This window comes from Thermobia domestica, chromosome 17 (assembly GCF_964235325.1).
Source record: "Thermobia domestica chromosome 17, izTheDome1.hap1.1, whole genome shotgun sequence".
Taxonomy (NCBI): Eukaryota; Metazoa; Arthropoda; class Insecta; order Zygentoma; family Lepismatidae; genus Thermobia; species Thermobia domestica.
The window spans coordinates 135,051,382-135,339,739 of record NC_137470.1 but is presented as its reverse complement, the minus strand read 5'-3'; the positions used below and the strand labels follow the sequence as shown (position 1 = coordinate 135,339,739).

Sequence of the window (288,358 nt, the reverse complement as noted above, 5' to 3'; positions counted from 1 at the left end):
TCAGAAGTGAAAATTTCTAAATATAAAGTGGTTTCATGTGGAACTGAAAAATTTTTCCAATGTTATTTATGTGGGACGTCTACTATACCCCAAAATGTTTAGGCACTTCCGGCAAGATTAGAATGATGAAATTTGGCATGATTGTAGAATTCCAGGACTAGCGGGCAGAAAAATTGCCAAAAGTAAAAAATTCCAAGTTTAGAGTGGTTTTATAGGGAACTGAAAAATGTTTCCAATGTTATTTATATGGAACACCTTTTATACTCTCAAATTATTGAGCACTTCCTTCAGGCCCACAATGATTAAATTTGACATGATTATAGCTTTTCGGGACAAACCCACAAGCAATTGCCAAAAGTGAATATTTTTTATTTTTGACGGGTCTAAAGAGGGGATGAAGAATTTCCCCATGTTATTTAAATGAGACTTTTTCTGGACTTATAATCTCATGTTCAAGTACTTAGAATTGGAATAAGAACTTCAAATTCTTTATGCTTGTACGGTTTCATTAGCTTTACCTTAGTGAATCATCAGAAATGAAAATTTCTAACCGTAAAGTGGTTTCATGGGGAACTGAAAAATCCTTCCAATGTTATTTATATGGGACGTCTTCTATACCCCAAAATGTTTAGGCATTTCCATAAAGATTAGAATGATGAGATTTGGCATGATTTTAGCCTTCCAGGTCTAACGGACAGAAAAATTTCCAAAAGTGAAAAAAATCCAACTTTAGAGTGGTTTTATAGGGTAATGAAAAATATTACCAATGTTATTTATATGGGACACCTTTTACACCCTCAAATTATTGAGCACTTCCTGCAGGGCTACAATGATTAAATTTAACATGATTATAGCTTTTAGGGACAAACCCACAGGAAAATTGTCAAAAGTGAATATTTTTAATTTTTGGGGGGTCTAAAGAGGGGATTAAGAATTTCCCCATGTTATTTAAAAGAGACTTTTTCTGGACCTATAATCTCATGTTTGAGGTACTTAGAATTGCAATAAGAACTTCAAATTCTTTATGCTTGTACGGTTTCGTTAGCTTTACCTAAGTGAATCATCAGAAATGAAAATTTCTAACAGTAAAATGGTTTCATGGGGAACTGAAAAATCCTTCCAATGTTATTTATATGGGACGTCTTCTATACCCCAAAATGTTTAGGCACTTCCGGCAAGATTAGAATGAAGAAATGTCGCATGATTGTAGCCTTCCAGGACTAGCGGACAGAAAAATTGCCAAAAGTAAAAAAATCCAACTATAGAGTGGTTTTATAGGGAACTGAAAAATATTTCCAATGTTATTCATACGGGACACCTTTTACACCCACACATTATTGAGCACTTCCTGCAGGGCTACAATGATTAAATTTAACATGATTATAGCTTTTCGGGACAAACCCACAGGAAAATTGCCAAAAGTGAATATTTTTAAATTTTAGGGGGTCTTAAGATGGGATGAAGAATTTCCCCATGTTATTTAAATGAGACTTTTTCTGGACTTATAATCTCATGTTTTAGGTACTTAGAATTGGAATATGAACTTCAAATTCTTTATGCTTGTACGGTTTCGTTGGCTTTTCCTTAGTGGATCACCAGAAATGAAAATTTCTGACCGCAAAGTGGTTTCATGGAAAACTGAAAATTCTTTCCAATGTTATTTATAAGGGACGTCATCTATACCCCAAAATGTTTAGGCACTTCCGGCAAGATTACAATGATGAAATTTCGCATGATTTTAGCCTTCCAGGACTAACCGACAGAAAAACTGCCAAAAGTAAATAATTCCAACTTTAGAGTGGTTTTATAGGGAACTGAAAAATATTTCCAATATTATTTAATGGGACACCTTTTACACCCACAAATTATTGAGCACTTCCTTCAGGGCTACAATGATTAAATTTAACATGATTATAGCTTTTCGGGACAAACCCACAAGCAATTGCCAAAAGTGAATAATTTTTAATTTTTGACGGGTCTAAAGAGGGGATGAAGAATTTCCCCATGTTATTTAAATGAGACTTTTTCTGGATTTATAATCTCATGTTTTAGGTACTTAGAATCGGAATAAAAAACTTCAAATTCGGTATGCTTGTACGTTTTCGTTAGCTTTACCTTAGTAAATCATCAGAAGTGAAAATTTCTAAATATAAAGTGGTTTCATGTGGAACTGAAAAATTTTTCCAATGTTATTTATATGCGACGTCTTCTATACCCCAAAATGTTTAGGCATTTCCGGCAAGATTAGAATGATGAAATTTGGCATGATTGTAGCCTTCCAGGACTAACCGACAGAAAAATTACAAAAGTAAAAAATTCAAACTTTAGAGTGGTTTTATAGGGAACTGAAAAATCTTTCCAATGTTATTTATACGGGACACCTTTTACACCCTCAAATTATTGAGCACTTCCTGCAGGGCGACAATGTATAAATTTAACATGATTATAGCTTTTCGGGTCAAACCAACAGGAAAATTGCCAAAAGTGAATAATTTTAATTTTTGCGGGGTCTAAAGAGGGGATGAAGAATTTCCCCATGTTATTTAAATGAGACTTTTTCTGGACCTATAATCTCATGTTTAAGTACTTAGAATTGGAATAAGAACTTCAAATTCTTTATGCTTGTACGGTTTCGTTAGCTTCACCTAAGTGAATCATCAGAAATGAAAATTTCTAAACGTAAAGTTGTTTCATGGGGAACTGAAAAATCTTTCCAATGTTATTTATATGGGATGTCTTCATACCCCAAAATGTTTACGCACTTCCGGCAAGATTAGAATGATGAAATTCGGCATGATTGTAGGCTTCCAGGACTAATCGACAGAAAAATTGCCAAAAGTAAAAAAATTCTAACTTTAGAGTGGTTTTATAGGGAACTGAAAAATATTTCCAAAGTTATTTATATGGAACACCTTTTACACCCTCAAATTATTGAGCACTTCCTTCAGGGCTACAATGATTAAATTTAACATGATTATAGCTTTTCGGGACAAGCCCACAGGAAAGTTGCCAAAAGTGAATATTTTTAATTTTTTAGGGGTCTAAAGAGGGGATGAAGAATTTCCCCATGTTATTAAAATGAGACTTTTTCTGGACTTATAATCTCATGTTTAAGTACTTAGAATTGGAATAAGAACTTCAAATTCTTTGTGCTTGTACGGTTTCATTAGCTTTACCATAGTGAATCATCAGAAATGAAAATTTTTACCGTAAATTGGTTTCATGGGGAACTGAAAAATCTTTCCAATGTTATTTATATGGGACGTCTTCTATACCCCAAAATGTTTAGGTATTTCCGGCAATATTAGACTGATGAAATTTGGCATGACTTTAGCCTTCCAGGACTAACGGACAGAAAAATTGCCAAAAGTGAAAAAAATCCAACTGTAGAGTGGTTTTATAGGATAATGAAAAATATTCCCAATGTTATTTATATGGGACACCTTTTACACCCTCAAATTATTGAGCACTTTTTGCAGGGCTACAATGATTAAATTTAACATGATTATAGCTTTTCGGGACAAACCCACAGGAAAATTGCCAAAAGTGAATATTTTTAATTTTTGGGGGGTCTAAATGGGGGATTAAGAATTTCCCCATGTTATTTAAAAGAGATTTTTTCTGGACCTATAATCTCATGTTTTAGGTACTTAGAATTGCAATAAGAACTTCAAATTCTTTATGCTTGTAGGGTTTCGTTAGCTTTACCTAAGTGAATCATCAGAAATGAAAATTTCTAACAGTAAAATGGTTTCATGGGGAACTGAAAAATCCTTCCAATGTTATTTATATGGGACGTCTTCTATACCCCAAAATGTTTAGGCACTTCCGGCAAGATTAGAATGATGAAATTTGGCATGATTGTAGCCTTCCAGGACTAAGCGACGGAAAAATTGCCAAAAGTAAAAAATCCAACTTTAGAGTGGTTTTATAGGGAACTGAAAAATATTTCCAATGTTATTCATACGGGACACCTTTTACACCCACACATTATTGAGCACTTCCTGCAGGGCTACAATGATTAAATTTAACATGATTATAGCTTTTCGGGACAAACCCACAGGAAAATTGCCAAAAGTGAATATTTTTAATATTGAGGGGGTCTAAAGAGGGGATGAAGAATTTTCCCATGTTATTTAAATGAGACTTTCTGGACCTATAATCTCATGTTTTAGGTACTTAGAATTGGAATAAAAACTTCAAGTTTGTTATGCTTGTACGTTTTCGCTAGCTTTATCTAAATAAATCATCAGAAATGAAAATTTCTAACCGTAAAGTAGTTTCATGGGGAACTGAAAAATCTTTCCAATGTCATTTATATGGGACGTCTTCTATACCCCAAAATGTTTAGGCACTTCCGGCAAGATTAGAAAGATGAAATTTGGCATGATTGTAGCCTTCCAGGACTAACCGACAGAAAAATTCCAAAAGTAAAAAATTCCAACTTTAGAGTGGTTTTATAGGGAACTGAAAAATATTTCCAATGTTATTTATACGGTACACCTTTTACACCCACACATTATTGAGCACTTCCTGCAGGGCTACAATGATTAAATTTAACATGATTATAGCTTTTCGGGACAAACCCACAGGAAAATTGCCAAAAGTGAATATTTTTAATTTTGAGGGGGTCTAAAGAGGGTATGACGAATTTTCCCATGTTATTTAAAAGAGACTTTTTCTGGACCTATAATCTCATGTTTTAGGTACTTAGAATTGGAATAAAAACTTCAAATTCGGTATGCTTGTACGGTTTCGTTGGCTTTTTCTAAGTGGATCACCAGAAATGAAAATTTCTGACCGTAAAGTGGTTTCATGGAAAACTGAAAATTCTTTCCAATGTTATTTATAAGGGACGTCATCTATACCCCAAAATGTTTAGGCACTTCCGGCAAGATTAGAATGATGAAATTTCGCATGATTTTAGCCTTCCAGGACTAACCGACAGAAAAACTGCCAAAAGTAAATAATTCCAACTTTAGAGTGGTTTTATAGGGAACTGAAAAATATTTCCAATATTATTTAATGGGACACTTTTTACACCCACTCATTATTGAGCACTTCCTGCAGGGCTACAATGATTAAATTTAATATGATTATAGCTTTTCGGGACAAACCCACAGGAAAATTGCCAAAAGTGAATATTTTTAATTTTGAGGGGGTCTAAAGAGGGGATGAAGAATTTTCCCATGTTATTTAAAAGAGACTTTTTCTGGACCTATAATCTCATGTTTTAGGTACTTAGAATTGGAATAAAAACTTCAAGTTTGTTATGCTTGTACGTTTTCGCTAGCTTTATCTAAATAAATCATCAGAAATGAAAATTACTAACCGTAAAGTGGTTTCATGGAAAACTGAAAATTCTTTCCAATGTTATTTATATGGGACGTCTTCTATACCCCAAAATGTTTCGGCACTTCCGGCAAGATTAGAATGATGAAATTTGGCATGATTGTAGCCTTCCAGGACTAACCGACAGAAAAATTGCCAAAAGTAAAAAAATCCAACTTTAGAGTGGTTTTGTAGGGAACTGAAAAATATTTCCAATGTTATTTATACGGGACACCTTTTACACCCACTCATTATTGAGCACTTCCTGCAGGGCTACAATGATTAAATTTAATATGATTATAGCTTTTCGGGACAAACCCACAGGAAAATTGCCAAAAGTGAATATTTTTAATTTTGAGGGGGTCTAAACAGGGGATGAAGAATTTTCCCATGTTATTTAAAAGAGACTTTTTCTGGACCTATAATCTCATGTTTTAGGTACTTAGAATTGGAATAAAAACTTCAAGTTTGTTATGCTTGTACGTTTTCGCTAGCTTTATCTAAATAAATCATCAGAAATGAAAGTTTCTAACCGTAAAGTGGTTTCATGGGGAACTGAAAAATCTTTCCAATGTTATTTATATGGGACGTCTTCTATACCCCAAAATGTTTAGGCACTTCCGGCAAGATTAGAAAGATGAAATTTGGCATGATTGTAGCCTTCCAGGACTAACCGACAGAAAAACTGTCAAAAGTAAAAAATTCCAAATTTAGAGTGGTTTTATAGGGAACTGAAAAATATTTCCAATGTTATTTATACGGTACACCTTTTACACCCACACATTATTGAGCACTTCCTGCAGGGCTACAATGATTAAATTTGACATGATTATGGCTTTTCTGGACAAACCCACAGGAAAATTGCCAAAAGTGAATATTTTTAATTTTGAGGGGGTCTAAAGAGGGTATGACGAATTTTCCCATGTTATTTAAAAGAAACTTTTTCTGGACCTATAATCTCATGTTTTAGGTACTTAGAATTGGAATAAAAACTTCAAATTTGTTATGCCTGTACGTTTTTGCTAGCTTTATCTAAATAAATCATCAGAAATGAAAATTTCTAACCGTAAAGTGGTTTCATGGGGAACTGAAAAATTTTCCAATGTTATTTATATTTGACGTCTTCTATACCCCAAAATGTTTATGCACTTCCGGCAAGATTAGAATGATGAAATTTCGCATGATTTTAGCCTTCCAGGACTAACCGACAGAAAAACTGCCAAAAGTAAATAATTCCAACTTTAGAGTGGTTTTATATTGAACTGAAAAATATTTCCAATATTATTTAATGGGACACCTTTTACACCAACAAATTATTGAGCACTTCCTTCAGGGCTACAATGATTAAATTTGGCATGATTATAGCTTTTCGGGACAAACCCACAGGAAGATTGCCGAAAGTGAAAATTTTTAATTTTTAGGAGGTCTAAAGAAGGGATGAAGAATTTTCCCATGTTATTTAAATGAGACTTTTTGGACCTATAATCTCATCTTCTAGGTACTTAGAATTGGAATAAAAACTTGATATACGGTATGCTTGTACGTTTTCGTTAGATTTACCGAAGAGAAACATCAGAAATGAGAATTTCTAAACGTAAAGTGGTTTCTTGGGGAACTGAAAAATCTTTCCAATGTTATTTATATGGGACGTCTTCTATACCCCAAAATGTTTAGGCACTTCCGTCCAGATTTGAATGATGAAATTTGGCATAATTGTAGCCTTCCAGGACTAACCGACAGAAAATTTGCCAAAAGTAAAAAATTCCAAATTTAGAGTGGTTTTATAGGGAACTGAAAAATATTTCCAATGTTATTTATATGGGATACCTTTTACACCCTCAAATTATTGAGCACTTCCTGCAGGGCTACAATGATTAAATTAAACATGATTATATCTTTTCGGGACAAACCCACAGGAAAATTGCCAAAAGTTTTAATTTTTAATTTTGTGGGGGTCTAAAGAGGGGAATAAGAATTTCCCCATGTTATTTAAATGAGACTTTTTCTGGACCTATAATCTCATGTTGTAGGTACTTAGAATTGGAATAAAGGCTTCAAATTCGGTATGCTTGTACGGTTTCGTTAGCTTTACTTAAGTGAATCATCAGTAATGAAAATTTCTAACCGTAAAGTGGTTTCATGGGGAACTGAATAATCTTTCCAATGTTATTTATATGGGACGTCTTCTATACCCCAAAACGTTTAGGCACTTCCGACAAGATTAGAATGATGAAATTTCGCATGATTTTAGCCTTCCAGGACTAACCGACAGAAAAACTGAAAAAAGTAAATAATTCCAACTTTAGAGTGGTTTTATATTGAACTGAAAAATATTTCCAACGTTATTTATGTGCAACACCTTTTACACCCTCAAATTATTGAGCACTTTCTGCAAGGCTACAATGATTAAATTTAACATGATTATAGCTTTCCGGTAAAAACCCACAGGGAAATTGCCAAAAGTGAATATTTTTAATTTTGGGGGGGTCTAAGGAGGGGATGAAGAATTTCCCCTTATTATTTAAATGAGACTTTTTCTGGACCGATAATCTCATGTGCTAGGTACTTAGAATTGGAATAAAAACTTCAAATTCGGTATGCTTGTACGTTTTCGTTAGCTTTACGGTAGTGTATCATCAGAAATGAAAATTTCTAAACACAAAGTGGTTTCATGGGGAACTGAAAAATCCTTCCAATGCTTTTTATATGGGACGTCTTCTATACCCCAAAATGTTTAGGCACTTCCGGCAAGATTAGAATGAGGAAATTTGGCATGATTGTAGCCTTCCAGGACTAACCGACAGAAATTTGCCAAAAGTAAAAAATTCCAAATTTAGAGTGGTTTTATAGGGAACTGAAATATATTTCCAATGTTATTTATATGGAACACCTTTTACACCCTCAAATTATTGAGCACTTCCTGCAGGGCTACAATGATTAAATTTAACATGATTATAGCTTTTCGGGACAAACACACAGGAAATTGCCAAAAGTGAATATTATTAATTTTTGAGGGGTCTAAGAAGGGGATGAAGAATTTCCCCATGATATTTAAATGAGGCTTTTTCTGGACTTATAATCTCATCTTTTAGGTACTTAGAATTGGAATAAAAGCTAAAAATTCCGTATGCTTGTATGGTTTCGTTAGCTTTACCTAAGTGAATCATCAGAAATGAAAATTTCTAACCGTAAAGTGGTTTCATGGAAAACTGAAAATTCTTTCCAATGTTATTTATATGGGACGTCTTCTATACCCCAAAATGTTTCGGCACCGCCGGCAAGATTAGAATGATGAAATTTGGCATGATTGTAGCCTTCCAGGACTAATCGACAGAAAAATTGCCAAAAGTAAAAAATTCCAACTTTAGAGTGGTTTTATAGGTAACTGAAGAATTTTTCCAATATTATTTGTATGGGACACCTTTTACACCCACAAATTATTGAGCACTTCCTGCAGGGCTACAATGATTAAATTTAACATGATTATAGCTTTTCGGGACAAAACCACAGGAAAATTGCCAAAAGTGAATATTTTTAATTTTTGAGGGGTCTAAAGAGGGGACGAAGAATTTCCCCATGCTAATTAAATGAGGCTTTTTCTGGACTTATAACCTCATCTTTTAGGTACTTAGAATTGGAATAAAAGCTAAAAATTCCGTATGCTTGTATGGTTTCGTTAGCTTTACCTAAGTAAAGCATCTGAAATGAAAATTTCTAACCGTAAAGTGGTTTCATGGGGAACTGAAAAATTTTTGCAATGTTATTTATATAGAACGTCTTCTATACCTCAAAATGTTTAGGCACTTCCGGCAATATTAGAATGATGAAATTTGGCATGATTTTAGCCTTCCAGAACTAACCGACAGAAAGATTGCCTAAATATGAAAATTCCAACTTTAGAGTGGTTTTATAGGGAACTGAAAAATATTTCCAATGTTATTTATATGGAACACCTTTTACACGCTCAAATTATTGAGCACTTCCTGCAGGGCTACAATGATTAAATTTAACATGATAATAGCTTTTCGGGACAAACTCACAGGAAAATTGCCAAAAGTGAAAATTTTTAATTTTTAGGGGGTCTAAAGAGGGGATGAAGAACTTCCCCATGTTATTTAAAAGAGGCTTTTTCTGGACTTATAATTTCATCTTTTAGTTACTTAGAATTGGAATAAAAGCTTCAAATTCGGAATACATGTACGGTTTCGTTAGCTTTACCTAAGAGAATCTCAGAAATGAAAATTTCTAACCATAAAATGGTTTCAATGAAAACTGAAAATTTTTTCCAATGTTATTTATATGGGACGTCTTCTATACCCCAAAATGTTTAGGAACTTCCGGCAAGATTAGAATGATGAAATTTCGCATGATTTTAGCCTTCCAGGACTAACAGGCAGAAAAAATTCCAAAAGTAAAAAATTCCAACTTTAGAGTGGTTTTATAGGGACCTGAAAAATATTTCCAATATTATTTAATGGGACACCTTTTACACCCTCAAATTATTGAGCACTTCCTTCAAGGCTACAATGATTAAATTTGGCATGATTATAGCTTTTTGGACAAACCCTCAGGAAAATTGCCAAAAGTGAATATTTTTAATTTTTCGGGAGTCTAAAGAAGGGATGAAGAAATTCCCCATGTTATTTAAATGAGAGTTTTTCTGGACTTATAATCTCATGTTCTAGGTACTTAGAATTGGAATAATAAAAACTTCAAATTCGGTATGCTTGTACGTTTTCGTTAGCTTTACGGAAGTGAATCATTAGAAATGAAAATTTCTAACCGTAAAGTGGTTTCATGGGAAACTGAAAAAATTTTCCAATGTTATTTATATGGGACGTCTTCTATACCCCAAAAGGTTTAGGCACTTCCGGCAAGATTAGAATGATGAAATTTGGCATGATTGTAGCTTTCCAGGACTAACTGACTGAAATTTGCCAAAAGTAAAAAATTCCAAATTTAGAGTGATTTTATAGGGAACTGAAATACATTTCCAATGTTTTTTATATGGAACACCTTTTACACCCTCAAATTATTGAGCACTTCCTTCAGGGCTACAATGATTAAATTTGACATGATTATACCTTTTCTGGACAAACCCACAGGAAAATTGCCAAAAGTGAATAATTTTAATTTTTCGGGAGTCTAAAGAAGGGATGAAGAAATTCCCCATGTTATTTAAATGAGAGTTTTTCTGGACTTATAATCTCATGTTCTAGGTACTTAGAATTGGAATAATAAAAACTTCAAATTCTGTATGCTTGTACGTTTTCGTTAGCTTTACGGAAGTGAATCATCAGAAATGAAAATTTCTAACCGTAAAGTGGTGTCATGGGGAACTGAAAAATCTTTCCAATGTTATTTATAAGGGACGTCTTCTATACCCCAAAATGTTTATGCACTTTCGGCAAGATTAGAATGATGAAATTTGGCATGATTGTAGCTTTCCAGGACTAACTGACAGAAAAATTGCCAAAATTAAAAAATTTCAACTTTAGAGTGGTGTTATAGGGAACTGAAAAATATTTCCAATGTTTTTTATATGGAACACCTTTTACACCCTCAAATTATTGAGCACTTCCTTCAGGGCTACAATCATTAAATTTGACATGATTATACCTTTTCTGGACAAACCCACAGGAAAATTGCCAAAAAAGAATATTTTTAATTTTTCGGGGGTCTAAAGAGGGGATGAAGAAATTCCACATGTTATTTAAATGAGAGTTTTTCTGGACATATAATCTCATGTTCTAGGTACTTAGAATTGGAATAAAAGCTTCAAATACCGTATGCTTGTACGTTTTCGCTAGCTTTACCGAAGTGAAACATCTGAAATGAAAATTTCTAAACATAGAGTGGTTTCATGGGAAACTGAAAAATTTTTCCAATGTTATTTATATGGGACGTCTTCTATACCCCAAAATGTTTAGGCACTTCCGGCAAGATTAGAATGATGAAATTTGGCATGATTGTAGCCTTCCAGGACTAACCGACAGAAAAACTGTCAAAAGTAAAAAATTCCAACTTTATAGTGGTTTTATAGGGAACTGAAAAATATTTCCAATGTTATTTATACGGAACAACTTTTACACCCTCAAATTATTGAGCACTTCCTGCAGGACTACAATTATTAAATTTAAAATGATTATAGCTTTTCGAGACAAACCCACAGGAAAATTGCCAAAAGTCAAGATTTTTTTTGGAGGGGTCTAAAGAGGGGATGAAGAATTTTCCCATGTTATTTAAATGAGACTTTTTCTGGACATATGATCTCATGTTTTAGGTACTTAGAATTGGAATAAAAATTTCAAATTCGGTATGCTTGTACGTTGTCCTCAGCTTTACCTAAGTGCATCATCAGAAATGAAAATTTCTAAATATAAAGTGGTTTCATGGGGAACTGAAAAATTTTTGCAATGTTATTTATATAGGACGTCTTCTATACCCCAAAAGGTTTAGGCACTTCCGGCAAGATTAGAATGATGAAATTTGGCATGATTGTTGCCTTCCAGAACTAACCGACAGAAAGATTGCCAAAAGTAAAAAATTTCAAATTTAGAGTGGTTTTATAGGGAACTGAAAAATATTTCCAATGTTATTTATATAGAACACCTTTGCACCCTCAAATTATTGAGCACTTCCTGCAGGGCTACAATGATTAAATTTAACATGATAATAGCTTTTCGGGACAAACCCACAGGAAAATTGCCAAAAGTTAATATTTTGAATTTTTGAGTGGTCTAAGGAGGGGATGAAGAATTTCCCCATGTTATTTAAAAGAGGCTTTTTCTGGACTTATAATCTCATCTTTTAGGTACTTAGAATTGGAATAAAAGCTTCAAAATCGGTATGCTTGTACGGTTTCTTTGGCTGTACCTAAGCGAATCATCAGAAATGAAAATTTCTAAACCTAAAGTGGTTTCATGAAAAACTGAAAAAACTTTCCAATGTTATTTATAAGGGACGTCATCTATACCCCAAAATGTTTAGGCACTTCCGGCAAGATTAGAATGATGAAATTTGGCATGATTTTAGCCTTCCAGGATTAATCGACTGAAAAATTGCCAAAAGTAAAAAATTCAAACTTTAGAGTGGTTTTATAGGGAACTGAAAAATATTTCCAATATTATTTAATGGGACACCCTTTACACCCTCAAATTATTGAGCACTTCCTGCAGGGCTACAATGATTAAATTTAACATGATTATAGCTTTTCGGGACAAACACACATGAAAATTGCCAAAAGTGAAGATTTTTAATTTTTGGGGGTCTAAAGAGGGGATGAAGAATTTCCCCACGTTATTTAAATGAGACTTTTTCTGGACCTATAATCTCATGTTTTAGGAACTTAGAATTGGAATTAAAACTTCAAGTTTGTTATGCTTGTACGTTTTCGTTAGCTTTACCTAAGTAAATCATCAGAAATGAAAATTTCTAACCGTAAAGTGGTTTCATGGGGAACTGAAAAATCTTTCCAATGTTATTTATATGGGACGTCTTCTATACCCCAAAATGTTTAGGCACTTCCGGCAAGATTAGAATGATGAAATTTGGCATGATTGTAGCCTTCCAGGACTAACTGACAGAAAAATTGCCAAAAGTAAAAAATTCCAAATTTGGAGTGGTTTTATAGGGAACTGAAAAATATTTCCAACGTTATTTATGTGGAACACCTTTTACACCCTCAAATTATTGAGCACTTCCTGCAGGGCTACAATGATTAAATTTAACATGATTTTAGCTTTTCGGTACAAACCCACAGGAAAATTGCCAAAAAAGAATATTTTTAATTTTTGGGGGGTCTAAAGAGGGGATGAAGAATTTCCCCATGTTATTTAAATGTGACTTTTTCTGGACCTATAATCTCATATTTTAGGTACTTAGAATTGGAATAATAAAAACTTCAAGTTCGGTATGCTTGTACGGTTTCCTTAGCTTTACCTAAGTGAGTCATCAGAAATGAAAATTTCTAACCGTAAAGTGGTTTCATGGAAAACTGAAAATTCTTTCCAATGTTATTTATATGGGACGTCTTCTATACCCCAAAATGTTTAGGCACTTCCGGGAAGATTAGAATGATGAAATTTGGCATGATTGTAGCCTTCTAGGACTAACCGACAGAAAGATTGCCAAAAGTAAAAAATTCCATCTTTAGAGTGGTTTTATAGGGAACTGAAAAATATTTCCAATGCTATTTATATGGAACACCTTTTACACCCTCAAATTATTGAGCACTTCCTGCAGGGCTACAATGATTAAATTTAACATGATTATATCTTTTCGGGACAAACCCACAGGAAAATTGCCAAAAGTGAATATTTTTAATTTTTGGGGGGTATAAAGAGGGTATGAAAAATTTCCCCATGTTATTTAAAGAGACTTTTTCTGGACCATTTAATCTCATGTTTTAGGTACTTAGAATTGGAATAAAAACTTCAAATTCGGTATGGTTGTACGTTTTTGTTAGCTTTACCTAAGTAAATCATCAGAAATTGAAAATTCTAACCGTAAAGTGGTTTCATGGGGAACTGAAAAATCTTTCCAATGTTATTTATATGGGACGTCTTCTATACCCCAAAATGTTTAGGCACTTCCGGCAAGATTAGAATGATGAAATTTGGCATGATTGTAGCCTTCCAGGACTAACGGACAGAAAAATTGCCAAAGGTAAAGAATTCCAATTTTAGAGTGGTTTTATAGGGAACTGAAAAATATTTCCAATGTTATTTATATGGAACACCTTTTACACCCTCAAATTATTGAGTACTTCCTTCAGGGCTACAATGATTAAATTTGACATGATTATAGCTTTTCTGGACAAACCCACAGGAAAATTGCCAAATGTGAATATTTTTAATTTTTAGAGGTTCTAAAGAGGGGATGAAGAGTTTTCCCATGTTATTTAAATGAGACTTTTTCTGGACCTATAATCTCATGTTTTAGGTACTTAGAATTGGAATAATGAAGACTTCAAATTCGGTATGCTTGTACGTTTTCGTTAGCTTTAGGGAAGTGAATCATAATAAATGAAAATTTCTAAACGTAAAGTGGTTTCATGGGGAACTGGAGAATCTTTTCAATGTTATTTATATGGGACGTCTTCTGAGTGACGTATTCGCTCACGGCCAACTGTACGTCGCACTTCGACGTGTCCGATCAAGGGATTCAGTTGTATTACTGGTTCAGTCTGAAAGAATAATTGAAGGAGCCGCTTTTGTAAAGAATGTTGTATACCCACAACTTCTACGATAGTTCCTTTTAGTGAGTGATAGCTATGGAATCACCCAGGGAACAACACCATTGGACTTTCATTTCGGAGTATGATACATGTCTGCTGCAAAAATTCCTTTTCACTTATACTTGATGTTAAATAAGAGTCTACGAAAAAAGATATCCCTTTAAGCTTGTTTGTGGAGAATGCTTGGTGCCTGTCCAAATACAAATCATATGGAACTTCATTTTGACACTATGATACGAACCTTCCCAGACACAAATACCACTTACGTTCCAGTTTTGTTAGTATACGAAAGACATGACGAAGGAAAAGCTTTCATTCAAAGGAGTATGCGTGTATCAGGATGTCACAGGGGTGGTGTGGAAATACTACAAAGTTACAAGAAAAAGAATAGACCTTTGTCTTACAAATATGCAAGAGTTAAGGTCGAACAAAAATCCCAGATTTCTTTTTTGAAAATTATAAATAAGACAAAAGACCTCTGAAAATGAGAATCCAACATCACCATTCATTATATAATAAGTCGATAAATTGTGGTTGACAAAACAAAGGTTGCTATAAAAAAATAAACTGTGAGTTATTAAGCATAGTATTAAGGAGCAAAGGATGATAAATATGAGATCTGGGGATGTTGGGCCGATTTAAGGAAACATTAAGATTAAATGCACGAACATATGACATGCGAGGCCGTAGGCCGAGCAAATACGGGGATCTGGGGCTAGTTGTATTATAAGACTCCTAACACAGAATCTGTACACGGAGAAAAATCCGTTCTCCGGACAGCGGTATATTGTACAAATATACGGAATCCTCTTGCTTACTACAGAAATCAGTATGGAGCATACGTTATTCACACGCACTGCCCTTAGATGTTGCATCATGCCGTTGTAGGATGTCTGACATTTAACAGTTTTCCGTATATCACATGCGTATACTTATGTTACATTCGTCAGCTATATGTTATATACATCCATTTGTATGTGAGATCCTGACCGCCTATATTGTTTCACACAGGAAGTACGTATAGAAGGAACACTTATACGGAAACTATTATAAAACATGCGTTTTCAGTTATACGTCTGCTGTACGTTAAGTCCAAAAACTACAGGAATTACGCATGTAACCTACCTTTTTAAGTACGCTACCTAGAATTTTTTTTTCACAGTGTATTTTCACTATAATGTTGTGATTGAATCTCAAACTAAAGGTCCAGATATGGATAATAACAAGTAATGTCTGTAGCACTTTTACGGCTTAGTTTTAACTTTTTTCCACAAATATATATATATTCATTGTGAAGCGCTGGTTTATAGCTTTAAGAAAGTCTCTGGTTTAATTTTATGCTCTCTCTCCTTTCATGATATTGCCCTATCCTATTCTAAAATTTATTTTCCTCTCTTCTCCAACCTAATGATTTTATCCTCTCTTTCAAAGGAAAATTGGTACTATTACTTATGCGATAGATTGTAATACAACAACTAGAAATTTTAAACATATCTTTTCCTAGGTAATTTCAGAACTATGGAAAAATAATGTTGGGGTTTGAAACCTTTATGTAGTCGCTTTACAAAAGTATGTTTCGATATATGTTGGCATCATGCTCTCTGAGTAACTAAAATTACTCAAGTATTGGATTCAAACACAATTTTGTGCTGTTTAAAACACTTTCAATATACCACGTAACCAGGAGTAGCACTTGCCTCTCTTTCTCCATTTGTATGCCAATGGCTGTGGCCATCCAGGGGCAATTGTTCCACTATCTTATATGCAACTTAACAGCTCACGAATTTTGAGTAGTTTAGTATCTTTCTATAAATTTTCGAGACGCGACCGAAACTTTTTAGACTGGGCTTATTCTCATCTTGGAGCCCTCTTGAATTTTGTGTCTGTCTTGATATTGGTTTCGTCTCGAGTAAGTATCAGCATTCTGAATCTCAGTCTCGTCTTCAGTTTTGTGGGACAATATGAGATCAAGACCGATACTTTGATTCAATTTTATTAGGTAGTAGAAAATAGGAGTAACATGTAAACGGCAGGAGTGACGATGCCAATGATTAAGACTAGTTTAGGGTCGATATTTTATCTTCATATCTTGTAAATATAAGTTTAAATCAAGTAAAAGTCAAAGTATATTGAAGCTCAAGAAATTTTATGATGGTTGTGGTTGTATATTGTATATGTAGGTTTATCCGTTGATACGTGTCTGCAGTGTAAGTCTAGAGAGAAATCAGATATATGTGGACGCTTCGGGATAAGGGGGGTGGGGATGAAATTAATTTCCCCTTGATTTAAAAATTATTATGGGACTAGAGAAACTAATTCCCCCTACATTTTAAAAATTATTATGGGACTAAAGAAACTACATTTCGCGATTGTCTTGAAAAATATGATCAAAATACATCATTCTCCTAGGATCGTTCACCAAACCCGACTTTTGGTAGAGTTGCAATGAAGATATTAGACAACATATAAAGATATGGGTTGTGTAAGCTTTAGCATATAACAAATTCAAACCTCATGTTTATATGAAAGAACGTTCCCCTCAATTCCCTCTGAATGTTTCTCTGACTCTTGTACTCAGGTAGGAAAAAACTCATTATACTATTTTTGCACACAGTGTGGGTAATTTTAAACTTCGTAGTGGCAGCAACAAAAGTCCAACAGACTCTTCTCTGCGAACCTTCCTCAAACTATGTTCCCTCATTATCATAGGGCTTATCTTTCAAAAAAAACTGCATTCGAGGAGATAGAAGTACAACCTGTGTTGCCACCATTGTTTAGGAGTATAGAGTTGCCTTTGTATCCATCTTGCTGAAACTAATTACGGTAAAGGCAAACATACACTGATGTAATTTTCGGTCCGTAAAATGCTGTAAATTTCCGTTCGTAAGCTGGCCCATACACCTAACGAAAAAATAAGCGCGTAAAAGAAAAAAAGAAAAAGAAGCGGTCACTGTCACTCTTGCTCGTCTGAGCAGACAGTCATTCTCCAATTTACTCAGTTGTTTGAACAGGATGAATCAATCTAAATGAAACGAATAAAAAATGAAAAGACAATAAAAAGAAAGAACAAAGGAATAGAAAGATTTGAACCAGGAAGTGGTAGTCAAAATGTAGCCGTACTTTTTATTGTTTCTTTTTAATAGTATGTGTGGAATGTGCGATTTTCATAGAATGTTCTAACAAAGTTAAATGAGACCGAATTAAACGAAATAAACAAAGAAAGAAAAAAAAAACTTTTCATGATTTTGCGAAAGCAATAATTCAAATTAACAAATTTTCTCAAAAATCTAAACTCTGTAGTGTAACATATCTCACGGAACCAAGACCTACCACCCAGCTTTTGTTACTCATGTCCTTAGAGAAGAGTCCGAATTTCGGGGCGGGATTTCTTTCTAATTAGCTTTAATCCTTCCCAAAAGGAACAAACTGAAACACTGATCCCTCACAAAGCAACCAACTATCTCCTGTTGGGAACTATTATATACCCCTTCAATTATACTACCTAATTCGCTCAGTGCTTTGGTATAATCGTTGCTCAGCACATTTGAACGAAATCTTATCCAAAGAGTAAGGAAAAAGAAGGAAAGTCAATAATCTCCAAATACAACCAAACGACATTTTAATTTCGAAGTGTGACTTCACAGGTTATTTAAAAGTTACAAAAAATATACCTAGAGTAATTAAAATTGAATATATAGAAAAAGAATTAAAACTTGACCTAAAATACAACAAAATAACTCAATAAAAATTTTATCAATTGTATTCTATCGTTGTACTTTACTAATATGAAAGGCGGCAACAAATTCGTTCTCCTACTTCCTTTTCCGACCTTACCTTACAAACAACTAATTTTTAAATATATAAGTGCTTGTGTTATCTCTTATTCGTTCAGCAACTGTAAAATAAACTGCTGTATATTTAGAAAGAATCTAATGGTTCTCGTCATACCCCTTCTAAATATTTATCTAGTTCATACGTTGATTCGACTGTGATATTCTTCATTGTTGTAAAAGAAAAAAAACCTAAACACTTTTCGAATTTTTAATATTCCTCTTCACCGGACGCAAATTCTCAGTAATTTATATCATTCCACAATACTTCCTCTGTTCACCCCACATGTTAATGTATAAGATATAATAAATTTACACCTTTCAGTCTGCCGAAAACGTTTCGACACAGTAAAGAGACACCTTTTGATCTATGTGAATCAATTGTTACATTTAAAAAATTATTTGTTCAAATGACTGGACCAAACCACTTCAATTTAAATATAACAAATGTGGGACATTTTTAAAAATTTTATTTAGTTGATTGTAAACAAATTAGTCTAAATTGTTGGCCAATTAGTCAGTATTCTATATTTGAACGCATCGTTGGATGACTAACAGTTAAAGAAAATATAAAGCTACCTGTGAATCTGAAGTGTTAATTGACTCAATTAAAAGCATAAAATTTTAGTTAAAATCGGTCAAGGAGTAGGATAAATGTGACCACAACTTAAGAAAAAAGTTTCAGGAAAATTTTCGTAAGCATTTCTCAATTTCTATGAAACATACAATGTTTGCTTTTTGATACTTTATAATTTTATCCCTATTGCTTCAAGTTAAAAATTCATCAAGGGCAAGGAGCATCAACAATATCTTGAAATTAACTTAAATAAGATGGGAACTGTTTAATAATACTGGGAGTATGACACTAGTCAATAAATTTTAACTTTTCTGTAACACGAGAGGAAACACCTCATCTTAAAGAAAGTCATGCATTTCACGAGCTCCTTTTTGGCTAAGCGGCTAGCGTACGTGCCTTTTGCGTCGGAGACCTGGGTTCGATTACCGTTGGAAGCTCATGTTTTTCGGATTCCACGTTAGTTAGTAGTTCCCGTCTCATATAACTTCGCTGCTGAAAGGAACGTTAAAATCAAGTCAACTCAACTCGAATATGCATTCCGTTTTTCTTCATCACGTACAGTTCTCCCACGACAGAGGGATTTTGGGGAAGTCCCCTTAAAATTGTCCCTTTTTCGCGTATTTCATAATCTTAGCTCTTGTCCCCTTACGAATAATAACACAAAAGTTAAACGTAAGAAAATTTTGATTTACACTCAAAAACCCTTCAAGTTTCAGAACAATTATGTTATTATTTCTAGATAAATAAAGATATTTATATGTGTATTGTGTGTATTCTTCATTGCACCATACTTCAGGTTTCTTGATTTGAGGAAAAACAATTTGCTTCATTAACACAAGTACACACATAGAAGCGACTGTTTACAAAATTCAACGATGCACTCACTTGTATCACTCTATTTAAAATTAGAAGTTTACGTAAACTTTCAGAATGAATGAAAATGGAATTCAATGTATATTTGTTAATACGCACGGCCTATGTATACCCCAATACATATACATACAATCTTCTGACTTCTTTCCGTTGTCTTCCTTAAATTGTTATCAAATATTCCTATAAAAGTGAATTACGTTCCTGGAAAATGCAACGTGAAATATACTCCTTTACTAGATCCTAATAAGATACTACTGCAATCACTTTCAATAAAGTTTGTACTTATAAGAACTTTGTCAAAGCCACGAACACAACTGGTGAAGATTTCAAGCATTTGCGACACAAGTTTCCTAATCTGAGTGATGCTAAGCTTTCAGCGGGAGTATTTGTTGGTCCCCAGATTAGGAAACTCATGCTTGATGATAGCTTTGACAGCAGGTTAACCCTTTTAGGATTTCCACTTTTTGAGGTAAATTTTAGACTTTCACTAAAACAGTTACTGCTTTCTTATTATTTACCGTAGAATCATGGTTCATACCTCGTTTTTTTCGAGATAGTGTCGGAAGAAATTTTCGAAAGCCTGAAGGTGATCCATGTTTTTCGTATATATATACACCACCGGCCAAAAGTATTGCATCACCACCGATATCAGTAGAAAATGAAATGAATGCACATAATTATGAACACAAATAGAACAAATTTGTTTTAGTGAACCAAAACGACAGAGGGTAACACAAAATCAAAACAAAAGAGTCAGAATGTAAAAAGAAATAATTCAAATTTTGGATTTATCAAAATATCCTCCTTTAGCTTTCAATACAGCAGCGCACAACCTAGGCATCCTCGCCAGTAAGTTATGTAGTTTTTGGGATTTAAGTTCATTCCAAAATGTTTGTAAATGTACCCACAACTGTGTTTTATTAACTGGTCGACGTTTTCGAACGTTTCTGTCTAACTCATCCCACAATAACTCTATCGGATTTAAGTCCGGGCTTTGTGGTAGCCATCGCATGTTGACCAATTCGTTTCGTCTTTCTTTATTTTCTAAATACGACTTACACAGTTGCGATGTGTGTTTGTGTTCATTGTTTTGTTGGAAAATAAATCCCTGACCGACAAGCTTTTTCCCACTGAATAGAGCGTGTTTCTGCAGGATGCGGTGATAATCTTCTTTTTTCATTGTACTCTCAATTTTCACTAAATCACCAACCTTTTCACTCGCGAAACAACCCCATACCATGACAGACCCACCACCATGTTTTACAGTTGGATTAATGCATTGGTCGAGCATGCGTTCTCCATGAAGTCGACGATCAAACTTTCTGCGTTTAGCTCCAAAAAATTCGAATTTACTTTCGTCACTAAATAGCACTTTATACCACTGCTGTAATGATCAATTCTTTGTTTTTGAGCCCATTGCAATCGTTTACGTTTGTTTTGTTTACTCAGAAGTGGTTTTTGTGTTGCAATGCATCCCCTTAAACCGTGTTCTCGAAGTCGGCGTTTCACTGTTGTAACAGATATGGCTGTTTCTCGGGTGGTATTCACTTGTTCTCGAATTTCTGGGGCAGTAAGTGTTCGCTGACGTTTGCTTGTGACCACAATAAACTGATCTTCATTCTTTGAAGTTACTCGTGGTCTTCCAGGTCGTCGACGATTAGCATTTGACTGAGTTTCGTTGAAACGTTGAATAGTGCGAACAACTATTTTCATTCTTTTAGGGATCTGTCGCGTAGAATACTTTAACTTATGCAATTCCACAATCACAGCACGTTGTTCTTTACTAAGTTCACGAACTTTAGCCATACTGTTCATGAGTGTCAAACAAACAGTCACTCATTTAGTATATTTTAGCTGGCCACTTTTCTTGATAACCACTGGTCCCTAAAAGGGAAAGGAAAAGAAAATTAAGCACAATTCCTAATGGTTTCTTACTTACAATGACATTTTATGTTTCATGCAAGTAGTAGAAAATGGATCGATCTGGGCCAACCTAGCTCATACTAGAACAACTCACAAGCCCCTGGGAAAATGACCATCGTACACCGTGAGCCCACGGTCTTTTACGACCTCCATTTTAGGGGTGAATTTATTCCCTTTTATGAGCACTTTTTAAGGGGTGTATTTGTTCTCTTTTACGAGCACATTTTTAAGGGGTGATCTCGTTCCCTTTTATGAGCATATTTTCGACCCCTATTTCAACATAGCGCATCAGACAGAGACTACGAGCGCCAGCCAACAGCTAATACGTAAGACTCGTTCCCTTTTATGACCACTTTTTAGGGGGTGAACTCGTTCCCTTTTATGAGCATATTTTTCAACCCTTATTTTAACATAGCAGAAATTACACTGAGACTATGAACATAACAAAGGTGTATTCATTCTCTTTTATGACAACTTTTCCAACCCCTATTTGAACATGAGACTATCAACACTACGTAACACACAACCACCTCCATTTTAGGGGTGTACTCGTTTTTACGAACACACAGCAGATACATAAGACTCGTTCCACCCTTATTTAGAGTATGGTATATTTTCCAACCCATGGTCTTTTACGACCTCCATTTTAGGGGGTGTACTCGTTCTCTTTTACGAGCACATTTTTAGGGGGTGAACTCGTTTCAACCCCTATTTTAACATAGCAGAGAATAGAAGTGTACTCGTTTCCAACCCCTATTTTAATGTAACATTATTTTCTTTTACGGGGGTAGCAACACCCCCAACCCTCCTCCTTTCTCATCCAGGGCTTGGGACCGGCAATGGCGGAGTTTAAAAAAATAACATCATCATACTCTCATAAATGAATAAAGCATAATATCATTAGCATCAATAGTAGTGAGTGAGAATTTGTTTAAAAAATCGTGCAACGAATAACCAGATGCACGACATGCTAAATATAGGAAACAGTAATGTCCACAAAATTGAGATAAATCACCTTGAATACGTCTATTATTCCATGTATAATACAGACAGTTTCGTTTTAAAAACCTTATATGATGTTGTATATAGGGAGGTATACCATAGCTATCGAAATACTCTCCCACACACATATTAGATATATAAACAGCAACCCAATGTTCACCAGGCTTATCACTAGAATCAGTATTTATAATTATGGCGGCTGGAAATGTATGAATAAACAAAGGTAACTCATCAGCAGCATACACACCAATAAAATGATCTTTAGGCAAATTTTGTTGTAATGCTTCATAAAGCTCAATTGTATTTAACATTTTCTTTAATTAATATATATTTTTCTCTGGAAATCAATTTCTAATTCTGAAGAGAATTCACCATAAATAATTGTTGTTACAGGAGATGGCAGTGCTTCTTTAAAATGAACCTCTACACGTACACTTCCTTGCCGTTGCGGACTAGTATGAAATGCAGCACTTGCGCTTGAATCAGGAGTTAAATCAAACACCAGTAGAGTATAACCATTAGGATATTCGGCGAGTGAAATATTATTACCTTGATTAGAATAATAAATACCTGAACCTGTAAATAACGTAGAATATGCTTGTACATATAGCTTATTATCAAAATCTGGTTGTAAAGGTTTGAAGAGCATTGGATTTCCATCAACATACAATGTAAAAAATGACATATTAAAATGTTGAAAATTGAATGGATTTGTTTGATAAGTACCATTGAAAGCAGTATTAGTAACAAAACCAATAATAATACGTTTAGGCACTATGCCTGAAAACAGATCTGGAAGTGTACTATCCATAATTCCTTGTGGCAGAGTTTCTGTCTTCACCTGCACTTTTGTTATAGGATATTTTATTCTAAATTTAGGATTTTGTAATACTTTATTTTGTGCTATTTTAACTGCTGGTGATACATCAACCTTTTTCACAAGCAATGTTGCATCTGTAATTACAACTTTTCCATCAGCATCTGCGTCACCCATTAGACAAAATGTAGGTTTAGCTGGAATTAGTTTAATACGCAATTGTACACCATTCAGTAAAAATTTCTCCTGATTGAAAATATCAGCATGAATATAACCCAATAATTCAAATGACTGACTTAAAGCAGTGAGAAGAAAACGTTGTTTAAATCCTACATTAGCATCGGCCACACTGTCCATATGCCCTGCAGTATCTTTAAACCACATTGATGTTTGAAGATGCGTTGTTTTAGCTTCAGCATTATAGTTTAGTAGTTTTTCAATATACGATCGATATGGATATGTATGTGAAGAGTAGGAAATAATTTGATTATTTAAATATAATTGCACTTCACTGAACATTGCATTGAGAAAATCATTTACAGGGCCGATTTTCTTATCGGCAGAAGTTAAATTAGAACCATCTGATTTAGTAATTTTACCTTTAACATATAACATTGTGTGCGGTAAGTCAATATAGTCATCCCCATGACCGGGGACTACAAATTCTATTGGTGCATTATCAGCTATTGAAGCCACAGGCTTATATGGAACTATTTTATTACCTATAATACTGGTTTGAGTGGGTAAACCAGCAAATAAATCTAATTCTGATTTCATACATTCACACTGCATTTTCGTTTCTTACTATTAATATTCACACATGGTAAAATTTACAATACCATATTACGTCTACGAAAATGTAATTTTACACATACACTGCCATATTGGAAAGGAAGTGGATTACTTGTACTATCTCTTAAATCAATAATAATTTGATCAAATTGTTTACGTTGCACGGTGACATAATGAGGATTGTCAAAAATATGTACATTATTAATACCATGATCTGTAATATTTGTATTTATAATACGTAACAATGGAGCTACGGTGTCACCCACCATTTGTGGTTCTACAATATCACTGTAAATATACATAAGTGTAGGTAGCGCTTTTTGTAAATCAGGTGGATAACGAGCATGATGAACAACTGCAATATCTTCTTGCTGAATATGATCAAAACCTAGTATTCTGGCTAGTTCAGGAGATAGGCGTACTTCTATATGCTTCTCTTGATCTTTTATTACTCTATTAACCTCAATTCGTTTCACTGATGCTTTGACTTTTAATTGTAAATTTAATATATCACTTTTATGATTAATCTGAGATAGAATATCATCAACATGATAATAGTGGCCTGGTAAGATTTGAGTTATGTTCCAGTTTTTTGTATTCATGAGACGATAATAAATATTATTTGTATATTTGGAAACATTCTGAAATGAACTTGTGTAATGCACTTCAACAACAGCTGTTTCCCACACTCCCTTCTCCAGTACAATAGGTTGATATAATTTAGTAGTATAACAAGCAAGAGTATTTTGAGGAAAATATTCCATAGAACTATTGCTAGGAAGTGTGAGATAAAAACTATCACTTTGCTCCATAATTAATCAATCAATCAAAGATATCTTTGGATCTTTTTATCCGTTTCACACCACCACCACCACTAAAATGAACTTTCTTTCTTTTTCTTCTTCCAGATCCTTCCAACACCTGATTTAATTTATTTTGAGCTTTATTTTTTAAATTTGTTTTAGCTTCTTGCCATCGATCATGCAAAGACTCTTCAATAGGTCTATTATTATCTAGTACATCTCCTGCTACATTAATTCCTGTACGTATCAATTCTTTACCAACAGTTTTTGCACCTTGTTTTAATAAAGGAAATACAGTACGAAATAAACCTCCTAGAAAACTACCAATGTCATAACCTTCTTGATATGCTGTACCTCTATACACGTTATAATTACCTCTTGCTTGATGTATGTAATAATTAAGGTATGGCTCATTCATCTTTCTTTCTTTCTTTCTTTCTATATATTTAAAAATATCAATAGATTACAATAGAATATTAGTATTATTGCTTATAAGTACACCATTTGCGTTTACAGGGTGGAGGACCATCCTCTTCGTCTTCTTCGTCTTCTGTTAGTTTTCTAATATAATCTATTCGTTGAGGATTACCAATGTACTCTAAGGGTATATTGGCTTTTGCTAATAATGTAGCAAAAGGTTTCCAGCCGGCAACTGAAATATTTTTCTTACGACATCTAACACAATCGGATATCAAATCCACTACATTTGCACCTGGAATTAATTTATTATTAATATTCACATTTCCATTATCGTCCCATTGAATATTTGGATTTTGTTTCAATTTACGTAATAAAGGTCTCGCTTTACGTTTACAAATTTCACGGAGAGTAGATATTATTTCATCATCCTCCTCCTCCTCCTCGTCCTCTTGTTCTTCTTCCTCCGTAGTAGTAGTAGTAGTAGTTGCTGTTGTTGTAACTGCTGCCGGTTTTTGAATTATATTTAAATATTTTTGTAAGACTTCTCTATATTTTGTCCATTTTTCTTCTGCATTTAAACTTTTATTATTTAAAATTTCTTTCATTTCATCATCAAGATTAGATATCGTTTGATAATGATGTAATTTTTCTGGTGAGATTAAAATAAGTTTTTGTGCGTTTTGCATAATTATTTAATTAAACTAGATAGTATACCTCCAATAATAGGTGCAAGCAAAGCAGTAAGAAAACCACCTTTTTGTATAATTATTCGTTTTTTCTTTTGTTTTAATGACGGACCTTTTTTCACCAAATATCTCAGTTCCTTTTTACATTTTTTAGCTTATTTATCTCTGTTTTATTTAATGGAGCATTTCCCTGTAATACGTTATAGGAACATTCACAAATAGAGCGAATTAAATCAGGATCTGCATTTTGTAAAATTGCCTTACGTGCTTTCGGTTTTGACTTTGCTAAAAGTTTTAACATATGTGCATTTTCCTTACTAATCATTTTTTACGGCTATTAAAGCACAAATAGTTGTTAGAATATAAACCATATTACAATTATTATTTTTTACAGGTACATAAACATAATTAAAAGAATCTGTTGGAAAGATGTTTGTTCGAACTCGCTGCTCATCAGGAGTATTTTGTTTTAAATCAAAGAGTAAATAACCATGTGCAATTCGAGTTGCATCTTGATATGCTTCTTGAATAAATTTTGTATTACCTGGATACAATTGTCGTGCGAGATAATTAATTTGAGCTTGGTCTCTAGGATTTTTAAAACAAACAATATAATGACAATTTAACGAAATATCCCGCATTCCTTTTTGTTGATGAAAAATATTCTGTGTTATAAATATTACACTTATATTTCTATGATGGCTACCCTTAGTAAAAATATCTACAATCCGATGATCACACTCACGCATTAAATCATCAATAATGACAAGATGTGGACCTTCGTGTGCTTGAAATTCATTATTTTGAGGTAAACCTTCTTTAAACGTACAGTTTGAAAGAGTATCATACAACGGTTGCCATTCACCATAACACCATACAATATTTTTAAATAACTTGCTATAATGGTCAAGAAATGTTTTAACAAAATATGATTTTCCACATCCTGTAGGACCTGCTACCATACATGTAAAAGGAATTTTCCATTCCATCTCTATTACAGATATATTGCTAGAATTTAAAATACTTCTGACGACATGCTTCACCTATAAATTCTTGACTTCTCTTTTTTTTTACAATATAGTATGTTTTAAATCAATCCAAGAATTTTCACTTTTTGGCAGACCTAACCATTTCACATAGGCCTTATTATTTTTCTTTCGCAAAACTTTTTCAATTAAATATGTTTTTGGAAATTTCGTTAATTGTAATTCGTGTCCGTAAAATCTTCCTTCAATAGGTTTATTATTTGAGTCTACTAAGTGATATGTCGGAGGATTAGTGAAGAAAACTTTAGCAATTCGAAAATTTCTGTACTCCAATTGCGTGTAAAACCTCTATCAAAACCAGGACGCTTAACTTTACTAATTCTTACATATTCACCTATCTTAAATTTACTTTTTCCTTTTATCACAGAAAACTTTTTGCAATAGATGTTTGTCAATAGATGTTTTTCATTTTCTTTTTTAATAGCGTCGATAGGTTTCATTTTAATAGTGGAATGAATAGTATTATTATATTTATGTAGTAATTCCGGCAGAATGCCAATCCATTTATAATTTCCCTGGAGTGTAAATTTTCTCCACATTAAATTACGTAATGATCTATTAAATCTTTCAATAATACTTGCTTTCACATCACTGTACGTGGAATAATGTTTAATGTTATTTTGGTTCATCACCTTCTGAAACTCTGAATTATAAAATTCTCGACTTCTGTCAGTTTGTAAAAATTTAGGGCTTTTGTTTGCTTTTCTCAGTACTGGTATAAATGCTTGTGTAATTTCTTTCCCAGTTTTATTTTTCACAGGAATAGCCCAAGCATATTTAGAGAATGTATCTATCACAGTTAATAAATATTTGTAATTTCGATTAATTTTTGCTAGACCTTTCAATTTTCCACTATTCATTTCAACTAAATCACCTTGCCATAAATCATGAATCCCTTTCGTTATAACGGGTATTCGAGGATAGTTTCGTCTTGCACTTTTATGTAATTCTGCAACTATTGGTTCTCGAACTGATTGTGACATATTTTTTTAAAACTAATATATCCAAAAAAAATATATCATATTTACAATATACAAATCGTACATGTTAAATCTTTATTATGATACCCCCAAGGAACAGTGTGTATATTACAATTTAAAATTTTTCTTTTGTCATCATACGGATCTAACGCTAATTTTGTCACCTGATTTGTTGTTAAATTATGGTATTTACTTTTAATTTCAAATTGTGTTTTATGAATCGTTTCGTTTTGAAATACACATGATTTATAATCGTCAATCGTAATTTGTTCTTTAACTACATTTTTCTTGATCCCTTTACATTTTTTCAGTTCTTTATTTTCACCAGTTTTTATTGCATAATTTTTTGCTCGTAACCCAACATATTCAATCATAGGAACTCCACCTAATTCGTCTTTCATTTTACCCAAAATGTGTTTATTTTTTGTGCTATATAAAGAATTATTTTCAGGATAATTTGAGGTATCAAAATAGTCATTCATATTTTTTATATCGTTATAAATATTGTTAGTTTTAATATAGTAAATGAAAGAGTCAGTATCCATATACGCAATTCTAATTTTATCTCCATATTGAGGTTTCATTATATTATAGTGGAAGTTATATAGTGCTAATTTTGATAATTCTAAAACTGTCGCTCCTACGTAAATTGGTTTATTAAGGGTTACACATTTTTTTACCATATGAAACAATGCCAAATTATCAGCCAATTTTACCCAATTTTGAAACTGATTTTGCGCTACTAATTTTTTACACTTTTTTTCATTGTTAATTAATTTTATATCAATTCGTTTTCGTACATTCTCCATTGTCTTTCCGTATACAGAATTATTTAATAACTTATAGAAATCTTTTTCAAATTCAATTGTAGCATTTGCACGGCGTTGAGTATTTTCTTGAATATAAGATGCAAGCCATTTAGATTGACGAAACCATAATATTTTATGTACTTTTACCAATATTAAACCTTGTTTTAGATAAAATTGTAATACTCTATAATGCAAGATATAATTCGATTTCGATTTAAGTGTCAATAGTAATTTTGAGTATTTACCATTCGGTGGAACTTCATTAGTGGGAGCACACGGAAAATCAGAATGGTATTCGTGTAAATAATTTGGATACTCTAAGTCCACTTCTAGAAAAAAACATTCACTATCACTGGGCCAATTGATAATTTTATTCTTGTCTTGCCAATTGTCAATTTTATCCTCCCACCGAAAACCACCATATGGTAAATAGTCAATCATTGATAGTCCGTACAGATTGTTCATGTCAATATACAGTAAATAAGATTTTTCTTTTTCCGCATCAAAATCATGTACGTAAGGATTATTAGCTTTGGCATACCTTAACACAGCTTGAGTAATACCTCCGCGAATCGATTTTTCTACAAACATATACATATTGATATCTGATAAAAGTTCAAGTTCAATTTTTGTTCTATATAACATGGCTTGCCATGCCAACCCAGGTGCAGTAAAACAATTAATCGGATCAATACAAAAAGCATTTAAACATGTCTTTCTAAAATTCTCCAACACATCTGCTGTGAGAAGTACATCACATTTTAAATATAGATCGTGGTAGTCCCCTAAATTTTCACATTTAAACACACGCCAAATCAGTTTTGCATATTGATAATCAGTCTCGGAAATTTCTGTTCCATTCAATTTGCTACTAAACGTCTCTCTTCCAGGAAATTCAGTTTCTTTAAATGTAACTAAATTTGTTATGTATTCATAAAAATAAATTCCCTTACGGAGAATTAAAGGAAACTTTTCATCGGAATAATATTGCTTTGTATAGACAAATTGCTCAGGTCTTAATTTTGACACCAAATTTTCGAGACTGTACGGCAGGAATTTAAATAGGTCTACAAAACGTAACTCGATAGGTCTACCATTAAAATTAAAGTGTTTAGAGAATGTTATGTATTTCTCAGTGCTTTCAGCAATTACAGAAATATTTCCAGGGGTGCAACCTAATTCTTTCACAAATAAATGTGCATCATACCCAGACAAATTATGGAAGAAGACAGGGATAAAATTACTTTGACGTTTAATTTGTAAATTACAATTGTTGCACACCGTGGCAATAAATTGACCAGTTAAATGGTTATGATGTTTAACTTTTCTATTGTTACTCGTATATTTACTATCACAAACTGAGCATTCAGTGGATAGGTTAAACTCCTGTAACTGAGAACTAGTTAATGGTATTAATGGTTTTTGTTGATCTAATATGTTTATGATTTTTCTTAATTCATTCTCCATAGCAGACATAAACTTCATCGATACATTTTCTCCCCGATAAATAACTAAATCTGATTTCATATAGTTGTTACTCCAACATACAATATAACCAAAACTGCATGGTATATGTTGGTGAATTTGTATTGTATGAGATCCACTTTGTTTATTTATAAGTTTTAATAAACTTTCCATATCTGCAATTATTATCACATCATTCTGTAATAACAATTTCAAATTTCGAAATTTTAAAACTTCTTGTTTCGGCATGTTAATTTTGGTTGGAGTGTGTTCTTTAATAGTTTGTCATGTTCATCTAATTTTGATTTGTTATAAAAAGATATTAAACATCGTCTACAAATAAATGTTTGATGACTACCTAACTGATGTCTGACTAAACCATTTAAATTTGTAATTAAACAATAATGAGAGTTTAAATATAATAAATCAATATGTTTACCTACAGCTGTGTTTTCGCTTATACGTAACGGAAAAATAGTTTCATGATCATAATTAATGCCATATATATTAATGGAAATTTGTTCCTTCGTAAATACAGAATTATACATATGTTCAAATTTGCTTATGTGTTCTATTTCGACGGGAAATTTTATATTCGTTTTTTCAAATAATGGTAATAAAGTGTTAATATATTGTATGTAATTATTCACACGATGTGGATGTTCTTTTGCGGGATGCAACACAGCTAGAATACTATACATAAAACATCTATTATCGTTATTTTCAATATTTATAACACATTTTGTGGATAAAATCCATTGAGGCAATTTTACATAAGTTTTCTCTTTATGAATTTTTAATAACGCATTGAGATTTTTTATTAAACAATAATGAGTGTTGCAATTTTCTTCACAATACAGTAAATCTATACGTTTATCTACACATGTGTTTTCGCTTATACGTAACGGGAAAATAGTTTCATGATCATAATCAATGCCATATATATTAACAGAAATTTGTTCCTTAGGAAATACAGAATTATACATATGTTCAAATTTGCTTATGTGTTCTATTTCAACGGGAAATTTTATATTAGTTTTTTCAAATAATGGTAATAAAGTATTAATATATTGTATGTAATTATTTACACGATGTGGATTATCTTTTGTGGGATGCAACGCAGCTAGAATGCAGTACATAAAACATCTATTATCAATATTTTGAATATTTAAAACACATTTTGTGGATAAAATCCATTGAGGCAATTTTATAAAAGAAGAAGCTGAAAGAGGATCATATTTACTGATTTTAATTTCTAAGTGATGGTTTGGTTCAGAACATAAAGACCACCCTGATTTCTTAATTGCTCTATTTTCTTGTTCAACTAAAATTTTATTAAATAGTTTTTCTATTATAGAATTCACATCTGTACTCGGCAAAATAATTTCGTTACCACTATTTACAAAGAATCTACATGTTTCTAAATCTACTGGTTTTACAAAAGTTGTAGCCAAAGAAAAATTTACTTTAAAAGCTGAATTATCTTGTTCCTGTTTTAATATATCTAAACAGTCTTTTCTTTTATTCTTTAAAAAAACATCCACTATCCTCATTTAAATCAGTATCACATTTTAAAATATTTTTTTTAAATTATTATTAAATAGAGTATCAGAATTGATAGTATTTGATTTAACCTTTTTTGTTGCCATTTTTTTTAAAAACTAACTCAAAGTTACTATAATAATTTTGAACTGAGTTTTTATAATATAATATTATTATTATTATTATAAAATGTCTTACTTACAAAAGAAAACAAAACCACACTAATAATAAACCACACACGCAAAAAATATCTTAACTTTACGCTTCAAATAGCAAATAGGAAGTGATTACAAAAAAACATGTCGGTCAGTCTTTTATACCTGTGTGATTGCATTGCGTAATATTGCTCAATAGGTATGAGTCATGCTCGGGGATTCCCCTCTTTTTTATACCTTTGTAATTTATTACATTACGTTCAGGGATTCCTATCGTTGAATGACAAGTTATTGTCTGTTAAAGAGAAAACTAGCTCAATGTTTTTTAAAATCCGGATGAATGACGTAATGAGAATTATCTACATATGGCGGAAGTTATTATGTAACTGATAACAAAACACGGAAGTTTCGCATTCCTCTACAATCTTTAAATAATCTCTGCTATGTTCAAATATAGGTTAGAACAAGTTCACTCCTTAAAAGAATCTTTGCTATAGGGTTCGAATGTATTATCTGTTATGTTCAAATAAGGGTTGAAAAATGAGAACGAGTATACCCCCCCCGTAGTCTTATGTCTGCTATGTGTTGTTGGAAAATAAGCCATGTTCTTTTATTAGCTGTGCTATGTATTATCTGTTCTGCTGTATGTTCATAGTCACAGTGTATTCTATGCTATGTTAAAATAGGGGTTGGAGAACGAGATCACCCTTTAAAATGGACTATGTTTAATCTTCCATGGAACGAATACAACCTCATTATTGTCTTAGTTTTATGTAATTTCTAAGTTCACCCCCTAAAATGGAGGTCGTAAAACACCATACTCTAAATAAGGGTGGAACAAGTCTTATGTATCTGCTGTGTGTTCACCCCTGCTATGTTTCGTAGTCTCTGTCTGATGTGCTATGTTCAAATAGGGGTTGGAAAACGAGTACACCCTTGTGTGTTACGTACTCTTATGCTCTGTTCTGTGTTCATAATCTCAGTGTAATTTCTGCTATGTTAAAATAGGGGTTGAAAAATAAGCCATGTTCTTTTATTAGCTGTGCTATGTATTATCTGTTCTGCTGTATGTTCATAATCTCAGTGTAATATCTGCTATGTTAAAATAAGGGTTGAAAAATATGTTCATAAAAGGGAACGAGTTCACCCCTAAAAAGGGAACGAGTCTTACGTATTATCTGTTGGCTGATGCTCGTAGTCTCTGTCTGATGCGCTATGTTGAAATAGGGGTGGAAATTTCACCCTTAATATGGAGGATGTTGTGTGTTACGTAGTCTCAGCTATGTTGAAAAATAAGCCATGTTCTTTTATTAGCTGTGCTATGTATTATCTGTTCTGCTGTATGTTCATAATCTCAGTGTAATTTCTGCTATGTTAAAATAAGGGTTGAAAAATATGCTCATAAAAGGGAACGAGTTCACCCCCCTAAAAAGTGGTCATAAAAGGGAACGAGTCTTACGTATTATCTGTTGGCTGGTGCTCGTAGTCTCTGTCTGATGCGCTATGTTGAAATAGGGGTGGAAAATATGCTCATAAAAGGGAACGAGATCACCCTTTAAAATGGACTATGTTTAATCTTCCATGGAACGAATACAACCTCATTATTGTCTTAGTTTTATGTAATTTCTAAGTTCACCCCCTAAAATGGAGGTCGTAAAACACCATACTCTAAATAAGGGTGGAACAAGTCTTATGTATCTGCTGTGTGTTCACCCCTGCTATGTTTCGTAGTCTCTGTCTGATGTGCTATGTTCAAATAGGGGTTGGAAAACGAGTACACCCTTGTGTGTTACGTACTCTTATGCTCTGTTCTGTGTTCATAATCTCAGTGTAATTTCTGCTATGTTAAAATAGGGGTTGAAAAATAAGCCATGTTCTTTTATTAGCTGTGCTATGTATTATCTGTTCTGCTGTATGTTCATAATCTCAGTGTAATATCTGCTATGTTAAAATAAGGGTTGAAAAATATGTTCATAAAAGGGAACGAGTTCACCCCTAAAAAGGGAACGAGTCTTACGTATTATCTGTTGGCTGATGCTCGTAGTCTCTGTCTGATGCGCTATGTTGAAATAGGGGTGGAAAATTCACCCTTAATATGGAGGATGTTGTGTGTTACGTAGTCTCAGCTATGTTGAAAAATAAGCCATGTTCTTTTATTAGCTGTGCTATGTATTATCTGTTCTGCTGTATGTTCATAATCTCAGTGTAATTTCTGCTATGTTAAAATAAGGGTTGAAAAATATGCTCATAAAAGGGAACGAGTTCACCCCCCTAAAAAGTGGTCATAAAAGGGAACGAGTCTTACGTATTATCTGTTGGCTGGTGCTCGTAGTCTCTGTCTGATGCGCTATGTTGAAATAGGGGTGGAAAATATGCTCATAAAAGGGAACGAGATCACCCTTTAAAATGGACTATGTTTAATCTTCCATGGAACGAATACAACCTCATTATTGTCTTAGTTTTATGTAATTTCTAAGTTCACCCCCTAAAATGGAGGTCGTAAAACACCATACTCTAAATAAGGGTGGAACAAGTCTTATGTATCTGCTGTGTGTTCACCCCTGCTATGTTTCGTAGTCTCTGTCTGATGTGCTATGTTCAAATAGGGGTTGGAAAACGAGTACACCCTTGTGTGTTACGTACTCTTATGCTCTGTTCTGTGTTCATAATCTCAGTGTAATTTCTGCTATGTTAAAATAGGGGTTGAAAAATAAGCCATGTTCTTTTATTAGCTGTGCTATGTATTATCTGTTCTGCTGTATGTTCATAATCTCAGTGTAATATCTGCTATGTTAAAATAAGGGTTGAAAAATATGCTCATAAAAGGGAACGAGTTCATCCCCCTAAAAAGTGGTCATAAAAGGGAACGAGTCTTACGTATTATCTGTTGGCTGGTGCTCGTAGTCTCTGTCTGATGCGTTATGTTGAAATAGGGGTGGAAAATATGCTCATAAAAGGGAACGAGATCACCCCTTAAAAATGTGCTCGTAAAAGAGAACAAATACACCCCCTAAAAAGTGCTCATAAAAGGGAATAAATTCACCCCTAAAATGGAGGTCGTAAAAGACCGTGGGCTCACGGTGTACGATGGTCATTTTCCCAGGGGCTAGTGAGTTGTTCTAGTATGAGCTAGGTTGGCCCAGATCGATCCATTTTCTACTGCTCATGCAAACATATATTCATGTAAAGATTTACACCAGCTAAAAACTATTATCCGCCTGGTTATCAAGAACTTTTGTTTTTACAGTGCGTATAAGGTCTTGCCTCATTTTGAACTCAGTATTGATCACGATGATTTATGTATAACATTACACCATATATGCATGAAAATAGGTACACATTGTACTATTATTGTCCATTTACAGCATTTCCATGGGTGATGCAATACTTTTGGCCGGTAGTGTATATATATATATATATATATATCACACTTCAAGAATATACTGCGTCTTACTATTTGACCTAGAGTCATGGTTCAAACGCTGTTTTCTTTAGTACAGCAAGCGCTTTCCAACGGTATCACTCACATGTTCGTATCGTACACCTGAACCGAAAAATTTGGGAAAAAACCGAATTTGTTTGAAAAATCCTTCTAAAACACTTTTCCCCTCGGGCCCGAGCCTGGGTTCACGTAGGGATCTGCTTTTCTTTTCTTTTCTTCTTTTTTTTAAAGTTATGTACATAGTACGTGTGCAAAATTTCAATCTTGTATCTTGAAACCAAACGGCGGAGTCTTGGTTTAAAGGCCATTTTCTTCAGTATAACGAACTCTTTTCAACGGTACTACTCATTTGTCCGTATCACACACCTGAACTGGAAAAATCGGGAAAAACCGGATTTTTTTCTGAAAAAATCACCCCCTCGGAACACTTGCACTCCTCGGGCCCGGCTCCTGTTTCACGTCGGGATCTTTAAAAAGTCGAGAAACACTCAAAGACACACACAATCCGTGTGCAAAGTTTCAATCTGATGTCTTTCGAATAAAAACAAAAGTCTCGTCGCTTCACCCCACTTGGCTGCGCCAAGTTGAACATCCGATTCCAAGACGCATCTAGGGTGTTCTTCGGTCACCCTTGACTTGACAATAAAAAACCGGCTTAAATACCTGTTATAGAACCTAAATGAGCGGTCAAAGACGATACTACGCCATGGTATAAAAATATACATAAATCCTAAAAGGGTTAAACAGTGCCGAGCTAGCGACCTTGACAACATTTACGTGTGTTGTGCGCAACTTGCTGGGCAGTGACAAAGCGGAGAATTACAGTGAAATCGTACAGGACATGCTAAGGAAATACAAAGAATTGGGTTGAATTTCTTTGTAGTCTTTAAAAATCCACTTTTTACACTATCACCTTAGCTTCTTTCCTGCTAATCTAGGTGCTGTCAGCGACGAACAGGAGGAAAGATTCCACCAAGACAGAATAACAATGGCGAAAAGGTACCAGGGACAATGGGATCCTTCAATGGTGGAGGATTGCTGGGTTCTTGTTAGGGAAAGTAGTACTTCTTACAGAAAAAAAAGTAGTGCATTTGTGTAACAATGAAAGTTTCATACATTCTGATAGTTTTAATGTCTTTTTCATGACATTTTCGTTTATTTGTATTATTATATATTGTAAATTGTATTCTATTTTATGTCTGTGCTTCTGGTAATGAAGCAAATCGTTTTATTCCACCAAATCAAGAGATATGCAAACATAGACATATAAATATCTTTACTTCTCAAGAAATAATAAAGCGATTGTTCTGAAACTTGGAAAGTTTATTGAGTACCAACGAAGGTTTCTTTGGTTTAATTCTTGTGTTATTATTCGTAAGAGGACAAGAGCTAGGGTAATAAAATACGCGAAAAAGGGCCATTTTTGAGGGAATTTCCCAAATCTCCATACGTTGCGGAAAAACTACGTGATGGAGAAAAACTGAATGCATATTCGAATTCAGCTCACACAGTTCCTTCAAGATAAGGTGTTTTCTCTTATGTTACAAAAGTAGTGTTAACAAGTATGCTGCCCACTGGCGGCGATTAGAGACATGGAGGTAATTGCCCCCTAACCACTTTTTCCTCCACACGATTATCTAATCACATGTCCCCTTACTTAATAGTGTTTTGTTTCCATTCTTTAGTGTTCACACCCAATCATCGTCACTGGTACTATCCATTAAAAGCGAATAGATCTGTGCTCTTGCGCAACGACAATTAATCACGGAAAGAAATATAGTTTTAACGCTTTAATAAGATCGTTGTAGTTGTTTATTACACTAAATATTAATTTTCTCTCTTAAAATATGTTTGCACGTGTATATTATATGGGAACATAAGAAACTGCAAATATTCAAATATAGACTTACAACTGATTGGAAATGTTTCATGAATTTGCAGTAGCTATATTTGGCATATTACCACGACGCTTTACAAAAATATAGACCTTAATTTATTTAACTTGGAAGTTATGGTAGTTAAATTAGATCCAAACATCGGCTATTCACAACCTTCTATCCTCCAATTCAACTAAGATTAGGTTTAAAAAGTTTCGAACAAAGTAAACTATTTTGTGCGCCTGATTACTTTAAATTTGACTACATGTTTCTACAAACATCCAGCTGTTTATTAAAAATGAATTGAGAACTACCTAATCTTGATTCAGATTTTTAACAAGATATTTAAAGTTTAGACTGTTAACTCATTAACGACGTTTTGAACAAAATCCATTCTCTGGTTTAAATGTATTTTTTTACAAATTATGAATCAACGCTTTGAACCAATCTAGGTCGGAATAGTTTCCAATTCCTGCTTGAAAAAAATAAACAAATTTCTTTTATTTTAAAATTTCATATTTCTCATTGTAAAGATCGTGTCGAATAGTATGTTTCATACTCATAGTTCTTGTAGTTTCATAGTATCTAATGAATAACGCATATTTAACTGTGAGAAAGCCAGGGTTGGCTGGTTTAAACCATGGTTGTTTAAACTATGGTTTAAACCTTGGTTTAAACCGGCTGGTTTTTTCAAAAAAACAACTGGTTCAAACCCCAAAAAAAAGAACGAAAAATGTTCAATTCTCGGTCGAACCACAACCCATCTTTCAAGTGTAAACCAAGTAGCGATTCGAGGTGTTCCTTTTAAGCGAAAGTCTTCCCCGTGATAACCTTGGTATTTCATAAGGATGTTAAGCCTAAACATACGAAACGAAACTAAAATATATATTTCTACTTGCATGAATGCCTGTTGTTTTATAAAGAAGCCAAGGTTGCTTAAATATATTGATAGAAATTGGCAAAATTTATCAACTGCCTACTTCGACTTTGTTTTATTTTTATTGAATGATACCTACATACCATATTTGTAATTTAATACCTCAGTTTTAGCGTAGTGATTATGATACGTTGACCTTAAAATTTTACATACAAATACATTTAAAGTAATAACAGGATTTTCCCAATGGCTAAGGCGGGAGTTTCCCGATTTATATGTAATTCTGTATAATGTTTTTACTTGTGTAACTGTTTATCTTTTTGTCCTTCTGAAATGACTCTTGATAATTATATTAACGACTAGGCCTATGTAAAGATCAGTACAACGTATTTTTATCAGGAGTCCTACGTGGGTGATTCGGCAATCGCATTTGTGACCAATTGGTCCCGGTTTTGTGTCGAAATGGACAATTTCCCTTGGATGTAAGAGAAGGTGTTTGGATTCCGCTTTAAGCTTATGTGACCCCTTCCAGCATAACCTTGTTGTTGCATAATAACACCAACGTGAAACAAACTAATGTCTGTCCATATCTAATATAAATACATAGAGTAAATTATTTAAACCAGAAAAACCTGGTTTAAACAAAAAAAACCGGGCTTAAACAAAAAAATGTTTTTTTGTTTTTTCAATAAAAATCATGCTTTTTGCCAACCCTGAAGAAAGCATAGTTATAAAGAATTTAGAAGAAAGTAAAGCAAAAAAAAAGGTAAACCAACACGTATGTTATAGGGTAGATCTGAAACTGAAAATAATCAAATATTAATTAATATCGAAGCTGTAGTAGTCAAAATGAGCCAGTTGTTGATTATTTGTAACCGTATACCCTTCCATTCAACCGAAATTTGTTTTTTAAGACCAAATTTGTAACTATTTTGAATTATTGGTTTCTTTAAATTTGACTACCTATAAGTAAAGAAATATATCAGCTCATACTAAAGATCAACTGAAAATTAATGTCTTGATTCACATTATTAAACAAATAAGGTACAAACACTTTCTTGAACGTTCTTGAACCAAACCTGATTGTTTGTTTAAATTTTGTTTTTGATTACACCTGGTTCAAAAATTGACCTCACTTCAAAATATTATTTTGAAAGATCAAGTTCAAGTTAGGTACGTATAATATTCAAACTGTCCAATTAAATATTCTAATAATGGCATTAGCGAGTCCCTATGAGACCCACTATATTAATGATTAAAAACGGAGGAAACAAAAAAATGGTTTTATTCAATATATACAATAATCAATGGACACATTCATTTAATCTGTAAGTTGTACATAAAATTAGAAATAACATCAGTCCTGGATAGTGTTGTAACACACACACATCAAACTAAAGATTGTCCGAGATTTTATTTCTTACATTGTGTCCAAGTAAGATTGACCTGTAGATGGACCGAAGTAATGTTGTCTCATGTTATTATTATTTGCAACAAAGAGTGTGCTTTGGCACAAAGGTTGGAAAAAATACAGTTTTTTTTAAAAAAAAAGAACAAAACACGTGTCAAAAACATGAAAAAGATGTTCAAAATGTTTTAAAACACGAACGAATAAAAAAAAACCTGTTTTAAACATTTTGAATAGTTTAAAACATATTTCAAAATCGTGTAATAACTTATGTGTTAAGACTTTTTACCCTTTACTTGCAACCAGTATTACAGATTCATCCTGTATATACTAATTAGTGCAACATTGATAACAGAAATAAATTCGTTTGACTAAAAATGGCTTATATATTTTTTAATAAATTTTTATTGACCACTTGTTGTTCAAGATGTTTTTTGAAAAAAAAAATTTCGTAGTCCAGCAGTGCTAAAGCATCTTAATATATCTTTCTTTTGGCACGAGCAGTTTTAAAAATGACTTTTGAGTGTCCGTATCTGATTCAAAATGCTGACTTTGTATTTCCGTAAGCTGTCACTGATAACGCACCATTTTCATTTTCTTTTTCTTTTTCTTTCTTTATACCTAATTTAATTTCTGTAACACCAGTGGTTTTCAAAATGATTTTCGAATAACCATTGGATTCAATATGGCATTCTTTACGGTATTTGGCTCAAATAATTGTATTGTTTTTGGAACTGTACCAAATTTCACAATAGTAAATCCCCACGTTAAGCGAGTTTGCATATCCAGGCTCCTAACTATAAAAACATTTACGATCACTCCAACCCCAATCATTTCACAGATTCAACCTGTTGCATATAAGTTATTAGGACTTAAAATTAAATGTAGTTTATACGAAAATGACCTTTATGCATTGCAAGACCTGTAAAAACCAAATATTCACCACAAACTTATAGTGGTGTCGACATAAACAAACAAAAAAAATGTGGAGCAGGAAACTACTTTACACAAAAGTCTAAAGAAGCTAAATGAAGACGTACAAAGTGCTGCATATACGCTTCTTTATGTGCTCACCACACATCGACCATATCATGTCGATGTGTATTTGTCTTATTTAAGGTACCATTTGCAGCAAATGAATGTGCAGTACAAACAACACTTCGCAAATTATTTTGTTGTCTTAGCTCCATAACAATTCTGTAAACTTTTCAGATTTGTAACCAGTTTTTTTTTCATCAACTCGCTCTTGTATTGCTTTTATAACTATCCAATGTAAATGTGATAGAACTGTTAATAAAGAATTAAAAAAAAAGTGGTCGAGCGGTTTGGGTCAATAGTCTACCCATCATAAGTTTATGTGTTCAAACCCTGTAGGAAGTATGGGTTTCGTTTTTTTTTTCCTTAAAAGTGTGTTCCTATTTTCATCAGAGCACTGAAAACATTTCTTAGAATAAATCTTTGGCAACTACTTTTCTGTCAAATTCGATTAGAAGGGAACATTATATGAATTGCAAATCTAAAATCCAAAACTGAAAACAAAATATTAAGTATTTTCAATATTTCATTATTATCCTTTGATTTGTAATGAAAAACTAATTATAAGCATTGATGATTTCAGAAGATTCTCCCCGGGTAATGGTCAATATATGAATGAGAGGAAATTGATAGAACATTATTAGTCCACTTTCAGCATGATCGAAGATATGGCCACGAATTTATGTCGACAGGGTCTCAAACTCTCCCACAGGTCATGCCCTGAAATCATCACTGTTTCAAACGTTTCCTTAACAAATACCTAAGTTGAATATTACATTTATTTCTCGTTCTATGTTTTGAAATGGCAAAATCATAATTTTAAAGATAATTATACGATAAGCATAAAGATTTATAGAACTAATGAAGTAAATTGTATTGTGTAAGTTATCGGATTCTAATCGGATTAAAACTAGAATATTCGTTTGCTTCGCACTTTAAAGTAAATTCTCTCTATATATAATTCTTACTGGAAAGCATGTTTAACTCCAATTACTTAATCAATATTTTTAATAATATATTTTTATTGCAATATGTTTACTATTCAATGTCGTATACACTTCATTTCCCAAAGCAAAACATCGCAAATGTATAGTGGGCTAGTGAATATTATCAAATAAATTGTCATTTAGTTACGTAAATACTGCATCGCCTGATTTGAAAATTAATACTTTAACTAATAATAATAATAATAATAATAAAATCATAGATATATCTTATAAGAATTTCAGGCTTACTCAATAAATGAATTCAACGTGGTCTCTATTCGAAGTTCTATTTATTTGAATCCGATAGAAATATAAAGAGAAACTTCGAGAACAGGTAAAAGAAAAATGTTACTTTGGTGGGACTGGAACTAACCTTTAAGAGTTCCTTTCAAGTTACAAATGCCTTAGACACTTTGTTTCTTGTTTTTAACTGATTCACTGAACGTATCTGAGTAAGTTGTCTTTATTTTCTACTCGGTTATACACGTTTTACAATCATTTTTTTAAAACTTGAACGACAGGAACATGAATCAAAAACATTTAGGTCAATTAAAATTCGCCCACCGGGAATCGAACCGGGGACCCCGTACAGAAAAGGCACATCTGCTAGCCACTAGACCAGCGGTAAGAACAAATGAATTCTGTTTTGAGGTGTCTGAAACTTATGCCTATTTCGCCCTCATGTAATATGTCTATTGATGTTTTTATGTTTACCGTATTCGGTACTTTGAGAAACGATATATGTTATTTATATAGGTTCTATTACGTATTCGTCCATAAGTACTACATAAATTTTCACAATTATTCATGATCTTTCATGGAAATTCGCTGGTGCATGCACAGTAGACGGATAGTGTATTTGGAAGGTGAGTTCAACAGATATTATGTATTTCGCCGACATTATTTAATAGCTATGGCGAAAACGATTCTACCTAATGAAAATGGAATTTCGGTAGGAGATGAAATGATGAGTTGTATACGGTTTGGGGTTGATATAGTTGTTGTTGCAGAATCTAAAAAGAAAATTAATAAGATGTAGAAAACTTGAGAAAGGCTTCTCAAGAATATGGGATGAAAATAAATGTTAGAAAGACAAAATCCATGGTGATTGAAACGAAGCGATCGGTGTCAAATATAGAAGTAGGAGCGGGAGAAAAGAACAAATGACTAGTTTTCGATATCTGAGTAGTATTATTAGTGATGATATGATATGCAAACGTGAAATAAAAGCAAGGATAGAAATGGCGAAAGAAGCCTTTAGAGTGAAGAAAATACTATTTTGTGGGACCTTGAATAGAGTTGAAAATAGACTCATAAAATGCTTCGTGTACTGTATTTTACTGTATTTATAAGGCAGAATCATGGACATTATGCAAAAATGATGAGAAGCAAATGAAGGCTTTCAAAATATGTGCGTGGAGAAGAATGGAGAGAAATAGCTGGGTCGAGAGGAAAACGAATGAGAGGGTGTTAGAAATGGAAGGAGAAAAATATTATTAAGAAGAGGAAGAAAAATTGGTTGGGATATTGGTTAAGAAGGAACTATGTCATGAGGGATGTGCTAGAGGGTATGATGGCAGGAAAGAGAGGGAGGGGATTAATTAGACTATATAGGAACAGAATTAGGCTATTCGCGATGGTGTCGTCCAACTTGCGACAGTTCTATTAGCGACAGGAACTGTTTACTGTCCTATGAGCGACCGATTCGATCTGTTAACTGCGCTATGAGTCACTACTAAGATTCGTTCATACTAAGATAATGGAAGAAGATAAGGTTCTCTCTAACTTGTTTCATGTTAATGTTATTTATAACCTAAGAAAATGTACTATGAAAAATTTCGCTCTACCTGAATTTAATACGGAGACTGCTCTCATTACATTAACAATATTTTATACGTTTTTCCTAATATTATATTTTTGAATTAATTTCTATGAATACACTGACTATATCAAGTGGAAAACGAACTAAATATTTAGAGTATTTAGTTGTCTATGATTCTAATATAATTAAATATTTCATGTTAAAATGATGCGGAGCGTAAGTTTAGATTGAATATTTTTATGGCATAACAAAGAAATCAGAAAGAGGTATGGGCGCCGGAAGAAAATTTTCTAGTGAGGAGCATCTTCATCGTTGCTGTATCACGTCTTGTATATCTGGTATTTAATATACTTGGTTTGCTACATATATTACGTATACATTTTCGTGAGCCAGGAAGTGATCCTTGCCTTCCCATCGGGCGCCCATAAAAAGAGGGTGTTCACCACTTGAGGAAATCTGAAAACACGGTGTATTCGAAGAAATTATTACACAAGTTACAAATCTCTCGCAAGACTTAACAGTTCGTCTAGTTATAAGGGATTATTTCAGATTTCTATACGACAAGCTTTTATGTATAAGTCAAAACAAGGGAGAAAGGCAAATTAAGCAATTAGTTTACGATTTAGCAGCTTACAATAGGGGAGGAGGTAGTTTAAAGAATTTGTTTACCTTTTGGATTGTTTAGAGTGAACTGCATTGTAATTGGTTAGAATGGTTGAGAATAGCCAATCAGATGTAAGGGATCTCAAAAGCTGTCTTTTATCATTGACATTTTTTTCATTTTATTCACAGTGTCTTAGAAAGTGTAAAAAGTAGATAGTTGGCAAAATGTGAGGTGCAAGGAGCAATAGGTATAATCTATGCACACAAGACAAAACACCAACACAACAACAAAATAAACGGTGGTGGAGTGACGAGGGATATTCAAATTTCATGTAAATATAAATGAAAATGCTAATGAACTGCTCTTGCATATGTAAATCCCTACTTGGAGTGTTAAGGTGATCTCCTGCTGGAGCCGCCACTGCCACACTTGATAACTTTAGAGCATGAGTAAAAGTAAAACAAAATCTCAGGGTTTTAATTTTCAATATATATATCTCAGGGATTTTAGACGACAGCTATGGTCTCAGCAGCTACTTGTAAAGGGTTTTTAAACTTTTAATAAGGTTAAAAAAAATGATTTCAAAACAACAGGTAGCAGCCTGTTATATACCCTTTACACTCATAGTTATGTCTTATTTGTTCTCTGGGCGTATGCCTTCCTGTACCCCATTCAGGAAGGTGGTCAGAAGTACTAGAGAAAGGAAAAATGTTGCCTTAACTCTCAATCCTGGAATAAAAACATTTGGATTAGCTATCGGGTACTCACCAATCAGGAAAATAGACACCCTCTCGCCATTGGTTGAAGATAGATAGGTGGTGGATGCTTCTGGTGTGATTTTGGTGTGCGGCTCCTCTGTAGCAGTACCTCCCTGGAGACATACTTCTTTAGTAAGAAAGCGTTTCTGGTCATCTTCATTCGTTGCAGGGTCTGCTAGTGTGTACATGTTCTTGCCAGATGCTGCAACGATTTCCATGGACACGAAAATAAGAGAAGGAGCTTCTTTGAAACACCTGCTAGAGCATCCGACTTCGGGAATACTCTAGATAGCACAAGATCACCCACATTGTACACTATTGTACGGTGTGACTTGTCGAAGTTCCTTTTTCGTGCAGCAGCATTTTTCTTATGGTTTCTTCTCGCTATATCAATATAATACTGCACGTCATGGCGCTGTTCCACTTCCAGGATTTCAAATATCCGTGCTATGTCTCTTGACATAGATTGGCCAAAATGGCATTCATAAGCTGACACGCCAGTTGTCAGGTGCTTCGCAGAATTCAAACACTTCTCTATTTTCTCCAAATATTTGGGCCACATTCCCTGGTTGTCATGACACAATTTACGTAGTAACCGTACGGTCGCCTTAACCGCAACTTCCGCCATTTCTCCCTGGGGTTAATATGGTGTGGAAGTTATGTGTCTGATACCAAGTTCTGCAAGCTCTCTTTTCCAGCGCTCAGACTGGAAAGGTGACCCTCTGTCTGTTAAGACGAGTTCCACACTAGGACTTACTTTCAGGTATTCTTTTAGCTTTCTTACTGCGGTGGTAGTGTTAGCCTTTCCACATGCATACAATCCCACTAGTTTTGAGAATGCATCGTAGAATACAAGCACGTAATGTACTCCTCCAATTCCTTTTGTCATTGGCCCAAGCCAATCGACGCATACCAAGTAGCCTGGCTTCTGCACGGCGACGGGATTCAGTGGTCCCGGACGATAACAGTGGGGTGGGGTGCTCTTTTGACACAATTCGCAGGAAACACAGTATTTCCTCACGCTTGCTCGCATTTTAGGCCATACAAAGAATTCTGTCAGAAGAGGAAGTAACTTACAAGCCGACATGTGCCCTCGATCTGAATGATAATAATCGAGCAAGGGAGTTACTAACACTTCTGGGATGAAGATTCGAACTCCTTCCCGGTCACGTTTACACAAACGCCCGTTCAGTACTTCGAAACGGTGACCAGCACCGGTCACTCGTGGTGAGTTCGTCTTCTCTTCAACTTCTCTCTTAATCTTTCCATAGACTGGATCAGAAGACTGCATCTCTGGCAGTATGGCAATCATCTTCCTCAACTCACATAGTATCTCCGTAAGGATGGTTATCAGTGACTCCTGGAGGATAGGCTTCCGTGCAGCACTGAGGTCTTCTGTGTGAGGAGGGTACCTTGAGTGATAATCACTCAAATTTTCGTTTGACTTAACAAACTCGAATTCGAAGTTGAAATTCGACAGCAGCATAGCCCACCGGCTAATGCGCTGGTTCGTAAGCCTGCAATAAAGAATGAACTTCAGAGCAAGGTGGTCGCTGCGAATCTTAAATTTAGTCCCAACAAGATATTGCTTGAACTTCACAACCCCATCTATGAGTCCAGCGAATTCTTTCTCAGTAACCGAATAATTAAACACACGTGATGTGAAACCGATAACCCGAATATCGTCATTATCATCACGCTGGTACAAAAGTGAGGAGCACGCAAAATCACAAGCATCAGACTCTAAAATCAGTTGTTTATCAGGCAGGACGCTCTTGAGAACAACTTCTTCCTGGAAGATCTCTTTGATTCTGTCCATCGCTGCCTGATGTTCAGGTTCCCATTTGAACCTCACATTTTTCTTCAGCAGACTGAACAGCGGATATAGAACTTCCGAGTACTTTCTGCTGAAGCACCGATAATATTGGCAGTAACCTATAAATGATCGAAGTTCTTTTACATTTCTGGGTGTCCTGAAATCTAACACCGACTTCACTTTCTCCGGACCTTTGCCAATTCCGTGTTGAGAAAGTTCGAAACCAAGTATGTTAAGTTTCTTTCTCGCGAAATTACATTTCTTCAGCCTGAGGTTAGGCCACCTGCAGTGAGTAAACCCAACACTCTGTCCAAGTGTTCCAGATGTTCGCTGAAGCTTCTGTCGGCCACTATTAGGTCGTCGATATATTGGCCGCAATACTCTCGTGCTTCAGTCCCAATGATCATATCGAGTGCACGAACACATGAAGCAAGGCTTTGCTTGGTCCCAAAAGGTAATTTTTGAAAAACGTAGGAAATTCCTTTGTGTAAAAACCCAAGATATGTCTGATCGCATTCTTTGACTTTAATTTGTAAAAACATTTCCGTTTCATCCACGCAACTGAACCAAGATTTGTCGCAGATGTCTTGGAGAACAGACAAGGGAGGCATGGGCCGGTCGGATAAATCCCCAGAAATCTTAGCTGAAGCTCGACCGTCGATACACACGCGTATACGCCCATCGCTCTTTGCAGTTACAACCAAAGGATTAATGTACGCTGTAGGTTGTTTACGTATCACTCCCCATGCTAGCGATCTCGAAATTTCATTAGATACTTGGTTGCGATAACGCTTAGGGTAAGGATACAACTTGGTCTTTAAGGGACGTTCGTCCGTTACTCCGATCTCATGCTCGTAGTTAACTATGCAACCAGGCTTGACATCAAACAAACTTTATGCTTGACCAGCACAGCTTTTAAACTCTCTCTCTGTGAGTCTGAGAGATCTGAGTAGTTCGAAACAAAATCTTCAATGTCTGAATGGGAGACGCGAGTCTTCATTTTCATCCACTCCTCTGGTGGGAATACGTGATTTGCCAATTCTTGGGTACTTGGGAAACGTCCATCATCCAAGTTTGGTGCACGAGCTGCCTTCTCTCTTGAGGTCTTACACTCCTCTGGTGCATACACCCTTATGGCCTTCCGTCTTTCATCTGACGGGAAAAAATGAAAATTTACATTTTCAACTTCATCCATTATAGAAAATGGTTTGCAGCACTCTCCATTCCACTCTAAACATCGAACTACTAGATCTTCAGTCTCGCAATCTACCGATCTAAATGCTACTTCTACATCATGTGGATGTTTGAGATGTAGAAGGCCGGTGTCATAGTCTAACACGGCACGAGATTCGGTGAAGAAATTAGAACCTAAAATTAAAGACCGATTTAATCCAGATATGATAATTCCTAATGTATGATATTCCTTCCCTTGTATCTCAATGACAAGAAGAGTCTGACCCACTAATGTCGCTGCTTTATTCCCCAAAGCTGATGTGACTCTTATGTTTTTCGCACTCAAAAATGCTGGTGGGGGATTACTATTTGAGACAGTGTCCCAATATTCTTTCGAGATAGCGCTGCATGTAGCTCCTGTGTCCAGGAGACAATTTACATCTTGACCAAACGAAAGAACGTTAATTTCAGGAAGTGAAATTACATTATTTCCAGGTAACGGTTCGTTACTCGTATCAAAAAGGTTACTCGTATTTCCCTGTCTAAATCTATTGGTTCTCCATTTCTACTTAATAAAACTAATTTATTTTCAACATTGCCCTCATTAAAATGCTTTATGTTCATGATTTGCTTCTTCTTCTTCTTCTAAGTTACATAACTCTTTCACTGCAGTTTCGCGATCATCATCATTGTTTTCTTTCTCTACACAGGTTACTGTCTTACGCACATACTTGGGACTTATTTTTGCCAACTCGGTTGAACCAGTTCTATCCGCGTTCAGCCTACCGCCGTCACAAGCATGTGCGGACCATTCTCATTCCCTATCAGCGGGAGATGAGGGGTGGTTACTCCGGTCTATATAGCCAATTCGGAAAATGCCTCGGAGGTACCTTCAAAAGCGTGCAATCAGTCATTCTCGGCTCGAGAATGCTGTTCTTATGCAACAAGTCCAGCAGGTATTCTGCTGGCGACTTGTGCACCCGACTGCCAAATGTGAAGTTAGAATACTCGCTCTCAAGTTCGCAAGACGCTCTTCACTTAAGTAGCAGTGCCTAAATTCAGTTATGAAGTCTTTCCCCTGAAGTATGGATCTTTCCCCTGTTAACTTGGTAACACTGGTAGGATGTATTACGCAATGCCCTGGACAAAAAGCTTAATCTCATTTCCGGTGGTACACCCGTGACCTCGAAATATCTGTCCAGATCCTGTAAGAAGTTGTAGTTCTCTGTTTCTGATTCCGTACCAAAATAAGTTGGCAGGGTGACGTCACGATGAATTAGGCCGAGCGCGGTTGCCAGATTTTGTCTCGTCTCATCAGCACATGAGCGAGACGTTGAGGGAACAGGGTCGGTCTCGCGGGCATTTTCCAGGTTCCCAGGTTGAGCACCGGGCAAGTCGCGCCTTGAGGAGTCGTTCCGGGATGGTGACCGTGCTTGAGTGGACGAGACAGAGATGTTGGCGAGACGCCCCTCAGTTACCTCACTCGTCTCTTTTTGAACTGAGTTCTTCCACTCCTCCATTTTCTTCTCTAGCTGATTACAGACATCCTGCACGGTGTCGTGCATCTGCCTAATGCTCCCGTTACATTCGGAAAGAATTTCCTCGAGCTGCGTTTCTTGCTCGATCTCCCCCCTAAGCCTTTCAATTTGAGAGGCGAAGTTCACCTCTACTCTCCTGACCTGATTATTCAGATTTTGAGTGGTCTGTTCTACACGAGACGTGACTTGCTGTAAACCCTCAGACAACTCTGTGTAATTCTCATCAAGCTTGCTGGCTGTCTCAGCAACGCGAGAATTAAGTTCTTCTCTAGCGCCTTCTATCTCCCCCCTTAACTCGACGGTGGTGAGCTCCAACCGTTGGGTTAACTCGAGCTCACTGTGCTCAAGCCTAGAACTCACATTTTCTAGCTGGAGTTCGAGTCGGGCATTGCTCGTCTCAATAGCCTGTTCGAGATGTTGGTGCATGTCTCGAGATTCCCTGCGCACCTGCTCCAGGCCATTCTCTATTCCCTGCTCTAGTCTAATTGTACTCTGTTCCAGTTTACTGCAACTGTTTTCTAATTTTGATCCTAATTTGGCCTCAAGGTTCCTTGCATTCTCTTCTAATTTCTTAGTACTTTCCTCTAATTTTGATTCTAACTTGCTCTCTAGACTACGAGAACTTTCCTCAAATTTTGATTCTAATTTAGTCTCGAGATTCCTGGCATTTTCCTCTAATTTCTTAGTACTGTCATCTAATTTCTGTATTATCTCCCCTAACATTGCTGCTAAATTTATACCCCCGAGGCTAGTTAAATCAGGGCTATTAACACTTCCGCTACTAGGTGTGACAGTCGGATCTAATATTTCTTCCCGGCGAGGCACTTCCGGTTCCCTACTGGTGGACGGCGGAACCGTTTCCACCACATCCGTATTTTCTAGCAAATCTTCAATTCGCTCGTCAGCGCTCTGCGCGAACTCTAAGTTTTCACACTGATTTTCCATGTTGCCGATTTGACGAGCCTGTGCTCTCGTAACTACCATGGAAGTAGAATACAAAAATACAAACTTTACTTTCCCCCTAAACTTCAAATGCCTGAATTCTCTAAACACAGGACATGTAAACTTTCACATAAATCAATTTAACATAGGCACAACACACATTCAAAATACGCTTAAAATCAAAAACAAAGTTCTTGGAAATTATGTGGGGATGAAACACACAAACCGAAAATTTAAAGCCAAAAGTACTCTGACCAAAGTATTCTGTCTAAAAGAAATACTTATTCGCCCTTCACGCTGTCGGCGCCACAAATATTGGCGCAAAAGCGTTTGATATCGAGCCCCACGCTGGGCGCCACAAATATTGTGAGGTGCAAGGAGCAATAGGTATAATCTATGCACACAAGACAAAACACCAACACAACAACAAAATAAACGGTGGTGGAGTGACGAGGGATATTCAAATTTCATGTAAATATAAATGAAAATGCTAATAAACTGCTCTTGCATATGTAAATCCCTACTTGGAGTGTTAAGGTGATCTCCTGCTGGAGCCGCCACTGCCACACTTGATAATTTTAGAGCATGAGTAAAAGTAAAACAAAATCTCAGGGTTTTAATTTTCAATATATATATCTCAGGGATTTTAGACGACAGCTATGGTCTCAGCAGCTACTTGTAAAGGGTTTTTAAACTTTTAATAAGGTTAAAAAAATGATTTCAAAACAACAGGTAGCAGCCTGTTATATACCCTTTACACTCATAGTTATGTCTTATTTGTTCTCTGGGCGTATGCCTTCCTGGGCCCCATTCAGGAGGGTGGTAAGAAATACTAGAGAAAGGAAAAATGTTGCCTTAACTCTCAATCCTGGAATAAAAACATTTGGATTAGCTATCGGGTACTTACCAATCAGGAAAATAGACACCCTCTCGCCATTGGTTGAAGATAGATATTTATTCTCCAGCTTACACAGCCAGATGACTGAAGAATACACTCACAGATATCATGTTGCATTAACACCCACTTACTTAAACTTACTTTTGTCGGTGGTGCACCAATCACACTAATATTTATATATATACGTATTTCTCACTTCATTGAATACAGATGATTTATATTACACACTTGAGATCTGTCTGACCTCTTTAATAGTAAGCTGCTAAGCAGATATTAAAAGAAAAAAACAATGAACTCTCCTCATTAGTATGAGTTTATAGTCTTTCACAGTCTCTGCACAGAGAGGAGGAGAAGAGATAAAAATAAAAAAATAAAAGAACAAAACAAGTTTAAACTCAATTTGGAAAATTTGACACAGTTCTATGTTGGTAATACGGTGACCTAATGTCCACCTCAAAGATAGTCTCTGCTCACTGAAGGGACTGGAAAGTTTCTCTGATGGTAATCACACGCAGGATACACTTGCTAACATTTTCATTCCACTGGGAATATGACTGTTCCTGGACGGTGATGAAAAATCAACTAGTGACATTAAAAATATGTCACAACTGACACAGAAGTTTGCCAGTCTAAAAGTTAGTACAACTTTATATTGTGGTCTCCTTGTTTAAAGTTCAGGGGGGCCCTGTCGTTTACTGAGACAGACCGCTAGATCTCGGCTGAGATCTGTTAATATAGATTCTAGTATTCCATGACAGGAATGTTATGCTAGTGCCACTGCACTATACAAAAGTTAAGTACACTGCTATACTGGTAGTTTGAAAAATACTTGCACAGGCATGGCCAAGATAGCCACCGTTCAGGTGTAGTGATAGTAAAATTGGTTAATTTAAAACTTGAAAACGAAGTGTTTAATAATAGGAGTAAAATTCACTGTTTCTATATCACATCAAGATACATCTCACCCACTGTCTTTGAGAACTACTATCAATTAACATATACACTGTCCACTATCACACCCGTGTACGCGATACATGGGTGACCATGTATTCAAATCATCAGAGCTCCCGGGGAAACGAAAACTTCTCACCGCTCTGGGTTCTAACATCTAACCACTTTCGAACTTCAGAACCAACTAACTCTGCACAATGACCACCAAAAGCAAGTCAACTCCGCGAATTCCAGGAAAAGCGGGACTCGCTCTTCCTAGAATAACTACAAAGAGTTTAGCTGCCTGGCTAAACTGTGGGTGGTCTCCCGACAAAACAACACTTTGAAACGCCAACCTGCTCGTGCAACGAGCAAACACCTCGTGACAGGTGGTGCCCTCATCGTAGCGAGCGGCAGTTTTGAAAGCTCTTGTCCAAACAGAAGTCCATCACAAGAACTACATAAACATTACTTGTTTCACTGATATTAATAATACAAAGAATAGTCACACATGATTATACACACATAAAGTTAGTAATATATACACAGAATGCAATTGTATCAATATATACAGTTGATAACACTCATAGTATGCGTAGGAAGTCTTTTTCCATTGGCCTCCCTAGATACGTCTGCTAAAACCCGGCAGCCATCATCCCAAGAGAGAGAGAGATAGAAACATTTGTTGTTTTGAGTAAATTTTGACAATAACACAAGACCTAAATGTCTTGCACGTTGGGAATCACGATGACAAATAAAGTCATGAATTTTAAACGGTCTTTCCAAGAACTTGTGAGCGTAATACGGTAATATTAATAATTTACACATAAAAATAGTCAAAATAAAGTACAAGTTTTCAAATGTGCAGTGCATCATGGGAGAAAAGCTAGGTAAGTTCGCTGACGCTAACGAACTCTGCTTCAAGTAACGCTACGAGCTTGGGACGTGTGAGATTCTTTTCAAAGGTGTGAAGATGACACGTATAGAAATTGGAAATCTATCGTGTTGACGCTAAAAATTTTATGACTTTTGCAACAGAGCCTGGAGTGCGTCTGTAAGCAATGTTTCCACCTAGACATTTCTATACAAGGGAAGTTACCAGTATACTTCCTATACACAATGTTTCATTCTTCCTTGTTTATTTAGGGATTTTTCCACCCACTAGTAGTCAAAAGACCTCACACAAACTCTCAGCTCAGACTGCTGTCGCCAAGAAAAAAATCTCTGTCCAAGCTCTCTCTGTAATACGAAGTTCAAACTTCTCTACATGAAGTACATACATATAATATGATGTCTTCTTTATTCTATCATATGTAGAATCTGTATGCAGGATATGTAAATCCACTAACGCATGTAATATATACATTTAAATTCCCATTAATGAGATGCACGCAAACTTTAATGATATTCATAACCTATAAAGGAATAAAAGTACATACATGAATACAATATACATCAAAAGCGTATTAATAATATCGTATTACGCTCGGTGTTTACCCAATAATATTCATAACAGTTACATGATATGCTAAAAGAATGCTAATTAATCAGCAATTAATTTAATCACAAATTATCATAAATTACCATATTGATAGGGAAATGTGCACTCATCTGCATTTTGATATGCAGATGAAGTTGAGGGCACTCGGCCTTCTACAAAAACTGTTACACGTTTAAGTTTTTCAAAATAAAATATATTACTGGGCTTAGTGAGTAATTAGATTTAAATCAAATTAAGTACAGAAAACAGAGCTTTTGAAGAAAAGGGATATAACAACTGGATTTTCAATAATTACATAGGAATATACTTTTCATGAAAATATCCCTGTTGTCTCGTTAAGTTATTTGATATGTCAAATCTAACTTAGAATTAAAATGAACAGTAGAAGAAAAATATATTTGACGAAAAGTATCACTGGCACGTACATATTTCATACCAAGGTTGTTCGGGAGCTAATAACGCCAGAGGCAAACATATCTTACGAGATGGAATCATATCATCTTCCATCATCTCAATGTAAATGAATCGGTCGCTCATAGGACAGATAACAGTTCCTGTCACTAATAGGACTGTCACTAATAGGACTGTCGCTTCTGGGACTACTTCATTGGCGATATCAAAACAGAAAAATCGTATGTAAAGATGGAAAGGTTAATAGAAGATTGTGGAGCATGGCAGTTTCTCAGCCGCGGTAAGTGACACGCTGGTAATGGCGGAATACTTCTGATATAATGATGCCGATGATGCACAGTAGAAACAGAAAAATCCACTTTACTGTCATTATTATTATTATTGTTATTATTATTATTATTATTATTATTATTATTATTATTATTATTATTATTATTATTATTATTATTATTAGTTAAAGTACTAATTTTAAAATCATGCGATGCAGTATTTACGTAAACTAAATGACAATTTATTTGATAATATTCACTAGCCCACTATACATTTGCGATGTTTTGCTTTGGGAAATGAAGTGTATACGACATTGAATAGTAAACATATTGCAATAAAAATATATTATTAAAAATATTGATTAAGTAATTGGAGTTAAACATGCTTTCCAGTAAGAATTATATATAGAGAGAATTTACTTTAAAGTGCGATGCAAACGAATATTCTAGTTTTAATCCGATTAGAATCCGATAACTTACACAATACAATTTACTTCATTAGTTCTATAAATCTTTATGCTTATCGTATTATAATTATCTTTAAAATTATGTTTTTGTCATTTCAAAACGTACAACGAGAAATAAATGTAATATTCTACCTAGGTATTTGTTAAGGAAACGTTTGAAACAGTGATGATTTCAGGGCATGACCTGTGGGAGAATTTGAGACCCTGTCGACATAAATTCGTGGCCATATCTTCGATCGTGCTCAAAGTGGACTAATAATGTTCTATCAATTACCTCTCATTCATATATTGACCATTACCCGGGGAGAATCTTCTGAAATCATCAATGCTTATAATTAGTTTTTCATTACAAATCAAAGGATAATAATGAAATATTGAACATACTTAATATTTTGTTTTCAGTTTTGGATTTTAGATTTGCAATTCATATAATGTTTCCTTCTAATCGAATTTGACAGAAAGTAGTTGCCAAAGATTTATTCTAAGAAATGTTTTCAGTCCTCTGATGAAAATAAGAACACACTTTTAAGGAAAAAAAACGAAACCCATACTTCCTACAGGGTTTGAACACATAAACTTATGATGGATAGACTATTGACCCAAACCGCTCGACCACTTTTTTTTTTATTTTTTTTATTTTTTTTTTAAAGTCAACTGACTCACCGAACGTGTTCCAGTAACTTAACTACTTATATCTAATTTTACTTGCTTTACTCATGTTTAACTTGCTTTCTTCATTTACCTACAGCGACAGGGACACGAACACACAAATATCGAGGACAGTTAAAATCACAAAGGCTCTCCCACCGGGAATCGAACCCGGGACCCCCCACTTCGTACGTCTTCATTTAGCTTCTTTAGACTTTTGTGTAAAGTAGTTTCCTGCTCCACATTTTTTTTTTTTTTTTTTATGTGGACACCACTATAAGTGTGGTGAATATTTGGTCGTTACAGGTCTTGCAATGCATAAAGGTCTTTTTCGTGCAAACTACATTTAATTTTATGTCCTAATAACTTATATGCAACAGGTTGAATATGTGAAATGATTGGGGTTGGAGTGATCGTAAATGTTTTCATAGTTAGGAGCCTGGATATGCAAACCCGCTTTACGTGTAGATTTACTATTGTGAAATTTGGTCACACATGTACATAATTTTTACTCAATTGATCACCTGGAGGTGAATGAAATTTTAGTTGCAAAAATTTGATTGCTATTTCGAGAAACTGATACTAATATAATTATTTTAAAATAATAAATTTTCGAAAAGTGATGTTCCAAGCACACTTCATGTTGTGCTAATTTTAGATAATTTTCTGCAAGCCTATTTATTGGTTGTTGTTTAAAACAATAATTGTATTGGAGAAAAACAATATTTGGGACATTCAGAGCACAATGTGTCCAAGTTCATTTTCAATAATGTTCAGTTTTGCTCAGCAAATGAATTCTATTTCAAAACGTAATATCTTCACAGTCAAGAGTACGAAATAAATTAAACTTAAACCACGTGAAAGGGTGTGGGTTAGTTTCATATGACAACCGCTAGACAGGGGAGACAGTGGTGCAGGAGGGCAGCCGCGTCCACCCCCACTCCGAATTTCAGATTTTGATAGCAGTAAGGCAGATTTAGAAGCGTTTTGATAAGCAAATTCCTACAAAACAAGTTTGAAGTCCTTACACCGAATAAATACGGAGGAAATATAGATGATCAAAACTGGAAAGTTGCTTAGGCACAATTTCCAGAATTTTAAGCAGACCCGAAACTCGAAAGTAGATCCACCATTGAAATCCTTTGGCCAAAAAGAAAGAAAAAAATACAAAAGAGCAATATAAGCCAAAAGCGCCTTGCAACCAAGGGAAATGGATTGTAACTGATCAAACTCCGTATTTATTCGGAGTAAGGACTTCAAATTTGTTCTGTTGGATTTTGCTCAGCAAAAGGTTTCTAAATCTGCATTACTGTCTCAAAATCTGATATTTAGGGTAGGCGGTAGGAGGGCGGATGACCTCTAAACGTACGCCCCTCTCTAGCGGTAATCATATAAAACTCTAGATCGCACCTTGTCACGTAGTTTTCTTTCTTTCTTTTCGGATTCGTGATTGCGAATATATTCCGTTTTCCGTCGGTGTATTCTTTTTGACACACCTTGCATTTATTTAATGTAATTATGCGTCACTGACTATGACATTTGGAGCTAGATTAGTTAATCTTTCTCACGCAGCAGCGTACACAATATCTTAAATTTATGAGCAAGGAGGGGTAAATTAGCCCTCCTTTTCCCCCGTTCTAGAAATGCCCTTTTCTAGCGGTTGCCCTATGAAACTCTAGCCCACACAACACCTTTTCACTGGTTTTTGGTTTATTTATTTCGGACTCTTCGCTACGGAAATACTACGTTTACTGAGCAAAAATGATTCTTTTTGACAATGGAGTTGATCCTTGCGCTCTGAACGACCCATATCTAAAAATATTTTTAAAAGCCCTAAGTTGGAGCCAGATTTATCCAGCAACCCAAGTTTGTTCGAAACGCATAAAATAGTTTCTTTGGTTTACTCGAAATGATGTCCTTTTTTCTTCCCGTAAAACTCATGTTAAACGATTCCAAGTTGTACGAAGACTGAGAACCAACATGTGCGGTATGTATTAACGAATGCCTGCGATATTTTAATTTCAGAAACGCAATTTAGCAAAGAACCCTTTGTTTTCTGAATACTTATTTCAATGATAATTCTTTTATTTATTGTTTATTATCATTTCTACAAGTAGTCCAACCTTCGACTACAACACTTTCTCGCAAGTTAACTGATAATCATTTAAACAATACAATAAACGATAAAAAAGAGAGAGAGAGAAAGAAAGAGACGAAATAAACTGTGGAGAGGGAGAGCATAAGGCAATCAAGCCATAAAGTTGTGAGAAAAATGGACATAAAATTTGTGATGTAAGCTTAATTACATGGGAATTTTAAATTTGTACGGGATGCTTAATTATATGGAAAATTTTAGTTTTATTTTTTTTCTTTACGTTGGTCTACTTTACCTTCATTTGAGACTCTCAAATTTCGTGCTATTTTCCACTTAGAAATATATGTAAATCAACAAGGAAATAATTATATATGTTAACTAAATTTAAATGTATCGCAATTTGGCACATGACAAATACTTTACCATTGTATACTGTAAATGTCAGACCCACCGGTATTGTGACAGAGCGGTGCTTGAGCGATTGACAGTAGAAATTCAAACTCCGATTACTGATAATTGCACAGCCTTGTTTTATTATAAATGTAAACTTTTTAGTCAGTAGAGAGGAGGGCGTGGATGATGAGTCAAAGTTGATGACAATGAGTTTTTTTGGATCGGAGTTGGTCACAATGGGTCAGTGGTTCATGTTGGGTAGTTGGTCACGGTGGATCGGAGTGGATCACGGGAGCTGGTAGGACACAGCGGGTCAAGATGGATTATGATCAGATTGAGTCACAGTAGGTGAGGGTCACCGTAGGTTGTGGGTCAAGTTTTCATTGGGTAGTAAGCGCTTAGTAAAAACTAATAGAAGTATGAAAGAGCCATTTCTAATCGGTATGAAGTCGGACGGTGGCACAGCGCCTTGAGATCTATGATCCTGGGAAGAGGATTACGGTAAAGAAACCATTCCTTCAAGCAGGAAACATTAAAAAATAAAAAAAATAATGCCATATCGCTAGGCCAATAAAAGAAAATGAAATAATACCGCGACGATGAACAATTGAAGAGGGCACACTGGACCGACGAATCAAAATTCCAACTTTTTGCCTTCCAATGCTAGAAGTGTGGGCGTCGTTGTCCAGAAGAGCGCTTTAATGTCAACCGTGCAATACCTACAGCAAGTCACGAAGAAGGTAGCGTCATTGTTTGGGGATGTATTAGAGACTACCAAGTTGATAATTTAGTTGAATTAATGGAATCGTGGACAGAAACGTGTTTCACAACATTTAAATGAGATATGGAATTTCATCAGGAACGCAGATTTCGAGCAGTAACTTTATACTACAACAAGTTTACCATTCCAAACATTCTTCCAAGCTAATCACTAATTATCTGAAATGGAAAAGAGACTCTTACATCTCCAACAAATTGAATAGTCACCGGATTTGTTACACATCGAGCTCTTGTAAGATGATCTTGACAGGACAGTCCGTAAGTAGATGCAAACGAATACTGAAGGTCTTTGTAAGCCTCTTCAAAGCTACTGGAGTCGCGTAGCTTCGCAAAAGTTGGATAAATTAATCATACAATTGCCTGGAATTTGTAAGCTCTTATGAAGGCTAGGAGTCGGCATTTCATTGAACGCAAATATAGAATATACTCAATATCTTTTCAATCAGTGGAAACAGGACCATATCTTATAATTTCTTTATACACACACACACACACACACACACACACACACACACACACACACACACACACACACATGAGTTGAGTTGATTTTGAGTTTAACGTCCCGTTCAGCAGCGAGGCTATATGAGACGTGGACCTACTGATTAACGTGGAATCCGAACCACTTGAGCTCCCGCCGGGAATCGAACCCGGGTCTCCCGACACACACACACACACATATATATATATATACAGTGGCGGATCCAGGATATGATCAAGGGAGGGGCTAAACAAAAATTTGCCGTTTTATCCACTGAAAAGCAGAATTGAAGCCCATTTTATCCAGTGTAAACCTGAGCGTTAAGGGGGGCTATAGCCCCTTAGCCCACTTGGATCCGCCCTTATATATATATATATTTGGTCTAGGAATTAATTCGTGCGGTTTTTAATAAAAATTGAAGCTTTATTTCAAAAACAAAGTAAATGAATACGTTAACAAAAATATTGTCCATCGCCAGCCACTACTTTCTCCCATCTTTCAGGCAATTTACGGATTCCGTGTCGAAAGAATTCCTCATCTTTTGACGCAATTTAATCAAAGATCCATTTTTCGATATTTTCTGAAGAAGTGAACCGCTGTCCAATCAAATCGTTATTCATGCAATCGATCAAGTAGTAGTCAGACGGAGCAGTGTCTGGTGAATATGGCGGGTGGAGTAACACTTTCCATCCGACATTTTCCAAATAGGTTTTGACCGGTTTTGCGACATGTGGTCGAGCGTTATCATCTTGATAAATAAGTTTATTATGCCTGTTATTCCATTCTGGTCGTTTTCAGGCCAGAGCTTGCTTCAAACGCATTAATTGTTGTCGATAGCGGTGTCCATTAATAGTTTCACCAAGTTTCAGAAGTTCATAGTACACCACACGTTTCAAATCCCACCATATATACAGCATAACCTTTGCACAATGAATATCTCGTTTCGGTTGTGAAGGACCTGGTTCACCTTGCTTCACCCAGGCCTTTTTTCGTTTAGGATTCTCGTAATGAATCCACTTCTCATCACCAGTTACATTTCGATGCAAAAATCCCTTCCTTTTCTGTCTTTGAAGCAGCAATTCGCAAACGGTTTTTCTTCTTTCAACGTCTTTCTTTTCAATTCATGTGAAACCCAATAAGACATCTTTTGAATCATTCCTATGGCTTTGAGACGTTTGGAAACTGTTGTTTGCTCAACTCCAAATGCTTCTGCAAGTTCGTCCTGCGTTTGACACGAATCCTGATCAAGCAATGCTCTCAATTCTTCATCTTCAAATTCTTTTGGCTGTCCAAATTGCTTTTGGTCTTCCAAGCTGAAATCACCACCTTTAAACCGTGCAAACCACTTCTGACACGTTCGCTCAGCTAGAGCATGGTCACCAAACACTTCCACTAAAATACGATGACTTGCGGTAGCACTTTTCTTCATGTTAAAGCAATGAAGAATAACTCCCCGCAAAAACACTTTATCAGGCACAAAATGCGCCATTTTCAGTTGAAGAAAAAATGTTGTTGTTTCCGCTTCAAGCAACTGACATATACTAAACAAGATGCTCAATGACAGTAGTTTTCAACGCATGTTTGGATCAACGAAACTATGGGACAATAAGCTAGTTACGCCATCTTTTGTAAAACCGCACGAATTAATTCCTAGACCAAATATATATATATATATATATATATATATATATCGGGTCAGTGAGTCAGTGGTGCTATTCATCCGGTTCGGACCGGTTCGCTAAAACCGGTAGTTAAAATATTTCGAGTTCGCGGAACAGTTTGTTACACCAATTTATAAACTCACACATGCGCAGCTGAAAGTGAGAGCTTTTGGATACGAATTTTTCATAGACAAAAGCAACTAACCTATTTTAAAGAACCTTGCTTTGCTCTGTGCATAGCAGAAGATTAATGGCGGGGTGGGGGGAACGGTTTTTTTTTTTTTTTAGTAAGTGTGTTTTCAGAAATTCTTATAGCTATAGGGTTAAACATATGATCTCTCACAACAAGGTATAAGCGTTTATTCCTCAATCTCCAATACCAGGGTGGATTGATTTAAATCAGTCTGATTTAAATCACGATTTTAATCAAGATTTAAATCACTTGATTTTTTAAATAAAAATCGTTGATTTAAATCAAATTCCGAAATGAATTAATTTAAAGTGAAAGTAAGTAAAATCCCGTTTTTCTTCTGTTATTTTGATTATGGAAGATAATAATCATAATACAATGAGACAAATGTATGTAAACACAGTATGAAAACGAGTATCATATAGAGAACGATCAGGGAAAATCCCGTTTGAACGGGTTACGGGTGAACCCTGCTTTCTTCTCTTTGTAACACAGGGTTTTAAAATTTTTATTCCAACGGGGAAATCACCATGGACATTTAAGATGAAAACTCTTGTGTCCACGTCTATTTGTTTGTTTCCAGATAATAGGGGCGTATTTAGAGGGGTCCGATCCCCTCTCCGAAACAACAACAAAAAAAAAATTAAAATTTTGGGCGAAATTTATGTACTAAATACATAGAAGTTCCTCGGGATCGTAATACGACAAATTTTTGATGCGTTAAAATATCGAATAATACTTTTGATAAAGTGGATACTTGACCCCATTGCAGAACATGCCGCGATCTCCGATGTGATCGCAGAAAATTTGCCGCGCCTGTGCAGGAAAAAATGTCAGAGGAAATAAAATAGCCAACAGAAAAGTATAAAAACGTGCCTGCTATGTATAGATGTCTTAAATGCACGGACAACTCGCATTTGAACTGTTTTTCACGTCACATAAAGCATATTTTTAACAATTACAAATGTTTGTTCTTCTGTAACTGATCATCTTGAATTTTTTTTATTCTGGAATTCCTGCAGAAAATTCCTGTAGTAATTCGTGTTATTATTCAGTTCAAAATCTCTTGTCGTCGCGAATTCTGTCGAGGAATTTGAAGCTTAAAATATATAAAACGATAATTATGCCTGTTGTGCTGCATGATTGTGAAACATGATCGCTTACGCTGAGGGAAGTATTTGAGAATAAAATCCTGAAACGAATATTCGGAACCAAAAGGAACGGAAATGAGGAATGGCGAAAACTTCATGATGGGGAACTGCATAATTTATACCATTCACCAAACATTTTTAGGGTCATCAAATCTTGGAGGCTCAGGTGGGCAGGACATGTAGCTAGAATGGAAAAAAGTAGGAACGCTTTCAAAGTTTTAACTGGAAGTCCAATCGGTAAACGACCATTAGGAAGACCTAGGCGCAGATGAGAGGACAATATTAAGATGGATCTCGCAGAAATAAGAATACAAAGTAGAAACTGGATGCAGTTAGCTAAGGATAGAAGTCAGGAGAGTTTTTGTGAACATGGCATTGAACCTCCGGGTTCCATAGGTCATAGAGTGAGTTAGTTAATTTTAGGCGAAATTTATGTACTTTATATGTATTTCGTGCCGCTAGCTAGTTCCAATTGTTTAAAAATATGCCTCTGCCAAATATCAGTAACTTTCATGGAAAGAAAAGCGTCATGTTGATATACATTGCTGTACTTTTTCCTTACTGCTTAAGAAACATTGTTTGGGAGTGAAATAGGTTAACGACTGGTAATTAATTCAAAATTAAAACCCAGTACTTTCACTTAAATGACATAATTAACATTTAATACTATTTCCTAATGTTTTTTCTTTAGTTCGCGACTTATATTATACGAAGAAAAAGATTTGATTTAAATCAAAAAAATCAACAAAAATGATTTTTTTGAAAAAAATCATGATTTTTTTTCCACCCTGTCCAATACTCAGAAGAGTTCCTTTGCGACTAAGCGGTTAGCGTACGCGCCTTTGGCGTGGGAGAGCTGGGTTCGATTCTCAGCGGGAGCTCATGTGGTTGGGATTCCATGTTAATCAGTAGGTCCCGTCTCATATAGGCTCGCTGCTGAAGAAAGCGTTAAACTCAAAATCAATTCAATTCAACTCAAATGCTCAGACATCGCCGGCTACGATCCCTTAGCGCCTTACCATATCCCTCTCGTAACATGAGATTTAGCGTACAGGGTATAGTTGACCTTTCGGCCGTTGTGGCGCCACTAACGTGCACTAAACTGAAGGACAGGTTGCCTGTCACACTAGTCTGAGCTGATTTAGACAAGTGTGGTGTGGTCAGATTGCCAAATAAAAATAGTCTAAATAAGGGATGGGTTGACGAGTTTCAATGAGTATTCACGGGAAGGGTTTTAATAAGCGTGATCTAGTGGTAGAAAATGAGCCAGGCATCACATAAAAAAAGGAATCATTTTAGACTGAAAGGAACACAAAAGTATGAACTAATACAAAGAGTTAATATAGATCTAAGAAAAATAGGTAAATCTTACTTTTAAAACATTGAATTTACGTAATCTAAACTATTTCTAAAATCCTACTTCACGCTTTACTTAACTGTACTTATAATATTTTTCAAGTTTGGATTTTTCTTTAGGCTGTCGAAAAACTCAGCTGTCATCAACTGGGCAGAAGCACATATTTCTGTGTCAGCCCATTTCAAATTCATATGTGAGAAAAAACTTTCCACAAAGAATTTGACGGTGGGATCTTTAGGCAAAAGGAGACGACTTTAAATAAATTTGGCAACTCGGAGCTTTTCTGAAATAGCATTTGCCATTTACTGGCCAGGCTCATGACGACTCATTAAAAATTGCGGGTTTTAAAGTCAATGTCTGAGGTAAATTTGTCATTTGGGCAAAATATGGGACTTTTGCTGTCCCGTATCGAAGCTCACTGGGACGCGGGACAAAATCATAAAATAAGGGACTGTCCCTAAAAATCCGGGACATTTGGGAACCCTGAGTATTGTGTATTACGTGATTTTTCACCTTGCTAAAGAAAAGGTTACGTGGTGTATGTAGGCACTATAGTGGCATAATGCTTGCAGTATCTTTATGTAGTAAAATTAACAGCACAAAAAGTATTGTTTTATTGTTTTAACTATGGTATATTGTTGTGTACCATTTTGTCTGGGAGCAATGATATGTAGGTTAGCAGAGCCATTGTATGTACAATAAATCAAATTTTAAAAACTTGATTACTATCTCTGCCTTCCAACGCAAATTCTACTAAATGTTTCAAAGGAAAATACATATTCCTGATCACTTTCCTGATTCTGAAGCATATTTCCCCATACCAGATACAGTTACAGAATTGTTGACTGGTCTTCATACTGATCCTGTAAGTGTTGTTTTTTGTTTGTGTAATTAATTTTAGTTATTTGTTTCTGAGTACTAATGGGGTCTATGCGTAGGTTGGTTCTTTTCTAAAGAAAAAATAGTCCTAAAACCTTTAGCTTATGGGCAAGAGTGCCAATTTCTGTGTAACTTCGAGGGAGCCCTTTGGCAGATACGCTTTAGTAGAACAGGAAAACGAATTACCACGTACTGTAGAAATTAGAGAACCTACTTCAACTTTGCATTTCCACCCCTATATTAGGGAAACCAATTTCAACTTCGGGGTGCCCGGCCTCCAAAGCTTCCCAAGATTGATGCCCTTGCTAATGGGATAGAAGAAGAACCCATAGCCTTTATTTCGGATACTATCCCAGTATTTGGTGTACCAGTGGTAACCTCAAATTTCCCTAATATTTATCTAGATAAAATGATTTTATTTACCTTTGTGAAATATCGCAGTAATATATTAGTAGACTCCTATTTGGATCTTACTAAAACAGATAATATACAAAGATCCCATGTTGTAGAAAGATATTTATGTATTTCTGACAATCTAGCATATGAAACCTACAAATACGATAATGCCAGGAGAAAAAATATAACCATTTTGCACTTAGAGAAAAATAGACCCATTCATTAAAGTGTAAACTAAAAGGGAAATTCAGTTAAATCATAACGCAAATGAAATCCAATCCTTAACAATTCAGACTGTACACACTATATGCAAAATAAGAAATTAGAATTCATAACAGTTTAGCCTATTGTTCACTACTATTGTCAAAATTTGTATAATTCTTTAATGTTTCCATTTGTGCTTTTCTTTTCAGACATTTTTATCAGGAACAGTGAAATTAGCTTCTACTGCTTTCTTAGGAATTTTTCTTTGGTAGATCGGAAAATTATTCAAAGTATAGATTGTGCCTCGTGTCACTAACTTATCAGTCAGGACAAATGCAATTCCACGCTTATGAACTTGAAATATTAAAAAAAAAAAAAAACAGTAGAAACGTAATGTGCTATCCTACAAAAGAACTAGTATGGTTGATTCACGTTGTTGAAAAGGGCCATCGGTTTCGGAAACTCTTTCCGCCTATATTGTTTCCTTTCTGCAACAAGTTTGATATTTGCAGTGTCTCTTTTCGGACAATCATTCATTCAAATTAAGTGTAAACATTTGCGATGTAATAGTTCCAGCGTTGCTGAAGAACATAGCCGATGTTGAAACAGGATGTTTTGAACATGCAAAATTTCTAAATGCCAAGCCATTTTCTGAGGAAGTGCTTCGTTTGTAATTTATAAAGGATTTCTTCCCGGTTTGTTTGTATTATCTTTTATTCTTAATTAATCAATACTAATTGTATTCAATTTTAAAAACAGTTTAGTTTTGTGATACTATGGGTTTCCTGTTATAGCTAGCTATTTCATTTACCTGCTACACAGAGAAAACATTAATGCACGTAACTAGCGCCACAGCGGCTTCTAAAGGAACTAGGCCCTGTTCGCTTGTCTGTGCTATTTGGGAAGGCGCTAATAGATCGTAGCCGGCGATGGCTCATTAATGAGAACTGGAGTTATATAAGTAAAAACGTTGAGTGTTATTTATATTTTAAACACATACCATTATTAATAATTGTCGATCCATTGGTGGATAAAGGTCTTTCCAAAACCTTCAGACTACTATCTATCTTGAATAATTCGTTTCCAATATATTCACAGAGGTACCTAACTTTGTTACATCATCTTGTATTAGGGTGCTGTGTAGGTAGCTATTTGTCACTTACAGTATCTAGTAAAAAGTTTGGTTTTGTGTACCTTGCATGGTTTGTTTCCTAAAAGAACAATAACTATGCATCTATCTGTCTATACACAGGGTGTTTCAAAACAATACTGACAACGTTTGTGAGGTAATGCCTGACACCAAGATAAGACAAAAACTATAGATCAACCTGCGTGCACAGATGCTTCCGTTCGGAGTTATAGGCTGCCGAAAACATGAAAAAATAAATTTAAAGGCCCATAGCTCCAAAATTATGGGAACTACCGTAGTCGGGTTAAGACTTCACTCAGGAACTAATATGTGCCCTATCCAAAAATACATGTTTCAGAATCCTGCGGTACTGACACAACAATTTTTATAGAGGGAGTTTGGCTAAAGGCATATAATTTTAAGTACTCACGAATTACCTCTGTAAACACTGTTGCAGAAGTACCGCAGGATTCTGACATATATTAGAGGCGTGACCGGAAAATAAGTACCATTTTGAAAAGAAAGTATAGAACAGATTTCTTGAAGTCAAATTTACTTTTACATGAAACAGCCTCAAACTATTTTTCGACCAATGTTCAAACATTTGTCACAGCGATTTAACAACTTGTCCAAACCTTTCTCAAAGAAATATCCCGCCAGTGAAGACAACCATAACACCACATCATTTTTCTTTCTTTCTTTCTTTTCTTTTTTTGGGGTCGTCATCACTTTCAAAACGCTTACCTCCCAGCTCACGCCTCAGGCGCAGGAATAAGTGGTAGTCAACGGCTGCACATCGGGGCTGTATGGCGGGTGGTGAAACTGCTCCCAACTGAACTGTCAGATCTATGTTTTGGTGGCACCGAAAGTATGGGGACGAACATTGTCATGGAGCAATACAACTCCTTTTCGGAGCATTCTTCTTTTATGTTATTTATTGCACATAAAAGATTTCTCAGAGTCCTAAAGTATCGTTCCGCATTGATGGTTTCACCCCTGGGTTCGAAGTTAACCAGCATAGCAACCTTCCTGTCAATAATAATAATAATAATAATAATAATAATAATAATAATAATAATAATAATAATAATAATAATAATAATAAAACTGTTCACATGAGATTTTGTGCTGACACTGTAGTTTTGAAGTTTTGTTTAGTGGGAGATCGTGTGTGCCGCCATTCAATTGATTGTTGTTTCGATAGAGAATGATCACAGGACACAGTACATTCGCTACAAATCAACCATACTGGTGTCAGTCGAGAGGAAATGAACAAGTGAAATCAGCGCGGAGCACCGACACTAGCGCTGCGGTGGCGTTCAAACAGACGGTGCGGCATGACAACCAGATTCTGGAATCGACGAGGTGTACTGCTCATTGATTTTATGGCCCGTGGAGACACAATGAATGCTAATGAGTATTGTGAAACATTAAAGAAATTACGGCGGGCAATACAAAATCGACGGCGAGGTCTGTTGTCTACAAGCGTCATTCTCCTTCATGACAATGCGAAGCCCCATGCAGCTGCGAAAACACAACAACTTCTGCAGCCATTCAAGTGGGAAACCTTCGACCATCCACCGTATAGCCCGGACTTGGTCCCTTCGTATTTTCATCTCTTTATGAAGCTTAAAGACTTTCTGGCGGGAAAAAGATTTGACAGCGATGAAGAACTTAAACGAGGCGTGACTACGTATCTCAATACGCTGGCGGCGGAGGACTATGACGCTGGAATACAAATACTCGTTACACAGTATGACAAATGACTCAATTTGCTTGGTGATTATGAGGAGAAGTAGTGTAAAGTATGCTCTTTCCAATAAAAAATATGTATATTTGTTAATATGTACTAATGTGTCTTTATTGCACAAACGGGTATCACTTTCCGGATGGCCCCCGTATTTTATGCAACCACTTTCTTTCATATTTAATGAAATTTCTACTTAACGCATTGTAAAGAGATATGCTTTACTCGAGTCAGTTTTTGTTTCACTTGTGTGCGTCTTAGAGGTGCATATACCTTATAGAGAAAGGAAAAGTAAAAGATATAAAAAATACAGAAAGTGCTGAAGTTCAAGAGGTACACATAACAATATAGTGTGGAGTTCTTGTGTACTATTCATTGTTGGCGGAAAGTTTTTTTCTTCTTTTCTTTTTTCTTTTCTCACATCAAAGGATTACACCGAAAATTTTACAGAAGTAAAAATTAGCTTTTCATTATTGCATTGTTATGTTCTCAATGATTTTACTTTGTAAATATTGGTTTTTAAAAAATATTAATATAGTATGTTAAACTTGCAGTTAAACAGAATTTTCCAATAATTGTGCTATATATTTTAAATTATGTTTTATGCTTTATTTTCACAAATTATGCTTTATTATACTTTTAAAATTAGTTTCTTGTGGACCCTTAAATAACCACAACCATGTTCAAGATACCAACCATATATCTAAATTGCTATTATGCTTTTTATGTTTTTGTGTTGCTCTAGTGATCAATTCAATGGAAATCAAGGTTAGGGATGGTACCGAGACCGAGACGGACTTTTATATACCGAGACGAGACCGAGACCGAGACAGACCTCTATAAATCGAGACGAGACCGAGACGAGACCTTGGTCAGTCTCGAAAGTCTCTGTCTCGTCTCGAATATTGTCATCTATTTTGCCTTTACTCAAAATTTGTTTCGGTGCTGTGTGAGATAATATGTGAACGGTTGACTGATGTACAGTGGCGTATTTAGAGGGTAGGCGTCGGGCTCAAGCCCTCCCGAAATAAATTTGTGATCATTTTTTCGGATTGCACGTATAACACAAATGTTTTTCACCCGTTCCTCAAACTTCCCCCGAAACGAAATCCACTGCTGTTGTATATAATCTCTCTCTCTCTCTCTCTCTCTCTCTCTCTCTCTGTATATATATATATATACACGTATAGCGCGGATCCAGGATATGATGAAGCGAGGGGCTAAACCATACTTTGCCTCTTTATCCAGTGTAAAGCAGGATTGAAGTTCATTTTATTCAGTGTATACCTGAGCGTTAAGGGGGATATGGCCCCTATAGCCCTTCCCTTGGATCCACGCCTATATATATATATATATATATATATATATATATAGATAGATAGATAGATAGATAGATAGATAGATAGATATAGATAGATAGATAGATAGATAGATAGATAGATAGATAGATAGATAGATAGATAGATAGATAGATAGATAGATAGATAGATAGATAGAGATAATGCTAAAAATTTGTAACATGTTGTGTGAAATATTGAAGGGAAAATTATTCTAGATACTTTGCAATACCACTAGATAAACAAGCAGTGTTGCCAACGCAAAATAAAGTTGTATTTTCTCAAATTGCACTATGTAAGGTATTACCTATTTCTAATTTAGATATTAAATAAAACCACGATACCACATACATTATTCAGTTTAACAAAGGACAATACAGTATCACAAACATCAACATTTTGGAGATCTCTAGTAACTCAAATGGCATAAACGGTGCAATGCGCATTATTTGTATCTTAGTGTCAAATACTATGATCATGGTATAATGTATTTCGAATGAATGAAGGATCAAAGTAACAAGAAATGAAAAATTTAACTTTTTCTAAAGACTTCACTTCGAAAACGTGCTGACATATCACGTCTCATCATGTAGATGCTTCCAAAAGACTTAAGTGACCATAATGTCATTTGCAACAATTGTTATTTCAAACCGTTTCAGAGATACCAAACACATAGATAGTGATTGTTGTACTGCTTAAAATAACGTATTTGTGTTAAATTTTTATAATGATTGTTGCTTTAGTTTACTTCTATAACTTTACAACAATAATTTTAGTGGTTTTAATTACAAGTCGCAGTTCCATTATTTTAAGTAGTGTTGCCAACTTAAAAAAATTGCTAAATATTATTTTAAATATAGTGGAAATGACGTAGCTAAACTGCAAAATATTTTAAAATTACTCGTAATTTGTTTTATGGTGCAAGAATGTTTTTAAAAGACAATGTTTTTCGTAGTCTTTATAATGTTAATGTCAAAGTTTTGGTTCCAGCAATACATGTAAATGCAAATTGTAACTGAAATTAAATGTAACTGATAACTTTTCAGGAACCCTAGTTGTTTTCCTAAGCCTTAATCGTGATGTACACAAAACCATGTTTAATTAAAAGTTCTAATTACACCCTAGTTACATTTCACTTGTTTTAGTTTGACCACCGACCACCTCAAACTCGATCCATACCATAGCTGTATGCAGTTATTCAAGGACTTACAGTTAGTAATACACATTGTGTTGATTTTTGGTTTGGTTTGTTTTAGTTTAATGTCCCTCGATTATGCTAATGCGTCTAAAGAAGACGTGGAGCTAATGATTATAATGGAGCCCGAACCACTTCGGTCGTTCAATTGTACTCCCACCGGAAATCGAATTCGGGACCACGCGAACGGAGTCAAGCGTGCTAGCCACTAGACCAAATGTAGTCCTCACATTGTGTTGATTTAAATCATTGAGTCAGTGTTGTCAGATTCGAAGATCAAAAACTAGCGTGTCTGTGCTCCAAAAGTAGCGGATTTGAACTATTTGTAGGACAAATATATACAGTAGAAATGAATTATTTGGCAACTAATGACTGGTACTAATGAAATGATTTTTAATATGGACTGGAAAATGTGCTGGACATATTGCAAGAAATTATGATCGATGAACAAAAACAATTTTAGACAGGATACCACGAGATAAAAACAGCCCAGAAAACAAGAAGGTTTGACGAAATCAAGAACAACTGGGGAGTAACTGAAAAAGAATTGCTCAAGGTAAATAGTTGTAGAGAAGACTTGGAAAGACCTTAATCCAGTAATGTTTTGATAATGGGTGATTATGATTATGATAACTTTTACTGGGTAAGGAAGGGTAAAAACGGATCCAAAATTTAACGAAATTCGTACAGCGAAAAAAAAATATTTTTGACTCTTCATATTGCAGCAAAACTACGAAAATTAAAAGAAAAGAAAACTAGAAAGTTAAGAATTACTCGTATTGCCGGGACAGAGAAAATAGATACATATGGCTCGAATTACCTATATACTTATATAATATTATGTCCATGTTTCGCAAGTAATTTTCAATCAATATAAAATTTCAACGTAATGAACGCACGATTAGTTTTCTCGAATAAAGATCACATGCACTGCTGAGAGCTCAGGAATAAGCCGCTGAGAGCTCATCTGTGATACGGCACTGGATATATGCTTATGTAATACATTACGATCTTATGAACTTGTATAAGAAACAGAATGTACTTAAAGTGAGACGCAAACTATACGAAACATCGGACTTTGAAAGTAACTTGTTTGGTGATTCAACCCGAGACCACAGGTAGCAAAGATGAGTGCCGTAGCTCCCACCACAAGGTTTAAGAAGTTCCTGAGAATGAATATCCAGATTCTCCAGATTGTACAATTAATGAAAATGAATTAGAAAAATATGAAAACGACAATATAAAAGTTTATACATATGATAGTGAGGAGGGAATGGATAATGAAGTGTACGAATTTTCGGAGGATAACTCACATTTTGAGGTGGAATCAAATGACGAAGTGGTATCAAATGTGGATACGCCGCCTGCTTTATCAGAATTAAGTTGGAACTGTGAATGTGGTGTTAACTATGTGGATGTGAACTGTGTTAGAGAATGCATTGTGAAATGGAATCCAAATGATTATTTGATATGTTATGCATGTTACTGGCATGATACATGTGAATGGTCTCATGAATGTTTTTATTAATGAAGACGTTTTAGACATTAGTGTTTGGTCTGTGTTGGTGAATCCTCGTGTACAGGAGGAATTGTTTGAGATTTATGCAGAAACACATACAGTTATTATACCATTAACAAGAGATTATTTTAATATTACATTTGGTGAACTATCAGTGGATGTGAATGTACGAAAAGAACTTTTAAGTATTTTTGTTGAAAAAGACAGATCGAACGAGTATAGTGAGGTGTGTTAAGAAAACGTACTTTACATAATGTATTCCGAAAATAATTTTTGTGTATCATGTAGTGAAGAACATATTAGTGAAGTTTGTGTTTTAAAAACTATAAGTGCATACTTACGCTTTAATAATATTTCTTGTGAACAATGTTTGCTGCATCTTGAACATCAATGTTAATTTCTTCATCATATTGGAACTTTTGCTGTAGAACATTTATCCAACGACACAACTCTTATTGATTTATTTGAAGTGTTTGAAGAACATCATAGTGAAATTTCAAGTATAAACTTTATACGCAAAGCGCGTGATTGTTTAAAGAACACTGAATTTGTTGGACAAATTATACCGTTTTTCTTAGAACGTAAACATAAAATTTCACCATGTGTTAATGAATACATTATTGGCATACAAGGTTTTAAGATTTCAAATCATGAATTTATTATACGTGAATTTTTTTTAACTGCGTGTGATGATACAGTAAATTTGCATTGTTCAATAAAATCACCAGTAGAATACAATGTACTTCAGTTAGGTTGTCAAAAACAAATTGATTGGTTATCATTAAACTTACACGGTTTAACTTGGAATGATAAATGCGGTTATACTGTATCACACATACGTGACCTTATATATCAACTTTGTAAACAAGATGCAACCTTTTGTTGTAAAGGTGCAGAAAAAACACTTTGGATTAAAAATATTTTTGCACAAGCTAATATTATTGATTTTGAAAGTAAACAGTGTCCACCATTAAACACATTGCATGCAAACGTATTTAATGATTATTGTGCTTTTCATGAACAAAATATTAAACTTGACAAAAATCAGGATGTGCATTTCGTAATGCACAACAATTATGTTATTGGTGGAAGTTTCAACGTACTATAACATTAACTAATGCATTTGCAAAGTTGTAAAAAAAAAGGATATGATATGTTCTTGTAAATAAAAATACAAGATTTTAAATTGTAAATAAAAAATTTATTAAACTAATCTACTTGTTTTTTTCTTTTTTCATTATATTGGTTACATGATTGAATACAATTTTACCATTTTGTTTAAGATTATTTTTTCTGAATAAATTTAAACATTCGTCAAAGCTTTTCTTTCGTACAATATGATGTAGAAAGTATAACACATATTGTCCACACAAGATTGAATTATCATCTTGATATGCGGAGCTATTTGTAAAATAAAATATATTTTACAATTTTTATTTAAAAAAGTTTTTTTTTCTTTTGGAAATGGTAATGCTAGGCTATCGAAGTAATAGCCTCTTTGATTTTCATCAATGAATACACACACCCAATGTGTGCCACCTGAAGATGAATTGTTTAAATTTATAATAAGTCCAGCCGGTGGTTGCACAGTTTTTGGTATTCTATCAATAGGGTAAATGCCATGCACATTTGCACCAGTAAGTTTATCACGAAGTAACACTTTTATTATATCATTCGTGTACATAACTTTTGTTTCAAATTCACTTCACTTCACTTTACATCACTTTATACGCGTATATGTTGGAAGACCTAGTGGAGTATATGGAATATTCTCATAAAACGAAATAACGTGTTTAACATATTAATGATACAGTTTTTTATAACTTTTCCAATAACGATGAATGGTGCTAACGCATGGAAAATACTTTTGACAAACTTCATAGTATGATACCTTGCAACTCTTTGAATAATCAAGCAAAAATATTACAATATACAATGTTTAACACACTTTGTACCAGTAGGGCACATGTAATTGATATGCTTAGAAGTGAACAGTTATACTTCTTTTATAAAATGATACTTTTAAAAAGTATTATCAGTATATATATTTCTATCTTTATCAAGTTGAATTAAAGAATCAAACTGGGCGTATACAATACATGTTATAGGTTCAGTTAAATTTTCAGAAAAGGAAACTTTAACATTTATAGGTGCATCACACACAACGTCCCACGTACAATCATCTAATGTTGCTGTAGGTGGTAGAATAAATGCATAAAGAGTATAGCCGTGTCGATATTCTTCAGGAGTAATAGTATGTGCATCATCTTTATAGTATAAACCAGTACCGGAAAACAGAGAATGGTAACTTAGAAGGTACAAATTGTTTTTAAAATCGGGGGTGAGGGGACTGGGAGGAAAAGATTTTGATCCAACTTGTAGCTGCAGTTTGTTAACGTTAAAGTGTTGAAAATGAAATGGATTTAGTTCAGATTTTCCATTAAATGCCGAATTGGAAACAAACCCGATAACAACACCTTTAGGTACGTTACCCAAGAAAATATTATCAAGATTGTATGAATTAACGTTTGCAGGAATAGTATACGATCTTGTTTGTACTCTTGTAAGGGGATATTTTGTTGTTTCATGATTCATATTAGTATTGATTTCCATTGCCAAATGAGGTGCAACATCGATGCGACGTGTATGTAGAGTAACATCTTCAAGTTTTACTTTATAAGAAGTATTTGCAGGAGACAATAAAGAAAAAGCATCTTTACTACGATGTAATTTTATACGAAGACCTACTTTATTTACAAGTGTTCTTGGTAATCCAGCAATATCTGTATACAGACGTCCATACATTTCAAACGATTTACTATTTTTAATATAAGTAGCACGTTGTTGAAAACCTACATTAGCATTACCTATAGTATCAAATTGTTTAGCAGTATCTTTATACCACATACCTAATTTCAAATGTGTATCAGAAGCATCACGGGAATAATTTAATAATGTTTCAAGGTATGCACGACAAGGATAAAATCCTGATGAAGAAGTAATTAATTTATCATTTAATGAAATGTCAATTTGACTAAATAATGAATGTCGGAAATTATTTGTTGGTGCTACAAAATCGGAGTCAGCTAATGGTGTGTCATCAGGTTTTGTAATTTTACAACGTACGTAAAGATAAAGATATGCAGTATGAATAAATTCTCCTGTTTCACCGGGAATAAAAAATTCAATAGGTCCATCAGAACTTAATGTTGAAATTGGACGGTATTCAGCATTAAAGCAAGATTCAATTGCAGTTTGTGTCATTGAAGTACTAAATAAATCGAAATCGTTGGTACAGCATTTTACACTGCTTGGATTAAGTAGTGCCATTATGAAAATATATCTGTAACACGACTTATTTTTCTTTTTATTTTTCTTTTGCTTTTGCTTTTGTTTGTACGCTTACGTTTAGTTGGAGGTCCAAAACGAACAATTGCCGGAGCTTTACGCTTGCGTGGCCGTCTCTTGCCACTTCCAGTTAATAACTGACCAACTTTGTTTACAGCTTTTGTCTTTAATGTTTCACCAGCTTCTTTTACACGTGCACGAACAGATTCTTTAAATGATTTATCTTCTAATACATCACCCACTACTTGTATTCCCGTTTGTAATGCTTGTCCACCTAAAGTTTTTGCACCCTGTTTAAGAAATGGTAATGCAAAACGAAATAATCCTTGGAAGAAACTACCTACACCATGTCCCCGTTGATATACATCCTGAAAAGTATAGGATACAATGTCGGTAATGTTGTCTAAATTTCGTTTTTAAAATATAATTAATTAATTAATTTTTATTAAGAGAGCGCTTAAAATGAAGTGTAACACTTAGTGTCCCAGAACGAAATAACAAATTTCGTCCTGCATGGTCTTTTAATAGTATTTCAATACTGTTAAATGAAAACTTTGCAAGTGGAAGATAATGAATATCTTGAAATGTTAATGTTTGCACTTTACCGTATTTTACATTTGATATTGTTGCAATACGTAATAAAGGTGCTTTTGTATCACCTAAAAACTGATATTGTATGATATCAGTATAAATAAAAATTTGATGTGGATATCCAATATCAACATATGGTTGTTTAAATCCGCGTTTATACAAAACAAAATCTTTATGTTGACGAAGTCCTAATTCCATTGCTAATGTTGGCGCTAATAAGGCAGATTCAACACGATCGCTACAATCTACTTGTACAACATTTGATACAGAAAATTTTATGTCTTTTGATACTTTATTTAATTCATCAATGATATGATGTTCGGAGTGATAATATCCACTTACAATTTTACCTTTTTGTGCTTCTTCATTTTTTATTTTATACCATATAACATTTTCTCCATCGTTAACATTATAACATATTAAAGGAATATGTAATTCACTTAATCCTACATACCAATCGGTTTCTGATAATTGAATATTATTTTTAGTTGATTAATAAAATGTGTTGGACTATTTGTAGAATATACATCAGTACTTGCGTTCGATACAAGTGTAATGTAAAAACTATCATCAATACTTTCAGAAATCATTTTCATTTAAAATGAAGTGTTAAGTTTGAAGTTCCAAATTCAAATGGCAATTTTAAACAGTGCTCATCTTTTAAGTTTACTTCAATCGTGTTAAAATAACATTTTACAACTTTAACATATTGTGGTGTGTGAAATAGAAAACATTTTACATCTCCGTGCTCAATATTATATGCACTAACTTTACGAAGTAGTGGTCCAATATTTTCTTGTTGTTTTACAATATCAACACAAACATTAAAAACGTTTGGTATATGATATTCTAAATTGCATGGAAATTTTGCACGTGTTACCGTTGCAACATCTTCATTAACTGGTTTTACAAAAACAGCATCTGTAAATTTGGTTGTATTTTCATTTATAAATCCAAGTAAATGTTGTAAAACGCGTGTCATTGCAATAACACAAAAATCTTTCAATTTTAAAGATTGTTTAATTCCAACTTGATTTTTATTTTTATAATATTTTAACATGCGTAATTCTTCAGGCATCATATCTAAAATGGATGGAATAGAAGTATAGTATCCTGGTGTAATATCAACATGTGCAATTTCAGGTTCATCATTAACGATGGTTTCAATTACAATTTTTTCATTTTTGCGAACATTATAAAAACTAACAGGAACATTGAGTTGTGTTAAGGCAACATACCATTCTCCTTCACTTAAATGAATAGGTTGTGCTAACTTTACTATAAATGAAGAAGTTGTATTATTAGTAAAAATTTCACTACTAGCATTTGAAGGAAGAGTAACATAGAAATCATGTTCTATCATTGAACTCATTTTGAAGACTGAACAGAATTTGTTTTAATCCATTAATTCATACTTGATGGATATCCCATCGACTTTACATACATCATATTTTTTTTAATAATTTCTCAATTAAAAATGTTTTGTTTGAATTTACATTTACTTTTTGTAATTCTTCTGTGTAAAATATTCCTTTAATTTTCTCATCATTCAATCTTTTAATTTATATGTAATAGGATTTGTCGGAATACATTTATAAACAATAAAAATTTCTTGTGACCATTTTGGTAAATATCCCTTTTCTAATTTATGTTTATATTTACTAACACGCACATAATCACCAGGATGCAATTTACATGTTAATTTCTTTTTATTCATTTTATCACCGTACAACGTATTCCAAACTTGATCAACATTAGAATGATTTACATCTGCTGGTGCCTACTATGATACGAATGATTATAATTTTTTACAAATTGATCTAACACATCTATATAACGATATGTATTTTTAGCAGTAAAATAACGATTCAATTTTTCTTTTAATGTTCTTATAAACCGTTCAGCTAATGCACATTTAATTTCTGAATGTACACTATAGTGATTAATTTCGTATTCTTTAAATAAACGTTTTACATATAGATTATAAAATTCTGTACCTAAATCCGTTTGTACATTAAACACGGGTAGTTTAATTTTTTAAAACTTTTTATTGCTTTTGCCGTTTCAGGACATGATTTTGTTTTCAAGGGAACACAATACGCATACCGTGAAAAAATATCAATAAATAATATATATTTATAATTTTTGTTATAGTTGGCAATATTTTGCATATCTGCAAAATCCATTTGTAATGTTTCATTTGGTGCACTAACATAATATTGTTCACGTTCAAACACTTTACGTGCTGGTGCATATAATGTATTTGCATCTTGAGATGCTAACCAATTTTTAATTCTCTTTTTCGATAATTTTGTTTTTCCTTGTAGTGTTTTAATACTTGATAAAGAAGCAGGATTCGTATAATCATAATATAATTTTTACAATTTTACCATTTTTATTTACTTTTATATTCTTTCCAATTTTTAAATATATTTGTTACTAGTGTTGAACTTTGTGATTTTTTAACTTTGCTATGTGATTTCACTATAGGAGTAGAAATAAATTCCCGTGGTACATTAAGATCATACAATAAACTTTTAAATTCGTGAATGCCTATAGGATTTCTTAAATATTTTCGTGTACGAACATCATTTATTAAATCAATAATATTAGAACCTGGTATTATTTTTCCTTGAATACGTACTGTTCCTGATTGATCCCAATGAATTTTATCAGAACTTGTTAACTGTTTTAATAATAGATCTGTTTTCCTTCGTTGTGTTTTTGGTACTGATTGTAAAATGTCCGATACAAAGGGTAAAATAGAATTACTTTTTTCTTCTTCGGATGATGATGTTTCATGAACATCTTTTTCAATAATAGGAAATGTAATTGGATTTTGTGAAACTGATGAAGTATAATTTAAATATTGTTGTAATGCTTGCTGATACAATTTCCATTTTTCATCAATACTAAGATTACGACGTTGTAAAATAGTATTCACTTCTTCATCTAAACGCGATTGATGTGAATCTATTGATTTAATATTTGCATGCATTTGCTGCATTGCATTTTCAGGAACTAATTTCATTTTACGAAATTCCGACATACTTATCTTCCAAACAAACTACTTGCTACTGCACCAAGTAATGGTCCTAACATTAATGGTAAAAATGCAGCACCTTTTTGTAATAAAATGTTCCTTTTCTTATTAAGTGCTATACGTTGTACAGATAAAGCACGCAAGATCTTTTTATGTCTACGTAAACGTTGCTTCTGACTCGAATTCAACGGAATGTTTCCTTTTATTGTGTTTTTAGCAACTTGAGAAATAGTAATGTTACGTATTAAATCATCAGATGCATGTCGTATAATTTGTTTTCGCTTTGCGCTTTTGCATTTGCACAAAGCACGGAGAGTATCAAAGTGTTGTTTCACGTTCAACATCTTGAACTAAACTGAACGTAAACGACTGAATTACTGTCTTTTACATTTGCATATACATGCAGTGTTTCATTAGGAAAAATATTTGTACGTAATCCTAATGCATCATTTGTTTTTTGAGTTAAGTCAAATAACAAATAAGTGTGAGGTTCACGTGTTACATCTTCGAACACATTCACAACTTAGTTACTATATCGTGGCAAAATTTGTCTTGCTAAATATTGTATTTGTAATTTATCACGAGGATTTTTAAATACTATAATATAATGTACATTTAAACTTATATCACGAGCATGTTTTCCTTTTGGAAATAAATTTTGAACAATAAATATTACTGTTAATTTTTTTATGATGTGCATATTTTGTAAATAAGTTTGCAGCATCACCATTGGTTTCAGACATTAAGTCATCTAATATTAATAATGAATTTTCTTCTTTTCAAAATTATTCATGTCTGGAATTCCTTCTATAAGACGAATTTCTGAACTTGCATCTAAATTTGAATGACTGCACCATAACATCAAACAATTTCATTAAATTTCATAGTAAACATTTGATCACGTTCATTTAAAAATCGATTTACAAAACATGTTTTGACTGCACGTGAAGGACCGGCAATTAAAATGGTTGATGGATGTTGAAATTTTATCATCTTGTATTAAACTGAATGCATACAATAGATACTTTACTTTATATACAATCATTCACACACTCACTCACACAATTTACAAAATAAACACACTGTAAGTATTCTTACAACTTTTTATAGAAAAAGAATATATAAAAATAAATTAAAAATAAATTGAGAGTAAGTTAAAAATAAATATTAAAACTTCAAATGACTAGAATCACAGCATAGCTGTTGTTATGAGTATGTTTTGGTCTACAATTTATGAGTTTGCACAGCAAAGGATGGAACAAATAAATAAACTAGTGATACTCTACAAATGTTCTGTTAAAAATAAATAAATAAATAAATATTTTATACCAAACACTTATAAGCCAAACTAAAATTATTATTGTACATATCCATGAGGTAAACTTCTTGTCTTTGACACTGGTTCGTCACTTTGTATATCGTCAATACGTTTACGTTTTTTGTTTACCTCTTGGTGTGTTTTGTCTCTTTACGTGAAAAGATAGTGAAGCCCTGTTTTCGCACAATGCTTTTGGGTTCTCTATAGTTGTACAATTAATATTTCCTGTCACTAATCCATAGAAAGTCTCAAAGTTTATTCTTTGAGAGGTCCTATCATTTAGCGTAATTCCCCGAATTTTGAAAATATTCCGAAATTCCCCCGAGGCATTTTAAGCCGCATACTATAATTTTTTTGGCCCTAAGCCTATAAACGTTACAAACTCCCACCCTTCTTCAATTTCATCAGTGAGATCACCCAAATAGCTTCCAAGCTTCAACGGAGGTTTCCTATCTTTTTACACCTAAACATAATACTGTCTGTGTCACAATAAATTACGTCATCAGGTCCTACAGTCACAAGTAAGTCATATAATTGTAGCCTGGCCCATGAACTAATAAAACCAACAAGCACAACATTGGAAAATTGTAGAGGTATATTTTCAGTTTCCAAGTCTTTATATGTGAGAATAAGATGTTCCTCACCAACTGGAATAACACTATGAACCTCATATCTCGGTGTAGCAAGGTACCTATGGAACTCTGCCCCACTATCAATAATTACACACTGTGTCATATCTGTACGTTGACCCCATTTTCCGTATAAGGAATTGAGGTACAACTTCGCGCATTGTCTAAGTCCAGGGTTCAACCTAATATTATCTTTATTTAATTTTATGCCTTCGTGACCATAGTAATCGTCAATATATTTATCTTTGTCTTCTTCAGTTTTACACCAAGCAGGATAGCCTCAAGCTTCCTGCTTCATCTGAAGAATCGTATTCACATACTCCCGGAATAAACTAGGTGAATTCCGATCTTCAGAACCCATGAGTTCAAATTCCCATATTTCATAAATTTTGACGATCTTATATCCGTTTTCAAGAGCACGGTGAAGCTCTGGTGTACAAAAAGTTCCAGTTAATGCACGTTCAGTATTACTATGTGTGCAATTATCAATAGTTTCTCCTTCCTTACATAGCCTACAAAGTCCAAATATTAATCGGATTTGTGCTACATACGGCAAGATGGGAAAAAAGAGTTGTTTAGGAGCCAATACAGTACATTTTACAATCCCATGAATTTTTCCCACATCTGGGAAAACCTGCCCCTTATGCACGTTAGGTGCCGCCACCGCAAGAGGTTTCCTTGCCATTATGTAGTTGTATAACGATGTAATATCATAATAAAAAATGGATTCATCGTCCGCACAATTCACATATGAACGAAAAACTTCAGTACGGCCTCCACTATAGCAACTCTTAGGAATAAGAAAGTAAGCAGTACTATCGCGATGTTCTTTAAGTAACTTTTGCAAATCTACATCTGCAAATCTACTTTATTATCCCAAGAGCACTCCCATATTTCATACAAATTCATTTTTAGATTTTCTGTGAAATATTTTCGCCGAATTTCAGTATGTTCGTACCTTTTTTCAAATGTGTTGTACGGACGATGTGCATTATCTATTATGGCATTACGGTTATTTGGAAAACACGTTTTACAGGCATGCCAGTAGCACCCCATAAATTCGAACACAGCATTAAGCTCTGCATTTTATCCGTCAACATTATACCTTCGAAAAGATTGTTCTCCGTTTCGTCCAGCATGCTGGATTTCTATACTCAATTGGTGTTCCATATATTTTAGCCATTTGATTGCTTTTTTACTAGTTTTCGTTTTATAATGGTACCCCAAAGGTGGTATAACAGAAATACTTTCTTCTGGAAGATATGATGTACGATATGTTTGCATGGCTAAACTTGCAATCGTAGATGAAATTAGAAAACATTGTAATCCACCCGTTTTCTCTTCTATAATCTTACTAAATTTAATAACAGCTTCTGTGAGAATTCTCACATCATTTTCACAATACTCCAGCATTTCCTTTTGCAAATTAAATTGCTCTCCCAATTGCACCCGTTCTTGGTGCCATCCCTCCAACCGCTTTCTTTCTTCAGCAGATCGCGATTCAGGATCATAGTATTCTATTCCCGGATATGGTCCTACATAATGTTGGTTCTCTACCGTATTAAACAAATATGGGAAATCTTCCTTCTTTAAATTTTCTGAAAGGCCTAACGTCTTAGGTAATTTTGATAATTTTACACCAAAAAACAAATAACTATCTTTAAAAATGATTTTGTTATGAATAGAAATACTAAAAATCTTTTGACTCTGAATTAAAGTTTTTGGAATGATATGCTGGGACTCAATGAGAGATCTCAAACAGAAAAAGTTATCAAATCGGCTACCATTATGACTTATAACACATACTGTACTAAATAAGGGTCTATCTAATAAAATATGTGTAATAAATTCATCAATGTTTTTAAAAGAAAACGAGCGGTTACCGTTTCCATCACCACATGTACTGCAGGCTTCATCAATGCCTTTGTTCATACATTTGTGGCATACATGTCTAACGCACACCGAGCAAACGTGTTCCCGCTCCTCACGCTGATTTTCCGGTTTGAGCATGGTTTCTACGTCAAAAACAATATAAAGAAACCTCTTGATATGAGTAGTTTTTACTTTCTTCACATAACATGAGTGACCTTCCTGTACATGTTCACGACACGTACTGCAAAATTATTCACCACATGTATGATCAGATTTCCGTGTTCTTAAATCATAGAGTGCATTACAGTTGATGCAAACTTTAACATATTCACACACATTCTTGCCAATTTTATTACCTTTTAAGTGATTATCAAAACACTCACCCCTAGTAAAATATCTATTGCATGCATTGCATTTCATTTTATACATCGTAACATCTATTTTGTGCATATGTTTGCAAGATGAACACATTAACTCACACTTATGGAAACGATTGCCACAATTAAACCCCTTTAAACAATGTAAACAGTACTTTTCCTTTCTTAAAAATGATGTTATTGTTCGAATAGGCCGGAAATGCCCAATACTTCCCCTTTGATCATAATAAATATAGATCGGTTTTGCTTTCTGCAACTCTGGTCTTTGTACTTCTGTTTCCGAGTAACGTACTCTAAATTCACGTTTGCTTTCGGGAGCTTTTTCATAAATAATAATTTGATAATGTGGACTTGAATGTTTTTGGAATAAATATACGTCATTAAAATCACAACCACTTTTTCCTTTAACGCTAACACCTGCATGTGTACAAAGTTTAATAGCTCTAGCTTTTAATGTGTTTCTAGTTGGATCTGTTAAATGACTCAAATTTCGTTGTGATTCAGTTTACTTTGCTATACCCCAAGCAATACTTTTAGGTAAACAAAGTTTCTCATTATCGTTTCCCGGGAGCTCAACCAAATGTTGTACCAAAAATTCATTTAAAGGTAAATATTTGTTTAGTGTGGAATTATTATCTCGTGTTCTTCCAGCACCAAACATTGAATTTACTATATGAAATCCGAAGAGGACATGATTACCTAAAAGAAAGTCTTCATTACTATTTAACACTCTAGTAATGGAAGCTAAAACGGGCTTAGCAGAAATATCTTTGCGCGGTCTCCATGGAACATACACTGCATTCTTATCCTTACTATTGGACGAATCAATGTACATTCCAACAAAATCATTAGGTATCGGATTGTTAAGTACATTATCCAATGCGAAGTTCACTAGGTTTTCAATATAGGCCGCAGGATTTCTAATTTCTTCATTTCCCATTGGCCTTACCGCAATTTCATGTCCCACCAAGTTAAACTTAGTGAAACTTTTTCTCCTTTCATGTACTACTTCGAAATTACCTTCCCATGTATTTTGAACATCTGTATGTCCGCTACGTTCACTTGCAGGAACGTAACCTGATGTACTAGGTTGTGAAGACCCCATTCCGTTACCACGAGTATTCCGTGAACATTGTATACTTAATACCTGTACTTCATTATTTACAACATCCACAGGATTTTGTCCGTTTTCACATAACTCGTTTAATAAGGCCTCCACATAATCAGATGTTCCAAACTCACCGGGATTTACTAAAATTGCGGAATTTTGAATTGTTTTTGTACCATCTGTTACTTCATTTTCTAGTTGTTCATTAATAATTTCATCAATTAAATTAAAATCTTCTTCTTGAAGTATGTTTCCCAAGGGTTGACTTTCTTGGTGGACCGAGATTACGGAATTTTCAACAGATGGCATCACGTTATTATGGACGAAAATAAAACGCAATCCATAATTACAAAATTCGGTTACCTCTGCCGCAATTATCCTATCACCTTGTGCACAATTAAAATAATGAAAATGAACAAATTTGTCATGTTCCCCTGGTACATGACTTGTTCACGGAAAAATCCGTGTGTAAACAATTCAACGATGTCTGCACTAGACATCGTGTATTGCAATATAAGTGCTTGATTATCATGGTAAAAATTAAAAAGAGCAGATAGCAAGGTATCATACCTTTCACTGCCACGCAATCCTTGCCTCTGCTTATCCATAATTCTCCACCAGGTCTCCAACACGCGTTCCTTCGTGTCAGGCCTTCAATAATTGCACCCAGGTAAATTTCATCAATTTCATTCAAATCTTGAACTATTGATGCACCAAGAAATTCCATCTGTAAAATATAAAAAAACAAAAATTAGTTTACATTAAAATAAATACAACAAAATATAAAAATATAGTGTTATTCAGTTAACAATATTATTTTGTTTACTTCTACGAAGCTCTACTTATTTTTGTCTTAACAGAACACTCATAGAGTGTGATTATATTTAAATTCTGCAAAAACTTGTTAAAATAAAGTGTAATTCTATTAAAAACAGGTTTTGTGCAATGGTAAAACAAATTTCGTTTGTTTTAAAATGGAAATTACTGTAAATATTTATCAGTTTACAATTTAAAAAGTAATATTTTATATACGTATATTTAATCAAAGTATAAAAACATTATCATTCAAATATGTACAATATATATATACTTACGATGATCTTCTAAGTAAATCTGCTATGTATCCTAAATTTGGTTAAAATTAGGATTCCTTCCTTCCTTTTGTTTTTCTTTTGATATTGTTTTTAATTTCAACAACTGTAACAATACAGTTAATATTAGTACTCTTCTCTAAATATAATACTTTACTATTTCTTTTAATATATGTTTGCATAAATTTAATCACTAAGTAAATGTCGTGTTCAAGGTATGGTTACCAACAATCATATGATAATATTTCCTCACCAACGGGGGTATATATACACAATGCGTAACAAAGAAACAATAAAACTAGTTTAAACCAGTTTAAACACCTGCAACAAGGTAAACAAAAGAAATTCCTAACATTACTAAAAAAGAATTTTTTTAAACCAGTAACACAAGGGAACAGCATAGCAAAAACAAGCAACTATAATTGTTTCAAGTGTTACAAACTTTAATACCACATTTACAAATTGTTCGAGTAAATTATATCACATTGTATAATATTAATGTTACTAATTTAAAATATTTTGAAACACGTGCGTACGAAACTACAAACTAAATGCAATTGCGTACGAGATTACAAAACTAAATGCCTTTGGGTACAAGATTACAAAACTAAATGCCTTTGCGTACGAGATTAAATTTTGAAAGTAATCATTTCGCGCAACAAACTGAGTCATATCCTATACAACTAGTAGTGTTATACTTAGTGTTGTTACTGTAATTATTTTCGTTACAAAATTACAATTATTGCAAAGTACACGTACACCTTTACTAATGTTTAAAGTTACATGTTACATTTACCAAATGAGTACAGGAATTGTCGATAAACTCTTATGTTTATCTTTGGCAATGTTCGTAAAACTTCGGTAAACTTCGGTAAAGTTCGGAAACATTCGTGTTGAGTTCTTGCAATTACCAATTATTTGGTGTTCATAATAAGATAAAACAATATTTTTAAAAAAACGTTCAGTACCTTAATTGTAAATATTTTAAAGTTATACATTCCGAATAATATTATATGTCATATACAAATATTATAAAAATTATTACATATAGTATATATCATTAATCCAAAGAAAAACCCATTAAAATCCAATGTAGTGACCGTCATGTTTGTTTTTTCAAACAACGCCACCTGTGCACACAACATTGACATTAGTGTGTATAAGACTGTGCGTGTGTGTACATGTACCATAGCAAGTTACCAAGTGTTGTTTGTTTTTATAACCGGCAATACCCCGCGTAGTTTCCGGGCGGTAATATTTTACGCTTCCCGCGTCGCAAAAATCTTTTTCCGGGCGCAAATAACAGGCGGCGGTCACCGGTAGCGCTAAAAACGCGCAAAAATGGTGTTTATTTTAGTAATATCAATCATTTTACCTATTCATATAAAAATATATCCTCTAAGAAGCATATTTCCAAAGTTTCAAAAAAATCGACGCCATATTGCTTATGGAAATTAATTAAATTTTTATTTTAAAGTTACAATGTTCTAACCTGTATATGAGTATTCGTTAGGTCCTAAGCTTCAAGAAAATATCTTTCTTTACTTTCGAGGACCAATAGTTTGCCTTAAAAAGCAAAAAATATATTGTGACCCACCCCAAATATAAAAATTCTGGCGGCGCCCATGTTACCCCCGAAAGAATTGTTTGATTTTATCGTGTAAGGTGTCTTTCTATATAGTTTTTGGCCTGACAAATCGATTTCTGTAGTCCAATTTGTTCTACGATAAATAGTTTAGTAGTTACGCTTCTCATATTTTTATTTTAAATTTACATTGTTTTAACTTTATATTAGTGTTCGCTGGCTAGTAAGCTTCAAGAAAATACCTTTCTTTTATTTCTACGACCAATAGTTTGCTGTAAAAAGCCAAAAATGTAGTGTCATAAATCTTATATTTCGAGCTGCCCCTGTCACACCCCGAAAAAAAATGTTCAAGTTTATCGTGTAGGGTGTCTTTCTATATAGTTCTTGACCACAGATAAGTCGATTTCTGTAGTCCATCTTGTTCTACGATGATTAGTTTAGGAATTATGACCATCATATTTTTATTTTAAAGTTACAATGTTCTGACAAATCGATTTCTGTAGTCCATTTTGTTCTATGATAAATAGTTTAGTAGTTATGATCATTTAAAGTTATTATACGGAAAAATCTTACTTTTTTCCCATCAGCGACATCTATATAGCAACCAATGTCAGTACTATAGTAGATTTTCTGCGTTTAACTTTAAAAGTTACGGGCTAGTGTTATTTCTAGAAACGGCAATGCCTCATACGTTTACCGACAAAAAATATTTTGGCGCTTCCCGTGTTTGCTAATCAAGTTTTTTATTTTTTCCCCGCCATATTTTATTTCTTCCTATACAGTTTCCGTACGTACTTCAAACATTCAAGAGGACAGTCTCTGTTACGTACGTAACAATGTTTTTAAAATTTGTATAATCTCCATGTGCTTTGCATTAGTACCCATACCCGTATAATGTAGCATTACATACACATATATTATACTCAAAACCTAATTCCCCCCTTTTCAAATGGCAAAAATATCTTTAAAGTAACGCTAAATAGCTAAAAAAATAATCACCTAAAACCATTTACATATTCCTTAATCTGAATTTACTCTCAATAAGCCGAGCACATAATCTTCTTCTGCATACGCCACTGTTCTCAACAAACAAATTAATCCTTTTTCGTTAATCATAATTGAACAATCATTTGCTATTCGTTTTTTAAAAAATATATATCTTAAACTTTATTCTAAGTTTACCATAACTCGTGAAGTTTCGGTCTCCAAAAACATGTTTTCTTCCCCCTTACTCTTTTCTTCCTTCCTTTGGAATGTCATAAACTCATCTCATTAAGCGACCATTCAACTCGGCTCAAAGCGTGGGTAGCAACCATACCCATTTACGCTAGCTTTCTCTCCTCACCTCTCTTACACACACACAAACAAACAGCAATGCAGTTACGCATCCTTGCGGGCATTCTCACACACACAAATACAAGTATACATTCTCTTTCCCCATCTCTCTCTCTCTCTCTCTTTCCTTCAAACTAGCAACACAAATTCGCCTCTGCGTTCATAGTATACCTCGCAGCCAAACTAATCTTTCCTTCAAAGTAACAACACAAATTCGCCCGCCACCCCTCTGCCTTTATATTCTACCTTGCAGTCAAACCAAACTTTTTTCTTTTTTTCCTCTCTCTCTCTCTCGCACTCTCTTGCCTTCAATATTCGTTTGCAAAGCTACGCAACCTCTTTGTTCCCCTTACAGCTTATATATATATATATATATATATATATATATATATATATATATATATATATATATTCTTTCGACCTCTTTCTCTGGTAACTCACACACAATTCCTTCTATAAAACTCTCCAGGAAATACTACAATCATTACCGCATAACGTATTTCATTCTTAAATTCGTGCTATAAAAATCTCAATGTCCTTTTCGTTCATAACAACGCTTATATCCTACAGTTCTCCAATAAATAAAAGCAAAAAACAAGTCATTTTAATTCATGTAAATACAATAAAATCGCAGTTCAATATTTTTTATCATATTTGTTTATATAAATGGTAAATTTTAACTTACCTTTATTTGCCAAAAAACACACTCACACGAAAATACACAAACCAACTTTCCGCAAAGCCAAAAGCACAGTATTTAATTTCATCTTATTTCAAACTCTGCTATATATACCTTAACCTGCGTGCTTTCGTGCACACACAAACACGTCTGTTTCTAGGCATTCCGTTTTTCACAAAACAACTACAATAGCTATTCTTTAAAGTTAACAAGGATTTTTTCTACGTAAAGGGGCTCTTTATTTCTTTTTTTGCTAGCATCAGGGTAGGTGGCATGCTAAATGTCACATTTATCAGTCTAACAAGTCAAAAGATCTTTTTTCATCTATTTCAATTCTTTCTTTGTTTTCTAAAAACGGGTACATTCAAGTCACAAATACAGGTGGTCGCAACTAACATAACGTTGTCTCCACCCTCAACAATAAATGTCACATGGGGTTTCTCATTTTATTCTCTTCAATTCTATATATGTGTGGTCCATTGCTTTCCATTGCTTTCGCTTTCCATTGCAATAACTTTTACAAACTGACATCTAACATTTCCCAGGTGTTTCTAAAAATCTCTGTCCATTACATTAATGAGTGATATTTTTTTTCTTAAACTTGACGTCTTTTTGTTCTCTATTCATTCTGCCTAACAATATACAAGTGTCCTGTTACCATTCTTTCAATGGAATCTCAGCAAATACATGGTGCAATAATTTTCCCAACTGACATCTAACATTTCCCAGGTGTTAGTCTAAAAATCTTAGTTCCTGACATTAATGAGTGCCATTTTTTTCTTAAACTTCACATCTTTTCATTCTTCATAAGGTACAAGTCACAACCCAATTAAAAGGACTTCCTTTACTCAAAAAAGGACATTACACTTCGCCCTCCAATCCTATGGAACACACACATTGAAACATCTGCCAGTATTCCTTTCTTTACATGCCGTCAAAGAAATCTGTACATATCCTCAGTCTCTCCCACCATCCCTTAGCTATCATTCTATTATCTACATTTATGTTGTTTCTAATAGAAGCAAGTAACATATGTGACATGTCTTTTTGAGTTCCTACGGTACAGCATTCACCAAAAGCTATCTATCAGTTTCAACTGTCAATATCTTCTTTTGTATTAAAGCCACAACAGTGAAATTTATGTTGCAGTTAAATAATGGTCTATTATTTCAAATACTAAGGCTCACCATTGTTTACCAAGGTATCAAGCTGTGAAATTTTGGTCTGATATTCCTATAAGCCTACTTAATTCTAAGTCAAAAATGAAGGCAAAAATAAGTGGAAACGACAGACTGTACGATAATAATATTTTCACAATTTTAATTTCACACTATATATTTCGAGACTTTCGAGACGAGACCCGAGACGAGACCGAGACCGAGATCGAGACAGGCATCTGTTGACCGAGACGAGACCGAGACCGAGACCGAGACGGCGATTTTTGACTCGAGACGAGATCGACACCGAGACCGCTACTTATCAACCGAGACGAGACCGAGACTGTATAAAGTCTCGTCTCGTCTCGTCTCGATACCATCCCTAATTCAAGGTGCGGATGCCTTAGACGTCTATGAAATTATGCTGCCCATCTAATGTCTTTTTCTTTATAACACTTGTTAGTTTATCCTTAGTTTACGTCGGTTTTGCTACAATTATCGCTAGTTTTGCAAAAAAATATTCCTTTTATTCAGAAAATATTGGACGGTACAACTTTACGTTTCCCACTCACATATTTCAACATTCGTTTACATCATACGCTATAACTGTTGTTAATTTTCCAAAATTAATCACTTGATTCGAGATAGAAATTTGGCCACGAAATGTGAAGTGCGTCGTACGAAATAAATTTTCACCGGATGTCATTAGTTTACATTAGTTCTGCTAAATCTCTCGTTTGTTTAAAAATACACTTTAGTAGTAATAAATGGGAGGATTAACTTCAGGCTTCTTGTTACAAATGAATTTCAACGCAATTCCAGTTTATATTGTTAGTTTACATTAGTTTCAGTATAAGATATTCTTACTTATTTTGAGCTATGAAAATATTATTTGTGTATTATATGTCATAATCTGTTAATTTTGCTGTAACATATAATTATTATCGGCTGCATTTATATGTGCCCCATATATTTTTCATTGACGAAGTAGGCCTATATAGTAATTCAGTCGCTTTGGAAGTATTGGTCCATTAAGGAGCCCATAGAAGATACACGTTTTGTGCAAACACTGTGTTTGCGCAAACATTCGTCCATACACGGTTCAACTGTTTGCACAAACTTTATTTCAATTTTGAGTTTGATCGCGTAAACATGTCCACTGAAGCAGCTCGTTTAGCGATAGTAATTGCTTGTGCTTTGGAAGCGGAAAAACCTGCAAAAGCAAAACGGAAGAAGAGGGTGTGGATGGATGAAAGAGTGTTTCAAGAAACGGTCTAAGTTTAGTCATCAAAATTTACCTAGGTAATATCCGACTTGAGATAAGTTCGACTGTGGACTATAAAAAATATTTACGAATCGATTCAACTACATGTGGTGAAATACTGGAAAATTGATTTTATTCCTCACTGACTCTCTATCCGCCTTCTAATCTATTTTCTTCATTTTATCCACCAATTTCTCATATGCCGCATTTTTCAGATTACTGTTTTTATAATCTTCACTTCACTCTTTACCTTCCACAGTTCAGGTAAATTTCGATAAAGTTCAATAAATTCTCTCCAGAATTCTTGATTCCTATTCATTGACGCCATAGCGCAAGAAATAAGCGTCTGTACACTAGGGATCTTACTCGGAAATAAAGCTCGTGTTTGCACAAACATGCCCATACACGGTCCACGTGTTTGCGCAAACATCATGTTCGTGTAAAGAATTTTTGAGCGAGTTCGATGTGGAAAAAGTTTGCACAAACGTTTGCAAAAACAGTTCATACAGCACCATACACGGTCAAACTGTTTGCACAAACAGCCTTGTTTGACAAACCGTGGACCGTGTATGGGCCTTATTACATCAGCTTTTGCTCGTTGGGATTTTCTTTTTAAATTATGGCTTATCAAAAATGAAAATTGTTCAAGAAATTAGATCAATTGTTAATTTTATCATTCATTCACAGTTTCCATGAATTTCCATTTCTTATCATTAGATTATCAAAGCTTTACGTTCGTACTCCTTAACTTACGAGTGCTTTAGGAAAATAAATATTTTACAAGTAGTACATGCATAAAGGAATACGCACGTCCCCGTTAGGAAAAAGCAAATAACAAACTTGATAAACTAACTTTAGTTTCTTTGTTTAATTTTAAAAGGAACGGAAACAAGAAAAAGCTAGCATAAAGGGACAGTGTTTACAAAATCAGTACAATACTGCATACTTCGTAGTATTAGCATATTTTCCTTTATGATTGGCTAGGGAAACACAACGGTAAGAACCATTTCTGGTGTAATTGAGTTATTAGGTAGAATGGGTTAGGATTGAACCAGTGAACAGTATGGAGATTCGGAATTATACCTAGATATGGCAGAGAAAGCTTGTTTTAGTAAGTATTATTGCATTGCATTGCATGGAAATGTTGAACTTTCTTTTCCAGTGTTATTGAAAGTTAAAAAAATGGCACTTACTATTGTGTTCCACGAGCAACTCATATAGTATAAAAATGAATACAGTTTATGTATTTTTTGTTTGTTTGTTTGTCAAACATACAAATCCACACCGTTGGCTTGGAAAACTTCTAAGTAACTATATCGAAGATACTGTAGACTATTTACAATTTTTTGATACGGATGCTAAGGGGGGAAGAGGGTAGTTCAAAGGGAAAGAGGTGTGCTAATAATAGAGTATCTCACGAGTACCTCATCTTAGGAAGTTGAAACTCGATATGTAAAGCCATTATTAAAAACAAGTTGACATACACATATAGTTTACAATCTAGAAAAGAATAATACTGTGCAAGTAAATCATATCTAACACCTCTAGGGCGGTGGAAAGGAGATGAATGTAAAAACAACGAAAAACGACTGATATTAATATCGGATCCAAAGTTTTCGGGAACACTGATATGAATAGTGGAAATCCAGATGCCGTCTAAGTCCAAGTTCAGCCTCCATTGGTATGGGGATTGAGAAGACTTGAAAAATAAAATGTTCAAAATGACCTAGATTCGGGTCGAATCCATAATTTTTGGGGTCGCGAAGATGATTGTTGGCACTAACAATGAAGCTTAAAGCTAAGTCATACAAGAGAGAAAACTTAAAACTGACGAACAGGGATAAAAGGGGCGTGATTTTTTAGATGGTTTTTGCGTGGCTTTCATCACTGACGTAGCACAATACGTCACGAGATTGACAGAGATCCTCTCAGTCGAAGTCCCTTGCACTTCCACAATGGTCAGAATCCAACTCAGGAAATAGTCCCTACATTCTACACGTTGGAGCCAACTGCTCAGCTGACGAGGGAGTAAGTCAGGGGACTCTCGGGATAGCTTTTCTCCTCTCATTTTTCCCAGGATACTTCGCGGTCGGTGACGTCACGTGGAGGTATCGCGGTATTTTTCAAAATAAGTGAAATACTGCATAAACAATTACACTACTGTTTCAAGATGGGCAAAAGTTATCTTACTTGTGCAGTAGCTCATTCTAACAACACAGAAAGCAATACGAATGAAATAATGTTCCATCGGTTCCCTAAAAATGATGAACTTCGAAGAAAATTGATTTCCCTCTGTAAGCGAAAGAACACTTTTAATGTAGATAATGTTGTGCTCACTTTTCACCAGAGGATTATCAAAAAGTTTGAAAAAACGAGCTTCTAAGTTTCCTGCAAAAGTAGTGTTTAAGATCTGACGCTGTTCCTTCATTATTGATACCAAACTGGCGTGTGAAAAAATAAATTAGACACAAGTCAAGTTGAAAAACTGGTGTGTAACAACAATAATTAATTTTACTTTTATGACAATTCTTTCTGAGGGAATGAAACTTAAGTAGTTTATGTGCGTAAAGCGAAGTGGAAGGGGTACCAACGAGAATATACAGAAGTAAATGTATACTCTTATGTATTCTTTAGTTTAAATGGTATTCATAAGTTTTGTTAAGTATCTGAAACATTATTTTGTTAAGTATCTGAAACATTATTCTGGCAAAGTGGTCAAAGTGCATTTTGAGCAGAACATTCATAGGAACCTATTACGAACCGAACCGAACCGAACCTAACTTTATCTAAACTAGCCTAATCTAATCTTGTATAACCGAACCATACCTGTTACGTACAAATCACATTGATTTTATTCCTTCTCGAATGCTACATCGTGTGACAAAATCATTTGTTTTGATCAAAGTGCACTCTTACCATATTCTTATAATTGAAGGGCTGGCCGAGAGAGGGGGCTAAGCCACAAAAACTAAATTCCGATTAATCGGAGGGCAAAGTGTATGACAAATTACTACAAATTTCCCCCTGTGAATGTGGTTCTTTTATGTATGTATACCACTCTATAGATATCTGTGCAACTTATAACCTGTAATACATAATGTAAAATGTGTTATATTGAGTAATAAATGAATATTAGTAATGCAAAGGAAATATTTTGCAGTGACGACTTCTGACAATTTGGTTAATACACACTAAATACAACGGGTTAGGTTAGATTTCTAACCTGACCTAACTTAACCTAACCTTACCAAATTAGGTTAGGTTGGATTCGGTTATATTAGGTTAAGGTTGATTAGATTTCTAGTGTAACCTAACCTATCCTAACACAACCTAACCTAATTTATTATTACATACCCGGAAATTTTGAATACCTCTGAAATTTTGAATAATGTTTGCTTTATGTATTTTACTACCTGAAATGTTCTTATTGAGAGGATTGGTTTATGGAAAGTATTTGAACTCCTTCCACCCTTAGAATTCACGTTTCAATGAAAGTGCAACGACAAAAATCCATAATACCACCTCTTCCCCACACTCAAAGAGGATAAATTTGGTTTTAAATGGTATCGTTTTGGTCGCTATTCATTTCAGTGACCCTGAAAATGATGAACTGGACACCAATTTCTGCTGTATTTGATTATTTGTCATCTCCTTCCTATCTCCTCTCATCCCGAGCCAAAAAATGATAAGATCCTAGGTTAGGCCTGGCTGCATTAAAGTACCAAAAATCGTTAAGGTCGAGGAAAAGTTAGCAATCAAACATTGTTAGAATGAATAGAAAATGCCCCCTCTTCCCCTTAAAACGGAAATTTTCAGAAACAATGGGACACGTTTTTCTTTAAGTTTAATGAGGAATTTATATACCGAGTTTCATCTTTCTAACTTGATAGGTTCGTGAGATACTGTATTTTAGGTACAAATTTTCAACCCCTTCTACCCCTTAGAATTCGCCCTTTAATCAAAATAATGTGATAAAAATCTTAGTTAGGCCAGGTAACCTCATGTACGATACTAAAAATTATAAAAGTCGGTCCAAAGCTCTAGAATGAATTAACGAGTAAACATTATATTTATTTTTATTTGTATAGATAATTAATCATTATTGACGGTATTTATATAATTATTACATTATATTGTCTCATCTGTGAGTAGAAATAACTCATTATTTATATTTTGGAAAGACAAGGAATATCATAATTATGTATTGAGTTTAGTTTCACGAATAGAAATAATCAGCAAAACTATTGAAAGAACAAATATTAGCACGTATAATAAATCGGTTAAGGTATCGCTCAGAACCTATATATTGTTCACTATAAAAAATCACTATTCTAGAAATATAAAGCGTGAAGTGTTACAAGCAGGCAAACGAAAAAATCTTTACCTATACCTCCACATGACGTCACGGACAGGGAACCAATCAGAACGCTAATCGCGAACTGGGGCTACCTGTTATTTTATATACCTTGGGAGTAAGTCTTGGGGAGAAAGAATTCTGCGGAAATTGTGGACAAGAGGCCGTGAAAACCCAGCGAAGACCTCTTTTGTCCTGTGTGCTCGCAAATTTCCGCTTCTAAACACAACAGGCAGGGGGAGGGAGAAGTTGGCACTTGCTTGCAGGGGGTAATGCTCAAAACCTGTTCCAGCATCAAGTGCCCATCAGCCTACGATACGATTGCCGCTACGCATAGAAGAGCCAGTTCGAGCTGTTCAAACTATGCGAAGAGAAAGTAAGCGTAACTACATTTTATCCCCCCCCCCCCGCAAGGTAATACCCAAGACTCCCCGATCCATGATCAACATTTTTCGTAGTAGAATCGTAGATAATTTAATTAAAACTAGGGCTAGGATGTATATAATTTTGACTTTTTTATTTGGTAAGTAACAAAATAACAAAAGGGGACCGCGGTGGCTCACTGGTAGAGCGTTCACCTCTGGTGCATAGGGTCCTTGGTTCGATCCCAGCTCGCGGCAAGTTAGCTTTGTTGTGTACGTGGGTTTTCCCGAGGTTCTCCCCTTTCCTCCCACTCTCTTCATTCCATCATTTAATTCATTTCTCATCATCACCGTCTCCTTTAGCCTAACCATCATAGGGGCGTAAAACTTAAAGATTTCATTTCATTTCAAAATAACGACGTGTTGGTTTCAGAAACATAACAAAATTCATTAACCGTCCATGTGATGAAAGAAATAACGCTCTTGACCTTCCATCCTAAAAGTATTTTTGGCATTTTTGCTGTTTTTGATGGACTGGATATTTTATTCCCTTTTTGGAGCTTTTAGCACATTTTTCGAGCTTTTCAATTTTTCTTTTAAAAATAAGAACGCGGCTACAATTTCCCTATTGTTTCTGCACAAGTTGAGATAACATTCTCTATATCGATAGGTATCCGGACAAAGGTAATATGTCCATTTTTCTTCGAAAATCAGATTTTAACTTATATGGATAATGCCCGAAGTGATTTTGCATTTGTAGCACATTACATAAAAACTAAAGAAACTCCAGTAAATATTCCATTAACAAAAACAAGGTTTTTCATGAACCTCTGATTTATGAGATGCCTTGAATGTTGTGTTCTGCAAAAATTAAAGCATGAACATATCACCTTTGTCCAAATACACATCGACATGTAAAAATTGCACTACAGTTCAACAATGATCTCTCGTGTGAACTTACAATTTGTTCCGCTGTATCAAACATATTATAAAAGTATTGCGTAGGTATAATTTTACGTTGCAAGGTGACGTACTTTAATTCAAACTTATTTTGATGTATTTGTAGTAAATTTCAGCTAAGATATAATGAAAATAGCATATTTTAGTATAATATTTGACGTCATAGTAGGCTCTTTTTAGTGCATTTTCCACGACGTTTACGACAAGCCTTTTGTGTGTGTTTCTTGCTTACCGTATTTTTTTAAGGGCGAGTTGAAATTATAGCAAAGCTCTGAGCCCTAATTATAAAAAAAGACTGCTATATCTGTGATGTGTAAATGCATACAGTCACTAAAAATTCATGAAATGGAAATCGCTATGTTGCACATTTTATTCAATACATGCATTGTTTGCGTTTCCGAAAACAGGATTAATCTTTTAGTTTAGCGGCATAGTTGTTACACGCCCATGGTGATTGTGGATTGGTTTACATTTCTCCAGAAGGCTGTGGTGAAAGGGAATTTGTTACAATAATCCCCCGCAGCTCCAAAGCCACTCTCGAGGCTATAGCTTTCTGTATATTTTTAAAATTTATTTCTTTCCTTTCCAACTCCACTTCCCCGGTTGTGTGATCGCCGAAGAACCCAGACCCAGAAATATCTCCAAAAGATAATCATTATTGCGTTAGGCATTATTTTTTGTACTGTACCTTGGTACACTAAAAAATTAAATGTCGACTAAAAGCAGGGAATTCGTGTTACTATTCGGTTCAAAATCTCTTGTCGTCGCGAATTCTGTCGAGGAATTTGAAGCTTAAAATATACAAAACGGTAATCATGCCTGTTGTTTTGTATGGCTGCGAAACATGGTCCCTTACTCTGAGGGAAGAACATAGACTGAAAGTATTTGAGAATAAGATCCTGAGACGAATATTCGGACCCAAGAGGAACGGGAATGGGGAATGGCGGAAACTTCATAACGAGGAACTACATAATTTATATGGTTTACCCAACATTGTTAGGGTCGTCAAGTCTAGGAGGCTTAGGTGGGCAGGTCATGTAGCTAGAATGGAAGAAAGTAGAAACGCTTTCAAAGTCTTGACTGGAAGACCAATCGGAAAACGACCATTAGGAAAACCTAGGCGCAGATGGGAGGACAATATTAAGATGGATCTCGCAGAGATTGGAATACAAAGTAGAAACTGGATGCAGTTAGCTAAGGATAGAAGTCAGTGGAGAGCTTTTGTGAACGCGGCATTGAACCTCCGGGTTCCATAGGTCATAGAGTTAGTTAGTTAGTTAGTTAGTTACTGTACCTTGGTACAAGTACAAGGTACTGACTCAAATTTGTATTGGGTACAGGTATTAGGTAATAGCTAGCCAAAGTACCCAAGATAGGTACCGTACAGGTACTGATCAAAGTACCTAAGATACTATTCTAGGTACAAGATCCTACCCAATTATCTCCCTATCTGAAATAAAAATGATAACAGAATTCGTCAAACTTTACATATTTAATAATAATAATTCAGGAAGAAGAATATACTTATTTATTCTACTTATTTATTTATTTACTGTAACAACACAATAGGCATTCTGCCTGTTTACAGTGTTTATATATGGTAAATGACATTACTTTTTTTTACAGAAAAAAATACATAATTTTTTAGTGTTTCAGTAATTCAGCTTATCAGGTTACAAATTGTATTCCTAAACACTCTTTCAGATATATTGAATACGTCTATCACTTTACACTTTTCTTCAATATTGTTGCAGTAAGATCTCATTCTCCACAAAGAAGATTTCTATAGGATGGCAATATGTGCTTTCTTTCAGTACATGGTATTACTACTGTTCAACCTCGTTTTAGACGTTGGAACTTGCAGAAATATATATATTAGAAGTTAGTTCTATGCAATCGATTTTATTATTTAATGTTTTATACAGAAAAATTAAATCATTAATAAACCTACGTTGCTCTAATGTCAGTATATTGAAGTTGTTTGCTAGTTCTACGTATGATATGCGGGGTATAATCCAGTTTTATATATATATATATATATATATATATATATATATATATATATATATATATATATATACAGTAAAACCTGCCTTCAACGGACCCTTTATTAAACGGAAAACTGTCTTAAAGGGAAATATTTCATGGTCCCATGGATTTTGGAGTAAAAGACATGTAAAAGTCCCTTAATTAAGCGGAAACTGTGTTATGCGGACAACGAAAAGCAAAATAAACCTTTAACGGAAAATTCTGAGTTTCAGACTACATCGTTTAGAAAATTTTTAAACATCCTGTGAGAGGGTAAACATATACTGTCTGCGATAAATACTTCGTTCTTTTGTTAAATCTTTATGGGCAGTGTTGACCTTCGTCAATCACTACTCATATTCAGCTCTCACAGTTTTTCGCTAGTCCTACGTATCATGTCAGCTGTCAGTCTTCTTTGTAGGCGTACTTCTGTTCCGCTTGTGTAGCAACTAGCGACAGCCAACAAAAATGAGAAGAAAACTGACAAAACAAAGTTATGGAAAAAAGGAATTGAGGTAAAGCAGAAGTTATATATCTCCATCACGTGTCGTGAAAACAAGGAGGAAAGAGTTCAGAGGACTTTCCAAATTACAGAGAAAGCTTTTCTGTGTCCTGAAGTATACCGCAGCCAAGTAGTAGCAATGTATGCAAAAAACCCTGCTTGACTATTGGGACAAATAAAGAAAAGTGTGCACAGCATATTTTGTGTTTATTTTAAGTTTTTTTGGGTATTAATCCGTAGAAGGAAAAAATACTGTAATTGAACAAGTTGCGTACATCAATATATTTTCTCACTATGTCCGTTATAAGCATATATATTTTTTTAACGGAAAGGTCTATCTCCATTAAGCGGAAACCTGTCTTTAACGGAAATTTTTGCGAGTCCCGCTCGATTCCGCTGAAGACAGGTTTCACTGTATATATATATATATATATATATATATATATATATATATATATATATATATATATATATATATATATATATATATATATGTATGTATGTATTAATAGTTTCAAAAACTTGCACTGTACTCTTTCAATCATTTGGGTATATTTTGCATTATGAGGAGTCCAAATAACAGAAGCGTATTCTAGTTGGGGTCTTATATAAAAATAGTATATAATTTCAAAATTGTCATGAGGCTACGGAAGTCTTTACTTATACGATTTGTATAAGTAATAGTTTCATATGTATATTACTTAATATGTGTTATTGTTAATTTGATTTCCTTGAAGTACAAATGCTTTAGACAATTCAAAGAAAAAAATTAATCTATGCTTAGCTTCTTAAAAAATAACACATTGTGGAAAATTCCGGAATGGCGTCAGATTTCATCCTTCTGGAATGTCAAGTTTGAAAAACTGGAATGTCAAACGAAGTGACAATCCTTCCGAAGTTTCACTAAACGGGTGTCAATTTACACTAAACAAAAGTTCAAAAGAACTTGTTTTGTGTGAGAGAGGAATAACCTTCCGAAGTTTGTCGTATAGATCTTGTAAGAACCCTATATTATTACTAATTTAGCTTCCTTCAAGTATAAATGCAATAAAAATGAGACAGTTCTAAGGGCCAAAATATGCTACACTAAACAACAAAAACATTTAAATCATTAGGTGAATAATGGTAGAAACACATAGAAAAAATACATGCAAACATATATATATATATATGTTTCTGAAATTCGTAGGAAACGTTCACTACCGTTATGCAATACAATATTAATAAATTTAAAGTGTTCCCATCTTTCTCCACATTTCGTTTCTTAAGCTTCATAACACCTTAAAAACAATTTAATAAATTATATGCACATGTATAGTGTTACAATACCAACGCGAAAAACCTTTGGGCAAGGGCGCCGATTTCCCTGTAAATTTGGGGGGGGGGGCATTCATATGCAGAAGGTGAGGAATATGAAGATTTTAAGACAAATTGCACTCAAATTATGTCAAATATTGTATATTCATAATTACAATAGGGGGGGCGCCCTTGCCTTTGGGGCTTGTTACAATAACCAAAACAAGAAAAACGTCCCGCAAAGAATACCCGGTTAATCTGCCAAGCAAAGATGCGTTCTTTTTGAAATCCCTTGCGCACACAATGCGGAGTTCTGAAAGTTTTTTTTTTTTTTAATAGGAAAGATATGATCGACGGTGATTTATGAAACTGCACTGTCTACGATGGATAGTTTTTAAAAATATAATTAGGCCTCTAAAGTTTATTTTCCGACACATTCGACATCTTATAGCTCCGAAACTAGTTTCACTAAGCAAAAGTTCAGAAAGGATTTTTCGTGTGTCCGGAATAACATCCCGAAAATTGTTGTGTAGGTTTTGTTACACCCTGTAGACCTATAATATTGTCGGTGTTAAAGAAAAAGTCACTAACTGCAATTTTTGTTGATTTTAAGTTATTTGTTATATTGGATAATTTTCAGTAAAAACTTCATGTTGATCATCGAGATTTGCTAATAGTTGGAGGTTGAAACAGATGCAGTTGATGACTTCTTCAGCATGAAGTTTATGCTAAAAATGATCCAGTATAAGAAATAACTTAAAAACGGACTGAAATTGTCATTTGGAACCAACGCTTTAATACGAAGCAAAATATTTCTTTAAAATAGACGAAAAATTCGAAAGTTATAAACATGTTAATATTTTTGCCTTTTCTCATAAGGGGGTCATATTAGCCTACACTGAAGAGCCCCATGAGATTTGATCATTGACCGCTTGGACTGAAATTCTCACTTGAAACCAAAACTTTAATATGAAGCCAAAAATTAAACTTTTACATCAAATTAAACTGACTGGGTCCGGTTCACCCCACTATTGTTTAGTTTAGTTAAGTGGTAATTTGTGACAGCTTCACATCATCAAAAGAATGTTTCACTTCCCCGCCCCTCCCCCAGGAGTTCCTGCTGGATCCGCCATTGGAATCAATAGACACTTTTCCTATTCTTTTTGTCACCCTTGATTGTGTAGGGGCTTCCTCGTACAAATAAAGAAGCGGTAATATTACAATCAAGGGGCGCTATATATTTGGTATTTCTTTAGTTACCTACTCCTAACCGCACAGAGCCATCTTTGGTAGAATAAAAAATGTTACGTGATATTCCAATCATGAAAGGGGAGAGGATGCTGTAAATATATTTCTTATTCATTTTGTCTGCCCTGCTTATAACAAATTACTTTCTGTTGGAAGGGTACTGAAATGAGAGGGGCAAAATAAAACGTCGTACCCCCTCCTACAAGGTTGCTCAAATAATTACTAAGAAATCATTTTAAACTAAGATATTTAAGAATTAAACCTAGAAACTAAGATATCCTTACATTATGTAAGGATGGCATATTCAGGATTATTATTATTATTATTATTATTATTATTATTATTATTATTATTATTATTATTATTATTATTATTATTTGAATGTTTTTGGAGCACCGAAATTTTGTGAGACAAACAATGGTATGTAGAGGTTTAAGATGGGTGGTCATAGGGAGGAAAAACCAGGATTTTTCTCTGTCTGACTCTCTAACGTAAACATTATGTGCTGAAGGTAAAAAGCATCATGATTCTACAATAGGTTGCTTTTACGTAGAATATCAATTACTTGAGTTCTCCTCCTTCGGGCTACTTACCTTATGTAGTAAATTCAAAACAATTTCAATTGAATACAAATACATTGTAAAACTTTTCCGGAATTAAACACTTAGGGAAAATTAAACATTTAATAGGGACATCTGTTATCAAAATATCCAAACACGTAGATAGGAGACTATCTAGTGAGAAATATTGCGAAACTTTATAAAATTCTCCAAATTAGAATTAATATTTACTGGGAAACATTCGTTATGCGCCAGCGAGCATATAGTGAGCAGTGAGCACAGGGGAAATAATTACGAAACTGTTTGCAAACAAAATTAGGGACGCTAATGCAAGTGCGACAACGACATTTTTTTCCTTTTTTGGATATCGTCATGAGTTTTACACATATGTTACAATTTGATTCTTTCCCAAATAAAAAAATAAATAAAATAACCATAGTGATAAAAATTGCAATGGGACTTCAATGGGATCGAACCCACTACCTTCGGCATACAGACTCGTTGCTTTAACTAACTGAGCTATTTGTTTTCTTACGTGAACTGAGACTGTTCCGGTAAAGACGATATTTCATTACGATCGTGCTACCAATTCGTTCTTTTCCATAGATAATTTCCACTATTTGCTCTATCTTTACGTTAATACTTAGCATATATTAATATATTTGGAGTTTGCAGATAATGCACGTAATAAAAATATTAGAAATATTCGTTAAAAGTTTAGTTTGTAGATTTAATCCACATTTCTCTCAATGACATAGATGTCGCTGCTTCGAGTTGAACTGCAGAATTCCCTCGCGTTCTTAAAAATTTCCTACATTAGCAGAGTTGGTAATTCTCGAGATTTCTGTCGCTTTAATGTTTTTTGCTTCTAATTTATTTATTTTAAGCTAATATCTAACACAAATATTAAAAACGGGTTTGTTATTAACCTGTCCTGCTGGGGAAACCTTCCGAAATTTCGAACATATAAAGAAAACGGAGATATTTTCAAAAAACTTCAAAATAAAGAGACATGTCATTTATTTTGCTCATAGTAGTACCTATAGTTCCGGAATGTCGGAAAATAATAATAGGAAAATTTTCCATATTATTTTGGTAAATTTATTTTTATTCTTTGATTACCCCTTTCGGGATCCTGGGTTTTTGGGGTATTTTTTAGACTTTCAGTCAAGCAGCTACTGCATCGTCACTATTTATTCTAGGATCACGGTTTATACCTGATTCTCTGCAGAATAAAGCTGGCTTTCAAATGGTATCACTTGCATGCCCATACCATATACCAGAAGAGGGAAAATTAATGTCAAAGGGAAAATTTTGGAGGGAATTTTTTTACACACTTTGGGCCCCTCTGGAGCGGCCCTGTGTGAACGTAGAGATTTAAAAAAAAGTCTGGTAAAAAGTACTTAGTAGACTGAATGTGTGTGCCAAATTTCAAGCTTCTATCTTGAATAGTAAGGGCGGGAGAAATTTTACCAAGAATCTCCACAATGCCCCAAATTACCGCAAAACACCATGATCTCAGGTAAAAAATTTTCTGACACATCCCTAATTAGCCTAGGATCATGGTTTGCACATCATTCTCTTCAGAATGGAACTGCCTTTCAGACGGTATGACTCACGTGTCTCCATCATGTATCTAAGGCGGAAAATTACGAAAAACGGGATTTTTTGGGTAAAAATATCCCTTTTTCAACTTTTAGCCCCTCTGGACCCCCCTGTTTTAACACAGAGATCTGAAAAATCTGTTAAATACTACTCGGTGGACTGAATGTTTGTGCACAATTTCATTTTTCTACGTGCAAAAATAAGCCCTCCAAAAAATATATATACCGACAATGTACAGTGGGGGACACTTCTAAATGGTACACCTTAGCCGTAAATCTCCATATAGCTGTACCATTTAGAAGTGTCCCCCGCTGTACCATATTACCGTATACAGAGGGATATTTTGTAAAAATTCCCTGAGACATCCCTAATTACCCTAGGATCATGGTTTGCACATCATTTTCTTCAGAATAGAACTGCCTTTCAGACGGTATGACTCACGTGTCTCCCTCATGTATCTAAGTCGGGAAAATGCCGAAAAAAAGGATTTTTGGGGTTAAAATATCCCCTTTTTCAACCCTTTGCCCCTCTGGATCCCCCTGTTTTAACGTAGAAATCTAAGAAAAAATCTGGTAAATACTACTCGGTGGACTGAATGTTTGTGAAAATTTCAATCTTCTACGTGAAAAAATAAGCCCGCCAAAAAATCACGAACATAGGCTTCATAAGAGAAAATATATATTTTAAAATTATGACGTCATCACCTCCTATGTCTGGACGCAGGAAGGTGTAAAACCATACGTAATGTCTTCTACAATGCCTCTGGACTTGAAAAACAAAAAAAAAAAAAAAAAACCGGACGAAAAATCTCAAATAGAAGAGTTATAACGCAATGTACCATGAAACACCCGTATGGTACAAATTGTACCATTGGATCCCCAAAGGTTTACGGAAATCAAGCGATCACACATGAGATAGCCTATATTATTAGTAACTTTTTCTACTTGATGGTAATCACAATGAAAGCTGTGATACATGGGAAATGCGCAAAGAGTAGTCTACCCTTATAATTACAAGTGGAATGGGTAGATTGGTACAGAGCAGTGGGGCACATTGGTCCGTACCAATGCGCCCCACATGCATGTGTACTAATGTGCCCAACCGAACTTCAGGATCATATTTCCTATAACTGAAAAATTTCTCCACGCAGGGAAATTGAACATAAATGAAATTATTTGTAAAGAATTACACTTTCATGCAGCATCCATAATTTTTCAAAAATCCAGTGCTTATTACAAAAATAAGCTTACAAAGACATAAGTGAAAGCTTACTTTTGCTCTAATAAATCAAGTTTTTTTTTCTACACAGAGAAAAGAACGCTGCGTTTAGCCATCAACTGTGCCTCACGATGTTCGTTTGTCACCAATGTTGCCACCACCAAACTGTTGTCCATTTATCTCTTCACAGTGGAAAAATATCTACCTCGTACCTATGTGCCCCTTGTACCAATGTCCCCCCCTCCCCTACGTGTTAAAAGTCACACCTTGTTTATGCTTGACTTCTATAAAGCCGTCTATAACGCAGAGTCCTTTACACACCAGTGGAACCGTTGTTTTTGGCTGAGTTATGAGTCCCCTCTCAACCCTCCATTCATTCAATTCTATGACTGTTGCCCGCCTTACATTCTTTCATTAATACAGTACTGGACCTATGCTGGTGTGGCACTATGCCCTGAGTGCCATACTTCACGTACCTTGTACCATTTACTTGCATCTTACAATTACGATTCGACTCTCTTACGTATCCCCCAGCGTTTTCTACAGATTCATTGGTCGCAAGTTTGGGCTAACATTTCTGCCCTTGTTTTGCCTTCCTATTTCCAGGTGACCTGGTTCCAAGTGGTTCATCAGTTAATACTTACTCGTGCTCGTCTCTTTGAGCTGCACCGTCTCCCTGACGCTCAGTGCATCAGATATACCCAGGAAGATACGCTATCCCACCGCTACACTTGTTGCGTCGGTGCTAAAATTATTTGGAATACGCTGCTGAAGTCGTCTGCTGTGAATTTTACTGGGCGCAGCCATATTGGTTACAAACAATCCGTTGCTAAGGTGGTTGTTAAGGCAGTTTCAATGGCGTTGTTGTGGCAGTTGTGAGTCTTGTGAAAGACGAACTTAAAATTATGAATATGAGGCTACATATTTAACGAATAGCAGTGAATATATTTACTTTATACTTACAGAAAGGCCATATTTATCATAATATGAAGCAAAATTGCTCTACATTTTAATTCTTTCAATCGGCAATAACTTGCTGGACAAAAAGTGAGTGAGAATCCCACTCATGTATATGAGCACCCCTTAATAATAATTTTAGATTGAGTTCACTTAAAATTATTGAAAATTGTTATGCTATATACTTCTGTCATATTGTTTGTTTAGCTTCAGTGAAAATGTTTAATATGAAAGAAACTTGATTTTTATAAAATTAGTGATCAGATATTCGGAACAAAGGAATGCAGCGCTAGAATAACCAATGCATTTTAAAATATACAATTACGAATACATAATCTCAGAAACTTAGCATCTTCGTGGAAATAATTTCCTAATTTATTCTTCATCCTTTTGTTAGCGGGTGTCCATTCTTTGTTTGGCACTGTTAAAGTTGAAATGCGTCACCAGAAATAATTAAATAATTTAAAAGGTATAACTCTCTAACTATCCTATATAATGTCCTAATGTTATCTGTTTTTTGCGTCTACCACAAACGGCGTACAGATTTGTAACATTCCAGACTATACGTGTATTAAAATTCATAAGGAGAATACGTACCAACTTACATTGAGTGGTCACTTCATGTAACACTACATCTATGATAATTAAGGGCAACTTGAAGCTCAAGCGATATAAGGATGCATCGGTAGGGATCAGGTAGATCAGTGAAGTTGGGTATGCCTGAAAGAAAGACAGGTACGAAAAGCGTACACTAGCCAGGGCTAGTAATCACTACAAGTGGATTTGTATTTCAATTTCGTAGTAACCATGGCACATTTTTAACGCTGTTTCTATGTTCTCCCTCTACATATATAATTTTCTTTCACAGAAGTATTTTCGTAGATTAAACAAATTTTACATATACTTTTTCAAAAAATGATCCTGTATTTTTCATGCATACTTAGCGTAGATTGATAGGATCGAGCAATTATATTTTATGTCAAACGGGATGAGACAAAGTAACAAGTCCGGTTTAAACTTTACTATATTACCTGTACCAACATTCATATGGTAAGGTTAGGTTAGCTTGTGATTGCTTATATGCGGTTGTCTTACATATATGTGTAACGCCATTTACCAATTTTAAAATCATCCATTGCCTGTAAATCTCAATTGTATCAAGAGTTTCAAATTTTTACACATATATGTAACCACAAAGGTAAAATTGTTATCGAACTTACGCTGGTGAGAATCGGAAAGAGCGGAGGCAGGTGAGAATCACACTCCATGCTGGGGCAGGCATTGTCGAAGATTATAGTATGCCTTTAAAGGTGTGATTCAATTATCAGTTTACTAAGAAACGATTTTACAGTGTTCTGAGTATTAATATATATTAAACAGCGAAATTAGCCTAAAATATCACAAACAAACGAAGAAAAGAAAAAAGATAGAGCAAGGGAGCTTTTGCTAAAAATATGTGTATTTTAATTTCTTTCTGGCAGAATATGCAAGGAGAGAAAGTGTTCTTCAAAGAGATTGAGATATATCTGTTCGCCCAATAATCATTATATCGCTTGTTGTACAATGTGGCTTTGTTTTTGTTTCTCTTTAATATGTTATATAGTAAAATATTTCTAATTTCATTCTTGGGAAAACAAAACAAAAAAAATTTTAAAAAATGCATATACCTCTTAAACTGTTATGGTTATACCCGAAAACGAAACAAATTATTTTCATAGGCGAGTACCGTGTAAGCTTCTTCATATAACACGCTTCAAGCTGGTTTGTTTGTAACCAGCTAGCTGAACAGGAAGCGGAAATGACGTTTACTTCACCAGCGTATATGCCTCACGACTTTAATAGGAAGAATTTGTCGACGACCCCTTCCCCCCCAGTTCACAGTGTCTTACATTTTTGTTTTCAGATTTCCATTTTTCCCACCTACAAAACATCACGCCGTTCTTTTTCTAGTCGCATGCACCATCGTTTATATTCACCGCTACGCCCCATTGATGGACGTCCGAGAAGTTGCCCCCCCCCCATTGAAGCACTAATGATCTCTTCTAGTGCAATCGTTAGTGCTTCGTTAGTGCTTCTGAGAATACCAACTCCCAACATTAGTGCTTCAATAGTTTGGACGCTAGGAGCAAAAAACTTTGGGGGAGGGGGCAACTTCACGTTAGCCCCCCCCCAGAAAGCACTAACGATTAAACCTAATGCAATCGTTAGTGCATCGTTAGTGCTTTCAGAAAACACTAATAGTTTCGCTAGTGCTTCAAAATTAGTGTGGCTATGGCCAGTTATATGTCACGAAATTCCCATAAGGAATACATGGGGAATTTTTCATTGGGACAAATTCCCGCCAAATTCAAAAGCGCTAATGATACCTTTTAGTGCAATCGTTAGTGCTTTGTTAGTGCTTCTCAGAATACCAAGTCGAAACATTAGTGCTGCAATAGTTTGGACGCTAGAAGCAAAGAACTTTTGGGGTGCAACTTCAGGTTAGCCCCCCAGGAAACACTAACGATTAAACCTGGTGCAATCGTTAATGCATCGTTAGTGCTTCCAGGAAACACTAATGGTTTTGTTTTGCTTTACTATTATTGTAGATATGCCCACTTATATGTCACAAAGATGTCCAAACTCACGAGATCGGCGCTCACGAGTATGAAACTTACGCTCACTCGACCTCAACCTCACGAAGTGAGCGTGAGATAAAGCTGGTGATGTGAGCGTGAGGTTCAGTGAGCTCTAGGTGAGATTGGTGAGGTGAGCGTGAGGTCACACTGGTGATGTGAGCGTGAGGTTGAGTGAGCGTGAGGTCAGACTGGTGATGCGAACATGAGGTGGAGTGAGCGTGAGGTCAGGCTGGTTCTTTGAGCGTGAGGTCAGACTGGTGATGTGAGCGTGAGGTCGGAATGAGTTCGTGAGTTCAGATCGAAATTAGTTTTTGAGCTTGAGGTTGAGTGAGGTTACGTCAAAGTGGTCATCTATGGTAAAAACTCCCATAAATACATGGGGAATATTTCAATGGGACAAATTCCGATTTGAATTCCCGACAAATTCAAAACAGCTAATGATATCTTTAATACAATCGTCAGTGCTTCGTTAGTACTTCCTAGAGCAGTGACTCTTAACACTAGTGCTGCAATAGTTTGGACACTAGAAGCAAAAAACTTTGAAGGTCAAACGTAAAGTTAGCCCCCCAGGAACCACTAACAATCAAACCTAGTGCAATTGATAGTACATTGTTAGTGGTCCTAGAAAACACTAATAGTTTCGTTGGTGCTTCATTATTAGTGACGAAACTCACGTAAGAAAAACATTGGGAATTTTTCGTTGTGTTAAACTTCCGCCAAATTCAAAAGTACTAATGATCTCTTCCAGTGCAATCGTTAATACTTCTTAGAGCACCAAATTCGAACATTAATGCTTCATTAGTTCGGATGCTAGGAGCAAAAAGAAAAAAAGAGAGCTAACTTCACGTTAGTTCCCCAGAAAGTACTAACGACAAAATCTAGTGCAATCCATAGTGCATCGTTAGGACTTGTAGAAAACAGTAATAGTTTTGTTTGTTTCTCTATTAGTTCTGTTTTGGGAGATGAATTTCATTACGTTTCTAATTTTTTCGTATGAAAATGTAATATTTTTTCCTTGGTTCATATATAAACAGTCATTTTATTATTTTTTCTTCTGCATTGTTTTACGATACGATAAAAATTAACTACAATCCTTTGCTAATTTTAGTATGTTTAATTCTGTTTCGTGAGTATGTAAAATGGTGTTTACGGGTTTTGGAACAACGTTAATTGATCTTTTACAATAGTATTATTTCTTTGTGAACTTTAGGGTAGGCTTCATGATTCAAAGTTGTATTCGAAGATGAAAATGCTAAGAAGACTGTAATTAAAACAATGTGTCTTTACAGTTAATTAATGTGGAGTAATTAATTAATGTGAAGTAACTGTTATTGATTAACCTTTTTCTTCTAAAGAGATTCCTGTTGTCACCCCGGTTACCCTAGCAGACATCTCCTACGTTAAATACAAATTGTTAACAGGGTTACCAGCAACATACGAAATTTAATACCATACAGTGTTCTACTAATTATTTAATATACACAAACCAAATAAAAACAAAGAAGGCATACTTCAATAATTATAAATGTATCAACTCAACGTGTATAAATGTATACACGACCCCAAAAGTGCATTACCACCTGCAATTCTCCTTTCCCTAAAATAGCAGTCAATCCAAACAGCTCGGCGGTTGGGTTGGTTGCAACTTCGAAAGGCGTTGGACTAAACCTCAATTTTGTCAGAAATATATCAGTGTGGCAAACTGCAAATAAGAGAGAAATAAAAAACTTTCTTTTGGTAACTTCTAGTTCAAAGTTCGAAGCACTTGCTTTTGGACGTGATTTTTTTTTTTTTTTTTTTTTTTTTAGGGAACAGAAACGTTCTGGCGTCTAAGAAATTATATCATATAATATTGCAAATTTGCAAGTGGATGTATTTACATTGCAATTTGTGGTAATAAAGATATAATGATTGTAAAAAGTAACTTTAATTTCTTCATCCATCGCAAGTCTTAGGGGCTCCTTATACCTCGTCTCCCCCCCCCCGAATATCGATATCGAAAATTTAGAATGATATATTCATGTCCATATATTTGCGATATCAAATGTTGATATATGATAATATAGATATCGACGATAGCGTTATCGACATTACACAGGCCTAGGTCCGAGAAGTGATGCTTGAAATATACTGGAATCAACAATCAAATTCTAAATAAGTTCTCCATTTCCGTATTCAATGTTGAGGGGGAAGGGTGTGAACCCGAATAGAAATTTTAAGAAAGAAAATGTTAAGATAAAAGTAGGTTTTCCGTTTCCCCTTCAATACAAAACTATTAAGAGAAAACTATTACTGTAATTTACCTTTTACTTCTGTTTCTGATTGTTATCACAAATCAGCGACAGTACACAAACTTTACACAGTATACCAATACACTCTATAACTTTTCACAACCAAGCAAGCCGGAAGATGAATTTCCTGTGATATTAAAGTAGAATGTTCTACAAAATAGTCATAATTCTTTGGCCATATTTCTATCAGTACTTTCATACGGACTAAGAGCTACAAGACTAAAAGACTTCTGCATTTTCCTGAGATTTTCATTTTCTTAATATAAGTCCCCTATCCTGGGCTAATTCTGGCTACCACGGTTTCGAGGTAATCGGTAAATGAGAGAGTAAAGTTTGTCGACTCTCAACCCTCGACAGTTTGTTGAAAGATATTTCACAGTTCATGTTATTTCTTCGTTACAAAAACACTTCTAGTTGACTCCTATTCATGGTAAATTACTGAACTTATAAACATATACAATTATTGAAAAATGAATAATTATTTTTAAACATAGAAAGGCGTTACAGTTCAGTAGAATGCAGTAGTAGATGGAAGTGAATGAAAATATTGTTTGTTTGTTGAGATGTGCAAACTGAATGTGAATAATAAGTGTTTATTCACGCATACTCTTCTCGAGAGGCGGATCTACGATGGACTTCTGGGGGCTCGGTGGTTTGTAATACTCCTACTTAGAGCTACTTTTAAGAGCTCCAAACTCTGGAATGGGTTTTGAAGAAGAGTGGAAGAGAGAGTATGTGTGAATAAACACTCATTATTCACATTCTCTTCCACTCTTAGTGTTTTCTAGGACCACCAACAATGTACTATCAATTGCACTATGTTTGATTGTTAGTGCTTCCTGGGGGGCTAACTTCACGTTTGTCTTTCAAAGTTTTTTGCTTCTAGCGTCCAAACTATTGAAGCACTAATGTTGGGAGTTGGTGTTCTCAGAAGCATTAACGATTTAACTAGAAGAGATAATTAGTGCTTCAATGGGGGGCAACTTCTCGGACGTCATTGATGGACGTTCACACTTATTACGACTGTCTTAAACGCACTCGTTACAAGCTTTTTTCGTCAGCGTTGAACAAGCGGTATTTTAGTAGATTTCTAGAAGTAATACTATCGTGAGTCCTCTTTTTCCTGTTCGTTACCTCTAGCTTCCCTACGGAAGTGCTTTCATTTGTTACGTTAGTCTTAATTATACATATTTGTGTCTGAGTACTTTTTATAGTGTTTTGTTACGGAGCCAACCGTATTATGTAAATTTCTGTAAAGTCTTATCCAGTCCCGTACATGTATAATAAAACTCAGTAGGTGAGTGGTTAGCCCATTGAACTTGTATTCGGTAGACCCGTGCTCAAATTTCAGCTAGGCTGAAACTTTTTGAAATGTTTCGATTTCAATTTCAATACATACTCAGTGTGACATGCAAGATCTTCTCCCTAGAAAAAAAATGTTCGAATAAGAATTAGAGGTCTGTCAATTGTGACAATGATTTACAAACTTATTTGCAGCAGTTATTCTAGATTTGATATTTTCGCCTACTTTCAAGCATTTTCTGATTCATGCGTGGTCAGTATTTTTATTTCTACAAACATACAGTATATAAAGAAATAGCACATTACTTACACAGCAATATTGAGCTTAATATATGGTGTTCATTGGACAACACGCTTTGAACCAGAGAGATTCGTCTCAGAATGGAGAAATGTTTCGTGCGTCATCTATTCACAATTTTACTTGCATAAAGACCTGACTCAGTGCTACCGACTGCTGTCAGTACCGAGAAAAGTTACGTGTACGTTGGGTTGCATCTGTGCAGGTTCTCACAACTGCAAATTACCTGAACCCCAAGTAATGGAATTAGAGCACTTAGGTGGCATATACTTTTGATGTTGGATGTACAATCTAGTATTTATATAGAACATTTTGAGAAAATTTCGACTTCTATGCGAAACATTTTTGAAAATTGATGAAAGATGAGAAAACTTCCAGCCCGTCTTCTTCTTTGAGGACTGTAATCACGAACCTCTTTTTATCAGTACCATAGATCTAGTGTTCGTAGGTTCCCTTAAGAAAATTTTCCTCAAATTACCAAAAATTTTCCTTTTTCTTAAAAAATTTTCCCCAATTTGTTGAGTGCCCAACTCCTATGACAGAAGTTATGTGCGATAAGATTAATTTAGGCTAGTTTTAGACGGAAGCATTTATCCTAGGATTTCTCGTAGCAGATGTGCTACCAAAAATTTCATATAATATTCTATGGCATTAAAAGTATATGGTGCTTTTAAACGGTAGCATTTTCATAAGCATCTGTCGTGACATAGCAAACAAATCACTGAAGAAGAGCGCAATTATGGCTCCGAAATTAAGCGAGAGGTAGCTAAAGCTATAGTAATTGTAACAACAGTTCTCGCCGGTCATACTAAAAAACGAAAATCACAAAGAAGTGTGTGGGCAAAGAGCATCCCTACTCCAACTCATTTTTCTTTACTACAATTCAATTTCCCACACAAAACAAAGAGCATGGATATTTGGCACAAAATCTTTCGCTTCTTTTTAACACACCACGGCGCTGCAATCGGACCAGAAATGCTGGGGAAAATGCTACGAAATAGAGCAGGTTCTATCGACAAGAAATGCCATAGGATATGCCATGGCATGGGAAATGCTATAGCATTTGTTACTTTACAAGGTAGGTTATCGATGACACGATTTTTGTTACGAGAAATGCTACGATAAATACTTCCGTCTGTAACTAGCCTTAGCTATATTGAACGAAGTGCCAACCACATTTGTTTTATTCATTTGCTTCATATTTTTTTTACATTTTCCTTCACTTTTTCGTACATAAATACACCCAGCCAACAATAGACACAATGGATACTACTTTGAACAGACGCATCTGTCTAAACTGTTACTATTTTGTTGGTTTATTTCTGAAGAACAAAGAAAACTTAAGTATATATATTGGTCAATCAGTCAGCGCAAGCATTTCCCTGGATTTTCAACATTTTATCGAAAAATTCCCTTTTTCCCTTTTTGCTAAAATTACCCACAAAATTTCTCTAGATTAGGGAAATTTTCCTTAAACTACGAACACTGCCTAGATCAGTCATTTTGAACTAAGGATGTTAAGAAATAGAGTATCTGGCCATATGTATCTTCATCCTATTAACTCAAAGAAGCCAAAAAACAACCGAGCATCGGCACGTCTGATTTGCTACCCTCTTTTCCGCCTTAATATTGGCTCAAAACATTACGATCTTAGTGGGCGTGGTGAACGTCGCGAAACTGAGACGTATGCAGTGTGACCACCCCTAGTACTTTCGTATTAGATCTAGTACCTTTTATAATATTTTAGTGTTCTAGTACTTTCACCCACAAATCTAGTACTTTTCTCCTCCTCTTCTTTTCTCATAAATACATTTGGGAGAGAAAAAGAATTCTCATGAAAATTTGACAATGTATGAAAATTTCACTGTTCCTAGTAATTTTTTTCTGCCTGTGTTTTTCTTTGCAACAGTGGTATTTATAAGAGCGGACGTGGGACATAGGTGCTTTCCGATCGCCTCTTCCAACTAATAAATGACCACAGTAAACAATATTACATATTTGATGAGCCTTTATATTTGTCATATTTGTGTTACTTTAGTGATTTTAGAGTGAGTTCTTATACGACAATTAAGCAAGAATTCTGCTACGATTTTTAGTTTGGGGGTGCAACTGTAAAGTCAAACTTGTGGGGGTGTAAGTGGTTTTCACGGTTTGTATCGAATTTTGACTATAAAAAATTTAAAGTTGGGTGTTCTACCAAGAATGTGGCGGTCATTCCCCCACGCACAGGGAATGGGAAGCTGCCCTAAACCTTCTAATAAGATATTAATATCATAAAATGTCATAAATATTGTGAAACAGGGGCACATAAAATTTTAGTACTTTTTCTCCAGATTTTCTAGTTTTTTTCTGCATAGGTTAGTTACGAAATATTTTTGCTGGGTGGTCACACTGGACGTATGTCTTTAGGATTTTGTTGTATAGGCAGATCCTTTGTTTTATAACATTCTTATTTCGAACTATGTTCTGTGACGTCACATTTGCTTCTCGCCTTCAGTTGAGAGGGGAAATTGCTGGCAGATGATCTGACGTTGACAGTGGTGACAGGGAAACTAGAACATCAATAACGTAGTCAAAATTTTTGCAGGCATACTATTAGTAAATCCAATGACTGTGCGTACACAGCTATCATTTGTTCAACTACGCCATCTCCTCCCCTACTTTTCTCATTGTGTTACTCCTTGCTTCTCTCAGATTGTAAAACCGCACTCCTATGTTATACATCGGCAAGCTGAAGATGACTACCTTAAGTTAATTAGAATCATGTAGACTATACAAAATTAGGATTTCCTATACCCAACCATTTAACCTCGTCCTTTTGATTCCTTCGGGATACTATTTTATAAAACTCCGCCTTACCTATAGTTGTGAAGAATATTTGCAGATAATTTCAATTTCCAACCCGCTAAACTAGGCTCTCATTCCGTAGCAGTTTGCATTTTAGTACAAAATTTGCGTGAAAAAGCATAATAATCATAATTGCTTATTGTATTTTTGCCATGGATGCAAACCGCAAGTTTTGTGAAGACCGATACGGAATGAAGCTCAAAGAAAAGTACAAATCTCGTATCTCTCGCCTAAACTTAACAGGAGCATTTCGGAACACTCTGTGTTAGCTAAAACGTTGGGTCCATGAAGAATCGTGTAGTCCATGTTTTATAGATACATATAATACTTGTAACCGTAAATATTCACTTCATAGAAAATCGGGAAATCTAAATGTTAAGGAAACAATGTACCACTGAGAAATAGTACTTTTGTAACTACACTTGCCTTTTTGTGTTTAGATAAATAATTTAACACACTTCAGGAAACTTCATCTCTTCATGTTAATTATTTATGAATAACAAAAATTCAACGGAGGATTAGCACTTTCTGAAAGATGTTCATGTGATTCAAGGGACTACATTCCATAACGGTTTGCGTCAACACAACTCAAACTTTGTGTTTCAGTTTGGAATAATTGCGTAGCTGTTATATATATATATATATATATATATATATATATATATATATATATATATATATATATATATATATATATATATATATATATATATATATATAAAAGGGGCGTTATTTGAGAGGGAAGGGGTAGTTTCCTCTTGGTTTGAAAAGCACGTGCTGTTTTTTTTCATACAGAATACACTAAAATATCAATAAACAACGTGAAACTTCTGTCGTTCAATAGTATTACCCTTTGAATAGATCTGAAATGACGCTTCTGAATATTTATACAGTGTTCGAAGTGGGAGAAACTAGAGGCGGTGTGTTTTATTATGATTTAGATTCAGCATACCGGCTATTTAAATATTGTCTTGATTACTGAAAAACCAGAGGCGGCATCCCATACCACCGCGTACCTTCTCACTTCGGCCACTATATATATATATATATATATATATATATATATATATATATATATATATATATATATACAGTGGCGTATTTACGATTTTGTTTCGGGAGGGGCTTTGCTAACTTTCAGGGGGGCTTTGCCTGAAAATGTGAAAATTCTGCAAGATATTTCATATACTTTACTATAGTAAGTAAGATTTCGGGGGGGGCTTAAGCCCGGAAGCCCCCCTAAATACGCCACTGTGTATATATATGTCTTGCATTGCTTTATGCTCGGTAGATTTTGCGACGGCTGATACGGAATGACGCCCTAGCCCTCGTATTATAGCAGCAGCATGCGGTGCTTCCAATAGACAGTTGGAGAATCAATATGCATAGTATGCAGTGCCGTCACTTGTGGCAGCTAGAGAACTACTTCCCTCTCATTTGAAATCTTTGCCCTTGACGGGCGCACTTCAAGATCAAATTTTCTTATCTCATATGATATGATACAAACATGAACGTGTAAATGTAGCAAGGGATAGGTACACCACATAAAAATAAATAAATAAATAATAAAACTAATGAAAAACACTTAACTGAAACGGAAATGTGATTTAGGCCCATTTCATTAAAATGCCTACTACTAGGACTTCCAGAAATAATATATAAGTTGTGTCAAATGTTCTCCCCTTAATTTAACTAGTGAAGCATGGAATTCGCCCACCATGCCATTTTCAAAAGAAGGAAATAACTTATAATGTTCATGGTTTACTGTCACATCAGCTAAAAAAAAAAAAAAAAAATCCTTACGATGAGAATGAAGTGTAAATGTAACCTGGGACCTGCTTCAGTGTAACGCAACAGGGGCCCCTAGAAGTAATGAAATTGTTATTTGGTTTTAAATTTTAGGGGGTGGAAAGTTTCATACTTTATATTTTTCTAGGAGCCCAAAAGTTCTGGAAAAGTTCCAAATTAAAGCGCTGGTAGTTACTAAAATGATACGATATGACACGAGTAAATGCATATTTTAATTATTTAACTCTTGATATATCAATGGAATCAAATTCACTTGTGCTCGCTAAATTCGTTTCTGTTTATTTAATTAGATGTTTTTATTATTAATATCCCCAAGAACGATAATTCAAGGTGTAGTCTTTATAACTACTACGGAATTATATTTCAATTGTTGAGCGATCCCTGCGCCACCTGTTGGTTGAAATAAGAATATAATCACAAAACAATAACAATCTGGTGAGAGCTAGGGATGGCGTCCATGTGAGAATGTGGCTGTAAAGGAATATATTTGTCAAAAATTGTGACTGTTCGCTGGAAGACGACTGAAAAAGAATAAGTAAGCATTGTGTGAAAGCTTTTATTTTCAATTCAGTGTGAAACATTTGTCAAAGAGTGAGACCTTCATTAATGAAGAATCTTGTGAATAGCTCTTTGTGACTAGTCGTAGGTGATTGAACTCGGAGCGATAAGGGTTTTTAACAGGTTAAATGTCTACTTACAAGGCCATGCAAATCTACGGTGAGGTTGGAAAACTACTAAATTATTATTCCTGTATAGTCACAGGAAAGTAGTAGTAGTACGATTTGGGTTTACAAGTGCTTTAAAAAATCGATCAGTGTGTTACTAGGTATTCAAAAATAAAATATTTGTATAATTTGTAAATGCAGACGAATATTGTTTTTTAACTGTTGGATACGATATTACTAAGAAATACAACATTTTCAGCCTAGAAATGCTGATGTTTCAATTCAAGGTTAGAAAGTAGTGTAGGGATTAAACGATCAATGAATCTTGTGGCATGAAATACGAGTTCTTCTATAATTCTTGATTAGCGGCACCCTTTTCCGTATGTCCTTCGGAAATCTTTTCCCGAAATTGTCTTTATAAGCTTGGGAACACTTTCAAGGAGAACATCAACGCCTATTTTTAGTTACAGAAACTTAGTATTTTTCAATAAAGTGGTCCTGTTAGGAACTTTTTCATTACGTAGTCAGTTCAATCAAAGATGTATGGTTTGGTTAATTTTGTTCTGTTTTCTCCGATATGCTGAATTTTTATACAGTAAATTAGGACTTTATATTTCAGTGTTGATCTTTGGATTTATGTTATATTTGGTAACGTGGGACCTTCGCTTTAAGGTAGTTCTGGTATTTTTTTCTTTCTTTGTATAATTTACTAGGTCCTATATTCGTTTGCTGTTGTGACTTACGAATAGATTGTTTTCAAGTGTGCTGTAAGCGCTACAAATAGTTGGAAAACATTGACGAAATAGGAGAGGACTTCTAGTACACGTAGTACTAAGCAGTTCTGTTAGAAAGGTGAAAACTGTGACGGTACCTTTAAATGAATACTTCAGTATGAGTATTAGTTCCGGCCTATGTATCACAGAGTAGGTCCAAGATGTTGAGTCTTAGGCAAGGTTTGGTTTCACATTTCTGGACCCGGCACTTATTTACAGTGGCGGCTTTTCAGGGAAGTTACATCCTTACAAATTGCAATGTTATTACCCCAAGTTAAGGGAAGAAAAATTACGTAATGCTCTAATGTTTGTGTAGTGGACAAACACCCTGTGTGTTGGTTTTCTCGGGGTTCTCCCGTTTCCTCCCACTTGTTCATTTCATTCATTTCTCATCATCATCGTCTCCTTTAGCCTAGCCGGCATAATCGTGGGACGTAAAGTATGTTTAATATATGCTTCAAAAGTAACTGAAGGTATTAAATTCGAACTCGCAGTCGCTCAATTTTATGTAAAGTTGTTTACATTTTTGACCAGCGATGATGATACGGTTTTAAGAGTATATATACTCCAAGAGGGTGCCCAGTATTTCCTTTGCCAAGAATTGGCAACATTAGAGGGGGGTCTTGCCTCTGATACACACTTGATTAATCGTTCTGATCTCACTTTAGGCAGTATTCCCTGTCTGATATAGTCTTGGTGCTGACCAGGTACATTAACCTTCAATCAATATTTCGACACTTAAATTCTGTTTGCGAAAAATTTAGTTGTTGTGTTCAGGGATTTACAATAATATTTCCTTTTATTTCCATTGAAAGCGAATTTTCTTTCTTATTCTTCGAAGAGAGAAGAGCGCTGTAGGGTATGGCACTGGTTATTTTTCCGGTATATAGGAGTGTGAATTGCAAGTTGATACAAATACGGAATAGATGTATACTCTAATGGGATAAAGCATTAATATATAATAAGAATAGAGTTTTAGTTTTGTAGATAACACTATTCGGTAATGGTATGGAGCGTTTTATAGTAAAATCTAAGCACTTATAATTAATTTTGATCTGTTCAATGCAAATAGAAATACGAAAAGTGGTCAGAATTTTTGTCAAGGAATAAATTTTTACAGTGGTTAATTCAGTTGTTGAGGATATTAAAAGTGAATCTGTTTATATATATATATTTTTTAATTAACTAATGATTATTTTTTTGCCATTGGTGTAGGTAATTCGGTGTTCGATTTGTAAGGGGGCACTGTCTTTATTAGTTTCCGGTCAAGTATGGCGGCCGTTAATATTTCTGTATAGCTAGCACACATACCTTCTTTACTCATGGTCCCAGTTTCGACTCTTGCTGCGTGTATATTGATCAGTATACATAGTTTGCAGCCCAGTGTTCCGTTGGCACAGGACATGTATAGGAAATGAACATTCGATGAAGCAGAAGAGGCAGAAATCCGGAGCACGCATCATTTTTCACCATACTGCTTTTATAATGAGTTGGGTTAAAAATTGGGATGTGGGCATAATGAAATGAAATCTTTTACTTTAACGTCCCACGAATACGTATATCCTGTAGGCTAAGGAAGACGGGTTATTAAGACAAGCGGACGATGATAGAAGAATTGGTGGAATGAGGATGTAGGAGGAAAGGGAGAAAACCCAGTTGTCCGTCATAAACTTACTTCGCGGGGGATCGAATCAGGATCCCACACACGTGCTTCACCATCCCCCCTCCTGGGAATGGTATAATTTCATTGACAGTAGCTCGTTTTGTTCTTTACTTTTATTAGTGATATAATACATGTTCAGAATATTTGTCTTTTTTTTTTTTTTTTTTTCGTGTTTGGGGGAAATTCAGACACTTGTTAACCCAATGACATGTAATTACCGTTTGTTTTGTGTAACGGTTTGTTTCTTCGATGATCGTGGCGAGGTTCATGCGTAGGGAATCTTTCCAAGTGTCATAGACTATGATGGAGCATCTAGAATTCATATGCAATCATACTTCTCGACTTGGTTTTAAATGTCCCTTTTTAAACAGATTCTTTTTTCTTTTACCATTTTCATCCAAGCAAAATATTTGTGTTACTTCGATTTCAGTAATGATATTTGCTACAAATCAATTTGAGCATAGATATTATTTTTAACTGATTAAATCGAAACCTAAGACTAACATAAACAATTATTAATGAATGTGAATACTTATGAAAGAAGTGGTAGGATGAAAATGTGGGGGGAATTACAAATACTGAATAATAAACGTATGTCTGAGAGGTCGGCTTTTTTGTGGAACTCGAGGTTAATCTAACACAATAAAAAAAAGATAATAACCTAATCCAACCTAACATTTAGTGATGGTTTCTGCGTATAAGCTGGAAGTTTATTTTTGATCCATGTGGTAATAAGTTTCAGTTGTAGGTGGAAGCGAATTCCGAAAGTATCTCAAAAGAGAGAGAGGGAGAAAAAAATACATTCGTACACATTTTTTCGATCCAGTCATTTGTCCGTATGTGTTTCCGGTCAAAAATGTTGCATGTTGTCCGTAGAAAAGACAAATAGCACATTATTAAGTAGGCATTGTGTTTGGAATGTCTTCAATTTACAGAAAGTTTCAGGTTAATATAGCCATATCATATAAGTGCTGCGTATTTCGTGTTGGTAAACAATATTGGATATGCGAAAAATGAAATCACATTAAATGTTTACATCCCATGGTTATGCTGGCTACGCTAAAGAGACGGTGATGATGCGAAATAGATGAAATGGTGGAATGAAGAAAGTTGGAGGAAACGGAAGAACCCCGAGAAACCTCCCCCCAACACGGTATTTGTCCACCACAAAGCTCTCTCGGCGTGAACTGGGATCGAACTAAGGACCCCATGCACCAAAGGTGAACACTCTACAACTGAGCACCGCGGTCCTATTGGATGTGTGATATCACGAGTTATATATTGGGACAGCCTTAAAGGGCTCTTTCACCAACCACTGCTTCTTTTCATCCCCACGACCCTCGGTTATTCCTTGCGAGCATGTAAGCTGTCACTGCTCTCAATGTTGCCGTACCTCTGATCCACTTGTGTAGTTAAAAGTCCGGCAAAATAAAGAGAAAGCTTTCCTTCCTATTTTCAGTTAACAACAAAAAATTAAAAAAAATATATATATATTTCAACTAGGAAAAAGCCAGAAGGGATCATAAATCTCACCACGTGTCGCGAGGACTAGTAGGGGAAGTTTTAGAGGGGTGAACAGGGTTTAAGATTTCTTGGAAAAAGAGCTCTCTAAGTATGACCCAAAGTATATTTAAATGTACTAATGGTCATTTTATTATATTACTGCCATATGTATTTTACTTTAAAGCATAAAAAGAATAATCTGTTTGTGCTTATGCCAATGTTCATATACATAAACTCATTATTATAGATTTGATCTGTGCACCCACGTGTTAAAACTGACTTTACGCGTACTTGCTTTTCCGCTTCGTTTTGTATTGATGTCGATAGTTGTAGTGGGGCTTATGTTAATGTTAAGTAATTTGTTAATGCGTGTATTTTCCTTTTAATTTCATTTTTCTTTTTTTATTATCATTTTTTATTTGTTTCTAATTTTTAATAACTATACTTATCACTATAGTATAATAGGCGGTAAAATAGAGCCTTATAAATCGAGAATTATTGGATGCTAATGACTGAATAGAATTTCTGAGGCAGCGGTGGCTCAGTGGTAGAACATTCATCTTTGGTTCGATCCCAGCTCGCGTCAAGTGAACTTTGTGGTGGACAAACACCGTGTACATGGGTTTTCTCGGGGTTGTCCCGTTTCCTTTAACCTAACTGGCATAATAGTGGGACGTAAAACTTAAAGATTTCATTTTATTTTCATTTTGAATAGAATTTGTATTATTGATATAAATGGACAAATACTATGAGCCTGTTCAAAATGTTCGCTTTGTTTTGGTAAAAAAAAAAATATATGTTTTACATACCTCCTGTGCCTGATAATTGAGACTGATATAAGCTTTTGTCATGATGTACTCCCAATTTAAAAGCGCACTGACAGTTTAAAGAAGTCAAATGCGTTAAGCTTCTGTAAGGTAGTGAGTGATACAGTGTACAAGCTGTTGTTCTACGAGACTAAATAGATATGCTTTTTTTTTTTCTTAGCATTACTTTTGACTGTACTATGTGAATATCGTATATATGTCTTCTATACTTTTATACAGTTTTGGTTTTCAACTCGATTTTCCTGGACAAGCACCAGCCTAACGATGTAATCCCTCTTCGTGAGGATGAAGAGTTTTTTTTTTTTTTTTTTTTTTCTGGCTTGAATTATAATTCGATTTTCTTTAAAGTCCCATGTTCATGCCCTTGTTCTAATGGCAAATGGTGATTGCTATCGTTAAAGAAATCCGGAACCACGTGTAGAGAAGCGTATCATTCGTATCTCAATTACTGGGAGCCCTGAAGTTTGGGATAGTTAGCAAGCAATAATAACGATAACATTTTTGAGCTGCTATAGTATGTTTAAATAATGTTGAAAATTTTCAGTCTTGTAGAACAGCTTATTTTAACATATCTTTAATTGTAACTTTTTAAAGTAAGTATATATATATATATATAACTCATTAATAATTTGGACAAAATAAAAATTAGTGTGTAGTGTATAGTTAGGGTGGTGATTCCTAGCAGTTGAATGATTTATAAATAGCCAGTGCTAGTATTGTATATTTTTATGAATTGGTAGGAGCTTTGAATGCCGTCATGTTAGCCAAAGCACCTATCATGTTTTAAAATTACGGGGCTTGTAGCTGTGTGTTATAGATCTGGTACAGTTGCTCGCTCTTTTACTTTTGATGATTGCTACAGTGTTAGCTAGTAGACAAGTAAACATATTAAACATACTTATACTACTGCTCGTTTCCATTCGCAACTTTGATCAACATCTCTTTATAAGAGGGAAAGTTATAACCAACGAACAAAATAAATTCTTTAATAAGTACTGAAGACTAGTTAGGACGGGAGTAAGAATAGTGTAGTAGCTCTAAAAGAAGATCTTCTGACTTTCATCTTCACCTTTTGATGGAGTCCGTTATTGTATTTTTCTTTTCCCGTCTATTGTAACATGAGTGGTTGAGTTTCCTTAAACCTGAGACACACGAGAAGTGTATTACCATGATTTCACACATCTATATTTTAATATAACAGTAACGTATACACTTGGCAGGTAATTCAACTTCAATTCGAAAGATAGGTCCGTAGTCTTGTTAGTATTTTATGTAGTATCTAGTGCCAGTAATGCTAAGACTCAAGTCGGCGGAGGCTATTCGCACACAAACCTTAGAAACAAAGTTACCCGATTGATAGCGAAGTCCGTGCGGACAAACCACTGAGCGTTAAACGCCGTTTTGGAAGGGGTATAAGGCGTTAATATTGCATGAAATGATAAAGAGAAAAAGAATTGAGAAACAGGATCTTGAAGAGGATCGCAAAAGCAACACCGTACTTGAGCTGTTGAACTGCTGTGTTGGGAAGAGAATGAAAACTGTGGTCAACCATCCAAACCTATCAACACAGAAGTTGGTTGTAAATCGTCTCATGGTTTCAAAGTAAACGGGTCCCCACATCATTTCACACAATTTAGGAATAGACGTTCGCCATAAAGCGAAGCTCATCTCATATCGGAAGGGTTTATTCCTGAACATAAGAGGAGCACCACAAACGCCACTTGACAGCTGCACGATGGAAGTTCGTTGTAATATTTGATGACATTTGAATTATCTTCGTTCATTTACTATTACCCTTAGAACTAGAGACAGAAATGGTTACGGAGGAGAATACCGAGAGAATTTCCATTTGCAGTGTAGCTTGTTATCCCTAAATTAAATTTAGCTTTCGGGATATTTTACAGCATAGAGCATTTAGATATTCCATTCGCTCGGTGAAAATACCAACTACGTTGTTAGGTATCAAAATATGACAATAAGTCATACCACCCGTCGCTAAGACTGAACTTAGGTTTGTTTCATATTCTGACTTATCAGCTGAAGGAACTGTGAATCAGTAGCAGAGCGTTTTTGAAGGTTCGCATTCCGGTGCGAAGGTTTCCTGCTTCAGATCATCTGAGTTTCTAGTGGACAACGCTGTGTTCGTGGTTTTCTTGGGTTTATCTGTTTCCTCCAATTTTTTAATTCCACTGATTCTTTAATAATAATCATATACTTTGATTAATCATCTCTAAGGGCATAACTGTAGGATACTAAAATTTCATTTTTTCGACATACTGGTAAGGGTACCAAACGTATCGTTGAGTGATTTCTGCAGCATCGATTCTCTATTGTTTACAACTATAGCCATGAACCAGCCTTGTGTATTATCAGTCTCTCCATAGATGGAAATGCCTACTTGATAGATTGCTAAATACAAAATGTGGTTAGTAAAAAAGCTTGACTGATAACTCCATATGTGCAGAAGCGTTGTCCTGATGACGAATCCAAGGCATTTCTCTACAAATCAGGTCAGCATTTTCTTACTCGTTCACGAAAGGTCGTCGGCACTGTAATGTAGTAACATTGACCTCCTGGTACACAATGTTTGTACATAATCCTACGAATGTTGGAGTAGTGCGGCTCTGAATTTTAATTTGGTCAATCGAACCTTCTTTTGTCGTGGTGAGCTCGCCCTCTTCCGTTGCATTAATTTCCGCTTGGTTTCTAGATCGTAGATTAAAAACCACTATTGGTCGCAGATTAACACTTTTCTAAGAGTATAAGAGCTATTTGAATATTTGTTAAAATGTCACTCAAATGTTCACTCTAGTGTCCTTGTGTTCCACTGCCATGTTTTTCTTGGTCCAATTGCGAACATACTGTGTTCATCTTGGAACGTCCGTGTAAAATCTGACAAACGCTTTCTTTGTCAATTTCTGTGGATTCAGAATTAGTTTGAATGTTCAAGCGACCATCTTTTTGAGTCAGTCTAGCGAACTTTTGCAGTGGTTGATTCCGTTTTTGACGTGCAAGGTCATCAAGGACACGAGTCGTCTGCCATACTTTTTTTTCCCTCTTTAAACTTTCTGCAAATTCCTGAGTTTCTGTGACGGATTTTCCGAGTTGATATATTTTATTTTATATATTTCACATTCTTCCGACGGATCAGAGATATTCGGTTCATTTAGACTACAAACAAGAGCGGGACTGAACACTGCTAATCGTGAGTAATCACACAGTCGTTAGGAAGGATATCACGTTTTACACTCGTGCAACCCTTGACCTTGACGTGACTCCTGTTTGTCAACAACAACACTTTTTTTTTTTTTTTTTTTTTTTTTAATCGTGGTGGTAGTCTGGTAGTATATCGCACCCCAGAATAAAACTATCTTATCTGTAAAAGGTCGATTTTACAAATAAGCCAAACAAAATCGTTGTATCTAAAGAAACTTTATTATCTTTACTGTTTTTCAGAATTGTAACGTTATTTCAGTATTTATAGTAACAATTATTGAAGAGAAAATCTTTTTTTAAATACGTACAAAGTGCAGTTATTACACATTAAAAATTAATAACAATTTAAAATCTATTTTGTGTTACGACAGTCTTATTCTGGGGGTGCGAATCTTGTTTCTTTTGTTTTGTGTATTTGTTATGAACTGGTAATACATAATAGTAGAATTGCATCGTTATAAGAATTGCCAGTAACATTACCCTATAAGGAAATGGAAATGGGGATAAATTTAAAATGTTACTGTGAAATATTCCGCCATTAGAAATGCAGCTTCACCAAAGTTCGAAACCTATATTCAACGAAATCCTGGGCACCATATTGTATTTCCGTCGAGGACAGGGTCTCAATTACAGCGTAGCACGAGTTTTGAAGACATGACCCCAACCGATCGCGTATTAACACACGGGAATAAGTTTACTATCCACTTGCTTACACGGGAGACCGAATAATACACTGAGAACTATTATGGTGGCATTTTGCGTACGACATATTATGCACTTGCGACACCTCACACTTGCCTTATTTAATCAATTATTGATATTATTTACCTTAAACTGTTACTCTTTCACACTCAAGATATAATCTAGAAAATGTTGATTATTGCTGTTAAGGCTAATTTGTGAACTTTTTCCGAATTGCTGAAAATAATGTATCTCATATATATTTTTTGTTTTCAAATGTATTAAAAACAGTACAGAAAGAAATAAAAAGACTTATGCTTTTGCGCAGCCGTGTAGTTGATTTTCACGCCTTGATGAACATGGTTCGGGATTTTTTGTTTGTTCGGAGAAACACGCTTTTCAACATTGCCTCGGAATCATGGGACAATTGGCAGAAAACTACTTAAATTAAGAAATGACGAACTCCGGTAAGTCAGAGAACATCATGGAAAATCGGGAAAATTCCTATATTTCAGAGAAGGATCAGAGGAAGTGCAATGAGTTGCATAAAACTATTCAGAGTTCCAGTTACTCAACTTTGTTAGCAAGCAGCTTACAGAAAATGTGAAAAACAGCTCAAAGAATCAATGCAGATTCCAAAAGAATATAAGGAGGTTCTAAAAGAATAATTTTCTGTAGAAATGGCTAAGATTCCGCTGATGGCCCCCAGTGATTAGAGGAACATAAAGCTCTTTGAAATGTTATTTACCTAATCACTTATAGTTATATTAATATACCTTACTCTCAATTACTCCTGTTTCACTTCCCTATTTCAGTTGTGATTGCATTTCGCAATTATTAGTTAATTTACTGTTCTCTTTATTGTTCACTAAGTACGTATTCCATATTGTATTACTGCGCAAAAGTAGTACCTTTCAGCTGTACACTGTTGGGGTAAATTGCAATTACGGGGGACCAGAATTTTTCCCAGAAATTCACTTTTTTTTTTTCATCATAACTAGAGCCTAATTTTGGTTAGGTCAAATTAGGTTACATAACATTCTACTGGCCTTCATGGTTTGTATAGATCGGCAGTGGCTTTCAAAAAGGTGTACACTATTTTCTCTTATTTCGCTGTTGTTTTTCCATTGCACACACTGTATGTCTATTCCATTTACTTCACATATTAATTAGACTTCACTACCAACAACTCATTCTTCCTGTAAAATTTCTGTTTTTTACCTACTTTTTGCCCTCCGCAATTAGAATGAACCACACTGTTGCAAATTCTATCATATTGAGAAATAATAAAAAACAATGTTTCAGTAGAGTTATGAACTTGTTCCCTTAACTTATCACTGTGAGAGGCGATATACTGTAGCTTGACATAAGAGCTACAATGCATAGAACACAAACCAAATTTGCCAGTAAAAAGCACAATGATGTCTAACTAAGTTAGGGTAGCAGCACAGCAGGGTAGCCCACGCGGTAATATAAGGATACATCCATAGAGAGCTGGCAGGCGCGTCAGCGACTGTGGGTATACACATAAACGAGAATGAGAAAACACTTCATATAGCATAAAAATTTAAGCCTTGCATATGGCACAGTTTTGCGGCTCTTTTATGATCACTTTGTGCACTGCCTTTACATAGTACTTTACTTCATCATGTTTGCCTTATGGGGTACTACGTGGTAAGAGGCACGCTTTGCATTTTCTATTTTTTACCTTATATATTTTAGAGGTAAGATCACGATATATTTTGATTACTTATACAATCCTGTTGTGAAACAAATTCATATATTTCTTCCGTAGATATTACAAATTTGCGCCACCTTAAAATACAATAACACCGAGCCCTGATGGGGCTGTACGTTGTAAGGCACTATCAAGTGTTGCTAGAATCAATCGGCACTTTTCTTTCTATTGCATCATACACTTCCTATGTTACTTACTAAGATATTAGGTTTGAAGTACTGACACATCCTTTATTGTTAGTGTACCCAATATGGCCTCACTTACACATGTTAATATAGTCCAAGATAAAACTTCATTTTTCTCTGTAATTAGGAACAATATAGTGATGCCCTTTGTTACCTTTTCCGTTTGTCTGATGCTTAGAGTTCGTATGATTCTACCAGTTTCTCTGTAAATTTTCTAATTTTGGGGAGCCACTTAATGGAACTTAACCTTTAGAAATAAATAGACTTGAGGAGCACCGAAAAACTTTGCATGAACAACAAATTGAATAAATAATGATGAAGAACATAGTACAGAAGAAATTAAGTTAGATTTGCTGATTGTAGAAAATCAAAGAGATTGGCCGAACTACGATATACGTTTACTTGTTAATATTTGAATGTATTCAAAATGCCGACATATTGGGAAACTGTATCGTATTGTATTCCAAGTGCAGAAAGTTTGGCTCATAGTAACAAGATAAGATTATAGTTTAAAAAAAAAAAAAAAAAAAAGCAAAGAGGAAAGCGGTGGACGACTTGGGAATGGTAGAGGCTTATCCAGCTATTTTTTTTTTTTTTTTTCAAAACTTAACTATAAATGATAGCATTCATGGTGTTGGGGGTCAATGACATTTTCCCTACTTAGGTGACTCAGTGGTAGAGCGCTTACCTCTGATGCATGGAGACCCTGGTTCGATCCCCGTCCAAGTAAGTTTGTGGTGGATAATATCGTGCCCGCGGGTTTTCTCGGGGTACTCTCGTTTCCTTCCACGTTCTCATTCCATCAATAATTCCACTATCATTCACTTGATTTAATCATCGTCTCCCTTAGCCTAGAAAGCATAATCGTGGGACGTTAAATTGGAAGATTTCATTTTTTGATATTAAAAGATGAGGACGAAAACAATTAAGTTTCACATTAAACTTGAAATAGCACGAATTTCTTAAAATCTGCAGGAAAGAAAAAGATTTACTTAAAACGTATTTGCTTTGTCATGATCTCTGGACTTGGGCATAACTTCTATAGCACTTAGTTCACTATCGTCGTATTCAACGCTAATGATAAGGGGATTTACAGGCTCTGAAGCGCAATCCAACACATTCTAGGAAGTGCTTCTTCCTCTCCAAGAACGTGTTGGGAGGCAAGGTCGATAGTCATCAGCTGATACCCAAGACAAAAAGCCTCCATTGTAAGCTGCCGAACATCTGAAAGTTCATACGTGCTGTTATGACTAGCAACGCAATCTTTAACCTGACTTCAGATACGTGCTGTTGAGTTTAGTTGACAGTTGTACGTGGGAAGATGCAGCGCGTCATGGACAGCACTTCCCATAATTCCATTCACAATATGTTTGTCATATTTCTTGCGGGCTTTTTTTTTCTTGTAACCAGTACTTTGTTTCATCTATGATTTATCAAGAAATCTTCGTTATTATTAAGTATTCTGTCTTTTGGCAGATCCCGGGACTAATGAGGTTTACTATTATTATTTATTTTAGGATTGGGCTTTGGAATGTTTCTCCACGTTTCTCGATCTTCAACTTCCTCTTTTAGCTCACAATATTTTGTTCTATTTTTCAAATCATCGATCAGTTGTGTCATTCTCATCCTTGCTTTCCTTCCATCTATGCTTCTATGTTCGTATGAAGAAGACAGTTTCGTCGGAAGGTATGTCCAGTCCAATTGGCCTTCCTACGAAAGTTGGAAGCTAAAAGCGTCCTCTTCTCTCCTACACTTTTCGAACATCTTCGTTTCTCTCTCTGGCTATTTTATCTTTTCCATCTACCTCCAACACCACATTTCGAAGCTCTCTAAATATTTCTTCTTGAACCCTTATCCGGGCAAGACATTTTTGTAACGTAAATTGGCAACCGAGGCCTGTGAGGCCCAGTATATATTTTAAGTGCAGAATACACAAAATTCAATGCCTATTGTCACTGTTCAGACTAGTCTAGAATGTACCGGTATATATTTTTGTCAAGTAGCGAAACTTCGTGGGACGCTTTTGTAAGCCGACCAAGCAGAATAGCAAATCCGGTCCAGACATTTTTGTAACGTAAACGGGCAACCGGGGCCTGTCAGGCCCAGTATATATTTTAAGTGCAGAACACTCAAAATTCAATGTCTGTTGCCGCATACTGTTCCGACTAAAGGTTACAATAGTCACGTGTTCAATATATAATTATGAATTATTATTATTTTTCAAATTAAAAAAAAAAAAGAAAAAAAAGCTTTACCAACTCGATATGTTCATGATTTTAACTTCGACGAAAGATAGAAGAATTCAGTATTTTATGTCTTCGAAATATGTATGGTTATTGAGAAATTTTAGAAAAATGAAGCTACTGGGCCTGGGAGGCCCCGGTTGCCCGGATAAGGGTTAACTTCTATAATTGTCCAACTTTCTGAACCATGCAGTCCGATACTTCATGCATAGGATTTGACCAATGTCTTTCCTAGTCGTCGTTTTTATCCCATATAAGGAGCGTTTTCGAGGAATATTGACACTATTTTCCACCCTAATTTTGGTGCAATTTTTAGTGAGTTACAAAAAACTTCATATCATGGTAATCTTGACTTGCTTTAGGTTCAAACATGAGAGTGAATTTTCTACAGCTACACTTTAAAGCAAAGAATTATTTCTTTTCCCCGTCCTAATTGGCTGTTTGAGTCCAGTGTATAAGAAGCCTAGTATTTATCTGTAATCATAGTGTCCTGCCGTTCTCGCAGCATGGTGTGACCCTAGTTTCATCTTGGTAATAGATCCTTCACTCCTGCACTTACTTACTTTTAAATAAGTGTGTCCCTACGAAAGAATATCATTCCTGTTTTTTACGATAATTGGAGTGATTGTTTTGTGAATACGAATTTAATATCTTCCAACAGAAATACAGAGCTGCCCGACTGACAGTATCAATGTCAGGATCACTGTTTACATTCTGCACGTTTACCCACTTATTTACCGTTGGTAGCTCATTTCCAAAATATTCATGCACTTCTTTACGCACAGCAGTTTCTTTCAAAATCACTGTACTTATTTCTCTTTTAACCATACGATTTTTTTTTTTTTTCGGTGGAAGGACCTTATGAGTGGTCTTGTGTTCCTTTCTGTTACGAAAAATTTCACTTTCAGAAACTCGAGTTACATCTGAGACTTTCTCGTATTGGTGTTTGCGGGGCATTTCTCACACAGATGCGGAAACACGTTTAAAGTAATTTGTTTTGCACCGCTTGTCAAATCAAATCCTTTCCGACCTTCATTTTTTTATTATTATTTTTTTTTCAGTGATGGAGATGCACTTTTACTCGCCGTGTAGCACTAAAAAATTCCCGCCTACATCTTGCTTCTCTCGTTACTTTCGTTCTTACAGTGTTACTTAAGTAACAATGGATATGAACAATAACAATTTTCTTAAAGAACAATAATAGGCAGAAATTAACGAATTTGAGGATGTTTTTAGTTACTGAATGCAATACGGACGGTACTATTTTTTGCGAGCTGGAATGAATTTTCTGCTTCTGTTATAGTGTAACAAACTACTAAAGATCTTAGTTCATCATTACATGCATGTATATAAATCCAGTAATGATGTTCATAGCCTACGCAGATACTAATGTGACATAGCTATTTATGGATCAAAAGATCTAATATCTTTCAGGCAAAAATGTTTTTGTAGGCCTTATATCTGGAGAACTACATGTAGTGTAGCCAAGCCCGAACTATCACTTAACGCAGTATAATATGCTTATTCCGTTAATTATTGGCCAAGATAGCAATCATTTGATATATTTTTTGGATCATTCCTAAAATTATTGTTAATGTTGGAAAACAACATAATGCGAACTTTGTTTATATATTTTTAAAAATAATATTCGACAATACTAATATAGTGGTTGCAAACATCGAAATGCAGACGAAATCAATGTTCATGTTTGCTCAGCATTAATAATAGTACGCTTTTTCTCTTGCGGAGGGGGAGTTCACGATGACTCCGTGGTAGAGCGCTTAGCTCTGGTGCGTGAAGCCCCTGGTTCGATCTCCGGCCAAGTACGTTTGTGGGGGACAACATCATGTCCGTGGGTTTTCTCGGGGTACTCCTGTTTCCTCCCACTTTCTCATTCCACCAATTCTTCCATCATCATCCGTCTCCTTTAACTTAAGGGTCATAATCGTGGGACGTTAAACGGTAATATTTCATTTCATTTCTTCCTCTCTGTGCTTGTAGTCCAGGGTTCGGTCTGTTTTTTGAAATTTTACGTCTCTTATGCACAGGGAGAGGGGGGTTGAGCTGTTTATTTATAATTTTAACATTAAATAAAAACATGCCCTTCTACCAGAAATAGCACCTACTCTATCCCACCAAAAGGCGCAAACACTATTGATCCACAAGGAATCTCGGTACCGAGTTTAGAACCCAAATCCACGCTTTCAATTACATTTGATGTTGAGAGAAAGTTAATCCTGAATCATAAAAGCAAATATTAATCAATTGCTGCCTATAGTGCTAACTGTTGGTAGCTATGTACTATGCGCAGTTTTGTACACTGGAAGGTATATAATTGCTCGTTGTGAGGCTCCCTTGTTGAAAATTTGCCTTTGCCACACTTGTTGGTATTTATAGTTAGAGGCAAGTGATATTTTTGTCTTCATTATCGTCATAATTTTCCGATTTGAGCATCTTGCCAGGTCTTATTGTGCATAAGACCTCATCAACATTCTTTTATTCAACTCTTCTTGATTCTGAGTCTTCGTCTTTCACCTCTGTTCCATTCTTTTGTACGTTCTTCTGTCTGTTCCTTGGTCTGCCTCATGACAAGTTTCCTGTATAAAAATTTCTTAGGCGATCAGAAGTCTTTTCTTCTTTTCTGTGTGTACGTACCAGCATAGCCTAGATTTTTATGCCCCTTTGCAGACACTCTCGTGATTGAGTGTATTTCTGGTGCTTTCATTTCTTAATCGATTTGTTTCTCGTCTTTGAGAATCCCTCTTACTCTGCATTACTCAGATCTTGCTTCACTTTCTTTCACCTTTGCCCATGTTTCCGCAGTAGGTTGTTATCGATGCAAAGTACGTATTATATAGTGACATTTCAAGCTTCCTATCTATGTTTTAATTTCATATCAGATGTTTCACTCTTGTTGAATACCATATCACTGTTAGATAGTACCATATCAGATATTGATAAATGGATGTAGTTTCCGAGTAATTCCTTCTCTCATTCGACCATTTGCGGTCGCTTCTGATCCCCAGTATTTAAAAGTTGCTGCTATTTTCAGTGGTTTCGCTCGTAGTTTTATTTGTTTGTCTTGTTGGTATTTTTTCTTAAACTGATCTGAGTTTCACTTTTCCCTTGGTAGCCATATTTTGTATATTTGCTCAAGCATCCAGATGTCAATCTTGGTTAAAAATGATAATTCCACTATTAGTGATGTATATATTGGAAGGTTGTATGTGAAGTTTCCTTCAACAAATTAAAATGTTTCTTACCATCTCGTGTAAAGTTATTAGTATTTTCGTGAGTATTTAAAATTTGATTTCATTCTTTTTTGTACCTCTGCTTACGTGCGTGGAAACGCAATTATATTATCATTTACAGCTGTAACACCGCGTTGTAGAAGCAGTCACCAGCTTTCTGCACCAGCAGTCACCGCTTAACCAACAGTTGACTTTTGTACCGTAAATTGCCTGCTTATCAGTTATTGAACGTGTTCATTTATTAAATATAGGAACTCCACAGACACTTTGATAATTAATTATATCTCAGCTCATGATATTGTTCCTTCAAATTAAAATGTTGTAAACCTCCCTCGGGCTGAGGTATGTCTTTGTATAAAATTTGATCAAAATGGATTCAATCAGTTTTGACTATTCTTATTCAGTGTTCCGCACGATTCCAAGTAACGTAGTCCGAGGGTGGTGGGTCCAACTGAACCTTCCAATGTGAAGTTCCTGACAACTTATGAACTTTTTTATTATTATTAAAATGAGAATTATTATGCATAAAGGGGTCAATGAAGTAAAATTCAGAAACATGAAGTCGTCATAATTCTTTTTCGATACGAAGCTAGATTATGGGAACTTTGGTTTGATCATTTGAAGCAGACAAAGCGCGAAGTGAATATACAACTTTCCGATCTTCTACTGTGAAACAAACAAGGTTTTCAGTAATAACACGATCAGTTGGTGCGATTATTATTTGTATTAATACTGTAGTTTTTTTCTTTCTTTTTTTTTCTACCTGTCGGCTTGCTTGTTCAGTGATCTAATATTTAAACAATAATCCCAAGATGTGTCAGTAGAGCTTTCCAGTGCCTCTTGAGTGTATGTTTGTTACTATTCATTGTTGTCATAGTTCATTGGTTGTTGTCTCCTATCCTATAAAGCAGGAGGTCCCCAACACATCGAACACAATCTGCTAGTCCAGTGGTTCCCAACGTTTCCTGGCTGACGACACACTTTACTGAGCGATACACCTGTTTGATTTTTATTATTAATAAAAATTATAATAATGTGAGACAATAAGTTTCTATAAAATAGTGCTGAATATTGCTGCTACCGCTGGAGATGTTAACTGCTACAGTCTAAATCGAAATCGATTTTAACTTAAGTGCCTCATGATTTTTAAATGTTAAAATTTCGCGACACACTGTATTATAGGACCGCGCGACACTGTTTGGGAAACAGTAGTTGTCGACCAATAAGTGGTGAGAAGTATCCCGCGGTGATCTGTGTTATACTGTCTGTATCGATCACTGTTATTGTTTCTTGATTCCTTCCAAGGGACTAGTGAATACTAAATACACCGCCACTGAATTCTAAAATTAGAAGTAGCTCTCTAACCTAAAAAGGTTGGCCACCTCGTTCATAGAACAATAGAAAATACACGGCTGAAAGCACATTTAAGGACACAATGTACAGTTATTCCTATTCAAATGAAATTTGCACAGGATAATGTCTAGAGGTCGTATTCGTCTTTGGTTTTAAAAGTTGCAGCAAAACTGCCACTACAAAGGGTAGTCTGTTTATAGAAAGTGTGCCTCTAGTAGTTTGAGGATCGTCGAGCAACACGACGAGTATAGTTGCCTCTGGATCACAGTGTTTGTCTTCAAAGCCACGACGACACCATTCGACGCCTATTGTCCAGTTAAGTGACTGAGATTGTGGCTATATGGTGGGATTACGAGATTCCGGATGGTCGTTCCGCAGTGGGGTGTGACGTGTCAGTGGTATGCAAGACGGGAGGCAGAGAGTTTCAATGACAGACTTGACGAATCAGGGAACGCCTGGACAAAAGGATCGTTAGGGCCTCGTACACAATTACACCTGACACCTCTTTATCGCCTAGAATGTCTTCGGTGGTGACGGGTGAGATAATCCGAGTCAGAAACGATTCTCGCACACATTCCACGTGAAGTCAGTAAGTCAAGATTTTTTTTTTTCTTACTTGTTTGGTTAACATTGTATGGCTATGCCCTTCAGGCTAATAAGGACAGATGATTAACGACAGTGATTGATAGTGAAACTAAATTTTCGTGGTCTCCCGTTGGGAGTCGAACTGAGGATCACGTGCACCAAAGGCACATGCAGGTAGTTTGGATTTTCACTCGCCTTACAGGATTCATGCTTTAAAGTCTAGTATGGAAAGCAATAATGTATACACTCGTAGCTTATTTAGATAGTGTCAAGATACTATTTTAATACGTAATGCTTGCAGATTCGCTGTGAAAGAATTGTGTAATCTATGAAGCTTAAGACAACACTCACGGTTGATTTGATGACAAAAAGGCGTTTTCGTTGGGTTTTTTTCTTTCTGTCTTTTGAGGATAGTTTTTTAGATGATTGAAAGGTTAACAGTTCTGTAAGCGTTTTAGAATTTTTAATCTTCAAGAAGACAATATTACTACTAATTGACCCCCATTGTAACACACTGCAATGTCTTTGTTTTAACTAACAGTTGTATATTTGTACTTCACACCTTTATTTAGAAGGGCAGGGTAAATTTATGAGTGATTTTTTCCCCTAGACTTCCATTAGCTGCGAGGGAAACACATGGAAGTGAAGAAAAGTGAAAAACGAATTAATAACAGTAGGAAAAAGCAATATTTGTTGTCTTTTGTGTTGCTTCCTTATTTATGATCTGTAATATGTTGCTATATGTGGAGAATTAGACTGTGTGGTTCAGAGACTTGTACATTACGGAAGTTAGAGAAGAAATATTGAGAGAGGTTCGAAACGTGGTATTGAAGGAAGATGGAGAAGATAGAATGGACAGAGAGAGTAACAAATGAAGATGTTTTGAAGCTGATAGGAGAGTAGAGAACGCTTCTAGCCACCGTCCTTCGATAAAAAGGCCAATTGGATTGGACACATCTTGCGTAGAAATGGTGTTCTTCATACCGCTATAGAAGGAAGGTGGAGGGGAAAGCGAGGAATAAGAAGAACACAACTGATCGATGATTTGAAAATAGAAGAAAATATTGGGAGTTAAAAGAGGAAGCTGAAAATCGAGAAACATGGAAGGAACATTTCCAGGCTCAAACCTATAATTTAAAAAAAAAAAAAAAATCTCTCATTAATTCTAGGACCTGCCTAAAGGCAGGACACTTAATAATATTTTGCAACTCTGTTTCATGATTATTGGCCACTTATTTGCCTTGGGTTGACTGGCAGACAACCCAGTCAGTACTCTGTCCATTCCCTTTCGTTTGTCATTTTTTTCTTTTCTTGTCTTTTTCCTTTTGTTTTTCTTTCTTTTTTTCGCTTATGGGTCTTTCTTTTGAGTATGAGGTCTCCTAGGTATGCTTTTACTTATGACATACGATCCCAGTTTTGATGAATAGTGTATTTATCTCTTTGTCAACCCTTTTAACCAGGAACATGGTGCCGAGAACAATTTCCTCGCAAGATTGTGTGGATACTATCATTTATTATATTCAAACAAAACGAAAAAAAAAAAAAATAATAATAATAATAATAATAATAATAATAATAATAATAAAGTCTGCGCGTGAAATTTTCATCACAAATATGGCGTTGTATTTACATCACTTGTGAAGCACATTATGAGGTTTAAAAGAACAGGTTCTTCAGTAGCAATAATCTATAAGAAAGAAAGTAATGTGTCCCAGTATGTATTCACTGTGTGGAAAGCAATTTCCACCGTACAAAGTGATGATTAGTAATTTTATTTTCTTTTTGTTCCAGGTGAATTATGGTCGTGAGTCAAAATAATGCAAAGCGAAGAAGGAAGGATGGAGAACTTCTTGACGACGGCCTGCAAGAAAGCCCGAAACGGTAAATGGAACTTATTTTTAATGTATAACACAATTATTATTTTTTAGCTTTACAAAAGCGTGAGGGTTTATGCAGTAAAGACTTATCTTCTTTTTATTTATTTATTTGTAGAGAGGTTCATTACGTTGCAAAATAAGATTTCAGCTCCGGTGACTGCTAAAAATTCTGTCCTAGTTTCTAGAATAGTTCAGGGATAAAAGAGTGGAGGAACGCGGGTGGATGCCGTTACCCCGCTTCCAAAAAATATCTATGGCACCCCCCACTTCTAAAAAAAATTACAATGGGCAGAGATAAACACGGGGGGCGGCGTGACGTTATCCGTCCCCCTACCGTTTCAGATCCACTTTTACCCATGGAATAGTTCATTACGTTTTCGTATGTATTCATGCAAAGTGCATTTCAATCTTACTTTGTATGAAAATGAATCTTGCTTGTTGTATCAGCTAGATTACTTCAGTTACTTAGTTGTTTTATGTAAGATATCACTTAAGCTATACTCAGGCTATTCCGTTGTGAGATATACGAATTGGCCAATTATTTGAATAACACTGCGCTAATCAAGGTGCTTCTTTGCTTATTTTCTCGTTTTGCCTGGGATAACGCCGGATACATCGTTCTAAAAAGTTGAGCCATCTACTTTCTCCTGCAATCATTGCAACACAATGAAAATGGAAGCAAGCATCACACCTAACATCGCAGAACGACGAAGTCACGTACATACCTAAACACGGAGAAATTAAAGCGGTTCATACGAACATTTTTCACTCTGAAATAAATACAGTATGGCATTGTTTATTGCGAATTAGAGACTAGATTACTCCTCATAAGAAAATAGCCTTGTTTTATAGGAATTGCGGTGAATAGTGAGTGATTGCAAACCAATGGCTTTTCATATTTTGTTCACTTATGACGATTATTATTCATTTTTTTTATTAGCAAGTTATTTGTCCGGTTGAAGAGTTTTCATGCATTATGGTCTTCCATTAATATCTTAGCATTGAGATAGGAATTGCTGTCTTCAGTATCGCCGATAGGTCGCATTCTTTTTATATATCTTTATCTGCTTTAACCATACTACTATCATATTCCTTGGAATACAAGTTATTTTCAAGGAATGCTTTTTTGATTTCTTGTCTTTGTAATTATCTTCAATATCATTCTTCCCGTGCTTTTCCCAGCATTTCCTCATTAGTTTTGTTGCAGAAAGCTAATTCTCTTATTTCTTCTTGATATTCACATTTAGAAAGCATCTAGTCATTTTAAATCGCTTCTGTTATAGTGTTTGTGTTTCTTCTTTGTGGCGTACAGTAGTTTTAAAGAATATTCAAGGTTTTCGATACGAAGTGATAATGCGTTTGGCTATTATAATCATAATCATCATCCAGGATTTGTAGCAAACAAAAGATAAAGGGCTTCTATTTTCTGTTTCAAGAAAGCTAGGTACTTACACTGGACTAATAATTTTTAAGTGTGGCCACAGTGGCTTCATATGCCCGACAAGTAGTTGGCCATCACAGTATTAACGAAATTGATATTTATGTGTTTTACAAAGTAATTCTTCTTGGTATTTTTTCTTCATTATCCCTGCCTTAGCCACTTCTTGTGGTCTTACTGGCAGACGCATCTGCACCTAACTCTATTTAATCTCTCTTTTTCGTTTTCTATTTTCCCAATAAGGTAGGGGTGGGGCTTATTTTCTTTAACCAGATTCCTAATTAATATATCAGACTGCAAATTCCTTTTTTAATTGTAATTTGAAAAAAAAAAAAAAACCTATAATTAGTGATTTTACAAATGCACATACATGCAACATTACGAATGTATAAATGATACATAATTTTAACAAAACTAATTCACTAATAACTACTACACCAGACAAACACAACACACTACTTCAAGAAAATTTGCTTTGCCTTCTTATTGCGAGTTCTTCGAGTAGCAGACCAGTAGTCACGGCTGCTGCTGCTATTATTATTATTATTATTATTATTATTATTATTATTATTATTATTATTATTATTATTATTATTATCAACAACAACGTAGATATGTAGTGTTTTCCGTTTATATGTTGAAACACAAAAAAGAAACATAAACAGTAGCAATTTGTGGATTTAGAAAAATAAATATGAATTTCTTTAACTAATCGTTGAATATTTCATCATGTTCAGAGTTATCGATTCCTTTTTTATTTATTAAGTTTTGTTAATCTTTTAAGATAATGTTTAATTTTTAACTGAATCATCAGTTTATTTTTAAATAGCTAAAGAAGCACTTAAGAAATATAATTACCTTGAAACAAATAAGAAAGTTGTATATGCTGTTTTAAAATTTCGAATTTTTGTGGACCTGCAGCATGAATTATTCTTCGATAATTATCTGTAAGTATGTTACTACTTGCATTTGAAATTGGAACGTGTGTGGTGGTACGGTTCTTTTTACACAATGTATACTAATGATATATTAGTTATGAATGATTAATTTCAGTGCTTGATTGAATAATTGGTTAAGTTTTAACTCGTATTATTTTTTTCTGAAGTGATTTTTAACGGTACTTTATTATTTCTCTTGCATCAATTAAAATTTTAATACGTTAATTTTTCCAGCAGTTGAAACCAAGTGCTTTCCAACCTTTTTTGTCAGTGCTGCAGAACACAAGTGACCAATTGGAAGATAAGATTTCGGGAACATTTATATAGTTACATTCTTTCTATTAAGAAAATTGGTTTAAATCAGTCAGTTTATCTAAAGTTATCAATAGAATAAAATCGCCTACTTTTAGCTGTGTAAAAAATCCAAAAAGATTCCACATATCGATAGTGAACCTTCTGGTTTTGTGGTTCATCGAGTTAGATAATATTATGTTCATTGTTGGATATAAAGGAATAAATCGTGTATAATTACTTTTCTTTTTCTGTTTTGTAGTACAAAAGTGCATGCACAAAGGAAGTTCGCCCAAGGATCCAACCTTAGTAGTCCAGCATTGACACCTGTAAAGGATAAAGACAAAGTAAAGACCAATGGAGCTATCCTCTCACCAGAACTTATTCCTTCAAAGAGGCCGAAAACGGAAGATTTTCTGACGTTCCTTTGCTTGAGAGGTAAATCTTAACGTATTAGGACACACTAACCTCTTGTCTTTTGTTTGTAACTGCTGTTACGTAAATTTATAATGTGTTTTTAGCTGTGTTGGTTGCCTTCATCATACAGTGTGTTTTAGATTGTACACTGAACCTCTTGGAACATAATTCCTAACAATAAGCGGATCAAAGGTTTTAATAAAAATGGGTCAAGGCACTTTCTGTAGGAGCTAAACGCTTGGGAAAGTGTCCGGTGGCCCCCGCTTCACTTTCTTCAAGATTTAGTTTTGGAAACTACTAGTAATCATTGGCTTGTCGGTAACTGTAAGATCGGTTGCAACCACAATGCCGAAATTTGTATTGGAAGGGCAGGTAAAACATGAACGAGCTTGGATTGCATGTTTAACACAAATGTTTTATTTATTTACCGCATACACGATGAAGAGATCCAAAGTGTGTGCACTCGCGCAAGGTGAGGAAATTCCCTTGCTCGTAAAACAATACTGTTCAAAATGTTTGAAAAATTCTTGCACAGATCGTTCTATCGGATATTTTGTAGTCCTTTAAACTTTATATTGTACTAACAAGTGGTTTACCGAAAGGACTTTAAAAAAGTAAACAAGATCATATAGCATTGCCCTTAGAAGTAATATGACTGTACTTTGTACAGTCTTTTTCTTTTGTATAGCGTTTACTTAAATATCTTTGCAGGTCTCGTGTATTGCATATTTCGGAATAGCCAAGTATTTTCCTTTGGTTTTGTATAATTGTGGCTAATAACGTAGTAAATCTAAAACAGAATTAGATAAAAATTTCACTTCAGTTGGTTTCGAAAAAACAAAACTGCCAGTCAGTATATTTCGGACAACGTTCTGAAGTCATCATCAGAACGAAATCAAATGCTAAAACACAGAGTTAAAAACTATATTAAAAAGTGTTAACGACAAATGGAAAACAAAAACTTGCACTCTCTTTATACCGCCATTACTTGAGTATTCTCTGCTAATGATGGTAACTATTTTTTTCCAGAACAAGAATGTCAGGTAATATTTTCCTTAACTTGGTATTCCTCAAATAAGAGCAAAAATACCTTCGTGTATTTTTATGAGAAGGTTCTTTGCTGTTTAGTGTAAGCAAGATTGATGCATTTAAATTCACTTTCTTGAGTTTTTTTGTCCAATGGTAGGTTCTAGCCCATTCGGCTTAGATGGGGAAATATAGTCACAAAACCAGTAGTGCAGAAAAGGATGACCAGATCATATTCTCTATAGTTCCGAAGGAAACGGGGTGAATTAGAAAGCTGAAATGTGAAGAAGTAAATTGTGAATCATGGTTAGGAGAACTACGTTGTTAATTATGGCTTCATTACACGGATTTGTACGTGTCAATATTTGTAAGATATAAGGTTTCGTGTCGTGTTTGATAGACGTACTGTACATATTCCTTGCTTAAATTATTAACCTAACACAGAAAGCTTTCCTTTGTGGTTAAATGACTGGGTAGTGTTCTGTCCTGTGATTGAGAGCTGGGCTTACTTTCTGATGGGAGTACATGTGATTCAGATCCCAACAAATTATCAAGATTGGTATAGGCTTCCGTCATCTGAATTTTTTAACATGAACTTGGATGTGTTTGATGGATAAAAGCTAATACTTTAGTCTGCTCTGATACCGATTTCCATGGCATTACCGATAGTGGTCGGCCCGGTCAGTACTTTAAAAATAAATAAATAAATAAATAAAAAAAATGACAGTGTGGCGTTAATCTAGCTTCCTGGGGCATTGGGGGGGGGGGGGAGATGACAGATTCCAGTCAAGGAAGTCACCAACAATGCCGATTGCGATTGGACTTGTTATATGGTACACTTTCCCTGCCTTCGAGACTCAGTACGTGTACTTATTTATCTTTTTTTTTTTTCTACTACTAATATATGTTGAAACTTGTTTCCTTGTGGTAGATTTAACCTTGTGTTTCATTTCAGGAACGCCTATTCTACCTCCTCGCTTGGATTTCTTCAACATCGCTACTCTCCCAGATAATCAGGATGAAGATCAAGTGGTTCCCGTGGGGGAATCCGGCAAGGAAGGAGGCAGAACGAAAGTCGTTGCCGTTGCCTCTTGTGGAAAGGCCTCTTCCACTGCCAATGGGCCATCCAAACACAGCCACAAACTGCCACTCAAAGGTGTCGAACGACGAACCTCCGAGGTTAACGGGGAGGCCGTGCATAAAACTGATAAGGTACTACGATTTTTTCCCTCTCTCTTTCTGTCTCCTTGTGTTAAATGATAAATTTCATGCCATGATTCATTTTTACGATTTGGCACATGCATTGCAAGGAATGAGAAAAGGTGGTTTATGTATTTATTAACAATATTATGTGTATTATCGCTGTAAGTCTAATTTATCGTGGAAATATTAGCAATTCAGTATTACTTTTATTTATTTATTTTGTTTTGAATGAAAGAAATCGTTAAATTCTATTTAGTTATCGTTAAGTAGCTTTGATATTTGTGTGCTGAGATGGATTAAAAACAAATTATATTAACTTTGTTATAAAGTGGAAAATTTCCAATTTACCTTGACCTTAACATTACCTCGTTCATCCCGACGTGCGCCACCAGTGGTACACGATCTTTATTCGTTGAAGTTGCCTTTGGGCTTTTAGTTAGAAAAGTAGAACAGTGTTACGGACTTCATATGTTATTACACTGTGTTAAGTGTGTATATTGAATACGATATTTTGAATACGCTGAAAGAAGAATGGCATGCGCCACCGGTGGCTCACGTCGGGATTTTCGAAAAACGTATCTTCTTCATTACTGTCAGATGTCGGGTTGAACGTGTTAATAGCTCCTCATTAGAGGATTTTGATCCATCCAGAAAAAGTGCACAATTTGTTGTTGTTCCTTTGTTGAAGTTTTGCACCCCTTTTCAGTAGCTGTGCTAATATGTGAGACTTAAAACTACAACTTTAGGTGAAATCCGAACAACTGTAATGCATTCAAACTTTTAATGCTCTTCCAGCGGGAATCGAACTCGGTACCACATAAATCAAAGGCGTATGCATCAGCCATTAGACGAGCGATACGTGCTGGACGATTAGTATTTCGGTGATCCAACTACAATATAGGATCTCTGTACATAATCATAACACACACTCTGTTGCTTTGTAAAACTTATTATATTGTCTTCGATTGATGCCGTCTTTTAAGAGATAGCCTGTAGATTGAGGCAAGTTTATACTTTTTTTTTTTTTTTAACCTGTAACTACAATTGAAGGCCAAAACAAAACCTATGTATCAAATTGGATTATATTATCGAGGCGCCTAGTTTACAGAACAGTCGCCTATGTGAGAAGAAGATTTTCTTCATATTTCATACATAAAAATTATGTTAATAGCCCTATAATGTGACATAATTGATTTCTGTCAGACAAATACGGAAAGTGTAGTTTACTGATAGGGATAAATTTTATTAGAACGAATTTTTCGTATAACGGCTTGGATTGTTTTTCACGCACTAATATTCTTTACTATATGTGCAGAATGACGTAATTCATTATTTAATAAATGAAATAGGAGCGAAACAGTTTGTACTGTGGTCTGTACGTTTTATTTTTATCCAAGAATAACGTATTAGCGTGTAGTTATTCGATAGCTATAATTGCATCGTAGTACATGATTACACGCCAAGTTACATTACATTAAAAAGAGTTTTTTTTTTTTTTTTTTTTTTTTACCGTGAGTGTTCTATTTTTATGTGAATTTTTCTTTTTAACAGGTGCTGGGCGCTAAGAGAAGTGAAAAGGACGAAGGTAGAAGACACACTACCAGATTAAATGATTCAGCGAATAGGAAACAAAGAACTGCCGTTCAAGCTCTGAAAAAGAAATATCAAGAACAACGACTTGCGAGACAAAGAGGAAACGTTCTCAGCCAGCTGGCGCAGAGAGGTAAGAGATTATTATCATCCTTCATTTGATTTTAAATTTTTAAAAAGTATCAGGCAAAAGAGTAGTTTTTACGTGGGTCGTTCAATGTGTTTCCCTAAGCTGAAAAAAAATCAACGAATTTAAAAAGTTTGTTACTGAATTCTCAATGTTTGTGTGTGTTTCCGTCTGTCTGTTATTCTGTTATTTGTGATTTTTTTTTTCAATTTTGAGCATTCGAAAGAGCATCTGACAAAAACTATCTGACAAAATGATGGAATTTTTCGCGTCACTCCTACCGTTCCCGAGATATTGGCCAAAAAATGACCGATTTCCGGAGATTTAAGGAGTCATATCTCAGGAACCATAAGTTATAGAGAGATGATATTGATGTTGATCAATACCTAAGAGGATGGTGAATATTTTGGTACCAAACAGTAACCGGTGGCCACTGGCCAATGGTTCGGCCAGTGGTCAGTTGGCCAGCGACCACCAGTTAATATTGCTACCAAAATGTTTACTATTCTTTTAGGTATTGATCAACACCAACATCGTCTCTCTATGACTTACCGTTCCCGACATATTGACCAAAAAAATAGTTCCGATTTCGGAAAATTCCAGGAGCCATATCTCGGGAACCGTAAGTCATAGAGAAATCATATTGATGTTGATCAATACCTAAGAGAATGGTGAACATTTTGGTATCAAATAGTAACCGGTGGCTACTGGACAAGTGGCCACCGTTTCCCAGGTATTGGCCAAAAAAGATCGAATTTCGGGAGATTTAAGGGGCCATATCTCGGAAACCGTAAATCATAGAAAGATCCAATTTTTCGATTTTTTGCAAGAAACAGAAGAAGGTGCGGATAAAAAGATTTAGATGTGGAAAAAATCAGTCATCCTTCCCATTCCACCTCTCCATTCTTTTTAAGTTCGTGCTGGCAATGCTCATGGAGCATTCTCAACTGGTTTGAAATTCATTTGTAAACTGCACATACATGTGTAGGTGAATCCTTCTTCGCCTCTGCACATAATCCCCATTGAGATGCAGGTATTTGTCTCACCGTTGCATCAATTTGTCCAAACCCTTTGTAAAATATCAGGGCCCTGGCTATTTAGCACTCTCTTCACATTCTGCTTTAGTTGTTCATCACCAGTTGACAGGAAACCAGGTCGCTTATGTCGAACCTAAACTCTTCTTCAGAGAAACGAAATTCGACATAAGCGACCTGGTCTCTTCTTGACGATAACCCCATTCGAACTCAGCACACAAACAAGACACAAAATTGAAGAATTAGTGTGTTAAGAAAGAGATTTTGCAAAATAAATAAATAAATAAAATGAAAAAATAAAATAATCTAATATATACTAAAAGGAAAAATTATTAATTTTTTTTTTGAAAAAACAACCTTGCGTAAAGGACAAAAAAAAACTTTTCAATTATTAAAAACATAATTAAAGTGTGATAAACACGGGGGATATAAGGAGGATACAAGCTGGCAAAAGGGAGGACGGAAGCAGCCAAAGAAGGGAGGAGAACTCAGAGTCATGTGGGTGAGAGGACACCTTATACTCATATAAAACCTTTTTCTGTTTGTAAATCTTAGTTTTAAAAAAAAAAAAAAAAATCTAAGCTAAGTAAGGTCTCTTGTGTAAAATATTTTGTAATTACAAAATTTACGTTTTTTCAATATAATCTTATTATTTTTTTTCATTTCCCAATAATCTCTCACAGTGTAAATAAAATTTGCTAACTTAAGTAATCCTTCCAATTCTTTTACTTACTTCCATAAAAAAAAAAAAAATAATAATAATAATAAAAACCAACGTATTTAAATTAACAGAGACAAATGCTCATTACTACTAATACTATAAAATTCTTTCATTATATTAAACATTAGGGTGTTAACGGCTACCCCACTCCCCATACAGCCTCAATTTAGCGCTGAGTTATTTACATCTTTTTCCGATGTTAAAGTCTGCATTGCAAGGTGAACGTTTCAAAACATATGAAGAAACGAAGCGGAATGTGAGAAGAGTGCTAAATAGCCAGAGCCCTGATTTTTTTGCAAAGGGTTTGGACAAATTGGTGCAATGGTGGGACAAATACCCGAATCTTAATGAGGATTATGTTGAGAGGTGAGAAAGGACCAATCTACACATGTATGTATAACTTATAAATTTATCTCAATAAATATTTTACAGCTTAGGAAGACTTATATTTTGAACGACCCACATATCTTGAGCGAACGGTGAAACTCATCGTATCGTGTATAAAATTGGTATGGTATTAAGAATTTGAAGACTTTAGTGAGCACATGAAATACCAAGTTGTGCAAACATTTGTTTCCCAACTTGTTAGTCATTAAAGTTGGGTGTGTTTTTAGTGAAAAGATATTCAACACCGCATGCTTTAGGCGAGAGTCATTCGATCTTAACGTAACTTATCATGGTGGTAGACGTTGACGATGTTGCTATGCATTTAAAATGTAGTATGCAGACGTTTGTTTTCCGAATTACCGGTCATCAAATTTGGTTTTTGAACTCACTGGTATCAAAAAATTTCATTAAAACGAGATCAATAATACTCATCCGATTTTTACCAAACTTAGTACGGTGGTAGACTTTGGCGAGATTATTATACATATTAAGGATTATGCTGTGTAGATTGGTTCTCCAGTTACTGATCATAAAATTTGGGCTTTGGATTTATTTTGTGATTAAACCTAAACCTCAGCTTGGCATTTGTACTGTATCGCCGAACCACACGAAAATCGAAAACCAAAGTACCAAAATATACTACAATTGGTTAGATTAGATTACGTTACGTTACATTAGGTTAGGTCAGGTCGAGTTACAAATCAGTTACCTTCAAAACAGAGGCATGTAAACTTTTACAATTTGGAACAGAAGAGGGTACCGGAATTTACAATTTGCGTAGAAATATACGGCGTCGGGATGTACGGCACACAAACTACAGAGCAAAAACACAAACTAACCTATGTGCCCACTAAAAAGGACGAATACTATCTAACCGAGTCAGAGGAGGGCGAAGCTGTTGTGCTCGCACGACAGCGGGCGCGTGCATCCGAAGGAATCAGGCGCGTCAGCGATAGTGGGCACGCGCGTAAGCGAAGGTAGTGAAAACGGGTGGATTTTGGTAATGATACGAGTTTCAATAGCACTTGTCATTGTTTCATACTATTAATGCTTCACTTGTAAACATAAAACACGGTTTCTGTACACTGTGCAGAAATACACCGCCGTGTGACCACCTAGCATTTAGGTTACACGCTCGTTATTTTTGTGTAATTCTATAAAACTCAAAGACGATATGTTAAATCTTGACATATACGCGCCATTTCCACACTGGCTTTCCCGCAACTAAATCATAGGAAGTGTACCTCTCCGCCAAATAGTCCTTTCCGCCTCCAAAAACAGTGCCGCTTACAAAAACAGCCTACAACAACTACCATCGTCGTAACTTCAACTATTCCCGTCACCTGACTTTCACTCACTCTTCACAAACCAGAATAAATTTTCCAATTCGCCCGGTAAATTTCGTAAAATTGGTGTGGCGATATTGCACTTAACCCCTCAATTTTGATAGCCAATGTCTCGGCAATTAAAATTCTGCGGAATACATTTGATATACTGACTTATCAAGGTCTATGACCATTTCAGATATGGTCCAGTGGAAATCTTTGGTTCCCCAGTTATTGGTCATCATTGTTGGTGTTTGGAGTTCGTCAAATTTTCACGAAAAAAAAAAATCATTAATTTCTGTTTAGATGTGTTTGATGGAACTCACCCAATTTTGATCAAATGTGGTATGGGATGGGGTTTTCAGGATCGTCATGAGCTTAGTACACATATGAGATACTATGGTGTCCAGTTTTTCTTTGTGAGTTACTGGCCATCAAATGTAAAGTTTGATTAAAAAAAAAAAAAATAGTGATCAGTAGCTTTTCATGTTGATAACATCTGGAATATTTGTAATGTACACTCATGTCCAAAATTATTGTCGCATGTCCATAAATATGTTGTTGTAGGAATATAATTTGATAACGAATTCGCCCGGTATTTCTTAAAATGTTAGTATGTGTTTAATCGGTAAAGATATGTATGTGGCAAATTGCATCTCAAAAGAGCAGTAAATAAGAACAATAAAACGAAAATAGAACTTTTTTTGTCCATTTAGCAACATTTTGTTTTACTCATTCTAATTTTCGTATTTGTAATCCTTTTCCTCTGAAATGTACCACAAATATACATTTCCCGATTATACACATAGTATCAGTATTAAAAGTACCCTGCCAAACCGTTATAAAATTATATTCTTTCAAGAAGACAGTTATAGATATGCAACAATCATTTTGGACATGAGTGTACATTCAACCAAGCAAGAAGAATAGAAAGAATAAATATAAAAGGAAGAAATAAAATTACCAACCAAGACTGAAAGATGTGTGTAACACAACACACAACACATCTCAACATCAAAAACTTAAGCTATTAATTTGCAAATAGCATCTGGTTGAATCTATTCATTCAGATTAATAAACTAGACTAACTGCATGCCATATGCCCTATAAAATGAAAACCATTCTTGACGAGGCAGTAATAATTGTCAATTTTATTAGGGTCTGTCCTCTTAACAGCTTGTTATTTTCTGTTCCTTGTAATGAAATGGAAAGTGATTAGTTACACTTCGTTGACTGGGTCGGGGTAAGGTTCTGATGCGGTTGTTTGAGCTTCGTGACGACGTAAGGTTTTTCTTCATTTATTTTAATTTAACATACAGTTTGAACGATTTCACATAACTCTCGTCTCTTGGTTAATTTGGTGAGCATTTTTAACATCCTGTCTACTCTTAAGTCGAGCCCTTGGGGTCCCGGGTTCGATCCCAGCCCCCGCCAAGTGAACTTTGTGGTGGACAAACATCGTGCTCGTGGGTTTTCTCGGGGTTCTCCCGTTTCCTCCCACTTTCTTCATTCCACCATTTCACTCATCTCTCATCATCACCGTCTCCTTTAGCCTAACCGGCATAACCGTGGGACGTAAAACTCAAAGATTTCATTTTTTTTCTTAAGTCGAGCCTTCAAGGTACATCTGTCATCGTGTTTTCTGTGCAAGAAGTTAAATTTCTGATGCTACCGTTTGGAGAAAAGAAAATACAATTCCTTTAACCTGCTGAATGATTTGACTTTAGTAAACAACCCTTTTCTGGTGATATTGCTGGAAGTTTGGTTGAACATTTAAGGTTATTAGCATCTCAGCTACGTCTGCATTTATCGATTATTATTATTATTATTATTTTTAAAGAAAAGAAAACTGCCTGTTTAGACTTGAAATATGAACCTTCTTCTGTTAAAGAAAAACAAGTTATGATTCGACGTTAAAATTCCTGTTTCCTTTGTTACTCTTATTGGAGTTTTGGTTCCAGTCTAAGGCTGTTAATCCTAAAATTAGCAAAAGAACTGTGAGACTCTGCTGCCACTACATATCTATGCGAGACACCTCATATATATGAAAAACAAATGTAGGAACATACTTAACCTGGAGCCAGATCTACGTCTACAATTATCCAGTTTTGATCCAGATATATGGAAGTTGACGACTGAAAAACAGGATTAGTCATGATATTAGCAGCGTGTTAAATTCACAATATTAGACCTAACTGGTACGATTGTATTTTTCTAATATCTCCATTTATAACACTATTGCATTGTCATAAATGACACATCAAATGTTGAAAAATTGTAATTTTAACTTCGTTTCTATAATATGTAAAATATAGTTTAAACAATCATTTTGATTTCATGGGAGGCTGCGAAGAATTAGCAGTTGCTAGAAAGGGTCTACAACATCAAAAAGTTCAGGAAACTTTGCCCTAGTGGATATCTTGCTGTCGTTTGGAAACTTATCTTAATTTTGATCGAATAATTGCTTGTATTAGTTTATTTGTAACAATCTCTTCATGCTTTATATTTTTCTTTCTCAGTAAAAGACAAGAACATGATTCGAACGAGATCTGCGTCCCAGTTGGAGGAGCTGAAGAAACTGGACTCTGTAAACACCTCGGAAGAAGTTGAACCTAAGACAAGGCCTCTACCAGTGAAGAAGCCGATCAAGAAGATTGTGGTGAAGAAGAAAGGTGCACAAGCATTGAAAACTGTGATAAAGAAGAAAATAGGATCTTTAAGGAGGTATTTGTTGTTGTGTGCTATAATGATGTGGTATAGATTTTCTTCCGAAACTTACGGGGTAAATGGTTATTTTTCTAACTAATGCAGCCTGTCTTCATATTAAGTTAGCAGTGAAAGCGTTAATTTATCTTTTTTTAAAGTTCAGTTAATGTTCAGACTCTTCCTTAATTCTGGGAACTACTTGTACCCATCTTAATCAACTACTATGAAAAGTTCATAAATTTTAGATTTACAGTTTAAGATGAAATCCTCACCACCGTCGGAAATCTAATCCGCAACTGTGTGCACCAGAGGGGTACTCGCTAGCCACTAGACCAACGAGGAGGGCTGTAGATAACATGTGCAAAACGTAAATGTGCTACTGACAGTGTAGGAAATTCAGACGAATACATAGGAAGTGTACAAAATGATTAAGTCTGTTATTCAGAGGGGAAAAATACTTACCATTTCCGTCTTATCGTAGGTATTGTTAACAGAGTCTGACACATTTCAGGTAAAGTAGGAAATGAAACTTTCCAGTGAAATATTGTTGCTTAAAGTGTGATACTAATCTACTTTATCCCACCATAAACCTGCTCACCATACAAAATATTATTGAGAAATCTGGTTATCTAATTTTAAGAAGTCGTTGTAGAAATTATCATTTTACGACGTTCAAAGTGGAGTACGGGTTGTTGAACTTATCTTCCACCTCGCAAGGTATCATGTATACTTCCTGGCCATTGTCTACGATGCCTCTGTTTCTAGTTTCTTGGGAATTTCATCAAAATTTAAGGATGTTCCGATAATTTAAAGCTTTTGATTTTAGTGTAGAGTGCTCTCATATAGTCACGTGGTTATCGCTTGTTGTCTTAAAAAAAAATCAGTTTATGTCCTACGGTTATGCCATGTAATCCAAAGGATTCGGGGGGGGGGGCTCAGTGGTAGAGCGTTCACCCCCGGTGCTTGGGGTCTCTGGTTCGATCCTAGCTCGCGCTGTGTGGACTTTGTGGTGGACAAACATCGTGCTCGTGGGTTTTCTCGGGGTTCTCCCGTTTCCTCCCACTTCTTTCATTCCACCATTTCATTCAGTTCTCATCTTCACCGTCTCCTTTAGCCTAACCGGCATAAACGTGGGACGTAAAACTCAAAGATTTCATTTCATTTTCCAAAGGATTCGGTGACGATGAGTACTAATGAAATGGTGGAATGACGAAAATGGAGGAAACGGAAGAACTCCAAGAAAGCCCACACACATTGTGTTTGTCCACCACAAAGCGCACTTAGCGGTAACTGGGGCTGAACCAGAGATCCCACAGACCAGAGGTGAACGCTCTACCGCTGAGCCATCGCAGCTCGTGTATTGTCTTGAACTCAATTTTGTGTGGAATATTGAGTTTTCAAGTTTGAAGAAACTTCCTGAGGATAATAAGAGGCTACTTGAATTAAGATATATAAGTACGGTTTGAACAAGTACAAGAATTATACACAGGGAAGGGAAGTAAGCATGTGTGTAAGTTATTTTTTAATTATATTTGATTATAATCCTTTTTTTTTTTTTTTGTTGTTGTCTCCCTTTTAGGATGACAAGAAGAAACATCTTACATACGAAACACCCGAAGAGGCAGGCACTTCGAAATCGACACGTGAAGCGGTTTGGCCTTCGGAGTGGTGGACAACTTCCTCCTGGGAGTGAACTCGGTCTAACAAGCGAAAGGGAACTTCGTCAGACGGAACAACTGGTGACAAACAAGAGTGAGAAGGAGACGAAGAAATTGGACAAGGGGAAGGAACAAACAAAGGACAAGAAGCCGGCTACTGTTCTTGGTCAGATGAAACAATCAATGAAAAGTAAGAATTTCAAAACCACCAGTGTTTATTTATACAGGGCGTTACAAAAATTTGTCACGATATTTTGGGAATAGATTCCTTACATCGAAATAAGAAAAAAAATGTCCATATGGCCTTGTGGTCGGAAGTGCATAGTTTCGTGGTTTAGGGTCCCGAAAATGTGAAAAAATGAACTTTAAATGTCCATAGTTCCACTACTATAGAACCGTTGGCACGTGTTCGGCACCGTATAACTCAGAAGCTATCCAATTTTGAGCAAAGGTCCATATGAAACTCATATGAACCCGATTGGAAACCATCTTTTTTCTTATTTTGATGTAAGGAATCCGTTCCCAAAATGTTGACACATTTCTGTAACACCCTGTATATAGTATATATGAGGCGCTCCTTGTAGTAAGGGCAAACTCAGCAGAAGTTACGTGCAATCTGAATGCACGGAGATTACGTTTGAGGCGTTCCGTTGGTGATACGAAATTCCTCTTGTGGTATCCAGTTCTCATTCCTGTAGTGCAAGCCATTCCCGTTTGCCTTAGAAAATACGGTATCAAAACAATTGGACGATTATTTTGATAGTTGAGAGTGCCCAAAAACACACAAAATTTGGAATCGACCAGTGAAAACGGCATGTTTCTAGCACTTGTCGTTTTCGAGATTTCGTTGTCGAAAGGATTGGAGACAAACATATAAACTTAGCATTTTAGTGTATAGACTAGCTGAACCTGCACTCACTACACAGCGCATCATTCACATATGAGCATGAATCTCCTTGTCATTCCTCACAATATCTCTACATGTCCCTTTACAGACACAAGTGATAGACGTCTTGATAAAAATCGGCAAGGGGTACCACATAAAGGGGGATTTTTTCAATATCTCGCACCGTTTGCAAGATTTGAGCCTACTCCCTGTTGGAGTTTCTAATTTATGTATTATCAATGTTTTCTTTCTTCTTCCATGTAGTATGTAATAAGCAAAAACATTACATACACAATTAATTATAATGTCAGTGATATGCGGTGTTTATTGGGCAAAAGACTTCCAGATAATAAAGATTCATCTTAGACTGGAGAAGTGGTTATCTTTAGTTTTTCATTATCATTTGGTCATGAAATAAACGCCTGAGAGACATGTAACCCCTGTACACAACTATGTGGTGTTGGGATGTCTAACACGTAGGATATGTTTTATTATTATTTTTTTTAAATTTCAACGTTTTCAGTGTACCCTTAAAAATGTAATAAAGAAAAAAACGGCCATGTTTTTTAATATTCAATTAGAACTAGACAATCTACACAAAATTTGCAATCGACCAGTAAAAACGGCACGTTTCTAGCACTTGTGGCTTTCGACATCTTATTGTCGAAAGGATTGGGGACAAACATGTAAACCTAGCATTTTAATATATAGACTAGCTGAACCTGCGCTCTCTACACAGCGAATCATTCACATATGAGCATGAATCTCCTTGTTATTTCTCATATCTGCACATGTCCCTTTGCAGACACAAGTGAAAGACGTCTTGATAAAAATTGGCAAGAGATACCGTAAAGGGAAGATTTTTTCGATTACTTTTTCAATATCTTGCACCGTTTGCAAGATTTGAGCCTACTTCCGGTTGGAGTTTTTAATTCATGTACGATCAGTGTTTTCTTTCTTCTTGCATGCAGTATAAGCAAATACATAAACTAACTCTATTGCTTACGGAACCTGGAGGTTCACAACGCCGCGTTCACAAAAGTTCTCCACTGACTTCTATCCTTAGCCAATTGGATCCAGTTTCCACTTTGTATTCCTATTTCTGCGAGATCCATCTTAATATTATCCTCCCATCTGCGCTAAGGTCTTCATGTTGGATAAACCGTATAAATCATGAAGTTCCTCGTTATGAAGTTTCTGCCCTTCCCTATTCCCGTTTCTCTTGGGTTCGAATATTCGTCTCAGGATCTTGTTCCCAAATACTTTCAATCTATGTTCTTCCTTTCGAGTAAGCGACCATGTTCCGCAACCATACAGAATAACAGGCATGATTATCGTTTTATATATTTTAAAATAAGCTAATACATTACACATACAATCAATTATAATGTCAGCGATATATGGTGTTCATTGGGTAAAACACTTCAAACAATAAAGATTCAACTTAGACTGGAGAAATGGTTCTCCTTCGTTCTTCATTATAATTTGGCCATGAAACAAATTCTGATGCAACCCCTATATACGAGCATGTTGTGTTGGAATGTATAATGGGTAGGATATGATGCTTTAGTTTTTTTTTAAATTTCAACACTTCCAATGTATCCGTACAAATGTAATAAAGAAATAATGGCCATGTTTTTTTTTTTTTTTTTTTTTTTTTTTTTTTTTTTTAATATTGAATTAGAACTAGACAATCTACGCAAAATTTACAATCGATCAGTGAAAACGTCATCTTTCTAGAGCCTGTAGTTTCCGAGATCTCGCTGTCGAAAGATTGGCCACAAACATATAAACTCCCACAAACGTATAGTTTAACAAAACTCTAAAGATGGCAGCACAATTCATCTACATTAATTTTGGAGAAGGTTTGTTAAAATGGAAAGACTTTGAACAATAATTTACAAGGATAAACTTTATGAAAAATACCTCTTTAAATAATTTATTTAAAGTACACATATTTTAAAAGATTTGTCTTTGTTATAAACGTGAAATCACAAATAACGGTAAGTCGAAGGAGTGAAATCAAAAGTTAGAGGTTTGAACTCAGGCGCTTTTATTGCTATTGTATTTTAATAGATAGATAGAAACCATACAGTGTTGTAGTCAAGAGTTTTGTGTGGAGTCTAAAATGAAACAGAGAGGCTGGTATTAGAAAATGCGTTCGTTTTTTCAAAATATTGAAAACTTGAATGTAGATATGGTTTGTTAGTAAAGAATGGGCAGCGGTATGGACACAAAAGCATCAGCATGTGTTGCCAAGCTCTCCTTCTTCAAACAAGAGAACGCACAATTGACCCCGCTATTTTACAGTTTGCCACACCACCCTTGACAAGTGGCAAGCAGCAGTTGATAAAATGTATCTTTCTTTCTCTTTCCCGGTAAGCCTGTCCCTTTTTACGAAAAAAGGCATTCTATGGCTAGACTCATGTCAATTAAACTGACCCTTGATAAATATGTAACTTACAGCGTAATTTTGAATTTTGCTTGAAGATTTAGGCATATAACTTTGAAAATACAAATGAGAATTGCAGTTACTTTTGAACATAATTGTAAAATGAAAAATGTCCTGAAGTACTGATGAGCCAGAGCTTGTAAGTAATTTTCTTGTTGATTCGTGTCTTTTTAGGTAAAAATGATCGTGCTTTCGCAAGCTCTGTATCTGACTTTTCCTCGGATGACGATCAACCATTGGTGAAGAGATTCAAGCCTTCCATCCAAAATCTGAGAAGAAAGAAGATAGTAAAACGAGCTTTAAGGAGTATTGTTCAACAAAAGAAGAAAGCTGCGGCTGCATCGAGGATGATGACACGCTCTCAGCAACCACCAGACTTTCAAGAAGTTGCGTTGGAAACGTATGTATTTTTCTGACTTCTTCTAGTTTGTACATAGGTTTTCATATTGCGATACGTTTTGCATATAATCGTATAGGGAAACCCTAGTGGGTGTATGGCTTAGGAATTCCATAGTGGCAAAGTTGAGCTCTTGAGATCGAGGTAAGGTTGGAAATTTGTTCAGTCACAAGGATTATACGGAAGAAATTAGAATTTGAGTAACTTTTAAGTTAACAATATTGATTTATTTATAAGTGTTGTTTTTATCTGAAACTAGGCAAGGGTTTAATGAAGGTCTATAAAATTTTGATTGTGACTAAAATGTATTCCTTTGTTTATTAGAAAATATGCCCGAGTTTACCGTAGACAATAATGTACTCCTCCTGCGTTTGTTCTCCTGTGTCTTCTATATTCACTCAGATAAATAACAGGGGGCACGGTGGCTCAGTAGTAGAGCACTTACCTTTGGTGCGTGGGGTCCCTGGTTCGATCCCAGGCCAAGTAAATTTGTGATGGACAACATTGTGTCCGTGAGTTTTCTCACGGTACTCCTGTTTCCTTCCACTTTCTCATTCCACCAACTCTTTTATCATGCGTCATATGCCTTCGTCATCCGTCTCCCTTGGCCTAACGGGCATAATCATGGGACCTGAAATTCAAAAATTTCATTTTTTTCTTTTTTTCTTTCTCATTTCGCATAAATAACAGATACGTATGTTCTAAGGGTAGAAAGAAAGAAAGCATTTCTACAGATTTCTGCCTTTATGTCTATCGGTTCACTAGAATAATGTATTAGTTAAATTCCGTCTTTTGAAGAAGTTTGGAACGTAATTTTCTAAATTAGTACATGTGAAACCGATAATCATTTCGTGTGAATCAACCCCTCCCCCCATATACAACTTTCTGTTTTTATGTGAAGTGGTTTAAAAATCACCCTCTTTGTCCACCATATTGAATTCAACTATTCTGGAGGTTAATAACGGTAGATTCAAATTCGCTCGTCTCATACTATATTCTTCTGTACGTCAATCCTGAAAATTCTTGATATGCCTTACACAACCCGTCTTTCCGTGTAACTTTATCCATCTCCTCTTGCATCAGCCTTCCTACATTCGAAATATGATTTTATTTTGGTGATTCCACGTTTTACTTGGGCCGAAATTAACTCGGCGGGTCATAATTCTTATTCTTGCATGAGTCGCGGCACGCCAAACGGTAACTTTGTGTTATAAAAAGGTTTTTCGTGCACATTGCGAGGATTTTCTCGACCCCAGGGTTTTGCTAATTGGTGTAACCAGATAAGTGAAAATGAGCCTCATCTGACGAGATTAGGTGTTCAGGAAGTGTTTCGTGGTCATTGAATTAAAAAAGGGAGCCGCGGTGGCTCTGGTAGAGCGTTCAGCTTGAGTGCGTGGGGTCCCTGGTTCGATCCCCGCTTACGCCAATTGAACTTTATGGTGGGCAAACACCGTGTTTTTTTTTCCCGGGGTTGTTCTGTTTCCTCCCAGTTTCTTCATTTCATTCATTTCTCATCATCAATGTCTCTTTTAGCCTATACAGCATAACCATAGGACTAAAATTTCATTTTATTTTCACTTTGAATAAAAGAAATTAAAAAAAAAAACTACTGAAACTTTCCGTTTTTTTCCATTAGTCCGACTTTTTATTGAAAAAAAGCCTTCATCCCAAAATAGCCTTCTTATATATATATATATATATATATATATATATATATATATATATATATATATAACTTATAAACGATAAGCTTTAAAACAAAACGTAATGTTAATTAGGGTATACACAAATTTCTGGTAAATAAAGGTCAACAGTTATGGTAAAACTTTTGTTCTCTATCTAATAGTTAAGAATTCATAAGTTTAATTTAAATGTCACCAGGGTAAATTAATACTTGTTATTTCTATTGTATAGGAGATACTACTCTCGCCCACGAAAGTCAAAGGAACCAGCTGCTGGTACTGCCTATATTGATCTCATCGGGAAAAAATTGTCTAAGCAAGATGGTGAAGCTGAGGAGGATGCATTGTCTGAAGCCAGTTCGGTTGGGTTACAGGGTACTAGAAAACAAGGTAATTTTATTTTTGCTTTTTTTTTTTTTTTTTTTTTTATTTACTGATTTCTTTATTTTAATGACTAATCATTAGGTTAGAAATGACGGTTACGTACAGAACCGCTCAAAAGTTTTCGAATGCACCTGGCTTTCGGAGAGAACCGATAGCATGCATGACTGAAATGTAAATATAAGTGTAGAAATGCGTAGAAAACCGTAAACATCCACAGGAACGTAATGACAAGTCACTCTGTTGTGTAGGATTAAGTAAAATAAACGGGTGGCAGCTGAATCATTGAGGTTCTGGTATGAACCCTTCCCCATACGTTGCTGTGGAACAGGTGATATGTCTGTGTAACACTAGATGGCGTTCACAGTAATGATGTACACACGTAAGAGCACATGTTTGCGCAGTGAAAGGCAAGTGAGTGCTACAGAGGCTAGTATATGGGTGCCAATGTGTTGAGTGGTGGAAGTTGAAATGGACAAATTAAAAGAGCTTCAACAGAAAAGCGGACTGCAATAGTTAGCTTATACAGAACAGGTCACAGCATGCGTGAAATAGCAAAACAAGAGTATGTTTCCTTGGGAAGTATACACTACACTCTGAAGATTTATGTATCTACTAGAGTAATAAGGATCGGTATCGCATGGGAAGGCTTAAGGTTACGTTGCGAGGGGGGATACATATGTAATAGTGACCAGTAAACATGACCGCTTTAAAACAGCGCTCATGCTGACAGCGGAACTGAATGTGGTAGGGATGAATCTGTAAGCGAGTGAACAGTAAAGAGACGACTTCAGGATGCAAAACTTAAAGGATGTATTGCGGCAAAGAAACCTTTACTGCGGGCTAGCTATAAGAAGAAATGACTACAGTGGGCTAAACACCGTGCATATTTGGCTGCAGATCTGGGGGAAAATGTGTTATTTACGGATGAGTCGAAGTTTGAGGTATTTGGGACAAAACGCCGCAAGTTTGTATGCCGTGTAAAAGGCAAACGATGGAAGCTCAGGGTGTTGCCGCGACTGTCAAACACGGAGGGGGTTCAGTGATTGTATGGGGTTGCTTTGGAGGCAATCGTACGGGTGATCTTGTAAAATTAGAGGGGACTGTGACGAAGAGACGGTATCACGACATTCTCCAACGTCATGCAAACCCATGTGGTATACGTTTAATTGGCAAAGGTTTCATCTTAGAGCAGGATAATGATCCGAAATATTCGTCTGTTTTATGAAGAACATATCTTGAACGTTTTGAGACGCGCAAAGAACTGAAAACCATGATATGGCCTCCTCAAAGTCCAGACTGCAATCCTATAGAACTGCTGTGGGGTCAGTTAGATAAAATGGTCCGGAAAAAAAAACTGACGAATGTGAGACATTTGCAGCAGGAATGGTAGGCGATTTCCGAAGAAACGTTTTCGCACTTGATAGAAATATGAACAAAATTGCCTGAGTCGTTTTTGAGATAGTCGTCCGGGAAAAGCTCATTGCCAAAAGTGAACTTCCCCTTCTAGATTTATGCCAGAGAAACGACTTACAGGATTTATTTTAAAAGTATTGATTTATGGGAAATAATAATAATAACAATAAAAATAGAACCGTCTTCTTTTCATGTTACGAATCATTTCCTGAAGTATGTGGATATCCTTCTGTTCCGTTCCAATTGTAACGATTCAATTTTCGATTACAAGTTGGCAACCCTGTCACTCTTAACAAGACGCGGAATTCGACAATATGCAAGAAGAACTTCTGTTTTCTTTTTATGTCACGAATCATCTCCCGAAGTTTGTGCACATCTTTCAGGTCCACCCTATATATATAAGGTACACCCTTGTAGGTTTGCACCGGCATGGAACAGCGAAGTGCCATTAGATATATATGAGTGTGTCTGTGTGCATTCGCGCATAACTGCACCGATTTTTATGCTTATTTTTTGTTTTATAAAAAATTATCAATAATAGTTGTTGATAATGATCTTTTTTAGCGCTCTTTTGAAGTCGGTTAGCATTTTTTATAAAAAGTTTGAGTTTTACGTCGAAATGCAATAATCTTTAGGCTGAAGGAGACAGAAAGAAATAAATGGCGTGAAGAAAATGCTAAAATGACAATATCTAACACCTATGCCCTGACGACAGTTATCAGAATGTAGTGCAGTGTAATTTGTTAACATATTTTAATTAGATATGGTTGATGTATTAGAAAAACAAAATCTATGCTATATTCAGAAATATTGTAATTGGCATAATCAAAGAAACGTTCATTACGTGTTTGAACAATTTCTGAAAGCTAAATTGAATTGAATTGAAGTTGGTATGCAATTCTTTGTATGTAATACTATTTTTGTAGTCTTTTGAACATATCAGGACCTCGGATGAGAAAGGGCAAAATCGAAAAATAGTTTTTTTCTCTCTCTCTCGCATCAGACAGATCTGGACAACACATAGATACCGCGTTTGCCCTGGCTCAACCTTAGTATTCTCAGAGTTTCTAGATAAACAAAGATTCGCCCTTGCTATCTTGAAGTACTTACAAAACTTTCAGCTTGATTTCCCAACAACCCGATTTCAGGATTCGCCCTTTCTCTCCTGATATGTGAATTGGGAGACTATTTTCCAGTTTGTAGAGAAACAGTTGGGAACGATGAATTAAAGGTTACTTACAACAGTGTTTTCAGGCTTTCAGAACAGTCTTATGTAATACAGCCTGGTCTTAGAATAGAACGTGTTGTCTTATTGTTCTTCAGTTTACCAATAGCACTTCAATTTCCTTAACTGATATGTACTCCAAGCCGATTGGAATTAGTTGGATAAATTCACTGATTATAGGTTACAATTTATTATTGTAGGTGATAGAATTCTGAAGATGTGTAGAGTGAATAGAATAGCTATGTTGCAAAGTTAAGTTAATGTTTCACTATAATAGGATAGTATTGGAGGTACTTTGTTCTGCGCTTTTGCTTTGCATGCGACAAAATACTATTAGGATCTCTGTAAATATCATATTGAATAAAATCTGTATAGAGATGTACAATATACAACGTTTTACTCCGCAGATTCTTTCAATCTGACCTACATAGCAAGTACGATAGTCAATGTGACTTATACAGGGTTACTATAAATGATTGGAGCGATTTCACAGCTCTGTAGTAACTGTATTACTGTATATATTGCGATAATTTTTTATCACACACACAGAAAAACTCAAAAAGTTTCTGTTGATAATTACAAATGTTCGATATGTGCCCCCTTAGTGATTCGACAGACATCAAGCCGAAAATCAAGTTATTCCCACACTCGGCGCAGCATGTTCCTATCAATGAGTTCAAAAGCATTGTTGATGAGGACTCGCAGTTCTGGCAGGTTTTCTGGTAGAGGAGGTGTAAACACTAAATCTTTCACATAACCCCACACAAAAAACAAAGTTTTACACATGGGGTTAGGTCAGGAGAGCGTGGAGGCCATGACATAAAATGCTTTCTTGGCGCCTGTTGCCATCTTGCCTCACTGCTGCGCTCTTGTGGGAGAAATCTGAAGTACTCCTGCAACAAACAAAACTTTTTGAGTTTTTGTACGTTACTTTTGAGTTTTGTTACAATATCAGTTATTAGAGTTACAGTGAATTTATAAAATCGCTTCAATCACTTATAAAAACCCTGTACATTTGATTTTAATGAATAATTGTAGTGAGTACATATGTTCACTGCTTAAACCTTTGCAGAAATTTAAGTTGGCCACTTGTATAATCTGGACTATCTTGTGGAACAAAGGGTGGCCAGTTAGATAGGACTTAATGTATCGTTGTACAAAGCTATTTATAAGTTTGTAAAATATTGTTTTAATTTTGTTTTATAGAAAGAAGATCCACTCCTAGTAACGTAAAACTAAAAGTAACGAAGAGCTCGGAGTCGAAGGAAACAGTGGTCGGTAAAAGACAAAAGGAAGTAGTCAAAGTAGCAGAAGACAAAGGTAAATCTCAGCAGAAGGAACGACCAGAGCCAGCAACTCAGAAGAGCTCCGATGAAGCTAAAACAAAACCACAGAAAGAAGAGAGCAAACCGAAACCATTACAAAAACGCGTCAGGACAGGAGCAGACGCTGCATTAATAAAAAGGAATAAAATTTATAAAGATTACGTGAGCGTAAAAAGAAAAGTAATCAAAAAATATATTCCGAACAATATCCAGTTTAAGAGAACCACGCGTTCTATGAATGTGAAGATGGAGAGTAACAATTTCGTGCATAGACTGAGAGCTCGACGAAGTTTGCCAATGACAAGACGAGAGCTGGATGATGATGAAGAGGGTGATGGCGACGCAGAAGAAGAGGAAGACGATGAAGATTTTGAGATTGGCCACCTCGAAAAGCGATTGATGCGGCCACCATTGCCACGGCGGACGCTGTTACCTCGTCGAGCATCTCGTGACGCGCAAGGCGTGTCAGATACCGAAAGTGTTAGCAGTTCTCAGTCGGATTTATCAAAGGGACAGGTGCCTACTAAAATCCACAGACAATCGTCATCATCCGCATCAGTGTCGCCGATAAGGCGACAACTAGGAAGAATGTCTGCTATTAGAAACAGTGCTTCGAGCCTATCGGAAAAATTTAGTGAATCAGACGACGAGCCTTTGGGGAAGAAAACTGCAAAAGTCAAAGTAAATCATGTAATTAATAGGAAATCTATTGGTAAAGGTAGGCATCTAGAAAACTCTAGAATTTCTGCCAATCAGGCAAGTCATAATAGAGAACTTAGAAGTGAAAGCAAAAAGAAATCAGTGGACGATCATGATAAGGATGCAAATACGCCCACAACAAGAAGAAAAAGTGTTCAGGGTGGCTCTGCAAAGATCGTGAAAGGTGAAGATAAGAAATCTGACGTTGAAAATCAAGACCGATTAAAGACGACTAAGCAGCTGAAAGTTACTAGTACTGAAAGTTCTACTGTGAAGAAGACAACGGTAGATACGAAAACGAAAAACAGTTCGTTGAACGACCACGTTGCCGTATGCAAAATGCGAGGCGCGGGCAGCAAGCAGAAAAGTAGCAGCGATAATACTTCTGCTTCACGAAGAAGTGAATCAGAATCTGTTACGGAAGCTGATAAGGAAGATGAGAGTTGTCCACCACCGACTACCAGAAGAAGAGATTCAGAAACGGTCAAGAGTACTAAAACTACTAGCTCTAGCTCTATTGATACTTCCAGCGGGTCAACATCAGAAAATACGAGCTCAAGGCGGAAGGACAATAGTAATAGCGTGGATAATGAGAAGAAGTCGTCTGCACTGAATAAAAGTTCGGAATTGAAAAACAGCAACAAACTTAAGAAACCTGAAAGAGGGATTTCACCTGCGAAGACTTCAGATAGTTCCAAGACAAGTACGGCGTCTTCAAAAGAGTCAGATGTAGATAAAGAAAAGAAGGATGTAGCGCCGAAAAAACAGCCCAGAAGACGCGAAAGTTTAGCAAATAGGAATGAAAGTGCAAGTTCTGACAAGAAAAATGAAGTGAACAACGAAAACATTGCTAGCAGTAGTGACGAAGAAACTGTCCCTCTGAGTAAAATAGAAGATCTGAAAAAGCACACAGCTTCTACAACAGAAACCAAGGAAATTAAAGAAACGAAAAAGGTCCCAGTTGTAGCTCTGACTAAAAGTTCCGAAAAGAACCTACTGAACTCTTTAATGCCCAAGCCTGTTGTTGTGCTGAAGAATAATGAACAGCTTCTGTTACGAAGACGATCAGAGAGAAGATGTAATAGTGATGGAGACTTATACAGGAAGAATGAAATTAATATTTCTTTGAAGGAATTAGGGAATAAAGACGGAAAGAATAAGGTATCCGAAAGCAGCGATAATGAAGAAGATATGAAATTGGTTGACCTCAAAAATAAAACTCTTACAAATGTGACTTCTAAAGAAACTACTGGTGCAAGTTCATCTAAGTGCAAAGAGGAGAACAAGAAGGACTCGAGCAGTAAAGACAGCGAATCTGATACACCTGAAGTCGTACGCCCAGTGAAATCAAAAGGAAGCTCCGCGGAAGATCAATTAGTGGAAAAGTACATTAACAAACTTAACGAAAGTAATGATTTACCTGGCAGGCGCCTAGTGCGTAAAGGAAGCTTAACTAACTGTGAAGTAAATATTAAGCGTATTAAAACAACAGACGTATTGTCCGCCTCAGAAGTCCAGCAACCTGTTAATGCTAATCAAAGTCAAGAGAAAGCTTCCATAAAATCAGTAGACAATGCAACCAGTAAAACTCATACGGAAAAACCTGCCAAAACTCACACCGAAGAGAGTGATAACAAGAAACTTTCGTTGTTACATTCCAAGAAACCTAGCAATAAAGATCAGAGTAATTCAAACAAAAAATCTGTTACTGACACTAGCAAGAATAATGAAGTTACAAGTTCTTCCTTGGTAGAATCTAAAAATAAACTTAACACTTCCATAGGAGTAAAGAGAGCGTCTAAGAAACAACGAGATGAAACGCCATTGTCTTCAGTCAATATGGACAAAGCAAAGCCAGTACAGAAGGAGAAACAGGCTAATGAAATGGATAGTGGTAGTCGCAAGTCGTCCACAGAAGATACTGGAACAAGAAAAGTGGATAACATGTTAGAAGTTAAAGAAAATATTTCAACAATTGTGGAGAAAGTCAGTGAGAAGAGCAAGCTAAAAGTAGCTACCGAGTCGGTTTTTAGTAAACGTGAAATAGTTTTGGTGAAGAAATGCGATGCTGTCGCTAATAAAAGCAAGAAAGTAGAACAATTTAATAATAAAATTTCTAGTAAAAAGTCAGTGTCTCACAAAGCGGATGACACTGGAAAGAAAAATAAATCCGCAATAGCAAACAAAGCTATAGAAAAGAAGAAAAAGCTTGATAAAGAGGATGAGGAGCCTGTTTCGAAATTGGGTGAAGAAAAAGTAGATTCACCCCAGCAGACATCTTCGGGAGATACGAATGAAGGAAAAGATGATGAGAAATCAAAATCGTTAGAAGATACGGAGAAAAGCTGTGAAGATAAGAAACAGCAAGATGATAAAGAAGAAGAAGGAAGCGTCGAAGTAGAAGGACAAGAAAACACTACAAGTAATGTGGAGTATGTAGAAAGCGATGAAAAGGATAAAAAGAGTGCGTCTATATCTGAAACTGTTGTAGATAAAAATATTGATGCAGAAGAATTAGAAAAGGAACACACAGAAAACCAAAATGAAAGCACAAGTCATCAGTTTGATACAAGATCAGATTTTTGCGCGAAACATAGCGAAGAGGGTGAATCGAAGCTGGAGGACCAAACGTTTCCTCAATCCCTTTCTTTACCGAAAAACAATTCAGGTGCTGCGGACTCACCTAGCATATTAAGCGAAGACGACAATTGTATTTTAGAAAATATTGCAATGCAAGTTCTTGCTGCTATTAATGATAGCGAGGAGATTGAAACGGAAACTGAGCACTCCGAAGATGAAAGAACAAATGATGGTTCTAGTAAGAATGCTGAAGAACGTGCTAAAACTTCTTTCGAGAAAAGCCTGTTTGTCACTTCCAGACCCGTTTTACCTGTTGATCAGCCACTTATGATGAAAGAATGCAACCAATTGCCAAACAGTGATAAAATCGCAGAGGCTACCAAACCCAGTGCTGAGCAAACCAGTAGTACTTTTGTCCCCGAAGAAAAGTTACTCAATGTTCCTAATATATTGACAGAAGAAGGTATCGTTGAAGCTTATGGTAGGGCTTTGGCTGATCTAGGGTATTGTGAGTGTGACGATCAGGTTAACGAAGATGGGACAGGCTCAGGTGTATGTCGGGAAGTAAATCCTGAAGATGAGGCGGATATTGAGTATAGGCAAGGTAGTGAGGACAACTTGAAAAGTAATGAGGAAATAAGTAAAAATTGCGAGTTAATAGAAGGTGATGAAACTGTGCCTGTTGAACCAGAACAGATGGTAGCCGAGGATCTTAGTACAAAACCAAGAACTGTGTCTCCGGAGCTACAACAGAGTAGTATTTGTGATCAGCCGTCTGAAATTCAACCTAGTCATGTAACGGAAAGTGAAGATGTATTGGAGGCCCACACTGTTGTATTTACAGACAAGCTAAACGTGGATAGTTCTGTTAATGAGTTGAGTCATGAAAGCCAGCAAGAAGAAGTATTCGAAGACGTAGAGGAGAGTGCTCAAGATCTGAGAGTGGCTGTAGATGTCCCCCGATGCTCCACTGATCTTACTGCATATGAAGAAAATAGTAAAAGTCCCGATAAAGCTGAGTTACTGGCATTAAGAGACGGCGCAGTTGTTTGTGATAGCAAAGATGAAAGTTCTAAAGAAGGCTTTATGGACAAACTGGACAAACCGTTGGACGACAATTTTATGCATAAAATTAAGTCGTTACCTGATAGAATTGGGGAAAAGAAGCCAATATTTCCTAGGAGAGCGTTTCTACATAAAATCAAAGAAAGGAAAAACCGAACACCAAGTGCAAATGCATTTTCTCCTGAGAACGAAAGCAGTGTGTATGCTTTTGAGTCGGAGCCTGAAATGCCTGTTAGTACTCCATTCAGAAGTAAGTCGAAAGACGCGGCGAAGCGACGATCTAGTTTGACGCTTCCACCGGAAGGCATTACTGTGAGCGAACCTTTGAGTCTTGAGAAACTTCCAGAATCGGTAGCTTCTGTTAATGTCGTATTACGAACGGAAGAAGAATCTCAGGCAGAGAAAACGATCCCAAGAATCAACGAAGATAAACCTCCGCCACCTCCGCCTCCTTTACCGACATCCTTACCTCCAGTGATAATACCATACGTAGAAACGAATCTACCAGAGGTATCAGAAAGTGGCCAGTCTTCTCCGGAGGCATATGTTACTAAAAATGTGAGCAGTACTTCAATAGCTGTTCAAGTGAACTTGGATGAAATGATGGACACACAGTACACTGTTCTGGAATCCGAAGTAACATCTAACTTGATGCAACGCAGTATGGAATGCTCTACTCAGACAGATGATGACCAAACCCTTTCTGACACGGAGGGTCATTTGTTCTATATTCCACTACAGCCAGCTGGTCCGTCGCCGACAGTTACTTCCCATCAGGTAATCCAAGGTGTAGCTGTGAAGTTGGGGACGGAGGGTCCAACCGGACCAAACCAGCGAGTGATTATGAGAGCGAAGTTGGTGACAAAACCGCCTGTATTTGCGCCCCAGTGTCGACCCACCACCACCATTTGTGCCAACAACAGTACCGAGCTGAAGCAACCAACAAATACAAGGTATGTCAGTTGAATAGTAAATTTTATTTATGGTAGTTAATGTTCGAATGCCAAATATAGCCAGTAGTCCTTTATGAACCTTCATATTAATATTAATACTATTTGATTTTCGATTCACACAGAGGCTTAAAATACGAGTGGCAAACGTAACAAAAGGATTCACTTCTTATGGCTATGTGTCATGTGTATATCAGCTCAATTATGTCTGATATACATAATGATAATGTTTTCATATATACAGCCAGTTTAATATATGAAAACATTGTTTTGATCAAAACATCTGTAGGTAGTTGAAAAGAAGTTAGATTTTTATATTTTAAACACATATAAATATAAAATTCTCTTCTCACATTCTCGTATGTTAACAAAGTTTCGATTCCCCGCGGAAATGTTGTCTACATCAAAATAGAAGCATGGATTACGTAAAATATAAGACCAACTAAAGGGAATTATTTGTTTTTCCAAGAGGCTAAAGTAACGGTAACAAATAACATAATATGAATAAGTAGCTCACACAAGTTAAAGATTCTTTTTCGAAATAATACTCAAGCAACTAAATACAGAACTTCAAATTAAAAGCGACTAGCATCCCATTGTATCCCCGATTGACAGAAGACATTATAAAAGGTTTTTCAACTTATGGATCTCCCAACTTCGAGAAACCTCGAAGATAATATAACCAGTTACTAAGTAAAAGTTGCTGTGGAGGTAAGCCCTCCACACTGTCTTGATTTTGACACTCGTGGAAGTCATGTAGTCAGCACGATGCACTTGCCTCGTTGACTTTCCCAGTCTGTACACGATACTCATTCTAAAAGATTTGGTGTTTCAGACCCATATTGAGACGAGAAGAATTTCTTTCCCTCATCAGGCAAATAATACGCCTTACCGCACTGTAATGTAACGAGTTGGAAATGTTATTATACGGACAGGGAAATTCACTCTGGAGTGTGTGAGGTAGTTTTTCACTGGAACAAAACCTGTATTATTATTATCATTAAGTATTCTGCCTTTTGACAGATTCTGGGACTAATGAGGGATTTTTTTTTTTTTTCAGTTTAGGTTTTTGCCTGGAAATGTTTCTTCCAGTTTCTTCATCTTCACCTTCCTCTTTTAATTCCCAATATTTTCTTATATTTTCAAATCATCGATCAGTTGTGTTCCTACTCCTCGCCTTCCTTCCATCTTTCCTTCTATGGCGGTGTGAAGAAGACAATTTCTTCGCAAGATATGTCCAATCCAATTGGCTTCCTTACGAAGGGTGTTGGCTAGAAGCGTTCTCTTCTCTTCTATCCTTTTTAAAACATCATCGTTTATTACTCTCTCTCTCTGTACATTTTACCTTCTCCATCTTCCTCCAACACCACATTTCGAAGCTCTCTAAATGTTTCTTCTCTAACTTCTGTAATGTCCAAGTCTCTGAACCATACGGTCCAATACACATATAAGGGTTATTCAAAAAGCGCACCAGTTTTTGGATCGTCTGGTAAATTTTTGTTTCTCGGTTGCCGACATTGTTTTGTATTGTTGCTCTACACATAAACATTCCGATTGTCACCTTAGTCTGAATTTCTCGCATTTCTTCAATCTGTGTCTATCCATGGAGCAGTTTACTATAGTGCAACGTGTGCTAATTGTGAAAACTTTTTATCAGAACGGAGAAAGTTATCCGGCAACTGTCAGGCGACTTCGCGCGGTTCTAGGGCGAAATGAGGCACCGAATAAATCAAGAGTTCGCAGACGTATGAAAAAGTTAATTGAAACGGGTTCAATAGTGAACATTGAAAGCTCTGGGCATCGTCGTAGTGGTCGTTCTGATCAAAACGTTGCGCTGGTTCGTGACAATGTGGCTGTTAGTCAGGCAGTCATAGAGAATTTCACGAACAGAATTATTGCATGCCAAAGCAATAGAGAAAGTCATATGCCCGACTTCATTCTTCGTACGTGAAATCGGAATGTGTGATGAACGTGTTTATAAATTTTGTTAGTGTTTTTTGAAAAACTAAAGTTCAGAATTTGATGTAATAAAACCGGCGCGTTTTTTGAATAACCCTATATATAGGACTTGATCAAATTCTTTCTTAGTTCAATATTAAGCCTGTTAGTTAAGAGTGATCATTTCTAGTTGAATGCTTCTTTGACTATGGCAATTCTTGTCCTAAACTCTTTGGTGGAGTAAGCGTCTTTCGTCAAAATACTTTACAGATATTTGAAATTATCGACCTGTTCAAGTTCTCTTTGCTCTACTCTGACCCGTAACGGTGCGTTCGCACGGGATATTCTCATGACTTTCGAATTTTTGTTGTTGGTTTCCACTCCATGTATCGGGATGATAAAAGACACCTTAAACGATACTGAAAGAACATAAAGTCATTGCACAGTATACTTAAGTGAGGCTAAATATATTAAGGAAACTAAAATAAAACAATGAAAACTTTTCGGACTTCTTACATTTAAAAGTCACAAAAACTACGTATTAATGTGAATTCTGACACTACAGTTCGTGGTTTCCACTAATTTCTTATTATATTTATACACATCCTGAAAAAAAAGTGTAAAGATTCCCATTACTTACGGACTTGACACATACTTATCGTTATTAATTTGTTTTCGGCATGAAGGCTCTTTGTGAATTGACAGTTCATATTAAAATTATTTTTCCGAATTTTCGTAAGTTTACGGAAGTCATGTTAATGATTGTGCAGAATATAATTCCCGCGAGGAATCAAAGATTTGCCACCCGAGGAAAATTACGAAAAACTCGGATGCTCGATCTCCAGCCAAAGTAAGTTTAAGGTGGACAACACTGTATCCGTGGATTTCTTCCTGCATACTCATTCCACCAATTCTTCTATCATCATTCACTTACCTTAATCATTCGTGTTCCTTCGCCTAAAGAATATAATTGTGGAACGTTAAATAGAAAGATTTCGTTTTCATTTTCCCATTTAAAAGAGTTAAAACTTTCTACCACTCAAATTATATTTTTATTTTGTAAACTTTTTTACGTTTATTTCTCGTGTATAATAACAATTTTCTATATACTAAGAATGCGCTAAGTGGACGAAATACACATGCATTTCAAACGGATACAGCAGGCGCAACAAATAGAGATAATGCGTAAGAGATTTTAGTGTGCCGTTTGCAGGAAGTTTGCGAAGTTTCCCTGATGTCTCAATGATGATAGCAATAATACATAGTATCTGTTCGCTAGCTTTTTGCGTCAATTCGAACATTTTGCCTCCTTCCCCCCCCCCCCCCAAAAAAAAATCCTGTGTATTTCCTTCTCGTAAACATGTTATCGTATACTAGCTAAAGTAAACACTTACAGATTTTCAGGATACGCCACTATTGTTAACTTTTAACTGTAAATAACTTTCATCATTGTAGCTCTACAGGAAGGGCGTAAACATTTTGGGGTGTAGAAGATGTCCCATATAAATCACATAGGAAACATTTTTCAGTTTCCCGTAAAAACCACTCTAAATTTGGAAATTATTACTTTTGGTGGTTTATTTTTTTAGCGCTGACAAAAATGTACAAGTATACCGAATATCAAGTTTTTAGTTAGTAAGTACTTCAAATGATATGCCCGTAGCCAAACTCTGTTATAAAAATTGTTGCGTGAGTACCTTAGGATTCTGAAACATGGATTTCGGATAGGGCACATACTAGTTCCTAAGGGAAGTCTTGACCCGAGTACGGTAGGTGCCATAGTTTTGGAGCTATGAACCTTTAAAATTCATTTTTTCATGTTTTCGGCAGCCTATAACACGTAAACGATGAGGTTTTCGCCCTAGGTTTATTGGAACTTTTTTGTTTGTTTTACCCTCAGGAATCACTCCTCTGCTTTTGTACAACGAATTTAGCGCCATACTGTATACACACACACATATATATATATATATATATATATATATGTGTGTGTGTGTGTGTGTGTGTGTGTGTGTGTACCCAATCTAACTCTCTGGTCAGTTTCAATATGTAAAATCGATCCAATAAGACGGATTTCAACGCGTGCCTCGCGTAGCGTAGTTGATAACGCTCTCACCTTTGGTGCGGGCGACCCCCAATTCATTCCCAGTGGGGACACTCGGTCGAAAAGATGTAACAACTTCTTCATGCCAGTTATCCTGAATGGGGTTTTCTTGGATGTTCCTCACTCACACCATGAAAATGCCAGAATGGTACCTAACATACAGACCGCTTTCTTTCTAGCCCCTTTACCGGATAGTGTGTTCGCCGAGGGACGTCCTCTACCATACGCGATGGGCTTAAGGCCACAGATGCCGGTAATGCCCAGAAATGTGTATAAAGAAAAGAAAGACGGGCTTCAACATGATGACACCCATGACTCAGAAATGCCGTAAATCATAGTCTCTCTAACTCGATTTTCATGGGTTAAGTCGGATCTGCCGTAACTTGATCACTATCGGAGAAGAAAAGGGCATCTTACGATATTTGGATCACCCTGTATATTCTCTCTGCCATAGCCCAGCCATACTGTATTTGCCTCCCACTCCTTCGGCAGAATTTAAGACATTCGTGCAATAAGTGACATACATATTCGGTTAATGTTTAAAAGTTCCTATGTACGATATTTTGTTTCTTTATGTCAAAAGATTCAGGATTCTTTATGTCGTCAGAAACCTCTTCCTTGTCTGCCATATTGATTTTACCCCTTTTTCTCCACTCATTTAGAGTGCAATTTCCAAAATTGATGTAGCTGGTTATGATGTTCACAGTCCATGTATCGAAAATCCCTCGTGTATAAAGTTATAGGCCCGTACATCCATCAGTTGAAAATAAGGCCTTTTTGCTACCTGTGTCCGCCATATTGAATTCGTGTAAATTCGTATTCCATGCCTTGAAAGGCTTTTATGAGCTAAATTTTGTAGTTTCATACTTTAACGGATGTTTAGCTATTACAATAGTAATAAAATGCTCCCTACAATATGTTTTTCACACATCTTGTTCTACCTTTTACGCTATTGGTCAATTCCATTGAGGAAAATGAGGTTGACAGGAGTACTGTAGCCACATTGAGGTTCCAGTGAAGACATTGATAAAGTTTTCATTGAAATGGGTGAAATATTTTTTGAACCACTAAGGGTCTAATATACCTACTTTTCCTTGTTAGAATTGTATTACACTAGATAGGTAACAAGCTTTTTTATGTGATTAATAGATGGCACCACTTTTGTTGTAGGTAGAAATGAACAAATTTGATTAGATGAGGTACGGGGTAGGGAGAATATGTCGATGACGAATAAAGCGCTATATAAACGCCACAACACAATAAATTTTGGACACTGAAATATACTGTAGTGGCGTGTTATTAGATTTTGTCTTCAGTACTCCACATTTAGTTCATATATATTTAGCTATATAACAGCTCAAAGGGGTTTTGAGGTCATCTATCGCAGTAATGTATTGTATTGCATTTGATTTTTCTTTTTGGAAGAGAGATTGCTGACTTCCTTCTACGAAGGGAGATGGCGACTCACTGTTAATTAACATAACAAGAGAATTAAAGTATTTCCAATGACACAGTATTGGCGAATACTGGACTTCTAAAGCGAATTGGTAGTTTTGCGTTCCACACTTATGTTCTTTAAAAGAATTTCTGAAATAAGAATATTAGAGGAAGCAGAAAAACCCACGATCACGATGTTGTCCACCACAAACTCTCATGGCCTGGGATCGAACCAGGACCTCTGGCAACAGAGGCGATACTGGATTTCTTCACTTATGTGTAGATGGAAGCACTACTGTGAAAATAGTATTTAGTTATAGGCATTAAGTATAGCATTTCCAATGGGCATAAGTATCGGTACTCGTCTGAAGTTACATGATAAGAGTCCATTCTCACTGAAAATGAACACCATGTCTGATTTTTATAGAGAACTCGCGGGCCATATTGGATACATTGAACTGGGGAATGTACAGTCAGCGCATAGATTCTAAACTACATTATATTGGTTTCCTTATCCCATACTTCGTTACTTCTTAATTCAAGCATTTCCCCAATTCCCTTATGATGCTTAGTCGACATTAAGAATTCTTATTTCCACCGAGAAACAAACCTTGACGACGCACGCACACTATACATGTGCATTAATAATTCGTTTAGGACCAATAATAGTAGTAAATTACGGCGATTTAAATAAGGGCGGTTATTTTAGTTGATTTGAAACAAGGAAACTGACTGAGTAGCGACAATCAATTGTTTTAATTCATGGATGTTTATAGCCAGCGATTCAAAAGTAACACGTGAAAGTGGTTGAGAGTAGTTAGTTCTTATCTTTGAAAATATACTGTAAAAGACCTTATGGGGGAAGTAACAGCTCCCGCCCTTTATTTGGTACGGAACATATAGTTCAGTTCCTCTGTTGAGTTTCTAAAATTCTTTCCTGGTCATGTCTAAAGAGAAAACCAGTATTTGCTGATCAGGCATTGGTCGAATTGGAAATAAATTAGTGCTCGTATGTACAGATCTGCCTTACATAAACTTTAATATAGTAGAGCTTATTTGTAAATTCTTTACAGATGGTGTGGTTTCTGGCATCTCAATCTACTACCGGTATGCCACACCAGCTCGTACCATCCCAGTTCGGTCATTGTATCCGAGAGTTACGTTTTGGGCATTTAGTCAACGCGAAATCATTTTCATTTTATTATTCGTTATGTGTAATAACAGACTTAGCAGTCAAAGGAGGTGATCTAAATTCTCTTTGATAACTATTGACTGAATATGATGGTAAAAGTGTATTTGTACACTTCTAGAAACGCATTTAGGAACACTCAGTAGGAATGAGGGGTTAAAAGCTAGGTCCAGTAAGATTCATGAATTTGGTCAGAAGCTGGTAGATAAAGTGTTCTGGGTAGGATGTAGTGATCCCAAGATGGCACCCATTTTATACAAAGTATTCAAAAGCCATACAATACTCATTTTAAAAGCACGCGTAATACCCCAAGCGGCCATACAAGCGGTTAAACATGTAGCAGGTTCTACAGATGCGGAATGACTGTTTGGGATATGGTACTACCTCACACTTGCTTTAATTGGTAGACGCTCGTTACCGGAGCCCAGCTGGCTGTCAAACATCGTCCCACCATGCTTTACAAATGGTTGATAGGGTTTAGATCCGAAGACGAAACAAGCCAGATTAGAGAGCACATACAGAGTTGAGCATGCTGGGGTGCACTGACGGTACTGGGACGCGCGTTATCATACCCAGAAGATGCCAATAACATACCCTCTAGAAAAAGACCTTCTGTGGGCGAATTTCCTTCCAATCGGAAAACGTATAGAGATTGGTTTTAAGTGCGTTTTCAACAATGTAGTTTAAACAGTATTCGACAAATTTTTGTAAGAAAAAAAATTAAAGAAAGCTTCTTTTATATATATTATATATATATATATATATATATATATATATATATATTGCATTACTTACACATACTTAAACATCTTCTTGTTCACCTCAACCGTAGGTTGATAGGCAACATGGATATTTTAAAACTCTTCTCTCCCTTGGAAGAACTGTTTTATACTTTCATAAGGTCTCTTCTTCGTAACTGCATCTAAATATTCTATCCTTGTTCTTCCTCTTCCTGGTTTTCCTTCTGACTTTCCCTCTGTCAGCACGGTGATTCAGTCAGGGTGCCGAATAAGATGGCCAACCATGCTGTTTCTTCTTTTCCCTATTGTCTTCATGGTCTGTCGGCCTTCATTAGCTTCCTTTAGTGTGTCTTCATTCCTTTTCCTTTCGGTCTATGATATGCGCAGCATTCTGCACCAACACCACATTTCAAATGCTTCCAGTTTGGATATTTCAGCTTTCCTCAATGTCCACGTCTCTGATTCGTAAAGCGCCACACTCTATACCAATGTCTTAATAAATCTTATACAAACGTTCAACGATACATCTCTTGATGTTAGTAGTCCTCTTTTCCTATTGAATGCGTGTTTAGCCTGCGCTATTCTGGAACTTACGTCTTTTTCACATAGCATTACATATAATTAGTTATATTTGTCAAATTTCCAAAGTATTTAACGCATAAGGAGGGAAAGTCTTACAGAAACAGATATGTGCGTCCATCTGTCTGTTATATATATTTCATTTATATGGGCAGGATCAACACCAAACGCGTTACTCTTTGTTATTTGCTTATTTACTCATTTTTTTACCTTCAAATATATTGCTAAACCTTTTTCTCCCCGTGCAAAGAACAGGCATTTCTGCTATACTTCAGGTCACCCGAATTGGCGTATGGCGTCAGCCAATAAGCTCGCGTTGCGCTGTTACTAAACCCTTAGGGAGGAATCTAATAATTCATAATTGATTTTGTTCGTATTTGTAGACAATTATGAATGATTAGATTCGTCACTGAAGGTTTGGAAACAGCGCACTGCCAGCTTATTGGTTGACGCCATACGCCAATTCGGGTGACGCGGACTATAGTATGGTAATAATTGCATGATAAAGCAAGAAACTGTTTTTTATATGGATTCAGATGGACAGGTTCCATCTCTCACATTATCCCTCTCTTTCAGCCAGAAGTTGTGGATCTGTTTAATTCTCATAGTATAGAAGTTTACCATAGTTTCTCAGCTGTGGAACGAAATTCACTTGTTGGAATCACGGAATAATAACTTTTTTTCTTTTTAAGCAATATTTTTAGTTCCTGGCGTAAGGATACGAGAGTTTGTAGTTTCACTCTAATGTGTGTATGTATGTGGCATTTTGGTAACTACTGGCTGGATATGAACGGAATTTGGCGGGCAAGTAGCGCATCGTCTAAGAAATGAAGATCACCTTATTTGGTGGCCGAGCGTGGCCAGGGACAGAGTCTGCTTACGAAGAGAGGCTGTATTCCACAGCTGTAGCATGCTGGGAGCTTTTGAATTCGGTTCAATGAATGTTTTTCCCTTGTTTCTAAAGTACTTACAAAACTAAAGAAAGAAAAACCACGGTTATGTTCTTTAATGGAGATGAATGATTAATGAAGTGAATGACGGTGAAATTAAATTCTTGTGCCCTGCCACCGGGAATCGAACCCAGGACGATGTGGAACAATGCGCACGTACTAACCACTAGACCAGCCGGGAGGGCTTAAAGGTTAATGTAATATGACTCTACTATACTAGTTACTCAGCTGAATTTGTTATCCTAGTGCTTATGAGTACTCTTCAGTTTTTCTCTCTCTCTCTTTCTTTCTTTCTTTCTTCTTTTTTTTAACTATTTCTTCAGTCCTTAAGTCGTTATCGCTTGCATTTATCATGCGCTTCCCTTAACTTGCAGAATATAGTAATTGGACGTTAAAATAAAGATTTTACATCATTTAATAATTTTCTGTGTGTACTTTTCTTGTTTGTTTGTTCAAATTGTGAACTGTCATTATTTATTTTACAGAAGTTTATCTCAGCCGGAGAGAGTGGTTTCACCAAAAGTGCCTCTAGCATCTATACCTACATCTACTCTTACTTCGACGGCCACTAGTCCAGTCAAACCTACCAAAGTTTGTGAACCAAGTCCAACGTGTAGCGGAGTATCATCTTCTGGTAATACAAAAGCTGCCAAACCTGTGGCATCTACTGGTATGTCGGTCTCACCTACGGTAGGAGCAAGTGTTGGGAAAAAGATGCCAGCAGCGAAGTCTGGGAAATCACCAGGAAGTTCCAAGAGTCCGTCTGCATCGACGTCTTCCGGGTCAGGCGCTCAGAAATGTGGAACCAGCGGGAGTAAAAGGTAATGTATTATTTTCGAAGGAATAGCGTTACTAGTTTAATTCATAGTATGAGAAGGCTCGCACTGAAGTGGTTTAAGCTAAGTGTATACATTGAAAAAAAAGTCAGATTAAAATTGCTAGACCGTTTTGAAGAAATTTGTTCAAGAAAATTTACTCTTCTAAATTCTCTCAAGACAAATCCAGTTATGTATATTGTAGAGTTGTTAATGAATGTTTATTCATGAAATATAAGGTAAATCACCCCAGCCGTTTTTGAAAAAAGTTCACCTCCAACAGCAAACTACACACACACACACACCCTCCGAATATTTTTTTTTTTTTAAATCATAAGATCCAATATGTTACAATCAAAATTTTCATGTAGGCCTTATATCTGGAGAACTACATATAATGTAGCCAAACGCAAACTATCACTTAACTCAGTATGATGAGCTTATTCCGTAGAAAATACGAAAACTCGATTTAGGGACCGTTCAAAAATTTTGTAGCCCTTGATCCAAAAAGTAATTATTGGCCAAGATCGTAATCTTTTGATCCTTTTTTTTTTTTTTTTTTTTTTTTTGGCTCATTCGTAAAATTCTTGTTGATAAAGAGAAATTACTTTGCCGATTTTACGTTCACTTCATACCACTACTGTGAGTTCATAAGGAAGAAACAATGGTAAATGAATAGTAAAAGTGCTGAGAAAGACCACCAAAATCAAAACAAAATGATATCATAGAGTAAAATTATAGAACATTTGATAAATGCGGGGAATTAACGATGCTTAAGTTTTTCCAAAGCCTGAAGCAATTAAATCACTTTCTTGTACCTTAGAGCAACAGATTGACCCCATTTTACGGCGGAGCTCCTTCATGGCTAAGTGGTTAGCGTACGTGCTTTTGGCATGGGAGAGATGGGTTCGATTCTCGGCAGAAGCTCATGCTCGGATTAATCAGTAGGTCCACGTCTCATATAGCCTCGTTACTGAAAGGGACGTTAAACTCAAATCAACCACCTAACCATTTTACCGCAATCGGTAAGCCCACACACTACATATGTTTACCGAAAGTCGAGACACAGCTATGAATCGCTGTGTTGCACCTGAAAGACAGTATATTTACCCATTTCTTGGAAGTTTATGATTTCTTCCGTTAGTGGGTTTTACCAAACAAAATGACTTTTCAAAAGTCGAGACGTAGCTAACAAGTAACGCTTCCCAATTTTAAAATGATTTAGAAAAAATGAATAGTAAGTTTAGTAGACTTTGTGAAGGTTATAGCTGTTAATGAGCATAAATAACAAAGTTACGACTGAATAATAATTTCAGGATCATGAATCTAGACTTCTTTCTTTTATGATAAATCAAAATTGGAATAAGAAATTGTGATTTTATATAGAATCAAATTGAACTTAAACACTCAAAATTCTTACTTTGCTTTTATTATAGAAACCGCAAGTGTGATATTGGAAATTTGAAGAATTTATTAGGTTAGTTCTCGCAGCAGCAAATGAGAGTAATTTTTGTATTGCGGTTGACCTTAATCTTCTTGTAAATTTAATCTCAAATACCTTTATGTGTGGGAGGGGAGGAGGCACGGTGACTCAGTGGTAGAGCGCTCAACTCTGATGCGCGGGGTTCTTGGTGCGTTCCCCGGTCAAGGAAGTTTATGGTGAATAACATTGTGTCCGTGTGTTTTCTTGGGATATTTCCGTTTCCTCCCACTTTCTCATTCCACCAATTCTTCCATCATCATTCACTTGCCTTTATCATCACCCCCCTTAGCCTAACAAGCATGAACGTGGGACGTTAACCTGAAAGATTTTTCAAATTCCTTTCACCGTTGCTCTGATACAGCAAACAAACGGTTTATCATTTTATTCAGGATTTAGAACTGTATCGACATAACTTGTTTCCAATAAGAGGAACTTACAGCATTAGATTTTGTGCTTTCTAGTGTCAAAAAGGCCAAGGTCACGATAGGTGGAAACATCTTCGACCTACCAACTCATGATTCATCGAACATAGAACTAAGCCTCCTTTTCTTTATCTGCTGACAAGTGTCACAGCGAAAATATTTTTCATAGAATGAAGTAGATCGGAATACAGCTAATAGTGTTATAAATAACGTATTGTTTGGTATGTTCTGGTCAGGTATATGCTGTTGATTTGTTCGTACATGTGTATGGAAGCAGTAATTAGAGATTATATTCCAGTCAAGAAGCCAAAATCACTCAAATTATCTTTTGTGATATAGCAATGAACCTAAATAAGCTTTAGAAAATAAGAAACACGCGTCGCTTATTTACTTTTGAAAACAATTTTCAAATCAGTTCACGCATGGTGCGTTGTGGAACGACGTAAACTAAGTAAAATTATTCTTCGTCGAGCCTGTAATATCATATCTGTAATCTCTTTGTGTTAAGTCTGTTAATAATCCCAAAAAAGTTTTTCTCTCATCAATTCCCGCCGGAAAAAAAAAATACTACAATCCCATTATTAACTTCATATAAAGGGGACACTGAACACTGTTATCATCCATGACCGAGTAAAGATTTTTAACCAGTGTTTCTACTTCAATTTCAGGCAGGTCATACAACCTACTTTATCCTCCATTGATAATTGTTTATTGTCTCTCATATACGAGCATTACTACAACTCCCCATAATTTGAGCATTTTATTGTCACCATTGAAATCATGCAGGACAACGAGAGCCGGATGAGTTGCATACTATCTTCCTTATTAAATTGGTTGACATTTTTCAAGGGATGCCTCAAAACAACTGACAAAACATTGAAAGAAATAACGTGCCTTAATCAAGGAAGTGATCGTCTTTTTGAAAGTACTGTCCATTGAATTAAATGCAAGTGCCTCAGAATGCCAGCCGTTTCTCGAACGGTACGTGACGTTTGGGCGCGGACGTTTGGGCACTGGACGTTTGGGCGCGAAGCCATTTGGGCGCCAGACGTTTGGGCGCGAGTTAAATTATAAAGTCATTATGTTAGGCGCTGAGTACTAAGTTCCAATCAAGATATCACAAGGTGTCTACTGTAGTAGAAGTCCTTGAATTATACTGGATTTTGTTTTACATATTAGAAATACTGGAATTTCAAAATTCTAAAAACTGAATTAACAATTAAATTTTGTAAATTTAAGTTTCAGCCAAAGTTAAGTGTGCTTTTTATTTGATAACTTTTCAAGCCAAAAGTAAGTAGACCAGACTAGATATGATTGACTGCATTACATACATAGTGAGCCTATTCCATTTAAAAATTTAAACAGGCCTTCTACTGTGGTTATGCAATAAGTGTGAATGTCAAACACATTTCTAGTGGCTAAATGACCAATATATGTACACTTAACAATATTTTTCACTTTGAAATCGTTCTTTTTTCCCTTTCTCCACTTTCTTTAATGCAGATTAAATGCTTACAATGGGACGAAAAAAAAGTGTGTTAAGTTTTGATTTTTATATTGGAATGTTAATATAAAAAAGTGATACCAGAAATACGGCATACTGCAGTTCCTAAACTCAATGTCTTAGACACCCTGTATTAACATCTTTCCCTCAACTCGATTAGGATTTAGGATTTTTAGATTTCTGGGTTCTCGGCATTTAAGGCCATTTAACCCGTCACGTTTGAGGGAGCACACTATCCGGGGAAAGGGAAGGAAGGAAGCGGCCTGGACCTATAAATTAGATACCACCCGGGCATTATTAACAGTCGTCTGATTCCTTCATTTTCTAGCTTTCTTATATAATACAAAAATTAGATCATTAGATCAGAAGTACAAGAATAGTGAACAAGCGAAAAATCAGTCCATGACGAGGTTAGGCAACAAATACCACAAACGAATTAAACTATTTAATTTAGAAAATATACAGATAAATGAGGTGAGATAAAAACAGAAGTATAGGAAATGTATATATATCTTGATTCGCGCTTAGTTTTCAGTGCCTAGCTTACATTATATGTCGTAAATTGTGATTTTTACTATGTACCTCGCGCCCAAACGGCAGCGCCGAAACGTCCGCGCCCAAATGGTGGCGCCCAAACGTCCTGTCCCGTTCTCGAACATCATCTGGAATTTTTCTTGTGGAATGCTGTCTAAGAACCCCTCACAAGCTATTATAACATGTTGATAATAGTTTGTTTCACATTAACAGCTTTTCTAAATTGGAAAATAAAAGTCACATGGAAACAAATCTGGACTACATGAAGGTTCTTACACTCAGCTCCTATAAGTAAGAAATAACTGTATTGACCATAATGCTCTGGGGTTATCGTATTTTAACACCCAATTTGTTTTGATGTGTGACACCCCCCATCGTTTTCGTGCTGTATGTTTCCTGAATGTCTACAGCCCTGCTCTGCAACAATTAGCATTTACTGCAATTGTTGATGAAACAATGTATTGATAAATCGGACCTTGACAGTCCAAGAATGCAATCAACGTGATTTTGATTGTCGAACCTTTCTTGCCGTAGGCGATGAAGGCGATTTGCAAGTGATTCATTCTGCTTTAATCCGTAGGTCTACCTTCAGAAGGTGGAAAGCTTATTTTCCAGGTCTTCAGCCAACAACAAAATTTAGTGGCACACCTCTGCTCTTCACTTCCGTTTACCAATGTCGTAGGAAATACAGCATTGTCAGCTCGGTAGAAGCTTATTCAAATGGCGCTACGTGAAAGTCATTACGTTTACAAGATTATTTCATAGTGATGTTCAAAATAAATGTGTTTTGCACGAAACAGCGTTGCTAATTTTGAGAGAAACAGTTAGTTGCCGACCCATAAAGTGTAAAACACACGAAATAAGGTGTTCGATATTGACGAAAGTACTTTCGAAGAAGTTCGATTTAATTCCGCTTACAGATATATATTAGGTATGGGAAGTATTCCTTGTAAGTCACTTGCTTGCATCTAACAACGATATTTAGCCACTTTCATGACAATTATTAACATTAAGAATTGCCCGCTTCAAATAATAAACAATCATTGGTTAGACTTTGAATATGTAATTAGATGGAATACTTAGTTTGCTTCCCGTAATACATGAGACATATTAGATAGCTTTTTATGGCTCGTGTGCCTTTGGTGCATGGTTCCCGTACTCAATTACTGGTAGGAGAGCCTTAAAATTTGAACACATTCCTGCATTTCGGACTTGACCTTAAAACTGTAGGTTCACGTCCACGTCTCATATAGCTTCGATGCTTAAATGGGCGCTAAACCCTAGTTCAAGCAACCAATATTAAGGAACTTCGTATAACAATACAGCAACAGTGGTTTTCATATAAGCAAAATTCTATCTATATGAGGCGTTCCGGGTAGTAAGAGCAAACTCAACATGAAATTTTCCCCACTTTGTAACGACAATAGAAAATAAGATTTTAAACTTAAGGTTTCTACAAGATCCCCTATAGAAAAAGTTTCGAATGTTCTTCCTACCCCTAAAAATAAGGTTAGTTTACTGAAGGGTGAAAAAAAAAATCGAAAACGGCTCAGACGATTTTGTGTATATTTCATACATCAATATTGCATTAACAACCGTATACTGTGGTGTAAGTCATTTCTCTTGGAAGAATTCAGAAGAGGTAGTTTATTCTTCGGAATAAATTCTTTCTTTACTATTTTCTCAGTCGATTTAACCCATTCTTCATAGATAAATATTTCATTATTAACTTTGCAGTATGGTATAAGTTATTTGTCCTGAGAAAAGTCCACAAGAAGTAGTTTACTCTTGGGGGAGAGTTTTTACATTATGTTTTGCAGAACTTGTCAACGATTTTGTTCATTTCGTAAATAACGTAACAAAATGGCATAATTCATTCGTCCAGGGAAAAAATCCTCAAGGGTAGTTTGCTCTTGAGGTGAGTTTTTTCCAGACGATTTTCTCGAAAACTACTCCAACGATTTCGATCATATTCCATAAATAATGTTTCATTAATAACTGTACAATACAGGATCAATCATTTCTCATGAATAACACCCACAGTGGATAGTTTACTATTGGAGTTGAGTTCTGTTTGGGTGATGTCATATATTAGGGCTATTAATGAAATATTTGTGTATGAAATATCAACAAAATTGCATGAGTCGCAGTTGAAAAAATCGTCGAAAAGAAAAAAAAATAACTCATTCCCCCAGAGTAAACTAACCCTTGTGGATGTTTTCTTGAGAAATGAATTATTCCGTATTGATGAGTTGTTACTAAAACTTTTATATGTGAAATATGAACAATATTACCTGCTTCGTTTTTGAGGTCGTCAGTAAAGGACTCACCCCCAAGAGTACACTGCCCCTTGTGCATTTTTTCAGGACAAATGAGCTGTTATATTTTCAGGTTGTTAATGAAACTTTTATTTATGAAATAGGAATAAAATGAGTCATGTTTGAAAAAAATCATTCAGGTGGCCGGTTCTGAACGAAATTCAGTGGGCAAGTATCCCACGTCTAAGAAATAAAGGTGGCTGTGTTTGGTAGCCGGGCTCGGCCAGGAACAGGCTTGGCTTTTTTCACCTTATATGTGGTACTCTATTTCTCGATGTCCCTCTTGGCTAAGCGGTTAGCGTACGCACCATTGGCATGAGAGACCCGGGTTCAATTCTCTGCGGGAGCTCATGTGGTTCGGATTCCACATTAATCAGTAGGTCCCGTCTCATATAGCCTCGCTGCTGAAAGGGACGTTAAACTCAAAATCACCTCTATTTCTCGGTGAGTACTGGCCGGATCTGAACGAAATTCGGTGGACAAATAGCTTATCACCTAGAAACTAAAGATCCCTGTATCTAGTTCCCAAGCTTGGCCAGGAACATACTCGACTCGACAATAGAGGCTGCGTTCTACAGCTTTGCACTCGCTGGGACCTTCTGAGGACTGAGTTCGATTCACCTCAGCTTGTTGATTGAAATTTTAGGCTCTTTATTCGCACTGAAGCTACATGACACGGAATCTACTGTGTAAAGTCTGGCCTGAAACATTATTCAACTTTGTATCCACGAAAAGTACCCTATTGGGATCGAAACCGGAACCACGAGTACAAAAAACACGCGCGTTAGCCACTTAGTCACGAAAGGGCACGTTTCTTTTTTATATTACTACTAGCTGCGAAACGTACACCCTTATACGTTTCCTTACTTCAGCTTATAATATCATACAGTCTGCAACCTTTCTACACATTTAAACACTCCATAAATTTGAAAATATCTGCAGTCACAGAGAAGGTATTGCCCCATCCGTCCATCCTCGAATAAATGCACCGAAATAAATGCAAATAAGCTTGTAATTAGAAATGTATACATCGAACTAATTTTATATTTGATTATTATTATGGATTGGTATATTTGATTATTATTATGGTATTGGATAACAAATGTAGTAGCAAATATTGCTTAGAAAATATAGGAGTAAGAGTGCCGCTTTATAGTGTTAGGAAACGATCGACATTGGTAGCATTACATTCAGAACGTGAAATACTAGGAAGGGTGACAGTGTCTTACAATTTAAAATGAACATATGGTAAGAGAAATAACAGAGCATTTCTTACAAAAATTAAACTGTTTTAACGTTATGACAAGGGATCTAACTGCCAGTCTTAATTTTTATGTTATGTATCTTTAGTGTATCTTTACCTTATAATCTTTTATTCAAAGAACCAGTATTTTATGTTGAAATATGACAATAAGTGACCCAAGATTTTTTTACACATCGGATATGCAGTTTTAAGGTTAATTTTATTTTTTTAAATGGTGTTGAATGAAACTTTATTTTGCATAGTTCTGTTACTGATGTATTATGAAACTAACTGACTTTTTTTTTTTTTTTTTAAAAAATTATATTGTTTTGTAAATCAGTAAGCATTTAAAATATTATTATTATTATTTATTTATTTATTTATTTACAGACCTCAGAAGCAGAAATCAGTCCGGAGTTCAGAGCCCAACTTCACGTGTACACCGGTTCGAACTACCACTTTTCCGTCTCCTGGTAGTATAGCGCAGATGGTGGAAGCCCCAACATTCCATCCGACAGAACGAGAATTCCAGGACCCGTTGGAGTTCATCGATAAAATACGTCCAGTAGCGGAAAAATTTGGATTGTGCCGGGTGGTACCGCCTTCTAATTTTAAGGTACAGATTTTTATATATTATTATTATTATTATTATTATTATTATTATTATTATTATTATTATTATTATTATTATTATTATTATTATTATTGGAATCATTGCACCCACAATGAGTAGTTTACTATTGGGGCTGAGTTCTCTTTGGATGATTTGGAAGAAAACTCCCGTAATTGGGTCGTAAAGACTAGTATTCGTAAAGGTATTTGGAAATAGAGTATTTTTGACATACGGCACGTGAAATAAAATTGTACTTACAGTATGTGCATTTCTAGAAGATTAAAGTAGTACTTATATTTCGGATAAATTAAGGATTAGTATCCTTCTTCTAGGTTCACATTAGCTTAAATCATATTATGCAGAAGCGTCTTCACATGCTTGTGCTTAACCATCAGTCGCAAAATCATCCAATAATACATTAATATGAAGTAAGATATTTTAACACAGTAACTTGGCAGCTTAAAATCATCTAGGAATCTGAAAAGATATTTGAGCCAATACAAGAGTTATTTTGTGGAGAGAAACTCTTGAATCACCATTTACGAAATTCCGTGCTTTTGCCAAGATATGTGTACTGGCATGACTAAAAACAATATTAACACTAGAGTGGGAAATGGGGGCCGCGGTGGCTCAGTGGTAGAGCGTTCACTTTGGTGCGTGGGGTCCCTGGTTCGATCCCAGCTTGCGCCAAGTGAACTTTGTGGTGGACAAACACCATGTACGTGGGTTTTCTCTGGGTTCTCCCGTTTTTCCCCGCTCTCTTCATTCCACCATTTCATTAATTTATCATCACCGCCTTCTTTAGCCTAGCCGGAATAATCGTGAGACGTAAAACTGAAAGATTTAATTTTTTCATTTAGTGTGAAAGAGCACTTAAGGGAGTCTCGAGGCAATAAAGAAACTATTTCTGGATTATCTAAACATAAAAAATTGTACAAGGTGTCAAAAGTTTTATACCGTGCTATATCACTTGTACTGAAAGAAACGTTTTTGAGGCATATTTTATTAGGACACACACACAAAAAAAAAAAAAAAAAATCAATACCGAAGAAAGGAATTTGAACAAAGATGGGAATAATATTATTACTAATTTCATAAATAAATATTAGATATGATAGTTATTACTCCGAGATTACTTCTTAGTAAAAAATTAAATAGAGCATGGAATGGCTGCGGTATTACTTTAAATTTTTCATTTCACAATAAACACAAGGCTTTTCGGGCATTTACGAAGAATTGTAATAGCACTAATACATACAATATGCTATGGCTACATCAAACTTCTCATTGGTTTGATAAATGCTGTTTCATGAATGTAGATATCCAGTTCAAGGGAAGTTTCAGAAAAACAAGTATGGAAAGCATAAGCCTTTATTACTCCGAGATTTTTCCTCAGTATCTATCTATTATATATATATATATATATATAATATGGCACGACTATAATAATAACGTTTCATACATTAAATTTAATTCGCACGGGGGCGCGGTGGCTCAATGGTGGAGCGTTCACCTCCGGTGCTTGGGGTCCCTGGTTCGATCCCAGCTTGCGCCATGTGGACTTTGTGGTGGACAAACACCGTGCTCGTGGGTTTTCTCGGGGTTCTCCCGTTTCCTCCCACTTGCTTCATTCCACTATTTCACTCATTTCTCATTATCACCGTCTCCTTTAGCCTAACCGGCATAACCGTGGGACGTTAAAGTTAAAGATTTCATTTCATTTTTTTTTAATTCGCAGACCGCGGTGGATCAGTGGTAGAGTGTTCACGTGGGGTGCACGGGGTCCTTGGTTCGATCCCAGTTCGCACCAAGTGAACTTTGTGGTGGACAAACACTGTCCCCTACAGTCATTCTGCAGTAATTTCTCGTCCTTCTAAATGACGGCCTTCTAGCGAGAAAAGGCCTGCCATGATATGCAGTGATGGCTTCCAAGCATTGCAAGGCAAGCCCACCTCCCTCTTGGAGAACATAGCTTCAACTTACCGAATCTCACTGTTTGACCACAGCCTGACCGAGACCGACCCTTACCCTGGATGCCCCTTATCAGATATCCGGCTTAACCATGCAATGCTTACCTCCTGTACAATTTCAGAATAAGTGAGTTTTTGATGGACAACGGTTTTTATTTATTTATTTTTATTGTTAACTCGTTTGTTGCGTATTTTTATTCCATCTTAATTTAAGTGTATTTATGATTCACGTAGTCTATAACAGTGTTTCCCAAACTTTTTTGACTGACGACATATTTCACTGAGTCACCATGACATTGTGATACACAGATTTGATTTTTTACTACTAATAATATAAGTGTAGTGACATAAGTAATAATAATAATAGTAGTGTAAGGCTAAGTTTCTATGAAGTAGTGACCCAATGTAGCACTGAGCATTGTTGCTGCCACGGAAGGCGTTGACTGAAAATTGATTTTAACCAGTTATTATCAAATGCTTCATGACTTTTGAATTCTAAAATTTCGCGACACACCCAATGAGACTGCGCAACACACCGATTGGGAACCACTGTTCTATAGTACTAATCCCTAAACTGAAAATATTATTTATGAAATAATAAGAAAAGTAAATACAGGGTGTCCATAAAGTCTGGGTACATGGGAAAAAGCACATTTTAGTCAATTTAATGTTAATGAATAATATTTTCAACATGATTTCTGTGCTGTTCAATGCATAAGTTGATGTGCTTTGCAAGATTAAGGTGAGCTCGATGGAATAGGTCTAAATTGCCGTTGATTTGAGCACAGTGACTGGTAATGCTTTCTGTCAGGTGGTGTAAATTTCTAATCTTCATCGAGTAAACTGTCTCTTTCAGCATACACCAGAAAAAGAAATCAATTTTGCGTTACGACTATCCTTCTCGTCCAATTAAGAGTACCAACTCGACTCGTTCTTTTTTAGAGAAAGCCATCATTGAATCTGGAAAAACAAAAACAAATTATTAGAATTCCTTATGTACCCAGACTTTATGCACACATTGTAGTTTAAGTGGACTTGTTTTTTGAAACAAATTTATCACATACTAGCAGCGTTCACCCCGCTTCGCTGCGGTCACCCCGGAACGCAATAAACTTTGTTACTTAGATAATTTTTACTTTTTCGCTTTCAAGTGATATGATAAAAACCATAGAAGATTGCAGTAAATGTTAACATTATATCGCCTGTCATTTATGTTAACCCGCCCCGCTTCGCTGCGGTCACCCCGGAACGCAATAAACTTTGTTACTTAGATAATTTTTACTTTTTCGCTTTCAAGTGATATGATAAAAACCATAGTAGATTGCAGTAAATGTTAACATTATATCGCCTGTCATTTATGTTAACCCGCCGAGTGACACGGTCATGCGGGTTGCATATAAATACGTTTATTTTTACCTATTGATGAACTAACAAAGGATTTGTACGTTATGGACACTTGAATGGTCAATTATCTCAAGACACTGGTAATTAAAAATTAAAGTGATATGATAAAAACCATCTAGGGTCCAAATCCTAATAACCCCCCAAAAATGAAAGAAATTGGTTCAGCCGTATTAGCGTGATGAGGGAACAAAGGATTTGTGCGTTCTCTTTTATATATAAGACTAGCAGCGTTCACCCCGCTTCGCTGCGGTCACCCCGGAACGCAATAAACTTTGTTACTTAGATAATTTTTACTTTTTCGCTTTCAAGTGATATGATAAAAACCATAGAAGATTGCAGTAAATGTTAACATTATATCGCCTGTCATTTATGTTAACCCGCCCCGCTTCGCTGCGGTCACCCCGGAACGCAATAAACTTTGTTACTTAGATAATTTTTACTTTTTCGCTTTCAAGTGATATGATAAAAACCATAGTAGATTGCAGTAAATGTTAACATTATATCGCCTGTCATTTATGTTAACCCGCCGAGTGACACGGTCATGCGGGTTGCATATAAATACGTTTATTTTTACCTATGATGAACTAACAAAGGATTTGTACGTTATGGACACTTGAATGGTCAATTATCTCAAGACACTGGTAATTAAAAATTAAAGTGATATGATAAAAACCATCTAAGGTCCAAATCCTAATAACCCCCCAAAAATGAAAGAAATTGGTTCAGCCGTATTAGCGTGATGAGGGAACAAAGGATTTGTGCGTTCTCTTTTATATATAAGATCTAAATTTGCATTTACTTGCATGTAACATTATTGTTACGTTTGTACATTTTGATTTTCAGCCTGAATGTAAGGTGAGCGACGACATGAGGTTTATGGCATACAATCAGTATGTTCATAAAATGTTGCATCGCTGGGGTCCAAATGTCAAAGAGATGATGGCCATTAAAAAGTACCTGCACACGCAGAGCATCTCATTTGTACATCCGCCTTGGGTAAGTAAATTTTCTTATTTCTTTTGAGGGCTGGCACAGAACTGGAAGGTTAGGGAGTACTTTTTGATGTCATTTGTAAGTCGTGTACTACTGAGAGTGTTAATAAGTTAGAAAATCTTTCACAGAATATACTATTTTCAAACTTTGAAATAAGAAGACACGTGTTATAGTTTTGTAGAGAGTAAATTTATTAATTAGTGTGTAAATACATTTTTAAGAAATCTGCTAGTTTTGTGGACACCTGGACAAAGAAAACCTTGACGTACCGTACTTCGGCATAATAGTAAACAAACTTAATTATCGTAATGAAGGGAGGAAACAAACGATTTAAACTTATTTTTACACACCAAATCCTTTGTAGGTGCAAATTCAATAATACACACAGAGTGAGAAAATGATTGACTGGACCGGGACTCTAACCTAAGATCTCCGGCATTCCGTGCCGATGCGTGAACCACCACGTCACCCAGTCCGCTTTCCAGAACAGCCAAACACTTTCTCATACCTACAGTCGGTGCTCTCCACTCAAACCTCATGGCTTGTACAGGGGTACCATAGCCTAGCTGCTGTGCTTGGACAATCCAGTGTCGATATATTGAGAACACCTTTTGACGGTTGTGATTTCATAAATTTATGAAAGGAAGAAACAACCGATTTAAACGTATTTTTACACACTAGGTATAATCCGCTGTAGGTATGAATTCAGTAACTTACAGAGTGAAAGAAGTGATTTGACTGGACTGAGATTTGAACCTGGGATCTCTGGCATACTGTACCGTGCCGATAAAACTTAATTATCGTCAGTGTTGTCTGTGTTCTACGTCCTACCGATTCGAAAATGTGAAAGACGGAAAAACGTTCAATCCCCTTAGCCCTAAGACTCGCACTTCAAAAACTCTAAATATCCACAGTCTAAGGCTCATGAACGTATGTACAAAATTTCTAGTTACTGTGCCCAATAACTTCGAATGAGTTCTGTTGACAAGTAAGTTAGTGAGATTACACTTTTAGAGATATAGAGACTGCTATGATTATACTTATTATTCGTTCAGGAGGATTATGTTTTATTAGTATGTAGTATTTTGTGTCATAATGCTCTACTTGTACGTGTACGGCTCTGTATTTTTATAAGTCAACATTTTATTTTATTTTTGATTTTTAAACTTACGTTTTACTTCGTCAGTTATTATAATATTCTTTCGTAACCTTTTATATATTTCTAAACTATGTAACTTTTTGTAACTTTATCAGAGTTCTGTCGAATTGAAAATTTTCAATAACAAGTTTCAATTTCACGACATTTCAGAACCAGTCGGAACATATTATCAGATGAAATAATTAAAAGAAAGGTTAAAATGTTGGTAAATCTCCGTCGATAATAGAGCTCTCTTGGTTCTAAAACTTCGTAAAAATGGAACTTGCACTTTGCAACTGTGAGTTTGATTATTGTTTCGACAATGAAAATCCATACGTTTAGTTAAATTGTAGAATGTTATATTTTAGCTTTAAAAATGTCTGATACGTAGTTATCAGGGAAATAAAAATACCTGATGCATAGTTATCGGGGAAACAAAAATGCCTGATGCGTAGTTATCGGGGAAATAAAAATGCCTGATGCGTAGTTATCGGAAAAATAAAAAAGCCTGATGCGTAGTTACCGGGGAAATAAAAATGTCTGATGCGTACGTAGTTACCGGGGAGATTAAAATAAACAACTTTTGTGGCATTTAAAGTGTTGGTCATTGCCAGTGTTAATAGACATTTTTTGTTCTTTTTTTTCTGGAAGAAATTAATTGTTTATGTACTGTAAACTGGGCCTACTTGGAAAACTGACATTTTTGTGTTATATAGTGTAATAATGAAAGAACTGTGACAGATACGCCAGTTTCTTCCAGATCAACGAAAAATAGGGATCTAGAAGAAATAATATGGATGGTCATAAGTGCTATGTCTTATTTATAGACTGGTCTAAAAATTCTCATAGCAATTGATACTTTTTTGCGTTTTCTGAATTTTCTGTAAATTGTCCCTGCGTTTCCGTAATGAAAAGTGATTTTTACCTGGTTGTGCTAAATATCATTGCTTTCAGAAATTTCCTAATGAGACGAACTAGTTTTACATTTCCACTTTCTTTCTGGGACAGTCTGTGGCCATTTTTTTATTTCCTTCCGTTTTTCCACTAAAAATGATTATATTGATCAGGGGATAAACAACGATGACATTATTGAAGATTTGCCTGAACCTACCTACAACCGCAGAGAACAAGTTGTTTTTCCATACGACTTGGCAGCAAAGAATTTTAATATGTGAATTTTTGTCATTATCGTACTGTGTTACATTACTATTATTATTATTATCACAGTACCATGTGATACTTTTGCAAAGAGTTTGTACACTTGTAAAAATGCTACCAGGTAATTTTGTAAACCAATGTAAGATAATTACTAATCTGATACATACATAAATTTCATAAAATTATGTAGGGCATGTTTTAGTGTCTTAAAGAAGTCTCAGGAGCTTATGCGTGTATTGGCATTTGACAAAATTTCCCTTGCATTGTTTGAAAAACTACCGTTTATAAAAGCATATTGCAAAAACTTTTATTTTATTTATTTATTTATTTATTTTTTATTTATTTATTTTATTTTATTTTATTTTATTTTATTTTTATTTTTATTTTTTTTTTTTTGCTTGTTCTGTAGGCCTTCAGGAAGACAAGTTTACTACTGTAGTTATTTTAGATTGGTTCAACAATTTATTGTGTTTAACTAAAATGTTGTGCAAAAAAGTGTCTATTTTATTTAAAACAGCCTAGGAATATATTACTATGAAAGAAACAGGCATGTTGCATGTCAATCGTCTCAGGAAAGTGTGATCTTGCAAGTGGTTCTTTCCAAATAGTTCTATTTTACACACAGCTCTTAGTACTATGAAAAGACATATATTTCCGAAGTAGCCCCAAAAATAATTCTTGGAAACAGCACATTTTGGCTCCTCAGTCTCAAAAATTTTGAAGTAACATGGACTAAGCTCTAGAAACATCATAAGATGAAGAAAAATTAATTGCAATAAGTAACAAGGGGTAGTATGAAAAAGAAAGAAAAAAAGCTCTCCAAGTAACCCCAGTTTTATGCACTGTCTATCTAAATCATACACTGGTAAGCAGGTTGTGTATATTGTTATTTTCTTTTCCAAACTGCACTGTTTTATCCAAATGTATTAGGGGGTGGGATACCTTCATCCTGCAGTTGACTCTAATTATACATATATCCAACTCAGGGTGCTTCTTCCCCTGCCCAAATGACACCCCTTGTTTTAATGGGCGGAGAAGAAGATAGTACCTACTCTGCATCTGCATCAGAAACAACTGAAACAGTGAATTTGCGGATAGTGGAAAAAATTCGTTCTTCATTGTTTTTTCGCAACTCTGTATTATAAGTACCCACTGTGTTTACTTAACATTTATTAGGTTTCGTTTCATATTCATAACAGGTATATACCTCCGAAACGAAAACATGTTCATATTCAGAGTTAAAAAAAAAGCCTCTGTTAACAAAAAATTGAGCTTGGCATTTTTCTGACCCTTGTTTTCGCCATACTTGATTCGGTTTTTAGTCCCTTTTGAAAGGATTTTTTTTAATCAATTCAAATCAATGACCGAGCTCCCTTGTGGCTATAAAGTTACCGTACACGCCTTGGGCCCGGGACCTTAATGTGGTTTGGGATCCTGTGGTAAGCTGTAGGTCCAGATCTCATGTAGCTTTGCTGCTGAGAGAGTCACTAAACTCATACCTAACCAAAAATCAAATCAATGACCTATTCGTGTTCTGTATATCAAAAACTGCTATATACCAAATTTTGTTCACTTATGTTAGGAAATGGAGCATTCTTCCATTTCTCGGAGTCCGCCATATTGATTTTGCATCCGGGAATTTCCACTTTTCGGGAGGGAATTTCCAAAAATTCGAATAACGTACTATTTGTTTTTTGTATATCAGAAAGTCCTTATATACCAAGCTGTGTGCCTATACATCCGTCACATCAAAAAGAAAAAAAAAAAATCATTTTCCCCTCCATGTATCCGCCATGTTGAACTCGTGTAAATTTGTGTTTTGTGCTTCAAAGAGCTCTCATGAACTAAATTTTGTGATTTCGTATTTAACGCATAATTAGATAAAGTAATAGTAATAAAATATTCCATGTAATGATATTTTTCGCACATCTTGTTCTACCCTTTACGCCATTGGTCACTTGCATGGAGCAAAATTAAATTAATAGAACTGTATTCACACTGAGATTTCACTAAACACATTGATAAGGCTTTCATTGAAATCGACCAAGTAGTTTTTAAGCCACTGATGAACAAAGCTATTCATTCTTCCTCGTTAGAATTCTACTACAGTAGGCTAATTTCTGGCCAGCTGGAGCCCTCGCCCAACGGCCTCGCGTCACATGTATCAGCCTTTGCATGAAGAATGAATTTCATGTATTTGCTCTTAATATTTCCTGAACTTAAGAGTGTAGCCCCAAAGTAAAGTAGTTTTTATTTTGTCAACGTCAATATGTATTATATTTTGTCAATGACAACATATCCATAAAGAATAAAAACTGTAGTTAAGCTTTGTTTCTTTCGCTGGGACTCTCATGTTATATTGAATTGTGCTTCATTGTTGATCTGTGTGGATACGACGGAACTTGCTTATTGTATCTTCCCTCGGCATAGAGATTTTTTCGGTAAGTCCCTATGTCTTTCCCCATTCAGTTACAGTAATAGCCCAAACTCATACCTCTAACTTCGAAACGTTTATTGATCCTCGCTTCAAACGATTATGCACATCTTAAACGTGTGTCTGCTGTATTTTAGGCACAAACACTCTTGATTCACTCGATCGAGTTTTACGAGTTGTTAGCATTTGTTGTTAACTTTCTTTTAGGTATTTCCACAAAAATAAATCTGGCTACCTTACAGGCCAATTTACTGTTATCACATCTGCGGATTCTACAAATATTATAGTATTTATTTAGTGCTCTTGGGCAACCATCATGTTGAAACATGTTCTGTCATTCTTCAAGGCGTAGGTCTTTAGGGAATGGTGACATTTCGTTTTCCAGAATGTGTTGGCATCCTGTTTCTTATTGTTAAAAAAATACATTTTTTTAATTTTTACCACAGATGACAGATTGAGAGCATTTCTCTTGAACACGTCGGTAGCGTAATTTATAATGACTTGAGCGTGCATTAGCTCTCGGCAAAATGGGTTCCTGAAAGTCTGCTACGAGATCAAAAGGGTGAAAGAGTGCCGGCAACAAAGGAAGTCTTCACCGATTTTCTTCTCGCTCCAAGTTCAAGACACAGAAGTAGGCTGAGAAAGTATTTGCAACATTGTTCTGGGACAAGGATGAAGTCATACTCATGGCTACTGTACTTGCCCAATGGTCAGATATTTAATGCAGAATCTCTGCATTACTCACAAAACTGAGAGAAAAACTGCAAGTACAACGACACGGAAAACTGAAAAACAAAGAATTCTGCTCCTTCAGGAGAACGCATCTGTCTATCTACCGCGACAAACACAATTACATGATACACGGTTTCAATATCTACATCACCCTCCTCATTCCTCAGATTTAGTTCCGTCTAACTATTACTTATTCCCCAAACTCAAATAATTCTTGAAAGGGTGTCATTTTGGATCTGATCAGTGTAGTGCTACAAACAGTGGTGCAAGAAAATGTCACCAAATTTTTTTAACTTGTCTGCTAAAACTGGAGCACCGTGCAAGGAAGTGTATCGAACTTCGGGAGGAGTATGTAGAATAACTGAAATTCCATCATTCCCCGTGTACTCTTGGACTGGGCTACGAACTTTCAGCAGCTCCTTTCACATTTCTGCTCTATATGACAGACAATCTCGTAGATGTCACGACAGTGCTTTGAAGCAAAAGGGAGCACTAGTACATGCCAATTACTAACTAAAGATGAGCATTCTGACACATTTTATTTGGAGCTAATCAATTTAAACACATACATTTATTATTAGTACTTGCAGGAAGGGAAAGCACAACGTTTTATGTACTCCAAAAACTAAGCTCTGGTACACGCAAATTAAACAGTTATAAGCCCATTCTATGAACACTGAATGTCGAGAATAATACGCTGCAGGACCTTCATCGGTATCAGTTCCGACATGTCAAATCCCTTCTCTCAGCTTTATTGGAGGTCTGCGAGATGTAACCTAACCCAACTTATTTGTAAACAAGATTACGTGTTTCTTTGCAACTAATACTACGAGCCAGCAAACGACAGCCACCATTATCAGGACACGTGACAAAGAGAAACACTTCCGCCGCTATCCATGAAGAGGTATAAAACACGCTCCAGGATCTGCACCAGTATCCGTTTCGGCTGGTTAAATCCTTTCACTTAGCTTACTTAAAACTCTGACAGATGTAATCTAAACCGAACCTCTTAGCTTGGCTTGAGCTCTGAAGTTCCTTGCCCACCTAGCTAACCTGGGGCTCCTTAGGACCTAAACTATTCCTCTTGCCTACCTTTAGCACTGAGAGATCCTAATTGCAAGCACTTGGCTTGCCTGGAGCTGTTGTTTCCCTACCTACTTAGAGTGCTGCGGGATCTTAATTTCTGGTTTTGCTTGAATGGAGCGCTGGGATCTTCTGGCCTCAACCACTTAGCTTACATGGAGCTCTGTGGTCTCCTCCGTCCCTTTGCTGTCTGGGCACGGACATTTCTTCTTATGCGGCATTCCTTCCAATTTCTTGAAGCAAAGTTGTGAAAAGTTAATGGTGAGATCAGAAGTTTTTCTTTCTTTCAATAGAGGAATTAAAGCCTAGACAAAGAGATTAAAAAATTAGGTCAATTTAATAATATTACATGGTGCTCCAAGCGACCTCACATTTTGAGTGCTCCCCTAACCCTCTTAAATACCAAAAACCTAAGATTTTGGACTTTTTCTGTTGGTTACACTGCAAACCCTAGAACCTCACAAAATGTTTTTAAGATTCTGAAGCTCCTGGAAGAACCTAAATATTTTGGGTGTAGAAGAAAAGTTGAAAATGAAAAATTAATTTTTAAGTTTAACGTCCCACGGTTATGCCGGTTAGGCTAAAGGAGACGGTGATAATGAGAAATGAGTGAAATGAAGAAAGTGGGAGGAAACGGGAGAACCCCGAGAAAACCCACGAGCACGGTGTTAGTCCACACGTCGCGAGCTGGGATCAGACCAGGGACCCCAAGCACCGGAGGTGAACGCTCTACCACTGAGCCACCGAGCCCCCCAAGAAAAGTTGAACATCGTTTTTCAGCAGCGAGGCTACATAAGATGTCGACCCTCAATCTAAAGCGATATCTAGCCACCGTAATACGTTCAATGCTATCCCGCCGGAGAACAAACAAAATGCATGTCCACTGGCTACTAGATCAGGTATGAGTAGTAGTGTAAAGATGTGTTTGTATTGTACCAGCCGTAATGGAGTCATAAGTAGTATAACTGAAAATTTGTTGATTCTTTCAATAATTTTTCCATTTGCCTGCCAACGCAAGGTTTCTCCTCTGCTCGTTTGGTTTCCCAAAAATGACAGAGGCAAGAGAGGCAATCCTGATGCCATAGAGAGTAGAGTTGCAAACGATTGATTTTAGCTTAAAACAAATAATTGCTTTTAAATATTTGAGAAAATGTAATAAAAAATAAGATTTTACGCTTTTCTCTAAGTAATTACTGTAAAACAAAAAAGAAAAACACAAAAGGAGTAACTATCTTACTCCTCTGCACAAGAAATTCTCAATTCACAAAGAAGTGAGGAATACGGATACATATTTTGTGCATTTATAGAATTTTTCGATCGGGTATATATATTAACCATTCTACAAAAATTGACATCTGTGAGTTTCAGTTTTTATTATTTTGTAATTTGTTAAACCATCACACGTTCAAGCAAACAATATAAATGTGAACCAAATATTTTTCTGCTATTTTCTATTACAAAAAATTTGGAAAAAATAGAAAACAACAATAACATGAGGGAGAGCTGCCCATGTATTTGGAATCTAGCATATCTTGTCCTTATGTGCACTGCAATTGATACTACTTTGTCCCGTGTGACAGCTCGCTGCGCACACGTGGTGCTCAATGCTGTGTTGCCAGCTTTTGCGTCGGGTATTGAAACAACACGAGTAGAACGAGTGAATTATTTTTTGTTCCATATTAACATTTACTAAATGTACAATGCTTATTTAAAATCACACTTATGAGAGAGACAAATATTATTGTAAATTACATTGGTACGATATTAAAGTACGGTAAATCCAACCATTCCTCCCTCTGACTTTATTTCTATACGAAACTTTTACTTTCACTGCAGAAAACAGAAATTTCCATATAGCTCTAGCAAAATTACGAACATCAATACTGAACCTTGTTTATAATTACTGAACTTACGTTTGTATACCACATGTCGCAAACAATACGTCTTCATTTTGAACTCGTGACATTTGTATTGTTATAATTTTAAAAATTAATATATATATATATAGTAGTAAAGAAGAAAGAGAAATGTACTTACGTTTACTGTATGATTGGGGATATTCCCAGTGAAGAATCACTGTCACTTTCGGAGCTGGAATTAACAGATATTATCACTTCCTCCACACACTGTTCAAGAATACCCTCTTTATCCCATTGCTCGTCTAGAAGCTTCTTCGAATGTTCAACAACATTAGCCCAGTCTTCCGCAGTGACACTATCAATTGCTTCTTTTGTAAGTCTTTCCACTTCTGCCACTGTGAACTTTTTATTTTCCCTCGCGGCGTATCCTTTTACTTGCGCCCAAATATTTTCTATAGGGTTGAAGTGGGCGTGGTAAGGGGGAAGTCTTATGACCTGGTGACCCTTTTCCCTTGCTAATTCGTCGATTCTGTACAAAGAGAATTTGGGCTTGTATATGGTCACCAGTTCTAGAAGCTCTGCCTTCTTCATGTCAGGCTCTAACTGCACACTGGTATTGCGCTTTAACCAGTCCAAGACCTCAGACTTCCGGGACTGAGTTGTTGGAAGTTTGTCGAGCATAACAGAATGGTATGGGGTATTGCCCATAACAATGATGGATTTAGGGGATATGTTTTCTAAAAGAGATTCTTGGAACCACTTCGTAAATGAAGCGAAATTCATTTCCTCGTGATAATCATCAGTTATTTTTAGATCTGAAAATGAGGAGACAGTTTGGGACAAAACCACGAGATGTGCCAGCATGAAGAATAATTATTCTTCCCCCCTTCCCTATTGGTGCGTTCATTCTACTATGCACAGTATGATCGATCCAGCCTTTTTCTAATGTGTGGCATGCGTTGACCCATGTCTCATCTAACCAAACCACATTATTATAATCACATTTCTTCATAGCTCTGAGGTACCGACAACGCCAAGCCACGATGTCACTTCTTTCTATCAGCACTGTGCGTTTGGAGAATTTGTTAAATTCGAACCCCAGGTCTATAAGACAGCTTCCAAGCGAGAACTTAGTTCCGTGGAACAAGTTCGCTTCTTTAAGGCAGGCTTAGAGCTTCATTAATGTAGGATGCTCCTTGCGCATATAATAAGCGTAAATGTGGCGGCGAAGGGCATCCCGCTGGAATGAATCGAGATTTGTGACCTTTTCATAGCAGCGATATTTTCCTGGAGTTTTAAGCAGTACCTGCGATGGTCCAGGCTCGTCCTTTCCTTGTTCTTCCTTCTCCTCAAGTTCCTCCTCTTTCCTTATTTTTTCTTTCCCAATTCGCGCCACTGTTTTTCTGCTGATTTTAAGGGCAGCCGCTGTCCTTTCTGTAACTCGATTCACATCGATAAGAGGACCACCATTTTCTCTTTCCCACTCAAGGTATTCGAGTAGTGAACACACCATCTCGCGAGCTTGGCCTCGTAAAGCAATACCGTGTCCAATTTTTTAATATTTCTTTAAGGGCGAGTGAATTCTTCGTCGTCCCCGTCTTCGACGAACAGGATTTGCACTTTCTCCCGCTTCATCCATTTCAGAGCACATACACACGCACGCACAAAAAAAAGAGAGAGAATCAGAAATAAATAATACACTAAACACTGAAGTACCGTACACACGAAACACGAAATTATTCACTGCAAGTAAATCTCAGTTTTATAAAATTAAATGACACAGAAGAGAACTAAAAGGAATGTTCTCAATAACCAGCAGGCCCACTACTCAAGTTGACATCCGACTAAAACAATGTGCATTTTTGTTTATATTCAAACTGGCAACGTGCGGAGAGGGTGGAATGTTTACCACTGCAGAGCGAGAGAAATGAGCCACTATAATTGGCTGAACGTGCTGTTGCCGTAGAAACAGTCCTTGGCTGATTGTTATGACCACGTGCAGGGAGGAAAAAAAAAACAGAGGAAAGCAACTATCACACGGGACAAGTTGTATAAATTGAATTATAGATGCATGCAATACTTATAACTATTAGGTTACCCAGATATGTTGTGGTGGACAAACACCGTGTACGTGTGTTTTCTCGGGTTCTTGCCACTTTCTTCATTTCAGTCATTTCTCATCATCACCGTCTCCTTTAGCCTAGCCGGCATAAGCGTGGGACATAAAATTTAAATATTTAATTTCATTTTTCCCTCCTAAATCGAGGGATCACGATGACTCACTAGTAGAACGTTCACCTGTGGTGTATGCAGTTCCTGGCTCGATCCCGGCTCTTATCAAATAAGCTTTGTTGTGGACAAACACCGTGTTCGTGGATTTACTCGGAATTTACCCGTTTTCTCTCACTTTCATCATCCCACCATTTCATTCATTCTCCATTAGTCTTCTTTAGCCTACGCGGCATAACCAAGGGACGTAAAACTCAAAGATTTGCATTTTCCGAAATCGAGGGTACTGATTGAAGCACTACCTAACACTAACACACACTTTGAGCTCCTCCGTGGCTAAGCGGTTAGCGTACGCGCCTTTGGCGTGGGAGTCCCGGGTTCGATTCCCGGCGGGAGCTCATGTGGTTCGGATTCCACGTTAATCAGTAGGTCCACGTCTCATATAGCCTCGCTGCTGAACGTCGCGTTAAACTCAAACTCAACTCAACTAACACACACTTTTTTACTCATACACTACTTCGTGCACGTGGTCTCAGGTTCAATTCCCGGTGGAAGAGCACGAAAAATAATTTCACTTTCATTAATCATCCGTCTTTTTTAGTCTAAAGGGCATAATCGTGTGACGTTCAACTAAAAATTTCATTAGATTTGCAACACACTACTTTGTAATTAGTGTTTGAATTGTGAAACCATTATTCGCTTTTTGCACGTCTAGTATGAAATCTGTGTTGTGGGCAAGGTTTATCTAAGACGAGCTTCAAATCAGAAAAGTTGCTGCATTTTCTTTCTCATTTTTGAAAATAAATAGATAGATAGATAATTTCTAGACGATTTTCAGTTTTTTTTTTTTTTTTTTTTTTAAGGGGGTGAACGTGTTAACAGGGCGTCTACTGACCTGGAAAACCTGGAAAAAGCCTAGAATTTAACAAGAAACCTGGATTTTTCTTACCTTTTTCGCTGCATATAATAGAAAAATCATCACTTTTCTTAAAGGTTTTGTGAGTATGTTGATGGCAACCACGGGGATACCTAAGCTGAGTTCTGTCACTGCTTCCGCTTGCTTGTGACAGACTTTTTTTTAAATATTTTTGTACGCTTCTAGTGACAGAGTTCTCATAGACCTGGAAAGTTTTTAGGTGAATTTCCTATCCATACTTTATGTGGCAGTTCGGAAACATTTTTTGCTACATTAACAAATTCTGAAATCAGGGAAATAACTGGAAACTTTTCCTTTAGAAAATTTTACGGAAAATAAGGGACCAGTCAGGGAAAATGGTACTTAAACTGGAAATCAAGGAAAATGGGGAATTTTTGCTCAGGAAGTGAAACATTCTTTTACGTTTTGCCTATTTGTTAGTAAAGCCGATAATTGAAACACAAGAGGGATATTATCAAGGGATATGAATCACACGTTAGTTAAAGGTGAGAACTCTGCTTTTTTCAGTAACATCACATTTTTCTTAACTGGCCTTCTGGTAAGGGATATTAACAGTAACAACTTTTCTTTGTTTAAAAATATAGAGACCTGGTAAATAATATAAATAGACCTGGAAAAAGCTGGAAAAGGCCTGGAATTTAAAACCAAAGATCTAGTAGACACCCTGGTTAAGAGCCCACAGATTAACCCTAGAAAGTCTGTGCTCGCATCTGCTACGTGAAGGACGAGAGAGAGAGAGAGGGGGGGGGGGCTGAAATTTGCTCGCGCTGGTTTTAAGTAGCTTTCAGAGTATATTTGTTCAATTTAAGTTAACGTGTTGAACGCAATTTCAAAATACTTTTCAAAGAATTATGCTTTTTATTCGTAAAAAACGGGCTAAATATGGTGTGGAAAACTGCTTATATGTTGTACAAAATTTCTTATATTAGTATGCAGAAAACCAGTATTATAACTAACATTCGACAAGTTCTATGAAAACCTAAGTGTTTTTTATAAAGGAAAAAAGTAACATTTTTAGAAAGTAATAAAAGTTTTAGATACAGAAAAAGAACTGAATGGAATTTTGAAGAAAACAAAGATGAGTAGCACCTATGATCAAGGGGAATCAAATCGGCCCACACAACATAAATTATATATATATATATATATATATATATATATATATATATATATATATATATATATATATATATATATTACAAAAAAAGCAATACCTTATATTCCATTTGATAAAAAGCGAAAACCTTTCATCAAAAGGAACAATAACAAAAAAGCAGAGAATCCTGAGTACATATTAATCCATATAAACTAAATAAAAAGAACTCGCGGGCAAAATTGACTCCTCCCCCTTGGTCTTTCTAGGGTTAAATATTATGAATGTTCCAGTTTTACATGCACTTGAATGTACACTATATTAAAGAAATTTTTTCTCCCTATAGATTGGAGGTATGGAAGTGGATCTCCCACGCCTTTACCAAACGGTGCAGAACTTTGGTGGGCTGAAGGAAGTAATTGAGAAGAAGAAGTGGCAGAAAGTTGCAGATACGATGAAAATTCCGAAATCTGCACAGGACCGGGTGACCAAGTTAGACGATATTTATTGCAAGTATTTGCTGCCTTACGACACATTATCTCCAGGTAAGCGCATAGAGAATGCTACTTTCACGTTCTCTTTATCTTTTTGTATACTATTTTTTTTTTTTTTTTTTTTTATCTTTTTAAAACATCACTATGTACCAGACCAACCAAAAAAGTTCGTGCGGCTTTCGTCAACTATCACATAGAAACCTGCAATGTTGTTAATGTTGCAGTGCCAAGGTATTTATACAGGATGTCTAAAAAGTCCCCTGTCATAGGGTAACTCTGTTTTTATCAAAGTTGCAAAAAAATGTAAGAGGAGAAACCGTCTCTAAATATAATGTTTTCTATCTAAAGTGAAGGAATTTTTTATATGGGACGAGCCATTTGAGCTGTAAACTTATTTACGCACTCAATGTTAAATGAAAATGCGACGTTGCTATTTACCTAGATCCACAACATAAAGTGAATAGGAGCTTGTTTGAAAACGGGCTGACCATCAACACGTTAGCTTAAAAGACAGTAACTTTATTCACTTACGTTGTGGGTCCAGGTAAATGGCAACGTCGCTTTTTCATATAACATTGGGTGCATAAAGAGTACAGCGTAAACGGCTCGTCCGATTTAAAAAAAAAAAAAAAATCTACTTTAGATTGAAAACATCACATTTAGAGACGGTTTTCCCTCTTACATTTTGTTGTAACTCTGGTAATAATAGAGTTACCCTATGTCAGGGGACTTTTAAGACACTCTGTATATGTCCCTGAATTATTACTCAGTGCATAAGTGTTTACATACAAGAGGTGCCGGATTGATCACATACAGGGTTGATAATGTGTGGTGAAACTTGGTAGTGTTGAATGCAAATATACGGGTTTGTTTACTTCCGACTTCAAATTCGGTGTTGAAGCGGCAGAGGCACGTCAAAAACTTCCTTTGATGAAGCCATGGTGAGTGAATAGAGAACACACTTCATAAGTCTACCAAACATTTAGAGCCGTAGATCATACCCTCGAAGTTATGGTCTGTTCTGCTCTTCTATTAATCATCTGTGAGGTCCAATTAAGGGATGATATCGAAGAAGATTCAAGCCAAGCATGCCAAAAACCACCGCAAAGATTCATCATGTCTGCTGACGCCATTCGTTTACACTAGCAGCAACCCGGAAAAACTCGGAGACGAAACTAGTGAGTATCTCACCAGATGAGCGCAACGAAGAAGTTCCAGAAGATCAACATGTGCATGTCGTTGTTGTTCGCTCACAGAACGGACCCATTGGTAAAGAGGTGTACTAAAACTCCTTTCCATATTTACTCTGTTTATGAGTCCATTTGGCAGACAAAAAATCTCAAAAATTATTTGATGGGTCATCATCAGTTTTGACCAGGATATAGAGGGTCAGAATTTAGAAATTGAGTTCGTTGATGAAGATGCTTCATTAACTAGAAGTGTTAAAAAATAACCATTGCGGTTTTAACTAGGGATGTGCAAAATCGTTTTTTATCGGAAACCGGTTTCTAGAAAAAAGCGAAATTTCGGCTTTCTTTAAAAAACCGGTTTGGTTTTTCGCCGAAACCGTTTTCAATTTCTCCAAAACGTGTACGGTTTTCTCCAAAAAACGGTTCGGTTTTTTCGCCGAAACTGATTTCGGTTTTCTTCAAAACACGGTTCGATTTCTCACCAGAGTAGGATTTCGTTGGTCTCCGAAAACCAGATCCGTTTACAACAAAATCAGTTTTGTTTTTAAACGTATTGGTATCGGCATATCTTAAGCATATCGGTGTCGGTTTACACTTCCTTTTTATGAGAATTTACACATGTTTTTGAGCTTCTTTCATATGTGTTCTCGACGCGTGTTACAATGCTGTTTTTGGTAAAATTGAAACCGGTTTCTGAAGAAAACCAATAACCGGTTTCGGTAAACAGCGAACCGGTTTTGGACAAAATCTACACCGATTTCGGTAAAAATAGCTTTTTTGGAAATTTTCGAAAGCCGGTTTTGGTTTTCCTAATAACCGGAAACCAAAAAACCAGGTTTTGAAAAAGAAATGAAATGAGATCTTTGAGTTTTACGTCCCACGGTTATGCCGGTTAGGCTTAAAGGAGACGAGGTGATGATGAGGAATGAATGAAATGGTGGAATGAAGAAAGTGGGAGAACTCCGAGAAAACCCACGCACACGGTGTTAAAACCAGGTTTTGTGCCCACCATTAGTTTTAACGTTGATCACTATCAAAGACGGTAATAAATAGCGAGAAAAAAGTTTCGTACAATCGATTAAGCGTTCCCAGAATACATTTCATGTCCATCTTACTGTGTCTTAAAACCAGAAGTGATAGAAATCCACTACGTATAACTTCTGGCTTCTACATTGATCCACATAGAGCAAAAACGATAAGAGAGAGCGAGGCACGGTTTTCGTGGAATCTGTTTAGCGTTTTATGAATATTTCCTGTCTTCTTAACCTTTTATTCAAACTAGAAATTGCATGGGTCAACCATTTTTAGATTCGTGTTGATCGCTGTAAAATAGAAAAAGGTAATAGATAACGATAGGCGCTTTTGTGCCATCAATTAACCATCCCAAAGGTATATTCGATCTCTAGTTTGATCTCTCGACTAAAACCGAAAGTGACATACATCAACCACTTCCGGTTTCAACATTGATCGGTATCGAGTTAAAACAGTAATAGATAGCGAAAAGTCGTTTTCTGCAATCAATTAACCATCCCAAGAGTATATTCGGTCTCTACTCTGATCTCTCTACTAAAACCGGAAGTGATAAAAATCAACCACTTCCCGTTTCAGCATTGATCTGCTTCAAGTAAAAAAAGTAATAGATAACAAGAAGTGATTTTCTGCAATTAATTAAGCGTGCCAAGAATAGATCTCATCTCCACTCTAATGTATCTACTAAAACCAAAAGTGGTAGAACTCTATTATCACTTCCAGTTTCAATATTAATTAAGAAAATATCATACCATAACAATAAAACTCCTTCACTTGGTGTGCACATGATACTGCTGCTTGTTTCACCATACAGTAGTATTTGATTAAAAGAAATGTGTTTTTTACGAGAACAAACAAACAACCCCTTTGACCTCCTAGCCCAATATCACCAACGGAAGGTAGTGCTATGCCTATGGTGGACAGCTACTGATATTGTATATTTTGAAGTTCTTCCAAGTGGTCAGACCATTACTGTGAATGTCCACGTCAACTACATAGAGTTCCAGACATGCTTAAAGAAATAGCCACCGCTTTCCTATAATAAATGAATCCTCTGCCATCAAGACAATGCCAAACTAGATGCAAAAGTGACCATGAAGAAAATCAACAAACTTGGCTGGGAAATTCTGCCACATCCATCCTACATCTTAGATTTCGCCCCATCTTGATTATCACTTGTTTTTAACAATGACCAAACACATGCGTATTGGCATTGCAAAAACCAAGAACACGTCAAAAGTTGGAGTTGGAATTGCTTTTAGAACACAGAGAAAAGATTTTTACAAAATTGGCATTTCTAGGCTTTTTACACTGTTGGAAACGGATCATTGAGGATGGTGGTGGCTATTCTTCGGAATAGAAACAGTATAAGTGTCGCTTTCTTTGTTACTTTATTTCAATTTTCAAAACCACACGGATATTTTTAGTTCACTGGTAGATGTGTGTCAAGGTAATTGTCTGAATAAACTAATCCCAGTTGTTGTTAAACTCAAGTTTTATTAAATTTTATGTGATTTAGATGATTGAAGAAACAAGAGAAAAATAGGTGGTAGAAATTTAAGTATAAGTTAAAATTGATTTCTGTGATCGTTTAAGACGCAGAGAGATTGGTATCACTAAACACATACCTTAAGTTTCAGATTGCGAACACGTATTTGTCGGAGGTGCAGAAAAGAAAAAAAAATGAGGATCCAAAAGTGATCGATCTTTCACGTCTATGTCATTTTCGATATATTTATTTATACAGTGAAATGGACATTTACGTAATACGGACGTACTCCCTTGTGCCAGCAATATATATATATATATATATATATACAGGGTGACCGCGTGACTATGTTACAAAATTTAAGAGATGATTCCTAACACGGAAACAAGAAAAAAAGTTCAAATAAACGTTTGTCTAACGTACATAATTTCGGAGCTACAAGGTGCCGAAAGCGTGGGAAAATGACATTCAAAGCTCTATAGCTCGACTATGGTGAATGATAGAGCTAATGCGGCATGGTCCCGTCAAAGATACCGAAGCTGCTGTATTCAAAAATGCTTAGGTCGAGATCGTGCACAAGAGATTCCCCAAAGGAGCGTAGGGATTCCCGGATAATCTGTCAAGAAAGATGGGTCGAAAAGGATACGGATGAATAGCTGTCCCAACTGCTAGCAATAATGCGTCTGTACTAAGTCGATATCTTACACAAGCACAAAATGGCGAACAGTTTTATACGTGTCATGTGTGGTTGCATAACGCGCAGTAAATAAGAGTGGGAAACATGAAAGGAAAATAGGAATAAATTGATACAATTGGTAAATACATGATATTAGGCTGTCCTATCATTGAACAGACGCTTTTAATAAAAGGTAATAGTCATGGAATGTACTAAAATGTTGTAAAAGAATCACACTATTAAAGTCTTTCTTCCATGTATTGTTGTCATTGAAAACAAATAAACAAAACTGAGCGAAACAACCATAGTGCAAAAGAGGTTGTTTCCTAAAAACAAAAGTCACAAGAATGGGAATAATGTCTTCAATCAGTATTTTACAGCAGGATTGAATGCAGCCAAGAACATCATCAATTACCTGTAAACGAGACAAATCTCCCAATTATCCTACAATAGGTGATGGACATGGCGTCCCTCTACTTCAACACAGGCGTTACAGCGTCGCAGTAAGTTCTGACGCATCCGCTGTAACAACCCAGGATCTGTTCTTATAGTATAACAGGCAGCGAGTATTCGTGCTAATAGTTCTTCGTTGTCTATAGGCGTTTCATAGACAAGTATTTTGACATGACCCCACAAGAAAAAATCAAGTGGATTGAAATCTGGGGAACGTGCAGGCCAATTACAAGGACCACCTCTTCCAATCCGTCTGTCGCGAAACGTTTGATTCAAATACTCTCGAACACTAGCTGAAAAGTGGGCTGGGGCGCCATCATGTTGAAACCACATCCTTTGACGAACACCGAGAGGGACATTCTCTAATAACTCTGGAAGTATGTCTCGCAGGAATCTCGTATATACTGGGGCAGTTAATCGTGGTGGTAGTAAATATGGACCTATTATCTGATCACTGATAATACCCGCCTACATATTTATGGCGAATCGGTCTTGGTGGCCTCTTTCCACAATTGCACAAGGATTCTCGTCTGCCCATACATGACTATTCTGACTATTAAATATCCCGTCTTTTGTAAAACAAGCACCGTCGGTGAAAAGCACGTAGGAAGAAAAACTGCGGATCAATTACCGAGCGTTGGAGAAACCACTCACAAAACCGAACGCGAGGTTGAAAGTCAGTTGGACGTAAGGCCTGAACCCTCTGCGGATGATAGGGGTGTAACTGTTGCTCGTGTACTACTTTCCAAACAGTATCTTATGCTACTCCCCTTTCACGTGCTACTTTCCGGGTACTTACTGTTGGGTCTTGGGCGAAACGATCAAGCTCTTGTTCTTCAAAGTCCGGAGTCTTTGTGGTTCTTCGTCTTCCTTGGTCGTAGTATTGAGGTTGTAAATTCCCCGTGTCTCGTAAGCGTTGAAAGAGTCTGGCAAACATAGTATGGACTGGATGTCTTCTTTGTGGATACTTCAGTCGATATAACCTATCAGCTTCTCGACTGTTGCCAGTTTCTTGACCGTATACAAATATCATGTCCGCAAGTTCTGCTATCGAATACTCCATTTGATCTCACATTCGAACAAGCAAAGCACAAACTGCACTAAGGAACTCGTACGCTACGAACAAATCACATGAAGAATGACCTTCCACCTTCCATAACGCCTTCTAATAGGGTTGTCTTATACTTTCCTTACCTTCGATTGTTTTCCGACAGAAGGAAGAACAAATGCTTGTGATCGAACCTGCAAACTGTGGAGTACTTCAGGTGATAACACCGTCTGTGAAAACAAAATATCTTCTAAACGATAACAATATGACGACATGTTAAGCATTCTAGACAAAATCTCGGAATCAGTCCTGCAAAACATCGGAAGCAGCGACTAAAACAAACGTCCTGATAAATTGTTTTTCCTTGTTCTTTTTCAATGTTCGGGTGACGCACATTACGGCTAATGATAAGGAACGGATATTTTACTGTTGTTCTCTGGCAATGGTCAAATTAACATAGGATGGCGGAAAAATCCCCCTCTCGTAAAAAGTATCCTCGGCTCGTATCATCAAATAAAATAAGATTTCTGCCTGGAAGAAAGCACCCATATCCCCCTGTTTTTCTTGCTTTCAATGACAAAACTACATAGAAGAAAACAATGTTAGTGTGCTGTTTGTACAACATTTTAGTTTCATGATTATTCCCTTTATTAAACGCATCTATACGTACAATGAACAGGACAGTGTACTATCATGTATTTACCATTTGTACCAATTTATTCACATTTTCCTTTCATATTTTCCCACTATTATTTAGTGCGCTTTATGCAACTACACATGACACGTATAAAACTGTTCGCCATTTTGTGCTTGTGTAAGATATCGACTTAGTACAGACGCATTATTGCTAGCAGTTGGGACAGCTATTCATCCGTATCCTTTTCGACCCATCTTTCTTGACAGATTATCCGGGAATCCCTACGCTCCTTTGGGGAATCTCTTGTGCACGATCTCGACCTAAGCATTTTTGAATACAGCAGCTTCGGTATCTTTGACGGGACCATGCCGCATTAGCTCTATCATTCACCATAGTCGAGCTATAGAGCTTTGAATGTCATTTTCCCACGCTTTCGGCACCTTGTAGCTCCGAAATTACGTACGTTAGACAAACGTTTATTTGAACTTTTTTTCTTGTTTCCGTGTCAGGAATCATCCCTTAAATTTTGTAACATAGTCACGCGGTCACCCTATATATTCTCATTGGGTTACTTTTTTACTTTTAATACAGTCACTAAGCGAATTCAGGGAATTAATAGATGCATCACTTTTATTTGGGAAAAAATCTCATAAGCATTATATTTTTGAGTCCACGCCCATATAACAAATCTCCCAAAGATAGTTTCGTTTGTTTCTTTTCTCCTTATTCGATCCCTGGTTCGATTCCAGCTCACGTGAAGTGGACTTTGTGTGGTGGACAAACACCGTGTGTGAGTTTTCTCGGATTTTCCCGTATCCTTCCACTTTATTCATTCCACCATTGCATCATTTCTCATAATCACCATCTCCTTTAGCCGGATAGTCATGGGACGTAAAACTGAAATATTTCTTTTCATTTTTCCACATTTCCTCAATAATTCGAACACTGCGTGCAGTATTTTTATATTAGCCTGTATATGCATTTATAACTAAGGTATTTGCTGTATGCTGCACACAGTTACACATAAGCTATGAGTAAATTTGTCTAACGACCCAGTAACGGGCACTTCTCATTTATGAACAAATAATCATGTACCATCGGCGTCCGTTACTGAGAGTATTCACTGTATGCTAGTAAGATTCCCTATAGTGGGGAAATAATCGTCCTTCATTCATCTTTAACAAATCCTTACCATAAGTATACACTGCATTTACGTATTTAGGATTTTAAAAAGTTTGTTAAATCCTAACATTGTCTTCGACAGCATATAATTCAGGAAGGAATAGTTTTCACTTGACTAAATTTGACTTGTTAGTATACCTTGATAAGCTCAGTTATATGATATATTATGATCTGCAGAGTTCTCGTCCCAAAGTTATTGTGCATCAAATTTGGAATTTGAACTTAGTAAAATAAAATAATAAAAAAATCCCACCCTGATGATGAATGACTTAAAATCCAAAGACATAAACATCACCATAATATTTCACTTCTGGTCAGCCCGTCAGCTTTTACCTGCATGTTAAATTTGGTGTAGAACAGATTGGTTCCATCTTTCCTGCCTAAAATCGATTAGTGACTTTTTTTGCTAATAGCGAAAATTGGATTAAGTAGTAGAAACTGTAATTTCAATGTAAATGACTCAGGAAGCAGAGGTCTTTGCTTGATCACATTTGAAAACGTGACAGGTCTGGACTTGCTCAGTAGGTGTATGAAATGTTATGGTGTACAGATTGTTGTTTCTCATATTAATGACTTAAATTTGAGGTTTGGACTTAAGCGAAAAATAAGTCTCAAAGTCCTTACTTTCATGGTTAATACCTTACGAACAAAGCTGTGCAAACCGTAATATTTCTCAAGCTTACTAAGATCGTCAAGGACTACCACGATTCCAAATTTGATCAAGACTGTGATTGATTTCTTTGATTAAAAAAAAAAGAAAAAAGAAATCAAATTAAGGACATAAGCTACTTTAAAAATGAATATACAGTAGACTCACGAGTATCTGGCCTAGTGTGGCGGAAGGGCAGTTCGGGTAACATAAAAGCCAGATAGGCTGGAGTTCTATGAACTCATTTCTTTATGAACATTAAGAATACCCCAAGAACAATTTACGAATACAGTGCTATACGTGCTGTACAGTTATAATCAGGAACAGCGTCAAGCGTACTGTGTTGATGTCCGTTACACACTGACGAAACAATGAACAAGGAGCAGAACGCTGCTCTTTTTCTGTCACAACTTGTATTTTGCCCACGACACATAGGGGGATCGTAACAGACGCCCACGTCCCTTGTCTTCGTCGTTTAATTACGATAAAAGAAAACTAGGACGGATAGTACGGAGGCCGGCTGGATACTGGGAGTCTACTGTATATGTTTCAACATTGTGGGTAATCTCTTGGTCTTCACTTAATATAAGATGTGACTTTTTTTTTTTTTTGTAGGGGAGAGGAAAAAGCTGTTTGACGAAGTTGAAAGAGAGTGGGCCGAGCGCCTTAAACGATCTTCTTCCTCTGGAGACACCGAAGCTAGCGAAGAGGATTCCGATAGCGATACTTCGGATGAATGTGAGGAGTGCATTGTAAAGGTAAACCTTATTTTCACACAGTAAGACATGCTAAACTTTATTCAACCGACCAATCTATAATAATCGATCAACTCTTACAGTGTGTACAGGATGGTTTTAAAGTCAGTACCTACTTGTAACAATGTACATTTCAAAAAGTAAACAACCTATCACAGTTTTATTTCCATTGAATACATTATTAGTGTTTACTACTTTTTTATTAAGTTACATTTCAACATATGCACCTACTTTTTCCACACACTTCTGGAATCTTTTAGAAACAGAATCTATCGGTCTTAGCATCTCAACTGGAATATTTGCAAATACTTCACGGTTCTTTTGTTCAAGTCTGTTACAGTGAAACCTGTCTATGTTGGCCACCATCGGTTCCATTGAAAAATGGCCAACTTACAGAAAATAAGTGTGATTGTTGTATTTTTAGAATAGGATTCTAGTAATACTTGATTTTAAAATTTTAAAAAGCAATGGCACAACCGCTACTTTTGAATAATGTGTATAATCATAACAATATACAGTACTAGAAAAAATTACTACAGTATGTTTAATATATGTACTAACACTGAATTATTCGTATTGAAAACACATTAACACAAATAACCATAAAATAGAAACTGTACGCAGTTTATTGAAATTGATATTATAGCACACTAAGTAATTCAGATTGAAAATAAGTTAAGCAAAATTATAAATTGAACAATTTATGTGCAGTTCATATGACGTTTTTTTCGAGAATGACAAATATTTTCTGTAGATACCTTTTGAAAATATAGCAAATCATTTATTATACAAATTTATTCATGGCGGTTCATTCTAAACGTATTTCTTTTATTCTCTTTGGCACATATGCCTATGCACATTCTAATTTTGTAGTTAACTACATCTTGTTAATGAGCTACAAGTGTTTCCCTCGGAGAAAAAGGTGTTTTAAGAAGGATGGTAAGGAATTTCATATCTCAAAACCTCTGCTACCTTTCGACAAGCCGTCAGGTGCCAATACTTGACAATTGACATGGTTAGCTTTAACCTTGAGAATTTTCCAGAACTACTAAAGCTCTCCACTGATGAAAGGAGTCGATATAGCTAATAGTTTCAACAAAACAGACAGGATAAACAAATACGCACAACCATTTCCTGAATTCCTGTGCGTGCTTTTCCTTATTCACATCTTCCTTCACCACCCCTTTATCAGGGTAGTGTTCTTGCCATTGAGAACAAATCGTGGAAATCCGTGTTTCTTGGCTCTAGTAACAAATACTCGCGTGGTCAAGATACGCAGGTGAATTTATTATCATCATCATAGGGTAAACATTGCTTCAATGCGGCCAACTTCCAAGATAGACAGATGGCCAACTTACAGAGTAATAAGTAACGAATGTCTTATGGGAAAATGCCAAGTTCACAGGTTTTACTGTAATAGTCCTTAATTTTAACTTGTACACTTGTTTCTTATTCCAATCCTAAAGGAAGAAGTCACATGGAGTTGGATCGGGGCTGCGTGCAGGCCATTCTGTCGGTCCCCAGCGATTAATCCATCTACCAGCCATTTTGTGGTTTTCACTGGATCAGTTTCTGAAATCATAAATTGTAAATCTTCCATTAGTAAACAGTATTATACGCCAGCTAGAGCTGATGCTAGTTTCTAGGATAATCTAAATCAAGAAAGATATTGAATTTACAACCATCCTGTAGTTGTCTCTTAGTGTAGATTGTACATTATGGGTAGGTAATCGCACTTCACTCAAGGGTACTAATGGTTTGGTACACCAAGAATTATCATATATTTTGTAAGTGGTAGAACAACCATTTCTTTGCTACAACAACAAGAACAAGTACTTGACAGTTGGTGGTCAAATACCGGGCTTAAATACCGGGCTTGTTTTCAAACTTTGCCTTATTTCATATGATTTGCTTTTTATCATGAAAGAGGTGAATGTATTCATCGCTGTGTTCATCGCTGCCACTTTCGCAAACACTGGAGCATCATGATTTCTCGTATATCTTTGTGTGGGATGGTTTCTTTTTCCGTTTGGCATTCTCCCTACCTGTTTGTGACACTTGACGTGTGTATCTGTTTAAGAGTTGAATAAAATGTAGATGAGATACTGTAGTGTTCACTTGTAGTATTCTTTTGCACCGGATAGTTTGTATCACAGTTGTTTTGGTTTTCTCACACTTTGCACTAATTGCCTGTTGCTTATTTTCGGTGCAGGATGCTGAATAAACAAATCATTCTAGTTGGTGTACTAGAATGTGCTGTTATAGTTTTGCCTGCTACTTATTTGAGATGTTTGTGTTATAGTGGCTTTATGTAGAGTGAGGCATGGTATTAACATGACGTCAGGGCCAATGCTATGGAAAGTAGGGTTTGGGTGGCTGCTTGTCTTCATCTCCAAAATTCAGTTTTTTCCTGTCTTTTTTATCATCATCATTGTACAAATATGGAAGATAAATGTCTTCAGTTCTTGTGTCCCTGGAGAGACTAGATTTTACCAGGGCGACACAATTCTTGACCACTTGTAGTGGGTGTAAGGTAGATCGTGGGGAATGACTCCAGGTGGAGTAAAGAATATAACAACTTGGGATGGAGTATTGGAGTATATACAAGGTGTATCAGAAGAAACGTCCAATCTTTATAGATCAATGGTAGCCAAACTTATGATGCTTGTAAGCTACCGTACCGTTTTAAATCCTACTGTGAGTTACTAACCAAAAGAATTTACCAACTTAAAAAAAAAAAAAAAAAAAAAAAAAAAAAGAGAGAGAGAAGTAGAGAGAGAGATCTTACATTTGTTTATTGCCTATAAACTTACATTTACAGTAAATATGAAATTAGCCAACCGGAGCGTGAACGCGATCTACCGAAAATGTTCCCGCGAGCTACTAGTAGCTTGCGATCGACGGCTTGGCGATCACTGTTATAGATCATAAACGGTTGAAAATAAAAGATAAAACGGAAAGTGAGATAGGTAAATGTCATAGGGCGCGTTGAATGGGGGATACTCTCTTTTTCACCACAGGTTCACCTATCATAGGGCTGGGGCAACTCGAAAATTTTAAATGAGGCATGTCATTTGACAAATCATTTAAAAAGATCATGAAAAAAAGGAAACTTTTTTTTCCATGTGGGCCACAGTTTGCGAAATGGCCACCATTTAAATGTGAGTTCTTACAGTCTGATAAAACGTCCAGTGCTTACAAATCATAAATGACTGGAGATTAAAAGATCAAACAAATAGTGAGATAGGTAAATATCATACGGCGCGTTGAACGGAGGATACTATTTTTCCTAAAGGGCCTTTATCATGGGGCACTGGGGTTCATTCGAAATTTTAAATAGGTAATTATGTAGTAGGACATATAATAGAAACAAAGAATGACAAAGGAAACTATGTTTCTTAGTAGCAGTTGTTCCTGTGGGGCATCGATTATCAAAACCAGGGAGATTTAACGGGTGACATTGTCAACATTTGAGCAAAGCAAGACACTTTTCAAATTAAATAAATGCATCCATTTCTTGGTATTACTTCGTAGTTGATTGCCTGACGTTGCTAGATGTCGCTACCTGCGGGATTGTTATGTATAACGAATAACCACATAAAAATATGACATGGAATTTCTTGGTAATTGGTGGGTAAATTTAAAATTAACAAAAATATATAAGCAAAGATTTTAATTGTGCACGATTTTAATATATAGTGTACAGCGTGCAGAAAGCACGGGCGCAGCTTCTAGTATTTATTAATTTAAATAACTTTACGATACCTAGAATAGGGCATGTTGCGCTTCAAACTTTAATAATGGTAAGGAGATATGCCAGTCTTATATTTATGGTATGATTACGCAATTCGCTAGATGGACCGAGAGAACTTCTGGGAAAATCTCATCACTTTCTTTCATACAAATAAAATAGTCATACCCCAACTTTAACTGAAAAGAAGGCATTTCTTGTTGAGTAATTTGTCAGGTTTTTGGTACCTTGAAATGTGTGTTTTGGTTTTAGAAATGTTGCTGCTTAGAGAGTAATGATTTATGATTCATTATACAGTTATTTAAACAAACTGAGCCGTTTTCTCTCTCATTTCAGGGTCGAAATATGCCTTTGACTGCATTCTACCGAATAGCCCGAAACACGATGAGCATGTGGTTCCGAAATTCCGATCCCTCGGCGAGTGAAGTGGAGCAAGAGTACTGGAGGCTGGTTGTCGGTCGGAACCATCATGTATGTGTACATTCGGGGAGCATCGATTCCAGTGTGTGGGGCTATGGCTTTCCGTGTAGCAAAAATAGCCCCTTCGCAAGGCATCCGTGGAATTTAAAAGTATTTACAAACAATAGTGGATCCATATTACGGAGTATGGGTCCTGTAATGGGTGAGTTGTATTTTCAATTTGTCTTTATCGGAGTTAACATAAACTGTATAAAACATAACAAGAGTTGCTGTGTAACATGTGTATTTAGCAAATATTGTGAAGCTACAGACACTGCCAGTGCTATTCGGATGTCGAAGAAACTAACACAACCTATATTTTAATCGTTAATAACTTTTGGACTAGTAGACATAAGTCGAAACATTTATTTTGCCGCCACTAATTTGTTAAACAGAGAGATTCTTTACGTGGTGAGTATTAATATATTTATACGAATCAAATATTAAACTATGGAAGAAAGGTAACGGTTCCACTTATCACTAATCTTGATAAGGATACCTTCATGAAAGTAGATGTTTTGCTAGACTTTTCAATTATTCTCTCTTTTCTTAACAGCGTCCGGCCAAGTAAGTTTTTGGTGGACAACATCGTGTCCATGGGTTTTGTCGGATACTCCCTTTCCTCTCACATTTTCATTCCACCAATTCTTCCATAATCATTCACTTGCTTTAATATTCGTCTCCCTTAGCATAAAGGGTATAATCGTGGGACGTTAAACTGAAAGATTTCATTTTATTTCACTTTTCTTAACAGCTTCCACCTCCGTAATATGATATTATTCTTTAAATAGTTTAAATTTAATTTATTATTCCTACTGCGGATGGCAAAACAAACAAACGTAATAACCGAGCTCGGGAATCGAACTTGGAATCCGTCCAGCACCCGTGCATTGACAACTTCGCTAATGGCAGCCTGAACGCATACAAAGCTATCCGCACACAAATGCTGCTTCAATGCAATCATGTGGTTCAAACAAAACGAAATTTTGTTCCAACTGCACCACAAACAACCGCAATAAATCACAATATGTTAAGAAACAATAACTTCAGCAGTTTGACTAACTAAAAGTAACATACTGTGAAACCCAATATACACGGACTATGCACATAACGAACATCGAGAAAAATCTAGAATCAAAATACACATATAGTTTAAATTTTTGTATTTTTGTCGTTGATAATTGCAACGCTATAGATTAGTTACCTACATGGTATATAATGGTTAAAAAAATAACAGAAAAGGAATCACTAATTAATTGAGTAGAGGTTCTTCTATGCAAGTGTTCTTAGCAAGCTGCCGTCTTTTGCAATAGCATGTCGGTCTTCCCGCTTCTCTCACGAAGCCCCGCCCACGGTCTAAAACCCAGGCATAAAAGGTAACCTTTAAACTCTCAATTCATACAAATTTCCATTCGTTTCGTCTGCACATGCAGTCTCATTGGCGAGAGAATTATTATAACGTATAAGCAAGGTCTGTGAGAATACGTTATCGCAGTACTTCCCAAGGATGAAGTTTAAACGTTTATAAAAAGTCAATTGTAACGTGAAATGAAAGAAAATGCTGAAATGAAAACTAAATGCACCTCTCCAAGTCCATTGCACAAAATAAAGTGAATGTCCTCAAACATTGATTCATAATGAAGATAACTATAAATTCTTCCTCATCTTCTTCATGTCAGAATTCTCCCATTTTGAAAAGTACGTTCTAAGTGCATAATGCGTAAGTAAACTGTTTTACTGAAATCCGGAAGTGGACGTTTTAAACATTGTTTTATTACTCATCTCTGGGAGTCTCTGAAACAGTTACTCAAAACGTTCAGAAGTATTTTAACTGACACGGAAATTGTGAAAGGTAATACACTTTCCTCCCATACATGTACACTCTGTACCAGGGCACTTGAGTTTTAAATATCATCAACGGGGAATCTCTGATTAAAGGTTTACCCGCTATTAGACAAAGAAAGGATGACACACTGAAATCTACAACTTCATCACAGCATCAATATCACTATAACGGTACTAGTAAGTTAGCTTATGGCGGAAAAGGAGTTATCCTTCATTACTTTTTAGAGAATCAGTACACACTGCATTTATTTCCTTTTACAGATTCGAAAGACCAGATCATAAATTTAAGAACCAGTAACTCGGGAGGAAAAGGTCTCAACTTGACCAAATTTCAAATTTTGGTAATTTTAATGCGCTTAGTAGACATATGAAATATTATGATATGTGGATCTTTTGTTCTTGATTTATTGGCCATAAAATTTTGGGTTAAAAATTTTATGACCAATAATTCCGGAGTTAAATATCTGCACACCGCAATATTTCATATGTATACAGTATCTTAAGTATACCACCATCCAAATTTTATCAAGATCGAATGAGTTCCACCAGTTGTGTCTAAATAGCAATTAGTAAAATTTTTTTGCGAAAATTTGACGAAATCCAAAGTCCATCTTTGATGGTCAATAACTCGAAATCCAAAATTTCTTATAATTTTGGTAGGTATGTTATATGTTATGGTGTGTAAATTTTTGTTTCTCGAGTTATTGACCCTCAAGGTCGGGATTAGTTCATATCCCAAATTTGATGGTTAAAACTAGGGAACCAAAGTCTGTACGTCTGTACTATTTGATTTTGGGTTTAGCGTCCCTTCCACGAGCAAAGCTGTATGAGACGTGGACCTACAGCTTAATGTGAAATTAAAAACAAAAATAAAAAAACATGAGCTCCCGCTGGGAAACGAACCCGGGTCTCCCACTCCAAAGGTGCCTACGCTAACCAGTTAGCCACAAGGGAGCTCAAAGTCTGTACTAAACCATATCTTGGTAGCTTTTGGCGATCTTACTGATCATATGAAATATTATGTTTTCCTAATTTTTGATTACTGAGATTTTGGCCACCAAAGTAAGGTTTGAACTTAGTCAGCCAATAAGTCAACCAATTAGTAACATTATGAAGAGTTTGCTGATGGTATACTTCAGTATTAGGGTTTTTCTTAATAGGTAGCGCGCTTCTCCTGCAGCATCAATTCTTAACTTCCCCAACAAATTTGGTTTTCTTGAAAACTATGTACGAGCTTTTACACTCACCAATATAATTTTATCCAAGGTTAATAACAAATAACAGCAAACAACAAGAAAAAATGATCAAAATAGATCACCTGGTGGAAGAAATGGAGAAATTCTATTACTTAGGGCAGTAAAATAACGAGCTACAACAGGTGCAAACAAAATGAAAGATCCCGAATAGCTCAGGCAAAGAAGACACTTGAAGAGTAACAGAACGTTCTAACCGGAAGCATCGGCATAGAACTGAAGATAAAGCTGAGGAAAGCCTATCTTTGGAGTGTGGCATTGTATTGATATGAAACATGGACACTGAAAGAAAACGAAAAATGGAGAATGGAAGCGTTGGAAATGTGGTTATAAAAAAATGATGAAAATTAGTAGGACAAAGTATCAAGTGAGAGAGTATTGGAAATAGTAGGGGAGGGGGGGAAAGAAGAATATTTTGAAAAGACGAGATAGGATGATTGGACACATTATGACACATGGAGGAATCGCGTTAGTGGCCATGGAGGGAACTGCAGAAGGAAAATAACTAGAGGAAGGTCACGATTGAAATATACGCACTAAATAATACAATATATAGGGAAGAAAGCCTACAAAGAATTGAAGTCTGGCTCAGGATAAGAAAGGTGGAGAGCTGCGTCAAACCAATCAAAAGATTGCTGACCTGAGATGATTGAGATCTATTGATTGATTGAGATTGAGAACTTATCTTTGTAGAATCTTTTCCCGTTAAACGCTTACCGCAGAATCAACGTATTGTACACTGTGTTTCAGAGAGAATGACCTGATTTTGGACGGTAATAATTAAGGAACATGGAACGTGCCGGCAAGGAAATGACTTGTGTGAATGGACGTGGCCTAGAGTTTTCAGAAATCGCCGTTAGATGTTAGCCAATGCGTCTTCTCAGTTTGCAGTCAGTCAGAAGTAAGGTGGCGTCCGCTCAACAGAAGGCGTTTTGTCTGCTGTAGTCTGCAAAGACTGGGTCAGTGATTTCGGTGCAGCGTGCTTTTCGTCGGCTTTTTGGCATTGATCCCCCTGCACCCAACAACATCCGTCGTTGGTATCCCGATTTGAAGAGACAGGGTGCTTGTGCAAAGTTCAGAGTCCAGGTCGACCTTCCACTTCTGATGAAATGGTGGAAACAATTTAGCAAACGTTTGAACCTACGTGCTGCTGCTGGACACATAGAATATTTGTAATAGCATAGCTAAAACTTGAAGATTTTGTGAGTATTTGCATTTATACCATTTTTGTAGTATGTTTTTATCAATATATATGGACTTTTAATATCAGGTCATTCTTTTTGAAATACCTTGTATATGTAGAAAAAAAAAACACTGTCAAGTATCAGATTGTATCTATTGTTGTGTTCTCCCTCGTCGACACACATGCAGTACTTCTAATAGTAACGCAGTGGTCTCGTGTAACATAGTCGCTAACGTCTTTGGTGAAAGCAGTCCCGGGTTTGATTCTGCTTCCGGTGGGGACACTCGGTTGAAAAGATGTAACAGCTTTTTCAGGCCAGCCATTCTGAGTGACGGTTTTTCTTGGGTTTTCCTCATTCACACCAGGCAAATGCCGGGGTTGTACCTAAGATAAAGGTCCCAGACCGCTTTCTTTGTTCTCCACTTCTCTGGGTAGTGTGATCCCCGAGGGACGTCATCCCTCATACGTGACGGGGCTAGAATGACTGTAGATTCCGAAAGCCCAGAAATCTAATTCCTAATTCTAAGATTTTGTCTCAATTTCATCTTTCGAAAACATCAGAGTTAACAAAACTTCAACCAAGTTCAACATCTAATCATAACTGTTGGCTGTATCTCATGAACCATATTTTGTGCTTCCGTCTTGCTAGTGTCAGAATGGCAATTTGAGAGTATACTTCAGTATTAGTTTCACCTAAGCAGGTGGTGTGGTTAACGTACAGTATCTACTTTTTGGATTATAAAACATCCATTTTTGTCGACTTCTTCGAAAATTGCGTATGAAAATTTGCACTTACCCGTAACTCAATAATATCTGTCGATTGGTATATGTCTCGTTTTTTTTCTTCTTCTTTTTTCTTTTTTTTTTTTTTTTCTTAAACTAAGAATCTTGTAGAATGTTTCACATAATTGTTGATTTCTTAATATGATTCTCTTCTTAATTATCCTTATGCTTTGCTCTCTGGAGTAAGACAAGGATGTGGACTTTCACCTCTCCTGTTCAACGTCTAGATAGAAGAGGCCATGAAAGAATTCTTTGATAAAATCGAGAAAGGCGTAAAAGCAAATGGCCAGGTTTTCAGTACAATAAGGTTTGCTGATGACATAACACTGATAGCGGAGAACGAAAAGGACTTGCAGGAAGGACTTTCAAACTTGAAGGACCAACTGGAAAAAACATGCAAAATAAAGATAAATAAGAAAACCAAAGTGATAAAGTGCACGAGAGCAAGACAGACAGGAACAAACGTATTGCTAAAGGGAAACAAAATCGAAGACGTTAAGACGTTCCCCTATTTAGGAAGTCTAATATCCTCAGACGGAAGAAGTGAAAAAGACGTAAGTTCCAGAATAGCACAGACTAAACAAGCATTCAATAGGAAAAGAGGACTGTTAACATCAAGAAATGTGTCATCCGACGTTCGAAAGCGATTTATTAAGACCCTAGCATGGAGCATGGCGCTTTGCGGATCAGAGACGTGGACATTGAGAAAAGCTGAAATATCCAAGCTGGAAGCATTTGAAATGTTTTGGTGGCGCAGAATGCTGCACATATCATGCGCCAAAAGGAAAAGGAATGAAGACGTACTAAAGGAAGCTAATGAAGGACGACAGATCATGAAGATAATAGGATAAAGGAGAAACAGCATGCTTGGCTATCTTATTCGGTACTCCAATTGAATTACCGTGTTGATAGAGGGAAAGGCATAATGAAAACCAGGAAGAGGAAGACAAGGACAGAATATCTAGATGCAGTTACAAAGAAGAGACCACATCAAAGCATAAAACAGCTCTCTCAAGAGAGAGAGAGGTTTTAAAATTTCCATGTTGGCCACCAACCTATGGTTGAAGAAAGGAAGAAGACATTGTATCAGTACACTATGAATGTTCTGTTTCATCAATTGTATTCTCTTTTGTTACTTCTCTTACATGCGACATTATCGCCATGCGGAACGTTGATGTTCCCGTTGTTTGTACTATTTTTTTTTCTAGATATTACTTTATTTTATTTTTGGTGCACTCTTATCAATTTTCTCGTAAAATTGTCAAAGTGTGTGAGAATTAATTTCTCGAGTTTGTTACTCAGCAATTTAAATATTTTGTCAATAAGAGGTTTACAACTCTGCAGTAAACTAACGTATCATATTTTACTTAGAAAACTTTTTCGAATGTGTAATATATGTGAAACATTGTAAACATTGATAATTTTAAATCGTTACAGGTGTAACAGTTCCCACGTTGCATGTAGGAATGCTGTTCACTGCATGCTGTTGGTATCGTGACCCTCATGGTTTGCCTTGGGTAGAGTACCTGCACACTGGAGCTAGCAAAATATGGTGAGTAGGAAATGCGTAATGAATGTTGTGGTTAGGCTGAATGTGAATACGGTGTAGCTTGACACATCAAAAGGTACAGTTTGAAAGACGATGCCTTGAAAGAATAAACAAAACACGACAGAAATATTTGGTCGATTTTGGACTGCAGTAACTTTATCTACTTTCATAGTAATAACAATAATCTTCCCACAAGCTTTATGTAGTAAATATCGAGAAAGCATGTCGAAATAATTTCCAACTCTGCTAGAAGAGAAAATGGACCCAACCCTACACTCAGTGCGTAATACTATATACAGAACAGTAGAGAGTGTGGTAATTACATGGGAACTGTTAATTAATAACAATGTATCACACATACAAAATAGTGAACAAAAACAGGCTGTTCGCCTGTTCAATAATGAAGAGAGGTTACTAGAAATAAGTGAGCTTGATGCGCAATTATTGCAATAATGTATACACGTGATGTGTATCACTGTAAGAACATTTTTAAGATTATAATGTGAAAATTGGTACGTACAATTTTGTAAAGAAACAACGGTATTCAATTGCTTTGACAAGATATTTTTCAGATTTGACGTAAAACGACACGCAACCAGCGTCTACAAGACGACAGATTTCCGTTATTTACCTAGATCTAGGGTAAATCCATTCGTATGTGTACAGCTCTTATTGAAACCTGTACCGCACTCTTCTCGAGCAAGACCCTATATCCATTTCCTGATTCATTGCAGTAAAACATACATCACAGGCTTTCCAATGCTCCTATATTTCCTATTTTTCCTATATATTTGCATCTCTTCCTATAAACTCCTATATTTCCTATATTTTAACGAAACCTCCTATATTTTGTGGCATTGCTACTTCTACTTGTGAAAATAACAAGGAAATAAGGTGTGGGATGTAGGGTCTTTTGTCTCCACAGTAGGGTAGTTGAATGGAGACTCTTCAGTATTCCGTTCTTTAGTGCTTGTCGTCTAAAAATGATTACACCAAACAATATACAGCGACCCTTGTCCAATCAGTATTGGATTTAGAAAGCCACTTCTTTCTGCGTCATGTTCAAAGCCGATGGTTAACTTTGTCTTCTGTGTGCAAACGCATCGCGGAACAACTTCCAGAACTGCGTAAGTACTTTCTGGAGAGTCTTCCAGCACAAGATAAAGCATGTCATGAAAATAATCGTTACACAAGGATTAAACTATTTCTGAAAGACAAATTGTTTGAAGCCAAAAACTGCATTTCATCATTTGTACATCAGTTATTTTTTGATACATTTTTGTGTTTCTTTCAACGCAAAGACCCACTAATTCATTTACGGCTTAGAGCTAGTCAAAATGCTGCTATTGAGATTTGTGAAGCCAGGTGTGTTGGGGTAGAAGGAGGGTACTGATTTATCTGCAATTGATTTCAAGAACTATCTGCGGCAACCTGAAGTTGGAGTGAAAGCGCAAACTGTAATAGCTAACTGCTCAGAGCTACAAAAGAGGGAATTCAGGGAGGATGTGAGGATATTCTACATTTGTGTGGTTTTAAAACTGCTTAAGAAATTACCAATATCGAAACCATTGGTGAAGTACCTGCAGTGTCTACATCCACTATTCAGAAAGGAGATTACTTGCACGGAATTTGGCAAAAGAAATGAAGCATGTATTTGCAAATTATAAGAACATCAGTGTCTTCATGGACGAGTGGAAACTCTATTCTGTGGAGCCACTTATCGAAGATTCTTGGTTTATGAGAAATCCTGAGTGTGGTGATGTCAGATACTTGCCCGTGGATCAATACTGGGCAAGAGTATGTGATATAAGAAATTCATCCAGTGATGTTTAAAGTGATCAAAGCTTACCTGTCAGTATTTCATGATAGTGCTGGTGTGGAACGTGGTTTCCCAGAGAACAGACACATTTTAGGAAGCGATCAATCTCATCTTGTATAAAGACTCTGAGGATTGTAAAGGACAGCATTAGAATGTATGGAGGAAAAGTTGAAAACATACCTGTTACAAAGTAGTTAATAGATGCTATGCAGAACACCTGGAGAAAGTATAAAGATTACTGACAAGAGTACAGATTCGAAGAGGCCGCAGTGGCAAAGATTTCCAGAGAAGAAAGTACGTTAAGAAATGCGAAGCAAGAAGCTATATCAAAGGAAGTTTCAGAATGAATCGTCTCTGAAGAAATTAAATGAAATGGACGAAACAGTACAGAAGGAAATGGAAGTAGCTACTAGACTGATGATAGATGCTCAGACAAAATTATCTTCTACGCTGTCAAAAAAAAAAAAAAAAAAAAAAAAAAAAAAAAAAAAAAAAAGGACATGGCTGACGTTAATGTTGCCCAGGCAATGATCCAGACCGCATCCTTGAAGACGAATGAACTACAGAAAATTCAAGACGAGCAGAACAAAGAGAATCGGAAGATGGCAAATAAGCATATTCAGGCACTGAAGAAAATGAAAGTGTAACTGATACTTTTACTGTTGGATATAATTCCTTAGATGCACTAAGTTCTGTGTGCAATTGTGTATTTAGATACTTAACAAATCAGCTCTTTGTTTCATGTGTTTTGCGATTTTTTTTATGAATTGTGTATTGATTTTCACAACTTACGTATATTATTTAAAAAAAAGAAAAAAAGGTTTAACATAGAAATGACAGGATCTTGCCAGTGATGAAATTATTCACATCTTGGAGACGTATACTTACAAACACTTATTTTCTGATGCAAATCCTTTTTACACTTTCCTTATGGTCGTTACTTAGTACTGGTGAACTACGTAAGAAAACACTAAGAAACCGTATAAAATTTTGCAACGAAATAATTACCCATTTGGTTATATTTAGAGTGGAATGTATGTTGATATAACGATTGGTGTAATTTCCATGTGATTTTTTGTATTTCTACCTATTGGATAATTGGAAATGTTCCTTTTTCACAGCTTCACGAAACCTCCTATATTTTTTCGTTGTGATTTCCTATATTTTTTTCCATTAGCATTGGAAAGCCTGACATCAGTTGATGGTACCAGTGTAACTATCTTCCACGGATCTAAAATAGAGTTGAACATCTCGAGAAAAAGCATTTATTCAGAAATTGGGAGAAGATCTTCGTGATGCTTACATAAATATAAACAGGAAAGACGCATTCCATGTGCTATCATAAAACTTACACGAATTAAAGAAATTTCACCCCAACAGTAGAGAGGAGACTGTAAATTCAGTACATGAACACAGAGAAACGGAGTTAGATTAACCGAACTTTCAATATAAAGTAACAAAATTTGGTGTGTGGGAGCTTTGTCACGGACAGAATAGGGTTGTCGTATTCAGCGGGAAAGACTTCAGAAATTCTATTTTGAAGGGTTGAGAACGAAAGGGAAATGTCAATAAGATAGTCTTAGGGATAAGAACGGAAGCTCTTTCTGAACTTCGGGATGTAAAAGCACTAACTTGTTAGTATAAGTTCCCTTTATGAACTATTGGAGGCCATGCAGGAAACTTCGTTGACGATAGTTTTCTGATGCGCTGCATAGAATAAGTTGCGTGATCTTTGGAAACTTCACCTTAAATGGATGGGGAAGACAGCAGTGACGACGCTAGAGGGGACGGGTCCCTTCTCTGGTCGCATTGTCTCTGTCGCCCCCGATTACCTCACAGATATGTGTTGTAATATAAGTCAACTAATGTAAAACTACTGTTTTTGATAAAAAGGAAAAAAGCCCATCCGCCTGCGCCCCCCGAGAAATTAAAACTAGCGTTGGTGCTGGAAGACAGATAACTCAGTCTGGTGGACGCACGAAGAGGAATGGAAGCTCTCTTTGAACAGCAGCATGAACAGGAATGAAATTTCATACATAATATCACTATGATACAAACAATATCTCAGGAACTTTGAAAATCCCACCTTAAATGTCTGGCGACGAGAAGGAGAATTCAGTTTAACGGACTAAAGGAGAGGACGCAAACTCGTCTACTGCAGAAAATGACATGTGTGAACCAAGGCAAGAACTTGGTGTGTGGTTGACGCGTGCGTCCAGACGCCTCATTCATCAATAGTACAAACTCCGTGAATACATCACATGGCAGTTAAAGTTTTGATTCTGATCTTACAATAACTATAAAATCTGTTTTCTTTTTCTTGTGTGATCTTCGTTTTTCTGTGCCATTGTTACTGTGGCTAAACTTACAACAAGTTTACACGAGGTACAACACACAATCTTTCACTTTCTGTGCAACATTGATGTATTTATCGGAACATATAGTGGTGGTGTTGATGCAACTCCGAAATTTTAAAATACGGAAACTAATATTACAGTGCGACCTTAAGCATTATTCACTTCTTTGCAGGGCTGTATTAACTTGCTATAGCATATACTGAATATGTGTGTTAAGCATTCTGCCATACAGAAGAGAACTTGCATATTTAAACAAAAATAGAGTGCAAAGTGATTGTTGTATGAAAGAAAGAGTCTATTGTATATTTTCACATACAATTATATTTGAAAATAATTACACACTCTTTTTTACTGTTCTCATTTAGGTATGGAATACCCGATAGCTTCAGCTCTCAGTTCAGGAAGGCAATGACCAAGTTAGTCCCTAGGTATTTGAAGAACAAAACTATTTGGCTTCCGTCGGATACTGCAATGGTATGTGTAATTTATATATTATACCTGTTCTTAAGTCTCCACGTGAGAAATAGTTAGTATTTATTTTTAAGATATGATTTTATTTTGAACTGAAGTAGTTCAGAAATTATGTTTTCGGTCAAAATGCAATTACTTAAAACAATAAAAGAAAGGTTTCTAAACCTAAATGGAGTATACTATAACCAGCGGTGTATTTTAAACTTTCCAAGAAGATCAGAAATATTCAGACCTCAAGACTAGTAATTTTAAGTAGAAGGTGTTATCAAATTTTAATTTGAACTATACGTAAGAAAAGAAAGAAAGAAAAAAAAAAGTTATTTTTTTCCAAACTTTTTCTTATATTTAGAACTCCTCATTAGTTTTAAAGAGACATTGAAAGTGTCTGTGTGGTTGTGTAGTTTACGACGAAAACAAAATAGAATATATTTTATGCAAATTGAATAAAATTCGCTAGTTTCTTTGTAGATGACATCATTGTGTGAAGCTGTATTTTGTCGTCATGCTTTGAATGTAATTTCAAAGGCAAAGGGTACGTATTTTGAAAAAAAAAAAAAAAAAAAAAAAAGATTTTGAAAGAAAGTGCCTATTTTCCTATTTTGTTCCGTACGATCCGTTTTTTCTGTAAAAATTATAATGCATTATCTTAGTAAGTCTTCTCGGGCTATCAGCCAGGTGAACGTTTTGACATCCGACGTTTTGAATGCAGACATTGCATTCATCTTCAGAGATTGTGATGAAGTGACCGGAGATGTGAGCATGTATATATGGTGACTACTTAGGGGTGGAGCTATGAATGGAGGCTTGTGATTGGCTGAGGGAAATGCTGGATTCTGATTGGCTGAGGGATGCTGGCTCCTGATTGGCTGTTGTTTGCTACGAAAAGTGGCTTTGATGAACGTCTGTTTATGTTCCTGAAAAGAGCCGACCAGATAGGGCTGAGTTGAAACCCATTGTCTCTACTGAGACTATTTCTTTCGCGTGAGATAGCTGTGGCTTCCTACATGCCATAGCTATCTGAGGTACAGGTTCTACCTTTGATCTTATTATTCTGTTGCCACCAGTAGTTATAGGTATACTACTTGAAGTTTGAGTATTAAATTCGCATAGTTTGGAAGTATGTCGTAGTTTCACAGTGCGAAACGAAACTTACTTGTCTTATTTACTAAGGATGTCTCTTCTATATTTTTTCTTCTTTATTTCCGTTAAATGCAGGATTTTATAATATGGTTTTCCTGAAATGCATTATGTATATAGCATTATTTTTTGGGATCAAATTAATCTTTCGTTAAAATGTGGGATCGTAAAATCGGGGTCATGCTTGTATTAGGAAGAAATTAGACGCATTGGAAATAAAAATCTGTATTGTGTAAATATGAAATAATTTGAAATTTTTACGTACTGCACGTTTAAGGAGAAAAAAGTATCACTCAGAAGGATCCAAAATATTGATTGCCTCTACAAAAAAAAAAAAAAAAAAAAAAAAAAAAATTGCCAGAAGTTGTCTCGTTGATTGGATTCAAAGGAAGAAACGCAGAAAACTGATTGATTCGCTGGCAACATCCGTGCGGAAGGTTGGAGTATCTAGCAGTTAGATTGTTGTGTGTTTCTTTGTCCATATATTGTGTGAAAAGGGACTGGTCCAGATTCCGTCGGAAGTTTAATTGCATACTTGACTAATTTCGCGAGAGAGCTTTACATATAGCTTAACTTTTACGGTAGTATCGTATGACACAAGTTTTGCTTTTTCCTTTTTCCAAGACACTCGGTTAGCTTACTTTAACACTACAAAAAATATTTCTTCGTGATAAATATTGAGAAGTATTTTTATATGCTAAAGATAGCAGAAGTTTCGTGGTGCTGTTCAGAACCTGTAGTCATTTTGCTTTATGCACAAATTACTAAAATATTGTATATAATAGCATAATTGGGGCTATTGTAATATACTGTGAAAGTTGAGCTTTCCAGGCATTTAAGTTGGACTAGATGTAGTCAAGAATCCCATGGCAAATAGATATTCGGGCTTGTCAAGAATAAACTTGTAATAATCCTAATTAGGTTGTCATAGGATATTGCCCAATGTTGCAGTTCGCTTCTTGGCAATGAACCTTCTGCCTCAAAGCTTAGAGTTGATTAAAAGCAGCGGAAATAGGTAACGAAAAGTAGAAAATATTGTTCTGTGCTTTCCTGAGAGCTGTCACGTGTACAGTGCTCTACTCGTTAAGTTGAAAAGAATTGAAAATCTGGTACTTTACATTAGCGCTTACACTAATAATAAAGGGTTGTTCAAAAAGCGCACCGGTTTTGGATCCTCTGACAAAATTTTGTTTCTCGGTTGCCAATATTGTTTTTTGTTGTTGCTTTACCCGCAAACATTCCGATTGTCGCCTTAGTCTGAATTTCTCGCATTCCTTCAGTCTGTGTCTAGCCATGGAGCAGTTTACTATAGCGCAACGTGTGCTAATTGTGAAAACTTTTTATCAGAACGGAGAATGTTATGCAGCAACTGTCAGGCGGCGCCGCGCAGTTCTAGGGCGAAATGAGGCACCGAATGAATCAACAGTTCGCAGACTTATGAAAAAGTTCATTGAAACGGGTTCAACAGTGAACATTGAAAGTTCTGGGCGTCGTCGTTTTGGACAAAACATTGCGGTGGTTCGTGACAGTATGGCTGCTAGTCAGGCAGTTGTAGAGAATTTCACGAACAGAGTTATTGTATGTCAGTGCAGTAGAGGAGGTCGTATGTCCAACGCCATTCACCATACCTGAAATCGGAATGTGTGACGAATATGTTTATGAATATTGTTAGTGTGTTTTGACAAAATAAAGTCCATAATTTGATGTAACAAAACTGGCGCGCTTTTTGAATAACCCTGTATAATGACGGGATCAATGGATATAGTGAATCGTAAGTTTTATTATTATTATTATTATTATTAATAATAATAATAATAATTGATGTGTAATAATAACAAGTAATCAACAACCACATATCGACGTCATTATCAGTTGAAGTGTGGACGATGATAAATGCCTTAGGCACAGTTGAATTCAATTTTATAAATTTTTCTGCCTTGTTATTTTTTCTTTCTTTCTTCAATCATTTATCTAGCATGATAGTTCTGTATTGAATATTTTCCAGGTTCCTCCAAGCCTGTTAGTGAATCACGGAGTGTCGTTGTGCCATACAGTCCAGGAGCCAGGTCAGTTCATTGTTGTCTTTCCCCGTGCTTTCACCTCCAGTATATGTACTGGCTATTTGGTATCGGAAAGCGTGTACTTTGCTCAGCCTAGCTGGCTCAGTACGGCGGAAGAAGTGTTCAAGGTAAGACATTAACTTTCTTATCTCAGGGCTTTTAATTATTATTATTAGCACATATTGATTTTTTTAAATAGCATTGTTAGCATAGCGTTGCATCTAAGTATGCAACAGTAATCTCAGTTCAAGAATATTTATAATTGATTAACTTACGCGTAGCTCAGATAAATGATGTTAGAAAAAAATATCAGTTGTAATGGTTACATAAGAGGTTAAACTATACCAGAATGCACCGGTACTTCGTTCCGGTAAATCATTTTGTGTCATGCTATTGGTGCTGGGACATTGCGCTCTCTTTGCAACTTTAGGAAATAACTAGTTGAACGCTCGCTCTTCGCATGCGGGAAATAAGTTCATGGGAAATATTTGAAAACTTATATGAACTTCGTTCTCCTTCCTCTCCCTTCCTTCCTTAGGATGTGCATTTCAGTCAAACTGGGATGATGAAGACCCAGTTCGACTCAGGTGTCAAATACAGGGTGTCTCAAAAGTCCCCTGACACAGAGCAGCTCTGTTATTATCAGAGTTACAACAAAATGTAGGAGGGGAAACCGTCTCCAAATATGATGTTTTCAATCTAAAGTGACGGAATTTTTTAAATCGGATGAGCCGTCTGTGCTGTACACTCTTTATGCACCCAATGTTAAATGAAAATACAACGTTGCCATTTACCTGGATCCACATCATAAGTGAATGAAGTTACTGTGTTTTACGCTAACATGTCGATGGCCAGCCCCCATTTCAAACAGTAAACTCCTTCTTAAGAATAAGCGAATAATGTCTCAACATTTTCGAGAATTCCCGTTTTGAGAGGAGCATATTTCGTATTTTTTCTTCACGTTATAAGCGATGTTGCCTGAAATTTGTGATAGTATAACGGAGAAATGGTTGGAAATGAATTTTAGAACAATGTACATAACTATCTAGAGTTTAGTTTTTTATCATATCAGAAGGGGAAGCGGATGGTCATAATTCATTGAGTATCTTATGATACTATCAAGTTAGGAAGATGAAACTTCAGTATGTAAGCCCCTTATTTAAAATAGGTGGACAGATGTTCCAGCGATTTTAAGAATTCCCGTTTTAAGTTTTAATTCCAGTTTTTATATTTTATTTCTTCACATTGAAAGCGATGTTGTCTATCTATGATCGCATCACGGGGAAACTGTTCAACAGTTTGAAATGAAATTCTGAACATGCTTATTATATATACACCTTGATATGGGTTTCTATCATGTTACTTTGATTCAAGGACACATTGTAATGGGGTCAGAGGGGGTTCAAAATTTATGTATAAAATACACTATTTCACGAACCCGTCAACTCAAGAAGATAGAACTCGGTATATAAACTCCTGATTAAAAATAAGAGGATATGTGTACCAGCGTTTTTGATAATTATAGTTTTAAGGAGGCATTTCTGTAATTTGTTTCTTCGCATTGAAAGTGATGTTGGCTGTTTGTTAGTGATCGCGGGAAAATGGTTCAGCAGTTTGAAATAAAATTTTTAACATGGTTAACACCTGTCTTGAGCTAAATCAGTTCATCGGGCATAATAAAAAAAACATAATACATACTGTTTAAACAGTCGGTCCAGGACACATCAAAATCAAATGATTTTTTTTTTTCGACGATGTGTATTTCACTTGTCAATATCTATTACACAATTTAAAATGTTAACATTTACATTACTTTGAATTTCATTAAGTCAAACATGCATTGTTTCACATGAAAGGGATGTCTTCTTGTTGTAGGTGTACCGAAGAAACTTCTTTTTGTCTGTCTTTTTTAACAAAGAAAAAAGAAAAAAAATATGTACCTCATTTACTGTAAGGAAGTTTCTCGCTTCATATTCTTAGTTCTGACTTTTCAGTATCAGCCTATACTTTTTTCTAACTTATTAAAGCTTGATTCATTTGTTAGTTTTCAAGTATAACAATTTTGAACCATCTTGCAATAATTCTACAAGCAAAAAAATAATATGAATGTTCTGTAGACATGATACATGCAGTGATGAAAAATGGTGGCACGTAATTTTCTTGGATGAGGAGAAGTTCATGATTGTTTTAAATGACAGTAGAATAAATTTTGGATGAGAAAAGGAGAAAATGTGAAGCCAAAGTGCGTTTCCAGAAGAGAGAAATTTGTGAAAGTGTCATGTTGTGCGGATGCTTTATTTCAAATGCAGTGGGATGAATTAAAATCTGGAATGAACAAGTTAATGTGGCATATTACATTGACACTCTGAACCAAAAGTTACTACAACCATCTGTTGACCATTTCTCAGGTTCTAATTTCAGTTGATTTATTTTCCAAGACGACAATGCGCCGTGTCACAGAGCACGGAGTATAACGGACTGGTTTGAAAGTATGAATTTCCAAAGATTATGATGGCCACCAAATTCTCCGGATATGAATCCTATATAGAATTTGTGGTATATTATGTCGCAAAAAGGACATGGGTGGGTAAATCAGTCTAGGAGACAAATCGCTGAGGAACTGGTTCGAATCTGGCACCTTGAACTGGATATTAGATTAAGTGAAACACTTGTGAACATCATATCCTGCTGATTTGCAGCACTGTAAGAGCTGAAGTATCATAAAGACTGTGGTGTAAACAGTTTTCGTTTTTCATTTATTTTCAATAATTTACCTATCGTTTAGAGATAAACTTTGCCAAAGAGTATGATAATAAAAAATATGCATTAAATTTAATTTTTAGATTATAAGGTCCCTTAACGTATAAAACTCAGTGTTTTCATGTAATGTTCATATATGCACTACAGTAGCACAAGATAAACATTAGAGAACTATTGAAAGGTCAGCTGAACATTGTACGACCAATGAGGTGTATAAAATACGGCTGGAATTAACAATATAACAGTTTTTCTTTTTTTTTTTTTTTTTTTTTTTTTTTTTTTTTTTTTTGTGACAGACTGTAATACAAGTAACTTCATAATTTTTAGCATAAGTAGTAATTTTGGAATTCTGTTTATTTTTCAGTATATCCATGACAGTTGTGAGCCCTCTATGTTCTCATTAGAAAGGCTCCTTTTTAGTGTTGCTACGGATAGTCGGTCTCACGTGGACGTTTTAAGACAGGTAAGGTACTACGTAGAATATTGCACTTTAAGTCCAATCTTCGTATGATTGTGTGTTCTCAATTGACATGTTAAAATATCTCAATTATAGTTAGTGGTTTGTCTTTATTGGTGTAAACGTATTAAGTTGTAGAAAATATCTGCAGAGTAGAGGATGGCTTCTACAAGATATTTGCGGCAGAGAAAGAAGCAAGAAACATGTAAAACGCTTTGTTTTTGGGGGAGGGGGGTAGTAACTTAAGAGTTATGTAGCTCAAAACAAGATTGCTAGCTCTCGTGATAGCAACCCTCCGAGTAAGGGAGAGAGGGAACAGCTGAATGATATTTTTAAAATGAACGAAGCCCTTACCGCTGGTCTAGTGGCTAGCGCGCATGCTTTTGTAGACGGGGTCCCTGGTTTAGTTCTTAGTGGGAGAGTATCCAACGCAATACGATGATTTGAATTCCACTTTAGTAATGGTCCACATCGTATATCCTTGGTACTGAAAAGTAGCACTAAACTTCAAAGACAACAATATTAAAATCAGCAAATATTTCGAGAATATTTTAAGGATCCCACCTTTCAGTGTGTATTACTTCTTCGAGCATATAGCTGGGACAGGAAGACACGAAGTCGGCTCAGAGGAGACCGAAGATGGACGAACCGCCTAGAAGTCACTCATAAAAGAGGACCAGGAAAGGAAGGACCAAATTATCAGTTCACAACTGATCAACTAACGTACAGCACTTGCTCCTAAGGTCGCATTGGACGAGAGAGTTTCCTGATCCTACGTTATCTCTGACAGTCGTATTAGGCGAAGGAGATTCCTAATTACAACCCAGCTCTGGAGATCGCATTGAGCGAAGGAGGTTCCTTACAAACCTTCTCTCTTAGTCGCTGCGGACTAAGGAGATTCCTTTAATAACACACTCTGGAGGCTGCTTTGAGCAAAGGGGTCCTGTACATACCTAATTCAAACCTACATCATCCGAATCCACTTTACGTGTGCTAAGGTCTTATGGTACTTGGAAACACTTTATCTTATATTTTACAAAGAAATTTTGTAAACTGTTTTATAGAGAATTATTTTTATAATAAGATTGGTGAAGGGATAATCCCGGACTATTATTGACTCTACCAGAAGAACATTTCAATATTTTCAGTAAAGTTCTAAAGATGTAGTGTCATTCGGCAAATATTGTTATTCTGTGAAAAACCATGCTTCATATGAAAAGTGGAAATTTACGAGAATGACTGACCTGGCAACGATTGAACTGACTTGACTTTTCTGTCTGATTCTCAAGTTAGATTTAGTTTGTACTACCTGATGATTCAGTTAGCTTGGTTCAACAGATTTAGACACCTTGCGGAGCGAAGCAAATAATAAATGTTAATCAGTCGAAGTCAAAGCCATGCGTAAGAGATTAATCGTGGAAACCTTTGAACCCTTTCTGTTTCCCTTCTTGTATTAGAATATACAGGGTGTTTCAAAACAACACCTACAACGTTTGGAAGGTGATTCCTCACAGCAAGATAAGACAAAAAGTATAGACCAACTTGGGTAAACAAATGCTTCCTTTCGGAGTTATAGGCTGCCAGAAACTTGAAAAAATGAACTTTAAAGGTCCATAGCTCCAAAACTAGGGGACCTATCGTAGTCGGGTCAAGATTTCACTTAGGAACTACATGTGCTCTATCCAAATATCCATGTTTCAGAATCCTGTGGTACTTCCTCAACAGTTTTTATAGAGGCAGTTGGAGAGTACTTCAAGTTAGGCTATATGCCCGTAGCCAAACTTCTTCTACAAAAATTGTTGCGTGAGTACCTTAGGATTCTGAAACATGTATTTTTGGATAGCGCACATATTAGTTCATGAGTGAAATCTTGACCCGACTACGGTAGGTCCCATAGTATTGGAGCTACGGGCCTTTAAAGTGAGTTTTGTTTTTCATGTTTTCGGGAGGCTATAACTCCGAAAGGAAGCATTTCTGCACCCAGGTTGGTCTATACTTTTTGTCTTATCTTGGTGTCAGGAATCACCTCCCAAACGTTGTCGGTGTTGTTTTGAAACACCCTGTACAATTTCTACTGCATGTTTAGTAGTGATTTAAAACTAGTAAGTAACGTCATAAGTTCTTTATTTTATTTTTATTTTTTAACACACACACTTCAGTTTAGAAATAAAGAGAATGTGTTAAGACTTTTTGTTCTGTTGGTATGAAATACACCAAGTTTCATCTGACTAATTTATTCGTAGAGTATAATTCCTGGTCACAGTTGTATGTTGGTACTGCATTTTCATGTCGTAGTTCATATGAAATGTATGTGCTGTAGTAAGAAAGATACGAACTATTTTAATGTAATGTTCCCTGTTTATGCCCTTTAGGCTAATTGATACTTATTATTAATGAAAGTGAATGGTAATGAAATGAGAATGTGGGAGGAAACGGGAGAATCCTCAAAAGACTACGGATACGATGTTGTACACCACAAACTTACTTGGTCTACTGTAGGTCAGCGTTGTGTTTATGTGCTTTAGTCTTCCATGACCTCCGGACAGAAGTTTGCTTACTTTCATTTCTGGCCAACCAAGAACTACGAGAAGCTGGTGATGCATTTTTGGTGGGAACTAAAATGTACCGGTAAAAGTATATGCATGAAGTTCAGTGTTTCCGTAGACGGTAGTTGAAGATTGTCACGTAAAACCTAAACGGGAAATAAGGATTGTTAGGTCTTAAACAAATTTAACTTTGTTATTGTACAACTATATTCTCACTTCCGTATAACATTCCTCACAGCGTAGTAGTCTGCTGGTTGGCGTTCATGTTCATGTAGGCTTGCTTTGTACCCACAAATTCAAATAAATATTTATCATTTCTGTAAAATTTTCATGTACCAAAGTATATGAGTGCGCTTCGTTATTAGCCAGTAAACTTGATAAGTAAGTAGTTTATTATGCAGGAACAATCACGCTGAAAAACGTTACCGGATCTTATGGAGCCGATTTTAACGCAACTTGCTTACATATTCCTTCATGGCTAAAAGCATACCAAGAGTCTTTGTTTCAATGCATATTCCATCCATCTATTTCCTATAGTGTTGTAGGTTACTAAAACAATTTGTACTGTGCGGCGCTGTTCTGATATTGCTGCACAACTGTCAGTTTGCTCACGTAGAAAGTGCATAATAATGTTGAATGGTTCACTAGAAACTTTAAAGCGAAAGCCATTACTTTAAAAACACACATTGTAGAATATTGCAGTGAAAATATTATTCCATGTCCGATAGAGCGTTTCTACCTCAATTATAAGTGAAATCTATTCCGACAGCAAAATATCAGTACTAACAAAGCATGTTGAGGTTCTGCAACGGGGGGATCGGTTCATTCTATATGATGAAGAAAGATAATGGTAGTCCGTAACTGTTTTTGTACGTATTAGAGGATCATCCTTTTGGCAAGCAGGCAATGAAGATTGAGTTCGTATGTCAATCCAGCGACATGTTCCTCTTTCTGCATCACTGCTCCATGCACACGGGTATTGTGTGAAAATAAGAAAAATAAGTAAATATTAAAAAAAAGGATTATATCTGTGAGGTACAGTGTCTTAGTCAATCAATTGGAAAGAAATCTTGGAGCGGACGAAGGTGAGTGCATAATATAAAGCGGGTTTGTAGAGAGATAGGAAATAACAGTCCAGAGCTGATTGGTTAACGCAGGATAGGATTCTTCGGTGAAGAAATTTTATTTCTGTGGCGATGAACGTTCGAGTTGTTTAAGCCATAGAGTTAATGGCTTTTAAAGTACAAAAAATGAAATCTTTAAGTTTTACGTCCTACGGTTAATCCGGGTAGGATAAAGGAGACAGTGATGATGAGAAATGAATGAAATGATGGAATGAAGAAAGTGGGGGGAAACGGGAGAATCTCGAGGAAACTCATGCACACGGTGTTTGTCCACCACAAAGTTCACTTAGCGCGAGGTGGGATCGAAGCAAGGACCCCATGCACCAGAGGTGAACGCCCTATCACTGACCAGCGACGCAGCTAGGCTAGTTATCGCCCGGGGCAAGAACTCGCATTAGTGACCCCGTGACCAACCAAACCATAACGTTCTCTCAAACATTTGCCCAATTTTGCGCCCTTTCAATCCGGCACCCGGGGCATAAGCGCCGTTTGCCCCATCCTAGTTACGTCACTGCCACTGAGCCACCACGGCCTCCTTCTTTTTAAGTACAATTACTGTATTCGTTTAGGGAAAAGATCTTTAATTTAAGCAAGGAAGGGGAGGGGACGTGGAGCCTATACTTAGCTTTTATTGATGGTTTGATCCTAGACCATATGAGTAAACGGTTGACAATGTGATGTCTTTTTTAATTTTAGATACTCTTTTTTCAGTCTCCCTTTCCGGAATTCCTTTCATCATTCACTGCATTACGTCATATGTTTCCTTTATACTAAAGGTCATGATGTGCAATGTAAAAGTAAAGATTTTGCTTTACTCGTTTTACCAGACATAAAATATGAATATGGGGAGTAAGTCGTTAGTCACATTGTACTGTATAATATATTTTACGAACTTGGAAATGAGACCATATAATTGTGTTTAAACTTGTAATGATGATTTTATAAGTTTTAGCTATGAGGTAACTCGTTTTGTCTTCTTCCAGGTGCTTCCGTTAATATCGCGCATTCGAGACCAGGAACTAGAGTATCGCAAGCAGCTGTACAATTTGGGCTTAAAGACTTCGGAGCGGCTTCCTTTACCAGAAGCTTCGTTAAAAAGGAGGAAATCGCGAGCTGCTCAAGAAGAAGAAAGTGATTACGAATGCGAAATATGTAGGGCAAATCTATACGTCTCTCTGGTAAGTAGGAACTATATTTTCTTATGTGACCTAGTAATGGAAAGACTAGAAGGATAATGCTTTTGAGAACATGATAACTCGTTGATATAGGGTGGCTGAAACCAGTAACAATATTCCTTCCTGATGATATGTTAAAGCTATTCTGGTACTTTATTATTTTCGTAATTCCCATAAAATGTTAAATCTTGACTATTTTTATTATTATTTCTGTACACTTCAGCGAGTGTACGAGGTGTGATCAAAAATACGGTGAATAATTTTATTAGAAACAAAGTAATAAGTTTACATGGAATTTGATTTAATCTCGTTCAAGGTACTGTCCTTGGCTAGCAATGTACTTATCCCAACGTCGAATACATGACTGGAAGCATTTCTTGTATTCTTCTCTTGGAAGGGCATTCATCTGCTCTGTCTTAGCCCTCTCAGTGTCGGGAATGGTGTTGAAACGTTTTGCTTTCAGCACGGTTTTTAATGTTTGGGAAAAGCCACAAGAAGTCACATGGTGATGTATCTGGAGAGCTCAGCAAATGTGGACAGACATCGAAAGCAATGTGTGGCACGGCGCGTATTCGTGGTGAAAAAGGAAGTCATTTGCCCATTTAACCGGCAGTTAAAATGCTTTTCAGAAAACGATATGAGATGTTTAGTTCTTCGGAAAGCTCTTGAATAGTCATTCGTCTATTTGAACGAATCATTTGTGCCACTTTTTTGCACGTTTTCATTGTTTTTGACGTCGAAGGACGTCTCGATCGTTGCTCGTTGTCCACTGACTCGTTGCTGCTTTTGAATCCCTCATACCACTTGTAAACAGTCTTCGATGCCACCGCTTCATCGCCATTCACTGATTTTGACATTTCGTGAGCTTCTTTGGCACTTTTCTGCAGCTTAGATTAAAAGTTAATGTTGGCGCGCAACAGACACTCTTGACACGTCCTCACTCTTCTGCCTCTGGAAGCCGACTAACATGTCACAACTCGTTCACACTCGACATTGACTGTACCAAAAGTTTAGGCTACCAGGTTTATTAGTTGAAATGGATACAACATTTATAGATGGGACTGTGAAACTACATTCACTGTACTTTTTAATCACACCTTGTATATTGGTGCACTTACACACATGCAATAGGTAATAGGTTATGTGTGTGTAAGGTTTGTTATTGTGCCGAAGTGATACTTGAGCTGATGACACCACATTTGACGAAACTGTTCCATATTCTATTCATACAGGATATTGTGTCGTCATCGAACTGTCACGTACGAAACATGTATCTGATATAACTTTGTTCGTAACACTATTGCAAGACAGCCAAGTTTTAAACAGTAAATAACAATGTTACCTTCTCTGAATACTTTCATTTAAGTATACGAGATTTAGTACTACTGTTTATATGGTGGTACGTTTCAGTTTTTTTCGGTACATGCTACTACGATATACATTCACATTTGTTTTCTTGATAAGCATAGACAGACCTATTTCAAAGATTGTCCTAAATGTTAGATGTTATTAAGAGTCAGCAAAAGTAACTTTTTTTGAGAAAATCACGTTCCGACCCAGTAGGGAATACATTTTTGCTCAGCAGATGTCTCCGTCCTCAGTTTCAAATGTTCACTCTACTACAGCCCCCACCTCACTGAAGGCATGTCCTATTCCATAAACCATAAATCAACAGAGTAGGCTTGGCATGTTCTGAAGGTTTTTCTTCGTTCTAAGGAGATCCTGGAAGCAAAAATCTTTAGTGGACACGGCATGATCTAGTGTCTGTTTTCTTCGCTTAATAAACTATTGAAATATTTGCAAAATATATACAACAATCACAAATTAAGTGCACGAGAAAAATAAGTGTACAGAAGGTTATTCATCTTGAATTATTATCTTCCTGCTTTTCCACATGTGTCCTAGTATATCAGCCCACAAATATAAAAAAAACTTCAGTGGACACAGCAGAGTTTATGTTTTCTTGGCTTAATAAACTATTGAAATATTTGCGTCCTTTTCATTCTCCGATCATATTTTGTTCTACAGGTGAGAGTATATTTTCCCAGTTAACATTGAAATCCTGTACGTGTACATCATGAAAAAGCGTATTATCGGTCTGTAGTTTACAGGGTACTTGATATTTTTAGTTTTTTGATAGAAGAAAGGTCCTTCCATTTAATAGAAGAAAAGTCCACCTTCTGGATTCGGAATATTTTATTATTATTATTATTATTATTATTATTATTATTATTATTATTATTATTTGTGCAAAAGTGGAATTAAACTGCAAAAATACCAGACAGACATTACACGAGCAATTACGTTATTTTTATTATTATTGTTGTATTCTTAAAATTACCATCTTCCTTTATTGTTTCTGGAATATTGTCTGTTTGTTTGTTATTTTAGGTAACAAACTCGCACGAAGAGGGCGTGTATTGTCTTCCTCACGCTGTAGAACTCTTGACCAATAAGCGACATCACCTGAAGTATTGCAAATTAATTTATACATACGATCAGGTAAGTGCATGCACTCCATTTGTTGATGTTATGTCATTGTTATATAATTCTAAAGCCATTTTGTATTTAGGAGCGAGGCTGTACGTTCCTAATTATTCAATTTAGTGTATATGTAGTTTTGTTTTAGAAAAAATCAAAAGGAAATAGAAAAAGAGGAGTGAGTGGTCATTTTTTCTTTAAGGCCGTATTATTATAACTGTATTTAGGATGAAAATTTTCACTTCAAGATATTAAATAGTCAAAGAATATGCGCATTTGTTCAATTTACTTCCGTTAAAGAGAGACGAGCGGCCAAAATTTTTGAAGAAAACTGTATCTGAAGTTAAAATCGGCATAATACACACGCATAATACGAATTCATGCTAGCTGTTGAGATGTTTCGGAGAGTCATACACTGGAACGTTGTCTACGATATTTTTGTTTTGTGTTTTGGATTGTTCCCCACTACTATTGTAAAGAAGAAGTACTAACACTTGAACATGTTGGATTTGCAGTCGTATTTATTGCTTGTTAAGTGTATGTCCTATCGTTTCTTGATACCAGCTCTGCTTTCGTTAGATGCTGCGGCCTTCGAGTTGAGTTGGGTTTGAGTTGAACGTCCCTTTCAGCAGCGAGGCTATATGAGACGTGGACCTACTGATTAACGTGGAATCCGAACCACATGAGCTCCCGCCGGGAATCGAACGCGCGTACTCTAACCGCTTAGCCATGAAGGAGCTCTGCGGCCTCTGGGATAAAAGTTGATAGTTCCAGATTTTCACGAACATCTCTCAAACCAGCTCTTGTACCGGTATCGATTCAGAGGCAAAAATAAAAAATATCTGTAGAAAAAATGAAATCTGTCAAACGTGCCACGATTATGCCCGTTAGGTTAAAGGAGACGATGAATAAGGCAAGTGAATGATGATGGAATAATTGGTGGAATGAGATGTGGGAGGAAATTGGGGTACCCCGAGAAAATTCACGAACACGATGTTGCCCACCACAGATTTACTTAGCCGGGTATCGAACCAGGGACCGCACTCACCAGACGTAAGCGTTTTATCATTGAGCCACCGTGCCTCCATAATATCTGTAGAATCCAAAGGTACTTTGTGGATCTTCTGTAAGAGAAATAATGAATTTTTCTTCTGTCATTTTCCGTCACACTTCTGAATAATGTTTATTAATTATCGCTAGAAAACAACTTTTCTCAAGAGTCATCCAACAGTAATTATTGCTCTGGTGCAGCAATTTCCAACTACCTAATGTACGAGGCCAGATCACTTTTTTTTACTCTAAAAGCAACCTAAGAGAGGATGGGGCAAGATAGGAGACTGGAACAAACAAGTGTTGGCAATGTACGAGTAGCACAGATCCACGAGTAGAGAATCTATAGAATTATCGACAACGCCATCTATGTTTTTGTTTGGCTATTACTACTACTTTTATCAATGCACCAGCATCATCGTGTGCTCCCCATATTGAGGAGAGCAGCAAACAGTGACGTTACAAATACAGAGCTAAAAATTACAAGTGAATTCTGTGATTTACGATTTCCTACATACCTAGGCACATGGAAAGGATAGTCTGAGAGATAGTATATCTCAAATATTTGAAAAACGAACTACTATGACACTGTAACTCGTATATGACTGGGTTTTTAAGATTTTTTTTCTGTATTTTTTGTGTACTATCACTGGTGTACTGGGTGCGCCATTTTATATCCCTTCAATTCATTTTGTGTCCAATCACACATTCAAAATGACTGACAAATATGGAATCGAATCTCGCACTTTTTTTTAGATAATTATCTGATCTCGATACTCAAACGATGAGCCGAGCAAGACTTGAGCCAAGCCGTAAATCTCGGTACACGCATGCTCCAAACACAGCGTCAAATCACAAACAACGCAAGCGTGGACATGTCTTTGAACAACAAACTGTAACAAGTCTTATTAAAAACTTCTGCGTTTACTTGTTCGTGCCAGTGTATGTATTCTTGGGAACCATCAAAGGGTATTGCAATGTGTGTGTAGGAATAAATGTGGGCGTGCACACGAACACGCATGCTAAACTCAACTTTGCTCATTCTGAGCTCATTCTTTCAGATTATTGGTCCTAAAAGAGTAAATGGCGTACACATATTTCTTTTCATTTTTTTTCTTAAAGTCTGGAGTAAACATACGCATGTACAGGTCATTGAAGCATATTAAAATAAAAAAGAGAAATACAATATGTTACAACCGAAAATATTCTCTTCATTGCTATAAAATTAAGAAGCAGGAGTAGATATACCAGCTTGAGATTGCAGAATTGAAATGGAGAGTTGGTTATTGAGTTTTAGTTAGAGAAGTCAAATTAAGAAAAGCTCAATACTGGAAAAGATAAATGATAATTCTGATTTGATACGTTCTCATCGGAATATATCATCGTTAATAGCTTTCACATTGTAGTCTGGGCCGTAGCTAGACTGGATAGGGACTGGGACTCTAATTCCCCGGGCATTGTGATCGCCGAGCTAACACGTGACGGGCTAACATGATCATAGATGCCGAAAGCCCCGAAATCTAATTTCTAATTCCCAAGTTCCGTGTGGGGGGAGGTGACATTGTGGTTCAGTGATAGAGAGGTCATCACTAAACGAAGGGTCGTGATTTGATCCAAGGCCAAGTGAGTTTGCGGTGGATTAACATCGTGTCCATGGGTTTTCTTGGGGTTTTCCCTTTTCGTCCCGCATTCTCATTCTACCAATTATTTCATCATCATTCACTTTCGTTAATTCCCTGCCTTTCTTAGTCTGAAGGGCATAACCATGGTACGCAAAAGTAAAAATTTCCTTTCGTTTACGTTTAGTTTCGTAGGTTATGAAATAATTACCTAACGTCACTATTTCTTCTAAATCATGTAAGCTAGAGCCCTGTCAAACTCCCCTCCATTACTCAATGTTAAATACCTACATTTGTTACATAAGAAACGTCAAACTAGTAGTACTAGTAGCAGCAAAATACTAGTAAATAAATCAATACAGTGAAGTACAAAAGTAATTTTCTAGTTAGTTCCTATTCGTAAGTTTGGTTAAAAAGCAATTATGGAGAAAGAAATTTTAAATTTGACTTCCCAAAAATAATGTCAAAAGACACATTTTTTAACGTTTTACTTGCTTCTTTAATAATACTCTGCTTATTTATATTCTAGTTTAGCATAGGGGGCGTGGTGGCTCAGTGGTAGAGCGTTCACCTCCGGTGCTTGGGCTCCCTGGTTCGATCCTACCTCGCGCCGTGTGGACTTTGTGGTGGACAAACACCGTGCTCGTGAATTTTTCGGGGTTCTCCCGTTTCCTCCCACTTTCTTCATTCCACCAATTCATTCATTTCTCATCATCACCGTCTCCTCTAGCCTAACCGGCATAACCGTGGGACGTAAAATTGAAAGATTTCATTTCATTTTTTCTAGTTTAGCATACAAATTTGTAAAGAGAGACACTGTTTGGAATATATCAAAAAGTTATAAATCCAGAAAACATTTTTTTTATTCAGAAAAATAAAAAAAAAAATCAACTCGAAAAGTAAAATAGTCCTAAGAAAATCCTAGATATAATGCTTTACTAGATTCTACAAAAGAAATACATCCATTGTCCCATTAATCGAATTTTTTTGAAAGTGTGTTTTATTTGTTAGTTTGTTAGTGCAAGGCCATCAATGGGGCCGCGGTGGCTCAGTGGTGGATCGTTCACCTCTGATGCATGGGGTCCCTGGTTCGGTCCCAGCTCGCGCCAAGTGAACTTTGTGGTGGACAAACACCGTGTGTGTGGGTTTTCTCGGAGTTCTCCCGTTTCCTCCCACTTTCTTCATAGAGTAGTTCGTGATCATTTATATTTTCAATCGGATCGCAGACTAAACTATGTTCAAGTAGGTACATACACTTGTTATCAGAAAACCAAGACCACCGAGCAAAGTAACTCAAGTGGTAGAGCGTTGGCTTCGCATTCTAGAGGGCGTGGGTTGGGTAGCCGCTCGTGACGAGTGGATTTCCAAGGTTTCATACCAGGGAAATGCCAGGATGGTACCTACTAATCAGACCTTGTCTGATATATTCCGTATCCTTTCCCTTGTTACTGTTGATGTTGGATATCCAATATAAGAACAGCCTTGCTGTATGTAGAGAATGTTAAATGAAACATATAAAGAACATAAATTACCTTATTCTCATTTTTTTTTTCTGCAAATTTCTCAGATGTATTATTTGTATCTTCTACTGTGTAATATATAGTTTATTCTCTCCTTAGGCTGAACTAAACGAGCTGATTCAGAAACTTCAAGAGAGAATTGAAGCCAAAAGTCAGAAAAAAACACAGGCAAAACACGGTTCCAGTACACAAAAGTAAATGCATAATGCAATTTGGACTTCTTAGATATTTGTGTTAATCCTCAGTGAGTATAGTTATAATTATTAATATGATGAAAATGAACAACAAAGTAGTTACATGAAAAATCGGAACTGTGTGTGTGTGTACACTGTATAAATTAACAGAAAGAAATCGACTGTGTTTAACACTGCCATTTCGACGATGAACTTCTGCGCTAAACTGTTTGCACAAACGGAAAACTAGGATGACGTTGTGTTGATTAATTTTACATTGTATTATTAAACAATCTTTGGGAGCCTTTATTTTCGTAAAATCGAAATGATTTATGTTTACGTAATCTTTATATACATTTTTTTTAATACGGATTTTCTAGAATGTGTTATTGGAAATGACAATATTTTATTTTGAAAAACTTCGTGTAATTGTATGTAATGTTTGTTTTGGGCATGTAGTACATTTTTAACATCACATAGTAGTATGTGTACAATTCTTGCCAAGCCATACGTAGCTCTTGATTTTTTTTTCGCCTGTCATCTAGAGTGTGATAGTACAGTCACGAGCAAAAGTGCATACACCTTTCTTATACATTCTTTTGTCAATAACTGAGGAACATGTTGACGATTCTGAGTAAAGTTTGTGATTCCGTACAGATCATTGCATTGCCTCAAAATCTCAAATTGGCGAAGTGGAACATGTAAGGGGTAGGCATTTTTGCTGAAGACTGCACAATGGTTTCAGCTGGAAAATGTTTTTATTCACACTGTATGATAAAACTAATGTTACGAGTAGTTGTTGGACAGTAAATTCCTGCTTCGTATGAATTTCGTAACTTTCTTTTTGACAGAATTATGCTAGTAATCGGAGTTTATATTGTGTAAATTGTATTACACTTCACCAGCAGAAATTTAAATGAGAATAATATTGTTTGATCAGCTGCAAATCTGTACTTATCTTCTTGACTTGGGAATGTATGATATTCTTATATATATTCAGAGTATTATTAATTAGTTACAATGAAAATTTCTGTAGGAAAATTGATTTTCTGAAAATTGTAAAACTATGAAATAGTTTCATATGAAATCAAAAAAGAAAAATTAAAACCGAAATGTTTATTAATGTATTTAGAGTTATTTCAAACTTGATTTTGCATATTACTATAGAATGCAAATCTTACTTTTTCGTAACAAGTGGGTGTGCTTTCTATTGTTCAGAGCCTTTTATGTCTGTATTTCCTCGTGTGATTAGATTGTGTTTCAACCCAGATTTTCAATGATAAAGTGGTTAAAACCATAATAAAAGTAATTTGTAGTTTATTTTTAATAATGCAGGTTGAAAACCTCCTAATCACACAATAAAAATTAAGAAGGTTTGATTATAAAAATTGTAATAGTTTTGACTTGGGTCTTTGCTGTTTGCGATTAGACACTGTCCAGCTGAATTATTCGGATGACGGGCTCATACCAACTAAAACATGTTTCACCAACACTCATTAAATTCTGCATAACGTGTGTTTAGTTAATGATTCGTTACATTTTAGAAAGCATTTTAATACTCAACGAATGGCTAGTGCTACCAGAATTTGCTGAAAGGGTTCGTTTCAAGAAAACGTTAAATAGTGTTAACGATACATTAACCTTAACGATTGTTGGTGAAGTAGTTGGTAAGTTTAAAGTAACCTAATTCCGTTAGAGTCTGGCTTTAGTAATATGATTGTTTTTTTTTTTTTTTTTTTTTTTTTTTTTTAATTTTACAATCAAATGTGTGCATGATATTCTGGAAGCATCATTGTCTCGACTGGCTTACAGTAAGCAATATCCAGAAATGTTTGCGTACAATCTAGAGTAACTTTAAAGGTCATAATTTTCATTAAACACACCTGATAAGTATTAATGCCTTATATCAACAAAAGTACCGTATTTACGCGATTCGAAGACGCACTTTTTTTGTCGTTTTTTTCTCCTCCAAAGTTAAGGTGCTTCCTAGATTTCAGTTATGTGAATTTAGGCCAGATTAGATGGAGTTTTGCCAAAAATTGCTAATCCCGTTAGTCACAATTCTGTAAAGAATGTGTATTTTGTGTGTACTTGGCCATCAAAAGTGGAAAAATTGGAAAAGATGGTGGTGCCGATGGGGAAACAGATGATGAGCAGTAGCGTATCGGTGTTGTTTTTGCGAGTGTAAGTGCAAAACAGAAGAAAAGAAACAAGTTTCAATAATTGCTGAATAATAGTTTGTTGGTTTGTGTGAGTGTACATACTGGTATAATATACCAATATAATATACATACTGGTATAATATGATACCGATAATGAATTGCTATAAAACTGACGCAAGCAAGTGTTGTACAGTAATTACACTAGGAAAAAAAGGTACCAGCAGATGTACATAGAATATACCGTAAATTCCAGCACTGAGCTCAAAGCTTCTTTATTTTCCCATAACAGTATTTGCTTTCCCATGTTTATTATTATTTTTTTTTTTTATTCTTTAATATCAATGCAGTGTATGTTTTTTCATTTTCGCCAAGAGTGCGTCTTACATTCAAGGAATTTTTTTTTCAATTATTCCTTCAAAAATTGGGGGTGCGTCTGAGATTCGCGTAAATACGGTGTTCGTGTCCGCTGAATAAAGTTACTAATCAATCTTCTTCAGCTGTGGGTTCACCATTAAGATACAATAATGAATTCTTCTTTCCAAAGTCTGAGCAGTGTGTAGAATAAATTAATGGTGCTTTTCAGAATATCTTGTACGGATGACCTGTATATTATATAAAAGCAGGGAAAAGAAATGGTATTTGTGTGATTTCCTTTAGGCTACATTACACGAACGTAAGAAGTAAATCCAAAAATGATGAAACCTTTGCGAACTAACGCAAATGCTTACGAATTAAAAGAAAGAAAACAATCACGTAAGAATGGTTATTTGAGTGATTTCAAAAATATGAAGAGCACATTAAGAAGGTCATTTTAAGATAGAGCTAAAGTGATTTTAACTTTATTTATTTATTTATGTATGTTGTATTTATGTAGATAATTGAAATGAGTTTCTACCAGAGATTGAACTTGACGTACGTTCGTACCTTTAAGTTATTGACGTGTAGTGCAACCTGTGGGCTACAAATGACTTAAATTACATCCAAGATATTTATTTAATAATGAGCTTTAACCCCAAATTCGAATCTGTTAAATGAATTGCAAATAGAGTATTATTTATATTATGATTTTTAAAAGTATAGTAATATAATTAAGTATTTATTAATTGAATGGAATGACCTTAATACTCAGATACCAGAGAACATTTAGAACTGTATAGTCATCTTAGTTGTGTTTTGGGTGATGGTGCTATTTCTACTAATCATATTCTGGCTGTCACTCGTGTTAGGGAGTAGTCAGCTTACTCTTTAAGTATTTCATTTTCTGTGTTTTACAAGTGGTTCTTTTATCCTTCGTTATTTCTTCTTTATGAAATATTTAAATTTCTTTTTCGTTACATTTAGCGTCCTTCCTTCCTCCCCTACGATTCACAGTACTTTTTCATTGGTTTTACGTTCCACTCAGCTAATTTCTTTCCCCATTGTCTTCCCATATTTCGAAATCCTTTAGTCATTTTTCGTAGCTTTTATGTAGTGTTCATGTGTCTGCCCCATACAGTACAATTCAAACGAAGAATCTTACGAGAATTTTTTCTTAATTTTTATTATTCACTTGGCCAATAATCTTCCCATCCTCTTGACGAAGACCTGAACCAGGGAGAGGGGATTTTTACTTCTAGGACAATATTTTGCCCTACAAGAGAACATTATATGTATTTTATCTCGTTTTGTGTGAGATTACTGAAAATATTGTGAAAATTTTCGCAGGTGTCCATACTGTAGTGCCCCACTTGTTACTCTGACCACGTCTGAGTAATGATATCCATATCTTGACTACTGGAACAGCTTCTAAGACAGAGTTTACCTGGTTACTTCATTTAAGACCAGTTCTACAGAACCCTTCTAGTATTAAAGAATCGCCAATAGCACTAAATCACTGTAGCACGCAATTCTGTCAGGCAAAGGGGATAGCCTAATATTTATGTTTATTATTTGTAATACTGGAATCTCAGACAGAAACAAGTTTCGTGAGGTAGTATAGAGACTGTATAAAGCAATTGTATATTGACCTTGAAATGATTCATGTGAATCGTGATAGGATTGGGTACTTAAGAGAAATTTAAGTATTTCGTTAATTAGCTAGCGTTTGAAGTGAAATGTAGATCAGGACGTAAGCCTTAATTACTTCCTCAACATTATTTTCACTACTGTCATGGTGACAAATATTCCATCCGCTTGAAAAAGAAAAAAATCAGATACTGCTTCTTCGTAGTTGCTCATAGTTTTGAAGTATTTTATTGTTTTTTTAATTCTATATTTTATTCCATCTTGTGTTTAAACACATTAAATTTTGTCTCTCTTACTTGCCTGCGTGATGAACGTGAAGGTGTTTAGTAGTCTCTTCAACTTCATAAAAATTAAAATAATTTAGTGCATAGCTATAAAGCTTAGTTATATAACTGTATGCTACATATACAAGATACTATAGTTTTTAACTCTTTTAATATTACCCTTTGTTTTGCGCTGTTGGACCTGAAAAATATTCGACTTTCCAAATCCCAATCATTGAACAACACCAATCAATCTAAGGGAGTTTTTCTTCTCAGTCCCAGTGATAATTTGAGTTATCCCTGTTAGTGCTTCGTCATGTCGAGCAATGCCAAGCTGGCAGCTGAATACTTTGAACAGCTACGACGAATGACAATTCACTTCTTGAATTAAGCGGTGCCTACAGAAACGGTACAATTTAATGGACTTCGTGTATTTCAGTTTGTGCTTCTCCTTTTAAAAAGTAAGAAATTAAGTCTGTCAAAGTACCAGTGCATTATTCAGCATTTATTTTTTTTAGTTTAACATCCCACTTTGATAATGGTGAAATGATGAATGTGGGAGGAAACGGGAGATCTTGGAGAAAATAATTTGTGCACAAGATATTTGACCATCACAAAGCCTACTTGGCGGGAGCTGGAATCAAACCAAGGACTTCACGCGCCAGAGTTAAGCACTCTATCACTGAGCCACCACGGCCCCAGCATATAAATTTAGAAGAAATGGGCCAGTTTGAGTACAGGTCTCGGTAAATTATAAAACATTATGTTTCCTCTAGCTCCAATTACGTGTACTTATATCCATTTGTTCCACTATTACTAACAGAAGAAAACGTGTGTGGAGTACTTACATGTACTATCGACTAGAACGTTGCTACATTCTTTGAATGTTGTATGGAAACTCTTTTCCCCTCTTTCTGACATATTTCGAACATTGATAAAATACTTAAGGTTTTCTTTATGCAAAAGACGTCACTACTGCCTCAAAATACCATGTTTTATCCCAGCTTCTCAAATTATCTTTTACACTGAATATTGAATCTCTTAATCACATGACATCTCAGTAGGTTTACTTTTAGATAAGTCTTTTACTAGCGACGTGAACTCACTTCTTTTCTTTCCTGTTTTTCAACCCAGAGTTTTTTTTTTCTTCCTGTGTGCTTTTCGTATTTAGTTGTTATTTAAATAGCCTTTCTATAGTAATTTACATTACTAACCTACAGAATAATATCAACTAAGTGCTTTCGAGTGTGGAAAGATTATTGCAGGAAAAATTAACCCTCAGTTTTCGTAGCGAAAGGGAGACTGAAAAACAAATAACAATAATAATAATAAAGTTGAAGCATTAGAATTAGTATGTTCGCATTGATGATGACAATTATATTTTAATTAATTGTATTTTTAAGTTCGGTGTCTTTGACATGTTAATTGATTCATCTTGTATTTAACTTTTCCAATGGCGAATGAAAGCAGAGTTGGGAGTTGATGGTATAAAGTACAGATATTTTTTTTTTTTTTTTTTTAAAAAAAAGACTCTACCAGCGAAAGTTTACTATGCATGACAGTAGTCATTCATCAGACTTCAGGATCATTGAATCAGAAATGTGTTATTTCTAATCAAGAAATGTAATCTGTGGTTGTGTTAAAGTAACTATATTTTCTGTGGACGTGATATCCTAAAGATAATATTATGTTGTATTTTAATTTCAGTTAGCCAAAATATCTGGATTTTGTGTCCGCCTCAATTCAAGTCATAATCAGTTTTTCCTACTAACTTATTCGCGATCAATTCATTTTTTAAAATTAATTTAATCTATTTGCTGTTCATTTGGAACTGTTTTCGTAAGAATCGTTTATAAGACTTCATGTAACGATCGTGTATTGAGGTTTGTATGTTTCATCACGTAATACCAATTCTTTTCCCCGTTATTTTGTGTATAATTGAAGCAGCTATTGTGAAGAAAAGAAAAAAAATTCTATTGTACAGTCTTTTTATTTTTGCCAATATGTAAAATGTATTCTGCCATGGTTGTGTGTGGCAATTTAAAATATGGTATTTAATATTAGGAGTTGCATTGAACAATAACCAAAGCTGTATTTACATCTGACTCGAAAGGAAGAGAGCTGTATTTTCTCAAAGACAAATTAGTACAGTATTTGGGACATGCTCTTATAACTGAGCACGATGAAAGTATGTCATTAGTATTTTATTAATCAAAGTTTACTGTAAAAATTAATCATTAAGTTAGTTACTATTTAAGATAATTAGACGTACAATCGACAGCAAAGCTGAATATGTACCCCATTCTTTTTGTCAATAAATTAGGGAAAATTATATGTACCTTTTTTTTTTTTTCTAAATGTGAAGAAAAACTGTCTGTATATTAGCAATCGTACTCACATTATTTCATTCGTTCCCCATTCTCGACAGAAAGAACATAAAGTAGGTGGTAGGTGGCATTTTTTTGCTAGCGATTGTACTTTCTGTGATGTCAAAGAATAATGCTTGGTATAAAATGAATCAATTTAAAGAGTTCTGTTAGTATTTACTATGCTCTCATTAAGTTTGTGTAAGCAAGCACTAGTGATACTCGTTTCGATAAAGCATAAAAACAATCGAAGAAATAAAAAAAAAAAAAAATCAGGATATCATAAGTTACACGTGCATTGATTTTAGTCTAATTTTGTATTTTTGACAAGCGTGTAACGTTATTTGAATGTTCTACTTACCAATGCCCAGGTCCAAAACAGTATGTGTGTGTGAGTGTGTGCGTGTATATGTGTGAGGGAGAATATACAGCTCTCTCCTTTTGTTAACTTACCAATGCTGATAGTATAATTATATGTAGTATATCTGATCCCTCCTTTTTTTATATTCGTTTTTGTGCACCGACTTTTTAAAAACGTTATTATCCTGTATATTTGACTTAATTTTTGTTTGTATTTATTTATGCATTTTTGACTGTTTTATACTTGTCACAATCTTCCTTTATCTGTTTCTTCAACTAAATTGGCCAGTTGTTATGATTTGTACTTTTTTTTCATCAACAAAGCGTTATTAATTTGTTTGTGTACTGTATAATTGCTTATTTGTGAAATGAACATTTCTGTTCTTTTTCTACCCATTGTACATTGATTTTACGAGTGGAACTCTGTTTTTCAGTGGACGTATTCTCTGTAGAGAAGGTACATAAGTTACTTGTTGAAAAATTTGTAATTTCTGTTTTTATTTCCTTTTTTTTTTTTTTTTTTTCATGTATTTTTGTTTCTTTTTTTCTGTTAATATATATGTTTGTGTCGCAATTCTGTTATATATATATAGTTTCCCTACACAGATTACTAGTATTGATTGCTTTAGATTAATGTTCTGTGCAGAGACCATGTGAAGTATCTATATAATAGGTTTCTTTAGTTTCAAATAGTTCACCTTGAGAATTATTTGCATCTTTTGAATTTTGTATTTCAAATCGTGCAAATTCTAATAACAGATTTTACGCCGTATATTCTGTATATGCCGTAGATACCTGTTTCTTATAAGTGTGGATCGCAGTGGCGTTATGGTGATTCGTACTTGTCTATTTGAATCTAAGTTGTACTTCAAAGTTCAAGATTTGCGTGTATGAGCTCTGGTTACATATTGTTGGATGAACAAACGTCCGAGGTGTGTGTGTGGTTCGACTCAAAATTCACCTCTTTTACTATTCCATCTTCATTCATCTAAATGCGTCGTCTGTTAGCATTCTCTTGGTTTCGGTTTATATCGGGGAACATAATGAAGCAGTTCAGTAGCTCTACTTAAAAATAGTGAATTTAGGTGTAATAGGTTAGGAATGTCACTAGAGGAGCATAGTTCTTGTCGAAGCACTGACCCCGCATCATCCGATTGAATGTGCGTCATCCGACCGATCATAGCCCTTTGCAGGCTGTAGCACCAGGAAATTTATTTTCAGTTTACTTTTCCCTATCAAAGGGACACAGAAAGTCGTTTTGTTTCGTACTGACTATAAGGAAATTTTCGGAAATATTCTAATATCTTCAAAATTGTGTTCTAGTTCAGATGACAGCAGTGGCGGCTGTTAAGGGCACGTCGGTAAAAATTAAACTTTCATTGCTTCAAACTAATGGAAAAAACGTTAATTTAATGTACTAAACCTTGCATACAAAAATTAAACACTAGATTCGTTTTCTTCTTGTAGTTGAAAGCGATAAATGTTTTACCGATGTGACTTTCCTTAACAACCTCCACTGGGTGACAGAACTAATATCTGTCATGTTGATGTGTGCTTATTCATCATTAACATTATCCTGTCTGCCATCTAAAATTTGTATTTGAAATTTTAGATGTAAAATGTTAGTGTATTATACCAAATATGATTTTCTTAGAAGTCTATTACGACGTGCTACTTCTAATGTAATTCTAATGCTATACTTAGGCCGTCTTGTTTAAAATATTAGTGATTCGAATAAAGATGATGCAATACAAAAATAACATTAGGAATATTTCTTTCATATATCGCCTAACTCTAGGGTTGCCACCTTATTGTAAGGCTAAAGCTGGATCCTTATGAAACATGTCAAGATCGCCTGTTCCTCAGGCTCACATTTGTACATGGAACAATTTGTTAAGAATAGTAGAAATAAATTCATATATTCATGAATGAAAATTTAAAATAGAAACCCATGCAACAGAAAACTTGTATCTTCAGCTCTTTAGTGGTTAGTTGAACAGATGTTATCAACCATTCTGCCGATACAAGCAAAGAATAACTTCGTTGAAGATAATTTCACGGCTGCCAACAGGAAAAAAATGTAGTGATAAAACCAATTGATATCTGGATAGTCATAGGTACACATCATGGGTTGAAATATACAAATGTCATTTCGCGTATTTTATAAGTGTTTTAGGTAATTTGGCGTCGAACCATATAATGCATCCCCTTAAGTGTAATTCAGGACGTTGAAAATTTTCTTAAAATTTAGGGTGTCCCGCCTAGTTCTAGACAGGTGCCAACCTTACGAGATTTCTGAATGATTTTAAAATTCTCCATTTTACGTTCGGAACGGCTGCCACGAATGCAACATCTGAACTGTAAAGTACCAAGTCAGGACATTCCCCTCCGTCATCGTTTTAAACATACCACACGCAGATCCCTTCTTTTTGCATGACATAACTTGCTGAGTTTGGACTATGCTTTAAAACTAACAATAACAGCAAATTTCTCACGAAATTCCATCTGTTTACTTTAAAACACAACTGCCTTGGCGTTTAAAATATTCTGATCCGTAATTTGCCAGAAACTATACTCAGATTCGTGCACTTTTTCTGAAGTTATTGCTAATAAAATGTAGCAGGAGATATACAAATGTTTCTTCCATATAAAAATGTTTTCAAAATGAACTTGATTGAGGAATTGGTCTTTGAATTAATTGTCACGTTAAAAATTTTTATTGATGAATTTCGTTAGAACTTGCAGTGCCTTGAGAAGAGTAGGAATGTTTTGCAAATCTAGGAAGCTACGAAATACAATGTTGTTCTTATTGGGCACAATAGTTCGGAATATTCGAAAAATTGTAGGTAATCATTGAGCTGAGCGAAGCGAAGCTCTTATACTCGGGTTAGCCGTTTGGTTGTCCGCGAACTCCTCCTAGACCGTTTGGCCGATCTCAACCAAACTTAGCACGCTGATAGAGTATGTCGTGCTGAGTGACAACATAGGTCGAAATCAAAAATCCGATGTACCATCGAGGAATAATGACCGAAAAACGCTTCCTCCTAGACCGTTTGGCCGATCTCAACCAAACTTAGCACGCTGATAGAGTATGTCGTGCTGAGTGACAACATAGGTCGAAATCAAAAATCCGATGTACCATCGAGGAATAATCACCGAAAAACGCTTGCATAGACTTAACATGGGGAAAAAGTTTTCACGCAATTTTTTTGTCAACAATTAAAAATGGCATTTATTATTGCATAATGGCCAGGAATGATTACGTAGTTTAAGCTCGCTCAGCTCATTTCATTGCAATCGGGTACATCCATTGCATTCCTAGTAAGTAAACATATTTCACAGATCCCTCACCACTTGGTTGAATTTTTGGTTAAGAAAAAGTCTTTTATTGAATTTTCCACTTATAACAGTATTTAGGCGGAATTATGTAATGTACAGTATTAAGAAGATACAACAGTTATGATAGAAAACAAAACCCTAAATTAGGATAGCTCTGGAAGTTAACAAAACTACAAAAATTAAGGAAAAATAAGAATGTGCTAAAATTTGTAGCATTTGATATATTTCAAGAGTTATATAAACATAAACGATGATAAAAGTGCCTACAGTTAGAAACTTAAAGTTTTCAGTGATTCCAGATAAAAATTGTGAGAAGAGAATTTTCAGAGACAAAGAACACGAGAATTTTCTAAATCTAATCATAGCTCATGTGTACAGCTTGCGGAAAAATAACATTAACAAATTATTCCATAATAAATTAAAGAATACAAGCTATAATAAATATTGGTGAAAAAGCGTGTCCTTTCATAGCTATAAATGACCGGAAATGCAGAAATTAATTTTTGTAGCTCGTAACCTATAAGGTTTAGAAAAAGTGGTTCGAGAAACAAACACTGTTAGTATGAGCTTCGTCTAAACGTATTATCGTCTTTGTCTATCGTCTTTGAGGATAGTATTGTACCTATCCACAAAAATTGAGAGGATAAGCTGTCAGAAGGATTTCAAGCATTCTTCAATTGGCATAACATTCATTATGTTGATATTTCACGGCTAAGAATCATGAATATTTAGATACAACTTACATATCTTTGTTTTTAACTTTTGGAATCGTTATAGCTATGCTTCGTAGTTTCACTAAAGCGCCTTATAATTTTTTTGTATCCGTGGCAGATTAGAGCTCTGGAAGGATGGGTTTTCCGTTTCCTGCTTATTAGAACGCTTCTCGGAAACATTGGGAATAATTTCCCGAAGTTAGCTGTTTGTTTCCTGGGAGGATGTATAGATACTACAGTACTTCTGAAGTAATGATTTTTTTCTTGTATGTCGTTCATGATATATTTTAGTTCTGGTTGGTTGAAATGTTGGTCTTATATGGAAGGTATATGTCAAAATTTATGCTTATAAAAGTCTTCACGTTGAAGTTTAGCAACTCCGACAGTTGACATACGATAACATACCTAGTCGTAAAGTTGGAATACCGAAAGTATGGTGTTTGTTAATTATTTTTATGTGAATTAGTATATAATTCTTTACTTAATTTATTTTTAGATATTTTCTTTGCATATTGATCCAGAACTTCATTTTATAATTGAGAAAAGCGGAAATTTTTGTTCATTTATATAAATTCCTTTCGCTTACTCTGTTGGTGGTTTTGTTTCTTAAGACGATAGTATATCTTGAAATTGTTTGTTGAAGATTCTCAATGGTTGGCCCTTTTGCCATGTTCATTTGGAAACTCTTGATTACTAGGTTGTCTTTTGTATCAATACTAATAATCGCTAGTTCAATTGTCGAGAAAACATAACTCTAGATTATTGTTATTTGTAATTGTAATTTTTAGTAATAAGAGCACTGCGATTAATGCTGCTAAGAAGCTTCTGTGTATAAGTTTTGGAAATGATTAATTCTAGAACAAATAAAATCGGAAAAATACCAGTCAGTGAAATGCACTGAGATCTCCTTTTAAGAAGACTGATTATTTGGTTTGAAGTGAATTACAAATCATTTTGAGAAGTAAAAAATATGTTTTCGTATTTGTCTTATTGAGCGCCAAAAGGTAATTACTGGTGATTAATTAATTCACATGTGCTTTGAGAAATGAACGGAGCTTCGTAAAAGATCCCCTGTTAAATTTTAATTCAATACGAATCCTGAAGCTGCAGATATGTTTTACACGTACGATCAGCCGAAGCAAAAGTAATGAAAGCAACACTACTAACTGCTGATATGACTGTGTGAAGTTGAATTTATTTACTTAGGTGACTAATTCTTCATTTCTAAAAGTACACCCCGAAGTTATAACCACAATAATTTAAGCTGGAGAAGATAGACTTTTGATAATCACAGTTCAGAAATGACGCTTCCGTAGCTTTCATCAGTGAATATATAAACTAGCCCTTAACATCTAAGGACCAAGTTCACCTCTGGTGCTTGGGGTTCCGGGTTCGATCCCAGCCCCTGCCAAGTGAACTTTGTGGTGGACAAACACCGTGTGCGTGGGTTTCCTCGGGGTTCTCTCACTTTCTTCATTCCACCGTTTCATTCATCCCTCATCATCACCGTCTCCTTTAGCCTAACCGGCATAACCGTGGGACGTAAAACTTAAAGATTTCATTTCATTTTTCTAAGGGCCAAACCACTTGGCGTAACAGCCCATTTTGTGAGCTTAAGCCTCCTCCAGCGCCATCTGTTAGCGACGGCCTGAACTACGTTCAGCTTAACAACGAACTCGTGGCCAAAGCGCTGTGACTCCTTGTCTGTAACAGGCGTACCATGAGCTTTCTAAACCTAGTGGCCGTCACGTCTTTTATTCACGTGGCTCCCCAGTTTACCTCACGACGCTGGGTGGACGCCGAAGATTGGGAAGCACCGTGGGCCGGGAATCGAACCCGGGACCACGCGAACATGAGTCCAACGGTTTAACCACTGGACTATAATGTTCCTTATCCCTTAACATCTATTCTTGTAGAAAGACTTGAAGTATAATTTTGAATGAAGCTGAAGCGTATAGCTGACAATGAAATTCTATTCCAAGTGCCAAAGTAAGGCAATTTTCTCCCATTTTTCGATTTTCGTGCATAAAGATAGTAAAAAGAGTGCCAATTTGTAACAGTGGACAACACGCTTGCTGTATCTTTCCTATCCTACGGAGCGATAATTCACAGTAATTAATTCGAATTGAGGTGGATTTGAAACTTCGTCGAAAGACAAGTTGATTAAATAAAGCTGTATGATCACCAGTAATTTTCAGGTGCTCCTTGACGTAAAAAGAACATGTACAATTTGTCAATTCCTTTTAGAATTTATTGACATACAACACAACCATTTTTGTTTGTTGACTTTATGAGAGATTTTGTACTCCGAATGAAAATTACTGCTTCTTTTCCTAATAGTACACGCCGTCCTCAACAATATTACTAATCTTGTAACGGTATTAATTTCGTAAAATGGAAGCCGTCTTAGTTTTCGTACATAGCAATCTAATGTCTGCTTTCTTTGGCCCTTGGGAATACGGTAACTTATAAGGAAAGTACATGAAGTCGCCACGAAGGTAAGTCAATCTATGTACTCGATGTAGCTATTTAAACTGCATACCATACTGTGAAAGAAACACTTATTTCAATTGCGCGTTTGAGAAAATCTCTCTCGTAAACACTTTCCTTAAATTCTAAAAACTACAGAGATTTCCAACACTGCAGTATGAAGCACTTCTAGCTGTTGAGAATCATTGGTATCCGTGTGACAGTTGAATACACTGAATGAGCATGAAGTGTAGTAGACTATATTTGGGAACAGTTGATTTATTATCAGTGTTATTCTACGTAATGAAGACCCGGGTTCGATTCCCGGCTGCAGCTCATGTGGTTCGGATTCCACGTTAATAGTAGGTCCACGTCTCATATAGCCTCACTGCTGAACGGGACGTTAAACTCAAAATCAACTCAACTCAACTCTACGTAATGAAAACCATGTTCTAGTCTGGTTAGAAACACAAGAGAAACGAAATTTGTCTCTGTATCAAGAACATTGGAAGAATTCAATGGTATTGCAGTTAATACCATTTTCATACCCAAAATCAAATCCAGATTTAACACGTGACCATAGAGGAGCCAGCGAAAGAAGATCTCTGACAGCTAGCAGCGGCGTCAAGGCTTTTTCGCTGCTTCTATAATGTCAGTTTTCTTAATGGTGTAAAACAGGGTGACCATGATTGGTAACACAAGCACCAAAATCGGGGCTCCATTTTTCCTCCGCATTTGAAAAAAAAAAAAAAAACTTCTGGAATATAGCCATGTGTTCTGTAATCAGCTTTAACGAATGCGTATTGCCAGAGTCTGATGTATCGTAGGGAGCAAAACTAATTCAATACAATTGACATCAGATACAGTTTGGCAGTGCAGCGCCATCTAGTAGTCTTCGGCGCGCATTATTCGAAATCTAGTTGATATCGAACATTTTCTCCGAAATACTAGAATATTTTTTTGACATTTCTCTTTATATGAGCATCGGTTAATAATAAATAGTTTATTCCAAACATAGTCTACATAAATTTTAAAAGATTATTTATTTTATTAACCATTAGGTGGATACCAATAAAATTTGCTATGGCTGGCAACAGCTAAAAGTGCTTCATTATGCAGTATTGGAAATTTTTGTATTTAGAGATTTGCGGAAAATGAGAGTGATTTTCTTGAAAGCCCAATCGAGATTAGTTTCTCTTTTACATTATGCTACACAGTTCAGTTAGCATTATCGGTTCACGAAGTAGTTCGACTCACCTTTGGTTCTAGGGGACTTAGGTTCAACCTAGGTTATGAAAATTTCTTGTTTAATCACGGGTCATGAGAGTTTATTAGAATTGGATTTATGAGCTTTCTACAGCCCTTGGCGATTACACTACCCGTGGAACTGGGGAAAAACAAAGGAGTAGAAAAGGAAGAACCATTACGTTAGGTACCGTCCCGGCATTTGTCCGGTCGGAATGAAGAAAACCTCACTCAAGATGGCTGGGCTGAAATATCTTGTATACTTTTTCAGCCGAGTACCCCATCGGGACCGCACACACCAAAGACGAGAGCGCTAGCGATTACGTTACACGGACTAAGCACGTGAGTTTTTCGTGAATAACATCGTGTCTGTGGTTTTCTTAGAGTTCTTCCTACATTCTCATTCCACCATATCTTTCATAATCTTTCACTTTAACTATATCCATCTCCTTTCACCATAAGGGCATAACTGTGCGACATTAAAGGTTTCATTTCTTTTATTTTTCACTTCAGCCCTTATCAAGAAAGCAATAAATATAGTTGCTGCATCTTGTAGTGCTATTCAAAGTAGTACAATTTCATCATAACACAATCACAATTATCTGAGTCTTTCCTTCTCTGGCAGGTGTCAATTTGCTATGAAATTTCATTTATATGACAGTCTATGCTAATTTCAGTCTGCTGTGCTCTCTTATTGTTAATTGATGTGTTTTATCAGCATTGTGTGCAGGTATACAGAGTGTCTTTAAACAATTTGAAAACATTTTGCTAGTAAGCAAAAAATGTATAATGAAACCTTACTTTGTATTCTTATTTGTAAACAATAGTAAATCAGTCAGTTGTGTATTTTCCCTTCTTAAATCTCTTCATTCAGAGGTATTAGCTTTTGAGTTTCCAAGGGAAATCGTCACTGCGCCTTCGAAAACCGCTATGTGCAGTTGTTGCTCAAAATGCGGTTTTTACAGATAATAGGACCAGTCTGATGGAGAGCAGATAGCTACAGACACTTATGCGATATTATTCATTTGAGGGGTAATTACGTCATAAAGCAAAACCCGCCATGCTATGCTGTGGTCAAATTTCTCCCTTCATTTTCCGCTAAGTGCTCAAAGACACATAGCTGATTTTATGTTAAAATGGTAATAACTTTAGCACACCCAGTCGCTGCACATATCTTATTTTCTTCTTGGCACCTAACAAACAATGCACTTGTTTCTTCTATAAAATTTTCAATATTACACAGCAATTTTTGAAGGTGCAGCGACGAAATGTTGCAAATCATCAAAAATTTTCTTATTTTGTGTGATACTGAGAAAGCAGCATGGTATTCTTAAATTCTTTTAACGTGTTAACAAGGTATTTAAGAGTTTCTAAATCAGCTCGATTTCAATGTGTAATGATCAAAAACTTCGGATTATTTTTTGCAGTCTCCATCGTGGTATCCGCGAACTATAAGTTGAGAAACGATTTTCTAAATTATTTTCGTTTATTGTCATAGAAACCTTGAAGACTAATCAGAAATATACACAAAATTGTATTTACATTGCCATCTCGTTGTCGCACAAAATCCATCGTACAACGACGTAAGTTAATAACTATGAATCTTGAAAATTATACGTGATGGAGCTTTTTCGTATCAGTGTTTCGTTTCGGATGCTAAGAATATCCAAAATCGCAGTTAGAATAGAGCAAGTTCCATTTACTGCACAAACCAATTAGAGGGTTATTCGTAGATATGTTGTTTTGCTTGTTATTGAGAGGTTTAATTATTTATAAGCATGTCGCTGATCTATGAAAATGAAAATGATCTCAACAACAAAAGAAACAAACTAAAAACTGCACGGACTAACCTCCGATTATTCATTCAATTTATTTTTCGACAAAGTTTAACATACTTGTCGAATACGACTGAATTTATTATGGATATTATTATTCCGTTAAAAATACGTTGGAAAGATAGTGGGAAATGTGTTGCAATTTATTGGCAATTAATGCTCACCCACTTGGAAGACAAGTAAAGGAAGCAGAAAATATTTTTGGGGGAATAAAATGATTGTTATATTCGTAACATTTGCAGCATTTGAGAAATTTCTTGGAGAAACATTCAAGCTTTTCTTAAATGCAATTCTGAATTTATAGGATTTAATCAACAGTTATGTGTTTACTAGAATGGTATATGGAAAACTGTTAATTAAGGAGTTGGAGTGAAAATATAAAATGAGTCATCGAGTTCCAAAACGGTTCTTGTCCATTTGCAGAAAATCCCAGAAAACTTAGAAAAAAATGTAGGACCTACATGTTTTGTAGAACTGGGAATACTTCAGTGTCTTCCTGTGAAAAACTTGAACATTATCAAATATTTCTAGTTCTACAAAACGCATCGAGCGTTTTGGGACTGGAAGACTCAACTGAGGATTAGGAATACCACATATATAAGAACTGAGAAATTATTTCCATTACACAAATAGGCACTTACATAAACCAATTATAAATTTATCGACAATGTGAGGCTCTTGTGATTTCTTGTAGTATCAAGAAATCAGAATCCTACACAGATCAACCAATCTGTATTTCATGAAACCTTCTTTGTGCTCACTGGTACTTACATGCAATTAATTTACGAAAAAGCATAGGATATGAGAAAGAAACCTTTTTTAACGTTAAACTCTGTATTTTAGAAGTAAATCCACTATTTTTACAATATACATTTCTAATACTTAGAAAATACATTGTAAAATAGCATGTGCTTTCAAGTAGTTTTCTCCCTTTTTAAGTTAATTGTGACGTTACACGTTTTATTTATCTATTTTAGTTTCAAGTCCAACGATTCTGCTGTTTAGACTAATGACAGTATGACGTCATACGTTCTGATAGAAACATCCAATTTTTGATAGTACTTTCTATGTTCTAAAATGCTCAAAAATTAAAATTCATTTTGTTTTAGAATTAATTTGAGAAGCAAAACCTTGAATTTTACTTCGAATCTCTATGATTTTTGTTTATCAGAACTCATGTTTTAACAATAGAAACATCGAAAATAATGTGACATTCACTTGTGGTAGATAGAATGTTCGTATTATTGAATTCGTTGTACATGAACGTCTGCTGAAAAACAGGCCACCCTCTGTTGCTAGTGAGTTGTCAGCAAAATATTATTTGTAAGAAGTACTTAAGAGCTTGTTCAAGTGTAACATGCATCCTTAATAGGCCATATCTTGTTCATATTATTCTGTGGTATAGTACAATTATTTGTTGGTATAAATATTTTGCAGAAATTAAACGATGTGCCAAGCATACCAATTATGTTGCTCAATCATTTTGTTTCAAATTTGATTTCCATTCGCAAAATGTTTGGATTTATTTTGTGAGATGCAGTTGTCTACTTACCATATGAAAGGTTGAGTGCCAGAGTAACCTAAATGCAACGTTCATAATTTCATATTGGATGTGACCAGTGCCGGATTTACGTATAAGCTAAACAAGCTATAGCTTAGGGCTCCACTCGCTTGGAGGAGCAAAAAACTTAAAGAAAAAAACTGATTGTAATGCAATTTCCAAATAATAAGAAAAAGCAAATAAGATAAAACACACATACAACAATGGTGTTTTGTATTGTTATGTATTAGACTTTTATGAAGCAAGTAATAGGGTTCTATTTCTCAGTCCCACTTGTAATGATGCCCCTGTTATCCAGCTCTGCTTATAATTGAGCCCCCGTTTCCCAGCCCTGCTTGTGATAAACCCTCGTTTTAATTTAGATATCCATTAGGTCCATAAATTAGCATATAATATATATTTAAACCTAAAAAACGGCGACATTTTGTCGCTGAAAAAGAAAGCTTGACGTATAGAGGGCCCCTTTCAATAGCTTAGGTCCCCAAACCTAAATCCGGCACTGCCAGCCCCCGCCAAGTGAACTTTGTGGTGAACAAACACCGCGTGCGTGGGTTTCCTCGGGGTTCTCCCGTTTCCTCCCACTTTCTTGATTCCACCATTTCATTCATTACTCATCATCACCGTCTCCTTTAACCTAACCGGCATAATCGTGGGACGTAAAACTCAAAGATTTCATTTCTAAATCCGGCATTGGATGTGACAGGCAACTCTTGCGCAAAATGCTCCAGCTTTTTCATAAATACAACCAACCATCGCTAGAGATAGCACTTAGTGATGCATGTTTCCCGATAGGTTAGTGTCTTTGGGGGGAGGGGGGATGGCATCTAAGTGCGGTTCGTGGAACTAACTGAGAAATTCCTATCTTATCGCCTAAACGATTCTGGCACTCAACGCTGCATATAATATTAGCACGAGAGTTCGGGAGATAGTTAAGGAACTGGTAGTAGAACTTTTCAGTGGAACATTGGTTTCCGTTTTATTGTTGTGGAAGCACGCTGTTAGTATGTTTCATTTTTAGTGTCAGAAATAATGTAAAATGTGCTCATAATTTGTGTTTTGATATGGTTTGTTTCCGAAGTATGTGGTGGGAAAGTCAGATTTTTGTGACTATAAAGCAATATGCAAACATTTGAGTGCACTTCGTGTAAGGAATGAAGGAATAAATAACTAAACGAACAGTATTTCCTTTGAATCCCGAAGGTTCAACGCCACATTGAAAAAAGCCCACTAATATTAGTAAACCTTAATTCTTAGTTAATCCAATCAGAGTAATTATTATTCACCTTAAGATTAATTTTCTTTCCATCTTAGTGGCTTACATGAAAGTCTCTTCCCGGAGACTTCCCAACTGGAAATTTATACACTTCATGTGACCTTTACTGCAAGCTAAGTTTTCCTCCGCCATTACAAGGTTTGATCAAATTTGTGGTATTTACATACGCTGTATACTCTTGTCTGTACACAATGTGTTCGTACAGTTGCCGCCAAACGTGGGTATCGACCTACATAATTTTTTGTGCTCAATAAAACTTTGGTGTGTGTCTACTGATTTGGATTCAGTTCATTATAACTTCAAAATCTTATTGTTAAGTTACAGAAGTATGAAATTAAAGAAACGTCTTCATTTCGATGGTTACATACATGGATACCTATTTTGCTTATGAAGGTACATAAGATTGCAAACAAGCCTTGGCAAACACAAAGAACTAACAGGAGAACGTTTGCTGCATTTCTGCCTAAGGAAAGAGTGTGAAGGTTTTAAAAAAAACGGGGTGTTTTCTGTGGATTTGACTATATGCATTGTGAAGTTCCAAGTTATATTTTTCCATTCACTTGTTCGTCTTGGTTTTCTCTCCAACTCGGAGAACAACACATCGGGTACAAATCCGAGTAGAGCCTGGGTATTTCATTTGTGTCTTTAATAGCGTTCAAAGCACGTTGCGTTACAAATAAGCATCAAAAGAAGGGCGGGAAGAGTCTTAACAAACCAAGGTCCATCATTTGTTTTCTCATCATAAATGGAAAACTTTCCTTACATGAGAGAAAAATGGTCAGTTCAAAGCGCGTTTTGATTCTTTCCGACTGGACATTTAAAGTAGTCAAGTTTTAATGCTTCGGAGGCTTCTATGTAGCATAAGGGCATGAAGCAAAAATTTCTTCTTTTACTTAAAAACGTTTGAACACATTCAAAATGCTTTTAAAACATGCTGATTCTTGCGAAAAAAAAAAAAAAAACGAAGGAATACATCTACTATGACAAATGATTTTGTTAGACGTGGGTTACTGGCTAATAAAATTAGAAAAGCACAGCAGGTGCGTTGGCAAGACTGTCTCCAGGACTAGGTAATATGGAACAATAAAATTTTAAAAGACAGAACCTATTATTAAAGTAGTACTCAGGCTTGTATCTGAGTTGATGTATCCGCTGAAGTATTTGAACTTACAGTCACGTTTGAGATGATGAATTCGGTTGACTCTCCTGATGAGAGAGTTTCGAAATCATACAAATGCGAGATTCTAAAAACCAAGCTGTGTGTGCTTTCTCAATAATTTCCCTGTCGGTTATGCTATATTCAATAAGAATTACTTATTTTTATATTTCTTTGAAGTCATTACCATATCGAAGCATAATGCGAACCTTTCAGTTTTTTCTCTGTTGTTAGGACTCATTTCAGTAATAATTTATTTTATATCGTGGTATTTGATGGTAAACTGACACCCTGTTCTTTCCTCAGTTATAGTTTCAAGAGGGGAAAGCACGGTGAGTCAGTGGTAGAGCGTTTACCTCTGGTGCGTAGGGTCCCTGATCCCGGCCAAATAAGTATGTGGTGGATAGCATCGTGTGTGTGGTTTTTCCTGGGGTATTCCCATTTCCTCCCACGTTCTCGTTCCACCAGTAGTTCCATTATCATTTACTTGCCTTAATCATCCGTCTCCCTTAGCCTAAAGGACATAACCGTGAACGTTAAATTGAAAGAAGAAAAAGTTATGGCTTCAACAATTTTCATATCATTTATTTCTGTTTCAATTCTACATGAGCATAAAAGCTAAATATGACTAACATAAACTAAAATTTGTAATTTCTGTATGTGTCTGCATACCAAAGCTCCATGATTTTCTCTTCTCCCGTACAAATTCTGGAAGGTCACGATAAATTGAACTTAATAGATACTTTCTTTGCCAACCATAGAGCTATCTGCGATGTGCCTCCAACTTTGCATAGGTAGTAGGTCAGTCGGAATCTAGGTTTTCACCACCTGACAAACACATGGTCACTAAATCGCTTGTTGTTGGCCTTTCTCAAAATTGCTATTCTCTGGAGGAAATTAAAGACAGAAAATGACCAATTTGAACATTGATAAGACAAGAATATTTCAATTCAGAAACATATTGTGTAGAAATAGTAAACATATCAATCAATTAGATAATGAAACACATTTTCTACTGATGTGTTCATCTTTTTTTTTTTTTTTTTTTTTTTCATGAAATCTTGGGATGAATTTTGTAAAATTCCAGTTAAAATTTACTCAGAAGATTCTCAGGAAGGAAACAGCAATAGGTAACTTTTGTTATGGAATATATGTGCAACAGCATAAGTTCCTGAATTTCTGTTTTATTGAAGGCAGTGTTAAGATCTAGACGGGATATGTATTGCATTAACGGTATAATTGTTGTTAGTTCCGTATACACTTACCACATCATAAATTTGACTTTCCTTTCCATACTTAAAATTACATATTTGTGAATTTATGTTTTTATTCAAAAGGGTAGACTGGAAATATGTGAAGCGAGTACTCCAGTGAGTTGTTTACATAAAGTGCTGGTGACATTTTTCTTTCGTTCGTTTGACGTTCTCCACAATTACATCCCTAATTTAAGAAGATATTTATGTAAAATTTTTGTGTTATTTGAAAGGCTAATTTTTTCTGTCTTGCATTTGTTCTGTCTCATGATGAGGTAGAAGATAGGAACTTCCGCGTATTATAGGGTAACAATATAGTGTATGTGAAATCTATAATAGAGTTTATTTTCTTTAGTGTAAAAAACATACATCAAACAAAATTATAGAATTGTCTTCGAAATCATGCGAAATGAATTTGATTAGTGTTGCTTATTTCTGAAATACTATTGTTTAAATTTCAGACTTTATATGTTGGCTAGAAGAAAACCTCTAAACTATAATTGCAAAATTGTTCGCGAAAAGGTGAAAAAGTACCCACAAGTATTTCATGTCCTTTTATGGAAGTAATTTTTTTTTTGCTATATGTGATGTTCATGATTTACTCATTTTGCTTGGCGCATCAAACTTTTCTTTTTCTTTCTTTTGTAACAATCACGTACTGTTAGCTAGAAAAATTAGTAAAACCCTCTACGAAGTTGAAATTTATTTTCGATCTTTTATAAAATATACAGAATTGAACAGACAACATTTTCCTCTACTTTCTTCGGTGAAACATGCCATGGCTGGAAAATAAGATAAATGTTTTAGATCAGCGGCGACTGTGTGGTGTATTCAACAATACGGAAATTTCAGAAAATCAGATCGATTGTTGTCCTGTTTATTGTCATTAACAAATATATTGCAAATTAAAACATACGGTGTTAGTTGTAAAGATACCCTGAAATGTGGGACTTGATATACATTTTTGATAGAATTGCTTATTCGTTTAGAATATCACATGATCCTTTTCCCATCTAAAATGTGTTAAATTCAAAGTGACTTGGTCCTTATCACTTTTTCAGTATCGACTCTATATGAGATGAGACTTGACAGCTTAATCTGTTATCTGAATCACGAACTCCTGCCAGGAATCGAACGTAGGTCTTCAACACAGAAGAGAAGAACATTAACCATTTTGTCAGGAGAGAGTCCAAATTCAAGATCGCGATGAATTATGTATTTCCCGTATGGGCTATGATACATGATCAATTTTCCGACATTACGCACATTGTTGTGAATATAGCAGTAGTTCCTACCTTTCGCCTCGTAAGATTTACATATAATATGAAATTTAGGCACGTTGTCAGCAGAGTATTCATGTCACTTCCAAACAGCAAATAATTACTTAAGTTTTCTTTCATTTTTTTTTCTTGTCAATAACGGTTTCTTTAATTTTTTTTTTTTTTTTTTTTTTTTTTGTCAAGTTCGGTATTAGCATTCGAGAAAACTGTTGCGAAGATACAAGGTTAAAATGAAAGAAGAAAAAGACGTAAAACATTTACGAATTATCCACCTTAATAAGTATCTAATAACGCCTTCATTCTTCCTCGTTATTTGAAAAAAATAATAATAATAAAATGAAAAGGTCATGAGGAAAACTTAATATCCGTTTTTTGTAGAGTTTTTTAATGTTCAATATTAAAATTTAACGTCTGTCATATGCAATAGTTCTAGTTTCAAATGTATACTAGTAGATGGTAGAATGATTGATTCATACAAAACTTTTGAATCAAGTCGAGGAAAATGTTTTATCAATGTAAAATTCGAGAGATTTTTAAAAGATAGAAAAATATATAAATATATATATTTATGCTATTGTACAAAGTGTAAAAATAATTCAAATATTTAGTAAATACGCTTCCAGTAGAACGCTATTAATTGCCGTTGTAGGGGGGAAAGGAAACTGCCAAAAATTTGATTTAATAGTGTCTAAGATAATAGTGGTTCAACTTTTTGCACTGTTGGTATCGAATGAAATAGTTTTCTTTTAATTCTAGGTAAGTCGTGTGTAAAGTAAACTTTTACTTAGTTTTCAGTAAACCAATTGGTTGTAGAGCCCAGTAATAGATAATCATACCATAATTACGAGTACTGTTGCGTTTAAAAGTGGATTGCTTTAGATAAATTTCCCAATTACTTTTTAATGAATAGTACAGTAAGGAGAAAATATTTATGATTTAGTTTAATACCATTGCTCTGTTCATGGATATAATATTGGTAGGAAAAATGTTATTAAAGAATTGCACTTTTGAACTCGGGTGTACAATGAAACCTGTCTTGTGTTGGAGACAGCTGGTTCCACTGAACCATTATCAAGTGACAGAGTGGGTCAGGTTGCGTTTTGTTCTGTTTTTGTGTATTTTTTTAAGTTAACGTCTTACAATTATGCACAGAGATGAAGAGAGATCATGATGTTAAGATAGATGATAATGGTAGAATGGGAGGAAACAAGAGAAGACCGAGAAAACCCATGCACATGGTGCTTGTCCACCAGAAAGCCTACTTGGCGGAAACTGGGATCGAACCAAGAACCTCGCGCACCAGAGGTGAGCATCCTACCATTGAGCCACCGCGGCCCTTCAAGTTCTCGTTTAGACTTTTAAATTTATTTGGTTCTTAAAGCTAATTTTTAATAATAAATAAAAATCTGGTCGTTTGTGTGTTTATTTCAGCAGGTCTTATGTATCAGTTTGACAAGATAGATTTTTTTTTTTTTTATAAGCTATAGTAGACAGTAGATACTAAGTGTATGCAGCATATATGCAGTGAAATCTGGAAATATTTAATCGCCTTTAGTTAAATAGAAACCTTCCTTACCTTACAAAGATGACTTTGTTGTTTCAGTATATATATCATTAATTACTCTGCTACTGAATGCATTATAATCAAAATTGGTTATTTGATGGTGTATGTACATTTGTGTCACCAGGAAACTGATATTTAATTTCGGTTTTCTTTATACTGTATATATATAAGAAAAGGTAAAAAATGTATTTTACTGACAAGCACTATATGATCGTTGAAGCGCATAGAAGCGTGGTATGTTATGTGATGCATCAACGTTAAGTTCGATAGTTACACTCTAAAGGATACGCGTTTATTACATTTTATGACAATATATGTTCAAAGTAGTCATATGAAGTAGATGTATGATCAAATCCTGGAAATGTTGAACAAGGTAAAGCTTCTTGTCTCAGTGTATTTGTGCTGATAGGTATTGATTGAAATTTCTGACAAAGAATTCACGATCACCGTGCATGTATTTCCATTGTTTATTATTATTATTATTTTTTTCGTTTCGTAACTACGTTGATTTTAATTTATTTTTTATGTGATTTGAGAATTGCTTTTATTTTGCTGAGTGAGTAGTTTTTTTCTGATATTAATTTTTCAGAGGAATGATAGAATATGCAATAATACCCGATATGCTTTTAGATACTTAAGCTTGCTTCTACGAACCAAAAACTTTATATGAATATAAACATATTTTCGTTTGTGTGAGCTTCCAATTCATCGAAACAAAGTGCATTTTAGGTTCCACATTGTAAATTCGGTGCGGCCAAATATTCCTCAGGCGGCTTTAAACGAAGCGGAATACCATTGAAGTTACCCGTACGTTTCTTTGTTACATGTGAGTGATATTTCAACAAATCTTTCTAGTTGAGGATGGTCTCCCAGTTGACCTGCTGGAAATGAAAGCGATGTTGCATTTTTTCTCCCTCTCGTACAGAAAAAAATACAAACTTAGTCAACACGTGTTTGACCTTTATAGCCCATATTTAATAGGTTGGATTATGTTAAAAGGAGTACTTTATTATGTTTTTTTTATGTCAGTGATACTATTATTAATATCAATATATATTAGCAAAATGCACGCATTTTTAATATAAGTTTAGCGATGGCAACAACGTGTCCCGTTGACACTACACTCGTGCCGTTTATGGCTTCTTTGAACTGTTATTAATGCAGTTAGGGTAAATTTTCTGCTTGAGAGAAAGGAAGCCGGTTGGGGACGATTTGGACGTGACAAGTGTATATATAGGATCGACTTTTTACCTTGATATGCCCTTTAACTTTTAAACTAATAAATTTAAAACGCTGAAATTTCATACTATGCAAATATCGGTAGGGGTACCTTGTTTGTCATTCTCTTCAATACCACCAGATTAACAGTATTGCCAATCCAACATAAATTGTATTTTTTCAAATAGCACTACGTCAGTCTATTACATATTTCAAATCCACAAGTAAAACTAAAACTTAACAATACCACACTCATTATGCAGTATTGCAAACTAAGGAAATGGCAGTATCACAAACATCGAAAAGCAAACAAATTTTGCAGAGTTCTACAACAGTAATAACGGAAGTGAGACAGACGGGTTAATGCACCTCCAGAGTACCTTAATCTCCAATATTACGGTCATCATTTAACGTATTTCGAACAAGTAGAAACAGACTTACAGGAAATTGAAAGTTTGACTTTTTTCAAAGAACTTCATTTCGAAAAAAAAAATGTTTAGATAAGTATCATATGCAATAACGAACATGGTTTCCAGTAGACATAAAGATCATAATACCGTTTTACATCAATTTGATATCTCAAACAATACAGGGGATATGAAGGAAATGGTAAAATTTCATAAATTGCCTAAAATAGCATATTTGTGGGAACTTTTACAACAATACTTTTTAGTAAGTGTAATTACAATAAGTTCTCGGAATTACATAATTTTAGGCAGTGTTGCAAACTAACTGTTTTTACCATATCTCTAGAACGGTTTGAGATATCAATTTACTGTAAATTGGATTGTGATTTTCACTTCTATTAAAAACCGTCTATGAAATTCGATGAGATACTTATCTAAGCAGTTTTTCAAAATAACAGCTTCAAAAAAAAGGTCAAATTTTCATTCCCTTGTAACTTTATTAGTATTCATTCGAAATCCTTCATATTATGACTATAGTATTAAAGTACTTTGTATGTGTCTTGCCCTTTTGTCTCATTGCAGTAATCCTACTGTAGAGGCTACTAAAATTTGCATGTTTATGATATTGTAGCCTCCTTAGTTTGCAACACTGAACAATAAATGTTACTTAGTAAATTTTTTGTTTAATATGTAGATTTCAAAACTGTAATAACCTGACGTAGTGCCTTTTCAAAAAATAGAATCTTAAATCAGGTTGGCAACACTGTTAATCTTGTGGTATCACGGAGAATGCCAGACAGTGTCCCACTGCCAATATTTGCGTGATAAAGAAATTCATCCTTTTTGCCCATAAATTTAAACGTATCACAGTAAATGATCCATCCTATTTATATAAATTACTAGACGATCCTTTAGCTTCATTTGCCCGTCACCTTCGTCAGAAATATGTCATCAGTTGTTAGTCGTGATTTAAGTAGATAAGATTAGAATTTAGCGTCCCCTTCGGCAGCGAGGCTATATGAGACGTGGATCTACAGCCTAAAGTGGAATCTAAACCGCATGAACTCCCACCGGAAATTAATCTTATTTCAAGCATAATGTATGCATCCGCCTGTTGCAAATTTTCAACAGTCTGTTACAAATTTACAACTTCTAACTTATTTAATTGTTGATTTAAAATTGATGTAAAATGGGCTCATTAAGGAAACTACTTGAAAAACATATTAAAACTTTTTCTACTTTTCCAAGATACTTGCTGATGAAGGTTCAGCTTCACTGAAATCACGCGAAACCTCTCCGTTATACAGTCGCTCTTAAATAACCTTTCACAATGCAAAAATCGAGTCAAATCTTTTATTCGCACGCAAAAGCGGTAGACTTATTGCAATCCATGCACATTATTAGGTAAAATCTTTAGTGGATCGCCATCACTCCGAAGTCTTTTTTCTTTTCCTAGTTGCCCATAAATTTGCTTTTCCAAAGATGGGATAAATGTAAATTGCTTTTCTGAACCCGAAATTGAAACAGATGCATATACTTTAAATCAAAACGAATAACTTACAATACAGATCTGTCGAAACTGACGCGTAAGTCAGCGAAATGATCGTCAGATAACTTTTGTTAAAAACAAATTACTTAAGAGCCTAAATATGTATTTTGTTTCGAACTTCCATTATTTATGGCCTACAAAATAAAAGAAATTCAAATAGTAAATACAAATAAGATATACTCAGTGCCGATTAAAGGAAGTCACATCAGTAACATTTACAATGTTACCGCTACAAGTAAAGGGAAGAAAACTTACATTGTGATCTATTTTTTTGTATTCAAGAAGTAAAATATGGAAGTAAAATACGTTTTCTTCCCTCGGGTTATAGTGATAAAATTATAAGTGTTACCGATGTGACTTTTGTCAAGCATTGCCCTGGGTATATTTTATCAATTAAATTGACCAATAATAAGTATTATCAGGAAAGGTTAATCATTATTATTATTTAATTTGAGGGCAAAAATAAGACCTAGATATTTTCGGTCTGTTATTTTTATAAACTTCTGCTGATGCAGTGGGAAACATTGGAAACAAATAGGAGAAAGAGAAAAGTTACAATCATGTAGTTGTCACAGGTGTACATTTCTTGTGCATAATATTTTAATATTTCGTTTTGCACTGTATCTCAGTTTCTGTGTAAAGGTCATCGATACTTTGATTGATAACAAAGAGAAAATTGTTTACAAAATGAATGTACCTAGTTCTGTGTAACGTGTACGGATTTAAAAGTGGCTAGTTCTGCGTAAGATAATTGAAGAATCTTGGCTTGTTATGGCAAGCCTAGATACTACAGTAAACAACAATGGGAATATGGAAACGTAGGTACTCAGCTAGTATGCGGTAGGAATCAGCTCTTGTAAATTACAGAGGCAAATCTAAATCTGTTCTGATTTACCGAGAAATGGCAGTAATAGAATTTTATATTTACGCCGATTTGATCTTTTTGCAGCAAACTGTTTCATACTTAGTGTCTCACTTTAAAACGACGGTGACTTTTACTCTTTCAGTTTCTTACATGAATAACCTTGGAATAAAGGGAACATTTTCAATTGTTCTCTGCAATTTTGAAAGTATTAGATCTTTTACAGACAGAAAGCATTATAATTTGTTGTAGTTGTTATTATAATAAAATTGCAAGTCTTCAAACCATGTTTTATGATCCACAAGAGGAAGAGAGTCAGTTTAATACTAACGTTAATGATTGTAGTTATAAGTGCAAATAACAAGCACTACAAGTTAACACACTCATGAACAGTCAAAATGCGTTAGTAGTGATCGAACATAAATTATCAGCAGTATAAAATTACTTACAGTAAGATTGTACCATATTCCGTATATAAATTAGGATGATTTATTTTTTATTTAATACATTTGTAAGTTTTAAAAAAGTTGTAATACCATAGTTAATAGATAAAAAATAGTTTAAAATGCTCAACTGTTGCTCTGTACTCATTCTAATCGTTTCACCTAAAAAGGTAACTTATTTCGAGTAGTAGCAAAGATGATTCTCTCTTATTATGAAATCTCGTAAGTAAATAATTACCATTGTTGAGTATTTGTCTTAATATTGTATTCATTTTTGTTTATCGAATTTACTATAGAGAAAGGTACTTTTCCTCATGTTACCCATGAAATATAATAGTTGTACTCTCTATATAATACCAATAAATACTATAGGCAAAGACACATTTAATATTTGAAAAAAATACTAGCTGGGTATCTTCTTGTTCATCTGATTTTAAAAATTACAAGCAAATAAAAATAAAGATGGTGGTACTCATTGGAACTGTATTGCTAGTGTCTGAAATTATTTTAGTCATTTGAGGAAGTATGAAAATTAAATTTAATAATAATAATTGAAATTAATTAATATGTTTTATTTATACTCAAGCAGTTTCGGTTTCTCTGTGCACAAATATCTCCATGTAATTCTCTAAAGTACTTGTTGCGAATCTGCTCTGAATGTAAAATGTGTATACTGTACTTTTTTTTTGTAATGGGAATACTTTTTTAAAACCTTTTTTAACCATGGTTTCTGGAAATGGCTTCTTGTTGTTGGTAACAAAGAATGACTTCAATCATGCATGCAGGTATGACTTCAGTCTTTGTATTATTTCATTTCAGTCTTGACCATACGATGTGGTAGTGAAAACGCAATGGTTCATGTAATTTCAAAACAAGGTTTTGATAATTTGAAACTCAGTATCTCTATAAAAGTGGAAAAATCTTGCATTTTTTTCTGTACAACACTGCCAATTAACGTAGTACTTTCAACGCAGATATTCACAAATGTAAGTGTGATACAGTACCTATAATAAATTTTTTTAATGAAAAATTGTGCATTTTAAAAAATAATTTCGTTGTTTGGTATTGTAAAATCCCGTTGCCCATGAAAAGGAATATGCTATTTATCGCGGATAACATCAGTGTTTTATCATCTATTTTGTAGTACAGAAAATTGTTGTGTTGATATCCGATCAATTTCGCAACGCTCCTGCCAGCTGTAAAATCGCACCGAAAATATGAAACCGGTGTCGTTATCACTGTGCTGTCTCAGCTTGCAGATGCTGGAGTCTGGTTTTCATACTAATAAAATATGGCTCTTTTCCATGTCCATTTTCTGTGCAACCAAATAGTGAAATAAAGGTTGGGCGACCACAACTAAACATATCGTGGCCAGTCAACAACAAATAGGTCCCATGAAGAAGCATTTGATAAGGAAAGGGGCCCTTTTCAATTACCAGCAGAAGTGTCACTTAATGTGCTTAGTGGAATTCATCAACTGGAAGACCGGGAGAATCTCGTGATATAGACCAGAAATTAAATCCGTCTTGGCCCACTATCAGCCATAACCTCCTAAGGTGCCACATTACTAACATAAGACATACTGCCGTAAATTGTAAGAAAGATACTTGGGAGGGGGTCGAAATGGAATATGGATGAGATCTACATTTATTCAAGCGTAATTGTATTATTCGGACAATATCTCGCAAGAATCGTGGTTGTCTACCGATACTTTTACGAGGGGAAGATGAAGGTACGTAAGATGAACAGAAATGCATAGATGAATCCTACTCACCTCCAGCAATCCATAATGACCCTCTCTCTGTTGGAAAGACGTCCATCGTTAGACGTTGTTTTAGCAGTTCAAATATACAGAAATTAATTAAGCTGACGTCAGGACTTTTGACAGAGATGTCATGAAAGGAAATAATACGGATTTCCTGTCGTGGTAAGGGCTGAAGGAATAAGTGAACTCTTTGACCACGTGGATCAGCATCTGGTCCTGGTTGCCTCCGTTCTGGAGCGATTCTTTACAATTTTCGTGGTGGAAAATGCACTTTCACACAGATAAGTACTACCAAACATTGACACTATTTTCCGACACAATTCACAAAAGTTAGGAAAACGTTTGTTAGAAAGTAGTCTGAAAAATCTCCTTTGTTTGTTCTTGTCTGAAAGATTGGGTCAGCCTGAAGGTCAGAAAGTTCGAGCTGTAAGTTTGGAGATTGTTCTTCGATGTCTATTGTCAATGGATTAGTAAATAATGTAATGTCGTTTTTTAGTTTGTCAAAATCTGAGAATCTCGCATTAAATTCATTTGTGATACTCTCGATGTCTCTACAGAACTCAGAAAAATGAAATGCTTCCTTTTCAAAATCTAATGTCAGACGATTGCAACTTGGAAAGTATGCTAAATTGTGTTTATCACAAGAAGTGGTGTATTTCTTGCGCGCTGTGGGTTCTAGGCAAAGTTCGAGGGAAAAAGGGTCTGATTTAAAAAGCTAGATCAAATATATATTCGTTCATTGAAGTAATCGTCCCTTTCAGCAACTCTTACATTACCGACTCCAGTGTCGCCGTAAATACCCGCGCCTTTTTGTTGTATAGAAGCGCTAAATGGATGCCTTATTCCGAAAGAAGAGTGGAAACATTAAAAGAATGAATGAATATAAATTAAAATATTATCAGTTATAACAATCGTAAATCATGAAAGTTTTGTGGGCCGCAGAAAATGGTTTGGCGGGCCGCCATTTGGACAGCCCTGCTCCAGAAGCTGCCTTGGGGATTCTTTTGTTTTACATCTTCTGCGGGTTACATCTTTTACAACAAAAGGAATGGATATAGATACCCCAGTCTTTGCAAACGCTCTTAGTCACCCTCATTAGTCACATTGAATAGGTATGTAATATTTCAAATATATTTTTTATATTTTTCTTTTGTATTATTATTATTATTAGCTGCGGCCCTCCACCTTACTAGTAAAGACGGTATGGCTCTCAGGCTCATTATAATTGGACACCACTAGTCTAGAACATTGTTCTCATTGCCTATGGAAAATTTGCAGGGAAGAGTGAAGTGTAATCCTTATGCTCCTGCTTCGACGTAGTTGCTTAGTGTACATTGTGATATCGTGCAATAGTCCGTAATGCTGATGCTCTGATACAGCACAACCGCTGATGCAAGCATAATTTTTCGTAGGATAAATATACTTTAAAATTCCATCAGATAGTCCGATTAAATTTATGTATTGTCTGCCCTTGCTGGGAATTGATCATTGCAAATACACGCAGCTGCTTATGCAAATTTGTGCTTGCTTGAATCAATACATGTTATGCCAAGAAAATTCCCTTTCATGTAACTCAAATAATTGTCAAGTAAGTATGAAATAATTTGAATTTTGGGTAACGGTGGTTCAGTGGAGACAAACAGAGAAAGTAGTAACGTTTGACGATCTCACACTGTTAATTAGATGATCGTATTCTTTTTCAGGGAAATCTGTATTTCAAAGCTGTACTGAGAAAAATGATTGGGTTGAAATTGGCCCTATTGGTGCATATTCTAACCCAACCAGGTGGCTAAAACTGCTCCGACCCAAATAGGGTCAAAGCGTTTAGTTAAATTGGGTTGAAGTAAATTCAACCCAACGTGTAGTTAAATGTAGGAGTCCAACCCAACGACCCAATTGGTGTAAAACCGCATAACCGGTTAATACGTTTAACCCAATTAGTGTACAACATGACCCAACAAAATGTAAATTCCATTGCCCAATAATGCGTTTGACCAAACGTGTAATTAAAAGTGAACAAGCGTGGGGTAACAAATGACCATGTTTTGGGCTCGCTTGGAGAAGAGAGGGAGTGCAAATAACCCAACAATGAGGTAAAATTGATCACGGTGGAGTTAAAACATGACGAAATAATGGGTTAAAAGAGTAAATATCACATTAACCGTTACGGGATTTAACACAACATCTGGTTAATGTTAAACCATCAGTTGGTTACAAAGGCCACCCAACACCCACCACTTCAGCGTGTTATTTGGAATTTTATTCAACACCAAGGATACCACTTTCCGAGCATATCAAAAATAACTACTTACTGGCTGTGAACATTTTCATTTCTCACAGCCAGTAAGTAGTTATTTCAAAGCTTTTCGCAATATACACTATCTACCAAAAAGTTACCGGTCACCCCACAACTATCGGAATGAAACCAATCTTGAAGAATCTAATATCGGGTAGGGCCTCCTTTGGCTTGGATTACAGCATGTATCCCTCGAGAGAAGCTTTCCACCACCCTAACATCACAAGATGTGCTAGGCATGTGCCATTTCAGTGTCCCAGCTACTTTTAGGTACCCAACACTTGATATTATCTGTCAGGAAAGTAAATGTACACCTGTTTTATGAGCCTGGCATTCCTGCGCTCCATCCATGGAGAGTATGAGAAATCAATCAAATGTTTACTGAGGGACAAGAAGAAAAGTCTAATCTGAATAAGGCATTGCAGAGGGGCACAAGCTGTGAATATGAATAGTGCACAGTGTAAATAAAGGGCGGCACCGAAAGAGAAAGCCAGAAACAGCTGCTAAACGGAGAAAAAAAAGGAGTAAAAATTGTCGAAGTGGAAACATAAAATACAAATACAAGAAATATGCCAACAACTAAGCGTTTACCAAGCAACGATCTTGGTGTAGTGGTTAAGGTGCTAGATTACAAATCCAAAAAACGGCGGTTCGAATCTGCTCCAAGTAGTATATTTTTTATTTATTTTTTTTAAATAATGCATAGAGCACATGAAAGGTGGTAAAAGAGAGCGTATTGCCCGTTTAATATGTTAAGTGAAAAGGACTTTAAAATTTTGGCGAAATTTATTAGAGAAGTGGGACAATGAAAATGAGGAAGCAAGTATATTTAATCAGAGGTTGTATCAGAGGGTGGTAACCGGAAAAATGGAAAATTTCCCGAATTTCGCCCATGTGAGTCTCTACGATAGGCAAATTTCTTCAGAAATGTGCGTATTGCAGAGGGAGAGAGAGAGAGAGAGATGCTCCCGGAACTGAGAGTGTGGTGCTTCCATTCAAATCAACGAGATGACAAATAGACGCTTACATAATAAGAATGCCGAATACAAACAACCATAAAACAGCAGAGTAATAATTGCAAGCGTTATCACCTAAGGTTCCAAGATCCGAATAACATATCACTAATATCCCGAATGCCAAAATATTGTGAGTTACACAACTCCCCCTCTCCCCAAATGTGTCCTGTGAAAACAATCACAAGTTTTGGGATGAGGGACCATATTGAGACTACAATATTAAACTAAAGAAGTAGACTTTTAGCAAATTCGTATTCAGTTATTTTTTTCCCACAACCAGTTCTATTGATATTCAAGACAGCAAAAGCACTATTTTTGTGAACGACAAAGCGAAGTTATTGCAACACTGCGTTACACTGTGAATCATGCATATTACACTCGTGAGTTTTGCTATGCAGAGGCTAGCCACCCGGGCACGCTGAATAACGCCTGAAGGAAGCAGCGAGGACAGATAGCGATACAGTGTACGGAACAAGCAATGCATTACAGACATTTCAAGAGAAAAAAGAAAGATCTCTCTTTCCACACTTCATGCTGTAGTTCTATCTTTCATTTCCCCATCAAAGTTACATGCCTAGACTATTATACAATTCCATTACACTTAATCCAGAGCCTTCAAACAACTTTGTTCTACGAAGGGAAACGTAGAACACTACACTTATAGATATACCATACGTAGACAGTTAAGTAGTAATAGATGAATGCAATTAACCCCACATAATATCGATTGTCTAAATATACACTGGTTTCAAACAATTAGACACACAAACTTTCACAACACCATTATAACCTATCATATGTTAATTCCACTTCACAAGTGCTAGAATGAAAACCGTAGACTGACCGTGGAATGAAAACCGTAGAAAATAGAATGATTTTTTTTTAAAAAAATTACAATTATGAACACAAGTTAGTGAAGAAAACAATGACGGTCAATGGAAAGATGATCCGAGATCGGATTTCAAGAAATAACTTGATAATGTGATGAAAACAGAATTTTATAAAAGGAATGGTTATGATGCGCTAGACAGAACATGGTTGCCTGTTTCGTCTCGTCATATGAAAATGTCTCGTTTTGGAGAGGCGAGAAAAAGCCTGTGTTTCGTCTTGTGTAGTGGCGGATCTAGCTCGGGGGCGGTGGGCCTAGGCCCCACCACTTTCAGATTGACGAAAATAATTTAAGCTATTATTTATATAGTTTTGAAAAATTATAGTAAGGTCAGGATATACTTATCATAGTCTAAATTCAGGCAGCCCACCCAGTTTTTACCTTCTAGATCCGCCACTGGCTGTGTGGCTATCCCGGTGTCATCTCGTGTTTCCGAAACGAGACAAATTATCTTGTCTCCTTTCGTCTAATTTTCTTTCTAAACCTCATAAAAATAGAAGTAAAATTGGAAGCCATGCGGCTTCGAAATGTAACAAAGTTTACAAGTTAGAATTGATAATCGGACAAGAGAGGGCTATGGAATGGTTTCAAGACATTTAAAACGCGACGAGCCCAGACAAGGACCTGTCACGTCTCGTCTAGGAAAACGAGACAAGACAGACGCTTTGTTTGCAGTTTTTGAGATTACCACCATCTGATACATACCCTTGATTAAATATACCTGCTTCCTCGTTTTCATTGTTTCACTTCTCTAATAAATTTCGCCGACATTTCTAACTCTTTTTACTTAACGTATTAAACGGATAATACGCTCTCTTTCATCACCTCTCATGTGCTCTATGCATTATTTTTACAAAAACTAAAAAATATATATACTCCTTGGAGCAATTCGAACCTCCGTCCTGTGGATTTGTAATCTAGCGCCTTAACCACTACAAGAAGATCGTTGCTTGGTAAACGTTTAGTTGTTGGAATATATGTTCGCATTTGTATTTTATGTTCCCACTTCGACATTTTCTACTTTCTTTTTCTCCGCTTTCTCTGTATTGATTTAATTCTCATATTCTAGATGACTAGAGCGCAGGAATGTAGTGGCTAAGACGCTAGATTGAAAATACAAAGGACGTAAGTTCGAATCCACTACAAGTAGAATGAATTTTTAATAATGCATACAGCACGTGAGAGGTGGTAAAAGAGAGCGTATTACCCGTTTGAGATGTTAAGTGAAAACTTGGTAAAAATTCCACTGACATTTATTAGAGAAGTGATACAATGGAAATGAGGAATCAAGTATATTTAATCAGGGGTATGAATCAGAGGGCGGTGATCGATAAAACGAAACTTTTCCGAATTTCACACATGTGAGTCTCTACAAAGGCAAACTTATTCAAATGTGCCTATTACAGAGACCATCATATTCCACCGATTGCGCTAGCCAAAGTTAGTTTAACAATAACAAATGGTGTAGTGTTTTTCCCTTAGAACGATAAATTAAAAAGTGCATACTGCAGATGAACGAAGTGTTTCGAATGTCCTAGTAATTTCCCTGCCCTTTCCCAATTAACATGCGTAAATCGTCTCTATCATGATACAAGTGTTTGCGTCCACTTTCTTAAGGATTGCTCATTTAGTATGAGAAGTCACTCTTTGATTCTTCACGATTGTTTTGAAAATAAAATAACTTGAAAGGGATTTGAAGCTATATTGATTAGCTGTATTACTCACAAGTCCAGCACTTCACCCCTACATTCTCTTCTCATGCAACATCATAAGCTAAATATTGCTAAGTTCAGCCCTGATGTTTGGAACGAACCGGTAATGTTCCTGTAATGATATTTTTACCAAAGTGCATGCCGAAGTTAATTTATTCGATGATCTGGAGACAATTTAGTGCCCATTAATAAACTAAATAACATAAAATGGAGTAAAATTATAGAAATGATATCGTATTATACAGTAATTTCGCCGTGGAAGTTCAATAGTATAATAATAATAATAATAATAATAATAATAATAATAATAATAATAATAATAATAATAATAATAATAATAATAATAATAATAATAATAATAATAATAATTTTTCATCGGTCCTGCACGGAAAGTAAGAATTATATCAATCACATGTGTAGTCAAGGTAAGAAGAAAAGCCTAAACTGAATAAGACATTGAAGCGGGTCACAAGCTGGGAAAGAATAGTGCATGGTGTAAATAAAGGACGACACCGAAAGAGAAATCCAGAAACAGCAGGTAAACGGAGAAAAAAGAGTAGAAATTATTGAAGTGGAAACATAAAATACAAATACGAATAGGGATGAGCACGAGTCGAGCCAAAATTCGACTCGACTCGAGTTCAATTCGAGTCGAGTCAAAGGTAATTTTCTTGAGTTGAGTTCCGAGCCAAGTCGCTGGTTTCGAGGTCGAGTTTCGAGTTGAGTCGAGTTTAAAGTGGCTCGCTCGCTCGTTCAGCTCGTTTTAACTCGTTTTGAAATAATGGCCTGATTAGACTGGAAAGCGAAAGCCATGATAAATTTGAGCAATAATGTGGAATACTGTTAGTGTTGCTCACGACAGGGGTGCATCTCGTCTCGTAATTTTAGTGCATCTCGTGGGGCAATTTTATTGTATCTCATCTAGATAACGAGATGACAAGAGTTTTTTTATTATTATTACGAGACAGCCTCAAATGTCGTAATCACCAACATAAGTATATCCCTTTGGGGATCTTATGGTACATTTTGTACCATACGCGTTTTTCATGGTATATTGCGTTATTTCTCTTCTATTTGAGCTTTTTCGTCCGGTTTTTTTTTTTTTTTTGCTTTTCAAGTCCAGAGACATTGTAGAAGACATTACGTATGGTTTCAGACCGTCCTGCGTCCAGACATGGGAGGTGATGACGTCATAATCTTAAAATGTATTTTTTCCCTTTTTAAGCCTATGTTCATTATTTTTTGGCGGGCTTATTTTTGAACGTAGAAGGTTGAAATTTTGCACAAACATTCAGTCCACCAAGTAGTATTTATCAGAATTTTTGTTCCGATGTCAGTGCTAAAACAGGGGGGAACCAGAGGGGCAAAGGGGTAAAAAAGGGATATTTTTACCCCAAAAATCCCGTTTGTCGTCATTTTCCCGCCTCACATACATGATGGGACCACGTGAGTCATACCGTCTGAAAGGCCGTTCCATTCTGAACAGAATGACGGTCGAATTATTATTCTCGGGTAATTAGGGATGTCTCAGGGATTTTTTGAAAAATATACTTCTATATAGGGAAAAATGGGGCATTGTCGGTATATATATTTTTGGCGGGCTTATTTTTAAACGTAGAAGATCGAAATTTTGCACAAACATTCAGTCTACCGAGTAGTATTTACCAGATTTTTTGTTCCGATGTCAGTGTTAAACAGCGGGGGGGGGGGGACCAGAGGGGCGAAGGGTTAAAAAAGGAATATTGTTACCCCAAAAATCCCGTTTTTCGTCATTTTCCCGCCTCACATACACGATAGGATCACGTGAGTCATACCGTCTGAAAGGCAGTTCCATTCTGAAGAGAACGACGGTCGAATTATTATTCTAGGGTAATTAGGGCCGTCTCAGTGAATTTTTATCCAAATATACTTCTGTATAGGGTAAAAGTGGGGCATGGTAGGGAAATTTTTTCTGGCGGGCCTATTTTTCACGTAGAAGATTGAAATTTTGCACAAGCATTCAGTCCGCCGAGTAGTATTTACCAGAATTTTTTTTCGATTTCTGCGTAAAAACAGGGGGGGTCCAGAGGGGCAAAAGTTGAAAAAAGGGATATTTTACCCCAAAAAATCCCTTTTTCCAGGAATTTCCCGCCTTAGATACATGATGGAGACATGTGAATTGTACCGCCTGAAAGACAGTTCTATTCTGAAGAGAATGATTGGCGGATTATAGTCCTAGGGTAATTAGGGATATCTCGGGAATTTTTTTCCCTGAGATCATAGTGTTTTATGGTGACTTGGGGCATTGTGGGAATTTTTGATAAAAATTCTCCCGCCCTTACTATTCAAGATAGAAACTTGAAATTTGCCTACACATTCAGTATACCAAGTACTATTTATCAGATTTTTTTAGATGGCTACGGTCACACAGGGGGGGTCCAAGGGGGGCCAAAGTTCGAGAAAAAAAATTCCCTCCGAAACTTTCACTTTGACAATTTTTTCCCCGCTTCTGGTATATGGTATGAGCATGCAGGTGATACCATTTGAAAGCCAGCTCTATTCTGAAGAGAATGAGGTATGAACCATGATCCTAGGATAAATAGTGACGATGCAGTAGCTGCTTGACTTAAAGTCTCAAAAATAGCCCAAAAAGCCAAGATCTCCAAAGGGATATACTGTAGTTCTTAAAATCAAGGCTCAGACCTGCACGGTCAAATTCTTGAGCCCAAGCAGAAGACCAATCCAGGTAGTGATATCAACGGGCTCGGCTCGTATCAACTGAGCGAAAAGCCCGAATCGGCTATGTTGGGATGAGCCGACGGCTCGGCCCGATTGAGCCGAAGACCTGAGCCGGCTCAGTTGGAACGAGCCATCGATTCGGCTCAATTGAGTCAATGGCTCGAGCTTTCTCGGTTGGGATGGGTTACCTACTCGGCTCATGTGAACCGGTTCGAGCCAGCTAAGTTGAAACAAGTACATCGGCACGGTTCGACTCAGCTCAACTAAGCCGATGGCTCAAATCGGCTCGGTTGGGTGGGCTGTTGGCTTGGCTCACTTCTCGGTTCGGTTCGGTAGTGACTGAGCTGTAAACCGAGCCGCTCGAGCCGTTGAGAAGCCTAAACCCGGTCCCAGCTGTTTTGAACATGTTTGGCTGAAGCATATAATTTTTAACAATTTTTGGCTCGAGCCCGAATACTTGCCCCTTCGGAACTCAAACCCAGAACGTGACCGATGTCCTTGCCTCCTGAAGGCTTCTCGACGACCGAGATCGACAGTCAATTAGCTTTTACTATTCAGATACAAACCGCATATCTTTTAAAGATTATACACGGTGTTGATATAATAATAATAATAATAATAATAATAATAATAATAATAATAATAATAATAATAATAATAATAATAATAATAATAATAATAATAATAATAGTGGCATTGGAAGTTTTAAACTTGCCCTAAAATTTGGCAAAACTTACTTAAAAGTAGAGATTTTGGAGAAAGGGTTCCGTACCTTCAAGACACACCTCTGCAACTACCTACATTTTAAACTAGAGCGTTCCACTGATTTTTCATGTAGAAAGTATTCTACTGTATGTTTTAAGGAAAATAACTGTAATAAAAATAACTGAATATTACGCAACACTAAGACATATAATAAACTGATTTTTAGGATATACAGAGGTAAATATAAAAACTTTGCTACAAAAATACCTACACAGACCATAATTCAATGAGCTCTGAAATACAATATAACAAATTAGCCTATAAGATTCAGTGTACAGAGCAATTGTTACTTAAAGAATGGACATACACTATTTCGAGAATCGAGACAAGACGGGAAATGTTTAAGATACTTTTCGTCTCGTCTCGATTCTCATCTCCAAAGCGAGACGAAAATTTTAAGTTAGCCTTGTCCCGTCTCGAATGTAAAATGTTAATTCTCATTCTAGTTTGTTTTAGAAACGAGATGAGAAATTCCTCTCGGGCAACATTAAACCAAACCGAAATATTCTTTCCAAATGTCACGTTTTTGCTTGTAATGATATGACCTGAGCGATAATTAGCTCCTAGCTTTTAATCTTCTACGAGATAATAACAATTATTATTAGTTTACTATTATTACTATTATTATTCCTGAAGATTTGATAGTTCAAGTATTGAAACATCCGAGTATTCAAATATCTGAATATAATATAACGTATGTCATAGCCGATCAATCGCCATCAAAAATCCTAAAGTAAAAAAAATATATGCGACGTGGATTCGAACAAGCACCTTAACCACTGAACCGCGATCGCTACGCGGTAAACGATTCGTCTTTAGTCTGGTTACGTTATTAGGTTTCTTTGTCTCCGCTTGCAAAGTTGTATATTATATTTCTTCAATTGGAAACGTCTTTCGTATTTCTTTTGTGAATGATCTTCGCCAAACTTTATATTAATAACTTGAGTTGCTCTTGGTTCACAAGTTTGTTTTTTTCTCACACGAAACTACAGATACACAGATTTAATTCTCATACTTTGCATTTGTTTCAAAGCAGTAGGCATTACCTGGTCAAAACTTATGTCCGCCACGTTACAGATTAACCAACAGACATTCATTTTCCGGAAGCGGAAGTTTCACTTTCCGGATTTCGGAAAATTATGGAATTCGGTAAAATTCCGGAATTCAGAAAACATCCGGAACTCGGAAACAAACCGGAATTTAGAAAATTCCGAAAGATCTAGGAATTCGGAAAAATTCCGAATTTTTTCGAATTTCGGAATGTTTAAGAAATCAGAAATTCCTAAATTCCGGATATTTCCGAATTCCGGAATTTTTCCAAAATCGGGGTTTTCCGAATTCCGGAATTTGTCCGGTTTTACTTTCGGGAGTCCGAAAAGTAAAAATTCCGGAATTGGCCATCCCTTTTTTACGCACGACCTTTCAGAACACTAAACTAATAGCTGTCTACAAACAAAGAAGTAATGC

General features: G+C 35.7%; 1 protein-coding gene across 1 annotated transcript; it reads left to right on the top strand.

The window, feature by feature from the left end:
• Positions 1-118,274: 118,274 nt before the first annotated feature.
• Positions 118,275-252,108, top strand: Jarid2 (Jumonji, AT rich interactive domain 2). The gene is made up of 23 exons (XM_081744312.1): positions 118,275-118,391; positions 138,331-138,420; positions 141,346-141,521; positions 143,482-143,738; positions 145,281-145,452; positions 151,433-151,637; positions 153,199-153,467; positions 156,790-157,015; positions 158,927-159,084; positions 162,923-168,338; positions 177,758-178,093; positions 185,982-186,207; positions 190,422-190,574; positions 203,581-203,779; positions 212,697-212,839; positions 216,924-217,209; positions 223,548-223,662; positions 228,201-228,309; positions 231,449-231,631; positions 234,628-234,726; positions 239,374-239,568; positions 241,957-242,067; positions 246,335-252,108. The coding sequence occupies exons 2-23, from the start codon at positions 138,338-138,340 to the stop codon at positions 246,431-246,433; spliced, it is 9,216 nt and encodes a 3,071-aa protein (XP_081600438.1). The 5' UTR covers positions 118,275-118,391; positions 138,331-138,337; the 3' UTR covers positions 246,434-252,108.
• Positions 252,109-288,358: the final 36,250 nt, after the last annotated feature.

Bases quoted from the DNA above. Each gene is read 5' to 3' on its own strand.
- Jarid2 (XM_081744312.1), top strand. From the start codon at position 138,338: ATGGTCGTGAGTCAAAATAATGCAAAGCGAAGAAGGAAGGATGGAGAA. The intron at 153,468-156,789 runs GTAAGAATTTCA...GTGTCTTTTTAG, and splicing joins GATGAAACAATCAATGAAAA to GTAAAAATGATCGTGCTTTC. The intron at 223,663-228,200 runs GTGAGTAGGAAA...GTTCTCATTTAG, and splicing joins ACTGGAGCTAGCAAAATATG to GTATGGAATACCCGATAGCT.